This window comes from Acomys minous (genome assembly GCF_964271855.1).
Source record: "Acomys minous genome assembly, chromosome: 8".
Taxonomy (NCBI): Eukaryota; Metazoa; Chordata; class Mammalia; order Rodentia; family Muridae; genus Acomys; species Acomys minous.
This window is the reverse complement of record NC_140489.1, coordinates 106,601,451-106,889,808: the sequence shown is the minus strand read 5'-3', so window position 1 is coordinate 106,889,808 and position 288,358 is coordinate 106,601,451. Positions and strand designations below refer to the sequence as shown.

The window sequence follows — 288,358 nt, the reverse complement described above, 5'->3', positions numbered from 1 at the left end:
CCTGGAGCTTGCTACGAAGACTAGGTTGGCTTTGAACTTGCAGAAATCCACCTGTCTCTGCCTCCTGAGTGTTGGGATTAAAGGCATGCACCATCACACCTGGCTAAAACAAAATCAATCTTAGAGGGTTTCATGGATTTCTATAAAAATTATTTCACAAAGCTGCTCATCACAGCCTATCTAAGCAGGTAGAAGGGGAACACTCCATGGGTGCAGCAGGGGACTGAGGAAGACATTTGAGGATATTTACACAAAACTCTGTAGCCACTAAAATACAAACTGGGGGACCCAGGGCTGTGTTACTGGCAGAGTGCTAGCATATCACATACAATGCCCTAAATGTGACCCCAGCACTACAGTACATACATGCATGCATACATGCAAACACACATACAAGTGACAGCAGCAGTGAAATGGCCAATTATTTCCACAAAAACTGAGACACTATGACAGCAAAACTGAAAAGCTATGAATAAGTGTTAACAACTGGGTGCTATGGTACCCTATGGCACTGCAAGCACACGCTGTGAGACCCGTCAGGGATGAGAACTGTGCGAGAGGAAGCACAAGGAAGCACTGGAGGCCACGACTGACCTACAACGCACAGCAGTGAAGTGATAGCTACTGAGCGGAAATCTTAGACGGGCAATCTGAGAAAGGCAGCTGAAGCCAGAAGGGCTCTGGCACAGTTCAACGATGGGCGAGCACATTGGGTCTGCAATGAGAGCTGCAGCTCTACAGTGGCCAGAGCAGGGAGTTTACAAAACGAACCAGCCATGGCTCCTTTCTAGGACAAAGGCCCACATTAAGATGAACTAGGAAGAGAAGCCAAACAGCAGAGCAGAGACAGAGGGCGGGGGAGGGGAGGCCAACAGGAACAGACAGGAGAAAGATGACACACCCTTGTTAGATTCTCATGAGTTTCCATTCACTGCCCCAAGCAAGCCTCTCCTTGTTCTACTGTTCAGAAAGGTGTAAAGCCAAGCAACAGAAGCCGGGAGTTTAATCCCAGCACTCAGGAGCGGAGGCAGGTGGATCTCTATGACTTTGAGGCCAGCACGGTCTACACAGAGAGTTCCAGGACAGCTATGGCTACCTAGAGACCAGTTTTAAAAACAAACAAAAAGGACAAGTAAGCCAAATGAGATGGCACCTGTCTAGAATCTCACTATTTAGGAAGCTAAGGGTAAAAGCCTTGTAGCTCAAGACTAGCCTGGCTGTAAGAGTGCGTTCAAGAATAGCCTACTCTGTGGAATGAGATGCTGTCTCAAAGGAAAGCATCTGGAGAGACAGCTCCGAGGTTTAGGAGCACTGGCTGCTCATCCAAGGGTTCTGAGTTCAATTCCCAGCCACCACATGGTGGCTCACAACCATCTATAATGAGTTCTGATGCCCTCTTCTGGCATGCATGCATTTCATGCAAGTAAAACACTGTATACATGATAAATAAATCTTTAAAAAAAAAAAAGGAAAGAAAACAAACATTAATATGTTGTAGGAGCCTATTTAATGGCAGGGAATGAGGTCCCACATTCAATTCTCCACACTTCCGTAACAAAAACCCTCCAGTACTTTTAAGGTTAAATAGAAGAAGAAGAAGAGGAAGAGGAAGGAGGAGGAGGAGGTAGAGGAGGAGGAAGAGGAGAAGGAGGAAGAGAAGGAGAAGGAGGAGGAGGAGGAAGAAGAGGAGGAGAGACCCTTCCGTTTCCAGTAAGTAACTGAGCCCGCCAATATTTTAGATGCTATTAAACAGAAAAGAAAATGTAAGATTTATTTATTTTAATTTTGTGTGTATAAGTGTTTTGCTTGCATGTATGTGTATGCACCGTGTGTGTGCCTAGTGCCTGAGGAGGCCAGGAAGAGAGTCAGACGCCCTAGAACAGGAGTTACGGACAGTGAGGCACCATGTGAGTGCTGGAAATGGAGCCCAGGGCTTCTGGGAGAGCAGCCAGTGCTCATCTCTCTAGCCCCACCTTAAAAAAAAACTTTAAAAAAAACTTTTATTATTCTGTGTATGATCAGTTTGCCTGTGTGCATGTTTGTGCACTATGTATGCGTCTGGTGCCTGCTGAGGTTCCCCTTGGTATCCCAGTTAACACATGGTGAGCTACCATGGCTGGGAGCCACCTTGTGGGTGCTGGGCCCTCTGCAAAAGCAAGTGCTGTGAGCCAACTCTCCAGCTCCTCCATCATGAAAATGTAAAGAAACACTTTTTCCCCCCCGTTCTCGAGACCGGGTTTCTCTGTGTAGCCCTGGCTGTCCTGGAACCTCTCTTTGTAGACGAGGCTGGCCTCGAACTCACAGAGACCCACCTGCCTCTGCCTTCCAAGGCATGCACCACCACCACTGTCCGGCAAGAGATGCTATTTTAAGTTTTAAAAATTGTGTTAAAATCATACAAAGCCAACGTGTGGAAGACATACCAGTGAGCCAAATCCAAGGGTCCAAAAGTGTTCATTCCGGACTTCTAACACCCCATCCAAGGTAGATACCTAGCAAAGGCACACAACAGTGTCGTGAGTGTGTGACTCAGCAGTGTGGTGTGATCACAGTACAGACTTGCTGTGAGCCCGGAGACGACACAGTTAACTCTGACCACGGACATGCATTAGCTATCAGAAGATAACCCCTGCTTATTTGGTCCTGACCCAGCTCCTGAGGCAGAAGCAGACTGCTTAGGGCTTTGCACTGTGTGGTTTTGTTTTTGAACAAAGTAGACATACTTATGACAAGCGTTTGTGGTACAAGTTTCCTTTTTAGGGTGTGCATGGGTGTATGTGTGCGTGTGTTTGGGTGTTTCTTTGCCTGGATCCTTGTTTGAATGTAGGCCACTGAGGAACTTCCAGGGCCAGATACCCAGCCCTGAGGACAGTGACGACAAAGATACACTCGGGGCCACGATTCAGTCTGGAAAAAGTGGCCCTTGGGATACCAAAAACCAAGAACCGAAAACAGTGTCAACATCCAAACCAATGATTGGTTTTCTCCATTAGGTGGAACTTCTAACAAAAGAAAATAGCCGACACACTGAGAAGTGGGGTGGGTCAGCGTGAGGACATTTGTTTTAGTTAAAGAATGAGAAAAATCATTTCCCCAGCTACCATGGTGTCTTCAGATCACTACCTTCCACACGTACTGCAAGTCAGCTTGTCTTCTACACTGAGCAATCCCTCAGTTTTCTATTTTTGTCCCTAGGTTACAGTTTCTACCCTGTTAGTATAAAACAAGCAAACTGTTAGCATACAGGCAGCCCTGCTAGCCTGCCCCGAGGGGCCCTCAACCTCTGACATCATCACCTGCTGCCCGTCACCGCGGGCTCCACTAACATCATCACCTGCTGCCCGTCACCGTGGGCTCCACTAACATCATCACCTGCTGCCCGTCACCGCGGGCTCCACTAACATCATCACCTGCTGCCCGTCACCGCGGGCTCCCTTACTCTTGGCCTGGTTCTGTGTCTCTCCCTCTCCCTGCCCCGCTCTTCCTCTGCTCCCTCTGGCCTTCTCTCTCTGCGCCCCTGTGGCCATCTCTGCCCTCACGGCTCTGTCTCCATCTGTCTGTCTGTCCACATGGTCAGTCATCTTCTGTTCCTTCCCCAGGCCCTAACTCCTCTCCCGTCCCCTCAAATAAACTCCTTATAGCAAGTTATGTTGTGTGTGACATTTAGTATAAGACAAACTCCCCTAGGAGAAAATTCTACAGTCACTACATTGTACATACCGCACCCACCCTTTTGTTTCCCTAACATACATTTTAAAAGCAACTTATTTCCTGTTCCATCTTACCTCTCTGATCAGCTTGTCCAACTGACCAATAACATGAGGTGGTGTTGTCTAAAAAAACAGAATAAAACATGAATATCCTAGGGAGAAAATAATTTTGCAATAATGATTTTGAAGCCCCTCAACACTCACAAATGGATTTCAAGCCAGCCTTAGATTTATTTTTTAATGATTTATTTTATGTGTGTGGGTATTTTGCCTGCACGTGCAGATATGTGTACCACATTCATGCCTGGTGCGCTGGATCCCCTGGAACTGGAATCACAGACAGTTGTGAGCGGCCATGTAGGTGCTAGGAATTGCATCTGGGCCGTGTAGAGGAGCAGCCAGTGCTCCTAACTCCAGCGCCCCCAGCCTTAGTCCTATTATGATTTAGGGAGGAGAGGTCTCACTGGCCCAGCAAGACAACATCTCATCTTTTTGTTTGTTTTTGAGTAAACACAGATTAAGGAGAGAACTGCTGAGAGTGGGAGGCCCTGCAGGGAGGAGTACAGCATGGCTTTTTTCTTACAAGGGAGCTGTTCTCTCTAGAATCCAATGAGACTTAGGGAACCAAGCACCCAGGGCTGAGTGATGGATGGGCTCAGCAGTTAAGTGTGCCCTTGGTGGTTGGCTGGGGGCACTGCAGAGAAAGTGAAACTGAAATAAATAAATAAAGTGAAGTGAGAAAAAACCCCAACAAACTAACAAAAAAGTAGATAAGAAATGGTTAGAAAAGCAACATTTCATTTAGGGCACAGGACTACAAAAGGACTATGCCATCTTTATTACTAAATTCTAGGAAAAGCATAGGCATAAGAGACGGATGAAAGGAAGACCGGGATTTACATGCACCTAACTCTGGGAAACATGTTTATATTATCTTAATACCCCACTTGTCACTATGAGGATCCAATGACAGGAAACAAAAAAGCAATCATAACTAGACAGGCATATAACCTAGAGCATATTTACCCAAAGAAATGAAGTATTTAAAAAAATATTTAAATAACATTGTTTACACTTAAAATACGAGTAGAACAAATGATTACAAATCCATGATTACACATGCAGGAACATAGAAGAATGTGAACCTAAAGTATCAGGGGGCGATGAAACGCCCAGCAGTCCCTGCTAAGTGAGTTCTAGGTCACTGTCTGACTGTTGGCTTCCGGCTGACAGGGCCCTTCAGCCGCTAACACTTCATCTATCCGCTAGAGTCCACACCAGCTTCCATCTGGGAAGAGAACGCAGCAGCGCACATTAGACACGTGTGCCCAGTGAAAACAAGAGCCTCACCTGGAGAAGAACTTTCCCACTGTACACACTCATGGGGTACATGGTGCCAAATGTCATCAGGGCAATGGCTATTGCAGAGGCAGTGTCTACAGCAAAATAATTACTGCAAGGAAAAACAATTCAACTTACAATTTAATCATATGAATTATCAAAAACAACTTCTAAAAGCAATCACAAATAGCTACTATTGTCAAGTGCACCTGGAGGGGTAGTGGGTGAGGGTCCAAAAAGGCAGCTGTTAGAATTCTTGCCTGTTGGGGCTGCAGAGATGGCTCAATGGTGAAGAGCACTGACTGCTCTTCCAGAGGACCTGGGTTCCTGCTCCCACATGGCAGCTCACAACTGTCTGTAACTCCAAGATCTGACATCCTCACCGGACATACTCACAGGCAAAACACCAATGCACATTAAAAAAAAAAAAAAGAAAGAAAGAAAAGAAAAAGGGCTGGGGTGGTAGTGCTAAATCCCAGCAGTCTGAAGGGCAGGCAGATCTCTGTGAGTTCTAGGACAACCTGTCTACAAAGTAAGTCCAGGACAGCCAGGGCTGTTACACAGAGAAAATGTCTCAAAAAATAAAAACAAAACAAACCACCAACAACAAAAATCTTGCCTATCAAAATTTAATGGAAAAATAATAATTATGTTAATTAGTATGCAGAGAGATAATAAGAAAGACAAATGAGCGTTCCTTTCCTTTCCTTTTCTTTTCTTTTTTCTTTCTTATTTTTTTTTATGCCAGGGCTTCTCTGTGTAGCCTTAGCTGTCCTGGACTCACTTTGTAGACCAGGCTGACTTCGAACTCACAGCGATCCGCCTGCCTCTGCCTCCCGAGTGCTGAGATTAAAGGCGTGCACCACCATGCCTGGCTCCAAGAGACTATTTTAATGATAGTGATGATGACAATAGCTTTATTTGGACAGTAAACAAGCAAAGAGGAGACTAGTTAAGAAAAAGCCTCATGATCAATCAGATTTGGCTTGGGGTAGACCGAGCAAAGAGGAAACTAGATCGAGCACTAAAGAACACATTGAGGGTCCTCAAAATACACACACTACAGCGGGTCTGCTTCAGTGGAGACACCAGCAGAGGCCACTAGGGACTGAACCTTGGGTTGCAGTGGCGTTATCCACAGCAGCCAAAAGGTAGGATCAACCCAAATGTTTACTGGCAGATGAGTGAGTAATAAAATGTGGGATTTAGCCTCAAAAGGGAAGGAAATACAGATATATACAACATGGATGCACTGTGAAAACACTGCTATGGGAAACAAGCCAGTTACAAACATGACTGTATGCTGTACTTGTATGATTGTATGCAGTTGAAATGGGAGGCAGAGCGCAGAGCGGTTACAGGGGACCCTGAGAGGGGAACAGGGAGGTATGTTCAAATGAGGGCAGAGCGTCAGTTAGGGGTGAAGGCAAAGTTCTGCAGATGGATGGTAGGTGGTAACGACGACTGTGCCAAGATGTGCACGTACTTAACAAGAATGTCACCAAACTATATGCTGTCAGATGGTTAAAATAAGAATAAAAAAAAAAAAGTGTCAGCCAGGCATGGTGGCACACACCTTTAATTCCCACACACAAGGAAGCAGAGGCAGGGATCTCTGTGAGTTCAAGGTCAGCCTGTTCTACAGCCAGGACAGCCAAGGCTACACAGAGAAACCCTGTCTGGAAACAAACAAAAAAGAGTCAGGGCTAGGGAGATGGCCCCATGAGTTTGAGCACTTGCCTCTCAGGCCTGATGCCCTGAGTTGGATCACTTAAGCTCAAGGCACAGTCTGGCTGCGGTGACCATATCTGCATTGTAGTCCCAGAGTCCCCACAGTGGGATGGAGGCAGAGGGGGAGCAGCAGCAGGGGCCTGGGGCATGCTGCAGGTGTGGAAGATCCTACTGCAACAAGTTGGGAGGTGAGCATGGGCTCTCCACAGCCGTCCTCTGACTGTCACACAGGCGCCGGCACACACACACGTAAATGTTAAGAAGAAAGAATCAGGTACACTGCACTGCGCACTGCACTGGGAGAGCTGAGAGCTGCAGTTGCTCACAGACAATGTCAGGAAGGTTTCAGCAGCGGGGAAGGCCGCTCAGGACACACATCTAGAAGTTAGGGAAACAGTGCCTTGGAATTCAATGGAAGTCTGCTTAGGAAAAGGATCTGGGAACCCTCAGTAAATGAAAACAGAACTGCCTGTGACTTTTAAGGAGAAACATGTATAAAAACAAAAAACAAAAGAACAACCCAAAAACCAAGAAGCCATTACAGTAAATACATCTGGTTAAAGGTAAGTTAACCAAAGAATTCAGTTGTAAAATGTTGGCCTAGAAGCAGCTGCAATGCCTATTATTAAAAGTTTTGCCATGGGGCTGGAGAGATGGCTCAGTGGTTAACACTGTCTGTTCTTTTAGAGGACCCAGGTTCAGTTCCAGCACCCACATGGCAGCTCACAACTGTCTCTAAGTTTAGATCCTATGGCTCTGACATCCTCATGGCAATGCACATAAAATTAAAAAAAAAAAAAAAAAAGAGGCTTTGCCAGGGGTGGTGGCACACACCTTTAATCCCAGCACTTGGGGAGAGAGGCAGGTGGATCTCTGTGAGTTACAGGACAGCCTGTTCTATAAAGAGAGTTCCAAGATAGCCAAGTTTATTACATAGAGAAATCTTGTCTCAATACAAAAAAAATGAAAACAAAACAAAACAAAGGCTTTAATTTTCTTTTTAAGTTGCTCTGGGCTACCTCCCTAGCTGTGCCCCCACCCCCAGCAAGAGCAACTATATCTTAGACCTCCCTCTTACTGTCTCCAGCCTCATTCTTCTAGCCAGCAGTAGGAATTAAACACATTTCTCATCTTCATTATAAATTGTGGTGAGAGATACTGAGGCCTGATTCCCTTAAATAGTTGAAGACGAGACCTGACCAAGTTACACAGGTCATAAGCAAAAATGCTAGAAGCCTGACCCCAAATCCATCTTGTCGATGCCCTTAAAGGCAGGCTCCAGGAATCAAACCCACCAGATAGCAATGCAATATACTCACTTAATTTCAATCAGCATGTATGTTATACACAGAGCAAAGGCCCCGGCAAGATCAATCAGAACGAACGGATTCATGCGGGGCAGGAAGATACTGCTGAGTCCTGGAAGAATCCCACACAAGCTGCGGAAGAGCGAACAGAGCGGGCGTTAGAAGCCACCCAGTGCGGATGAGAGCCTGCTGCGGGTGAGGCGCACTACACTGAGAGAGCCAAGCTCTGCCACTGTAGAGTTCTCCTGTGCCATCAATGAGAAAAGCACGGGAGAATGAGAACTGAACCGAGCAGCTCGTGCAGGAGGCAGCTGCTTCCCGATAGAGGCACTGCTCAGGGACTCTTGTTCAATTATTCAAATCAGAAAACTCCAGCGCGCCTTACCTTCGACTAAGGTCTGCCACGTGCTCTTGAAGCCAGCTCGTACTAGCAGCTTAAAGGAGAAAATACTTAAATTATCTACAAAGAAGAATAAACCAACACTAGAAAAATGAGTTCTTTCATTTTGGCAGTGACCATGTAGCATGACAAAGTGCAATACTTCTCAAATCTACAGCTTTTTCCTTTTTCATGACAAGAGAGTAAGTCTAAAGCACTTCAACAGTGATGCACAGTTGACCTGAAGGAGTTAGAGGACGTGACACGTGACTAGAGCTTTTAAAATAAAGTTTTAGGGATGGCAAGATGGCTAAGCCTGATAATCTACATGCGACCTGAGACCCACATGATGGAAGAAAAGAACTGTCTCTTGAAGTTGTTCCCTGACCTTCACGCCATACACCTGCAGCTTTCCTCGCAAATAAGTAAAGAGGTCTTGTATATATAAAGAACGGGTCCCAGATCATGCCAATTATTAATTCCTTCAGTTCTCAGAAAGCCAGGGGTTTACCTAGGGACACCCAAAGGTGCCAATGGGGACTTTTCCTTGACAAATAGCCTCCACACTCAAGCCATGTTCATCCTGGTGCCCCTGATGCTACCATGTCATAAGGAGCCTGACAAGCTCTCCATAAAGGACTGGACTGGGCTAAAGAGAAGGCAGTGATGGATCAGCTTGTGCCCAGGACAGCGGCTTTCAGCGAATGACTTCATCTTTGAACACATCATGTAAAACGACGATAATAAAGTGCTCGCTTCAGCGGCTGTGGGGAGAATTACCATAGACCACCGACCGCCCTTCCATTCTGACTGATACAGATACAGTGTCGTCTCCCTTACACCTGTGAGGTTGCCGGGATACGAGTGAGCACTTGAGAAAGCTTGCACCAATATCTGTGTGGTGCTCAAGCCCAAAGACCTGAAGATCATCATCTATTGCTGTCCTCTGTTCCAAAGTAGGCTCTGTGTATTCACTTCTTCTCCATCCACTAATAGCTAACGTCTCTGCTGTTAATGAGATTTCAAAACACTAAAGGTTTTGAAAACAATCAGAAGTTTACATGGATAAAGCAGAAAAACTGTCCAGACTTGTGAAGACTTGAGGATTCCTTTTCTTTGTTTTGTTGGAGGCACGGTCTCAGTCTGCCCAGTGCTCACTGTGCAGCACAAAGTGGCTTCAAACTCATTACAATCATCGTCCTCAGCTTCCCATGTCCTGGGACTGTAGGCAAGTGCTACTGTGCCTTTTCATCATGTATCATTTAATTCAACGCCAGCTCACTGGCTTTTATATTTTGTGCTAATGAGATGAAATTAGTGTATAATCTTTAACATTTAGACTTGAGAAGCTAGCATGCAATGGTGGCAAAGGCATTGGGGAGGCAGAGTCAGGCAGATCACTGAGTTCGAGGCCAACCTGGTCTATAGTGTAAGTTCCAGGACAGTTAGAGCTACACAGAGAAACTGTCTTGAAAATTAAAAAAGAAAAAGAAAAAGACTTGAGAAGCTTTGGGCTAGCTCTTCCTTCTCTGCTGAATATATTTCTCATAGATTTACAAGTTAATGAAAAAAGAAACCCACCAGTTTTTCCAAGAAAAAAACTTTAATTAACAGTAAACTAAAACAAACAACATACCTTCAGAGACATAAGCGAAAGGTTTATTCCGAATAGAAAGCATTGTGAACAGGTTGAATGAAAGAGCCACAAAAGTACCAACTAGTAATCTGCCCCTGGAAAGAACAAAACAGTCACCTTCACTTTTTTTCTTGATGATTCAAACCTGTCATTTTAAAGTATGGAGAGAATAAAGGAAAGAGGGGCAAGGGGACCAGTTTTACAGACTGCCATCCCGAACCCAGGTGTGCTTTCTAGTTATGTAGCACATGTCTTGTCTGTTGCTGTCCATTTTACACAGGACAGGATGGTCTCTTACCATCAACTATGTTTTCTATGGCTAATTACAATTATGGGGTTTACACAAATGTTAACAGATGTTGTGCCAACACACTAGACAAGTCAACATGCCTGAGTCAACAGGTAAGGCCCACAAAGTTGCTAAGCAGGTGGGTGATAAATACAGTCTTTTCTAAAGACAGCAAGGAAAGATTTGGGGGCCAAATGTGAAACACTAGAGGGAGCTGGTTTAGGGTGCTGACCTCAGCCTGAAGGTACAAAATCCTTCCTGCACCATTACAAAGCTCAGGGTCTGGGAACTGCTGAAGGTGAAAGGGAGTCTTGGGATTTGGAGGGTTTTTTCCTGAGATACCAGCGATAGATGGCTGTACTTTGGAAGTTTGATGCTGGAAAAAGTAATACTGGAACAAATAGTAACTGGGATAAAAATAAACAGTAAATAATTCCCCCAAAATAATATCTTTGGCTAGAGATATGTATCAGTGGTAGAATATCTCCCTAGCATGCTCTGAAATTAGACAGATCCCATAGCTGAGAGAAATAAAACAATAACCTATCTTACGTGTGTATCTCAGGTTGCTCCAAAAAGCGTTCTGCACTAAAAGAAAGACAAATACATCAAATAAGTTACACAAATTATAGCTGTAAACTATAAATATATAACTAATCTACCCTAAAGTTCATAAAAACCCTTTAGTACTTTAGTGGTGACGAGGCCGGGAGACTAAGGTTATTCTTACCATGTCATGTCAACACTTCTCTACCAAGCCCCCCACGTCCCAAAGGAAGAACCAGAAGAGTTAAAGAGGGGCTAGAGAGACGGCTGTTCTTCCACAGGACCTAGGTTCAATTCCCAGCACCTGCATGGCAGTTTACGCCATCTCATACATGTAGGCAAAACACCAATGTTCATAAAAATTAAAAAGGAGTCATTTGGAAGTGGAAAAGAAAAAGAATAGGTCTGAAACAAGAAGAAACTGTACTATCAGAACTCCAACACTGTCCGTGGTAATTTGTATACTTTCAAACCATTATTCTCACTGGATTCTCTCCTATTTCCAAGTGAAACTGATCATAATACACACAGAAATGTACCTTTCTTTTAGGATGAAGAGGGCTCCCAACTGTGCCAAGACAGTAGAAGCAAACACAGCCAGGACTTCTAATCGTTCAAACCTGAAATCAGATCATTAGGACACTGTAACTCTTCAGCTGACGAGCCAGAACACACATACATTCAATTATTCACTCTGCCTATGTATGCGCAGTGAACTGTCAGCCAGACTGTAAGACGGCAGAGCTGCAGAGGAGTGACACACAGCGGGCCAGAGGATGATCTGGCTCTGCCACCTGCCACCTTGCTGACTATCAGGATTGACTGGGCTAATCTGCATCGCTAGACAGGTGTCTCCTCTTCCTGCTTGTGTGTGTCCTTGAAGAAACTGCAGTTTGTAACAGATGATCTCCCCTATGGAGGAGAGCTGTTCTTCAGTCAAGGGCATAGACTGCACCCCTGTAGAATCTCCAAACAAGCTCCCACAGATAAAACATTTATGGCTATTACTTTTGTAGTAACAACAACTATCATAACAGTTAACATTTAATTGATCCATTGTGTACTGGGCACTATTCAGCCCTTAACATATTATTTCAATTAACTTCTTTTTTCTTTGTTTGCTTGCTTGTTTTTCAAGACAGGGTTTCTTTGTGCAGGTTTGGCTGTCTTAGAACTTACTTTGTAGCCCACGCTGGCCTCGAACTTACAAAGATCCACCTGCCTCTGCCACCTGAGTGCTGGGATTAAAGGCGTGCGCCACCACCGCCTTAATTCTTAAATCTTAAGTACAATAATGGCTCACCTTGATCGAATTAAGAAACGCCACATGACTAGTGAAGAGCATCCCTGAGTGAGTCTGTGAGGGCGCTAAGGTAACCAATACCTTAGTTTCTTGATAGGTTCATAATATGATGGCATAAGTGAGAGGTGGCAAGAGGCAAGAGAAGGGGCCTAGCTGGGGGAAGCAGCGAGGCATGCCCTGGGGTCATATCACGATCTGGTCTTTTCCTGTATGCCTCTTTCTCTGCTTCCTGTCCTCCATAATACAAGCAGATGCCTTCTCCTACCCTTACTATGATGATGCTGTCTTCAATCACTTATGACCAAGAGACCACGAACTGACCTCTCTGAAACAGTGAGCCAAAATAACTCCTTCCCTTCCCAAGTTGCTCTGACATAAGCCAGCACAAGTCATTATGAGAATTACTTCATCTGTTTTAGTTTCTGTAACGATAAGTAACTTGGGACACACAGGAAAAGTAACTGTTTGCAGAATCATACAGCTAAGTACCTAGCCAGCCAGTCAGATGACTGACACAGAAGCCGGAAGAGTGAGATCTTCGTATTTAGATACTCTGACTCCCAAGTTCCTAATTTTACCCATCAATATTGCCTCTCCCAGTTATTGTTGGTTATGAGCATGTGTTATAATCTGTACTCTTTAAGCTAGAAATCATCATGTTTTTTTCTGCAGTACATACTCTAATGGTAATAAACAGAGAGGGTCAGTTTAAATGCATAAAAATTCTCATGGAAATAATAATGAAGGTTGAGAAAAAAATGTAATAAAGGGGCTGGAAAGATGGCTCAGAGGTGAAGAGTACTGTTTGTTCTTCCAAAGGTCACGAGTTCAATTACCAGCAACCACATGGTGGCTCACAACCATGTATAATGAGATCTGGTACCTTCTTCTGGAGTGCAGGCACACATGCAGATAGAGCGCTGCATACATAATAAATAAATAAATAAAGCTTTTTAGAAATGTAATTAAGGATATGCATTACATTGCTGTTTGTAAAGAAATTGTTTTGGAATGAACAGAACTCTATGCATTATTAAAAGAATAATCAAGCTGGGTGTGGTGGCGAACACCATTAATCCCAGCACTCGGGAGGCAGAGGCAGGTGAATCGCTGTGAGTCCAGGCCAACCTGGTCTACAAAGTGAGCCCAGGACATCCAGGGCTACACAGAGAAATTTTGTCTTGAAAAACCAACCAACCAAACAAACAAACACCCAAAAATAATTCAAAGAATAACTAAAATTTATTAGCAAGGCTAGATGGGAACAAAAAATTAAGTTATATAAATATAAAAATGGCATGTAAATGGAACAGTGCTACATATGAAAAGTAATAAGCTGACATTACAACGTATACAGAAATAAAAAGTGAAGGGAAGCAGACAGTTTTGACGTATTACAGGAGAGACAAACGCAACAGTGTGAAGAGGAAAGAGACTCAAAACTGAATTGTTGCCCCTCGAGCTGGGGCAGGAACCTGGGAAAGAGGAGTTAAAATGAGGCAGAGGAAAGTCTCATGCAATAGCCAACTTTATTCAGGGCATCAGACAATTTATACTCTGAGGGTTAGGCAAGGTCATGAGTAAAGGTCACAGGAGTTTAGGCCTTAGACAGTGGCTCTTGGGGCTTAGACACATCATCTGAATAGTAACAGTAAATGATGTGTAATCTGAAGTAAATCCACTCCTACGGACGACACCTGGGAGGGCCACGAAAGCACATTCCAAGACCAACCCCAAGTTACCAAGGATCAGAGGTTACAAGACTTCTGCCTTGTTTCTTTGGAGTTCTCTCACAAACTCTCCAAATTCTTCTCATAAAGCTTCATAACGCCAAAGTCACAGGTTCAATCCACCAATTTTGTAATTTTTAATTTTTTTGGTTTTTCAAGACAGGATTTCTTCATGCTAGCCTTGGCTGTCCTGGACTCACTTTGTAAACCAGGCTGGCCTTGAACTCACCGTGATCCACCTGTGTCTGTCTCCCGAGTGCTGGGATTAAAGGATTAAAGGGATTAAGTACCAATGAAATACTAGATATGAAATATGTGCCACACAACAGATATGAAATGGAGAAGTTCATTATATGAGCATGGGGAGAGAAGAAAGGAAGGGGCAGAGAGACAGAGAGAGGAAGAGAGGAAAAGAGAAACAAGAAAGAGAGAGAGCCACAAGGAGGATTTGTCCCTTTGTATATTCCTGGGCAGGGGCATGGCCAGTGGCAGGTAGGTTGTGACATCATAGGTTGCTAGGCAGACTGGGTCAGAATCCTAAACTTGTGTTCCAACACCAAACCAATACACATGGAGTCATCTGATTTATGGAAAAATGACACAAAAGCAGCAGAAAATGGAAAGTACTATCTATAGTGAATAGTACTGACAGCTAAGGATCTGTGTGAAAATAAATGTGCCTTACTCATACCTCACACCACACATGAACTCAGTTTAGGTAGACTGCAGACTTGACATAAAATATGACATCAGGACTTTGGCTGAAAACCTAGCAGTATGGTAGCTCATGCCAGGCTGAGGGAAGGCTGAGGGAAGCAGGCTGCACAGTGACCCTGTGGGAGGAAGGTCCAACTGTGTTTTGAAATGCTAATGTCAGTGCCTTGAGATCTGGTTACTGTCCTGCTATGGGCTTTGTTATGAATGAACTGTCTCCTGTAACCAGGTGATGATAAGAAGTGTTCCCCAATTCTCCCTGGTTGGCTAAATAAAAATGCTGAAGGCTATGAGCAGAGGGAGGCGGAGTTTTAGGTGCCTGAGCTTGGGTTCAGGGGAGGAGAAAGCAGCAAAGCTAGAGGAACAGAGATGGAGAGAGAAAGAGAAAGAGCCCTGGCTGGCCTGGAACTCACTCTGTAGACCAGGCTGGACTTGAACTCAAGAGATTCACCTGCCTCTGCCTCCCAAGAGTGTCATCATTTTAACAGCAGCCATTTAGCATAAGATAAAGTAATCTGAACTTACCCAAATGAGTAGGCCGGGCTAGGCTTCCTCATCATCACCCAGTAGCTTATTAGACACGTTATTAAACTAAAGAAAACAAACAGCGTTAGAAAGTAGAACCAGAGATATCATGCAGAAACAAATGAAGTGCTGTTTAAAATAAAGGTATATTTTACTGTGTGTGCGTGTGTGTGTGCGTGTACACGTCTGCATGCAGGTGCCAGTAGAGGCGAGAGAGATGATGATGTTGGATTTCTGGAGCTGAGGATACAGGCGGCTGTGAACCATCTGTCACGAGTGCTAGCAGCTTACTTGGTCAATAGCACTATCTTTCTAATTCCCCCAACAAATGAAGGTTTCAGAATCCCTCAGCTGTTAAAATTATAATAAATTATCATTAACCTCAGTGATCCTCCTAACACATGTTGTCTCTGGATGACAACAGCTTTATTGTGAAGAAGCTGAGTGAAACTGTAACTCACTGTAAGTGAGCTAAACAGAACTGCGGCAGGCACCTGACTGACTGGGTCATCTCTAACGCGCTGCACTCAATGCGTACGCTCCTCCACCTCCCTTTTCTTCTGCTGCCTGCTGCTGCTACGGTGTCCACATGATGAGATGGAGGGAGGCGAAGGGCACAGGCACTGTGCTTGGTTAGGGTTTCTACTGCTTGGAGAAAACACAGTGACCACAGACCGGACGGTGGTGGCTCACGCCTTTAACCCCAGCACTCGGGAGGCAGAGGCAGGTGGATCACTGTGAGTTCGAGACCAGCCTGGTCTACAAAGCGAGTCCAGCACAGCCAAGATTACACAGAGAGACCCTGTCTTGAAAAACAAAACAAACAAACAAACAAACAAAAAGACTTGCTTAGAGAAAAGCCAAGGAGGCATTTTCTCAACTGAGAGGCCCTCTTCCCGAATGAATCAAGTCTGTGTTAGCTGACATAAAACCAGCCAGAAGAACTGGAAGTAGCACTGTGTCCCTGTCAGGGCTAGCTAAGCACAAGCACTATGAACAATGGCTGTCCACCTGATGTCAAGACAGAACTAAGTGACTAACAGGCAGGTCTACAGTGTGTGCAAACTGGACAAAGCGACGATTCGCACCTGGGCTGGGTGAATTAGGACAGCCAGAGCCCATTACACTGCTCAGAATGGCATGGGATTTAAAACTTATAAATCAATTGTTTGTTTCTGGAATTCTTCCCTAGATTTTCTGCAATTGGTGGAGCCATGGATAAAGAAGACTACTGTAAACATTAAAATAAGCTTGTCAATCAGGCCTGGTGGTGCACGTCTTTAATCCCAGCACTTGGGAGGCAGAGGCCAGAAAGTCAAGGCTAGTATGGTCTACAGAGTAAGTCCAGGACAGCCAGGGCTGCACAGAGAAACCCTGTCTCAAAAAACAAACAAAGTTTGTCAAAGCTGACTAAATTTGGGAGGATTGACTTTGTGTAATTTTAATTTTTTATTATTAGTGTGTATTTATGTGGGCACTCAAGTGCAGGTGAGCAGTGAGGCCAGAGGCTGTCAAAGCCCGCTGAATCTGGTGTTCAAGACCACTATGAGTCACCTGACACGGTGCTGGGAACCCAGGCTGAGTCCTCTGGAAGAGGAAAACCCACTTTTGACCACCAAGCCAGCTCTCCAGGTATTTCTGTGTGATTTTAAGTATATGACTTAGCATTTTATTTTCATCCTTCAGAACTATTTTGCAGTTTTCATCAGCATGTATACAACCCTCATTTATGCCTATATAATGACCTTCCTGTTGTTATACAGGTGCAATACTTTCTCGTTAGACCAGCGAGTCTTATCACTTGTGTTGTCTATTTCTATGATTTTTTTTTTTTTTGGTTCTTTTGGTTCTCCTCCTTCTCCTCCTCCTTCTCCTCCTCTTTCTTCTCCTCTTCCTCCTCCTTCTCCTTTCTTTTTCAAGACAAGGTTTCTCTGTGTAGTCTTGGTTATCCTGGACTTGCTTTGTAGAACAGGCTGGCCTTGAACTCACAGTGATTCACTTGCCTCTGCCTCCCGAGTGCTGGGATTAAAGGCGTGTGCTACCATTGCCCAGCTTTTCTATGATAAATGTACTTATTTTAGTAGTTACTTTCCTTTGAGCAAGTAAAGCTTAATAAATGCAGTGCAATAAATCCTTGTTTGCTGTCTTTAAAATTTAAAGGATATTAAGACTGGGTATGGTGGCGCACGCCTTTAATCTCAGCACTCAGGAGGCAGAAGCAGGTGTATAGCTGTGAGTTCAAGGCCAGCCTGGTCTACAAAGTGAGTCTAGGACAGCCAGGGCTACAGAGAAAACCAGTCTTGGAGAAAACAAAAAACAAAACAAAACAAAACAAAAAACCTAAAAAAACAAAGGGGAAAAATTTAAAGGATATTTTAAAAAACAAAAAAACTTACCTAAAGAGATCAAAAATGGTGAGGTAAGTATAAGCAGTTAAAGCTGCAAAGCAACAGGAAAAAATCATTAAAATGTTGTTTAATTTACCCTTTTATTTATTTTATGCACAGGAGTATTCTATCTGCATGTATACACGCATGCCAGAGGAGGCGATTAGAGGGGGTAGGTGGTTGTAAAGCACCAGGTGGTTGGTGAGAATTGAACTCAGGACCTCTGGAAGAGCAGTGCTCCTAACCTCTGAGCCATCTATCCAGCCCATTTTTTCTTAATTTTCCCTTTTAAATATGCACACGTGGCCTGAGTGAGTTTATAAGCAACATGTACATGCAGGAGCTTAAGAGGGCCCAGGGTGTTGGATCCCTGGAAGCAGAGTTACAGATGATTGACATGTGTGCTGAGAACGGAAGTCAGGTCCTCTACAGGACTGGTATGCACTCTTTTCTAGTATTCTCTCCAGTCCCTTTTGTGTGTGTGTGTGTTGGGAGGGTTGGGGGGGTGTTGGAGACCCTGGCTACACTGGACTCACTTTTGTAGACCAGGGTGGCCTGGAACTCACAGAGATCTGCCTGCCTCTGCCTCTCAAATGCTGGGATTAAAGGCATGCACCACCATGCCTGGCCCTTATTTTTAATTTTTTATTTTATGTATGTGAGTAGTTTTGCCTGAAAGTATAGGTATGCACCATAATCCTGTAGTACCCAAAGAGGTCAGAAAAGGGCATCAAATCCCATAGAACTAAAGTTATAAATGGTTGTGAGCCATGATATGGGTGCTGGGAATCAAATACAGGTCTTCTGTAAGAGCAGCCAGACTTCTCAAACATTAAGCCATCTCTTCCGCCCTTCCTACCCATTTTTTGGGGGGTGGGGTGTTGGTTTGGCTTTTGGTTTTTCGAGACAGGGTTTCTCTGTGTAGCCTTGGCTGTCCTGGACTCACTTTGTAGACTAGGCTGGCTTCAAATTCACAGTGATCCTCCTGCCTCTGCCTCCCAAGTGCTGGGATTAAAAGCGTGTGCCACCACGCCTGGCTCCTAACTCATTTTTAAAAGAAAAGATTTATTTATTATTATGTATACAGTGCTCTACCTGAATACACCTGCAGGTGAGAAGAAGGCATTAGATCACATTATAGATGGCTGTGAGCCACCATGTAGTTGGCTGGAAATTGAATTCAGGACCTCTGAAAGAGCAGTCAGTGCTCTTAACCTCTGACCCATCTTTCCAGGCCATCCTAACCCATTTTTTTAATACAGCAAAACACCAAAAGAATTTGGGGTTACTGGCCAGTCCTACACATTTGTGATTTTATACTAAGCATGAATAACACAGGCAGACAAACCAGGTTAAGCTCAGCTTAAGCCACACAAGTGGCCGGAGACCCCAAGGATCTCTTCTGGCTTCTGACATCTGGGTACTGGTGTTTGCTTGTTTTATCTTATTTCAAATTAGTGTCTTAAATTTGTAAGTGTTTCATCCAGCAACCTCTCTTCCTCTCCTCTCTAACTCTACTCGCCCCACCCCCTAGATTTGGAGACTGAACTCAGAGTCTAGGCATGGAGCATGCTGGGCATGAACTCTGAGGCACACTGTGACCCTCTCAGGTCTATTTAGGGTTCATCGTGATCCATTAACCCTCAGATATCAAGATGCAAGAAGAAAATGACAAAATTTCTCTTTTATGGAATAACTAATAAGCCTCAAAAATCTTACTTATAAACTGTAAAAAAATTAGTTTCATTAGAACATACTAAAACATTGTGTTTCATACCTCACTTGAAAGGGGTTTTTTGTTTCATATTTTTATTTTTAAATAACAAATCATTAAACATTTTCCAGTTAAAACAAGACTAGGGATGTAGTTCAGTAGATAAAGTATTTGTCTAGCGGGTACAAAGCCCTGGGTTCAATCCAGGTGACAACATCCTAGAAGTACAGGGAGGAGGATGAAAATCTCAAGGTAATCTTAGCTGTAGAGTAAGGACCACCCTGGGCTAAATGAGATTTTATCAAAAACAAACAAACAAACAGAACCTTAAAGAAAAAGTAATATCCAATCAAATAGCTGAAACTTACTGTTCACCGGGAAGCTTTAAATATATTCTTGTAAAAATAATATACAGCCAGCAAGATGGCTCAGCGAGTACAAGGCCCTGGGCACCCCAAACTTGGCACAGCTGGGTGTGATCCTACATGGTGGATGGCGGGACAGAAACAAGTTATGCTCAGCTCTCCAGCCATTAATAACATTCTTTAAAAAGCAAGCAAGTGGAGGCTGGAGAGATGGCTCAGTGGTTAAGAGCAGTGGTGGTTCTTCCGGAGGATCTAGGTTCAATTCCCAGCACCCACATAGCAGCTCACAACTGTCTGTAAATCCAATTCCAGGGAATCTGACACCCTCATACAGATATACTTTAAGGCAAAACACCAATACACACAATAAACAAACAAATAAATAAATGGATAAACAACTAAATAGATAATAAAAAGCAAGCAAATAAACACCAACACACAATAAGTAAATAAATGGATTTTTTAAAAAGCAAGGGAGCTGGGCGTGGTGGCACACGCCTTTGATCCCAGCACTCAGGAGGCAGAGGCAGGTGGATCTCTGTGAGTTTGAGGTGTGTGCCACATGAACTCTATTAGGCCTGCTTTCTTACAGAGCTCAGGACCACTGCACTCCCAGGGTGGCACCATCCTCACTGATCACTAAGAACATGCTTGGCCTTGCCTATGGCCCAATCTTACAGAGCATCTCCTTAACTGAGGTTCCTTCATCTCAGATGACTACAGCTTGTGTCAGGTTGACATAAAATTAGCTAGTAGAGACATCTTTATTTCAAAGCAAAATCAAAAGTGAAGCTGAGCTGACGGCAACCAAAGGGTCACATACCTATGCTGTTGGTAGAGCTGCACCACATGAGCAGGAAGCCAGTGCACAGCACGTTGACTGCACCAAAGAGAAGTATCTTCCAGGACTGTGGGACAGAAAGGCACCCCCATTCATATAGTGTTGATAAGAGCTCACCAGATCTGTTCAAGCTGCTTAATTCACATCAATAAAAAGCACATAATAAACAAACACAACTTATAAAAAGTGTAATGTTTTCTGCATCTAACAAAAACTGTATCAATCAAGTTGCCACAGTCAAGCAGGAGGATCATTTAGAGTAGCCTAGACAACATAGTAAAACCCTGCCAGACACAACCCAACCAGAATGCCAATTTAAAAGTCACTCTCTGTGTTTTGGCTATCCGTTACGATGCTTTTGGTGAAGATTCCAGTTCTGCGATGGGAGTTGAAAACAGAGTCAAATTAGAAGCCAGATTGAGAATTTTGGAGGACAGAGGGATTAGAAAAATAAGTGGAACAGGAAAGGCATTAGCAAAAGCAGAAAAGCATGAACACAAAAGTGAAGTGAAGATTTATGATCCCTCTGGTGACTCCACACTTCCAACTTGTTCTAAAAAACACAAAATAGAAGAGGTAGATAAAGAGGATGAAATTACTGAAAAGAAAGCAAAAAAAGCCAAGATTAAAATTAAAGCTGAAGGCCAGGCATGGTGGCACGCGCCTTTAATCCCAGCATTCAGGGAGGCAGAGGCAGGCAGAGGCAGGCAGACTGCTTTAAGTTCAAGGCTAGCGTGGTCTACAAAGTGAGCTCAGGACAGCCAAGGCTACAGAGAAATCCTGTCTTGAAAAACAAAACATAAAACAAAATTAAAGCTGAAGTAGAGGAGAAAGAGGAGGCAGAGGAAGGACAGGTAGTAGAAGACGAACCACCTGTAAAGAAGAAAAAGAAAGCTGGGCATGGTGGTGCACGCCTTTAATCCCAGCACTTGGGAGGCAGAGGTAGGCAAATCTCTGAGTTTGAGGCCAGCCTGGTCTACAGTGAGTCCAGGACAGCCAGGGATGTTACACAGAGAAACCCTGTCTCAAAAAACAAAAACAAAAACAAAAACAAAAACAAAAAAATATGAAGAAGAAGAAGAAAAAGAAAGATAAGAAGAAACACATTAAGGAAGAGCCACTTTCGGAGGAAGAGCCATGCACCAGCACAGCAATTCCTAGTCCAGAGAAAAAGAAGAAAAAGACAGATGCTGAGGACGAATGGAAGGGGACTATAATTCTGTCACCTAGACACATCACGCATAAGATTCAGTTGGGAGCATATTAGATGTTCTACAAAATAATCAAGGGAGGTTGAATCCACAGTGGTTATCTACAGCTTTTCAAACCTTTTTTTGTATCTGGACATCAACCGTTAACCTTAGAGTCTTTGATACACAAAGGATCCAGAGGTTCCTAGAAACCCATAAGAAGAACATCATGACAGGCAGATCTGGACCTGGGGGTCCTGCTCAAACTACTGGACCAACCAAGGACAATACATTGAACCTCTATTTAGAACTAGCCAATGGACAGGACACACAGATAAAAATATTTTCTTTTTTCTTTTATTTTATTTATATATATATATATATTTTTTTTTTTTTTAATTAACTCTGAGTAAAGCTATTTACTCAAGAAGTATCTATGCCAGGCATGGTTTTAGGCATGAGAGGGAAACAGAGAACAAACCATGGACCTACAAGGTAGGCAGAGTGACGATAAACAAGTATTTTTGGTCAATGGTAGCAGTAATAAGAAGCAAATAAAAAGTAGGTAAAGAATCCAGGTGATGGTAGTGCATATTTTAAATCCCGACACTCAGGAGGCAGAGCTCTGTTATCCAGGACAGCCTGGTCCACAGAGTGAGTTCTGGGACAGCCTACACCACACAGAGAAACTCTGTTTCAGGTGGTGGGGGCTAAGAAAATGGAAGGCGGTGTAAAGTGGGTTCTTCCCAGACAGGCTCATCAGGAAAGACTTGTAGTAAAGTGACAAGTAAACAGACTCTGAAAGACCACAGATTCCTGCATGAGAATAACTAGGAGAGAAAATGGAGGCCAGAGAGCTAAGGATCCAGTGACAAAGCCTCTAGCAAGGACAGCTGGAGAACAGTGGAAGAGAGGGCAGCTGTGACAACCACACAAGATGTCTCGAATGCTGGGAAACATTAGCTGGAGTTTGTTTTACACTCCCCAAGGAACATTCTCCTGGGGATGCTGGGGTACACCTGTGACCCCAACACTCAGGACCCTGAGGTAAGAGGATGGCAGCTGAAGGCCAGCATAGGCTACACAGCAAATCTGAGCTAGCCTAAGCTATGTGGCGAGACTTTTTCTCAGTCCCTCCCGCCTAGAGAGAGCAAAAGGTCATTCTGGTTGCTCTGGGGTTTGACAGTGGTAGGAGGGCCTGCTAAGGGCAAGACTGCACACGGCATTAAAGACAGCTGGCACATATGCTCCATGCGGGGAGTGAAGGACTGAACAAGAATGGAAATGACTTAACCATTCTGACTCTAACACCAGGAAGCATATGCAGTTAATAAGCAAGTGACTCAAGTTCAAGGTCCAGCCTTGACCATGCTATGACTGAAATGCCCATCCACCATCCATGAGACGAGGAGGTCAAATTCCATAAAGGAAGCAGAGACGGGAGAAGTTAGGGCTTCGATGTAAATACAAAGGCACCAACACCCAGGCGTAATGAAAACCAGGAGCACAGACAGCATTTCTGTGTGTGTGCAGTCATCAACAGGCTGGAGCTCCTGTCCAAAGTGCGGAGGCAAGAAAAGTGGTGAAGAGGACTGGAAGGAAGCGGACCAGTCGGTTGGAGGAGAGCCGAGGGCTGCCTCACAGTGTATGCACTGCTATATTTTAGGGACAGGTGACCAATTTTTGCCAACTTAAGAAAGCCAAGAAAAACAAGAGGTGATTTTGGTAATACAGATTAACATAGGTACTACTGTTTTCCTTTAAAAACTGTCAATTACTGGGCCAGCAAGATGGCTCAAAGGGTAAACGTGTTGTCCTCTGACCTCCAAATATGTACTGTGGCACACAGGCGTACACAGACACACACGCTGAAAGTGGGAAACTGGATGAGCTATATAGAACTTCTACAAGAGGAGCACTCGTGACATCATCAGTTCAGTGAGACCAGTCGGTGGGGTCTGATATCCTTGGTCAGCCTCAGTAGCTCAGGGACAGGGACAGGGTCGGGTGAGTGAGAACTGAACGTTAAGAACTTTGCAGAGAGAAGGGGCACAAAGGACTTAAAGATAGAAAATGATGATTTTTATTTTATTTTATTTTTTTGTCCTGCACCTAGTGCTTGCGGAGGCCAGGAAGGATGTCAGACCCCCCAGGACTGAGCTACAGACAGGCGCGAGCTGCCATGCTGGGAGAGCAGCCAGTGCCCTTGACCTGAGTCCCACCTCCAGTCCCCCAGAACTCACCCTCGCTTCAGTGCGATAATGTGGCTATGCAACACCTCAAGCCAAGGTTGAAGAGCGACTTACCCTTCGGTCGGCTGCCACAAGTCTAAATTCCTGTAGCAGCTTTCCAAAAAAGGACCTCTGTGGCTTTCGAAAGAGGTGAATTGTCCCCTTTAAGAAAAACATGAAAAACACAAATCAGCCTTAAATGTCTGATCCTCTTTGACGCCCCCGTGACTTGTAGGGTGCTAACAACTTGACCTTATTGAGTGTTCCACACAGCAAGCCCTCCACACAACTTACATGCACTTATTGATCTAGTACTCATAGAATCAAATGAGAAACAAATCGTTTTTGCTAATTTGTCCAACATCTCAAAGCTGGCCAACAGATAATTAGGAGCTCAGATGCAGGCATGTTAGCTCTGGGTAAGCCTCCTTAACCAAGGCAAGCAACCACACAGGCAAAACCCCTATGCTTTCTTTTAGGCATTTAAACCAGGAATCTGGGGTACTCTCCATGACCCCTGAGACCCCCAACAGTGTAGGGCTAGCGTGATTACTTGTTGTTTCCAGCAAGACTCTTGAAGACCTCACTTTCCTAGTGCTGAAAATATGCTCTACTCCTGTGAAGTTTTCTGGCATAGGTTTTTTTGTTTGTTTGTTTGTTTGCTTGTTTTTGTTTTTTGAGACAGGGTTTCTCTGTCTAACAGCCCTGACTGTCCTGGACTTGCTTTGTAGACCAGGCTAGCCTCGAACCCACAGAGATCTGCCTGCCTCTGCCTACCGAGTGCTGGGATTAAAGGCGTGTGCCACCATGACCGGCCCTACACAGCTTGGGCTATCTGAGATGCTGTCTTTAAAAAAAAATTGTTGATGAAAGGTAGCAGGTACTTTTGTATGTCTGTTCTGGCATAGGTTTTCAAAATAAAATATTTCATTATGTTTCAACAGAAAAATTTGTTATTCCAAAAGCAATTACTTTGAAAGAGGGAGAGAGCTCTTCCCTGATTGATCATCAAAGAGCCACATGTCATATTTGATTGCTGAGAAAGATACTTAATTAAATACTTTGGTTTTAACGAACAAAGTACTTTTTTGAGCAGTCAAGGCAGGGTCACTATACCAACCACCCGACATTTCTACTGTACTGAACTTTGAGTCACAAGGTGATGCTGCTGGAAAACCCTGGGTTGGGAGCAGTGTGGACATGGTGGCCCAAGCCTTTAATCCCAGTACTGAGGAGGCAGAGGTGGGTGTATCTCTGTGAGGGGGTACATAGTGGGACCCTGTCTCAACAAAACAAAACAAAACAAAAAAACCCTCAAACCAAAAGATCTTAAGTGTGGAAAAACTTCAGGTTGAACCGAAGCAGACGTAATCTCCCTACCTTGTTAGCGACTGACCTAGCAGTTACAGGAAGGTGTAAGTCAGTCTTAGAGATGCCCTGAGTTTCATTATGCTGAGACTAAGGAGGGCAGAAAAAAGAAAAATGCCACCGCCATCACTGCCAAGTTCTAAATCTGGTGGAAGAGTAACTCAAGACAGGCACATAACCTCAGCACTTGGGAGATGGACACAGGAGAATCAGAAGCTCGTAGCTGTTCTTGGCTACACAGCATTTTACTTTTTGGTTTTTGAGACAGGGTTTCTCTTTGTAGCCTTGGCTGTCCTGGACTTGCTTTGTAGACCAAGCTGGCCTCAAACTCACAGAGATCCACCTGCCTCTGCCTCCCGAGTGCTGGGATTAAAGGCGTGTGCCACTATGACCGGCCCTACACAGCTTGGGCTATCTGAGATGCTGTCTTTAAAAAAAAAATTGTTGATGAAAGGTAGCAGGTACTTTTGTATGTCTAAAATCTTTCATAAAACATAATAGAACAGTAAAGCAAACAATTGTTTTGTTGTTGTTGTTTTCTGAGACAGGGTTTCTCTGTGTAGCCCTGGCGGTCCTGGAACTAGCTCTATCCACCAGGATGCCCTTGGACTCAGATGCATCTGCCTCCACCAAGGAGGTTTAACAGCTCTCTACAACCCCCCTACTTCCTTGGCACTCTTTGTTAAGCCACACTTATGCAGGGTATGTAGCACATGCCTTTACTCCCAGCACTGGCAAGACAGGAGGATCTCTGAGTCTGAGGCAAACCTGGGCTCACTGCAGTGAGGCCCTGCCACAAAATAAATAGAGAATAAATAATATAATAAATAAGTATGTGAAGGGTGACTGAGGAAGTCCCCAATGCCCACATCTGGTTCCCATGAACACACGCGGACAGGCACACATACCTCATACACACAAGAAAGTGGAGATCGAATAAAGACACCTGTTTTCCACATACATCCACATACACATGGCATGTGCATACACGGAGTAAATGAAAAAGGGAGAAATGTCTCAGGAAGTTAAAAAGACCATTTCACGTTTCGAGGTTTTAACATGCAGTCTTCTTAGATTATTCCAAACTATAGTGTTTTTGTATTGTTCCTTTTGCAGTTAACTACAGGACAACCATCATAAGTTACTCTTTAGTAACTTAACTAATGCTAATAGTTATACTTTCTTCACATTTTCTAAGAAAGCACTGTATTTTTACACAGAGCATTTTCTTCATTAAAACATGAAAGTGACAAAACCATTTCCTTATAAACTTTAAAATAGACCTTAGCAGATGACTCAAGTAAGGTTTCGTCCCTAGCACATTGTTGTAAATCTACATACATGCTCCTCAGATACTATGCCACTCTTTTACTAATGTTGTGACCATAAAAAACTAGTGCCTCCAGGTTTTCAGTTTGGCTTGTTTGTTTGTTTGCTTGTTTTTCCTGGTAATGAGTGGGTTGTGTGCTCTGATGGAGACATACTAGCAACCCAGAAGCTCAGCACACTTACTGTATGCAGTCGACCAAGAGGAACAACCTTCACGTAGACGGGTGTTTCTGTGGGGTTCTTCTGGAAAGGTAGAAGCCCAGCACTTCCAGATAACCTCTGAGCTGGGTAGACATTGACAGACTCCCTTTCTGAATAGGGTCCCCTCTCTACCTGAACCCCAGAAACTAAGGAGTGTCACGTAGCCCCCAGGGAGGATTACAGGCCCAAGCCTTTCCTGAGGGGAAAGCTGTCATCAAGCACCTGGGGACTCCTGGAGCCACCACCCTCTGCTGATAAGATGTCCTGGCTTTCAACCAATGACCTTTAGCTGTGCCTGTGGATTCCCCTCTCTTCTTCCTTATGATAGGACTGTTTTGTTACATGTGGATTACATATCCCTGGCATTCCTAGCCCCAGAGAATTAGGCACACTCACCCTCAAACCCCTCCCCACCGCCCAGGGTTTATAAATATACAAATCAAGGTTGGGTTGCCCTCTGACGCCATTTTACCACCACGCCTGACTGGCTGAGACTCTTATTCTGGGGAAGAATCTGTGCTGGATGCTTGGAGCTAACTGCCAATCAGACAGTGATGGCTCGAGCCCACTCCATTGCAGCTGCTAGCATGGTGCTGACTACTGGCGAAGCACCTGTGGGCCTGCGTCTCAGCACACCTAACTTCCGGCTGGCTTGGGCTTCTGCCAGCTTCCTTTGCCATGCTTAGCAGGGCAGCTTAACAAATGGCTGTAACAATTTTGGTATCATCACAGGTTTTTGGAATTCCTGAGTTTCTACTGCATTCTGATACCAGCAATCTCATTTTAAAAGGGCTCAGAGGTTAAGAGGTTAAGAGCACTGGCTGTTCTTCCCAAGGTCCTGAGTTCCCAGCAACCACAGGGTGGCTCATAACCATCTATAATGAGATCTGATGCCCTCTTCTGGCAGGCTGGCACACATACAGGCAGAAAATTGTATACATAATAAATCAATCTAAAATAAATAAATAAAAGAGCTTACTATAACACCCAGTGGATAACTCATTTCCAAGCGCCCCAACCCACCTTGCCTAGTGCACAGGCCTCACCCTGAGGGCTGTTACCAGCCTGAGCCAGAAACGGATACTTTGACCGCAAGGTCCCCCCACTGACCCACCCAGTTCCCATCTGGAAGCAGCATCTGGACCAGCCTGTTGGATGTGGAACGCAGGCCACTCTGGATGCACTGAATGACATGACACGTTTGTATTGCAACAGTTCCAAACTGCAATAATCCTAGAGAAGGAAGCTGACTGATATTTTCTTTTGTTGTTGTTTTACTTTTGTTTCTGTTTTGGAGACAGGGTTTCTCTGTATAGGCCTGGCTGTTCTAGATTTGCTTTGTAAACCAGGCTGGCCTTGAACTCACAAAGATGCACCTGCCTCTGCCTCCCAAGTGTTGGGATTAAAAGCATGCACCAACACTGTCTGGCTCTGATTGATTCTTTCTACACAGAGGCAACATCCATGTTTTGGATCAGGGGAGGACCTTGCCTTTCCAGTGTCTCAGGCCAGGCACTGAGCTTGACATATCCATGGCAGTGTCAGTAGTATACATTTACTCAAGATTTCATCAATTCCCATACTAGGTTTCCATGTCTCAATTCTAGCATCAACCTTACCCCATTTGGTGGTAGAAAAGGGCAAGCTTGGGTCTCCAGATCATAGAGAAAGCATAGAGTAACAAAATTGGTTTCTACTAAAAAAGACTCCCTTGGGCTGCCCTTTGGCCCTGAGTATATCTAGGAGCCCAGGACGTGGTTGAAATCTGTTCAATAGCAGTTGACCGGAGCCACTCTAATACTCTAGCGGGCAGGGTACAGCTGCAGGGTCAGCTGACTCAGCTTGCTGTGTGGTACAGGGATTGCTTCAGCACAGGCAGAGAGTTTACTATGGACCTTGGTGAGCTGGGAGCACTGGCTCAGGGCAGGCAGGAGGGCACTGAAGTGAGAGTCCCCCATGCAACACCACCCCAATCCAGGATTTGTCAGGCATCTCTAACCCTCTCACGGAGAACCACAAGAGGTTTAAGGAATAAACCTAAATATGTAGCACTTAGGCTCAGGCTTTTGAGCAAATGTTCAGGCAACAGGGCAGGTCATCCAATTCTGACTGTGAGAGGCAGCAGTAAGTGATCGTCTGGGTCTCCAAGGGCTTCTTCAGGCACCTGAGTCACACTGTCAGGTGACTTTCTGAAAGGACAACTTATTTAAATATTCTGGAGACACAGGAGTTCTGGGAGTTGAGACAGTGATGTGCTTATTCTCCCATCAAGCTCTTCAGCAGCACCATGGTGCGGGGAAGTTTGACGGTATCTACCTCGAGGGTGTGAAGACTCATCTGCCCCAGGTAAGGTTCAAGAGGATCTAAGTGTTTTATACACAAACAACTCCACTCCGGCTCCTGTTTACAGCCTGAGTCTACAGATGGAAGATTTCTATGAGAGTGGGGTAGTGTGAGGCCCAGACCTGCAGCTCTCTACAGCACAGATGAACGGAACCTTTCTCTGTGGGCCCACTGCAGCAAGGATGTGGCGCTATATCGAGCTTGCCCTTCGTGAGTTTAGGGTCAGTTAGCGCTCTCAAACAGTACTCGCACCCAGTCAGGATAGGCCTACACTGGCTGCTTCTGTGTCACCACCTGCGGTGAGCAGCCACCTTTGTGGGATCCATATGCCCCAGACGTCACGGTGTGCATTTCTCAAACCCAGCACCTGGAGCGAACCTTCGGTGTAGTTGCTACAGTCTGTCAAGCACAGTCTTCAATACTTCCAGGCGGGAATCCTTTATCAGGGCTCCTAAGGGAAGGCACGGGAGGGGCCAGGAAAGCCCCATGGCCCTCAGGTATTTGTACGGCTGTTGGTGAAGGCCTCCTCAAACATCACTGGGATGAGCTCCACAGATGGAACTTCCAGAGCACAGATGGCCAAGGCCTCCTCCTGTGGCACTCTGGCTTGCCAGCTGCAGCAGTGTGGGTGACACCTGGTCTGCCATTGTGAATGGTTTTTAAAGATAATCATCATGATATCAGGGTAAGAGGTCTCCAGGTCCCAGCAGGGGTTGGTAGAGACTCCCAACCTCTGTTCAATGCTTTATCAAACAAGTATTTGTAAATGTAAAATTGTTCCCCACCCCTTCCCCCCACAACAGAATCCACAGGTTATTATGAGAGGACAAAGAGGACAAAACAAAACTACATGCCAGGACACTGAGACATGCAATAATTGGGGGGCGGGGGGAGCAGGCACGGACCAGCCTGAATTCATCATAGGGCAAAAAGCCATTTTGTTGTAAGGTCAGAATAAATTGTTTCTATTTAATACAAAATTCAAGTTTCACTCACATATACTTTACCCTAATACGAGAAAAGTGCTCAGCTGGTAAAGGGCCTGCGACACAGGGGTGAGAACCCAAGTTTAGAGCTGCAGCACTCTGGTAAAGAGCTAGTAATCCCAGGACAGGGACAACTGAGATTCCAAGATCCCTAAGGCACATGGGAGAGCATGAGCCTTAATGCTTGAGGCCATAGGTTTAATGCCCAGAACTGGGGAAAAAAAAAAAAAAAGATTCCCTAGGACTTGCTGGCATGCCAGCCTAGAACAGATAACTAATTCCAAGTTCAAAGACCCTGTCTCAAAGTAACATGGGGGAAAAGCGAAACACAATTAAGGAAGACACCTGACACCAACCTCTAGCCTTCACACATAAGTGTATACACACACACACACACACACACACACACACACACACACACACAATGAAGAACAGGTAAGGATTATACTGTTACGGATAGGAACAGGAATGGAGCATAGAGGTAGATGAAACAGCACATGCAAGCTGGTACAAAGGTCCAATTTAAACAACATAGTTTGTAAGCTGTTAACTGTTGTGACAATATGAATATTGTGTATGTTTGTTTATTTATTTACTTGGGTTCCCCCGTCCCAGAGGGTTTCTCTGTGTAGCCTTGGCTGTGTGGGACTTGCTTTGTAGACCCGGCTGACCTCGAACTCACAGAGCTCCGTCTATCTCTGCTTCCTGAGTGCTGAGATTACAGGCATGCACCACCGCACCTGTCTTTGGGTTTTGGTTGGTTTGTTGTTTTTCTTGTTTTGGCTTGTCGAGACAGAGTTTCTCTGTGTAACCTTGGCTGTCCTACACTCTCTCTGTGTACCAGGCTGGCCTTGAAATCACAGAGAGCCTCCTGCCTCTGCCTCCCAAGTTCTGGGGTTAAAGGCGTGCACCACCACACCTGGCTTCTTCTTCTTCTTCTTTTTTTTTTTTTAAGCTGAAATAACTGAAGGTTATCTGATTACTGTCCCTCCCCAACAAAGAGCAAAATTTTACACCCCTCTCTTTTTTGTTTTGTGAGACAGGATTTCTCTGTGTGGCCCTCAGTGTCCTGAAACCTGTCCTGTTGTAGACCAGGCTGGCCTAGAACTCAAGAGATCCCCCTGCCTCTGCTTCCACATTAATGGAATTAAAGGTGCTCATCATGACCTTCAGGTTTCTTTTACCCATTTTCTGCCTGCAAAGGATTGCTAAAATTTTATGAAAGCATTGTGTGAGATCCCCACCCCCATCAAGGGCCAGAACTGTGACCCACACAGGTTAAGAGCATTTCCTGCTCTTACAAAGGATAGGGGTTCAGTTCCCTGTGCCCACAAGGCACTCACAATAGTCAGTAACTCCAGTTCCAGGAGATTCAACACCCTTTTCTTACTTCCCCAGGCACCAGGCACACATTTTGTGCACCAACATACATGCAAACAAAGAATCCATAATCCCAGCACTTGGGAGGCAGAGGTAGGTGGATCACTGTGAGTTCAAAACCAGCCTGGTCTACAAAGAGAGTTCAGGACAGGCAAGGCTACACAGAGAAACCTCATCTTGAAAACACCAAAAACAAAAACAAAATCCATACACAACATTTTTTTAAAATTCTTGGGACCAGAGAGATGGTTCACTACTTAAGAACACTTACTGTTTTTCCAGAGGATCCAAGTTTGATTCCTAACACCCACATAGGCTCACAACTGCCTGTTAACTCTAGCTCCAGGGGATGTAACGTCTCTGGTTTTCTCCCTCACCTGCACTTTGCACCTAGCCACAGTTTAATACACTCTTTAAAAGACCTTCATTAAAGTTTTGATATTATTTTAAAATATTATAATATATATTTTAATATCCAAAGAAGAAAATTTTATGGTGGTAATAGTAAAAAACAGACATGTGTCATTGTCGTATGTAAGCTGCCAATAATGGCTGGTTTTTGTGACAGTTTCAAAAGGCAGCCAGCACTGTGACACCTGAAAACACAACCACTTGCTCACCTTTACAAAAAAAAAAAAAAATGAGACTCATGTTTGACTTCTGAGTTTCGTTGCTTGGTTTTTAGATTTTTTTTTCCCCCATACGTAACTCAGGATGGCCAAGTCGCAAGCCTCCTGGCTCACGTTCCTGAGTTGTAGGCCACAGGCGTGTGCCATTATACTCAGCTTAATTTAAGAACGAATTAACCCAATCATTTTTAGGGAAAATATGACATTCCAACAACCACAGCGTATACTGGAACCTTTCATTAATTGCTCCACTCTAACCCTTGCTTTCTTGGAGCCGCTGGTGTTTAATGCAGCATGTTTAGGTGCCAAGCTATTTAAACACTGATAAGCAATAAACGCGTGAATACCTGCCCTAATACCCTGTTCAAGAAGAGCTACTCTAGTCGTTGATGATGTTGACTTGTTTTCAGATAGATGTTTATTTTAACATCCGGAAAATCTCGGAACCCAAGTTGTACCGGCACGGCGCAGGAACCCTTAAAGGACCGGGGCTCTGGGGACCCGTGTAGGAGCAGCCGCTCCTCCCTGCCCAGCGCAGCCCCGACGACACGGTTCCGAGCGGCTGCCACACTGCAGGGCGCTCCGGGGAGGGAGCAGGAGGAAGCACCCCGCAAGAAACCCCGCACAACCCACGGCCAACTCACCATGGTAAGGAGCCGTACAGCTCCCGCCGGAAGACGCTTTGGGAGTTCGCTTTTCCCAAGCGGAAGGGGCGGTCCATCAGGGTCCCATTGGCTGCAGGGCAGCGGGGGCGGAACTGCGCGTGTGCGTAAGGGTCCGCTTCTTCCGGCTACCTCAGCGGGTTGACTAGTGGAGAATTGCCGCTTCTCCGGGCTGAGCTTCTCGCCTAGGGAAAGGGTAGGCTTTTATCACCTTGGAAGAAACGTTAAAGACCGTTCATATGTTTCTACCTATGTGTGACTTTATTACAAAAGTATTCCTGTTTTTAAAATGAAGCAGGACAACAGGGCGCGATGGCCCAAGCCTTTGTTCCTAGCACCCGGGAGGCGGAGGCAGGTGGATCTCTGTGAGTTTGAGGCCAGCCTGGTCTACAAAGTGAGTCCAGGACAGCCAAGGCTATGTGTCTCGAAAAACGAGCGGCAGCAACAACTACACCACCAAAACACAAGGACTCGCGTTAAATCACAGAAACCTACGCTGTAGCCGTGACAAGCCTGATCCCAGCACTCAGGAAGCTGAGACAGGTGTATCCCAGTAACTGTTTTAAAACACTCTCTCCTCTCTCTCTCTCTCTCTCTCTCTCTCTCTCTCTCTCTCTCTCTCTCTCTCTCTCTCTCTCTCTCTCTCTCTCTCTCCCCCGCCGCCCCCCCCCATCCTATGGCCTCCACGTGCACTTACTTCATTGGTGCACTTCACTAATCAGGGTGCAGCATTGCTCACATATAATTCTAACACAGGAGGCCGAGGCAGGAAGACCCTACCAACACCCTGCCTCAAAAAAACAAAAAGGATTAAAAACAAAAAATGAAACAAAGCAAAGCAAGCCATAAAGGGGCTGAAGACCAGACTGCTCTTCCTGAGTCCTCAGCATCCACATAGCTGCCCCAGTTTAAGAGCATCCAACACCACCACGAGGTGGTAGAGCCCTTATGTATGACCCATATGACGGGTAACACGCAGGGGTTCAATTGCCTAGACTGGGTGCAGACCTATAACCCTATAGATTTGGTGGCTGAGGTAGGAATATTGTAGGAATATTGAGTTCAAGCATATTCAGGCTTGAGAGTTGGTTCACTGTCAGCGTCCCAAATTTAGTGAGGTTATTTTAAACTTGAAACGAGTGAGGTGGGGGGCGGGGGTGCTGTACCTGGGTTCCATCCCAGCTATACGGAACAAAAGTGTGCTGCACTCTAAGTGGTGCCTGCCTTGGAGAGTATGGCAGGACACTGAAGTCAAGTCACACTTCATTCCAAAAATACCAAAAAGACATGAAAGTAAAGGAGGGTTTGTTAGGAAGAACAGTTCCAGTTGGCGGAGGGGATGAGACAAGTCCTGAAATTCATTATATACTAGAAAACTGTCCAAGAATAAGATAATTTTAAAAATCTGAAACAGGAGCCGGGCATGGTGGTGCATGCTTTTAATCCCAGCACTTGCAAGACAGAGGCAGGAGGATCGCTGTGAGTTCGAGGCTAGCCTGGTCTACAAAGCAAGTCCAGGAGAGCCAAGGCTAACACAGAGAGACCCTGGCTTGAAAACAAAACAAAACTGAAACACATTTCAAGTTATCTCTGTTTCACAAGCTAGTGTGGAACTCATAGCTGGCTTTGAACTTGACATACTCTGGTTTATTCTCTAACACACTGCTTTAAATCTCTACAGTTTATCACATAGTAATGTTATAAAAAAAAAATAAGGCAATAGTCCGTAATGACTACATATGGAGACATACTCTGTTAGGCACTGGTTTTAGGGAAATTGTATTCTAGTAAGAGACAAATGCAGGGGAAAAAAAAGAAAAGCAAGCTATTTGTAAGTAGGATAATGTCAAATGTAGGGTTATGCGCTAGGTGTGGTGGGCCACACCATTAATCCTAGTAGGCAGAGGCAGAGGCAGAGGCAACAGAGTTGTGAGTTTCATGCCAGCTTCACAGTGATATCTTGTCTTTAAAAGAGGAGTGGGGGAACATTGTGTTATAAAGATTGACCAGGTAATTAATTCATAGTCGTCAGAAGGGCTTCTTAAAGTATTCTGTTTGCCTGTTCAGGAGTCTGCAGAGGCCAGAAGAGGACATTAGAAGCCTTGAAGCTGAAGTTAAAAGGTTCTTGCGAATCATCAAATATGGGTGCTGGGGATTTGAACTCAGTTCTCTTGATTGAGCAGGAAGGACTGTTAACCACTGAGCCATCTCTCCAGCCACTAAGAAAAGTTTCTTCAAGGTGAGATTCACTTCTTTTATTATTTTTTTAAAAGATTTATTTATTATGTATACAATATTCCACCTGTATGTGTGCCTGCCTGCTGGCACCAAATCTCACTATACACACTTATGAGCCACAACCATCTATAATGTGATCTGATGTCCTCTCCTGGTGTGCGGCACCTATGCATGCAGAACACTGTATGCATAATAAATACATTTTTAAAAAAAGAAAAAATAAAAAAGGTGTATTTTAAACCGGTTGTTGTTGGTGAATGCTTTTTTGGCGGGCTTTTTTTTTTTTTTTTTTTTTTTTTGGTTTTTCAAGACAGGGTTTTTCTGTGTAGCCTTGACTGTGCTAGGATTAAAGGCGTGTGCTACCACCATGTGCCCGGCAGAGGTGGATGCTTTTAATCCCAGCATTTGGGCAGAGGCAGGAGACCTTTGGGTTCAAAGCAGCCTATATATAGGGAGTATATAGAGGGAATTCCAGGACAGCCGAGGCTACACAGAGAAACCATGTCTGGAAAAATAAACAAAACAAAGAGTTAAACTGACAAAGAAAAGATGAGCCAGGCATGGTGGAACCTTTAATTTCAGTACTCAGGAGGCAGAGGCAGGTGAATCAAAGTGAGTTTGAGGCCAGCCTTGTTTTACAGAGTGAGTCCAGGACAGTCAGGGTGACACAGTGAAACCCTGTCTTGAGAAAACAAACAAACAAACAAAAAAAAAAAACAAGAGAAAAACATCAGGCCCCAGATAGTTATCTTTAGAAGGTTGGTTGGCATCTGTAAATGTAGATTTGAAGTCAGTTTACCCCTACATATTTCCTAACAAATGGTTTACTGTTGCTGGATAAATTAAACACAGGGGAGGAGTCTTAAAATCTGCATTTTAAACCAGGTGTGGTGCTACATACCTGTAATCACAGCGTTCAGGGAAGCAGAAAAAGGCAGACTGCTGTGAGTTCAAGGCCAGTCTAGTCTACAAAGAGAGTTCCAGGATACCCAGGGCTATTACACAGAGACAACCTATCTCTAGGTAATAAAACCAAAAAACCAAAACCAAAACTAAAAAAATAAAAAATAATAAAAAAATAAATGAACAAAAAACTCACCAAAAACCAAAATTTGCATTTTACAGGTTCTGTGGCTCACCGAACTTCTGTTTATATCATTTTGTTGTAATCTGCTTAAAGTCTATAGTCATTCCATAGCACAACAGAAGCCATTTTGTTTGGTTTGGTTTTTGTTTTTTTTTTTTAGATTTATTTATTATTATGTATACAGTGTTGTCTGCTTGGACATCTGCAGGCCAGAAGAGGACATCAGGTTACATTATAGATGGTTGTGAGCTACCATGTGGTTGCTGGGAATTGAACTCAGGACCTTTGGAAGAGCAGGTGGTGCTCTTAACCATTGAGCCATCTCTCCAGCCCCCTGGTTTGGTTTTTTGAGACAGGGTTTCTCTGCGTAGTCTTAGCTGTCCTGGACTCACATTGTAGACCAGGCTGGCCTCGAACTCAGTGATCTGCCTGCCTCTGCCTCCCGAGTGCTGGGATTAAAGGTGTGCGCCACCACACCTGGCTGCAATTTTGTTTTTAAGTCTCCGTTTTGATCATAAGGTGAAATTAAGTTCAGGTTCTCGGGCTCTGCCTGCCTGGGAGCGTGAACGGCCTCTTAGTTACAACCCATTCCTTGTTGAATGTTCTGCTTGAATTAATGGCATATGCTCTTAAACAAAACCACAGTACCCTGCTATGTTACTTTCTCCTGGAACCATGGGGAACTGGAAAGTCTCCAAGCCTATATCCTAGCCAACCAGCTTAAAAAGCTTTGTCTGGCTACTTAGAAACCATGTACTTTGTTTTTGTTTTTGTTTTTTTGAAGAGAGGGTTTCTCTTGTAGTCCTGACTGTCCTGGAACTCATTCTGTAGACCAGGCTGGCCCGAACTCACAGCGATCCTCCTGCCTCTGCCTCCCAAATGCTGGGATTAAAGGTGTGCGCCACCATGCCCTGTGAAAACAATGTACTTGGAACAATATAATTACCTTTCTTTCTTTCTGTCTCTCTCTCCCTCCCTCCCTCCCTCCCTCTCTCTCTCTAAGATCTCTCTCTCAGCTGGACATGATGGTGCACACCTTTAATCCCAGCACTCGGGAGACAGAGGCAAGCTGATCAATGTGAGTTCAAGGCCAGCCTGGTCTACAAAGTGAGCCCTGGACAGCCAAGCCACACAGAGAAGCCCTATCTCAAAAAAAATAACAACAACAACAACAACAACAACAACAAAACACCAAAGATTTATTTACCTATTTATTATGTATACAGTATCATGCCTGCCTGTACACCTCAAGGCCAGAAGAGGGCACCAGATCTCATTATAGATGGTTGGGAGCCACCATGTGGTTTCTGGGAATTGAACTCGGGACTTTTGGAAGAGCAGACACTGCTTTTAACCTCTGGGCCATCTCCCCAGCCTACAAAATTGATTCATGTGTTTAGCTAATCAAAATGATGCAATGCTGCCCTTCCCTTGCTTCCCACCTGGTTACCTGGTTACAGTATTTCTTATAAAAGGCCTGCCTTAGAAACAGTCTGGAGTCAGAGTCTGGCTCCAGAGGCCAGGTTGTGTCTGACCATAAGTCTTTGTTCAGCTTTCAATAAACTTCCATCAGTCTGAGTCTGGTGTTCTAATGGTCAGTGTACAGTTATTCCTGAACCCATAACATTCTGACTATATGGTGGTGGGGATTTAGGCATTGCATTTTACCTTTTTTTTCTTCTTCTTCTTCTTCTCTTCTTCTCTCCCTGAGGTCACAAATATTGATATTGTCTGGTCACAAACCTTTCTTTCCTTTTTTAAAAAGATTTATTTATTATGTATACAGTATGTATCAGATCACATTATAGATGGTTGTGAGCCACCATGTAGTTGCTGGGAATTGAACTCAGGACCTCTGGAAGAGCAGTCAGTGCTCTTAACTGCTGAGCCATCTCTCCAGGCCCCTCTTTTCTCTTTGAGACACGGTTTCTCTGTGTAGCCTTGGCTGTCCTGGACTCACTTTGTAGATCAGACTGGCCTCAAACTCAGAAATCTGCTTACTTCTGCCTCCTAAGTACTAGGATTACAGGCATACACCACCACACGTGGCCACAAATCTTTATGTTTCTTGTTCAGTCTTTCCTATAATTGGTTTAGCATTAAAAACATTTGCCAAAAAGTCGGGCATAGTGGCACATGCCTTTAATCCCAGCACTCGGGAGGCAGAAGCAGGTGGATCGCTGTGAGTTCGAGGCCAGCCTGGTCTACAAAGTGAGTCCAGAAAAGCCAAGGCTACACAGAGAAACCCTGTCTCAAAACAACAACAAAATAAATAAAATAGAAACATTTGATAGAATGCTTCCTTCAGTCACTTTCTGTTGCTAGGTTTTCTTTTGAGTTTGTAATTTCTATTTCTCTGCTGAAAAGTAGGATCTACTGTCTCCCTTTCTGTAAATAATTCAACATTTTTCAAGGCATCTACTGTTTAGCCCCCAAAGGGGTGACATGTGCATCTATTTCCTTGTATTTCGATGTGGATCACATAATTTCCTTTGAATACTCAGGTATTACCGTGTATTTGACCTTGGGTTATAGTGTAGAAACTCTGGGTTCTCTTTTCTTCCAAAGACTGTCATGCCAAGCTTGCTGTGGAGTCGCCCACCCTTCTGAACTGAAGAAATTCATGAAAAAGAAGTTATCACTTAAGTTAAAGATGGCAGACATCTACAAGGAATACTCCGGGCTTTGATCCCTTCATGAATCTTGTGATTGATAAGTTTGTGGAGATGGCAACAGAAGAACATTGGAATGGTGTTAAAGTAACTTTAAAAAAAAAGATTTATTTATTATGTACACAGTGTTCTGCCTGCATATACACCTGCAGGCGAGAAGAGGGCACCAGATCTCATTGTAGAGGTTGTGAGCCACCATGTGGTTGCTGGGAATTGAACTCTGGACCTTTGGAAGAACAGCCAATGCTCTTAACCTCTGAGCCATCTCTCCAACCCAATAAACTAACTTTTCTTTGCCTGAAGTAATTATCATCTTGGAGAGCCTTACTGTCTCTGCTAACCTAGGCCTAGTCCTGGAAGCTTCTGGCGTTGCTGCTGTATAAGCCCACCCTTTCTTTTTCTGAACTCTCATTCTGGCTCAAATGCCTCTCCTAGCTGACTGATTCAATCTGGCTTCTCACAGTTTCTCACTGAATTGCTCTGCTAGCTCTAGCAATCTGTTCTAGTCTTCTGGCTCCTCTGTCTTTACCTGTGTCTAGCTTGTTCTCTTCAGCTTGCCTTTGTAAAACTCTCCTGGTCAAACTGCCTCTGAATTCCATGAACTGCACCTCACCGTACTGTCTCTCAACTCACTCTCAATCGAACTGCTACAGAGCACTGACTAGACCTCAGAGGTCCGCCTGCATCTGCCTCCGAGTCCTGGGATTCCAGGTGTGCTCCACCATGCCTGGCTCCTAAGCTTTCCTTTACCTGAAACTTGCTCTGTACCAGGCTGGCTTTAAACTCACGAGATCTTCTTGCCTGTCTTCTGGGACTGGAGTTGTGTCTGTATTCCAGCCAGATCACACAGACCTAAAAGGTGTTTGGATGTGATCTCTTGCCAGAGCAGCCATGTTCTGAATTAAAATTCCTTTACAGAATGATGTTCATATGAGGACACAGAATCATATTAGAGGCCGTGGGAAGTCTAAATGGCTGTTAAGCAGAGGCCTCCACATCCTTCGCCCCAAAGGGCCTGTTTGACTATGATGCAAAATTAGGTCATGTGGCTTTCATATGAAACTTTTTGCTAATTAAATTTTTTGTGATAATTAAAAAAAGAACTTTGTGTCTAATTTGATTTAAACTATTAAAAAGATAACATTGACATGTATAGTATTTAAGTTGTCAGAGTTTCTGTTCATTTTATCCTTATATTTTCAATTTTTAGCTTCCAAACCCTACCCTCAAACAGCAGTTTTCTTGTGCACTTTTTGTTGTTTTGGTTTTTGAGACAGGTCCTCTGTGTGGCCCTCAGCCTCCTACGCTCAGCCTGGAATTTTGTATGTCAGTAGTTCTCAACCTGTGGGTCAAGACCCCTTAGGGCCACCTAAAACCGTGAGAAAACACGTTTACATAACAATTCATAGCAGTAGTTAAGTTACAGTTATGATGTAGCAACAAAAATAATTTTATGGTTGGGTTTCACCACAACATGAGGAACTATATTAAAGGGGCACAGCATTAGGAAGGTTGTGAACCACTATTCTATGTAGAACAGGCTGGCTTCAGAACTCAAGAATCTGCCCACTTTCACCTCGGGGGCAGGAGTTCAGGACACTGACCATTATGACAGGCTTGTCTGTTTTATGAGACAAGGTGTACGTAGCGAGGGCAGCAGTGGAGATTGTTATGAGGCACACAGGCCTCCATCAGCCACCCAAGGGCTGGGAGTACAGGATTGGCCACTGCACTCATTCGGGTCTGTGCTTTGGATTTGCTATCTGCTGGGTTCCGTTGAATATCCTGCCAGACAGCTAACCTTTTGTAAAGTACCAAGGATTAGAAAGGAATCTGCAGACGACGGGGACTGACTAACCCACTACCTTCCCAAGATTTCCCTTCTCATTTTCAGTGGCTTCAGAAGCCTGAAATACCTCTTCATTTGAACAAGCTACACTCCGCTTGAATTTTATTTTCAAATGAACTGCACAAGCTGGAAACGGACACATACGATGAGATGTCTTCAAACAGGAATTTTGTAGTGTCTGACTAGCCTGGGTTGCTCTCCAGAGCCTTCTTCTCATTGCTTTGTATATTTTGCTCAGAGTTTATTGGAACAAGAGTTACAAAATACTCTGTGAAATTGCAACCTCTGAAATATCAAAGATGCAGACTATAAAAAACTATGGCAAAACAAAGTTTGTCGTTTATTTACAATATAATTAATTAGGATAAAAACCCACTTTATGCAGCTGTATGCACCCTTTATGTCATTTCTTATGCAGAAGTAAAAATACTAAAACCAAGACACACATTTAAAAGGGAAACTTCTGACTTACGAAAATGAAAAGCAAACTGTAAGTAGTTCATTCTATCAAAGAATTAGTTTTTGTATGATATATAAACAATTTTACATTATAAACAAAGAATGCCACATATATTTAACTTAAAGTTGTTTGTCCTGTTAAACACAAAAGACAAAAATAAAATCGATGGGCATCTAGTTTCAGAAAAGCTTTGTAGCCCTAGCAGATGTGGAAAGATTGTATGGCGTCTTTCCCTTGGCTCAGTTAGGTGATCAGTTAGTTCACTGAGCTTACAAGGACTCTGTCACGGTTACATGAAGCACATATCAGTCCTTACCATTACCCTTGAACAGATTACAGAGCTCAACACAAAATCTAAAATTAATATTAGCTAAAGTCTAATGTTAATTTGGAAAACCCCAGCGACTTCTTTTTTACTGAAAAAGAGCACACCTCCAGGTGTGGGATGCACACCGGCACACCTGGCACACAGGAGGTGGAGGCAAGAAGATGAGTTTAAGATATTCGTAGGCTACACACTGAGTTCTCGGCCGGCTTAGGCTCCAAGAGACCCTGTCTAAGACAACAACAAAATGGCCAAAATATACCTGGGTCATACAACATTACAGAAAGGGCTCTCTATCACTAGCTGAACCTCTGACCTGATGAGCAAAGGCACTTCTACACATTGATGGACAGTCACACTGTAATGCCTTTGACTCAGTCTTGCAGTTTAACTTCATTTTGTATCTTTTAGACATTTGAAATTTTTGTTGCCTCCTCAAGTCCTTCCCAAAAGAATCATAAACTAATCATGGTTTTAAAGGTTCTTCAATTTAAATGTTGAGCATAGTGGTAACGTTATTAGTCCCTTCCTAAATGAAAACAAAATGTACTTTTAAGAGCTTTAGTGTAAATGTTTGGGTTAGGACCACTGCAGTTCTTCTTATCACCACAGGGTGGCATTGTCAGCTACCTTTCTTTCTTTCTTTCTTTCTTTCTTTCTTTCTTTCTTTCTTTCTTTCTTTCTTTCTTTTGCATGCAATGCTCTGTTTGCATGTACATCTACAGGCCAGAAGAAGGCATCAGATCACATTATAGATGGTTATGAGCCACCATGTGGTTGCTGGGAATTGAACTCAGAACCTCTGGAAGAGCAGGTAGTGCTCTTAACCACTGAGCAATCTCCCCAGCCCAACTGAGAGTTTAACATGTGAGACCTTACAGACACTACCCAGAACCAAAAACATGCACAGCTTTGGTTTAAATTTGTTTCCCTATTGATCTAAACTTTTCATTTTTATCTTCTAGGGATGTCTAAAATTATGATTAAAAGACATGATTTAAATTATAATTAAAAACAGCATATGATTCTAAGAAAGAATCCATCTTCCATGTTTAGATAAATCTTTAACAAAACGAAGGGTAAAACTGAGAATGTATGTTTTTATAAAAGTTTTATCTGGGAGGAGCGCAAATGTTTTAGTGTGTTTTCTCAAAGATCTTTTTTACATGAAGAGATGGTGTTACTACCACAAAATTATTCTTTCTACTCATGGTATTTTACACAGCATTATTAAGCACCAAAGAAAAATTCTGTAAACAAACTTTTAACCAGTAAACTAACGGCAAATATCCATTTGCCTTTATACAATTCTTAGAAGGCCTTACATGAGCCTCTATGTCCTATGATGCATTTTTATAAAAGTCCAGCCATACTTATACAAACAATTACTATACATTGTATGGAAACAAAAGGTAGATCAACAGACTAGAGCTTCTTAGTTAAAAAGTAAGCACAAGAAACCTATAAAATATATGCCGTGTAGAAAATTCCGTATTTAAAGTTTCACAGAAGGGACTGTAATTAGTAAAAGATGGTAGTGCCACTGGCATTTAACTATCTGTAAACAGTAAGGAAGTAACAAGCAATAGATGACAAATGTCTTACCTCCTAGTGTGTCCCTTCTCTCACACTGGTGCCTCAATTTGTAACAGTTAAAACTGGCTCTCTAAAATATTAGAATAACTCCAATAAAAATAAATTCTAGATGGAATAAGTTAAGTCTACAATGGATTTCTGACATATTAGGGGAAAAGAGCAACAACACTGCAGGGCACACAAGGACTGACGTACACGCTACATGGCAGAGTGACTAACACTTTCGAACCTCCATTGTGCCAGATTTCCTCTGTTGCTGTTATGTGGCTTTCTACACTGTTTCGCAGCAAGGCAATAAACTAGAAAAACAAAACATGAAAAAAACACATTAACTGTTTAATGTTTGTATGTCTAGGTGGGAAAGAGCCTCAGTATAGCTCGTTCTTACTGCAGCTGGGGAAAGATTTCCATTTGGCACACTGGAGTTGGTAAGAAACGCAGGAAAGAACTCCGAGTGCTTGGTATTCCAACCACAGGGAGCAAAGGTGACAGTGGGAAAGCAAACAAGAAATAGATGCTGCAAGAAAACCCTTAGGAGACAGACAACAGAAGGCTTTCTGTGTGTTCTACCATTCGCTGTCTCTTCAATACTTTCGTATGAACACAATATACAAATTACTATTTACATAATGATTATTATCAGTAATGAAACAATCTATTTTTGCTGTGCTCTGACATTGCCGAACTGAGAAAATCATGACCATCAGGCAATAAGGCCTTAAACAAAAACTCCACTTACTTCGGGAGGCAGAGGCAGGCAGGCGGATCACTGTGAGTTCGAAGCCAGCCTGGTCTACAAAGTGAGTCCAGGACAGCCAAGGCTACACAGGGAAACCCTGTCTCGAAAAACCAAAAAAAAAAAAAATCCATTCACATTGCATATTTTATTTAGGTCTGTCTTCTTGTTCCTCTTCAGTTTGGTGCACAAAAAAGAAAACTCTGAAAGTCCTGTAAACGAAGGCTGATTCCTGCAGCTGAGAACTTTTCTGAGCTCATGTTTCTTGTTTAAGTGCAGTGCATTCACTCCTTTACACAGTGGTGTCTCCGAAGTCCTTATTCCAGCGTATGTATGCTTCTAAGGTCTGAGGACTCACACTTCGTTTTATCTTTTTTAAGGATTCTGTGAAGTCAGACAATCGAATATTTCTCATCTAGATTGAAAAAAAGGTGACACAAATAAACACAGTAAGCAATGGGTTAAAATACAAATTTATTGCCAGGCAGTGGTGGCACACACCTTTAATCCCAGCACTCAGGAGGCAGAGGCAGGTGGATCTCTGTGAGTTCGAGGCCAGCCTGGTCTACAAAGTTAGTCCATGACAGCCAAGGCTACACAGAGAAAACCAGTCTCGAAAAAACAAACGAAAAAACAAAAACAAGTTTGTTAATTTGTAACAGACATAGACATATTCTTAGAAAATCTGCTAATCATTTAAATATATTTTTATATTACATATTAGGCAATTTTGGTATACAAGGCACCTTACAAAATATATGTCAGTGTACTATTATTACTTGTATTTAGCTTCATAGAGATTTACACTTCAAAGCATCTTCTTTTCCTCACTAAAAGAAAAAAAAATTCAGCCAGGCATGGTGGTGCACCCCTTTAATCCCAGCACTGAGGCAGAGGCAGGTGGATCACTGTGAGTTCAAGGCCAGCCGGGTCTACAAAGTGAATTCAGCGATGGGCCAAGACTAAACGGAAAAATTCTGTCTTGAAAAACAGGCAATGTAGGGGTTTGAGTAAGGCTGGCCACCACAGGCTCATACATTTGAATGCTTGATCTGAGTTGGTAGAAGTGTTTGACAAGCATTGGAGGTGCGGCCTTGTTGGAGGAGTAAACTGGCAGCTACTGTTTCAGGGTCAGCCTGCCTGCCGCCATGCTGCTCACAGTGGCTAGTTTGCTAAGTTACCTTGGTCATGGTGTTCTGTTACAATAGAAAAGTAACTAAGACCACAGCCAAAACCTACTTCGCTTCTAGCTTTTCTCTCCATAGTTTCCTAACATGGCATATTGGTTGCCTTCTATTTACCAGAAGCGTATCTGCTCGGTGACAGGTGTATCACAAAGGAAAAGGGGTTGGTAACAACACGAGACTTTAAGGCAAACACCGCCTTTTAACAGCGTGTCACATGCTGGCATGTGAAGCTTCCTACTGTTAACCCTGCTGAGGACCAAGCACAAAGTCTTACACATGCTAGGCAAGCACTGGATTACTGAGCCACACCCCCAGCCCCACGCCACACCCCCAGCCCCACGCCACACCCCCAGCCCCACACCACACCCCCAGCCACACGCCACACCCCCAGCCCCATGCAGGGATCCTCTTCCCACCATGTAAAATCACACTCCTTATAACTTTCCCCCCCTGTTTCGTTCAAGGCAGTTTCTTTGTATATCCCTGGCTGTTCTGGACTTACTTTGTAAACCAGGATGGCCTTGAATTCACAGAGATCTGCCTGCTTCTGCCTCCCCGAGTGCTGGGATTACATGCGTGTGCCACTATACCTGGCTCCTTGTAACTTTTTATTCAGTACTTATATAACTTGATGAGAGAAAATTACTGTGCATTTTTAACCAGTACATGAAAAAATAACTGATTTTTATAGATCTTGTATTTTGAAATGAAACAAAGTTAAAAGTCTCTTGTTTCTAAGTAAGCAGACTAGAAAAAGAAAATTAAGTCTCATAGAGACTTAATGAAAAAAAAATCAGAAAATAGTACATACCTCACTGGCAGACATATTCTTCACCTGCTCTGGCTTCAGTTCTGTAAAACATAAGTCAGACAGACACTTAAAAAACAATCTGATGTTTAAATTTCTTATTGGCAAATATAACTATAATGATCTAATTATACCTGTGTAATACAAACCACTAAAGTTGAGCCATTCACATAGAGAATGCATAAAACTTACAAATGCTTACAAAAACATACTACTCTGGGTAGGCACTTGGGAGGCGGAGGCAGGTGGATCTCTGTTAGTTCAAGTCCAGCCTGATCTACAGAGTGAGTTCCAGGACAACCAGGGCTACACAGAGAAACCCTGTCTCGAAAAACAAACAAAAGGGCATTCAATTTCTTGCATAGGCCCCAAACAACAGTTTACAAATGTGAAATAGAACTAAAAAGAATGCAACTTGGTGGTTATTAAAGATTATTTTAATTAATTTATTTATGCGTATGGGTAGTTTGTCTGCATGTACATCTTTGCACCATATGCACACCTGGTATAGGTGGGGGCCAGTTATAGTTGGTTTTGAATTGCCACGTGGGTTCTGGGAATTGAACCTGTGTCTTCTGTAAGAACAGCTAGTCTTCTTAACTACTGAGTCATCTCTCCAGCCTCTAGATTTCTTTTTTCCTTTCTTTCTTCCTTTCTTCTTTCTTTTCTCTTTTTTTTCCATGAAAATTTGTTTTCTTCATAACTACATTTTTCTTTTCTTTTAAGAGAGGGTTTCTCTGTGTAGCCTTGGCTGTCCTGGACTCAGTTTGTAGACCAGGCTGGCCTCAAACTTACAGAGATCCACCTGCCTTTGCCTCCTGAGTGCTGGGATTAAAGCCTGCACCACCATGACTGGCCTGCATCAAGTGCTTTTAGCCACTGAGCCATCCCTCCAGCCTCTGCTCCCCATTTCTATTTTTGACTAAGACTAAAAGTCTCACTCATTGCTTAGTTGGTGCTTAGTGTCATTATTGGCCCTGCAGTTCTCAGACAAAAAGCAGCTTGAAGGCAGAAACTTGTAAACCCAAGTCTGATCAGTTACCATCTCACTGTAGGATCACCTTTTGTAAGTAAGTGTGATCAGTCAGAAATGAAGGAACAGCAGGGGGCTGCCTTTATTTTTCTGGCATCCACTGTTAGGATACCAGGCAACCACGCTGAGAAGCAGAATGTTTGGATGACTGCCTCTGGGCGGTGGAAAGCTATCGCCATCGTGATTTCTAGCCTTCAGGGTCTTACCTCTGGGAGGCTGAAAGAATGTGCTGAGGCAAGACCAGTTCCTCAGTATTTGGGGGTTTATCACTTTGAGATTAAGATACTTATGTCTTTGGGGACCCTCTACCAAATTAGGGCTTGTCTTTGGGAGGTTGAGGGGTATCTCTTCTGCAAACATGGAGCTCCTGACAGGGACCTGGGAGTCAGTGTAGGATCAAGACTTGGGCTTAGTAACAATCTGTCCTATTATCACGTTTATCTATATATACTGGCTTTTTGCTTGTTTGTTTGTTTGTTTTGTTTTTGAGACAGAGTTTATCTGTGTAGCTCTGGTTGTCCTGGATTCACTCTGTATACCAGGCTGGCCTCAAACTCAAGAGTACACCTGCCTCTGCCTCTACCTCCCCAGTGGTAGATGCTGAGATTAAAGGTCTATGCTTCTGCCACCACCACCTGGCTACACATACTGCCCTTTTTGTTTTGTATTATTTGATTGATTTACTGAGATTACATCTCAGTTGATATCCCCTCACTTGTATCTCTCCTCCCTCCCTCCCTCCTTCACCCTTTGCTCATACTGTCTTAACTCATACTGTCTTAACCTCAATGTTCTTCTGCTAAAGAACTTTCTCTGTTGTTGAGTGCTCCCTCAGATTCCAAACGGCATCAGTGTTTCTGTTTGCTGTTAGCATCTTATTTTTGGCATGTACATGTGAGCCAGTGTGCACACAGGACTTCAGTGTAGGATGTCTGGTACCGTTCTTTTCTCTGCCTCACTCCCTACAGACAGGCCTTGGGGGCTGGTGAGGTACTCATTGGTTAACTGCACTTGTTGCAGTCATGAAGCCTGGAGTTCAGATCCCAGCACCTTGTGTATGGCCTTTGCTCCAAGGGAGCTGCGCACAAGAAGATTGCTAGAGTTTAAGAATCCCTAACCTCACTGGGCGGTGGTGCTGCACTCCTTTAATCCCAGCACTTGGGAGGCAGAGGTAGGTAGATCTCTGTGAGTTCGAGGCCAGCCAAGGCTACACAGAGAGACTGTCTCAAAAACAAAAACAAACAAACAAGCCTGTGTCAGCATGCCTACCTTATTAGTAAGGTTTTGTTTGTTTTTTGGTGTTTTTGGAGACAGGGTTTCTCTGTGTAGCCCTGGCTGTCCTAGACTCACTTTGTACATTAGGCTGGTCTTGAACTCACAGTGATTGCTTGCCTCTACCTCCCAAGTGCTTGGATTTAAAATGTGCGTTACCACACCCAGCTAGTAAGTTTTTAATACTTCAGATACTAAGTCTTAAAAGCTTTAAGTATCTGATTTAAATGTTTGTATTTTATTTCTATTTTATGTATGGGTGTTTTTCCTAATGTGTATCTGTTTACCAGATAAGTGCCTGGAGCCTGCGGAGGCCAGATGATCACTCTGGGTCCCGAGAACTGGAGTGTCAAATGGCTGAGCGGAAATGTGGGTTCCGGGAAGTGAACTCCAGCCCTCTCAAGAGAAAGCAGCCAGTTATCCAGCCACTCCCTCCCCCCCCCCTTTTTTTTTTGAGACAGGGTTTCTCTGTGTAGCCTTGGCTGTCCTGGACTCACTCTGTATCCCTCCCTTTTTTGAGACAGGTACTCACTATGTAGCCCTAATTGGTCTAGAAGTCTCTATGTAGACCAGGCTGACCTTGAACTCACAGGAGATCTGTCTCTATCTCTTTAGTACTGAGATTAAAGGCACATACCACCACCTAGCTGTAAAATCTTTAAACTATCACATTATAGCTCTAATTAAATAAACATGATTATTTTGCCAAATTTGATATTCCATATATCCATAAGATATATAAATGTATACATATAAGTACTATCTATGCTATGTGTCTCAGATTTGTCAGTTAGTAAGCAGCTGGGCATAGTGGCATATGCCTTTAAATTCTAGCACTTGAAGGTAGGTAGATGTATAGGCCAGCCTACTCCACATTATAAGTTCCTGGATAGCCAAGACTACATGAAAAGACTCTGTATTAAATAAATAAATAAATAAATAAATAAATAAATAAATAAATAACATGCAATATAACTGCTGTTTTTTATACTATATGTAGTGTACATGGATGACTATATATAAATTTAAAAAAAAAAACAGAATTTTTGTGATTGCTACAGCATTTATTAAGTACAATTCAGACGAGGAAAACTTGACCATTTGGGTAGCCTTTGATTTAGAGTCTAGATTGAGTCTCTTAGCTCTGACTTAGTGTTATTTTGTTTGTATCCTATAAGATGCACTTACATACCATGTAGTAAGGCTTTTGCAGTCACTATTACTGTTCTCAGAGTTTGTTGAGGGGTCTATAGCAATTCTTCAATCTAAATTTTACTGGGTAAACCCCGAACAAGGAAGTCAGTGTTGGGATGAGTGGTGAAAAACTTTAGAAAGCAAGAAGAGATTTTATAAAAGAGGTGGGGTAAAATGTCCATGAGCTATTTTCACATGTTCTGTAGATAGCTTTACATTGTAATGGCTTATTATAATTAATCAGTGTGTGTGTGTGTGTGTGTGTGTGTGTGTGAACTAGAGTACAGTGTCCCAGGAGGCTAGAGGCATCGTATCCCCTGGAGCTGGGGTTATAGTCAGTTGTGAGTCCCTGACATGGGTATTGAGAACTAAACTCAGGTTCTATTAACAGCTGAAGCATCTAGCCAGCCTTGTTGTCCATTTTCATCTGTTTTTTGACAAGGGTTTCTCTGTGTAACACTGGCTGTCCTGGAACTCAGATCCACCCGCCTCTGCCTCGAGTGTTGGGATTACAGGCCTGGCTTTATGTATTTTTTTAATTATTTATTTTATGTGCACTGGCATCCAGCCTGCATGTATGCCAGGTCTCCTGGAACTGGAGTTACAGACAGTTCTAAGCTGCCATTTTGGTGCTGGGAATTGAACCTAGGCCCTCTGAAAGAACACCAGTGCTCCCAGCTGCGGAGCCGTCTCTCCTGTGCCAGCTCTCCTTCTTTTATACTAATGATGACTTAGTGGCTAAGAGCACACGGCAGCTCACAATTAGCTGTAACTCCAGTCCTAGGGAATCTGATGCCTTCTTCTGACCTCTGTAGGCATTGCATGCATATGGTACAAATATATATAAGAAGAAAAAATTCTCATACACATAAAATAAATAAAACGTAAAACTACATATCTCTTAAGAGGTTAAACTTGTATTTTTTAAATTTTTTATTTATTTTTTGATTTTTCAAGACAGATACTATCTCTATGTAGCTCTTTTCAAGACAGATACTATCTCTGTGTAGCTCTGGCTGTCCTGGACTTGCTGGACCAGGCTGGCCTTGAACTCACAGCGATCTGCCTGCCTCTGCTTCCTGAGTGCTGGGATTAAAGGTGTGCACCACCACCGCCCAGCAAGGTTAAATTTATAATGTGGCACCATTCTAAGTTCTTGTATTTCAGATGCTTTCATACTCACCGCGGATAGGACCCAGTGCGGCATCTTTTGCCAAAGCTGTTAGATCACTTCCAGAGTATCCATCAGTCATTCTGAACAATGGAAGCAAAAGAAAACAAATTATCTTTGCAGATTAAAATTACCTCTTTACTAGGTACCGAGACAGGAGGCCAGCCTTGTTTACAGAGTAAGCTCTAGAACAGCCAGGGCCTACACTGAAAAGTGTTTGTGTATAGCCTACCACTTCCCAGGCTCCTCTGGGTCCTCTGGCTCAACTGTCTTTCCCTTGCCTGTCAGCATCCAGTCCAAAGAAACCAGCTGTGCTCTGAGTTGGTTTACTAGAAATCCGAAATCTTTGGGCTCTGACCTGCGTAAGATGTCATGACGCTGGCTTGCCTTCTCAGGAATTCAGCTGAGTCAGTCTTGAGAACCCCCTTGACCCACAGTGTTTCCTCTTAGTAACTTTCCTTCTATTAAACACAATAATAAAGCAGCAGCAATCTCTTTGGGAAAGAATGCTGCCAGTTGCCTCTCAGGAATCAGGTTTTCAGGAACATCATCTTCAAGACCATGATAAAATATTGAAGAGGGAGAAGAAAGCATTACACAGAAAATGGTCTAATTACATGAAAAAGTTTTGAGGGAGCCAGTGGAACGTTTAACATCACATAACAAAGGGCATGGAAGGGCCAGATATCAGGAGGAGCTGTCAAGTCACAGCAGAGAGTGCTTCCTAACTTTTTTTTTTTTTTTTTTAAATTTTTTTTTATGTGCATTGTTGTTTTGACTGCATGTATGTCTGTAGATGTCAGATCTTGGAGTTACAGACAGTTTTGAGCTGCCATGTGGATGCTGGGATTTGAATCCTGGTCCTCTGGAAGATTAATCAGTGCTTTTAACCACTGAGCCATCTTTCCAGCCTGAGCTGATTCTTTTAGGGTGTGGAAATTCTAAGAGTGACCATTGTCCTAAAAGCCTCTGCTCTAATACCACTTACTGACCTTGCTTTGTTATGAAACTTTTTTTTTTCCAAGACATGGTTGCTCTGTGTAGCCTTGGCATTCCTGAACTCACTTTGTAGTCCAGGCTGGCCTGGAACTCACAGTGATTGATTGCCTGCCTCTGCCAATACATCTGGCTATAAAACATTTTTTAAAAGATTTATTTATGTATTATGTATACAGTATTTTGCCTGCATATCAGAAGCGGGTGCCAGACCTCATTACAGATTGTTGTGAGCCACCGTGTGATTGCTGGGAATTGAACTCAGGACCTTTGGAAGAGCAGCCAGTGCTCTTAAACTCTGAGCCATCTCTCCAGCCTCATAAAACATAATTTTATATGTTTGTTTTACCTACCTGTATGTCTGTGCACAAGATACATGCCTATTATCCATAGAGGCTAAAAGTGGGCACTGGATTGCCATGACCTACAGTTTCAGACAGCTGTGAGCCACCAGTGGGGCCTGAGGAACTACATCTGGAAGAGTATGCTGTACTCTTTTGTTGTTGTTTCGAGACAGGGTTTCTCTGTGTAGCCAGGGCTGTCCTGGATTTGCTTTGTAGACCAGGCTGGCCTCAAAATCAGTGATTAGCCTGCCTTTGCTTCCCCAGTGCTGAGATTAAAGGTATGCATCACCAAGTCCATCTTATTTAAATAATTTTTAGATTAGCATTTTTAATTTTTTAAATTTTTTATTTTTTGAGACAGTGTCTCTCTGTGTAGCCTTTGCTGTCCTGGACTCACTTTGTAGACCAGGCTGGCCTTGAGTTCACAGTGATCGCCTGCCTCTGCCTCCCAAGTGCTAGGATTAAAGGCGTGCGCCACCAGGGCCGGCTATATTAGCATATTTTAAACAGCACAGAAAGAGAAATCTATACAAATGAAACAGATGCTGATGCTGATGAATCATATGAACGAAATGACTCACCTAGCAAGTTGTGCAAGCTCTTTTTGGGTCAGTGGGCTTCCTTGTTTGCATAACAGGTTTTTAAGTAGAAGCAGTCTTGTCTGGAAATAAGTATTAAAGAATTATCAATAAAGACCAATTTGATAACATAATTATAAAAACTTATCAGTGTTACTTAATAAACTAAGAATTAGCTTTGGACTGGAGAGAAGGCACAGAGGTTAAGAGCACTGGCTGTTCTTCTGAAGATCCTGAGTTCAATTCCCAGCAATCACACGGTAGCTCATAACCATCTATAATGAGATCTGGTGCCCTCTTCTAGCTGCTGGCTCAAATTCAGGCAGAATACTGTATAAATAATAAATAAAATAAATCTTAAGAAAAAGAAAAGAATTAGCTTAATGTATAATACTCTAGAATCAGGCTGACTGTTGCCCGGTATCTCACTTGTGCTGTTAAATATAATGAAAACTGAGGACTCAGCTGCTGTTATGATCAACAGTGATAAAGGCCTGAACTAAATGTAATGAGTATTTAAATGTATGTATGTGTACTCCATGTGTGCCTTGTGCCCACCGAAGCCAAAGAAGGGTGTCCAAACCTCTGAGACTGGAGTTATGGATGTGTGTGAGCTGCCGTGTGGGTTCTCAGAACCAAGCCCACACGGCAAGAGCAGCAAATGCTCTCAACGCCAAACCATCTCTCCAGCTCCAAGAAACACAATGTTTTAAAAAGGTTTATAGACACATACTTTTATATAGCAAAGATTTTATATAATTCAAATGACTTTTAGTTATATAGAATTGTAAAATCATTACCATAATTAAAATTTTAGAATACCTGTTACACTAGCAGTACACCCACGACTATTTTAGTTAAGCCCCACTCCTTCCTCCTTTCCTATCTAACCACTGATCTGACTGTATTTTTAGAAATCTGTCTTTTTTAAATGTTTCATTTAAAAGGAATAAAATCAGCGCATACCTATAATCCCAGCACTCTGGGAGGCAGGTGGATCGCTGTGAGTTTGAGATCAGCCTGGTCTACAAAGTGAGTCCAGGTGGGCTAGGGAGATGGCTTAGTGGTTAAGAGCACTGGCTGCTCTTCCAGAGGACCCAGGTTCTATTCCTAGCACCCACACGGCAGCCCATAACTGTGTTTAAGTCCAGTTGCAGGGGATCTGACCTCTTCTTCTGGCCTATCTGGGGCCCAAGTACACACGTGGTACAAGGACAGACAACAGACAAAACACCTATACACATACATTTAGAGAAAAATGAGTAAATAAAATAAAACAAAATAAGTAAAATCATATGTAGTTAGTTTGCATATGGCTCCTGACACTATACTGTTTTAGTTTTGTTCCTATTACTGAATGTAACATGTATGATGATACAGTTTTTCAGTTCTACGGATCAAACCCAGAACCTTACACATGTTGGGCATATATGCTCTATTTCTGAGCTATATCCCAAGCCCTAGACAATTAAATAATAAATTTCTGAACTAAATTGCACTCATTAACTGGATATGCCACATCTGTGTATCCATTAAACAACTGATGAACTTCATGGTTTTTTGGGTTATTATTAAGACAGCTGCTCTAATATCCTTGAGCATGTCTTTCTCTATGGAAAAGTTTCTATTTCTCTTGGGTTAATGTTCAAGAATTGCTGAATCTTATTTAAGTTTATAGTTATTGTTTTAAGAAGATGACAAGCTTTTTTATCCTTAGATTTATTGCTATCTTATGTGGATGGATATTTTGCACCTGCAGGATGTATGTGCACCACAAGTATACACTGCCCATGAAGCCAGAAGACAACGGTGGGTCTCCAGGAACTGTCGTCACAGTTGTAAGACACCAATGGGTTCTGGGAATTGAAGCCTGTTCCTCTGGAAGAGCAGCCAGAGAGGACTCTTAACTGCTGAGCCACCACTCCAACCACAACAAACTCTTTTCAAAATGGCTTTACCACAAAATTGCAAAACACAGTATTGTCAGGATGGTACTTATTTTCACTTTAATAAAAAAAATTGAAATATAAATATACATACCTCCTCATTTGGTAAAGACACATATACCCGTTTAATAAAACGCCTAAAAAAAAAAAAAGAATCTAATTAGAGATGTAAATTTGAAGCTATAGGTAACTCAGCTCAAATAATAATTGACAAGCTGGGTGTCGTGGCACACGCTTTTAATCCCAGTACTTGGGAGGCGGAAGTAGGTAGGTCGCTGTTGAGTTCGAGGCCAGCCTGGTCTACAAAGTGAGTTCAGGACAGCCAAGGCTACACAAAGAAACCCTGTCTCCTGAGGGGGGGGGCAGGGGCAGGGGAGGTAAACTGTTAGGGAAAAAAAGCTATAATTACACTATCTAAGGCAACTAAAAGCTCTTATTGGTTGTTAAAATTAAAAGATAATACATAGTCTCATTAAGTTGCCCAGGTTGGCCCTGACCTTGCTCTGCAGTAAAGGCAGGCCTTGAATTTGTGATCCTCCTGCCTAAGCCTTCCAAGTAGCTTAGATCATAATGCTGTGCCTTAAGGCTTGGTTGTTATTTCTTTCAAACTCTTTATCTAGTTAATGCTTAAAAATCTTTAATTCATGGTTAAATGAAGTCTATCATTTTGCATGTATACTTTAATAACAATGATAATTTTAAAACAAACAATATCTGGCATAATAATCGAGTAAGCCTTCTTCTATTTAACTGAATCAAAAAACAACTAAAAACAACTACTACGAAAACAGGGATGCAGAGATGGCTCAGTAGTTGAGAACACTTGTGGTTCTTCCAGATGTCCTAAGTTCAACTCCCAGCACCCTCATGGAGGCTCAACATTTCCTCTAACTCCAGGTCCAGGAGTGCCTTCGACTCTGGCTTCTGGCTCCCTAGGATACCACATACATGTATACATACTCCTACATAAATAACATACATACATACAATTTAAAAAGTTATGAAAGTAAATCTTTAAAAAAAAGATTACAGAAACAGGAATGTTAGTTTCATCATTACTCTCCTAGGTTTTAATTTACAGAGCTTTGCTATGTTGATCGTTTGAGTAGAAATCACATAGTATCTAACCCGCTTCTCAGCAGAGCTATGATTTTATTAACTGGGACAGGCATTTGGGACTTTTTAAAATCCTCTTGTACAACTGTATATTTACTTATTATTACTGTCAAATACAGCTGAGTTACATCTTAACCAAGAGTACTTCACTATGTTTGAATAAAGGCAATTTAAATATAACCCTGATGTTGCCAGACCTCCCATCAAGCTGCCCAGAGTTGCCCCCACTGGGTAGACAGTGCCACAGCTGCCCAACATCTGAGTGGCACAACATGGTGATGCCAGGGCCAGGAAATGAGATAATTTCATGGATAAAGTATGACTATTCATATAGCGATGGCGCAGCTGCAGCCCACGCTCAGGGACGAGGAAGAAGACTGCAGTGCAGGGCTGCAGCTGCGCAGTGAGCCAAGTACAATCTGCGTGCATGAGATCCTGTATCAAAACACCACAGACTGAAAACAATAAACAAACAAAATCAGTCTGAGGGCCAATAGCCAGGGAATGAAAGCACTTGGCACCAAGCCAGCCACCTTAATTTGACATTCAGTAGACTCTGCCAAGGCGTCCTCAGCTTACACACACACACTCTCACGTATGTGAATCCCCCTAACCCAAATAGAGGCGATTAAAAACAAAGATGACAGGGAGGTTGCAACCAGGACATTTCAATATGACTGTCCAAGGTGAGGCCTGAACATTGACATGTAACATGTAACATGAGTGGGACAGATCTCACAAGGCCCCATGCCTAGATGAAGAGCTATAGGCAATTAAGCCTGCTGAAAGAGGGAAAACAATCTCCCTCAGGGACAGTGCACATAATAGGTTATCCAATCCAATGCAGTCGGCCCTAGACACAGACAAACATGAGCAATGCCATGACCTCTGCAGGGGCCGTGTAATAACGAAAGAGTAAGAGGCCATGAGAAAGAAAATCAATCAAGATGGATTTAAGACTTCTACCCTGCCAGCTGGGCGTGGTGGCGCATTCCTTTAATCCTAGCACTTGGGAGGTAGAGGCAGGCGGATCGCTGTGAGCTGGAGGCCAGCCTAGTCTACAAAGTGAGTCTAGGACAGCCAAGGCTACACAGAGAAACTCTGTCTCAAAAATCCAAAAAAAAAAAAAAAAAAAAAAAAGACTTCTACCCTGCCAACAGCCAGTCATAGAACCAATCAAGTAATGTTAAAAATGCATTGAGAAAAGGAAATCTAGGCACTTAATCCTCAGTCAAAGATTTGTTTTTTTCCCAGCATGAAGGGTTAAGTTTGCTCAAATACACAAGAGCAGAGAGCTGTTTGCCACAAATGCCAATAAAATGGTAAAGAGTACTGCCAGGTGGTGGCAGTGGGACATGCCTTTAATCCCAGCACTCGGGAGGCAGAGGCAGACGGATCTCCATGAGTTCCAAGCCAGCCAAGGCTACAGAGTGAGACGTTGACTGCCCCTGCCCTGCAAAAAAAGATACATGAAAGATGAACACAGGAGATGAAGCTGGAGCCAGGCATGGTGGTGCAGGCCTTTAATCCCAGCACTCAGGAGGCAGAGGCAATCAGAGGTCAGCCTGGTCTACAGAGGGAGTCCAGGACAGCCAGGACTACACAGAGAAACCCAGTCTCAAAAAAACCAAAAAGAGCCGGGCGTGGTGGCGCACGCCTTTAATCCCAGCACTCGGGAGGCAGAGGCAGGTGGATCGCTGTGAGTTCGAGGCCAGCCTGGTCTACAAAGTGAGTCCAGGATGGCCAAGGCTACACAGAGAAACCCTGTCTCGAAAAACCAAAAAAAAAAAAAAACCAAAAAGAAATGAATCTTTCATAAATGCTTATTACTACCTGAGAACGGCTTCATCCAGCTCTTGGGGCCTGTTAGTTGCACCCATTACAAGTACTCGGTCATCTCCAGCCGACTGCACCTGTAAGCCAGAAAGTTTGTTAGTATGTTTGATAAAATAAAAAGGGAAACTATACATACATGTACTTATAGTTTAGGTCATTTAACATTATAAAACACTGCTGCAGTGAAAAACATAACCAGGAGTTAGAAAGATGGCTCAGAGGTTAGGAGCACTCCTTGTTTTTGCAGACTTGGGTTCTTCCTAGCACCCACACAGCAGCTCACAGCCACATGGAACTCTAGTTCCACTCACACAAACAAATATTTATTTATTTGGTTTTTCAAGGCAGGGTTTCTCTGTGTAGCCTTGGCTATCCTGGACTCACTCTGTAGACCAGGCTGGTCCAGAACTCAAAGCGATCCGCCTGCCTCTGCCTCCTGAGCGCTGGGATTATAGGCGTGCGCCACCGAGTGGGACAATATCAATTATTTAAAATATATCAATACTTACACCATCAAATTCTATTAAAAATTCCGTTTTCAGTCGTCTACTAGCGTCGTGCTCCCCTTCTCTTCTTTCACACAGAAGACTGTCAACTTCATCTAGAGAAAACGCGAAGAGGAATCTAAGCAGAGCACCCTACTGTCCTTCTAGCTTGCACGTACCAACCGTCCCACCGAGTTCATTCTTTGACACGCTGTCCTTCTGAATAACTTTTCGAGCCTTCTTCTCATACTTGGAAAGTGGAATTTCATAAATGCTCAACTTAGTTGGGAAAATACTTACCTATAAAAATTATAGACGGCTGAAGTTCTCTAGCCACAGCAAAAAGAGCTCTCACCAATTTCTCTCCTTCCCCCACCTACAAGATATGATGCATTCTTACACACATAAAATACAACAGTATTCCAATTTTCAAATTATCATGATTTAAAATTTAACTTCATGATCTAATGACATATTACAGAACAGATAATGCACTATCTTTTCTGCTGACTACAGTTTGATGGGAACTATTTCACAATCTTACAGTGCACCAGATCCATTAACACTAGTTATGCATATCGGAGATACAGCTATTCAGTGTGTGTGTGTGTGTGTGTGTGTGTGTGTGTGTGTGTGTGTGTGTGTTGCATGTGCATAGTCCCACCATTTTGGTGATCTCTCCTTTTGAGACAGGGTCTCTCACTGGCTAGAGTCAGTCGGTCAGCTAGGCTGGGCTGGCCAGTAAGTCCCGGAGATTTGCCTATCTTCACCTCCCCAGCTGGAGCCACAAGTTCAGGATGCCACGCCCAATTCTTTATTTTTTATTTTTATTTTTTTTTTGATTTTTCAAGACACGGTTTCTCTGTGTAGCCCTAGCTGTTCTGGAACTCACTCTGTAGACTAGGCTGGCCTCAAACTCAGAGATCTGCCTGCCTCTGCCTCCTGAGTGCTGGGATTAAAGGCATACCTAACTTTTTAAGTATGGGTTCCAGACCTCAAACTCAGATCTTCATGCCTATACAGCAAGAATGTTTTTGACTGAGCTAGGTCCCCAGCTCTCCTTTAGGTGTGCTGCACTATTCCCAAATTGGACTGAACTCTTCCTTGAATACCACTGGCAGTAGAAAGAAAAGTCTCTGTGTTATTCATATACATATATGTGCACTGTGTTTTCAGATGCTGATTTCTGTACCCAGAGATCTGGTTGCAGTCCAGACTTTAGCATCTGTCATTATTATGAAGCACCTCTTGTCTTGGAATGTTGTAAACATTGTTCTTCATCACCTTCTGATTGGTTATGAGGCAGGACTTCCAGGCCAAGGGAAAGGGTCTCCAGCAGGAACCAGAGAGAGAAAAATCACCACTGGGACATAGTTGAACAAGGAGATGCCAGGGTTATCTAAGATGGCAGGTAATGGGCCACGTGGCAGGAAGCAGGCCAGGCCAATATTGTTGAGTTAGAATAGCTGACTCTCTGCCCAGCTATCGTGCCTGAAGCTTTTACTAAATATAAAGGTTGAGCTGAAAAGATGGCTCAGAGGTTAAGAACACTGTCTGTTCTTCCAGAGGTCCTGAGTTCAATTCCTAGAAACCACCAGATCATAATGTGATCTGGGGCTCTCTTCTGGTCTGCAGGTATACAGGCAGATAGAATACTCATATACACATAAAACAATAAATCTTTAAAAACAAATAAATGAATGAATAGAAAAGTCTCTGCGTCGCCGGGCATGGTGGCACATGCCTTTAATCCCAGCACTCGGGAGGCAGAGGCAGGTAGATCTTTGTGAGTTTGAAGCCAGCCTGGTCTACAAAGCGAGTCCAGGACAGCCAAGGATACACAGAGAGACCCTGTCTTGAAAAACCAAAAAAAAAAAAAAAAAAAAAAAAAAGTCTCTGTGTCATTACTCAGAGCAAGGGCAGGCATAGAAAAACTTTGCATTTTACATTGTCATATAAAGCAATAAAAAGAAAACAGTAGAACCAGGCACAGTGACACACATCTTTAATCCTAGCACTTGGAAGGCAGAGGCAGGCAGATCTCTGTGAGCTCAAGGCCAGCCTGGTCTACATAGTGAGTTTCAAAACGGCAGGCTGCAAAGAAAAGACCCTATCTCAAAAAAATGAAAAACAAAAACAAACAGGAAAAATCTGGTGTCATCTAATTTAGAGTCAAAGAGCAGAGAATATTCAATTAGCATAAGTTCTTTTCTCACACCTTACGTAGCTCTCTAGATAGCCACGCTAGGGAGCTTAAGTAAAACTGAGGGCATTTTTATAGCATAAATTACATTGCTTCAAAACACACTGAAACCCTACCTCTGATACCTATGGATGAGACTCTGTTTGGAAATAGCATCCTTACAGATGGTCAAATTAAGTTGAGGTCATTAGGGTGAACCCTACTCTAGTGAAACAATATTCTAATAACATATGGAAATTTGAACTTGGAAATTACAGAGAGAATAAGGGAAGAGATCAAAGTGATACATCTACAAGTCAAGAACTGCCAGAGATTGTCAGCATACCATCAGAAACTAGGAGAGGCATGTTTATTCCTGTGGCTCCCAAAAGGTATTACAACCATTAACACTTTGATCTTGGACTTCCAGCCTCCTAAGTATGTATTTCCACATCCCATTTATTTGTGTAATAAATTTCTGGTATTTGATCCAGCCAGCTTACGACAGTTTGTTAAGCTACCAAACTATAAGAGTATTATAACTTTGTACTATACAGATTCATTATACATAAACAACAGTCATAAAACTCCCAGAAAAACAGTTTTCTTTAATGTTGCTATCATTTTACTTAAAGCATTTAAGATAGCAATTTAAAAATATGACAATACAGGGAAAAGAATACTTACGTATTTTGAAGTTAAACTTGCAGCACTTATATTGAAAAAAGTCGCATTAGACTCTGCAGCTACTGCTTTAGCCTTTAAAATCAGAAGAGTAAATATATTAGTTCAATATCCTGATTTTTTTTTTTTAAAAGAAAGAAACCTATATCTGATCATTAAATTAAGAGAACAGACTCTCTAGACATGATGGTAGATGTGACTCCCAGAATCAGCTACAAGAAAACAGTACATTGTTTCTTTCCAAAGAAGAATTAGAATCTTCTCTTTGAGAGGAAAATACTAGTCAGAAACAGTTAATCAGGAAGGGAAAATTTATTCTTTTCCTTTTTGGTTTTATTGCTTGAGACCACATCTCAATATGTAGCCATAGCTGCCTTGGAATTCACTATGCAGACTAGGCTGGACTCAAACTCAAGGAGATCCTCCTGTCTCCGCCTCTTCAGTGCTGGGATTAAGGTGTGCACTACCATGCCTTTAATATTGATTTGCTTTTACAGCTCAAAAGAATGATGCAGATATATTCAGTTTTCAGTAAAAATCTTTGGCCAAAAAAACCACCAAGAAAATCAACAGCAGACTAACGAGTCAAACAAACTTGTTAAGATGGAAACAATTGAGTGGGGTGTAGTGGTGCACACCTTTAATCCCAGCGCTCAGGAGGCAGAGGTTGGTGGATCACTGTGAGTTCGAGGCCAGGCTGGTCTACAAAGTGATAGTCCAGGATAGCCAAGGCTACACAGAGAATCCCTATCTTGAAAAACCAGGAAAGAAAAAGATAGAAAAAGTTCTAAGAGTTATTAGCGAGATCCTCAGTGTGGTAAGGTACACGCTTCTGCAAAACAGAACAAAGACATGCTGCTGACAGTTACGCGTGTTTCCATGAAAACTATTTTTAAAAACTCCAGAAACACAGCACACCAGTAAGTCATAAATAATAAATAGACTTAGGAACAATATAAAGCTTTTTTTCATATAATCCCTAATACTTCAACAGAACCCTCAGCCTTGGTAGCATTCTTACCAGCATTGTTTTTCCATTCCCAGGGGGACCGAAGAGTAACAGCCCTCTGGCCGGAGCTCTGAGGCCTGTGAACAACTTTACAAAACACAAACAGGTTACAGCTAGGACTCTAGAGAGCTTATCCAGACATTTATTATCTAAAACCATTTCTTCTTTTCTTTTCGGCAGGGGGGTCTCACTATTAGCTCAAGCCAGCCTAGAACTCATTATGCAGATTGGGATATCCTCAAACTAAGAGATCCACCTGCCTTGGCCAAGTGCTGGGTACTCGGGGTGCGCCACTCAGCAGGCCTTACGGTTCTCGCTATCTCTGCAACTGTATAACTCCTCCTGCAACAGCTCTGAAATTAATGTTCAGTCTGTTGCATTACTTACTACTCAGTCTTTCAATCATCGCTGTGCCTTGCCCTGTAGCTCAGTCTATAAGCTACAGAATGCTCCTCAAGGGGCCCTAGCTGGGCACATGACGTAAATATGTTTTCTGTCTTAACTCAATCATTTTATGAGTATTAACGAAAATGTAACCACCAAACTGGTAATTTCAGGTCTGGGAATGATAAATACTAAGTAAAAAAAAAAAAAAAAAAAAGTGGTTTTTTTTGTTTTGTTTTTTTTGTTTTAGATAGAAAAAATTGGGCATGGTGGTTTAGAGTTTACAGTCCTGGCTACAAAGAGGCTGAGGGAAGAGAGAACTCCTTGAACCCACGATTTCAACACCTGCCTGGGCAAGATTCTGAAACCCCATCCAGAAAAGAAAAATAAAGTAGAAAGGAAAAGGAAAAAATCCAAAGTGAAATAACAATATCCAACAGTAACTTCTAGTTTAGTAGGTGTGTAAATGACAAGCACTGCAGAGGATTTGGGTGACTGAGAAAAGCAGAGCCACAGCACCTCTGCACAGCCACTGAAAAGGGTACCCGCCACAATGTGTCATGCAAGTGTATCTTTATTAGCTACTGAGTCAGTAAGACATGAAGTGACCCAAAAATAGGTTCTCAGGTTGATTTCTTGTAGTATCAATGAACCACAATAAGTATGCTGAATGACTTAGAAAAACTACAAAGCATTGCCAAATATAGCAGATCAACGGTTAATTAGTAACTTGAAGACTGTTCATTTCCTCTAATGACTGATGAGGTAAGCTGGCTCCCTAGGCATCATTCACTGGCTTCATTTTCCTCTTTGTTCTGCTATTTTAGGTTTTAAGTTTTATTTTTATTTTTATTTTTTTGGTTTCTTGAGACAGGGTTTCTTCTGGATATCAGCCCTGGTTGTTCTAGAACTAGCTTTGTAGACCAAGCTGGCCATGAACTCACAGAGATCCACCTGCCTTCTGCCTCCTAAGTGATGGGATTACCACCAATACCAACAAGTTTAAATTTTTTTATATATAGGTTGGAGAGATGGCTCAGACATTAAGAGCACGGTCTGTTCTTCCAGAGGTCCTGAGTTCACTTTCCACCTACCTCTTGGTGGCTCACAACCATGTGATCTAACGCCCTCTTCTGGCCTGCAGGTGTATGTGCTGGCAGAGTACTGTATACATAATAAACAAATCTTTGAAAAAAAAATTCTTAATTTTAAATCTTGGGACCCAGGATATAGCTCAGTGGTAGCCACTTGACTCACAAAGCCTTAGGCTTAACTCTAGCACAGGGTAGGGAAAAGCAATTTCTAATCTCCCAACTGTTTTAATAAAAATTATATCATATGATGATCTACTTATCTCAGAATTTTTCATATTTATTCTCATCCTTTATCAAGTTATCAATAGCAAATGTGAATGCCTTTTTCTGAGGGAGCAGTTAGATAGGTTATGCTATATTGTAGCCCAGGCTGGCCCAGAATTCACTATGGAACCCACACTGGCCTCAAGCTCCAGATCCTCCTGCCTCAGCCTCCTCAGCTTCAATGTTTGAATTTTTATAACACTCAACTTTTAATTACTTAGCATGACTTAATTGATAACATAAAATCCTTACCTCAGGCCGTAGAGAAGGAAGAATAACAATTTCTTGCAATGCTTGTTTTGCCAGTTCCTGACCAGCTATATCATCGAATTTAACAGCTGTCCCACTAAGAAACAGACCATCAGTTAATTTCACAATAGAAACATGGCTCACTTACGAGCATATAAGCCTAATAGTCATTTTCATGTTAACTATGAAGCTTGTTTATTAGCAAAAAAATCTTCAAAACTACCATCAAAATTAAGTATGAAAGCAAGCAAATTATGTGTCACACATATGTAATTTACAAATACAAATAGAAACTGAAATGCTAGGCAAAACTTACTTGTCAACAATTTCATTCATTATGAGGTTAGCAAGATTGCTGTCCACATTCCTAAAATTCTTCAAGTCTTTCTTCTTCCGGACAGCAGTTGTGGGTGTAGAAGGTTTGTTGGTTCTATTTGGTTTTGGTGTACCCTTGAAGGACACAGATTTTAATGTGAGCAGGGTGCAGTGGCACATGCTTGTAATCCCAGCACTTGGAAAGGCAGAGGCAGGCGGATCTCTGAGTTTGAGTCCAGTCTAGTTTACACAGAGCAAGTTTTAGGACAGCCAGTACTACACAGAGAAACCCTGTCTCAAAAAACAAACAAACAGAAAACCAAAAGAGTTTTTTTTTTTTTTCATGACAGAGTTTCTCTGTGTAGCCTTGGCTCTCCTGGACTCGCTTTGTAGACCAGGCTGGCCTTGAACTCACAGCAATCTGCCTGCCTCTGCCTCCCAAGTGCTGGGATTAAAGGTGTGAACCACCACCACCCAGCCCAAAAAAGATTTTAATGTGAAACAATATAGACTTCCCACTCATAAATTACCCTAAAGGTTAATATATATATATATATATATAAACAAGGAGAAATATGAAGCTCGACAGATGCTCAGCTAGTGAAATGCTTGCTGCACAACCATAAAACCTGAGTTCAGACCCTGAGCACTCTGTAAGTCAGGCATATGGTGTGTATCTGTTGCCCGGCTCTTAGGGGCAGAAGCAGGCAGCCTGGAGCTCAGAGGCCACCAGCTCCAGCACAGTGTGCAAACTCTAGGTTTGGTGTAGGAAGTGGCTGACGAAGTTATCTGACTTCTGCCTTTGGTCTCCACACAACAGCAATCACAAAGAAAAAAAATTTAATACTGCAAAGATTATTTAGCCCAAAACTATATTCACTATAAAACCACATTTGGCATGAAGAGGTCTAACAGATTTTATCCAGAGATTCAGTTATTATAAAAGACAAAAGCGAAGGGCTGGAGAGATGGCTCAGCAGTTGAGTTTTTACTGTAAAATCATAAGCACTAGAGTGTAGATGCCAGCATTCACACCACACACCAGTCCTACTGTACATGCCTGTAACTCCACTTCTGAAGGCAACGGAAGCTGAATAATCACTAGGGCTTGCTGGCAACTAGCCTAGCCAAGAGAAGAAGAGAATACAAGCTCCAGGTTCAAGCACAGACTTTTCCTTAAAGGAATAGGCAGACACCCAATGCCCTCTTTTATCCTCAACTGTACACACAGATGTGCACACATGCACACACAGGTGAGCACACACAAATTTTTTTAAAATTTTATTTTATGTGCATTATTATGAAGGTGTCATAGTCATATCCCTTGGAACTGGAGTTACAGACAGTTGTGAGCTGCCATGTGGGTGGTGGGAACTGAACCCGGGTCCTTTGGAAGAGCAGATGGTGCTTTTAACCACTGAGCCATCTCTCCAGCCCCATAAATATCTTTTTAAAGCCAAAGACTATGAGTTTGTGAGGTCAGCCTGGTCTACAAAGCGAAAACAGGACAACCAAGGCTACAAGTAGAAACCCCGTCTCAAAAACAAAACACCAAAACAAAAACAAAAACCCTAAAACATATACAAAAAAAGTAATTTAACTTTGATTCTTCCTAAAATTTTAACACCTAGCACTCAGGAAGCAGAAGCAAGAGGATCTCTGCGAGTTCGAGGCCAGTCTGGTCTACAATTCAAGTCTGGGAGAGGCAGGTCTCTGTTATATAGAGAAACCCTACCTCAAAAAACAAACAAAACAAAACAAAAGAAAGAAAAGAAAAACAAAACAAAAAAGAATTACAACAAAGCCAGGCACGGTGGCACACACCTGTAATCCTAGCTCTCGGGGAGGCAGAGGCAAGTGAATCTCTGTGAGTTTTGAGGCCAGCCTAGTCTACAAAGCAAGCCCAGACAGCCAAGGCTACACAGAGAAACCCTGCCTAGAAAAACCAACAAAACAAAAAGCCTCAAAATTACAACAAAACTCTAGGTATGTTTAACATTATATAATTTATATAATCTGAAATCTGAAACTATAATTAAAATGACATATACAAGCCTAGAGAGATGGCTCAAGTGGTTCAGAGAAATGGTTGCTCTTTCAGAGGTCCTGAGTTCAATTCCCAGCAACCACATGGTGGCTCACAACCATCTATAAAGGGATTGGATTCCTTCTTCTGGGGTGTAGGCACATACTCAGGCAGAATACTGTATACATAATAAATAAATATTTTAAAATGATATATACAATATACTGAAAAGACTTGGAAAATAAAGAAAATAAAATACCCAATTATTAAAAAAAAAAACCTAAGTAAGATTTTTACTTAATAGCAAGCAGCTTTTCCAAATTAAAAAGTTGTATCTAATTTTGTGGAAACCAATCAATTCTGTCAAGCACTATAAAGAACAAACATAATGAAGCAAGCCTAATCAAGTTTTCCACTTGCACAGCACATCATACTCACTCTTCTAGAGTACCTTATGTGTGGGAGCTGCAGGACCAGGTCTTGCTCCAGAAACCATGGATAAACCACTGCAACTAGGTGCCCTGTGGTGCCCTGAGAGCCCCGTGGATCCGCTTTTCACGACTGTTTTTGACCGAGGCAGTGAATTACTAGCATGCGTTAAGGGATCCTTCCTCTTCGGAACTGCTCCACTCTCTATCAAGGAAAAGTGCAGCCAGCACAATTAGAAAGTAGTAACAATTTACAATACTTATAACAAATAAAGTAAGAATAGCAAATTTGGAAAACTGCTACCAGCTGTTTACAATTTTTATTTATTATGTTGTGTGTGTATACGCATATGATGTGTATAAGTGTGTCAGTGCACGTAAGTCATAGCACAGTCTAGAAGACAGCTTTCAGTCTTTGGGTCTGACATCCCACCATGTGGGTCCCAGGGTCAAACTCAGGCCACCAAGTTTGTTCAGGAAGTGTCTCTAACAGCCGAGCTATCTCACTGACCCATAACAAATCCAGATATTGCAAGATCGGAGTCAGGAAATAAACCAGGATGTCACAGTGACAGTTTGGAAAGAGAGATTTGGTTAGGTTTGCCCTCCCCTTATTGTAGATTCTAATTTCTAATTTTCTTATGAAGAAATGTATTTGTAAAAACAACTTCACTTGTGAGGAAAGGTAAGACATAAAAATGTTACTAAGCAAATAAAGCTCCCAAATAACTAAGAAAGAAAATGCAGTGAAGGCACTAGGGATACAGTACACACAGAAGACTAGCAACTCCACTGTCTGACTGTGCAGAACATACACTGTGTGGGTGTGTGTGGAAAGGCCAATTTCACGTCAGGTGTGTCCCTCAGTCACTCTCAACCTCATATCTGAAACTTTCTCACTGAATCTGGAGCTCACCAATTGAGCTAGGCTGGCGGGCAGACAAGCCCCTGGCACGCTCACTCCACTGCTGGCGTTACAGTCTTGCACTGGCTTTCACGTGGGTGCTAAGGATCTGAACTCAGGCCTCGTGGTTTTGTAACAGGAACGTTACTGAATGAGTTATCTACCTAGCCCATGACTAAACTTTTATGGCTATGAAATATGAAAGACTACAACTTATGCCTAAAGTTTTGATTAACCAATTTCAACTGAAAGACTATAAAAGTTGCCTTTAGTATGCCAAGTATTTTATGTGGTATGTATATCATACTCAAAATAAATATAGTTAAATAAACAAATAAAAATGAGTTCATTTTAGGCTTTTAAATGCTCAAAGATCAGCTGGGTGTGACGCACAGGCCTTTAATCCCAGTACTTGGGAGGCAGAGGCGCGTGGATCTCTGTGAGTTCAGGGCCAGCCTGGTCTACAGACAGGTTCCAAGACAGCGAGAGCTACTGTTACACAGAGAAACCCTATCCAAGCAAGAAAAAGAAACAAAACAAAACAAACAAACAAACAAAAAAAACCCAGCCAAACAAAAACCCCCAGAACCTTTAAAGGGCTGGAGAGATGGCTCAGAGGTTAAGAGGCCTGCTCTTTCAAAGGTCCTGAGTTCAATTCTCAGCAACCACATGATGGCTCACAACCATCTACAATGAAATCTGGTGCGCTCTTCTGGCCTGCAGGTGTGTTACATACAGGCAGAATACTGTATACTAAATAAAAAAATCTTTCTTTAAAAAATGCTCGAAGAGCCGAGCGTGGTGGTGCATGCCTTTAGTCCCAGCACTCGGGAGGCAGAGGCAGGCGGTGAGTTCGAGGCCAGCCTGGTCTACAAAGCAAGTCTAGGACAGCCAAGGCTACACAGAGAAACCTTGTCTCGAAAATCAGAAACAAAAAGCTCAAAGATCACAACTTCTAAGATATAACTTAATATTCTTTTTTTTTTTTTTTTTTTTTTTTGGTGTTTTTGAGACAGGGTTTCTCTGTATAGCCTTGGCTGTCCTGGACTCCCTTTGTAGACCAGGCTGGCCTTGAACTCACAGCAATCTGCCTGCCTCCCGAGTGCTGGGATTAAGGGCGTGCGTCACCACGCTCGGCCCTTAATATTCGTGTAACAAAAATCAGTGCTTATTAATGTTGTTTATAAGGACAAATGTTAAGCCAGGCAACTAGGGTGGTTCAAGCTATAATCCCAGCATTCTTGAGGCTGAGCCAGAAAGACTGCGGTTAGTCCAACAACAACTTTGGCTACACGAGTTTTAAACTGCTTACTGGAAGACTATTACGGGGACCCTTAAGACAAGCAGAATATACAGCCTAAATTCTAGACCAACCCAACTATTCAACTATACCATGATGATAAAACTGATGACAATCAGGGAGATTAGTATAGACTCATCTGGATGACCTTGGATCACTACCCTAGAATGTCAGTAACTATGACGGCTAGAATTATTTTAGTCACAGGAGAGGCTGAAACTACTGCTATCTCTCTACATGTTTTTCACAGGAAAATAACAAAGGGCCGGTGCCGCACACCTATAATCCCAGCACTCGGGAAGCAGAGGCAGGTAGATCTCTATGAGTTCGAGGTCAGCCTAGTCTACAACCAGGACAGCCAAGGTTACACAGAGAAACCTTGACTTGGGAAAAAGAAAAGAAAAAGAAAGAAAAAAAAAGAAAAAGGGAAATAACAAAAGGCTTGAAGAGATGGCTCCGTCCCCAGCACCCATGTGAGAGCTCACAATTCTCTGTAATCCAGCACGTGATCTGACACTCTCATGCAGCAAAACACCAATGCACATAAAATAAATATAAAAAGGACAAGTGTCACAATGCTAAGGATATAGCAGTGATACAGAGCTTGCTCAGATATTAAACACCAGGAAACCACAACCATAACTTTTGTCAGGAGCTCAGGATGTAACTTGTTGACAGACTGCTTGCCTAGCATGCAGGAAGCCCTGGGTGGGTGCCCTAAGACCACATAAAACTGGGTGTGGTGGCACAAAGCATCTTTAACCACATGCAAGTTCAAGGCCAACTGGGATGAATGAGACCCTGCCCACTGAACAAATCCTAATGCCGAGAAGCACAGGCAACCAGTCTAGCCAATCAATGACTTCCAGATTCAACAAGAGACCTTTTATCAAAAAAGAGAAATAGGGGCTGGATAGATGGCTCAGAGGTAAAGAGTACTGATTGCTCTTGCAAAGGTCCTAAGTTCAATTCCCAGCAAGCACATGGTGGCTCACAACCATCTATAGTGAGACCTGGTGCCCTCTTCTGGCCTGAAATCCAAACCCAAATGAAAACCAGCTGAGACCAGAAAAGCGTAAAAAATGAAGTTTCTTCCACCAAAACAAAGCAAAAGGCATTTAATTCTTTCCGTGTTTTTGTATTTAATCAGAGTGGATAAGCAAAAGTTACAAGGCAGACTTACTCCAGTAATATTACTATTAAAATGTATCTTCTTGGCATATGAAGCTTTAGTTTCTCACAATATCATGTTAAAGCAATTCATATTATACATATGAAAAAATAAGCAGTAAAAATTTATGTTTAACAAAACATTAAAATTTCCATGTGAAAAACATAAAAACGAAAAACCCCACATTGCTGAGTGGTGGTGTCGCAAGCCTCTAATGTCGGCATTCAGGAGGCAGAGGCAGGAGAACTCTGCGTTGAAGGCCAGCCTGTCAACAAGGCAAGCTCTAAGACAGCCAGGGCTACACAGAGAAACCCAGTCTTGGAAAAAAAAAAAAAAAAAGAAAGAAAGAAAAACCCTATAAACATTTAAAATACAACAGAAATGAAAACATTTTAACCATTTAAAATAACATACAGCCTGGGTGTGATGGTGCACAACTCTAATGCTAGAACTTGATGCAGAAGCAGGCAGAACCGAGCTGAAACTAGCCTAGGCTATAAAGAGTTCCAGGCCGGGGCAACATGGTGAGGCCTGACTCAATAACTAGGAACAGACATGCTGCAGTATGTTTATCATTCCAACAGGGGGAAGCAGAGGCAGGAACACTGATGATGTGTGGAAGTTAAGAGCCACCTGGTCTATACAGTAAGTTCCAAGCCAGGCAGGCTATATAGTAAGACCCTGTCCCAAGAGACAACAACCAGAAACAACAACAAAACAACAAATGTGGCTTTCTGAGGTGGCTCAGTGCGGGAAATGCTCTTGCTGCCAAGCTTGACCATCTGAGTTATACCCCAGGACATACGCAGTGGGAGGAGGGAATCCCTTCTTTTAATTGTCCTCTGACCTTGAAACATGTTCACAGATAGGCAGACACATACATACATACATGCACATATGCATGCATATATGTTTCTTCTAAAAGAACAGGTTTATTGATCACACTAGCTAGTGGGCTAGACAGTAATGAATACCACCTCCCCATACTTTACACTTTAGAAGTAGTAAGTTGGAAAACCCGTGCATAGGTGTATGTTTAGAATGGCACTACCATTCTATCTGTCATATGTTTAGACACTGTGAATGATAAGGATACTATATTTTCTACTAATCCCGTGGAAGCAAAATAGTTCCACCTTCTACTGTACAGCTAAAGCGACATTATAGGGGTAAGCAAGTGTTCATTTTGCATGCAAGCTTTAGTTTATGTTAGTTAGCCTGAACCTACCTGACTGCAGATGTCCATTGCGGCACGTCAGGTTAGTACTGTCATTATAGACGTCCGTTTGTGACTTGGAAAATTGCAAAACTGGTTGCAGCTTCTCTATGCAACAGAGGGGGTTAAAAAAAAAAGAGCAAAATAAACAAAAAGGCAAACAAATAAAACGTATGTAGAAAATGAAAAATTATTAATGTGTTACAAAGCTGTCAAACAGTGGTTTTTGCATATACATGAAATATTCTCCAAAATATGTACTTAGTAAGAACTCATATGAAAAGTTATAGAAATTAACATGTGAAAGGCTATGTTGAAAATACAACTTAAATTCGGGAAGCAGAGGCAGGCGGATTGCTGTGAGTTCGAGGCCAGCTTGGTCTACAAAGCAAGTCTAGGACAACCAAGGCTACACAGAGAGACCCTGTCTCGAAAAAACAAAACAAAACAAAAAACAAAAACAAAAACAAAAACAAAAACAAAAACAAAAAGCACAGAAGGGAACAACAATGAGCTTCTAAGAAAGGTCATATTTGGCTGCTATTATTGTAAGTCAAGCAAAAAATAAATGCCAAAAGGTAAAGGAATCAGCGTAAGGAATTGTGTGTACCACATACTGCTGCTTGCAAACACACACACGGGGAGAGAGAGAGAGACAGAGAGACAGAGAGAGAGAGAGAGAGAGAGAGAGAGAGAGAGAGAGAAAGAGAGAGAGAATATACAAAGAGAGACAGAGAATATCATCTCTCAACAAACTCAGAGACAATGCTGGCACAGCTGCCTCGAGGGAGGGGAAATGGGTTACTTGGGCACTATGGGAGGGAGGGATGGTAGTCATACTTTTAAAATTCTATGGCTTGTGCCTGTAAGATGTAACTAGTCAATGAAAGGATTTGTTTCAACCCTACTCCACCTCAAGTAACAGCTCTCCTTAGACCAAGTCTCAGCCTACTGTCCAGAGAGGTAGGGCTGACGTGTCTCCTCAGGCAGCAGGGCTGAAGCCCTCCTTCTCCTTGGCAGTAAGCTACACACTCCTAAGGTGACATACATGAGGATGTAATCTGCCTCATCCAAGTAAGGGATCACCTTTTTCCAAAAATGCTTTGCTGAAGTAAGTTTCTTTTCTTCTGTACTTGCAAGCCAATGGATCCATGTATAAATGCAGCACAGGGGCTAGGAGTATGTAGCTCAGTGTGGAACACACACTTAACATATGCAAGGCCCTGGTTTAATTATCAGCACCCAACAAGAAAACAAAATATAGTCAATGGACAGGACATTTTTCACAGTTGAGTGGAGAGTGGGGTCTGACTTTCACACGAACTCTGGTGCCCCATATTTGACAATGTCCCCTGGATGAGGAGGCCTGGTGGCACTCAGAGGAAGGATAACAGGCTACCAAGAAGAGACTTGATACCCTATGAACATATACAGGGGAGGAGGTCCCTCTCAGTCACAGTCATAGGGGAGGGGACTAAGGGGAAAACGGGAGGGAAGGAGGAATGGGAGGATACAAGGGATGGGATAACAATTGAGATGTAATATGAATAAATTAATAAAATATATTTTTTAAAAAAGAAAACAAAACAAAGAAAGCAGAACATACATACAAACCCTTAGACTTATATTCCTAAAGTCAGACAAGCAGGCACCGTGCTTGGTTTACAGTACAGTATCACATGCCTCTGGGACTGGTTAAATAGCAGCCACCCTTTGTATACAAAGCACAAAGCAGTGTGCAGCTTTTGTATCCTAGAAGTGGCTGACACAATATACCTTGGATCCTGTCTGTTTACTTTGGTTAACTGGAGGTAGGTCATCTGATTTTTCTCAATGATAATGCTCTTTAAATCAAAATACTGAGACACAATTTACTAGTGTTGGTAAAAGCATAAATTAGAAAAATTCTGGTTAAGTGCCTTCGTTATTAACACAGGGTTACCAGAAACACTTATTATAATAAATACAAGCAGAAAGGAGAATTTTAGGGGTTTGTTTGTTTGTTTGTTTGTTTGTTGATAATTTGGAGTAAGTTGTAGGTAAGTATGTGGAGTTTACATTTTTACCTGTGTAAACACACACACACACACACACACACACACACACACACACACACACCATTGACTGTGGCCCTGCTACAGTTAATCTCTATTAACAAAGCACTAACTGAGGAGGTCGCTCAGCAATAGAGTACCTGAGTGGTTTGTACAAGGCCCTGGGTTCTATCCCTACTACGACAACTGAGAGAGACCAGCTTGGTCTTTGTAAAATAACTAAAGTACTATAGGCCAATACACTACCTAAACCAAAGTAGTCTCGGTTCCCTGAGCTGCTCACATCTAACTCCCGAAGAATCAACTCACTGTACTTTAGAGAAAAATCTTTCCATATATCTCTACTTAAAACCCTTTAGCTGGGTGTAGTGGCACACGCCTTTAGTCATAGCCACTGGAAGGCAGAGGCAGGTGGATCTCTGTGTGTTCCCAGCCAGCCTGGTCTACAAAGTGAGTTCAAAGACAGCCAGAGCAACATAGTGAGACCCCGTCACAAAAAACAAATACTACTACTACTACTAAAAAAAAAAAAACAAAACCCACCTATAAATATTGGTTACCAAATTATTAAAAACACGGACACTGATAATTTTTGTACTTGTTTTAATATTAAAAGTAATTACCAGCTGGGTGTGGTGGCACATGCCTTTAATCCCAGCATTAGGGAGGCAGAGGCAGGTGGATCTCTTTAAGTTCAAGGCCAGCCTAGTCTACAAATCAAGTCCAGGACAGCACGGGCTCTTGTTACACAGAAAAACCCTATCTCGAAAAACTGGAAAAAAATTACCACTGGGCATGGTGGCACATGTCTTTAATCTCAGCACTTGGACAGCACAGGAAAAAGAATCTCTGAGTTAGAGGCCAGTCTGGTCTAATAGAGAGTTCCAGGACAGCCAAGACTACACACAGAGAACTGCCTCAAAATAAATAAATAATAAAAGTAATTACTGATTTTTAAAAATGACGATATTTCATAATTTTACCTTAAAAGAGTCTGTATCTTAAAAAAAAAAAAATTAAAAGAGTCGGGCTGGAGAGATGGCTCAGAGGTTAAGAGCACTGGCTGTTCCTCCAAAGGTCCTGAGTTCAATTCCCAGCAACCACATGACGGCTCACAACCATCTATAATGAGATCTGGTGCCCTCTTCTGGCATGCAGATGTACATGCAGACATAACATTGTATACAAATAAAGAAAAAAAAAGTCTGTAGTTTTTTTTTTTTTTAGTAGTAGTAGTAGTATTTGTTTTTTGTGACGGGGTCTCACTATGTTGCTCTGGCTGTCTTTGAACTCACTTTGTAGACCAGGGTGGCTGGGAACACACAGAGATCCACCTGCCTCTGCCTTCCAGTGGCTATGACTAAAGGCGTGTGCCACTACACCCAGCTAAAGGGTTTTAAGTAGAGATATATGGAGTACTTCTGAATGGAATAAAATATATCAAGAATTTGTTGCATAATATCATGAAAGGTAGAGGTAAAACTATAAAGGTTGACAGCGTTTTCTACAAAGGCCAGATAGTAAATATTTAAGGTTTGATGGACTTTAGGAGCTTTGTATTAGTGGTTCCACTGTGTCACTGCAGCATTAAAGTCACATATGACCAAAGGGAGTGAGAAAAAGAGACAATGAAGGAGACTTAGCTATAGGCCAGCTTGCCAGATAAATCAAGACTGGCTAAGTACTGGTGATTATCAGAGCTGAGTAAGGTACAACCAGCTTGCACAGGAGAAGAGCTGGGATGTGGCTCAACTGGTAGAACGCCTGCCTCACACACAAGGCACTGGGTTTAATGCCAGCACTGCATAAAGTAGGCACAGTGGCACGCACCTCAGCACTTAGGAGGCAGATAGATGTTGAGGTTCAGATTGCCAGAGTCATCTTTCATGAGTTCACGGCCAGCCTAGGATGCATAACCCCGCGTCAAAACCAAAACCAAAACCAAAAACTCTTATGGTTGTGGCACATTGCTGTAGTCCCAAAACTAGGAAGGAAAGGAAATAGCACAGATAGATTTCAAGGACATCTTGGTCTGCAAAGTGAGGACTAACCTCAAAATAGATAAAAGCCCAGAATAAACATACAATCATTAAGGCTAGAAAATCGATCAATGTGCTGGACTGTGGTGGTGCACACCTTTAATCCCAGCATCTGGAGGCAGAGACAGGTGGAGCTCTGTGAGTTAGAGGGTAGCCTGGTCTACGGTCAGGACTACAGGACGACACAGAGAAATCCTGTCCTGAAGGGGCTGGGGAGGAGGGGCGGGGCGAGGAGGGGGATGGCAGCGCTCTGGTTAAGAGACACGGAGCTCTTGGTACTAGCACCCACGTCAAGAGGCTCACAACCATCTGGAACTTTAAATTCCAGGGAATCTGATGCCCTCTTCTAGTCTCCATAGATACTTGTATGCGCGCGCGCGCGCACACACACACACACACACACACACACACACACACAAATATATAATTTAAAAAGAGAAATTAGTGCCAGGCAGTGGTGGTGCACGCCTTTAATCCCAGCACTTAGGAAGCAGAGGCAGGTGGATCGCTGTGAGTTTGAGGCCAGCCTGGTCTACAAAGTGAGTCCAGGACAGTAAGGCTACACAGAGAAAACCTGTCTCTAAAACTCTCCCCCCCAAAAAAGAAAGAAAGAAAGAAATCAGCAGATTAGTAGTAGCACCCAGAAGGCAGAGGCAGATGTATTTCTGTGAGTTCGACATCAGCCTGGTTGAAGAGTGAGTTCCAGGACAGGCAAGACTACACAGAGAAACCCTGTCTCAAAAAGACAAACAAACAAACAAACAAAGAATACTGACTCCTTGTGGTACTGGAGACTGGGCCCAGGGCCTGCGACATGTCATCCGAGTACTCCACCCCTGAACTATGTGTCTAGCCCTTTAAGACGTTAAACACTTCAAGTATATTTCATGACTAAGTAGAGAATACATTAGTTGATACCTAGAAGTTGTAAACGATCCTTGGCCATAACCAAATTAGTCATCATTTTGGCTTGAAGGCGTCTAGCTCTTTCATACTGTTCACCTAAATGCCAAAAGAAAAAGAAAAAGAAAGGGAGAATTAGTTAAAATATCTACATTTTTCCCTACTAACAATATTTCAAGATATGCGTCACTCCAATTACCTTCATGCAGAATCAAAATCTTTCTTTATAAAGATATTAAACGTAGGCAAAGTGTCTCATACATGTAATATGAGGACTTGGAAGGAGGAGCCAGGCGTGGTGGAGCATGTCTGTAATCCCAGCACTCGGGAGGCAGAGGCAGCTGGACCTCTGTGAGTTCTAGGCCAGCCTGGTCTAACTCTGAGTCCAGGATAGCCAAGGCTATGCAGAGAAACCCTGTCTCAAACAAACAAACAAACAAACAAACAAAAAAACCAAAAACAAACAAAACTGGAAAAAGACAGGGAGGAAGGGAATGCTTCTGCCAGGCAAGGTGAAGAACATGTGAAATCTCAGAACTGTGAAGGCTGAGGCAGAAGGATCGTGAATTCACGGCCGGTCTGGAATATACAGTATGAATCTGTCTTAAACGTGTGTGTATATTATACATAGACTTGTTACTGCAAAAAAATGGTTCATGGTTCCTCGTGACGGCTTCTAATCTACTGCAGAATCACGTGTTGCATACATACTTCATGAAACCCACAGCACTTCCCTCATCCTCCAGTCTCTGACCTGAGACTTGTGAGGCGGCTCAGCAGGCAGAACTGCTGCTGTGCAGGCATGATGGCCTGAGTTCAAGTCCCAGACCCTACAGTGCGGTTCAGAACTGACTCTGAAACGTGTCCTCCAACCTCCACTCACACCCACACACTATGCACGCGCGCGCGCACACACACACACACACACACACACACACACACACACACTAATGAACAAATAAGCAAATAGCAAAATGAAAACCAAGAGCTAGGACGTGATCTGTCATCTGTGCCACCTGACTACCAGCCAGGGTACAGTCACTTTATCACCGCCTATGCCTCAGAAAGTCTGTCACAGATAGTAATGTTGCCATGTCTATCAAAGACATACATTCTATTCAGTAAAATCAGAATTTAACTCCTAAGTGGTAAGAAGAAAACACACTTCAAGAGTGTTTTTCTCTTAGTAATAAAAAGGCATTTGAGTCAGTTCCTTCTAACATTTCTTCATGAAATTCACAAAGAACTGCATTTATTTATGTATTTATTTATTTGGGGGAGTGTTTGAGACAGGGTTTCTCTGTGCCACCCTGCTGTCCTGGACTCACTTTGTAGACCAGGCTGGCCTCAAACTCACAGCGATCCTCCTGCCTCTGCCTCCCAAGTACTGGGATTATAGGTGTGCACCACCATGCCCTGCTTATATTTATATTTTTAATTCAAAAAGCCATGTTCACCGGGCAGAAGCTGAAGGATCGCTGTGAGTTCAAGGCCAACCTGGTCTACAAAGCGAGTCCAGGACAGCCAGGACTACACAGAGAAACTCTGTCTGGAAAACAAAACAGAATAAACACCCAACTAAAGCAGGGATAATACATGTGACCCATTGACAACTGTGTGGTAACTGATCACTTATTGATCCTTGCATGGCTTCATGAAGCTCACAGAGGGTATCTGTTATTGCCTGCCTGCTACAGGAAATCATGTTTGCAACTTCATTGAATTTCACTTTCAGAATAGCCAATACCTATGTGTGAATATTAACAATGACATCAAGAAATAAAATACATTACTAAGGTAAATTAATCTAAAAAGAGGGCAATTATGTTAATTCAGCAATCAAGCCTCCCTCTACAAATCTACTTTCATTTACGTGTGAACAGCTACAGTCCAAAATAATTAAGTGAAGAATAGCAAAAATAAACAAGTTATAGATATTGAATTGTGGTATTAGTAACATTTCACCTTTATCTGATCTTTCCCACTCATATGAATTGTCCCTTTACCAAATTCTCCACACTGGATGTGCTGCTGCGCTGTGGTCACTTAGGAGTCACCCTGGGTATTAGTATATATCTAGGGTTGACATGCTCGCAGCTTAGGCCACCAGAGCCCTGGCAGGGTTCTTCTTGGGTAAGGGATCTGGAGGGAGGAAACAACTGTAGAATTTGGGTGCAGGAGGAACTGTACACATAACCCACCTTGGCCTGTGACTATGATGGCGATTCCTTTTTCCAGTTCTTCAATGCCTTTCTTGTACCATTCCACAGCTTGTTCCTTCTGTCCTGCTTTAAAAATAGAATCAGTATTTGTACATATCACGGGCAGGAAAACGTACCACCCACTGCCCCAAGTATCACACTGATAGATGACACAGCAAAGAGTTGTCATAACTAAGTCCTTACCTACCATATGGCTTGTAGCTTAATGTGTTTGTGTCTCTTCAACAGGGAGACTACAGTCCCCATGTTTCTCAAAATTTTAGTTTAAGTTACACTTATGTATTGATGGGTACAGGTGTGAGAGTGGAGGCACACCTGCCACAGCATGCATGGTCAGGGACCAGCCCGTGGGAACTCATCTTAGATCATCAGGCTTGGAAATTAAGAACGTTTACCCACTGAACCTCTCACTGGCCCAAAATATTAGGATTTTTCGGCTTTGTTTTTCAAGACAGGGTCCTCTGTGTAGCCCTGGCTGCCCTGAAACTCGCTCTATAAACCAGGTTGTCCTCAAACTCAGAGATCCTTTGGCCTCTGCCTCTTGAGTGCTGGGATTAAAGGTGTGTACCACCATGTCTGGCATTTTCAAAATAAAAACTTAATCACAACTGCTGTGATGACAAAATAGAATGTAGTCTTTTTATAGACATCATATACAACTAAGAAATATGTCTTCGTGAATGTGGATCCCCTATTCTCCCAGCGGCCCCACACCCCTGCCTTTTTAAGACAGATTCTATATAGCCTTAGGGGGCCTGGAACTCACGCTGCAGGCCAAGCTGGCCTTGAACTCACAGAGATCTACAGTTTCTGCATCTCAGAACCAGGATAAGAGGCGTGTGTCACCATGCCCAGCCTCCTTTCCCTTTTTGTCCCTCAAATAAGTCAGCCCTTATTTGGGAATTTCTTATTTCTCACAATATCATAGTTTCCACAGTGCCCAGTAAAAAGCAAGTATGCAAAAACTATTTGATAATGGCATATGAAGAAATTATTAAGAGCTTGCTATAAATCAACCTGGACACAGTGGCAAGAAGCTAAGAAGTTCAAGGTCTTCCTCGGCTATAGAGCTAGTCTGAGGCTAGTCTAGGTTTACTGTGAACCAACTTAAACTTTGGATGCTCAGTTTCCTGTTTTCCTCCTCCTCTTTTTGTTTGTTTCTTTGTTTTTGGTTTTTCGAGACAAGGTTTCTCTGTGTTAGGCTTGGCTGTCCTGGACTCACTTTGTAGACCAGGCTGGCCTCGAACTCACAGCGATCCACCTGCTTCTGCCTCCCGAGTGCTGGACATTTGTTTATCTGTTTAGTGTGTATATGTATGTGTGTGGATGTGCACCTGCCTCAATACCCATGTGGAGGTCAGAGGACAACTGGCAAAAGTCAATTCTCTCTACCATGTAGGTCCTGGATCTCTAAGCAGGTTATCAAGCTTGCTGGCAAGCACCTTTACCCACTAACCCAGCGCTTCTGAACCCAGGGTTGCAGCTTTTGGGACACAAAATTCCAATAGTTTTAGAAACCAAGACACCACTCAAAAGCAAAATTAGTTACAAAGTAGCAATAAAAATAAATTTATGGTTGGCGGTTCCTAAGACTATTGGAAATATGTGTTTACTGATAGTTGCAACCCAAAGGTTGAGAACCACTGTACTAAGCTACCTTGCTGGGACCTTTTTCTTTATTTTTTTAATTTTAATTTTTACTATTTTAAAGTAAGTGTTTGTGTGAGTGTGCAGATCAGAGATGTCGGATGCCCCAGTGCTGCAGTTTCAGGGGACTGTGACACCTGACATGGGTGCTCTGCAGAGAGCAGTATGTACTCTAACTGCTGAGCCATCCTCTCTAGCCTCTGTTGTTTTGAGACAGGGTTTTTCTGTGTATCCTTGGCTGTCCTGGACTCACTTTGTAGACTAGGCTGGCCTTGAACTCACAGCGATGCCTCTGCCTCCTGAGTGCCGGGATTAACGGCGTGTGGCACCCCACCTGGCTGCCTCTGTATTTTTCTTTGTGGTACTGGAATTGAACCCAGGGCCTTGGTTTCGTGCTAGGCAAGCACTTAATACTAAGCTATATCCCCAGATCCAAACTATGCTTTTTTGGGGTCTTTTTATATTGAAAGATTTTTATTTTACTATTATGTGTGTGTGTGTGTGTGTGTGTGTGTGTGTGTATGGGGGGGGTAAGTGCCACAATGCATATGTGGAGGTCAAAGGACTGCTTTAGGAAGTTGGCTATCTCCTTCAATGGAGAACTCTGAAGACGTATTCAAGGCCTGGGTATCAAGTGCCTTTTGCCAGCTGATCCGTCTCACAGGTGCACCAATCTACACTCCTAATGTCCATGAGAGCTCTCATTGGCAGCATTCATTTTTAATTTTTAAGATGACATACTGGGGCTGGAGAGATGCCTCAGCAGTTAGGACCATTGCTTTTGCACAGGACCCAGATTCTGGTGGGTCAGACATTGTCCTTTTGACCTGTTCAGGCAGCCGGCACAAACACAGTGTACACACAAAGCACTCACAGACATAAAATAAAGAAATATTTTTTAAAAATTAAACGACACATACTTGTTTAGTTTTGTCTCTCTGTGTATGCACACATGTGCCAGGATACGTGAGCAGACCCCTTTCAGGAGACTTCTCTCCCTCCTCTGTGGGTCCTGAGGACTGAAGCAGCAAGACCCCACCCTGCTGAGCTGGCTCACCGGCGCACCGGCAACAACGTTCTATTCAGCGTTTGCTTGTCACTTATATATTCTCTAACTTTTTTTTTTTACATTCTCTATTTTTTAAATAATAACATTTATTATATGTATATGTATTTGTACCCTGGGGGCAAAGTGAGCACAGCGTAAGTGTGGCGGTCAGAGGGTAGCCTTGTAGAGTGATTCCCTCCTTCCACCTTTATGTGGGTTCCAAGACACACTCAGGCCATCAGGCTTTGAAGCAAAAGCTTTTTTAGCCAAGAGTCACCTGGCCAGAGCTTCACTAGATGTAAAACTCAAGAATATTTAAACACAACCTTTTGAAAGCTTGAATTATGACAGAGATTTCTACACTTGATCTTAGCTAGAAGGCCGAGAATTGATCAGAGATGTCTTATTTATTTATTTTATTATTATTGGTTTTTTATTTTGTTTTGTTTTTTTGTTTTTTCCGAGACAGAAAAACCTTGAACTCACAGAGATCCACTGCCTCTGCCTCTATGAGTGCTGGGATTAAAGACATGTGCCACCGCGCCCAGCTAGACAGAGAGTTCTAAGAGAACACAAAAAGCAAAAGCATAGAACTAAACCAATAAATTCAAACTCCTGCCCTTCAATGCCAGTGTTCTAACAATGAAAAGATACCAAACATACTTTTAAAAATTAAAAACAAAGCAAAACAAAAAACCCACCATGTTTAATGAAGGACTTGCACTTAGAATACACAAAGAACACTTACAAAGCAATAGTAAAAATAACCAAACAGGGCACTGGAGAGATGGCTCAGAGGTTAAGGACACTGTCTGCTCTTCCAAAGGTACTGAGTTCAATTCCCAGCAACCACACGGTGGGCCACAACCTCTATAATGAGATCTGGTTCCTTCTTCTAGCCTGTTGGCTCACATGTAGGCAGAATATTGTATAAGTAATAAATAAATCTTAAAAAAACAAAACAAAACAAAACAAAAAACAACCAACACCAAACAATGTAGGATGGCAGTTTGGTGGTCAAACATGCACCTAGCAAGTGCAAATCCCTGAGTTCAATCTCAAATTCCCAAGTGGGGAGAATGAAACAACCTATGCACTGTCCCAGAGATGGCAAACAATAAATAAACACTTGAAGGGCCACCCTATACCTTGTCAGAGAATACAAATTTAAAACCCATGTCTCCAGCCAGGCAGCACAGGTCTGTTGATGCCAGCTTGTCACCCCTCCAGTAGAGTCTGTGTGACAAATACTACACAGGCCTGAGGCTAAGAGCCCTGAGAAGGGGAGAGTCTCCTGACTTGGGCTGATGTTTCTGCCAAGAGAAAAACTACAGTTGTTCCTTCTCTCGCTGTGCTGACAGTCTCTGTCTTTATCCTGTTTCTTAAGCTTCTCTCCCAAATTAAAACTTCTCAGACGTAACCATGGTCGCTGACTCAAATCTACAGCCAGGGACTGTCCAGGTCCAAATAGTTCTGCTTCATTTCCACCTATTAAAAAAATGACTAAAAATTAATCATTAGTTAATAAGTTATGTTATAGTCTATAAAAAAATAGAGCATTTCAAAAAACTCCAGGTAGTGACACTCAGATACCAAAAGAGAGAACTAAAAACAAACAAACAACAGTCTTGACATACAGGTGCTAGACACAAGTTTCGTTAAGAAAAAAACATTAACCCTGGACAAAAAAAACCACATACACACTGATACCAAGCCAGTAACTTAGAAGTGATGACGTCTTTGCTGTGTGTTCCATACCCTGTATTGTTTCATTTAAAGCTGTATTCAAATGATAACAACACTATCTGTACCTGTACCGTGTATGCTTGATTGCTTGCTGACTCCCTTAAATCTACTCCATAAAAACCGTAACCACCACAAATCCCCCATTTCAGAAAAAAAAAAGTATAAAATCCTAAACTGCTTGTTTAAAAAATACACTCAGACACAGACTCGATCTTGAGTTTTGTCTCTGTTTGTCAACAAGCCTTATCTCTGTTCCCCGACACTTCAAGAACTCCTGTTCCCCAGGACCTATCCCCGACTGAGCCAGTCCGGGACACCAGCTGCTCAGAGACAGAGGGCAGCAGGATTTTAAGTTCAAGGCCTCACTGTAGAGTGACTTCAACAACAGCCTGGGAGCTTACTAAAGTTGGGGGCAGCATGATGGCTCAGTGTGTACAGGCACTTGCTGCCAAGGCTGAGCACCTGTGTTTGAGCCTAGGACCCACAGGATGGAGAGAGAACAGGCTCACACTGCGGCATGCATGCACGCTCCATTCCGCTCTCCCAGCCCCACCACAAACATACACACAAAATAATTATTTTTAGAGTAAAATGACATCGAGAGCTGCAGCTCAGTGGGGAAATGCTTGCCAAACCAGGACAAGACCCTAGGGTTCAATCCCTATCACCCAAATAAAGAAAGTCAGCAAAATGCCACTAAAGATCTAAAAAGCCGGGTGCTGGTGAGGTAGCTCAGTGGTTAAGAGTACTGTCTGCTCTTCCAGAGGTCCTGAGTTCAATTCCCAGCACCCACATGATGGCTCACAACCATCTATAATGAGATCTGGTGCCCTGTTCTGCTGTGCAGGTGTACGTACAGATAAAGCACTCATATACATAAAATAAATAAATACATTTTATAAAACAGAAAAGCCAAACCACTGGTCTCCACAGGCTCACAGATTTGAACCCTCATTCACCAGGGTGTGCAACTGTTTGAAAGAATTAGAAGGATTAGGAGGTGTGGCCTTGCTGAAGTAGTTGTGGCTTTGTGGGAGGAAGTGTGTCACTGGAGGCAGACTCTGAGACTTCAAAAGCCCACACCATCCCCTCCCAACTGTCTCTACCTGGGCATCAGGATATAGCCCTCAGCTACGGCTCCAGCACTACTAAGTACCTCCAGGCCCCCAGCATGGCCCATGACTAACTCTTTGAAACTGTAATTGAATGTTTTCTTTTACAAGAGTTGCCTTGGTCATGATGTCACTTCACAGCGACAGAACAGTGACTAAGACACCTACTAAACAACAACCAAAAAAACCACCCAAACAACCTAATACAAAAAGCGATGGACCAAAACGGCATGTCTGTTGGTCCTAACACAAACTAGTGCCATTAACTGGGTAAAGAGCCTCATTCTCTGCTATGATAGTGAGCCTATTTCTATATGACCCGGCAACTCCCTCATCCACACATTTAACCAGGAATAATGGGGCCATCCAAGAGTCACATTAACCACAGAAATTAGGATTTCAAAAAACAAAACAAGGGGGCTGGAGAGATGGCTCAGAGGTTAAGAGCACTGACTGCTCTTCCAGAGGTCCTGAGTTCGATTCCCAGAAACCACATGGTGGTTCACAGCCATCTACGATGTAACCTGATGCCCTCTTCTGGCCTGAGGTGTACATGTAGACCACTGTATAAATAATCAATAAATCTTAAAAACAAAACAAAACAAAACAAAACAAAAAACAAGGAGCTGGAGCAATGGTTCTGCGGTTATGAACACTGGCTGCTCTTGCACAGAACACTGCGGTGAGGCACCCACATGGTGGCTCACAACATCCTGTACCCCAGCCCCAAGGGAATTAGACTCTTTGTTCTGACTCTGTGGGTACCAGGCATGTACTGGTGCATGTACATACATGCAGGTCAAACATCCAGACATATAATTTTTAAAATATGTTTTAAGTGCTGGGTGGTGGTGGCACACACCTTTAATCCCAGCACTCAAGAGGCAGAGGCAAGTGGGTCTCTGTGAGTTCAAGGCCAGCCTGGTTTACAGAACGGCCAGGAAAGCCAAGGCCACACCAAGAAACCCTGTCTCAGGAAAAAAAAAAAAAAGTTTTAAGCTGGGTGCTGGAGGTACCTTTAATCTTAGAACTTGGGAGGCAGAGGCAGGAGACTCATTTACAGAACAAGCTCCAGGACAGCCAAGGCTACCCAGAGAAACCCTTTCTCAAATAAATAAATAAATAAATAAATAAATAGTTTTACGCTGGACAGTGGTGGCTCATGCCTTTAATCCCAGCACTCTGGAGGCGGAAACAGGTGGATCTCAGTGAGTTCGAGACCAGCCTGGTCTACAGAGTGAGATCCAGGACAGCCGCCAGGTCTACACAGAGAAATCCTAACTCGAAAAACCAAAAGAAAGAAAGAAAGAAAGCAAGTTTTAAAACAAAACAGAAAACAAACAAGGCATAAAAGTCCCCAACGGTAGCTGACCTTTGGTCTTTTTGTGCAAATAACACTAAATATTGAACAGTTAGTAAGAAGAAAGGTGATGATTTTGAAAAAAGCCCTAATCTCCCTGCACTACTACTTCTTTATTCCAATGGGACCTGTGGGCTCTTTGCAGCAGGATCCCACCACGAAGTCCCACGTAGCCTACAACTCCCCTCAGAGACCACACTGGCCTTCAAGGTGCGGTGATCCACATGCTTGTCATTAATGAAGGAGGATTTCAACATAGAACGCATTACGTGGTTCAAGCTGGCCTCAACCTTTCCTTAATCACCTGCCTCAGCTTCCTAAGTGCTGGGAGCAGGTGTGACCCACACAGCCTGCTAAAGTAGAGGCATCAAGCAAAAGGAAACCAAGTCTGAAGATAATCAGCCCCAATTTATGAAAACAGATGTAGACAGGCTTTTGTGTATAATGCTGGACTATACGAAATTAGAAAAATCACTGCTAGAAAAATCACGGCTTTAATCCCAGCACTCAGGAGGAAGACTCAGGTAGATGGATCTGTGAGTTTGAGGCTAGCCTGGTCTACATAGTTCCAGGATAGCCAGGGCCACATAGAAAGACCCTGTCATGAAAACAAACACAAAAAAATACCAGAAAAGTATGTGGTATGGTAGTTTGAATGAGGGCGTTCCCCACACACTCATGCATTTGAGAGGTGTGGCCTTGCTGGAGGAAGGATGCCTTTGGGGTGGGCTTTGAGAGTTTATAGACTCTGGCTGTTTCCTCTCAATTCACTTTCTCTGCTTCTTGCTTAGGGTTCAGATGTGAGCTCTCTGTTGGCTGCTCCAGCCACATGGCTGCCTGCTGCCATGCCTCCTCGCCATGGTGGTGAGGAACCCTTAGCACTCTGGGACTGTAGTCCAAATATACACAGGACTAAGAGGGCTGAGCCTGCAGCCGGACAGTCTGATTCTGGGGGTCCCACGTGGTAGGACAGGACCAACCAGCCCACGCTATTCTCTGACCTCCACTTGTATGAAAACACAAAAGAGACACACCCCAAAAAGAAAAATTAATAAATAAAATTGTGGGGCTGGAGAGATGGCTCAGTGGTTAAGAGCACCACCTGCTCTTCTAGAGATCCTGAGTTCAATTCCCAGCAACCACATGGTGGCTCACAACCATCTGTAATGTGATCTGATGCCTTCTTTGGCAGATAAAGCACTGATATACAACACATAAAAATAAATAAATAAATAAAAGATAAAAATAAATAAATAAAATTGTGGAAAAATTTAACTAATGAGGACTGTTTTATTTAGACACCTTTTGTTCTTGATGCCAAATTCTTCGGTCCTACATCTAAAAAACTGGTTCCCTTTCTTTCACACAGCACACTTTGGCCCTTACTGTTAGGCACTACCTACTGAGAAGTGGAATCGTGCCTTTTGAACCTCTCCTTGGTATTACCTAGGCGCTCTCACACTCGTCTGTCTGTCTATACAAGTCACACAAAACATGCTAGGTCATGTTCTATTAACCCAAGAATGACAGTCACAACTCTTCTCGTATTCGGACTGGCTCTTTACCAGTATTAAAAAAGAGAAAGGGCCGGGCGGTGGTGGTGGACGTCTCTAATTCCAGCACTTGGGAGGCAGAGGCAGGTGGATCTTTGTAAGTTCGAGGCCAGCCAGGTCTTCTACAACATGAGTCCATGACAGTCAAGGCTACATAGAGGAATCCTTGGTCTTGAAAAACAACACCCCCCCAAAAAAAATAAAAACCGAGGGGGGGCGGGGAGAAAGAAAGAAACAACTGGGTGTGGTGGCACTTGCCTTTAATCCCAAGAAGGCAGAGGCAGGTAGAAACCCTGTCTCAGAAAACAAAAACAAAAAAAGAAACATTGTTCAGTATATAAAATCATATATGTATAAAGCAATGAATGATCTGGGCTTAGCGGCCCACACCTGTAATCCCAGTACTTGGGGGGCAGAGGCACACAAAGGTGGGTATCTGTGAGTTCGAGGCCAGCCTGGTCTACAAAGTGAGTCTAGGACAGCCAAGGCTACACCGAGAAACCCTGTCTATAAAAACTGAAACAAAACAAAACAAAAACCAATGAATGAAAAAAGAGAGCTGCCAGGCGTAGTGGTGCATGCCTTTAATCCCAGCACTCGGGAGACAGAGGCAGGCGGATCACTGTGAGTTCAAGGCCAGTCTGGTCTACAAAGTGAGTCCAGGACAGCCAAGGCTACACAGAGAAAACCCTGTCTCGGGAAAAAAAAAAGAAAGAAAGAAAGAAAGAAAGAAAGAAAGAAAGAAAGAGAAAAAAGAGAGTAAGGAGAAATATATGGGGGAGTTTGAGAGAGGAAAAGGAAGAGAGCAATATTGTGATTATAATCTCAAAAAACAAATAATTAAATAAAATCAAAGAATGATCTTACCTTAAGTCTGGTCACCTAACTCTGTTCTTAGTTGTGCTACTTTGAAACCACATTTCTAATGGATGGCAATGTAAGACACTCCCACCCCCTCGCCAGTGTACAAGAGCCAGAGCGCCTCCGAAGACTACATACTCAAGTCTGTCTATCTGGTCACACATTTGTATGAAGTCGAAAGAGAATTTAACTTTCTTGGAAGTAAGCTCTGAGTTGCCAGTGTAGCTAAAAGGCTGACAGACTTCAAATGTAAACTCTTTTTTCAATTATGGAATTAAAGATTTCTAATATGCTAATGGGGAAGACTTAGACAAAAAGAGAACCATGGAAATATAAATTCAGTTTATTGTCTTTGCTTTGTTTTGATACAAGGTTTAGTATGCAGCTCTCATGGCCTTAAACTCAGGGCCAGTTTTCAGCTTACCAAGTGCTGAGATTACAGCCTTGTGCCACTCTTTCCAGCTTTATTTCTTTTCTCTTTTGGTTTTTTTGAGACAGGGCTCCTCTGTGTAACTTTGGCTGTCCTAAAACTCACTCTGTAGACCAGGCTGACCTGGAACTCACAGAGATCCATCGGCCTCAGCCTCTGCTGGGATTAAAGGCCTTTGCCAGCACCACTGGCTTCAGCTTTGTTTCTTTTTAAAGGAAAAGGAATGTAACTAACTTGTTTTAATTTTTTACTTCTTGACTTTGTTTCCAAAGCACTGAGAAGCAAATCCCAGCTCTGAAGCATACTGGGTCCTAGCATGCTACCACTGAACTACATCCCCAAGCCCCAGACAATCCACTCACTCTCTAAACACTAGAATACAGCTATAAAACAGGGCAATACAACATCCTGGAAGGAAGGAGGAATGCCCTTCATCCTCCCCAAGTGATCACTGGATGTACCTAAGAGGTAATGAAGAACTGAGCAAAGAACAAAAACCTTGCTCTCACAAACACAAAATACTCATTCTCAACTGTGTCTACTACTGTCTTGAACTCAGTCGAGACCACTGTCTTTGCACTCCAAAATCATGGATATCTGTGTCTTTCACTATATCCTCCCCCTCCCCCTTTTTTTTTATTCTTAGGCCCTGCAAAGAAAACGTTTAAACAAGCCTGAAACACTAGAACAGTCTGAGGTGTTGAGAGTGGAAACACCACTGCAAAAGAACTACAGCTTGTTCATTTCCACAGTGGACAATGTTGGTGAGCATGCCCAGCTGGGCCAACGCGGGAGCCTGGGCTTCTCTGGAGACTACTACAGGAGGGACAAAAGTAAGGCTTCCTAACCCCACTTAACATTTTCCACAGAAGTTTGAGATTAGCTATTATGATAGATTTGGTGCCACCTGCTTCCATCTTGTAAAACACCTGCGCTGATAGTCCAAATCAAAGTGCACACTGCCTTGCACACGGAAAGGCTAAAAGAGACTGACCGAAGGAAACGTGGAGTATGGGGTATCCCTGGTCTCAATGAGAGGCAGGGGCCTTTGTTTTAGGTTCCATGGTACAATGGTATGCACGCTTACCCAACTCATTCATTTAACATATCAATTTAGAAAATTAAGAGACAGCCTTGGAATACATACTTAATAAAAAACCAACGCAATCTTGGGCCGAAATACAACTCATAAAAAGGATCTTCAAGGCTCACTATATTGATAAAAAATAATTCATGAGACTTCAGAATATGCGAATTCGTTTCTAATTATAAGCAGCTAATCCTTTCAAATTCAAGTCAACACTTGTTCTTTTTTCTCTCCTGACACTACAGGACTCTTTTCATTAAGTTTATACGCAGCTTCTTCGATACCAAAACCTTTTGGAAGCGCAGAGAAAGCCACACTGTTTACAGTCTTAGAAAGAATCCCGTGTGGTCACTCTAGGCCAACTGTCACTGTCACCAGCACAGTCTGGGTGTCTCACGGGGACTCGGGTAATGCACAAGGGGGTGGTGGTGCTGAAACAAAGTCGAGAGCTAGGGCGTCCTGAAAGGGGGAGAGGGTGAACTAACTAGGCGTCGCACAGAAGGGTCTGGCCTGTGGGGGATTCGGGACTCCTGGGGCAGATCAACTCCGGGGGGTGCAGGAAAGGGGCGCAGGTGGCGTTCTCCTAAGGCCGCCTCCCTCCTCCAGGCCCCAGTACCTTTCTCTTCCTCGTCGATGCGCAGGGCAATGGAGATGTACTCGAAGGCCTGTTTGTGGAAGACGCGGACGCTCTCGGCCTCGCCGCCCGGCCCGGGCGCTGGTGGCGAGGGCGAGGCGGGCGCCGGTGCGGTCCCGGAGCTCCTCTTGGCGGCCATGAGGGCGCGGGAGAAGCGCTGGCAGAGCCACACGAAGAGGAGCCCCAGGTGGCAGGCCAGCAGGCGCAGCAGGGCGAAGCCGACGACCAGCGGGTACGAGAAGAAATACAGGTTCCGCTTATGCGGCGAGCCGGGCGCAGGGGCCGGGCCGGCGGCAGGGGCGGGGACCGCGGCGGGGGGCGGAGGCCTGGCGGGCGCCGGGCTCGCGCCGCCGGAGCCTTTCTTCTTCCGTCGTCCGGCCGGAGAACTCATTCACAGCTCCCACTGCCGCCGCCGCCATAACCCGCCACCCGCAGACCGACCGGCGACCAAGCGGCGGCGGCGGCCACTGCGACGGCGGGGGCCACGGAGACGCTCGCGCGCCCGCGGAGCCCCGGAGCTCGGCACCTGCACGCGCCGCTCGCCGGCCCCGCCCCTTTCTCCTCGGCTGGCCAGGAGCACAACCCCTTCTCCTCCTCCTCCCCCTCCTCCTCCTCCTCCAGCGGCCGGTGGCTCCTACCCCTCCTTTTCCTCTGTCCTCTGTCCCGCTGGCACCTCTAAGCGGCGGCCGTGCACGCGCACGTCCTCGGTGTCTGGCTCCGGTGCGCGCGCGCAGGCCGCCGTCTTTGTTGACCTGGGAGCTTGTGCGCATGTGCGGCACCCCCCGCCCCCCTTGACCCTTTCTCCGAGAACTCCAGTAACGTAGGTGCGGTTCCGCTCCCGTGGGTCCCAGGGGTTCGTCGCTCACCCTGTTGTCCGGAGTCTGAGGACTCAGAATAGGGAGATTTGGTAGTAAACTTAAGAATGGGGGTTGCGGCGTGAGTGGCTTGACTAGTCCTCAGGTCTGCTATCTTACGGTGACGTTGCTTGCCTTTGTTTGAGACAGTCTCTTCTAGTCCTGCTTGCCTCCAGCTGGTTCTGTAGCTGAGGAGGGCCTTGAACTCCTGATCGCTCTGCCTCCGTCTCCCCAAAAACTAGGAATACAGATGTGCATCATTAGTCCCATTTTCTTATATAGCTTTACTTTCGGCTGGTTGAGCTAAGTCTTTTGCAAAGGATGGCTGATCTCAGTTTCATAACAGAAGCAGTGTGTATCAACTTTGGTTTATTGTTTGAGAAGGAGGCAGTGGTTGCAGAGACGAAGTTCAGGACATCTTAAATGAAAAAAAAAAATGTTATTACCACGACGGCTACGAAGCCTGCGTTTAGCCCATTTAGTCTGTGTAATCTCAGGATTAATCACGTAAATGAGGTCACTCTTGGTTTTGCACAATTACCGTACAGTAGCTCACTAAGGAATCCATACTGTCAACGTGTGCACACATATGTGTGTATGTTTCCATCATTTCGTTATTCCTTTGTAGCCTACCTATCATTTAATCTAGGTTTCTTTCCGGTATTATAATGGGCAGCAGTTGCTGCCCGGCTCCCACATCACACTAGAGGAAACAAACAATAGGCCAATCACACTCCTGGGAACTGGCATCTGAAATAGAAGGTAATTGAAATGGAAAGCTCTGAAAGCTGGTCAATCGCATCGAGATCCCCGGATCTTTGGGGTTCCTAGGCCATATTGCCTATCCAATAATCTATTCAGTCTTTTTTTTCTTCCCTCCTTCACCTCTTTTATCTTCTATCTTCCCCCCCACCCCCACCCTGTCTCTAGCCTTTAAAAACAAACAAACAAAAACAACCCCCCCCCCTTATTTCAGTTAGCCACAATTGTTTCTTGTTGCCTATCCCAATGAATACTAACACAAAGTCCCTATTGTTTGCGGTGGGAGGCAGACAAATCCCCAGTAAGAGCACCCAAGAGCCCCCGCGCTTTGCTGAAACTTTATTCCCTACCAATATAAATATCATAGGTTGCTGCAAAAACCACCTCCATTGTTTCCCACGAGGTGCCTGCCTTCTTTTCTGCCTGTCTTGGTGGTATTTTACATTCTGAAATACTGTCTCTCTTTCAAATGTGTATTCCTTTAAGTCCCTTTTACCCAGTAAACCTAATTCTTTTTTTTGAACCACGTAGTAGTGGTTGTGTGAAATCATATCTCATTGTCTGTCAAGTAAATAAAAATAAGCCGTGCAAACCTACAGGTACAGTTTGAGGGAGATAGCAAAACCTGTGTCTTTAACTCCTCAACTGTACAACTGTACGGGAAGCTAGTGTCTTCAATGGTGTCTTTTGTTGGGGATTTTTTTTGTTTTTTGTTTTTGTTTTCTCGAGACAGGGTTTCTTTGGACAGGGTTTCCCTGGCTGTCCTGAACTCACCTGGAGATCAGGCTGGCCTCAAACTCACAGAGAACCAACTATCTCTGCCTCCTGAGTGCTGGGATAAAAGATGTATGCCACCACGCCTGGCTTTTCTTTTTTCTTCTTTTATTTATTTTTGGTTTTTCGAGACAGGGTTTCTCTGTGTGGCCTTGGCTGTCCTAGACTCACTTTGTAGACCAGGCTGGCCTCGAACTCATAGCAACCCGCCTGCCTCTGCCTTCGCAGTGCTGGGATTAAAGGCGTGTGACACCAAGCCAGGCTTTCTTTTTTGTTTATTGGGGAAATAAAACTTTTCTTCTTTTTCTTTTTTTGGTTTGCTTTTTTTTTTCTTTTGATTTTTTGAGACAGGGTTTCTCTGTGTAGATTTGGCTGTCCTCCAACTCAGAGATCCTCCTCTCTCTGCCTCCAAAATGCTGGAATTAAAAGCATCCACTCGCTGGGCGGTGGTGGCGCATGCTTTTAATCCCAGCACTTGGGAGGCAGAGGCAGGAAGATCGCTGTGAGTTCGAGGCCAGCCTGGTCTACAAAGTGAGTCCAGGATAGTCAAGGCTACACAGAAAAACCCCATCTTAAAAAAAAAAAAATAGTGTCCACCACTGTTCCTGGCAGATGCAAGTATTTCTAAACAATATCTTGTATAGTTTTACCTGGTCTGCCTTGACTCTAAATAAATGTTATTATATATTTATATACATATATATGTATGTGTGTGTGTGTGTGTGTGTGTGTGTGTGTGTGTGGTTTTTCGAGACAGGGTTTCTCTGTGTATCCTTGGATGTCCTAGACCAGACTGGCCTTGAATTCACAGCGATCCATCTGCCTCTGCCTCCCGAGTGCTGGAATTAAAGGCATGAGCCACCAATGCCCAGCTAAATGTTATTATATTCTTAATGAATTTAGTTTTTCCTCTCCATTCTTTAAGTGGTTGAATTTTTTCCTATTAATTTCTATAGCTATTTCTGGTGGTAAAAGTTACAGAACATTTTAATTTTTTCATTGCTATGTAGTATCTTCATTTACCATAGTTTATTTTACCATGCAGGTGATAATATATTTTTAGTATGATGTAAGATTTTTATTCCTCAAGTCACTTTTTTGTTTGTTTGTTTTGGTTTGGTTTTGGTTTTGGTTTTTGGAGACAGGGTTTCTCTGTGTAGCCTTGGCTATCCTGGAGTCACTTTGTAGACCAGGCTGGCCTTGAACTCACAGTGATCCACCTGCCCCTGCCTCCAGAGTGCTGGGATTAAAGGCGTGCGCCACCACCGCCCAGCTCAAGTTACTTTTTTCCTTCAGTCCTGGTAAGCTAACCTGGGACCTCCCAATACTAAGAAAGCCTTCTACCACTAAGCTACATCCACAACCCCAATTTGGCTCAACAGTAGTTCAAAGTCATCTTTGTCTGCAGGGCAATTCCATGCCACTTTTAACCACAGGAAACCCTGCCTCTAAAAAATAAAAAAGAGGGACTGACATGGCACATGAAGAATAATGTTTGCCCACAAGTTTGATGACCGAGTTTGATCCTCGGAATTCAAAAGAAGAGAGAACTCCCAAAAGTTGTCCTCTGACCCCCACATGCTCTCCCCAGCCCCCACCATACATGTGCACACAAAACAAAGCAAAAACAGCAAAACACATGTGCCTTCACTTTCCAGGGTCTGGGCTAGTGACTCAGTTTCCAGGTCCACCTGCCTCTGTACCACCATGCCCGGCTCATATTCTACTTATTTAATAAGTCTGAATAACTGGAAAAACAATCCACTCATGATGACTGTAATAGGTTTTTTGTTTTGTCTTGCTTTGTTTTTGGAAGGGGGCAAGAGGGAATAGTAGCCTATTCCAAAATGTACTGAGTTAAAACAGTAGTCATTTATTTACTCATAATTCTGTGAATCAGAAGTTTCAGATGGATTTAGTTAGATTTTTTACTTTTTGGTTTTTTGTTTTTGTTTTTTTCTTTTCTCTCCCTCTCTCTCTCTCTTTGTTTTTTGTTTTGTTTTTTGAGACAGGGTTTCTCTTGTAGTCCTGGCTGTCCTAGACTCACTTTGTAGACCAGGCTGGCCTCGAACTCACAGCGATCCACCTGCCTCTGCCTTCTGAGTGCTGAGATTAAAGGCGTGTGCCACCACTACTTTTGGCTTTTCAAGACAGAGTTTCTCTATGTAATAGTCCTGACTGTCCTAGACTCACTTTGTATACCAGGCTGGCCTCAAACTCACAAAGATCCACTGCCTCTGCCTCCGCAAGTGCTAGGTTTTACAGACATGCACCACCACAGCAGCTAGGTGAGTTTTTTAAAATGTAAATTATGTGCATTCAGTTTGACTGAATGGTTTGGATGGCCTAACCAATCTCAGTTAAATGTCCAGAGTTGTAAGTACAGGATGACATGTGCTTATACCAGGATAATTTAGACCCCTGGGCTAGCAAAATGGCTCAATGAGTGTGGGTGCTTGTTACAAAGCTTGATGACCTGGGGTTGATCCCTGGGAACCATAAATTCGAAGGAGAAAACCGACTCCTGCAAGTTATCCTCTGACCTCCATCTGCCTACACACATAGACAATACACACGGACACAAGCAAGCGGGAAGAAAGAGCATTTAAATACCTTTCTATCCTATGGCTTCCGAGAGAGTATGGAGAATAAACTCCAAATTTACATATTGTCATTTCAGCTTCATTCTATTGTCAAAGCAAGTAGATGGCAAAGTTAAGGAAAATATATAGGGAAGAATTACTGAGGTAAATTTTGGAAATAATTCAGCATAAAGATTCTGGGTAGAGGGCTGGAGAGATGAGTCAGCGGTTAAGAGCATTGTCTGTTCTTCCAAAGGTCCTGAGTTCAATTCCCAGCAACCACATCCATCTATAATGAGATCTGGTGCCTTCTTCTGGTGTGCAAGTGTGCATGCAAGCAGAACATTGTATGTGTAATAAATAAATAAATCTTTTAAAAAAAGGATTCTGGGTAGAATTTCCTTTGGATTTTGATTCAAATAGGAAATCAAAATGATTTTGTTATCAAAGAAACTATTTCCCAGGTATTTGTCTAAGTCATAACAACCTTAATCTGGGGGCCTGGTGTGATAGTGATTAAAGTCCAAGCACTTGGAAGGAAAAGGCAGGCAGATCTCTCTGCATTTGTGGCCAGCTTGGACTACAGAGTAAGTTCTACATCAGACCAGGTTACACTGAGACCCTGTCTCACAAACATTAGCGGCATTGTAGGAAGGGGAGGCTGGGGAAGACGGCTCAGTGGTTGAGAGCACTTGCTGCTCTTCCTGAAGACCTATATTTGGTTCCTAGCACACATATTTCCCAGCTCACAACTGCCCTTAACTCCAATTCCAAAAGATCTAACACTCTCTTTTGGCCTCTGCAGGCACCTGCTTGCTTGTGATGTACACCACAGACACATACATATGCATACGCGTACACACAAATAAAAAGACATTGTTCGTTTATTTATTTATTTAATACCATCACATGGTGCTGAATGCCTTTAATCCCAGCACTTACTTGGGAGGCAAAGACAGTGGGGGATGGAGTGGAGATCTCTGAGTTCGAGACCAGCCTGGTCTACACAGCAAATTCCAGGACAGCCAGGGCTCCACAGAGAAACCTTGTACTCCCTCCCACCCCCCCCCCAAAAAAAACCTCATTGTTTTTAAAAAGGACTTTGAGGTTCTTAGGGCCTGCTATTTGTCCAATATCACATATTGATATACATCTGCTTCAGTGATTGAATGTAAAAATCTCTGTTCCTGGGCTGGAGAGATGGCTCTGTGGTTAATAGCACTGGCTTCTCTTGCAGAGGACCTGGGTTCAGTTGCCAGCACCCACATGTTAGATCAAAACCAGTTGGAGGGGATCTGACTCCACCTATATTTTGACCTTCCAAGGCACCAGACACACATGTGGTACACAAACAAACATTCAGGTAAATGCCTATAAGCAGAAACACAAACAAACAAAATCTACTACAAAACAAACAAACAAACAGGGTGTGGTGATGCACATCTTTAATGCCAGCACTCTCACTTGGGAGGCAGAGGCAGGCATATCACTGAGAAAAACAGTGCCACACTGTCCCCCTCATCACATTGTTAAAACACTGAGTTTTTAACATCCGGGCTCATTTCAGGATATTTGGACTGCCTTTCAGAGTTCGGGGAATTTCTAATTGGAGTTTCCGTTGGACATAACACTTAACAATCTGCCTGGACTGAAGATCTGAAACCTTCCTAGCCAGTGCGACAGCCTTCCAGTTTTTAGGTTATAAGAACTTTCAGGACACTTAATCTCACATCGAATCTGGAACAGCTTCCCCAGGTCAAAAAGGAAGAGCTGAGAAGAAGCAGGTAACTGAGCCCGGACACCCCGTCACCTTGTCACGTTAACCCATTACTCGGTTTACCAAAGTGCCTACCAGCAGAGGGTTTGGGTTTGTGTGTTGGGTTTGGAGTTGTTTGGTTTTTCCCAGCTCTATGTGCCTACTAAGGAAGTCCTTGAACCTTAGAGCATCTGAAGCAGGGACTGACGGCAGCTGTTAAGGCTCTCTCTTCAACTAAAATACAAGCAAACTAAAGTGGTGCACCTAGAGGCACAAGGGTGCAAGAGGCACAAGGCTGGTTTTTGAAAAAAGAAGATGAGGTTGGAGAGGCAATGATTCTACAGGTGGATCTCTGTGAATTTGAAGCCAGCCTGGTCTACAAAGTGAGTTCAGGGCAGCCACAGCCATACAGAGAAACCCTGTCTTGAAAAACAAAACAGGACAAAAACAAACCAAACCAAAGAAAAAGAATGCTGGTGGCTAGTTGTGCACAGTGGCGCCCACCGTTACGCCCAGAAGTCAGAGGCAGAGGCAGGCAGATCGCTGTGAGTTCGAGGCCAGCCTGGTCTACAGAGTGAGTTCCAGGATAGCCAAGGCTACACAGAGAAACCCTGTCTTGAAAAACCTAAAAAAGAAAAAGAGAGAGAGAGAAAAAAAAGAGCATTTGTGGCTCTTAGAGAAGACTTGGATTCGTAGCACCCGTGTGGTGGCTCACATCTGTCTGTAATTCCAGCTCCAGGGGATTCAACACTTTATGACCTCCACAGGCACCAGGAGTGCAAATGGTACACATACACACGTGCGAGCAAACACTCATACAGATAAAATTTTTAAAAAAGAAGGTGTTTGGTTTTGTCCCTTTGTTTGTTTTGACAGAAAAAAGGCAGAGATCGTAAACCAGAGAAACCAGGCATGGAAACAGACTTGGGGGCGGGGGAAGGAAGGGTGTCACAATTCAGGAAGCATAGCCCTATTACTCTGTTAATGAGCAGACATGCGATCACTCCCCTAAACGGACACTCTAATGTGGTACATAGCCATCTGCTAAACAAACAAGTTAAGCATTGGCAAGGTATTAGGTGATTAGGATGGTGGCAAGATTATAAGCTGGGATCTGATTGAGTTTGTTTGTTTATTTACTTTTATCTAAATGCTTTATTCCAATTACATCTCAGTTGTTTTCCCCTCACTTGTATCTTCCTGTTTCCCCCTCCCTCCCTCTTTCACCTCATTCCCCTTCTCTAGGTCTGTGACAGAAGGGGACCTCCTCCCCTCACCATATGATCACAGCCTATCAGGTCTCATCCTAGTAGCCTCCTTCCCCTTCCTCTGAGTGCCACCCGGCCTTCCTACCAAGGGGAAGTGGTCAAATAGGGGGCACTAGAGTTCATGTCAGAGTCAGTCCTGGCTTTCCACACAAGTGTGGAGAATGTGCTGTCCATTTGCTAGATCTGAATAGGGGGTCTAGGTTTACCACGTACATTGTTCTTAGTTGGTACAGTAGTTTGAGCAGACGCCCCCCTCCCCCGAGTCCAGAGCCACTAACCTTAATGGTCTTTTTAAAATTTTTATTTATTTATTATGTATATACTGTTCTGCCTGCATGTATACCTGCAGGCCAGAAGAGGGCACAAGATCTCATTATAGATGGTTATGAGCCACCATGTGGTTGCTGGGAATTGAACTTAGGACCTTTGGAAGAACAGCCAGTGCTCTTAACTTCTGAGCCATCTCTCCAGCCCCCTTGATAGTCTTCTTGTGGTGGGAGGGTTACTTATTTATTATTTTGGGTTCTTGAGACAGGCTTTCTCTGTATAACAGAGCCCTGGCTGTCCTGGACTTGCTTTGTAGACCATGCTGGCCCTGAATTCACAAAGACCCACCTGCCTCTGCTTCTCCAGTACTGAGATTAAAGGCATGAGCCTCTATGCCCTGCTGGCATGAGTTTATAATATAGTGGCTAAAACCTCAAATAACTAGAGAGGTATATTATACATTTAAGTCCCACAGACAGGAAGTACGGCAGCAAATGCCTTTACCTGCTGAGCCATCTTGCTGGCCAATAATTGTGAGGTTTTATGTGGAGCCTATTTCCTGAGATATATTTGTTCAAAGACTAGAAACTCACCAATCCCACTAGGTCTTGGGGTACAGACCTCTAATCCTAACTACTTGGGTTGCTGAAACAGGAGGATAGAAGCTCAAGGCTGCCTGGTCTATGGATCAAGTACAAGGTAAACTTGGGCAACTTATGGAGAGTCTATCTCAAGACAGAAGAAGTGTGAAAAGAGACCTTGGGTTGCTGGAGAGATAGCTGAGCCATGAAGAGCTTTGGCTGCTCTTTCAGAGGACCAAGGTTCAAGTCCTAGCACCTACATGGCGGCTCAAACCATCTGTAACTCGGATCCAAGGTATCTGACGCTCTCTTCTGACCTGTACAGGCACCAGGGATGCATGAGGTACATAGACACATACAGGCAAAGAGTGATGCATGAGAGACAGAGACAGACTGAGAGAGACAGTCAGAGACATAAGGTCAAGAGTTGGGGATGTAAATCAATTTCCAGCAACACACACACAGTAAAAACAGAGACCAATCAGTCATTAACCAAAAATAAAACTGAGAGTCACCAGTTTTTCTCTACACCTGATTTGTCCTTTCAATGAAAGTAAATGAGCTCATGGTTTTGAACAGTAGGCATCAGTGTAAACTGTTACCTGGCCTGCTTGACTTGATTTTTGAATTTATGATGCAATGAAAGCACAGCGTTGGTACAGAATTTCAAGCTAAATTACAAAAGAGCATAGTCAATCAACATGCTAAAATAAAATACCTGGCTAAGAATAATGGAGTAAAGTACTTGCCTAGCATACACAAAGTCCTGAGTTTAATCCCAGTAATGTAAAACATATAAAACAAGCCGTGGGTCTCCACGTTACATCTCTATCCTTATGGCATAAAGAGCACCTGTACCCCACATGCAAAGTAAGGAATGAGGAAAGTTGGTCAATGGGCCCCAAGTTACAGTCAGCATGTAAGTCCTGGCACTTTTTAGTAATGTATATTTCCAAAAAGCTAGAAAAGGCCAGGCGTGGTATCACACGACTTTAATCCCTGCACTTAGGAGGCAGAGGCAGGTGGATCTCTGTGAGTTCAAGGCCTGCCCGGTCTACAAAGCAAGTCCAGGACAGCCAAGGCTACACAGAGAAACCCTGTCTCAAAAAAAAAAAAAAAAGCTACAAAAGCGGTTGTTGAAGAGACACAAACACATTAAGCTACAAGCCATATGGTAGGTAAGGACTTAGTTATGACAACTCTTTGCTGTGTCATCTATCAGTGTGATACTTGGGGCAGTGGGTGGTACGTTTTCCTGCCCGTGATATGTACAAATACTGAATCTATTTTTAAAGCAGGACAGAAGGAACAAGCTGTGGAATGGTACAAGAAAGGCATTGAAGAACTGGAAAAAGGAATCGCCATCATAGTCACAGGCCAAGGTGGGTTATGTGTACAGTTCCTCCTGCACCCAAGTTCTATAGTCGTTTCCTCCCTCCAGATCCCTTACCCAAGAAGAACCCTGCCAGGGCTCTGGTGGCCTAAGCTGCGAGCATGTCAACCCTAGATATATACTAATACCCAGGGTGACTCCTAAGTGACCACAGCGCAGCAGCACATCCAGTGTGGAGAATTTGGGAAAGGGACAATTCATATGAGTGGGAAAGATCAGATAAAGGTGAAATGGTACTAAGGAAGTTCTTAGACAAAGATAACACAAAACAAACTGCACCCTCACATGGTGCTGGTTATGGCAGCAACACATGCCTTTAATCCCAGTACTTGGGAGGCAGAGGCAGGTGGATGTCTTAGTTTGAGGCCAGCCTGGTCTACAGATTGTGTTCTAGGACAGCCAGGGCCACACAGAGAAACCCTGTCAAGAAAACACATAAATAAATGAATAAACTCCCCAAACTAAACATTATATATGGCAGCAAATGAAGGAAGCACGCTTAATACCTGCCTAATTTCAGATCAGTATTTAATATTTACCTAAGTCTACCATACGTACAGATATTTTATCATGCCTAGATATATACTGCCTGCACAATATGTTATTATCATTCTGGTCTTTTTTAAATTTTTTTAAGATTTGTCTTATTCTTAATTATATGTATGCTCTATGTCTCTGTGAGGGCTTATGTGCATGATTGTAGGTGCCAGGAGAGGATGTCAGATCCCGCGGAGCTGGAGTTACTGTAATGTCCAAGTCGTGAAACTCCCAAAGATCACCAGGAATCAGTTGGATGCAAATCACACAGGGTCTCATTTATTAGTCAAGCTCAGAGCCTGGACTGTCAGCCCCCTTGTGAAGAGGCAAGATGGTGGCCCCTAGTGTAAGGGGAACAGGGTTTTTAAAGGAAAAAAACCTGCAGGCTGGTGGAGGGAGGGACAGGGATTTCTAAGCCATTTCCAAGCCTTGCTGTTACATGGTAGGTCAGAGGGGTACAGGAAAGTTGCTCCTTAAGCTGATTGGCTGAGGGACCAGGGCTATGCCAGGGGACCAGGGCCAGACTGCAAGGGGTAATTTTTTGTTTGTTTTGGTCACTGTGACCTGTAGCTCTGATTGGTTGGCCCTGAGTGCAAGCTAGGTCTGGTTACTAGTTGTGTGTTTGTGGAAACTCCACGAGAGGGGGGGGGGGGGGAGGGAAGGGGTCAAGTTCTCAGGCCCCGAACACAAAATGGCGTTGGTTTGGTCTCTCTACATTACAGATGGTTGTGAGCCATGCAATGTGGGTGCCGGCAACTGAAGCACTGTGATGTTTTTTTGTTTTGTTTTTTGAGACAGGGTTTCTCTGTGTAGCTTTGGCTGTCCTAGACTCACTTTGTAGACCAGGCTGGCCTCGAACTCACAGAGATCCGCCTGCCTCTGCCCTCCTGAGTACTGGGAACAGGTGTGTGCCACCCCGCCAAGCTGCAGTGCAAACTTTTAACCAATTAGCCATCTTGCTAGCCACTGTCACTAATTTTCCTCAAGTGTATATATAAAAAAAGTTAAACATAGTAGTTTTCCTTTATTATTTGAATTCTATGATTCTAGTTCTAGAATGTCTAACTGTAGAGAACATTCTTTGTGGAAGTGTTTCCTTTCTCTATAAGCCCAACCCTTGTCTAGTCATATCTACTGAATATAAGAATCAAGCAAACACAAAGATAATGATATGGGCTTTGCCTTTGAAGAACTCAGAATTTAATTGTGTTTAGCCATCAACAAACTAGAGGACAGAATGGGGTAAGTACCGCTGTAAAGTTTGTTTTAGGCAGATGGGGGGGGCACTTCTGTACAAACATGGAGCCTCAAATCCAAATAAGAGTTAGTGATCTGGGCTGGGGAAATGGCTCAGTGCCTCAAGTGCATGTTACCCAATCATGCGGCTCTGACCTCAGATGCCCAGTTGCTGTCTAAAAAGCCTAATATGGTGGCATGATGCAAGGCAGACATAGGAGAGTCCCTAGGGCGCTTGCTGGCCAGCCCGTCTACCCAATTGGAATATTCCAGATTCAGTAAAAGACCTTGGGTTTTTTTTTTTTTTTAAATAATGTGGTAGGCTGGACACACGCCTGTGATCCCAGCACTTGTGAGACAGAGTCAGTCAGATCTCTGAGTTTGAGGCCAGCCTCGTCTACAAAGTGAGTTGAGAACAGCCAAGGATACATTGAGAATCCCTGTCTTGAAAAAAAACAAAAACCAAACCAAACCAAACCAAAAATAATGTGGTAGAGGGGCTAGAGAGGTCACTTGTGGTTAAGAGCACTTGCTGTGCAACCATGAGACCCAGTGTTAGGATTAACATCCATCTAATAAGGTGGATATCCACAAATGCTTGTAAGTCCAGCTCCAAAGGAGCTCATGCCCTCTTCTGAACTCTAATGAAAAGGGGGCACCCTTCCCCCACTGACACATGCTCAGATAAATAATATTTCAAAAATAAAGTTGAAGGTCTAGAGAGATGGCTCAGTGATTAAGAGCACTAGACAGTCCTTGAAGACTCAGGTTCAATTCTCACTCCCACTAGGCAGTTCACAACAGACCGTCCAGGTTCAGGGAATCTTCTTGCCTTCTCTTCTGGCTTTCACTGGCACCAGGTGTACAAGTGATTTCACAGACATACATATAAGCCAAACACCAATACACATGAAATAATAACCAAAAAAAAAAAACCATATTAAAACATTTAAAAAGCTTTTAAAAAACCCTAAGATTGAGCCAGACAGTGGTGGCACATACCTTTTAGTCCCAGCGTTTGAGAGGCAGAAGCAGGGGGGTCTCTATGAGTTCAAGGCCAGCCTGGTCTACAGAGTGAGTCCAGGACAGAGAAACCTTGTCTTGAAAAACAAAAACAAAAACAAACAAAAGAAATTGAGAACTATATGAAAAATAGAAAAATAGCTAACACTGACATCTGGCCTCTATTTATGAATCCAGCACATGGCCATGCGGGCACACACACATCTTTTATTAGTTTGTATTTCACTGTAGCCTAGATTGACCTTGAACTCATGGTAGTTTTTCTGCCTCAGCCTCCCAAATGCTGAGATTACAAGATTATATGCATTGTCATACCTGACCTTTTTTTTTTCTTTCTTTTTCTTTTTCTTTTCTTTCTTGGTATTTTCAAGACAGGGTTTCTCTGTGTAGCCTTGGCTGTTCTAGACCCTGTCCTAGACAGAGGCCACCTGCCTCTGCATCCCAAGTGCTGGGATTAAAGGCATGAGCCACCACACCTGGTTGTTGTTTTTTTAAAAGACTTAATTGTTATTATGTATATGATGTTCTGCCTGCATGCATGTACATCTGCAGGCCAGAGGAGGGCATTAGATCACATTATAGATGGTTGTGAGCCACCATGTGGTTGCTGGGAATTGAACTCAGGACCTCTGGAAGAGCAGTCAGTGCTCTTAACCTCTGAGCCATCTCTCCAGCCCTGTGTTGGTGGTTTTTAAAAGCACTTGCACAACTATGAAGACAGGAATCCAGATCTCAGCACCCACATAACAAGTCAGGGTGAGTCTCATGCATAGCTCTAACCCCAGAACCAGAGGAAGCAGAGGCAAGGTGATCACTTCCAAACTAGTTGAAAACCTTGAGCTCAGGACCATAGAGAGACCCTCCTCTCCCCTGCCTGTCCCCCCCCCCCCACATCCCCCCCTCCCCGCTGCAAAGGAACAAGTCTGAAAAGTGACAGAAGAGGATACTCACTATTCTGCTCTGTCCTCTATATGTGTAAGTAGGCAAACACATATCACACACACACATATATTTAACAAACAACAACGAATATTGAAACCAGGCATTGAAAGGGCCTTGGAGTTGGCACAGAACTCACTGAGACACCAAATCCTCAGTATAAAGGAGATTTATTAGCCCAGAGGAGCAATCAGGGATGAGAGTTGGGGGGCTGCACCTGGGCTGTCCACAAAGACAGTAGCAGGTTTTTGGTTTTTGTTGGTTTGTTTTGTTTTTGTTTTTTGTTGTTGTTGTTTTTTTTTGAGACAGGGTTTCTCTGTGTAGCCTTGGCTGACCTGGACTCTCCTTGTAGACCAGGTGTTCCACCTGCCTCTGCCTCCCCACTGCTGGGATTTAAAGGTGTGAACCACCATGCTGGGCCTCACCAGCAGGTATTTCTGCAGGAGTGTTTTTTTTAAGAGGAAAAAAGGGAAGTGCTTGGGTGAGTTGGGAAGTTCTGATTGGGTATGTCAGCTAGCGTAACCAAATAATGAATTTTGATTGCTGGACCTTGGAGTTTTGATAGATGGACCTTGGAGTTTTAGTTAGGAATAGGGAAGTAGAAAAAAAAAAAGAGGCTAGGGACTGGCTTTCAGAACATAATCTAACAGTCTAGCAAGGGAGAGGAGGAGGGGTGCCATGTTGCAAGGCTTGGGTCTATTAGAGACCCCTTCAGACGTGATAGCTTTTGTTGCCTATTTTTTTTTTTTTTTTTTTTTTTGAGACAAGAGTCTCACTATGTAGCCCTGGCTGTCCTGGAACTCTGTAGACCAGGCTGGCCTCAAACTCAGAGCTCTATCTACCTCTGTCTCCTAGAGTGCTTGGATTAAAGGCGTGAGCCACCATGTCCAAAAACTAGGTGTGCCTACTTTAATCCTAGTATTCAGGAGGCTGAGGCAAGCCATTTGCTGTTAGTTCAAGGCCACCCTGGGAAATACAATGAGTTCCAGGACAGCCGGGTTGTATAAAAAGATCCTGTCTCAAAAACCAAACACCTCAAAACAGAAAATGTTAAGCAGGAAATCTCAGTTCCTAGAACTTTGTAAGGATGCAGGACACTATGAAAATTCAGGGGCTGGAGAGATGGCTCAGAGGTTAAGAGCACTGTCTGTTCTTCCAGAGGTCCTGAGTTCAATTCCCAGCAACCACAGGGTGGCTCACAACCATCTATAATGGGATCTGGTGCCCTCTTCTGGTGTGCAGGCAAATGTGGGCCGAATACTGCACAAATAATAAGTAAACATTAAAAAAAGAAAATATAGATACTAGAGTGTCCTCGATAGTTGATATCATTTTTATTTCCTCTCATGCACAACATTTCTTCTGCATCAATTTGAACATGCAGAATCCTACAAGTGCTATAGCACAGCTCTTAGGAATCATAACATTATCAGGGACACAGAATAAAAATGCTTACAAAGTGCCTATCATTCTAGTTCCTAAACAACGTTTACTGAACTGAGATCGTGTATCCATGTAGCTTTTAAGAGTCACAAGGTGAGCCGGGTGTGGTGGCGCACGCCTGTAATCCCAGCACTCGGGAGGGAGACAGAGACAGGCGGATCACTGTGAGTTCGAGGCCAGCCTGGTCTACAAAGCGGGTCCAGGACAGCCAAGGCTACGCAGGGAACCCCTGTCTCTTAAAAAAAAAAAGTCATAAGGTGAGGTTGTGGTGTGATTTCAAATTTTAGTTATTTATTTATTGCATGGCAGGGTCTTAGAATGGCTAGGCAGCTACACATGACCTTGAATTGCTGATCCTGCTGCTTCTACTGCCCAGACTGACCACCTCCCCCAGTTTATGTAATGGTGGGGATTAAAACAGGGATTTGTGTATGAGGCAGACACGATACCTACAGGCACCACCTCATCTGATCTCTATTTATTTGTTTATTTATTTATTTGTTTATTATTTATACAATATTCTGCCTGCATGTACACCTGCACACCAGAAAAGGGCACCAAATCTCATTATAGATGCTTATGAGCCACTGTGTGGTTTCTGGGAATTGAATTCAGGACCTTTGGAAGGACAGCCAGTGCTCTTAACCTCTGAGCCACCTCTCCAGCCCCGTGACCTGATTTCAATGATTTATTGTCTATAATGGTGTGCCATAATTTAGTCTTCAAATATTGAATAGGCCGTTTCTGATTAAAATGTTCAACTGAAAAAAAATTAAAACTTCAACTACAGACTCTGGCAAGACGGTTCAGCAGGTAAAAGTGCTTGTTGCCAAAACCTAAGGACCTTAGTTCAATCCCTGGAAGAAAGGTGGACATCCTGGACGTTGTTCTTTGACCTCCACAAGCATGCAAGCACACACACACACACACACACACACACACACACACACACACACAGAAAAAGTAATGAAAAAAGACACAAAATTAGCCGGGCGTGGTGGCGCACGCCTTTAATCCCAGCACTCGGGAGGCAGAGGCAGGCGGGCTGCTGTGAGTTCGAGGCCAGCCTAGTCTACAAAGCTAGCCCAGGACAGCCAAGGCTAACACAGAGATACTCTGTCTCGAGAAACAAAAACAAAAAAAAAAAAACAAAAAAAAACAACAACAACAAAAAAAACCCAAACAAAACCAACCAACCAACCAACAAACAAACAAGAAAGAACAAAGAAACAAAATTAATCCCCCCAAAATTTAGTTTTTGAAAAAGTGCAGTTAAGCTGGGCACGGTGGGTCATGCTTTTAATCACAGCAGAGGCAGGAGGATCTCTGTGAGATCGAGGACAGCTGGGCCTACAGAGTGAGTCGAGGACAGGCAGAACTGTTACAGAGAAACTCTGTCTCGAAAAACAAAAACAAGCAAACAAAGAGAAAAAACCTGCAGCTAGGGCTGGAGAGATGGCTCAGAGGTTAAGAGCACTGAGTTCAATTCCCAGCAACCACATGGTGGCTCACAGCCATCTATAATGTGGTATGGTGCCCCCTTCTGGCCTGCATGTGTGCATGCAGGCAGAGCACTGTGTACATAATAATAAATAAAACCAAACCAAAACAAAAAATCAAACCTGCAGCTACAAGGGGATTGAATTAAAATCAGAGCCGTATCCTTTGCAGTGTCCTTAAGTAAACGCTCTGCATTCAAAGCGTGCCGTTCTCTCATGTTGTTTGCTATTTGTTTTAAGAAAAAGGACACTGCTCCGTTGGAACATGGAGGGGCCCCAACTTTCCCTCTGGGATGGAGGCACACACAAATATTTGCGCGCACACAAATAAGTGTGACGGCTTGCTTTTGATACCCAGGCACGTTGTTCCTGCAAGTGGAACTGAATGGTCAAGCTGGGGCCAAGCAATTTTATTTTTCTTTTGGTTTTTCGAGATAGGGTTTCCCTGTGTAGCCCTGACTGTCCTGGACTCACTTTGTAGACCAGGCTAGCATGAAACTCATCAAGATCCGCCAGCCTCTGCCCCCCAAGTGCTTGGATTAAAGGTGTGAGCCACCACTACAGGCCCAGCTCAGCCAAGCAATTCTTTATGGCAAGGCATTATCACCCTGGATAGCATGACTCAGTTTCTCATGACCTAAGGCTATTACTTAACTTCTATAAATTGGGTATAGGAAGCACATTATCCATTTTAAGGTTTAATATCATCATCATCATCATTTTTATTGGTTTTCTTTGAGCCAGGGTTTCTTTGTGTAGCCTTGGCTGTCCTGGACCAGGCTAGCCTAGAACTCATAGGGATCCGTGCTGGGTTTACAGGCATGTGCCACTGCGCCAGGCTTACCATAGAAATTCTAATCAATCAGCCCTTGTAATCACAGATTCTTTTCAGGAACGCAGGTTTACCTGGAATTTACATTCAGTAAGCTTAGGCTGGTGTTTGATCCTGTGTGTGTGTGTGTTAGATCCTTTTTATGTCAGCTATCGAAATGCTGGGATTTCAGACGTGAACAACCACACCTGGCTTTAAAATAAAACCAAAGCAAGCAAACAAACAAAACCCAGGATACCAGCACTCGGGAGGCAGAGGCAGGTGGATCGCTGTGACTTCGAGGCCAGCCTGGTCTACAAAGCGAGTCCAGGACAGCCAAGGCTAACACAAGAGAGACCCTGTCTCGAAAAAACAAACAAATAAACAAACCAAAACCCAGGATAGCATCCATAGTACTGCAGCCTGGAAAGCACTTTCTTTTGTGAAATTGAACCAAGGCCCTTGGTCATTCCACGCACCTGTTATCCCGGAAAGTAAATCTGTTTTTACTGATCTTGGCTTAAATGTAGATTAGGTTGAACGTGGTATTTTCACAGACTGCAGGGCTTAAATAAAAGCCGCCGAAGAATCGAAGAATTCCAAAACACTACACACACACACACATGTGTGTGTGTATTGTTTTGCCTGTACGTATGTGAAGGACATGCGTACCTCGTACCCACGTAGGTCAAAAGAGAGCATTAGGTCCCAGGAACTGAAGTTGTGAGCCTGGGTTGTGGGTGCTGGGAACCAAACCTAAGTCCTCCCCAGGAGCAGCTGGGTGCTGTTTAACCAGCCCCTCTTTGGCTTTAAAGAAAAGCCTGAGCTTATGGTTTTCTAATAAGATTTGCTTAGCAAGTGGGTGGTCTCGGTTTCTCGGGTATGGCCACTTTCAGGCGGCGCCAAGGACTGCACACCGGAGAGCCGCGGCAGCAGGGTGGAGCCGGCAGGTGGCCAGGCACACCACGCACCGCAGAGGCGCAGGCCCACTCAGGCGGGCTCGGGCACTCCAGCCCGCGGTGCCGTTCTGCGCAGGCGCGGCAGCAGCGCGACAGCCCTCACTTACGGCCGAAGCGGTTCGCGCTGCGAGTCGGTGGCGCCGTGCAGGGCACTTAGGAACCGACAGCATTGGCGCGGGTAATCAGCTCCCTGTCCTGTCCTCCTCCTCCCACTGCTAGATCCTCGGGACGACCTCCGACCTTCGCGATGCGACGCGGACGGCGAGTCCGTGGACCATCCCAGCCCGCGCCGTCTGCTGCCCGCGGGGGTGAGGGGCGGGGTCCCGGGCTGGGCTGCACCGCATCCTGGCGTCTTCCACTTGAAATCTCCCGGGTAGCTAACTCGAGGCTCTTCTTGTTTTGCAAGACTGGTATCCGGTTGATTGCGGTTTGCAGGGTCCGCCATGGAGTCAGAGCAGATGCTGGAGGGACAGACGCAGGTACCAGGAGGCCCCTGGATTCGGAGTGGCGGTGTGCAGGGAGGGAGCGCGGGACGGGCGGATGTCTCTGTGACTGTATTTTGTTTTCTAGGTTGCAGAAAACCCTCACTCTGAGTACGGCCTCACAGACAACGTTGAGGTAACTCCCCAGTTCCTCTGCCGAATCTGTAGGTCTCTAGAGAGCTGGAGAAAAGTTAGGATCCTTTTACTAGGCTACGCTGCAGCTGCACGAGGGAACACTTTGCTGCCTTAGTGTCAGGAGTATCAGATTATAAGTGGCTTCTTTTACTAGCATGCTAATACTTGCCTAAAAATAAAGGTACTTTGTAAATGAAAGGCTAAATCCCGGAACCAGAGCTGGGTAGGTTTGGTTAGGAAAATAGTAGCTTCCTGGAGAAAATTTGTGTGTGAATAGGAGACACAAGGGATTAAGTTTGGATAAAAAAGGGCAGGACCAGTTTCCAAGTAGTTGTGGAAGCAGGTGTTAATATTCAACACTTTGCTGTTTTTGTGGCACACACCAGACCAATGTGAATGTATCTTCAGCCCCAGAAAGCTTAAAGTTGAGGAACGTGTTAAAGGTCACTACCAAGTAAGCTTAGATCTGTTTTCTTTTTTTATTTAACATATTATTTGTGTGTGTGTGTGTGTGTGTGTTTCTTGGTTTTCGAGACAGGGTTTCTCTGTGTAGCCTTGACTGTCCTGGACTTGCTTTGTACACCAGTCTGGCCTCGAACTCACTGAGATCCACCTGCCTCTGCCTCCCAAATGCTGGGATTAAAGGCGTGCACCACTACGCCCGGCTTTGTGTGTGTTTTTGTGTCTGCACGTGTGTAGAGACAGAATCGGTTTTCTGCTTCCACTCTTAGGTGGGTTCTAGAGATGGAACTCAAGGTCCTCAGACTTGGGTGCAGCAAGCACCTTACCCGCTGTGACATCCTGCCTGATTTGTATTACAGTGTTGGCAGGTTGACTTTTTGCAAAGGAATTGCTTTGTATTTGTATTTGTGTGATCTCTCCCCTACTTCCCTCCCTCCCTGGCACCCCTCTTCCTCTCCCCCCATTATATATGTTTATTTACTTTTTTCTCCCTCCCTGCCCTCTGTGTAGCTTTGGCTGTCCTGAGAATTCAAGGCTGACCTTGAATTTAAAGCGATGGCACCTGTTTCTGCCTCCAGAGTGTTGGGATTAAAGGCTCCTGCCAGCACGTCTGGCTTTACGTTTACGGTTTATGGGTGTGTGCACACCAGAAGATGGTGACGGATCTCTTGGAATTTGAGTTACAGACAGCTGTGAGCTACCATGTTCGTGCTGGGAATTGAACCAGTATTTTCTGCAAGAGCCACTGGTCCTGGCTTGCTCTTGCGTGCTGCCCCTTACCACCAAGACCGAGTTTTTCTCTTGTTTCTCTCTGGTGGCCACAGAGCCCAGAAGAGTGTGCCAGATTCCCTGGAACGAGAGTTATGGAGAGTTATGAACTGCCATGTGGGTGCTAGGTGCCAAGCTCAGATCCTATGCAGGGGCAGCCAGTGCTCTTAATTGTTGGATCAACTCTCCAATCTTGTCTAAATTTTTAAATGCCCAACTTTTTACATTTGAGCTGGGGATTTGAACCCAGGTCTTTATGTTTACAGAGCAAGTTGTCTAATCACCAAGCCATCTTTCCAGCCTTTTCACAGTTAGGTTTTTTACACTGTCTATGTGTGCTGTTGGGTATGTATCTTGGTGTGCAGTTTGAGGCTTATTTGTGCTGACGATTGAACCTAGGCTTTTGTATTTGCTATACGTAAGCTCTGCGACAGAGCCATATCCTACCTCCACATCCAGCCTAGCTTTTATATTATTATTATTATTTATTATTATTATCCAGCCTAGCTTTTATATTACTACTACTACTACTATTACTATTACTAATTTTGTTTTATTTTGTTGTTCAAGATAGGGTTTCTCTGTGTAGCCCTGGCTGTCCTGGGACTCTATAGATCAGGCTGGCTTTGAACTTACAGAGATCCACCTGCCTCTGCTTCTGGAGTTCTGGGATTAAAAGTGTGCACCATTATGCCCAGCCTTATTTTATTATTATTATTATCATCATTATTTTGGTTTTTCGAGACAGGGCTTTTCTATGTATCCTTGCTTGTCCTAGACTCGGCTTTGTCTGTCCCTTTGTCTCTCCGTCTGTGGCACGTGCACAACCCAGACACACACAAACACACACAAATTATTTTATGTATGCCTTAGGGGTTTTATTGCTGTGATAAAATACCATGGCCAAGAGGCTGGAGATATGGCTCAGAGGTTAAGAGCACTGTCTGCTCTTCCAGAGGTCCTGAGTTCAGTTCCCAGCAACCACATGGTGGCTCAACCATCCATAACAAGATCTAGTGTCCTCTTCTGGCATGTGGGCAGAATACTGTATACATAATAAATAAATCTTATAAAAAAATACCATGACCAAAAGTAATTTGGGAAGGAAAGGGTTTACTTCAGCTTACAGTCCATCATACAAGGAAGTGAGGTTAGGAGCTGATGCAGAGGCTAGGGAGGGCTGCTGCTTATTGCCTTGCTCACCTTGCTTTTCTGTAGCTCCCAGCCCAGCGGTGCCACCACCTACAATGGGCTGGGTCCTCTCACGTCAATCACTAAATAGGAAAATGCCTCACAGGCTTGCCCAGGGGCCAGTCTGCAGGACTGGGGGGTGGGGGATTTTCTCAAATGATGTCTCTTCCCAAATGCTATTCTCTCTTCTAGCCTGTGTCAAGTTGACATAAAAACTAGTCAGCACAGCCCAGTGCAGTGTTGTATGCCTGTGATCCCAGCACCCAGGGAGGCAGAGGCAGGTGGATCTCTCTGAGTTCGAGGTCAGCCTGGTCTACAAAGCAAGTCCAGGACAGCCAAGGCTACACAGAAAAGTCCTGTCTCAAAAAACAAAAACAACAATAACAAAAAAAAAAAAAAAAAAAAAAAAAAAAGGAAAAAAGAAAAAAGAAAGAAGCTAAGAGAACCAAACACTGTTTTATAAAAATAACTTCACTGATACTGGCATGGTGGCACACCTTTAATCCTAGCACTCAGGAGGCAGAGGCAGGTGGATCTCTGTGAGTTTGAGGCCAGCCTAGTCTACAAAGAGAGTCCAGGCCAACCAAGGCTGTACAGAGAAACCCTGTCTTGAAAAACCAAACAAAACCAAAAATGAACAAAAGACCAAACACTGCAACATGGAGAGATCAGAAGGGTGCAATCCTCGGGAACTGGTTTTGTGCCACAGTGTGGGTGCTGGAGTGAAACCTGGTCCTAACCACAGAGCCAAAGCTCTCTAGCCCCCATTATTCTTATTGTTGGTTTTGAGCTGATTTTTTTCTTTGACATGTTTTCTGAGGTTTGCTCAGTAAGTGCCTTTGCCTACTGAACCGTCTCACTAGTCTTGCCTAGCAGTTCTTCTTTTTTGAGACAGAATCTTACTATGTGTGTAGCTCTGACTGTCCTTCAGTTTACTGTGGCGACCAGGCTGGCCTTGAACTCACAGAGATCCTTCTGCCTTTGCTTGCTAAGTGGTGGAAAGAAAGGCGGGTGTCACCCTCACTGCCTAGCACTCTGCAGGGTACTATGAGTTTTCCTATATAAAGTATTAGACATTTTGGTATTTCTTCATTCTTGAATTTTGTGCTAGAATATGGTTATTTGAAAACACTTTGACTATTTATTTACTTACTTACTTTGAGACAGGGTTTTCTCTGTGCAGCCTTGGCTATTCTGGACTAACTTTGTAGACCAGGCTGGCCTTCACTCACTGTGATTGCCTACCTCTGCCTCCCCAGTACTGGGATTAAAGGCGTGCGCCACCACGCCCGGCAACAGTTTGAGTTGATAAGGCTTGCTTTAACCTTTGTCAGATGGGGCCAGGCCAGCCTTTAATTTAGGCCTAATTTCATCAATGACTGAGGCTCTGCTGCTCTGGATCATGGGAAAAGAAAGTGTCCCCAGTGTGTATGAGGTCCAGAAGTGTTTGTGTCTTCAGGTAGTTTCTTTCTGATCTCTGACCTCAGCAGTCTCCGGGTCCCTCCTGCCCACACAACTTTCTCCTTGTAAATTGTAGCCGTTTTGGCTTTCCACAATATTCTAGCACTTGTCTTCTCAAGTCAAGGCTACTGCTAGACTCTGCTCAGAGACCCTCTGACGCTGCACCCTATGAGTTCTCCAGGGAGTAAGCAGTGAGCAGGCAGGGAACTTTGATAGGGTTCTGTCCCTGTTGTAGCTGTAGTACACTCTAATCTTTTTGTGTTTGTGTTTGGGGTATGTGCATATTGTGTGTATTTAGGTTAGTCTGTGATACTGACTTTTATTTTTCCTGTTATAAAATAGACCATCAAAAGCAACTTAAGGACAGAAGGGCTTATCGTGGCTCGTAGTTTTGGGGTGTGGTCCATCATAGAGGGGAGTCAGAGCTGGGGAGCTTGAAGCAGCTGGTGGTTTGGTCAACAGGAGAGCGCAGTGAATGCTCCTACTCAGCTAGTTCTCATCTTTTCAGCCACCCAGGACTGAAGCCGCTCAAAGGGTGCTGCCCTGGCTTCCTTTATAGTGCGGTTTTCCCACCCCAGTTAATTTAAGCCAGATAATCCCACACAGGCATGCCAAGAGAGTAACTCAGTCTACAGAACCCCTTACAGGTGTGCCTGGAGTCAGATTTCCTACATGATTCTAGGTTGTGTCAAGTTGATAATCAATATGAACTGTCACATTGACTTAGCAGAAACTAAGCGTAGCAATTTGCATGTAATAGTTGCTCAGTAAATGCTTGATGGAAATTACTTAAGGGGATGTTATAGGAACTATTTTATTTATTTATTTTGTTTTGCCTGCATGTATACCTGCAGTCCAGAAAAGGGCACCAGATATCAATTATAGATGGTTGTGAGCCACCATGTGGTTGTTGGGAATTGAACTCAGGACCTTTGGAAGAACAGCCAGTGCTCTTAAGCTCTGAGCCATCTCTCCAGCCCCCAGAAATTATTTCTTTGTAATGATTTACTTAAAAAATTGTATGTTTGGCTATGTGTGTGAGTATTGTTTGCCTGTGAAGGTGTCAGGTCCTCCAGGAGCTGCCTGGTGTGGGCTCTGGGATTGAGTACCCTTTTTTTTTTTTTTTTTTTTTTAAAGACTGTTTTTCTATGTAACAACCCTGGCTGTCCTGGAACTTGTTTTGTAGATCACAGACAGGCACCTGCCTCTGCCTCCTGAGTGCTGGCATTAAAGGCAGCCCAGCTCAGTGCTGCCTTTTAAAGTTACAGTTACTTGTCGCTGAGGCTGGGTTTGAACTCAGTGTGTAGCTGAGAACGATACTGAATTCCTGATCCTCCTGCCTCTCCCTTCCAAGTGCTGGGATCACAGGTAGATACCACCATACTCAGTAACTGCTTTGATGGAACCTAGATTTCATGCATCCTAGATAAGTCCTCAATGCAGTATTACCCTGTCCCTGGAATTGCTGTTTCTTATGGTAATAGCATGTAAATGAGTAGTCTTCAAAAAAAAAAAAATTAGTATACAAATACTCAGATAAAGTGGGGTGTGGTGGTCCACACCTTTAATGCCAGTACGTTTGAGGCAGAGGCAGGTGGGTCTCTGTGTGTTAGAGGTCAGCCTGGTCTTGATATGCACAGAGAAACGCTGTCTTGAATTTAAAAACAACAACCGTAGCAACAACAAAATCCCCAAAACAATGCCCAAAAACACTCTGATAAAGTTAGGACTGTGTTCTTTACAATGATTAAAAATAATTTGTTTTTTAAAATTTATTAACAAATTTATTTTATGTGTATATGTGTGTGCTTGAGTGTAAGTCTGTGCCAAGGAGTCCAGAGAGGGCATCAGATCCCTTGGAACTGCAATCACAGGCATTTGTAAGCCTTCTTGTGAGGGTTAGGAACCAAATCCAGGTCTTCTGCAAGGACAGTAAGCACCCTTAATTGTTGACTCATTTCTGTAGCCCAAGGATGAAATTTTTAAAGAAAAAAAATTTTTTAAAACTATTTTTAGTTGTGTGACTGTGTGTGTATATACTTGTGAAAATCATGGACTTTTCTTCAGTAAGTAAAACATGTGCCAAGTGTGGTTGTACATGCCAGGAATCTCAGTATCAGTGCCTGGAAGGTAGAAATAGTCAAGTTCAAGGTGAGGGCTGGGCATGTTGGTTCACACCTTTAGTTCCAGGACAAGGGAGGTAAAGGCAGGCAGATGGCTGAGTTTGGGGCTAGCCGGTCTTTAAGTTCATTCCAGGACAGCCAGGATTACATGAGAGACCCCCTTTTTCAAAAAGAAAAAAATAAAGACACAGAGAGACAGAGAGAGAGACACACACACAGACAGACGGATGGATGGTTCAGAATGGAAATGTAGGCATTGGGGCTTGAGCGTTGGCCAAGTGTTGGAGCATTTGCTCCTTTGGCAGAAGACAGGGATTGGATTCCTACCACCTGCATGGCTTCTCTCAACTGTGATTCTAGTGCCAAGATCTGATGCCCTCCTCTGGCCTTCTTGGGCACATGGTGCACATACATTCATACATGCAAAGTATCATACCCATCAAATAATATAATCTTAAAGGAAATAAAACAGAAAGAAATTTAGGGATTGGCTTGACTTTCCTCCGGGGGAGAGGTTGGCCATCTGGTCTAGGTCTAGTCAGGATTTGCTCTTCCTCTTAGTGTCCTTTTCCCATCAGCCTTGGTTTTGCTCTCCAGGTAGTCTTGTATCTGGAGATAGTGACGCATTGCTTTTTGTTTTTGTTTGTTTTTTTTACACCACTAGAGGATAGTCGAAAATGAGAAGATTAACGCAGAAAAGTCATCAAAACAGAAGGTGGATCTTCAGTCCTTGCCCACCCGTGCCTACCTGGACCAGACAGTCGTGCCTGTCCTACTGCAGGGACTCGCTGTGCTTGCAAAGGAAAGGTGAGGCTGCGTTGTCTGTCTGAGGAGATAGAGGCAAACACCATTGCTTGTGTGTGGTGCTCTTGTTCAGTGATGTCAGACTTGTTATTTTTATTTTAGAATTATATAGAAATATATATATATTCAGTGATGTCAAACTTGTTATTTTTATTTTAGAATTATATAGAAATTTCTCTCTATAGTGTGTGTGTGTGTGTATGTGTGTGTTCTGTGGTAGACAACATGGATGTCAACTTTTGGGAGTCCAGTTCTCTTCTTCTACCATGTGGATCTTGGGGATTGAACTCAGGTCATCAGGCTTAGTGGCAGCCACCTTTACCTGCTGAGCCATCTCTCTGGCCCCATTGCTGTTAAACTTTTTTTTTCCGAGACAGGGTTTCTCTGTGTAGTCTTGGCTATCCTAGACTCACTTTGTAGACCAGGCTGGCCTCCAACTCACAGGGATCCACCTGCCTCTGCCTCCTGAGCGCTGGGATTAAAGGTGTGTATCACCGTGCCCTGCTGTTGCTGGTGCTGCTGCTGCTGCTGCTGCTTCTTCTTCTTCTTCTTCTTTTTTTAATTAAGTTTTTTTTTTTTTTTTTTTGGTTTTGTTTTTTTGAAACAAGGTTTCTCTGTGTAGCCCTGGCTGTCCTGGAACTTGCTCTGTATGTCAGGCTGGCTTTGAACTCAGAGATTTGTCTCCCTTTGCTGAGTTCAGGACAGCCAAGGCTACATAGAGAAACCCTGTCTCAAAAAAGAGTATGATAAATATTGTCTTTTGTTTTTGCTTGGTTGTTTATGTTTGTAAAGTAAGATTTATTTATGACTGAGCTTATCTTATCTCTGCTCTTGGAGACTGGAATGTGTTGGGTTGGAGTCAGAGCTTAGTGGTAGATTGCTGTCCTGGCATGTCTGAGGCCCCAGCTTCATTCTCCCATACCATCCCAAAAAAGTAATAATCTAGATTTTTTTTTTCATTTTTTCCAAAGAAGGCTGGTATGTTAGAAATTTATTTAACTTATAATTTAAATCATAGTATTGTTTATTGGGACAGGATCTTTTGTGGCCTAAGTTGATTTCAGACTTACTAAGTTGATTTGTTGCTAGGATGACCTTGAAATTTTGCTCTTTTTTTTCCCTCCTCGAGACAGGGTTTCTCTTATAGTCCTGGCTGTTCTGGACTTGCTTTGTAGACAGAGATCCATCCGCCTCTACCTCCTGAGTGCTGGGATTACAGGTGTGCGCCACCATGCTCAGCAATATGCTCACTCGCCTGCCTTCCTCTCCTCCCTTCTCTGCATCCTGCCTTGTTGATCAGGGTTTCATCTTGTGTACTTGGCTGGCCTGGAATTTGCTGCTGTACACTACTAGGCTTGTGTAGAACTTGAGATCTGTCTGCCTCTGGCTTCCAAGTACTGAGATTTCAGGGATATGCCACAGTGTCTGGCCTGTCCTTTGTCTTTTCTTTTTCATCCACCTCCCTTCCTGTCTTTTCTCTCTACCTTTTCCTATTTTCTCTCCTTCCTACCACTGGTCTCGATTGGTTTCTTAATTCCCAAGTACAGAAATGGGATTCCATGTTTAGTTTTTTACAGTGCCAGGGCCTGACACTTTGGTCTTCATGCTAGGCAAGCGCTCTACGAACTCTTCTTCCTTTGGCTTTTTGAGTTAGTGTGTCTCTAGACTCAACCTAAAATGAACTTGAAGTCTAAGCAACTGTCCCAGAGTGCCTGGATTACACACAGAGGAGGTGCAGCATTAACCTGCCTCTGTGTCCCCATCCTGGGATTTCTGGTGTGCACCATTAACCACTCCCCACCCTGTATGTGGGAGGGTTTGGGAGGGAGGAAGTTGCTGTTTTGTACTGGTTGATACATAAACCTGGCTGGTTTGGACTAGGATTACAGATGTGTTGTTCTGTTCAGTTTTTAGTATGCCTTTTGAAGCAATAGGATAGAGATATTTCCTCAATTTTTAATAATTAGATAGGTTTTTTTTTTTCGTTTTTCGAGACAGGGTTTCTCTGTGTAGCCTTGGCCATCCTGGACTCACTTTGTAGACCAGGCTGGCCTCGAACTCACAGCGATCCGCCTACCTCTGCCTCCCGAGTGCTGGAATTAAAGGCGTGCGCCACCACGCCCGGCCTATTTAGATAGATTTTCATCAAGAATAACTTGTATAAAAGTGGTAAACATGGAGTAAGATTTGCCACCAAGTCTGATGACTTGAGTTCGATCCCCGGGGTCAACATGGTAGAAGGAGAGAACTGATTCTTCAAAGTTGTCCTTTGGCTTCCACAGAAGTGTCATCCTTCTAACAAAACAACTGTGATAAAAGATTTGAAAGAAACAGTGAAGTGACTCTTAAAAGAGCAATGTGTGTAAATGAATGTCAATGCCTTTGATCAGCTGCCTGTGTGTCCATCTGTGCGCTGGTGTTGCCAGTGGCGTGTGTTTTATTTGTCCTTTTGTTGGAGGACAATGCTTAGGAAACTACACATACTGTAAGCGAACAGTTTGATGGGTTTGCTTTTCTTTTTAAAAGGGTTCTCACTGTAGCTCTGGCTGGCTTGAAGCTGGCTAGCCTTAACTCCTAGAGATCTGCCTGCCTCTGTCTCCAGAGTGCGGTGAACTAAAGGTACCACACTGGGCCAGCTTGAAACTAACCCCCTGTGCAGTATGCACTAAAGGCAAGCTGACCATGGCTAGTATCCTAGAGTCTCCCTGAGGCAAGCAGTGGCTCATGTCCTCAGCTTGTGTTTTGGACGCAGCCCAGAAAGACACTTGCCAAATAGCTGTCCCCAAAACCCATGTGCAGGTTCTGGCAACTGAGTCCACAACGTTGTCCTCTGACCTCCACATGGGTAAGACATGGTCTCTCCCGTGCATACATTCAGTAATAATGAATAAAGGCCAGACAGACCCTTTGTGTTTTAGAATTGAGCTCATAATTAGTTTTAAGCTACAAAACAATTTAAGACCGTTTAGGTTTTAATTTTGGCTCTTTAGCTTGGCTATCTTATTTACCATATTTATTATGACTAACCTTTCGCTGTGAAATGAAAATCAAACAGATGCATTTTCAGAAATGGTACAAGTTAGCACACGTACAGATCGTCTCTCTAACCTTTGTGTCTCTTCCCTTGCAGGCCGCCGAATCCCATTGAGTTCCTAGCATCTTACCTTTTAAAAAATAAGGCACAGTTTGAAGATCGAAATTGATTTCTTAGGAGGAAAAGAAACATTTGGTTGCTACTGTAGATTTACATGATTACGAGGCAGCTTTACTTGCCATGATTCCCCTCCCCCTCCTGGAAGTGTAAGAACCTTCAGGACCACACAACTCACTTCCGGAGCTGCAGAAGAGCGCACACCTGGCTGTTTCAATCACCACACTTATTTAATGAGTGTCATCTGTGCAATTTTTTTCCCTCAGATTGTCTTTTACTTTTTTTTTTTTAAAGACCTTCAAATAAACTGTTAAAACACCAATATTTTATAGTTTTTGTTGTGTATGACAAATTGTTTCCATGAATTGTTTGTTTTTTTTAATGCAGTAACTTTGCAATAATGACCTAATAGTCACCATATTTTCAGTATTTTACTTATATCATCTCTCCTTTTTTTTTTTCCCCCTGAGACAGGGTTTCTCCATCCATGTATCCCTGGCTGTCCTGGACTCGTAAGACCAGGTTGGCCTCACACTGGCCTGCCTCTGCCTCCCCAAATGCTGGGATTAAAGATGGGCGCCACTGTGCCAGCTTAAATGCTCTCTTAAATCTGACTCTGCAGAGGAGTTCTTTTTCCGATTTCACAGACTAGAAGACAGACTGGAGAGACTGAAAGCTTTGCTGAAGACTGCACTGCTGGTAAGTGCTTACCTGGAAATTCAGCCCGGTTCTCACAGTGTTCCCAAGAACTTGAGCTTCTTACGTTGTTGCGTCTCAGCAGTAGCAGTATGGGGCTGAGGACATGGCACCATAGAGCAGTTGTTACTCTTTCAGAGGACCCAGATTTGATTCTTAGCACATAGTGGCTCATGACTGTGACTCCAGTTCCAGGGGATCGGACCCTCTCTTCTCACTGGCACATACATACATACATTTAGGCAAAACATACAGATAAAGTAATAGGAAATAGGCAGTAGTTCTGAGGGTATTTCTGTTATTCCCCATAAAGAAACAGATAGCTCACTCTGGCTTTGAGAAAGTTGAGTGATGAGAGCTAGGAAACACATTCACAGGAGCAATGGGAGTCATGGTTTCCCCTTGAGTGACTCCTGATGTGTGGCAGCTGGTGAGGTGAGAGTCTGCTGTCAGCATGTCTGCTGGGGATACTAAGTAGATAGTCCACATGCCCATCGCTCACTCTCAGTCACCCAGTTCAAACTAGAAGTTGCACTGAAGTTGAGAACCAGATAAATTTTGCAGTTCCCCTTAGCGGCCAGGCATAATGGTGCATACTTTTAATCCCCGTACCGGGTAGGTGGATCTTTATGAGCTCAAGGCCAACCAGAGCTTTAATCCCCTACGTGCTGGGATTAAAGACGTATGCCACGAGACCCTGCTCAACACCAGTTTTTAGTATAGGAAATAGTTAATTATGATTGACACTTGTATGGAAGTGATGCTATGGTTTCCATTTATATCTGCAGATCCAGGGCCTGGAGAGATGGCTCAGCAGTTAAGAGTGCTGGCTGTTCTTACAGAGAACCTGGGTTTGATTTCCAGGATCCACATGGGATCTGAAGCTTCTGGTCTCTGTAGGCAGCCATATCCCCTCCGCATGTACTACAAACACACACACACACACACTCTCTGAATTGTTCGCTGTCGAAGTATGAAGACCTGACTTCAGATGCCCAGTATCCATGTAGTATCCAGTAGTATCCATGTAGTATCTATGTAAAATGCTAGAGGAAGCCTGGAAGCGTGTGGTGTCTCCTATAATGTTCATGCTGAGCAGGAGGCTCCTAGGACCTTGCATGGACAGTTTAGTCTGTAAACTCTAGTTGGAGTGAGAGACCTTGTCTTAAATGGAGAAGGCAGGGTGCCAAATGACTTAAACCTCAGCATTTGGAAGGCAGAGTGAGGTAGATCTCAGAGTCCAGAACAGCCGTGGCTAGAAAGACTCTGTCTTAAACATGTCTTAATGATGGGCACTGTTGCTGTGTCTAGGACACTACAACAAAGATTGGATATACTGTTTTGGGAGATACATGCACTAATGTTAGATTCTGGGATTAATTTTTCTGTGCGTCATATGGACTATTAATGTTTTTCCTTGCCTTCTACTGTGAATAACGTGGAATGTCAAGCCCAGATCACTAGTGTATATAACTGAGATTGTCAATAATAAAGTGCAAATTATATAAAATTGCTATAAAGTGCATTACGAAGTTAGTATTTAGGAGGTGGGAGTAGGTTTCAATAAGCTCTGTTGGAGCTGGGTTCCCAGCAAGTTTAAGGCCAGCCTGGTCTGCATACTCAGTTTTAGGGCAGTCAGGGCTATGTGGGGAGATCCAGTCTCAAAACAGCTTCTGTGGCGATACCTCCTTTGAGACCCAGCATTCTAGAGACAGGCAAATGGATCTCTTTGAGTCTGAGGACAGCCAGGTTTACACTGGGTGTTCCATCCAGGCCACTCAGTTACATAGTAAAAACTTAGTCAAATTATCTGTGTGGAGGGGTATGTGCCTGTAATCGGAGGTGCCTGTGGAGGCCAGAAGAGGGCATCAGAGCCTCACTCTGGACTTAGAGATGGTTGGGCGCTCCCCAAAGTGGGTGCTGACTCAACTTAGGTCCTCTGCAAGAGCAGTACGTATAATTTACTGCGTCATTTCTCCAGTCCAAGAATTCACATTTATTCGCCGTTTTGGTCTTTGCTAAGTTTGGTAAGTAACATAAGCTATTAGGACAAGAAGTGATCTACCGTTTTCCCTAAGAATTTATTTTGTTTTGTTTCTCTGTGTAGCCTTGGCCGTCCTAGACTCGTTTTGTAGACCAAGTTGGCCTGGAACGCCCAGCAATCCGCCTGCCTCTGCCTCCCAAGTGCTGAGATTAAAGGCGTGCGCCACCACGCCCGGCTTTTCTGAAGAATTTATAACAAAACTTCAGAACTTGGCAAAACCCCCAACCAAGCAAAAAGCTTGTTATGTCATTAAGGAGCACTGAACTCGGCTATTAGGCAGTTAGACATTACTTTGGACTTCTCCAGGATCTAGTTTAATGTGAACCTCAGGCATACCTGGTGCTATAATTTCTGCTCCAAATGCAACTGTTACTCAGTTTTGGAATCCTGCACTTCAAAGTCAAACCACTTCCTTTGTGATTCTACCCAGTTTGTAAAGGAATTCCTTGCTGCTGACACTTACGTGGAACACTGGGATTTTGTAAGTGAAAGGTGACATTTTTAGTATGCCTTTCCGTGTCAAGCGCCTCGCACGGATTAATGTATACTCCTAGGTACCCCTCCCTTTCGAATGTCATCCCCCATTTTGCATAGTAGGAAATAACTGATACAGTCTTTGCCACACTGCAGTTACAGCTAAAATAACAATTAGTATATATAACTGTGTCAAAGACGCTACTAGGTGGTAGGAGTTAGCCTGGGAATCGAAGGTTACATTTTTACAGGACACCCCAGAACGCTTCTACAAATGAAACTTCCCGGGCGACGCTCCGAGGGTGGGAATCTACCAAGGACGCCGGGGAAGGGGGAACCCCTGCTGGACTTGGCGGGCAGCGACCGCGTGTGCGTGCCGAGCCCGCGGCGCGCCGGGACCAGCCAGGCGGCTGGGGGAAGGGGCTCTCCCAGCCTCGCGGCTGCGTCCTGCACCCTGCTCCCCGCGCCCTGCCCCCAGCCTCTGCTGGCGCTAAACCCCGGAGAGCGGAGCGTGCACGCTGAGCCTCCTCGGCGGGCCCGGCCTCGGCGCTGGGCATGCTCAGTGGGCCGGACCCGGTAGAGCGGCGAGTAAGGACGCGTGGGCTTTCCGTGCTCTGCATTCCCCGGGTTCAGGCCCCGGCCCCGGGCTGTGGGCGGGTGGGGGGTGGCTCCGATCGCCGCCGCCTCGCCCGCCGCCACGCCCGCCGCCACCCGACCCGGGATGGCGCGGGGCCCGTCCGGCTTCCGCCGTTGAGCGCGCGGCCCAGCGGGCGGAGGCGCGGGGCGGGGCCGGCGGGCGCGCGGCAGGAGGGAGGCCTGGCGGTGGGGGCGGGGCGGGTGGGGGAGGGCGCGGAGTCACGGGGGTGGGGTCAGCCAGAGGCTCGGAAGGCCGCGCGCGGCGGGGCCCGGGGCGGCTCGCGGAAGCAGCCCGGTCCGGGCAGTGGCGGCGACTCCGCGGCCGCAGGGCTCGGGGCGAAGCCGCCGTGGGCCCCATCTTCCGGCGGCCGGCAGAGTTTGTGGTGATTGTTGCCGCCGCCCGCCCCAGCTGCCATCTCCTCCTCTTCCTCCTCCTCCTCCTCCTGGGCCGGGCCGGTCCCCTCCCCGCGGCCGCCTCCTCCTGGGCTGGGCCCGCGGCGTCCTGTCCCCTCGCGGAGCCGCCGCCGCCGCCGCCTCCTCATTCATCCTCGTGCACCATAGGCGGCACAGGCACCAAGATGTCCAACCGAGTGGTCTGCCGGGAAGCCAGCCACGCCGGGAGCTGGTACACCGCCTCAGGTAGGGCGCCAGGCCGCCGAGCTGGGCAGCCGGGGCCGGCCGGGAGGGCGGGCGGGGACGCGGGCGGAGGGCGGCGGGCGCGGACCGCGTGCCGAGGGAGCGGGCCGGGCCGCGCCGCCTCCCCCACCCGGCGCTCCGGCCGGCGGCCTGGCGCCCGCGGAGTTGGACGCGGAGTTGCCGGCCCGGGGCGAGCGCGGGCTGCGGGGCTCCGCGGACGGCCGCTGCTGCGGGGAAGGACGAGTTGGCGCGGTCCTCGTGCCAGGGACTAGCCGAGGGTACCGCAGCCTTTGCCCTCGCCTTCGAGATACCCCGCGCCCCTGGAAGGAGTGACAGGCAGTACTTTTCTCCCCTCCTTCTTGTTGCCACTCTAGGTCTCGCTTGGGAGATCTGTCAGACGAGGGCCTCTCGAGGGATTTGTCGCTTTGTATGTGGAGGCTCTGGCAGAGGTGTTGCCAGGCAGGGGCTCTGGGTGGCCTCCTAGCTCTTTTGTCAGTGTTTGCATTGTTACTGTCATTCAGGGGCAGCTGGAGATGGCATCAGCACTTTTTCCTGAGCAACCTCTTCAGTACCCAGCGCTCAGCACCGAGCAGGTGCTGGACCACCTGCCCAGTTTAGCTTAACGTTTTGAGAGAATTCTGCCTTGTCTGCACTCTTAAACGTGTGGAGTTCTTTTAGGTAAGAAAGGATAGGGCCAGTTCCCTTTGTACAACTCACAAGGATTGCTTTCTGAGATTATTTTCAGGGGTCACATTTCTGCTATGGTAACAAAGAAAAGTTCTTCCGTGATTCCTGATGGCTTCTAATCTATGTGGGCTCATCAACAACTGGCCCTAAACTTCATGTTTTCCTTTGCAAGTTCTAGGGTTGGATAGTGACATGATTTTTTTTTTTTGAGAAAACAGAAAATTTGGAAGGCAGTTATTTTCTCTGAGAGTTCACAGCAGATTTGCCCTGCAAAGACACAAAAGAACCACCGATTGGCCTTGGAACTACTGCTAACAGGTAGCTGTAGTTTTTGCATTGGATAAGTATGATATTTTATACTTAACAGTGAGTTCCCACATGGTCTTGATGTACTTCGTAGACTTTAATCAGTTGTCAAAAAACCTGGAAATGTCAGTTAAGCTTTTCTTGTGTTAGTATATAGGGAAACAGCAATTTGGTGCAGCACCTAAGACTAGGCCAGTGGTAAAATAGGAATTGAACAAGCCAGGTCTCAGGTTCCTGAGTTTGCCCTTTATAAATCAATGCACTATTAATACGACTCATTGTTAAACAGAAGGCTTCTAAATAAACGATTTATTTATTTTTTCAGTATGTTTTGGAGAATTAGTCACATTTTTTATATTGATGGCTATGATTTGGCATTTATTCATTGTGGTTTTTGTATGCATTTGTTACAAATGTTTTAAGCTTTTGTTGTAGCTTACACTGAGATGTGGGCAAATATTTTGGAGAATGTTTTAGATTGTTAAACATTTATGTGGGTAGTAAAAGTGGACACAGGTTACAGTTTTGGTCTTAGAAATCCTTAGCGTTTAAACACATGATGTAGCCTTTAATCTGGTCAAACATTTTTGACTATACTTACTAGTATTAAATAAACATGGACTGTTTTTTAAAATGTTGATATGGGTAATTATATTCTTCCCTAAGATCTGGGTGGACTAAGTAATAACTTACTGGAATTCAGATGTGTGAGACTCCAGGATTTCTCTGTGCTGTCCTGGCTGTCCTGGCTGTAACTTTCTTGAACTCACAGAGATCCTCCTGCCTCTGCCTCCCAGTGCTGCGGTCAAAGGTGTGTGCCACCACTGCCTGGTGAGACTTAAAATTTGACTAATATTGAGGAAAATTAAGGGTAAATGGAAAGCAATGTAGTTTAAAAAGCTATATTTGTATCCTAAAAGCAAATGAGGAAAAATTACAGCTGTGTAATATAAAATTGGTCTGATAACTTGTATCTGTAGTGTTCTGATAGTTTACTTATGTTGAAATAATGTCCTACTATTGGGGAGTTTTCTTTTGTATTGTGCTATTGTTTCTCTAGTCCATAAAGAACTGAGGAATAAGCTGGGCATGGTGGCTCATGCCTTTAATCCCAGCATTCAGGAGGCAGAGGCAGAGAGGCAGAAAGATTTCTGTGAGTTCGAGGCCAGCCTGGTCTACAAAGTGAGTCCAGGACAGCCAGCTACACAGAGAAACCCTGTCTCAAAAACCAAAACAAAAAACCAAAACAAAAAAATCTGAGGAATAGGAAAAATATGTTGACTGTCATTTTGTGTGACAAAATAAGGGTAAAATCACATTGGCGTCAGTTAACTAGCTATTTCAGAAAGAAAAAGTTGCTATACACTTATTACTTCCGCTCCTACATGAGTCTCTGTCTTACATACTCCTTGTTCCATGCTGTTAGATCCACTGACTGACGGTGGGATAAACCCTTTCCCTCAAGGAATGTAGAGGTTATTTGAAGTAAATTATAAATTCAGAGAAGCAATTAAATATCTGTTGAGGTAGTGCGATTACAAGTTCTGAGGAAAGAGGAGTCACGCAGAGGTAGGATTTGAATTGTGCTGCAGACGAAGGCTGTTTAGTCAGGTTTGGAACAGGAGGGAGATAGCACATCTATACTGGGTTAGGTAAGTGTAAGTAAGGAGTTCAATTCAGTAAGAGTGGTCAGTCCTTACAGGGATGCCTGTGAACGTTAGCATCGTAGAGACTTACTTGGCAAGGTGCAGCACTGGAGATTCTAGAGTTGGGTATTAATATGATGTAAGTAACATTTTAGGAAAACTAATCTCATAGGAAAGTTAATCCTCATCCCCTTACCAGCGTGCAACAAGGATCAGCAACCGAACTAAGGCTCACGGCCCAACACCCTGTAAATGTTAAGAATACAAAGGTTGTTAGCTAAATTTTGTTTTTAGGAAGATTAATTATTTTTAATTATCTGTGTATCTGTGTGGGGCTATGTGCATATGAGTGGAGGTGTTCTCTGAAGCTAGAGGGATTCATTCTTTCCCTGGAGCTGGGCTCTGTAATTATAACCTTTATTTATTTATTTGTTTATTTGTTTGTTTTTGTTGTTTTTTGTTTTGTTTGTTTTTTTCCGAGACAGGGTTTCTCTGTGTAGCCTTAACTGTCCTGGACTCACTTTGTAGACCAGGTTGGCCTCGAACTCACAGCGATCCTCCTGCCTCTCTGCCTCCCGAGTGCTGGGATGAAAGGTGTGTGTCACCACGCCTGGCTTATTTGTATATCCTTGGCTGTCCTGGACTCACTTTGTAGACCAGCCTAGCCTTGAACTGACAGTTCCCTCTGCCTTTGCCTCCCTGAGTGTGAGCCACCACACCTGGCTCTTTTTTTTTTTTTTTTTTTTTTTAAACAAGGTCTTGTTGTGTAGCCTTGGCTGGCCTGGTACCCATAGAGATTCTCTTGCCTCTGCCTCACTAGTGCTGGGGTTAAAGGCAACAGTATTTTGTTTGTATAGTTTTCCTTCAGATTACATATAGCTTTTTTGGTTTTTGTTTTTTGAGACAGGATCTCTATGTAGTTCTGGCTATCCTGGAACTTACTATGTAGAATAGGCTGGCCTGGAAATTCAGGTAGATTTTCCTGCTTCTGCCTCTTGAGTGCTAGGATTAAAGGCATGGGTCACAACACCTATCTGGGTGTAGCTTCTGTTGTCTTGTTTGAGGCTCTTATTTCTTGTGTTTGGACAGTTAAGGTTGCCTACTAGCCAGACTTCTTTTTCTAGCCTTATCCCTTTAATTCCACTCTTTATACTGCTTCCTGAATAATCTTTTGAAGGAATCATTTCTTCCCTTATCCTTGTCTTTTGGATAAGGTTGAAGTTGACTACTGTCTTCTTCCCTGTCTTGACAGCTCATCCTACTCTGGTCAAATCTTGGTGTTACTAGCCTCAAGCAACATTGAGCAGCTGTTCATTGTTTCCTGAGATATAGCAAGCTGTGTTTTAGCTCTGTGCCCTTTGCTCAGACTGCTCCCTCTGGGAAAATGCCCTTAACAGGTTAGTTGCTACTCATCCTGTAGGGACTGTTTACACCTCCAAGAGATCTACTTTATACCTTAGCTATACAACTAGAGTGTCTCTCTGTCTCTGTCTCTGTCTCTCTCTCTCCACCCCCCATCTCTGTTTTTTCAAGACAGGGTTTCTCTGTGTAGCTCTGGCTGTCATAGGCTCACTTTGTAGACCAGGCCGGCCTTGAACTCACAGCGATCCACCTGCCTCTGCCTCCTGAGTGCTGGGATTAAAGATGTGCACCACCACCTTCTGGCTGTACTTTTCTCCTATTATTTGTGTATAAGGTATTGACTTCTTGAAGCTAGGAACCAAACTCAAGAGGACAAATTTGGTTCTAAGTGCCTTTTCCTGCTAAGCCATGTTAGTGCCCGGAAGCACAGGCCTTTACATAGATTCTCAGCAAGCCTTCACATAAACGGATGTAAAAGTGTTCGGTGCGTAATACATGAGAGGCTTGGTATTGATTGTCAGTTTGACAGGATGTAGACTCACTGAAGAGACAAACCTCTGGGCATGTCCTTGAAGTGGGAAGACCCACCCTAAATGTGGCCTGCACCTTGCTTGTGCTGGGGTTCTGCATAGCACGAAGAGAAGAAAGTGAGCTGGTGCCTATTTATTGCTCTGTGCTCCTGACTGGCATGTAATGTGACCAGCTGCCCCAAAGCCCTGTCACCAGTTTTCCTTGTTCTGATAGAATATCTAATGCAACTGTGAGCAAAAATGAACCTGTCCTCCTTTAAGTTGCTTCTTGTCAGGTATTTTGTCACAGTAATGAGAAAAGAAACAAATACAGTGGATAAACGAACAAGTAGTGAGTATTGGCAATACATAAATGCATAGAGACATTGATGTTTAAATTCTAAAGATTTATTTATTTATCATATATACACAGTGTTTTGCCTGTATGTACACCAGAAGAGGGCACCAGGTCTCATTATAGATGGTTGCGAGCCACCACGTGGTTGCTGGGAATTGAACTCAGGATCTTTGGAAGAGCAGTCAGTGCTCTTAACCTCTGAGCCATCTCTCCAGCTCCGATTTTTAAATTCTTTTTTTTTTTTTCCCCGAGACAGGGTTTCTCTGTGTAGCCTTGGCTGTCCCGGACTCCCTTTGTAGACCAGGTTGGCCTCGAACTCATAGCGATCTGCCTGCCTCCTGAGTGCTGGGATTACAGGCACATGCCACCACGCCACCCCAATGTTTACGTTCTAAAGAACAGTGAATATGACAGCTGTTTGAGCATAGTAAAGGTGATAGGAAAGAATTAGCAATCTTGATACCAGTTGTGGACCCTTTTAATGTTAAGTGTAAAAAAAGATGGCTGGGCATGGTGCTACACCTCTTTAACCCCAGCATTCTGGGAGACAGAGGCAGGTGGTCTACTTAGGGAGTTCTGTAACTATTGGAGCTATGTAGTAAGATACTCTTCCTCCACCCCCATGACATACAGGAAAAGGAAGAATAGATGTGTGAGCTTTCTGAAAACAGATACACTGTGAATTACATCCAGCACAAGAAACATTAGTTTACCTTACATTCTTATTCTTGTCCCATGTTCATTGAGTTTCTCCTCCTCCTCCTCCTCCTCCTCCTCCTTCTTCTTCTTTTTTTTTTTTCTTCTTTTTAAATTTTATGTCCTGCCAGGGCTCCCTGTGGACCAGAGGGTGAGGCAGAATGCACCGGGCCCATTCTAACAATCTGAAATAGACCCATCTGTTCCATGGTGGCACCAGCTGTTTTGATGGGTTACTTACACTAGACCCATCCGCTCTGTGGTAGCACCAGCTGCTCTGATGGGTTTCTCACACTTTGGATCTAAGGAGTTCTGCCACTACCACAGGACTCCCTGGGCTCGACAAGTGAGGTTCATCTTACCTGTTCTATAGAGGGCCCGTTCTGGGTGTATACGTCATTGACCTTGCAGGACAGGGCCCGGGTCAGGGGCATTGGGGTGTACACTATCCTAGAAGTGCAGCTCTAGCAGACACTAGCAGAGCCTAGCCAGCCCTTTAGTCAGTGGCCAGCAGAGAATGCTTCAAGTCTCTTGGCTCGCAGTACTTCTCAGAACTATCTCATTTTGGGACATAACTACCAGCCAGAAAGCAGCTTCAAATCCAGCTTTGAACACTGCTTGTTCTAGTGGGTCCTTGTCCTCATTGTGCCCTGGGCATGGCAGAAACAGCCCAGTGACAGTGGCAGTTGGTGTTCTAAGGGAGGGAAGGCCTTCCCAGAAAGGCAGTGAGCATGCCACAAGGGTGAGGTCACAAGCCCAGGGAGAGAGGACAAGAAGGCTCTAAGTGGTCAGTGAGTCACAAGCAGACAGCCTCATCTTCAACCTTAACCTCAGTACTTCCAAGGCTTGACCCTTCTTCCAACTCAGGAGGCAACTTTGCCTTTGAGGGTGGGGATAAAGAATCTGGGACCAAAGAGGTGACGGGCCTCCTTGGGAGGAGGGTGGAGGGGCTGGTGGGCTTGGAGCATCTGAAAGCCAGCACCATAGGTTGAGGACTAGACTTAAGTCAGGGTAATGCTCAGGAGAAGGACACAGGGCAGCCAGGTTTCGTGAAGGCTCCAACACTGATGTACTTCATTGAAATTCTTTTTTTTTTTTTTTTTTTTTTTTTGGTTTTTTGAGACAAGGTTTCTCTGTGTAGCCGTGGCTGTCCTAGACTCGCTTTGTAGACCAGGCTGGCCTCGAACTCACAGCGATCCACCTGCCTCTGCCTCCTGAATGCTGGGATTAAAGGCGTGCGCCACCACGCCCGGCCTTTCATTGAAATTCTTTAGCTTAACTTTACACGTGTGAGACAAATTCATTCTCATTGCTGCATTATGTAAATATGCCTTGTTTTACCCATTCTATTACTGATAGACTTTTTATTTTTATTTTTGGTGTTTTGAGGCAAGGTTTCTCTTGTAGTCCTGCCTCTTCTGGACTTTATAGACCAGGCTGTCCTCGAACTCAGAGATCTGCTTGCCTCTGCCTCCCAAGTGCTGGGATTAAAGGCATGCACTGTTATACCCGGCAACTGATGGACATTTTATTTATTTTGTTTTGTTTTTCAAGACAGGGTTTCTCTGTAGCCTTGGCTATCCTGGACTCTCTTTGTAGACCCGGCTGGCTTCAAACTCACAGCGATCTGCCTGTCTGCCTCTGTGTCTCTGAGTAGGATTAAAGGCGTGTGCCACCACTCTCTGAGTAACTGAGAAAAATTGTTAGGCCATGGCATATGTGTATTAAGTTTTAGTAGATACTCAGATTTGTGTTCCTGTCAGTATTGCATGAGAGTTTGTTGTTCTAGATGCTTGTCAACACTAGGTATTTGTGCTCTGGGTAGTTTAATGTCAACTTGACACTGGCTAGACTCATTGGAGGGATGGGAACCTCAATTGAAAAACGCCTACAAAAGGTTTGGTTGTAGGCAGTCTGTAGGACATTTTCTTGATAAGTGATTGATAGAGGAAGGTCCAGCCGTTGTGGGTAGTGCTGTCTCTGGGCTGGTTCTACTGAGTTCTATAAGAAAGCAGGCTGGGCAAGCCATGAGGAACAAGCCAGTAAGCAGCGCTCCTCTACAGCCTCTGGGTAGCTCCTGCCTCTAGGCTCCTTCTCTTTTCGAGTTCCTGCTTTGGCTTCTCTCAGTTTGCTGGGATTCAGGTCCTGGTGTTCTAGCATGGCAACAGTATCCCTAACAAGACAGTATTGTTGATCTTTTATTTTTAGTTATTGTAGAAGGGCGTGTAGTGACTTTGCATTGTAGTTTTCACTGTATATCTGTAGTGATATCAGATTGAATCCATTTTCATGTTAGGGATCCCAACTTGACTGAAAGTCCTATGGATTTCTGATGTTTTCATGTTTGTTTTTTGTCTTTTTTTTTTTTTTTTGAGATAGGGTTTCTCTGTGTAGCCTTGGCTGTCCTGTACTCACTCTGTAGACCAGGCTGCACTCACAGCAATCTGCCTGCCTCTGTCTCCTGAGTGTTGAGATTAAAGGCATGTGCCTTGATATGTTTGTTAAACCCTCCTCCCTTCTTTTTCCTCCTGGGTTTACTTTTTCCCATGTTGGCTTTGTATCTTAATTCTAAATACAAGTCTTTGTGAGTAGCAGTATATATGTTGCAAGTACTTCTGTTGGGCTAGAGGCTGTGAGTGTAGGTAAAATCAGAGTTCTTAAGGTCTGTCTGTCACTGTTGGCTAGTACTTTTTGTTTTTAGTTGACATTTCTACTTCGTCAATGTTACAGGGTTACTCTCTTTTTCTAAGCGCCATTCTGTGTTTCATAATCAGATCTCTATGTGTATGCATGCTGACTATGTGAATCAGCAATGTATTTTATTAAATTTAACATTTTTTTGATGGTGATTTTGATGGGGAAGCCTGAGTTTGGTCCAAATTGGAGCAGTGGTACATACCTGTAATTTCAGCACCTGAAAGGTATAGTCAGGATCAGGATCACCTTCTGTTTTGTTTCCTGAGACAGCCCTGGCTGTCCTAGAACTCAGTCTGTAGAGCAGACTGGCTTTGAACTGAGGAATTGACCTGCCTCTGCCTGCCAGGAGCTGGCATCAAAGGTGTGTGCCACCATACCTGGCTCTTTATCTTTATTTTTATTTTATGTGTATGGGTGTTTTGTCTATACATAGTTTATATACCATCTGTGTGCCCAGTGCCAACAAACTTCCTAAGAGGGCATTGGAGTCCCAGAGACTGGAGTTTCAGATGGTTGTAAGCTACCATGTAAATGCTGGGAATCAAACCCATGTCTTCTAGAAGAGCTTTTAAATGCTGAGTCATCTCTTCAGTCCAAAAGTGAACTCTTTCTATGCTGAATTTAGAGAAAAGCAGGCAAGCAAGAACAAATTTAATAAACAAAACCTTGTTATTGCCTGATTACTGCTAGTTATTTCTCCCTTTCCTAATCCTGTCACATATAGTTTCTAAGTGAATATTGTCATCTACCTCAGTGGTGGTTTGTATCTGCTTCTGCAATTTAATCCATTTGAAGAAGATGTAAATGACAAAACAAAAATACAAATGTCCTTGAGAGGTGAAGAGAGCAATTGATGCTTAACAATATTTGTTGCTTTTTCAGAGGACCTGGATTTGATTCACAGCACCTACATGGAGGTTTATAACCATCTGTAACTTCAGTTCCTGGGATCCATTGTCCTCTTCTGGCCTCTGGCACTAGGTGTGCATATGGTTTACTTAGAGATACATGTAGGTAAAACAACCATACATATAAAATTAAAATAAGCTGGGTGTGGTGGTACACACCTTTAATCCCAACACTCAGGAGGCAGAGGCAGGTGGATCACTGTGAGTTTGGGACCAGCCTGGTCTACAGAGTGAGTCTTGGACAGCCAAGGCTACACAGAGAAACCCTGTCTTGAAAAACAAACAATCAAAAAAATTAAAATAATAGCAATACAGTCGTTGGACCTGGACAGGCGGCTCAGTGGTTAAGTGCACTCACAGCTCTGGCAGAGGACCTTGGCTTGGCGCCTGGCATCCACTTGGAGGCTCACAGCCATTTGTGATTCTAGCTCTGTGGCACCTAACAACCTCTGTGGTCTCTGTAGATATAAGGTGTGTACTTAGCTCACCTCATATATGCAGTCACACACACACAAAATAAAAACAAATAAATCCTTAAAAAGAAGTCTTCATGGGGCTAGAGAGATGGTTCAGCAGTTATGAGCACACACTACTGCCCCTGCCTGCTAAGACTCTAGGTGTGTGCTGCCACCTCTGCCTGGCACTATGTACTGCTGCTCTTGAAGTGGACAGAGTTTGTTCCCATATAGGGTGGCTCACAACCACCTATAACTCATCCGGAAGATTTGACTACTGGTCTTCACAGGAAAATTAAAAATAATAAAATAATTTTTTTTTTAAAGACAGGGTATCTCTGTGTAGCCTTGGCTGTCCTGGACTCTCATTGTAGACCAGGCTGGCCTTGAACTCACAGTGATCCGCCTGCCTCTGCCTCCCGAATGTTGGTATTAAAGGCGTGCGCCACCACGCCTGCCTGATGAAATAATCTTTAAAAAAAAATCCTCTATTAGATTTTTTTTTTTTGCCACAGGTACACATGTGTATAATCTCTAACCTACAAAATTATTCTACCAAGTTGCTATTATTCCCATTTATAGATATGACTCAGAGATTGAGTAATTTAAGGTGTAACAAGTAAGTGGAAGAGCCGGTTTGACTCCAAAAGTGAAATGTAATGTTGGAACCAGCTCGTTGAGCTCCGCTGCCCCAAACACCGGCTTTTCTGTTCCATTTCAAAGATTTCCACAGCACATTGTGGGCACCCAACTTATACTTGTATATCATTATGGCTTATAAAACATGCTTATCTGTTAAACAATTTAACAATAATCGCACTGTTAGGTCTAACAGTTAAGACAGACCAGGCCTTTGATCGTGCCTGTCCTGCGGTTTCATAGCTGAGAAACCAAGACTTGGAAGAGATGTCATTTTATGAGTCACTTATAGAAAAACCTAAGCTTAGAAGTTTGAACTATTTGGAATTAGTAAGCATCTTTACAATGGTAAAGTATTTTTAAAAGTATCTTTAAAATTGTACAGTAAATATGTGGAATTAGAAGTATCAAAGATGGGAGAGGACATAAACGCATACCATACTTGCTGAATGTTATTCAGATAAGTACTGATTAAAAACAAAATCAGCACCGCAGAGAGCGAGTTAAGGTCAGATAACAACTTGAAGTAGGAATTAGTTCCCTCTTTCCACTCTGAGTTCTGGGGTTGAACTTTGCTTGTCAAGTTTGGCAGCAAGCACCTTTGCCCACTGAGCCACCTTTCTGATCCTCCCACTCCCAGCTGCCCCTCTTTTGAGACTGGGTCTCATTTATCCCAGGCTGGCCCTCAACTGACAGTGGAGCTGAGGATGACTGAGCTTCCGACTCTCCCGTGGCCACCCTCTGGGTACAGGAATTACAGGCTTGGACCACCACACTTGTTTATTGATTTTTTTTTTTTTAAGAAGAGTTCTAGATTTTTTCAATTGAGAGTTCCAGACATTTTTATTGTAAAGAAGCAGAGTCTTACATAACTCAGGCTGGTCTCACACTCACTATGTAGCAGAGGATGACCTTGGAATACTGCCCTCCTTCCCATGCTAAGATTATAGGCTTGGACCACTACCTCCAGTTTCCAGTTTATATGGTACTTGGGATCTTGCCCACCTCTTTTTGCTTGCTAGGCAACCAGTCTACCAACTGTTATATCTTCGGCTCCCTGGTTACATTTTGTATGTCTTTTTCTTTTTTCTAATGGGAGGTGGTACTACTAAACACAGCTCCAGATGTGGATATAATTTGAAGGAAGAATTGAGATTGGTTGATATACTTGGAAGAGAATACTCTTGAGTAAAAAAGAGACATGATGGGTTTTCTTTTTCTTTTCAGCTTTTTTTTTTTCTTTTGAGACAGGGTTTCTCTGTGTAGCCTTAGCTGTCCTGGGTTCACTTTGTAGACCAGGCTGGCCTCGAACTCACAGAGATACACTTGCCTCTGCCGGGCAAGTGCTGGAATTAAAGGTGTGCACCACTGCACCTGGCCCATCACTGAGCATTTTCATGATGGAGTTGCTATCATCTCAAGTAGGGAAGACCAATTTAAGAGGCCAAGTTTGGAGAAAGGCTAGGAAGTCCATTTGGTCTGTTTGGGATATTTGCTTTCCAGTCCGGTAGTATGAGTTTGAGTTTAAGGGAAGGTGTACAACTGGGAATTTGATTTTCTCAAGACAGGGTTTCTCTGTGTAGCCCTGGCTGTCCTGGGACTCTCTCTGTAGACCAGGCTGGCCTTGAACTCACAGAGATCCACCTGCCTGGTGCGTGCCACCACTGCCCAGCACAGTTGGGAATTATTGCTGATGAAGTTGTCTGTCTGTATAAGGATAAAGTCACCACTGGAGTGAAGATGATATGAAAAAAAGAGGGCCAGTAACTGAACCTTAGAACATTCTAACAGAGAGAGGCTAAGATGAGGGAACTACTGTAAGGAGACAAATTGTCTCAGGAGAATAAGATACTGTGGTGCCAAGCAAAGAAAATGTCTGTCATCCTAGCCTAGTTCAGGATATAGGTCAGTTGTAGAATGCTAGCTTACCTAGCATGTGTGAGGCCTGGGATTCCATCCTAAGTACCATGAAAATACAAAGCAAGGGGTGGGAACCGTGGTACAGTGGTTAAGAACACTGGCGTCTCCCAGAGGACCTGGTTTCAGTTCCCAGCATTTCCATGGTAGCTCACACTGATTCCAGCCTAGCGGATAGGATGCTTTCTTCTAGTCCACAGGCACTGTAGAAATGTGGTGCACAGGCATACACTGAGGCAAACACTAGTGCAAACAAGCGAAATGTATATATAAAGCTAAAACCAATCAACATAGCTCATGTAGATTTATTTACCTGGGCATTTTTCTTTGGCAGATACATGTAATTCTGGTTTAAGCTATTCTGGTCTTCGTTATTTCTTCCATAGCCGGCAGAGCTTGCCCAGTTTTCATTTTCTTCTTTACATAGACGCAGAGAGATCTTTAAAAAATGTAAATTATCCTGGGTCATAGTGGTGTCCATCTTTAATCACATCACTTGGGAGGCAGAGGCAGATGGATTTCTGAGTTCGCGGCCAGCCTGGTCTGTAGCGCTAGTTCTAGGACAGACATGGGCATACAGAGAAACCCCATCTTGGAAAATAAAACAATCCTCCTCCCCAAAACAGACAAAAACAAAACAAAGAAACAACAAAAGGGAAAATTGCTTTTGTGGGTACCAGGCATGCATATGGTATATATACATACTTTCAGGCAAAGCGCTCATATGTGTAAGAAATACATTAATATAAAATAAATCTTTAAAAAGAAGTAAAATACAAATCAGATAATAGTTTCTTAAAATTACATTAAAACTTCTTACCAAGATGCAATGTCTTCAGTTCTGTGATTTCAGCTTAATTTTGTGATTTTATATCTTAATACTTTTTCTTTTGTGCTGTTTCAGCCATTCTGGCCCGCAAGCTGTTTCTTAAATATGTTAGGCTTGTTCTTGTTTTAGGGCTTTTGCTTGCACTGATGATCAAGGGAGGGAAATTTTTTATTTTTTATTGATTCTTATATTTTGTTATAGATGGAAGAAAAAATAGGAAGAAATGTTAAGAAAATAGCTTTTCTCACAGTGTTTTTTTTTTTTTTTTTGTGGTTTTTCAAGACAGGGTTTCTCTGTGTAGCCTTTGGACTCTCTTTGTAGATCAGGCTGGCCTCGAACTCACAGAGATTGGCCTGCCTCTGCTTCTCGAGTGCTTGGATTACAGGTGAGTGCCAGCACGCCCGGCTCTCATAGTGTTCTGAGAAACAGTAGTAGGCCTTGAGATGCCTTTAGCTTGAAAGATTTATGGTCAGATGAGTTTAGGAAATATTGCATGTGTTTTTCTTTCTTGGGCTCTGACAACTTGCAGTGGACTCATGGGTCATTACATAATCCATTTTCGGTGAGTCTTCCATATTCTTTTGTAAATACTATTTTCTTTAATTGTGGTTGGTTCTCTTTGTAATTAGATAAAGTTGGATTGTTACATTTAAATCTACAATTCTGTTGACTTTCTTTTTATTTTTAACTATTCCTCAAAGCCCTGTTATATTTCCAAGTATAATTGGGAATTGGCTCCTTCTACCCTTTGGTTTCATTTTGTTGTTTTCCTGAGTGTGCTTTCTCCTTACCTTCCAGGCATGCCCCCTTCATAGTTTCTGACATCAGATGGGAGTGGGTGTGCCCAGGGTGCTGTGGCCTGCTAACAGTTCAACTTTCTCAGGGTTAATACTTACATACTTACTCTAAGTTTCTTTCTGTTGCTGTGATAAAACACTTAGACCAGAAGCAGCTTAGGGGAGTTTATTTGGCTTGTATTTCCAGTACAGCACTGAGGCAAGTCAGGACACGAGCTCATAAAGTAACCTGAAGCAAAAACCATGGAGAAATGCTGCTTGCTGGCGTGCTCCTTGGGTTCTCATGCCTAGGTAGTTTTCTTCTAGACTCCAGGACTCCCTGCCTAGGGTTTATTTCATCTCACATTTTCAGGTAACGGTCATCACTGAGCAGAGTGAGGGCAGGGAGGGACTCACGGCATGAACTAAAGCGTTTAAGGAATGCTCCTTTTTGGTTTGCATTCCATTTCTGTCCTTTCCTCTGCTGTGGTGTATGAAGTATTGCCATCCAAGGAAACTTATCTAGATGCTTATTGGAGTTTACTCAGGTAGGTGAGGCTCATCTACATAAAGGAGATAATCCCTCTCAGAGGGTGATCCAGTATTGGCTCAAGATACTTTCAAAATAAAAATGAGTTCACTGTAAATCACATTGATAGTAAAAATTGTCGGTTAAGGCCCTTTGTATAAAAAAGTACTTTCCTTCATCTACTTAAATATATTTTTAACAACTTTATACATGGATAGTGTGCATTTTGGTAATTTTCATCTTCCATTACCTTCTTACCTCTTTCTCACACTGAACCCATTCTTCTCAACAGACACCTCTCTTATTTTCTTTCTTTCTTTTTTTTTTTTTCCTGAGAGTTTTATAGCCCTGGCTGTCCTGGACTCACTTTGTACATCAGGCTGGTCTTGATCTCACAGTGATCTTTCTCCCTAACTGCTGGGATTAAAGGCCTGCGCCACCTCACCTAGCTGCCTCTCTTAATTTTATTTTTGTCATCCACTGAGTTTAATTGGAGTTCCTTGAAAGAGTATGGATGGGAGATTATTTACTTGAGAATGTGCACCGTACTACTTGTGACTGTATTGTTGAAGAAAATGACTTTTTTGCCCACCAATCAGTAATTTCCAGTGAGTCCAGATGGGATGTTGGCTGGTCCCATTGAGTACACTTAATCAGAGTTGTTCTAAGTTTATGAATACAATGGTTACCTCAGATCCAGCACACAGTGTTTCATATCACTTCTGCCATCTTCTGTCTCTTAGTTCTTTCTACTGCAACCCCCTTTTGTGTAGTTCCCCAAGCCTTAGAGGGGTGACTTGGTGTCTTGTTTGGGCTGACCACTCAGCACTTTGACCAGATACGAAATTCTGAATAAACTGCGTGCTGTCCACTGAAAACAGAAGCTTCTCTGACCAAGGCTTAGCGCAACACTAATTCATGACTATAAACATAAATATGTAGGGTACAGTTTGACACCACTTCAGTTAGGCTAAATAACAGTAGTAGGTTCTTTTAAAACTTTTAACCTTCCCAGCCATGAGTGTTTAGCCAATTCCTGCCAGAGTAGCAGGCTGTAAATTCAGTCAAAAAGCAGTTGTTTACTCTCCTATAAGTTGTGTTATTATTGTGCCATCGAGCATATTTTGCCTTGCAAGATTAAATAATTAAAATAAAGATAATAGTTGTTATTAGTGACAAGGTCTTTCATGTAGCCCTGCCTGGCTTGGTACCAATTTGTAGACTAGGCTGGCCTCAAACTCAGAGATCTACATCCAGTGCTGGGGTTAAATGTGTTTGTTTGTTTGTTTTGGTTTTTCGAGACAGGGTTTCTCTGTGTAGCCTTGGCTGTCCTGGACTTGCTTTGTAGACCAGGCTGGCCTCGAACTCACAATGATCCCCCTGCCTCTGCCTCCAGAGTGCTGGGATTAAAGGTGTGCGCCACCACTGCCTGGCTTGTATTTGTTACTCTTAATTAATGTGTGTATGCACGGGTATGGGTTCCTGTACAGGTTAGAGGAAACGGAGCTCCTGGTTAGGGTTAGAAGTGGTGGTTGTGCTGCCTAACTCACATCTTCTGCAAAGGGCATCAAACTCTTCTGTTACACAGTGCTCTCTCCAGGGATACCCCCTACCCCCCGCCCCCCCCATTTGTGTGTACATGATGTCTGGAATATCAGCCTTGGTTCCATTTCTCAGAGGCTGTCTACTTTGTACTTTTGAGAAAGTCTCTCACTGCCTTGGTACTTACTGATTAAGCTAGATGGCTTCATCTCTGTGTGTGCCATGATGCCAGGCTTTTTATGATAGTCCTAGGACCTGGACTCAAGTGTGCAGGCCCTTGTGCAGCAGGCCTTCAGCAGCTGAATCCAGCCCCTTCAATTATTTTTTTTTTATTTCCATATCCTAATAATGCCCTTTAAAAAGATTTATTTATTTATTATGTATGTAGTGTTCTGCCTGCATGCACACCTGCACACCAGAAGAGGGCACCTGATCATATTATAGATGGTTGTGAACCACCATGTGGTTCCTGGGAATTGAACTCAGGACCTTTGGAAGAGCCTTAACCTCTGGGCCATCTCTCCAGTTCCATTCTAATAATGTCTTTTAAATAGTAGCTGTTTGCACGATTTTTCTGTTAATTGTTATCTTTATAACTTCTGAGCTTGGGCATAAATTTTACTCCTGCTTGTGGGTCATGCTTTTCTTTTTTTTTTTTTCACAAGTCATTTTGTTTTCTACTTTTTTTTTTTTTTTTACCATGATGGGGCTTGAATCCAGGGCCCATCACTGAACTAACTGCATCTACATCTACCTTTTTAAAAATTAAGAACATAGGAACAGTTTTATGTATCCCAGACTCATCTACAATTTGTTCTGTGGCTGAGGATGACCTTGATCTGATCATTCTGCCTTCACCTCCCAAATGTTGGGAATTAGGCATGTGCCACCACATTGGCCTTCCTATTTGAGTTTTTGTCCCCTCCCCTCCTTGTTTAATTCTATCAAGTGTTATGTTTTGGGGTTTAAGTATCTCATAATAAGAATGAGGTATTTGAGATAAGTGTCTCACAATATGAGAAAGAAGTTATTTACTCCCATAACATTCATGTTATTCTACCCAGGATAGCAGTAGCTTAAATGATTTATGGCCGCTGAGCAGTGGAAATTATTTTTTTACAGAAGTTATTCTTTGTTTTGTGGAATGTCACACTTAAAAAATTCTTTATGAGTGTTTTGCCTACATGTATATTTGTACACAGTTTGTATGCCTGGTGGCCACTTAGGCCAGAAGAGGCCATTGGATCTTCTAGGACTGGAGTGACAGATGATTGTGACTTACTGTATGGACACTGGACGCGAACATGGGTCCTCTGGAAGAGCCACCAGTGCTCTTAGTCAGAAAGTCTTGTTCTAGCCCCCGGATACCATACTCTGTGCTTGTTTAAGGAAATAATAACTCAAGTGGGAGCTCGCTGTTTATGAATATTTTTGGGAAGAGGTGCTGGGTATTGAATCCAAAACAAGTACATGTGCCTGTGGGGGATAAAGGCGTGGGATCCCCCTGGAGCTGAAATTGCAGGCAGTTGTGAACTGTCTAATGTGTGTGTGCTAGCAACCAAATTTGGGTCCTTTGCAAGAGTTCTTAACTGCTCTTTCAATCTTAAATGCTTAAGCAAGCCAGTGAGTCCAATAATGAAAACATAATTATTGGACAGAGACTATATCTATAAAAACAACTACCTGCACAGAAAGAACACAAAGTATAAACTGAGATGGCGGAGGGAGGTGTGCTGGGAATATGTATGGGTCAGAGGGATGTGCTTATAGTACACCTAAAAGCACCTGTGTTCCAGCCCCAGCACCCATGCGCTAAGCTTGCTGGCAATGCACCTTTTTGTTAGTTTTTCTTTTTTTTTTTAAAGACATGGTTTCTCTGTATAGCCTTGGTTGGCCTGGGCTCACTTTGTAGACCAGGCTGGCCTGGAACTCAGGGAGGCTCCATCTGCCTCTGCCTCCTGAGTGCTGGGATTACAGCCATCGCCCCCGCTTGGCATTGGACTCTGTAATGCTGTAACTGGAGAGAGAAAGACAAGTAGACTCCCAAGGATGACTAATCTGCAATATTGTTTTAATCAGTGAGCACCAGGCCTCAAAATGAGACCCTGGGGCCTGGGGAGGTGTTAAGATAGATCCTAAGGAACAGCAGCTGAAGTGCCCTTTTGACCTACATACACACAAACACACAAAAATCCATACACATACATGCACACACAAAAATAACATGACTTCTCAATGAATACCAAAAAGCTTGTATACATCAATTCATTCAATCTTTTCAATTTAATCTATAAAATAATCCTAAACCAGTATTAAGACATAATCAGAATGCATTTTTCATTAGTTTTCATTTTATTTTATGGGTCTGGTTATGTGCCTAGTGTGTTTTTATGTAACATGTGCATGCCTGGTGCCCACAGAGGGCAAGAGAGAATGTCAGATCCCCCAGAATTGATACTACAGATGCTGTCAATTGTCATGAGGATGCTGGGAATTGAACCTGGGTCCTCTGGAACAGCAGCCACTGCTCATAGCTACAGAGCCAACTCTCCAGCCCCTAGAAAATATTTTGAACTTTTTTTTTTCCAGGTACTGTTTTTTAAAAAATAAATCTTTTTAAAATTAGTTTATTTATTATCATGTATACAGTGTTTGCCTGCACATACAACTGTAGGCCAGAAGAGGGCATCAGATCACATTATAGATGGTTGTAAGCCACCATGTGGTTGCTGGGAATTGAACTCAGAACCTCTGGAAGAGCAGTCAGGGCCCTTAACCTCTGAACCATCTCTCCAGCCCACATTTTCAACTTTTATATCTTATTCTGGTTTCAAAAACACAAACCACAAATTTTCCCCATTTATCAGATATGATGCGGAACACCTATAACATAAGAAAAGGATTAGCCAATCTGGTTCCTAAAGCAAATGGGGAAATATTTTTATTCTGTTTTTGAGCCAGGACCTCATGTATCACAGTCTGATTGGCCTCAAGCTCTATGGCTTAGGAGAAACAGTGATTTTCCAGTTTTCACCTCCAAGCACTGGGCTTGCATGCCTGGTTTTATGTAGTGCTGAGCATCAAACCCCAGTCCTCAAGCATGCTGTGCATGAACTCTAAAGACTGGACCACATTCCTAGCCCCAAGAAAACATTTTAAAGCACATCATAAATCAGTTGTGAAAATCTCAAAACTAGGATACATCAAGCAATTACTGATAAAATAAGAAAAACAGCTGGTGTGGTGGCGCACGCCTCCCAGCCCTTGGGAGGCAGAGGCAGGCAGATCTCTGTGAGTTCGAGGCATGCCTGGTATACAGTGTGAGTCCATGACAGCCAGGGTTACACACAGAGAAACCCTGTCTCGGAAAAAAAGAAAAAAGAAAAGAAAAGAAAAACAGTAGGACCAGAAGTTATTTTATTAATAACTTCCTTTACTTTTCAAAGTTGTACTTAGGACTCAGTGATAGAGAGCACTTGAAGAGCAAGAACCAGGCCGTGTGTCCCAGCCTAAGCACGAAGGAGAGAGTGAGTTACATACTGTTTTGTGCCTTCAGTCACAAAGAACTTAATCTTTGACTACTTCCATTTCAGATGAAGCTTGTGTAATATGAAACTTTCCCATCTTTTTCTCAGAGCAGTAGCTACTAAAATTCTTAAATTACTTCTGTCACCTTTTCTAATAATCAGATGTTAAAGCGTATTTCTTTCCATAATGATTAACATCTCATGCTAACAGTTGTTGCCATATATTTTTTGTAAATAAAGTTTTATTGAAAAGCTGCTACCTATTCATTTACATAATAACTACAACTACTTTCACAATGCAAAGAAAGAACTAAATAGGTACAAAGGCGTACATAATATAGCCTGCAAAACCTAATGTATTAACAATTTGAGCCTTTAGAAAACACTTAGAATTTTTAATTTCAGCTAAAGATGAAAACCCCACTACGGATCTTATCACTACTTAAAGCAGTAGTTCTCAACCTTCCTAATACTGCAACCCTTTAATATAGTTCAGTTCATGTTGTGGAGACTCCAACCATAAAATTATTTTTTTTTAGTATTTTTATTTAATTTTTAAATTTATGCGCATTGGTGTGAGGGTGTCAGATCTTGGAGTTGCAGACAGTTGTGAGCTGCCATGTGGGTGCTGGGAATTGAACCTGGGTCCTTTGGAAGAACAGATGGTGCTCTTAACCACTGGGCCAACTCTCCAGCCCTATGAAATTATTTTTGTTGCTACTTTATAACTGTAATTTTGCTACTTTTATGAATCGTAATGTAAACATCTGTATTTTCTGATGGTCTTAGGCAACACCCCTGTGAAAAGGCAGTTCTAGCCACCCCTGGGTGTCTCGGCCTACGAGTTGAGAACCATGGCTTAGAGTAAGATTTATACCTTGCTTTTCATTGTGGCTAACGCTAAAATTTTATATTATGTTCAAAAATAGAATATAAAAGGGATATTATGGTAATGGCAATAAAGTAGGCTCATATCTCAAATTTCATTATCATAAACTCAAAATGGATAAAAGATAGAATTGTGAGTTAATAAAACAATTAAAAGTAGACACTGGGAAGCAAGCCAGAAGCACAAAATGAGAGCAGTTCACACAGAAGCCATGAAAAAAATATTACTGAACTTCTTAGAGTCGGCCATGTTTGCCTCTGTCTGTCCTAAACCTGAGGAGGCTGAAGCAAGAGCATCACTGCAAGTACGCCAGCCTGTCCTGCACAGTGAGGTCCAGCTAGCTAGCAACACAGTGAGAACTGACAGAGCCCGGGAGGCTGGGAAGAGGGTTCAGCAGTTAAGGCCCTTCCTCCTCTTGCAGATGGACCGGGTTCAATCCCCAGCACTTACATCAGGTGGCTTACAACCCACCAGGGGATCCAGTACCCTCTTCTGCCTTCCTCCAGTCATAAACTCAGGCGCGCGCGCACACACGCACATACACACTCTCTCTCTCTCTCTCTCTCTCTCTCTCTCTCTCTCTCTCTCTCTCTCTCTCTCTCTGGCTTCCTCCAGTCATAAACTCAGGCGCGCGCGCGCGCGCACACACGCACATACTCACTCTCTCTCTCTCTCTCTCTCTCTCTCTCTCTCTCTGGCTTCCTCCAGTAATAAACTCAGGCGCGCGTGCACACACGCACACGCACACGCACATACACACTCTCTCTCTCTCTCTCTCTCTCTCTCTCTCTCTCTCTCTCTCTGGCTTCCTCCAGTAATAAACTCAGGCGCGCGCGCGCACACGCACATACACACTCTCTCTCTCTCTCTCTCTCTCTCTCTCTCTCTCTCTCTCACACACACACACACACACACACACACACACACACACACACATTAAATTTTTATTTGTTTTACATAGGGTTTCTCTTGTAGTCCTGGCTGTCCTGGACTTGCTATCTAAGACCAGTCTGGCCTCGAACCTAGAGAGCTCTGCCTCCCAAGTGTTGGGATTAAAGGTGTGCAGCACCACGCCCAACTAAATAACTAAAAATTGTTAAATTTTAAAAGGAAAAAGAGAGCCAGCTGAAGTGGTACATGCCTGTAACCCTAGTCTCTAAGAGGCAGAAGCAGGGCGGGTAAGGTGACTCACAGATAAAGGCACTAATTGCCAAGTATCTGCCCTGCATTCAACCCTAGGGCCACCATCTCCTCCAAGTTGTCCCCTAAGCACTAGCACACACATGCCACAGCATGTACAATAACAAACAAGGACGTAGACACGGACAGGGGAACACACACACACACACACACACACACACACACACACACACACACACACACACACACACCACACACCACAAATAAATAAATGTAATTTTTAGAAAGACTAAAGCCAGGTGTGACACTGCATTCCTTTAATCCCAATGCGCTCAGAAGGCAGAGGTAAGTGGGTCTCTCTGAGCCAGCCTACATAGTGTGTGAATTCCAGGATAGCCAAGGCTGCATAGTGAGACCCACCCCCCCCCCCCCCACTTTCGCCCCAGGAAAAAAAAGAAACATATTTTCAAGAGACATGGTTAAGAGGACCACTTCAGCCAGCATGGTGCCAAACACCTTCATATCACAGCACTTGGGAGGTAGAGGCAGGTGGATCTGTGTGAATTTAAGGCCAGCCAGGTCTACAAAGCAAGTTCCAGATCACTTATCTGATGAAACTTTATGTCAAAAAAAGATCACTCCAAGATGAAGGCCAGACTGCTCTTTTACATACTGAGTTCCAGTCCAGACAGGGTTACTGAGACCCTAAGTAAAAATAAAATAAAATAGATCTGTGATTACAACACAGGCAAGGGTGTGCTCAAAAGTTAACATGTGCTGGGCTGGGTGTGGTAACATATGCCTTTAATCCCAGCACTCAAGAGGCAGAGGCAGGTGGATCGCTGTGAGTTCAAGGCCAACCTGGTCTACAGAGCGAGTCCAGACAGCCTAGGCTAACACATAGAGACCCTATCTCTAAAAGAAAAACAAAAAAGTTAACGTGTGCTGTCTGGAGGTGCCTCAGCAAGGTCCAAGACAGCCAAGGCTACGCAGTGAAACCTTGTCTCGAAAAACAAAACAAAACAAAAGGTCGGTGTGCCTTTTATTTTGAATAATCTTTTATCTGGCCAGGATTTTATTTAAACACCATGCATTAGTAGTTATTCCTTGAATTATAAGATCTCTCAATTCTTTACACATTTCATTGTTCATTGTCGTAGAATCACTTTTCAAATATCATTATTCTCTTTAGAACATTTTTTGACGTGAGGTGCTGTTAAACCTATAGTGGTAGAAGCAAGTTTGGCAAAATTCAAAAGCCTGAAATGTATAATTTAGCAATAAATATTGTCAGCTGTTCCCTTGATGTGACAGGTTCATTCTTCATTTTCAAGGAAATAACTGCTGAATACCCACGATTAAGTGGCCACCATTTATCAGTTCTGTTCTGTTTGTAAGTGGCTGGTTCCCTTGCAGCTCAGTCACGCGCTCCCCTGACATGGCAGTCTTCTGTTTTAGTGTGTAGGATTTGGAAAGCTGTGCACCAAGGATTGAGATGTATTGTGTAATACTTGGAGCTTTATCAAGGACATTTCCTATATTAAACTTTAGTTGAAGGTGGAGTGTGTGCTACCTTCTAATAGGATATCTGAAGTTCAGATGTTTTCCAAGGTTGTAGAGGAAACATCAGGGCAAATAACAAACCACGGAAGACAGCAAATATGTTTCCGTATTATGAAAGATTTGAAATCTAGTATTATTATGAAAATTGTACTTTTTGAAAGGGTCTTGCGGATTCCTAAGAGAAGTCCTTTGGGAACTTTTAAAAGTCCTCACTACTTACCACCTTGGCAGTTATATGAAAGGGAAGAACGGGTTAGGCCATGCTCTGGTGGGAGAGCACTCACCCAGCCTGAGTAAGACAAGGGGTTGAATCTCCATCATTGCAACAACAACAACAACAACAACAACAACAACAACAAAAGAAACCAATAAGCCAAAACCCAGACCCTTTCTTATTCTTTCTAATCAAGTTTTGCTATGTAATCCAGGCTGGCCTTGAGCCTTGAACTCTTGGTAAGCCTCCTGCCTCAGCTTCTTGAGTGCTGGGATTACAGAAGTGTGTCACTATGCTCAGCATTTTCTTTCTTGACTCCTAAGGATTATTGGATCTAGGGCCTTGTCCATCCTGGGGGTACTAGTTACTTTTTGTTGCCTGTCATGAAACGCCATGAACAAAAGCAGGAATTTATTTTAGCTTATGGGTCCAGAGGGAAAAATTATAGTGGTGGGGTTTGACATTGCAGCAGGAGAAGGAAACTGAAAGATCATATTTTCAACATTAGATATGAAGCAGAGAGAAAGAACAGGAAGTGGGGTGAGGCTGTGTACTCTCAAAACCCACCCCTAGTCACGTGCTTCCTCTAGAACGGCCACAACTTCTAAGAGTCCCATGACCTCTCGAAGCAGCACCATAGCTAGGGACCGAGTGTTTGGATCTTTGAGTCTGTGGGGGACACTCTCATTCAGACCACCACACAGGCTGCCACCTCACCACTGAGCTACAGCCTTCCCCTTTATGACTCTTTTACATGGTTCTGTTTGTCCTGGGACTCACTATGTACTCACATGGAACTCATAGGAGGCTGGTCTCCAGCTCACAGGGATTTGTCTGCCTCTGCTCTCCAAGTGCTGGGATTAAAGGAATTAAAGCACCATTACACTTGGCCAGTGGCTACCAGCTTAAAAAAAATTAGATACTTAATTTTTAAAACTTAATTATGTGTATCTGTATATGGGTATATGCACAGGCTGGTTTCCCTGAGCTGGAGTTAGTGACAGCATTGCTGAGCTGCCTAGTGTTAGTGCTAGGAACCAAACTCTGGAAGGGCATGTTTCTAGCTGCTGAGCTGTCTCTGCAGCCCGTGGTTAGCAGTTTTAATCTTTCTCTACACCTCCATGCTCAGCATGCCCCATGCAAGTTACTATGTTTCCCTTCTATTAATTACAGTGGCTTATTTTGGAATAATTCTCAAGGGAGCTGTGGGGAAGAGTAATTTATGTTTTTGGTTGTGAGCCTAGCCTTTAATGGCTGAGCCATCTCTCCAGCCCAGAGGAGAGTGATTTATGTCACACCTGATTGTGATGTATGTCCTAGCTGCTGCTGCTTTTTTGTTGTTGTTGGTTTTTTGTTTTGTTTTGTTTTTTTTGAGTTTCTCCTGTAGCCTTGCAGTCATTTGTGGGAAAGATTAAACTTTGTCACAGGTGGAAGCAGTCTTGGCGGGCTTTACGCTTGGGGCACCCCATGAATACCTTGTGACAGACTGAGTGGAGCCATCCTGGGCCTGGAATTCAGGAAGCCGACCTGGGAACCCCACCTGGGTTATTGTTTTCCTAACTGACCCTCAATGGGAGAAGGAGATGCCCTTCCCATGTGACTCAGGCAGGTGGGGAGGAGAGAACAACAGGTTCAGCCCGGGTGAGAGCATGTGAGGAGCAGCGAACAGGCCGGACCAGCTCGAGGACCAGAGAGACACCTAAGGACCCGTCCCGTGAAACGGAACCCGGAAGGTTCACTCTTTTGTCCCTTTAACCTTTTTTTCCTTCATGTGTAAGCTAGTTGGGTTGTATAATAAAGTTTAATTGTTAAGAAACAGAGCCAACAGTCATTATTATGTGGTGTACATTTTTAATCCCAGTATTTGGGAGGCAGAGGCAGGCCGATCTCTGTGAGTTGGATGTCGGCCTGGTCTATAGGGTGAGTTGCAGGACAGCCAGGGCTACCCCGAGAAACCCTATTCTAGGAAAACCATTCCCCACGAAAATAAAAAACCTAACAACAACAACAACCAAACAAAAACCTTTACTTTTTGGAAGTAGTATTTTCCCTCTATTGCACACAGGATAGCAATGAGATAAATAGTTGTCCTTTTTAAGTGAAATTTATTTTATATCTTGAGATGACTTAGTATTTACTTGCTGTCTGTCCGTTTTCCTTTAGAATTTACCTGCATGGGAACAGAGACTTGCTTGTCTTGATGACTTACACTTGTATAACTGGAAACAGCACTGGTGTGTCATAGGCATTTGTGACACCTATTCAGCTTGCTAGTGCTTTTCATTAGTGCCTTTCCAGTTTAAGTCTATTTTGGTTGTGTATGTGTGTGTATAAATTTATGTACACATGCATATGGGGATTGTTGAGTTTTTCTTCGGTTGTACTTTTCCTTATGTATTGAGGCAGATGCTCTCAGTGAACCGGGAGCTTGCTGTTTCTGCTCTTCTGCTTAGCCAGTCTGCTCTGGTGATTCTTCTTTCCCTCCTGTGTTCTGGGATTACAGGTGGGCCTCCGCAGCTGCCTTGCTTTCATCTGTTCTGGGATTACAGGTGGGCCTCCGCAGCTGCCTTGCTTTCATCTGTTCTGGGATTAAAGGTGGGCATCCACAGCTGCCTTGCTTTCATCTGTTCTGGGATTACAGGTGGGCCTCCGCAGCTGCCTTGCTTTCATCTGTTCTGAGATTACAGGTGGGCCTCCGCAGCTGCCTTGCTTTCATCTGTTCTGGGATTACAGGTGGGCCTCCGCAGCTGCCTTGCTTTCATCTGTTCTGGGATTACAGGTGGGCCTCCGCAGCTGCCTTACTTTCATCCTTTCTGGGGATCTAGACTCTGGTCCTTGCACTTGCACAGTCAGTATTTTACCCACTAAGCCATTTCCATATATCCTGTATTTAATTTTTTTTTCCCATTTACAGTTTTACTTATTTTTTGAGGTAGGTTATATTATGTAGTGCTGGTTTGCTTGGAACTCAATATGTAGACCAGGCTGGCATCAAACTCAAAATGATTCACCTGCCTCTGGGATTAAAGGCATGTGTCAATGTGTTATTACACTCAGCCTTAAAATTTTTCCATTTTAAAATTTACATTTGAGAGAGAGAGAGACAGAGAGAGAGAGAGAGAGAGAGAGAGAGAGAGAGAGAGAGAGAGAGAGAGACACAGACAGACAGACAGACAGACAGAGACACAGAGAGACAGCGCTCACATATGATGGTCAGATCAACTTGAGGGAGTTGGTTTCCTCCTTCCAAATTGTAGGTCCTGGGGAAATGAACAGGTCATCAGTTTGGTGACAGGAACCTTTAACTTGCTGAGCCATTCATTTCCTTCCCTTGCCCTAAAAGTGTTGAACTGATAATTGTTCTTTCTTTTGCTACATTATCTTTCCCCCAGTGTTCAGTCATGAAGCACTAATTTCAGGAAAAATGCTTGTTGAAGTAATTGAAATTAGCTACAGTAAGAATAGTTGAAAAATCGTTTGACTTCAATTATACATGTGCTTCTACACCCAAAGCTATGTAATGCTTTTTTTAAAAATTAAAATTAAAATTTTTTTATTTGTTTGAGAAAAGGTTTTACTTTATAGCTCTGGCTATCCTGGAATGCTCTACCAGACCAGGGTGATCTCCAACTCACAGAGATCCACCTTCCTCTGCCTCCTAAGTATAAGGATTAAAAGTGAGTGGCGTCATGTCCATCCATGTGTGCAGTTTTCTTTTCTTTTGGGGGGTGGCTGAGACAGGGTTTCTCTGTGTAGCCTTGGCTGTCCTGCACTCATTTTGTAGACCAGGTTGGCCTCGAACTCAAAGTGATCCACCTGCCTCTGCCTCCCGAGTGCTGGGATTAAAGGTGTGTGCCATCACTGTCTGGCCATATTTGTAATTTTTAAATGATACTCCTTTTATTATTTAAGGGAAAATAAAAATGTAGTACTAGAGCAGAGAATCCTTAGAAATTTTATTATGTCAGGACCTGTGTGTGTTACTATGAGCATTTTTTTGTTTTTGTTTGGCAGGCAGCATTATAAACATCAGATTCAGTTGGTTTAATATTTGGCCCAGTAATATCAAAAGACATACTCTGTCTCTATAGATGCTTCATGTTTTTAGGCTTTTGAGATGTTAGATGAAAATAGACACCATGCATTGGCAAATGTTTTGGTTTGTACTTGGAAGCAGTTTTTTTTTTTTTCCTTTTCAAAACAAGAGTTTATTTGTGTAACAGCTCTAGCTGTCCTGGAACTCTCTTTGTAGACCAGGCTGGCCTCGAACTCACAGAGATCCACCTGCCTCTGCCTTTGGATCAAAGGCATGGGCCACCACTCCTGCCTTTGGAAGCAAATTTAAGTCATTAGGGACTGTCGAGTTACTTAGAAGTTCAGGACATTTGCTGCTGCAGCAAAAGGATGCTGTTCAAAGACCGTTCAGTACAGCACTGAAGAGGCAGCTGCTGTCACTACCAAGAGTGCCAGGGGCTGACTAGAAAAGTACAGTTTTTAGCTGGGTAGTGGTGGCACATGCCTTTAATCCCAGGAGGCAGAGGCAGGTTGATCTCTGCTTTGAGGCTAGCCTGCTTACAGATCCAGGAAAGTCAGGGTGACACAGAGAAACCTTGTCTCAAGACGTAACAACAATAAATAATAAATAAAGCAAAACACTCCTAATATGCCGAGTAATAAAGGGCAATCCTAAAAGTTCTCATTCTGTGTGAATTCACTTAGGAATATTCTCCAGACGGCAAAACTATACTGACTGAGAACAGCCTTGGTTGTCAGGCAGGTGATAGTGACTAAGGGGGTGACTGAAACAGGTGTAACTCAGAGGGGCATAATCTAGGCGTCCTGTGGTAGAAGAGTGCTGTCTTACTGAGTGGAGTTACATGTGCATAGATAGTGCGTGTTCCTACAGTCAGTGGACTAACATCAGTTTCCTGTGTTGATGTTGTACTGTATTTATGTAAGATGTTGCCACTGGAGAAACTGGGAAAGGGCATGTGGGACCTTCTTAACTTCTTTGCAACTGCCTATACATTTATTAATATTAAAAATTAAAAATATAAAAAGTAATTCATGTTATAAAAGATTTACAGAATATAGATAAACATGAAGCTAAAACAAGTTACCTATTTTAAACTTTTTTCTGTGCCTTTGCATAAACATGAGATTATTCTCTCTATATAGCTTGGTACCCTGTTTAATTCACTTATTAACAGTGAGTCTAACATGTGCAACTTGCAGTTTAAATATTGCCAGAACGTTTTTTGTGTATTAATATAGTCTTAATAAATGGTTAACTGAATCTAGTAACTTTTCTGATACAAAGGAAAGGCAGTTTTAAAGGAAATTAAATTATCTGCAACATTAATCTAAAATCATAGTATAAATAACTAAACATGTAAATAAGATGGTAAAATCATCAACTCGTTTGATATATATACCCCCTCCCCCAGAATTTCTCTGTGTAGACTTGGCTAGCCTGAACTCACTTTGTAGATCATACTGGCCTGAAACTCACAGAGATATGCCTGCTTCTGCCTCCCTGAGTGCTGGGATTACAGGCATGTGCTCAGCTTTTTTTGTTTGTTTTTACTTTTTTTGTTATAATTTGTTTGCATGCTGTGGCATAAGCGTTTCCTTATAAATAAATAGATGTGAAAAAAGTAGAGCTGGTGAAGATTTTTCTGAATGATATCTTGTTACTTAAATTGCTTGCCTTGCTATGTAGGTCTTAAAATTCTCTGAATCTATCTCTGTAAGATTTCTCTTACTTTGAAGAGGATCAACCTTATTTTATTTTGACCTTCTTGGGCCTCTCACGTTAGAGAGAGCAATTTAAATGTTAATTTCATCAGAAAACATCCTGAGAGTCTTATAATTCTGTCTTTCTGACAGGGTCTCATTATGTAGCCCCCGGCTCTTCTGTAAGTTGCTATGTAAACCATGCTAGCCTTGAACTCTTGCCTCTGCCTCCACCTCCCAATTGTAAGCCCTGGTATTAAAAATTTGTGCTACCATGTCTGGCTGAGAACATTTTTTTTTTATTGTTTTGTGAACTTACACATTGAACATACGATGATTTGTATCATCTTTAAGCAGTTGGAACTTTTAAGTTGGCTCTGAGTTTTTTGGCATGACTAATAATTTTTGTGTGGTGTCTCTCTGCCCCCCGCCCCCCCAACCTGGGTTTCTCTGTGTAGCCCTGGCTGTTCTGGAACTCACTCTGTAGACCAGACTAGCACAAATTCAGAGACCTGCCTCTGCCTCCCTGAGTACTGGTAATTAGGAGTCATTTTATCACTCCTTTAAAACAAACAAACAAACAAACAAAAAACCAAAACACCAGTAGAATTTAGTTTTATCCTAGGTCCCTGGGCTATCTGGAAGACTATTAAATGTTGATCTACCTCTTCAGCCTGACGTTTTGTTTTGTTTTTTGATATAGGGTTTCTCTGTGTAGCCTTGGCAGTCCTGGACTTGTTTTGTAGACCAGGCTGGTCTCGACCTCACAAAGATCCACCTGCCTCTGCCTCCCAAGTGCTGGGATTATAGGCATGTGCCACCATACCTGGCCCAAACTAATATTTTTTTGACAACTTTTTTCTTGAGAGTTGTGTGTGTGTTCTGAGACAGGGTTTCTCTTTGTATCCCTGGCTATCCAAGAACTCATAGAGACCCACCTGCCTCTGCCTCCCACGTGCTGAGATTAAAGCTGCATGCTCCACCACCGTCCTGTTCAAACTGTGATTTTTACTACTTAAGCAAAGTATCACATTATTTGGAAAATCAGTAAATATTCCTTTGTATCTTTTTATTTATTTATTTTATTTATTTATTTTTAATTTGTTTTTTTTTTTTTTTGAGACAGGGTTTCTCTGTGTAGCCTTGGCCATCCTGGACTCACTTTGTAGACCAGGCTGGCCTCGAACTCACAGCGATCCGCCTGCCTCTGCCTCCTGAGTGCTGGGATTAAAGGCGTGCGCCACCACGCCCGGCCCTTTGTATCTTTTTATGATAAAACTATGAAATCAATTTTCAAAGCTTTATCCTAGCATGATTGCTTCATGTTTTTTTTTCTCATGAAAATCATTAGTTTGTCTTAAGTGGTAATGTTATGTATTCTCTCCCTTTAAGCCAGTTCCTCATGCTCTGTGTGTACACCCTGCTAGCTGCCATGTTGGCATTTCTTAGTTTCTAATACAGCTTGAAGGAAGCATGTGTTACCAATTTTGCCTTCAAAATGAGTCCTTTTATTCCTCTCAAAACTGTGGGGTCAGTAACATAACTGGCCATCAATTGCATAAGCAAGTAGATTTTTGTTCTTGACCATGGAGTGGGTGATGAATTTGCAGATCAGTTTTTCTGCCCTTAGAGGTTGAGAGGACATAAATGCTGAGTGAAAAATGAAGACGGGTGATAAGTTGTTAAACAGAAATATTCATTTTTTCCCCCTTGACATTGGAAAATTTCCAGGGTGCAGGTGCCAACTCCTTTCTGTTCTTTTGTCCTCCCCCTCGCCCAGTGGTTGCCCTGCCAATTGTCAGCTGTCATTACAGTGGGTGGCTGTGTATTTTACCATGCAGATGGAATTATAATGAAGTTAGAGGTGGTCTAGCAGTCAGGCTGTCATTCATTTTAGTCTAAGCAGTTGTGACAAGCCTACCTGAAAGAAAACTAACCTACAGGCATTTTGACCTATAAGATAAATAAGATTAGGATGTGGCAAAAATCCAATTAGGTCACCCTAGACAGCTCTCCTAGTCACAGTGACATGGGATTACCTAGAAAAGGTAATATATGCACACAGTTTTCATACTTACAATTTCATATTGATATTGTCTAGAGGTGTGGGATCGGGTTAATTTCTCCACTGGTTGAATTAAAAGGCAGGAATTTTCCCTCTCAAGACAAGATTTCCCTGTTTAGCCTTGGCTGTCTTGGACTCACTTTTCAGGCTGGCCTCGAACTCACAGAGATCGACTTGCCTCTGCCTCCTGAGTGCTGGGATTAAAGGCGTGGATTACCATTCAAAGTGACAGAAGAAAAAAACCTAGTGAAAGAAGAGCATCCCGACCTAGGATCCTGTCTGGGGTGCTAGATGATGCCAAGAAAATCAGGATCCTATCCTTGGATTATTAATCTTATTAATTGAATAACTTCAAATAGTTCCAAATGGAAGCTTAAGGACAGTGTTTGGTCTTTGGAGACAGAGTTTCTCTGTGTAGCCTTGACTGTCCTGCACTAGCTTTGTACACCACACTGGCCTCAAACTTACAGTGATCTGCCTGCCTCTGCCTCCCAGGTGCTGGGATCAACTGTGTGCGCCATCACACCCGCCTAGGGACAGTTTTTTATAAAGAGTTTAAAAGAGAAACACCCGAGAGGTAAGCTAGAACTCTCAGCAGCTGTCTGGAAGAAGATAATGGAGAAAAGGTTATGTAGTGTTTGACCTGCACTCATGGAGGTCACCACACACTGAGGAAGAGGAGCTTAAAGAGAAAGGACACTCACAGTACAAGGGGGGAAAGCATACTAGGGTCTGGCCAGCATCCAAAAGAAAGACAGAATGTTGGGCTGGAAAGATGGCTCAGTAGTTAACAGCACCTGAGGTTCCTGCAGAGGGCTGAGGTTTGGTGCCAGTACCTGCATGATGGCTCACAACTGTTAACTCCGCTTTCCAGGCACTAGACATCCTCTTCGGTAGGCATGGCAAGCACACAGTCCACATACGTACATGCAGGCAAAACACACATTCACCGGGCTGGAGAGATGGCTCAGCGGTTAAGAACACTGTCTGTTCTTTCAGGAGTCCTGAGTTCAATTCCCAGCAACCACATGGTGGCTCACAGCCATCTATAATGAGATCTGGTGTCCTCTTCTGATGTACAGATGTATATGGAGGCAGAACACTGTGTATGTAATAAATAGATAAATAAATATTTAAAAAACACACATACATTCACACCCTACCCACCCACCCACACAGAGTCACAGAGTGGATAGGGAAGGGAGAAGAGTTGAATCTGGAGCTGGGTGTGGTGGCACATCCTGTAATCCCAGCACATTTATTTATTTGTGTGTATATGTGTGGGTACATGCATGCCATGGCGTGTATTTGGAGATCAGAGGACATCTTGTAGGAGTTGGTTCTCTCTTTAATCCTGAGGATTAGACTCAGCTTGTTAGGCTTGGTGAGATGCACCTTTTCCTACTGAGCCATCTCACTGGCCTCCTTTTCCTTAAAAAGAAAAAAAACTCATAGCAGCTATGGTTGCCCACACAAGACTTGTATAATATCAAGCCACTCAAAATGTAGATGGGAAAAGGGCTCACAAAGGCATACCTTTAACAGAGGAGCTATCGGCAGTTGATACCCTTTGGAGAGGAAGAGTCACTTTTCTTCAACAAAGCATTCTAGGGTAGATTGCCCATGCTCCAGTGGGTGGTCCTACACTTCTGTCCATACAGCAGCATTGATTGAATCTAGTGGCAGGGGTGTGGGGTAGTGGTGAAGATGTCTGGACTGGAGACACCATTTAGAGGAGTTATCGGGTGGCTGTGACCGAAGTGATCAACATATATTGTAAATGTGTAAGACTCTCAAAGAATAAATAAAAAGTAAAATATTTTATAAGAAAGTAAGTTGGTCATAGTGTATCAAGTCTCTTCTTGGTAGCCCTCAGTCACAGTCATAAGGGAGGGGAGTAAGGGGAAAATGGAAGGAAAGGAGGATTGGGAGGACACAAGGGACATGATCATCCAGTCTTTCTGCTGCCTCTTCTGCAATGATCCCTGAGCCTTGGTGGGTGGGCTATGATATAGATGTCCCAGTTCTGATGGGGCATTCTATAGACATTTATTCTCTGTAATTTGGCTAGTTGTATGCTTTTGTATTGATCACAACTTACTGCAAAGCGAAGCTCTTCTAATAAGATTTGAGAGTTACATTAGTCTATTGCTATAGGACACATATTTAGAGGACAGTTTGATGTGATGTCCATTTTCTAACTTCAGTTCGTTTAGGGATATGCACAGGAATGATAGAGCTTTCAGGTTTTGGAGTAACCACTATTCTTTTCCATAATGGTTGTAATAATTTACACTCCAGTCAATAACGAATAAAGGATCATGCTTCTGAAAAAAAAAAAAAAAAAAAAAAAAAAAGAAAAAAAAAAAGAAAAAAATGTTTAAAAGGTGGCTCTGGAGATGCTATAAGTGAAATTAGAATCTAAGAAGGTAAAATGTGAGGTCACTAGGGTTGCACAGGGATGTGTGTATTCCTTTGCCTGTAAGCTGGATATCTTGGCATGATTACTAAAAAATGAAGTTTTGTAGCTGAAAAGGGAGAAAGGCCTTACACAATTAATCGTGCTGACAAAGGTGTCAGATCCCTTGGAACTGGAATTACAGACAGTTGTGAGCTGCCATGTGGGTGCTGGGAACCGAACCCAGGTCCTTTGGAAGAACAGGCAGTGCTCTTAACCACCGTGCCATCTCTCCAGCCCCCCTTTCAACACTCTTGAATGTCAGATCTATCTATCTAAATTAATTGGGAAAAAAATACTATGCTTGTTTTTGTAGTTGATACCTTGTTCATCTTATTTGTTTAGCCTACTTATTAGTAGAATTTAAAAATTGGTTCTTTTCTGAAATTTTCTGGATGACAGTTGTTGAAGTTTAAATTGAATAGATTTAAGATAATATTTAGTTTAAATTATGTGTCTGTGTGAGGGCATATGCATGTGAATGCTGGTGCTTGTGTCAGCCAGAAGAGCTCATTGGATCTTCTGTAGCTCCAATTTTTGGTGGTTGTGAACCATCTAACCTGGGTGCTGAGAATCCAGCGCTAGTGCTCTGTAAGAACAAGCACTCTCAACCAACACGCCAGCCCTTTATGTTGAGAAGATTTACTCCCCCACTTCTGTAGTTTTGTAGTCTTGCTGATACCTCGGGTTGGCCTTGAGTTTGGGGCCCTCTGCCTATGTCAGCTCTCAAATACTGATGTTACAAGTTTGAGCCATCACACGCACCTGACTACTTAGTTACGATTGTTATTTAATTGTTGAATTTTGTGGTGTTGGAGGATTGAAGCCACGATCTTGTGTTTGCTGAGCAAGGACATTATCTGCACCACCAGTCTTCCATTCTCATAAGGAGATAGTCACCGGAGCTGGCTGAGGAATGTTTTGCTCTGTCCAAATAGAAGTTATATGTAGGCAAAGGGAAACTCTTCAAACGCTGGTCTCTAAGAAGCTTTTGTTTGTATTGCTGTTTGACATCTGGAAGGTGTGGCAGTAAGCACGTGGAAGCATCAGCAAGAGGTACCCTTTAGGGTTCAAGCTTTCATGTAGACTCTGGGTATTGGAATCCTTAGCCCCGCAACTGTTACAGGCCCTGTGTAGGACTTAGCCCTTCAGCCTGGGCTATGGGGACTTACACCTCTGGAAATCTGGTCACCTGAAATGTGTGTTCTTTAGTTCCAGACACCTTTCCTTTCTTAGGCTTCACTTTCTCTTGTCACTTCCGTCTCTCTCCTGCTTCTTTTCTTTCCTGTCCATTTGAACTGTTCGTTCAGTTGCTTCTTGAGTTTCAGGCAACCGTGTGCTATGGTGAGCCTCCCACCCCGACTCTGGTGCGAGCTGTGCTGTTTGCTTATGAACTCGGTCCTGGTGGTGAGCTGGGCTGTTTGGCGTGAGATACTCAGAAGCTGGGACACTGGAGCCAAGAGCTCACTGCCAGGACTGCCACTGTACAGGACTGCAGTTGCGTCTTCAGCTGCTTTTAGCCTCTTCATCTGTCAGGCTTTCCGTTGTCAGCACCGCAGCCATTCCTGCTTGTGCCCTTAGCTCCCTGCTGCTGCTTCCCCTCTCCCACCTCCCTCTTTGGGGCTAGTTCAGCCATACTACTGCAAACAGGCAGGAAAATACCAGTTAGGAAAGCACTTTATGGAGCCTAATGCTGTAATTTCAGGGGAAGCAGCACAAGAGATTGTCTCCCAGCTAGTTGACTCAGCGTCCTGACTAGCTTTACATAGCCCAGAGTGGGAGCTTGGGCTCGTCTTAGCCATTTGTTTTGGGTCATCACAGCTACTTGTTTAAGCTGGTTTTTAGCATTATCTTTTAGTACCTACTCATCCTCATCGTTGAGATGGACCAGCCACAGCTCACCTCACACAGTCCCTCTGTGATGGGGAAGTGCTTCCCTCTGTGATGGGGAAGTGCTTCCCTCTGTGATGGGGAAGTGCTTCCCTCTGGCCAAAGTGGAAATGATTTCAAGGTCATCTACATTTTATTCAGGATTGTGAAAGGAAAATTTTGGTGCAAACTGTTTCACACAGTTCTGGCTGGGGCTGTGCGTCTAGGAGCCAGGACAATCAGCTGCAGTCTTTGCTTAGTTGTCTCAAGGTGTCCATGGAATGTTCAGGATGGCTGGTGCTAGCAAAAGAGTAGTCCAGCTGGCCGTTAGACGGATAGTCCTTTTTTCCCAAGACAGAGTTGCAAGGGAGGGTACAGCAGCTATTAATTAAGAAGTCCAGTTGTCCATGCTTACTGTCCTTGTTTATTTGCAGGAAATGAACATCTAAAAGTGTTGTCTTTACAGCGTGAAGGTAGGGCTGGGCGGTGATGGCGCATGCCTTTAACCCCAGCACTCAGGTGGTAGAGGCAGGCGAGGAGGCCATCCTGGCCTACAGAGCGAGTGCCAGGGCAGCCAGGGGAACAAACAGACAAAAAGCAAAAAACTCCCAAACCAACCAAAAGGAGAAAATGGAACAAACAACTTTTTTTAGCAGGGCGTGGGGGTGGGGGAGGGGCTTGGGATGGGGTGTGGGGGGAGAGAAGGAGTGGGTCCAAGATAGGGTTTCTCTGTATAGCCCTGGCTGTCCTGGAACTTGTTTGTAGACCAGACTGACCTTGAACTCACAGAGATCCATCTGCCTCTGCCTCCTGAGTGTTGGGATTACCAGCATGGGCCACTGTGCTTGGCATAAGACTTTATTATTAATACTGGTTGATTTTTTTTTTTAAGTTTATTTTACGTGTATGGGTGTTGGCAAGAGCAAACAAGTTCTCAACAATTGAGTCATCTCCAGCCCCGCTGGTAGTGATTTTAACAGTTTTTTAGTGGTGTTTACTAACTGCATAGTACTCAGAGAAAGCTAGGTAAACATCATACAGAATATTACTTAATTATATATGGAGTTTTACAATTTAAATTTATACTTTGTGTGTAATTTTGGAATAGTAGAATCATGTTAGTGCTTGAATACTGTTAATGGTAAATAGTAGGTTAGAAAGGCTATGATTAATATGCTTAAAAGTTGCTTTGATGTCCATAGATGAAACTGTTCTACCAAAACCAAATGCTGTTTTTAATTATATCTCCTTAGCAGGATATACTGGCTTGAGTTCTGTAGCGCTAACTATAGGATTGTTAGCCTGTAATACATACTTAATGTAGAAACAGCTTATCATTAAAAAATGCATTTTCCCCATCTCTAAACATAGACCCATTTGCTCACAAATGAATAGATGAACTGAAATGTTGAGGGTAGACAATCTGGTTTGATCTTAAGATAATAGAATTCATAGATTTTCGGGCTGGAGAGATGGCTCAGTGGTTAAGAGCACTGGGTGCTCTTCCAGAGGTCCTGAGTTCGATTCCCAGAAACCACATGGTGATTCACAATCATCTATAATGAGATCTGGTTCCCTCTTCTGGCCTGTAGGTGTACAGGTAGGCAGAGCACTGTATATATAATAAACAAATAAAATTTAGGTTTTCACTGTTAAAAATAGTGGTAACTATAGATGTCATAGATGTGCTTACCTTACTTGAGATATTTGCGTTTTTCTTCAAAGAATTTTGAATAGAAGTGGACAGTGTATTTTATTAAGTGATTTCCTGCCCCCAAGTATAGCGATGAATGATTATATTTAAAATTTATTTAAACATTTTTATTTCATATTTTGGTGAGCTGGCTTAGCAAGTAAAGACACTTTTGCATAAGCTTGATTACCTGAGTCTAATCCTTGGAACCCACATAAAGAAAGAAGGAGACGACTAGCTCAACAGAAGTGTCTTCTAAACCTCCACACAAACCTTGTGGCACATAATGCCCATCCCTGTATTACACACACACACACACACACACACACACACACACACACACACACACACTATCTCTCTCTTTCTCTCTTTAAAAATTGTGTTATTTGAGAACATTTATATAAGTTAAAACTTTTTTATTCAGATATTTGCTGCTACTAGATAGAAGTAAAAATTATTTTCTATATTTAACATTGCTTTTAAAAATTATATTTATTCATTTTTATTTTTTGCCTGCACATATGCATGTATGTGGACCAAGTGTGTGCTTGGTGCCTGCAGAATCCTAAGAGGGCATCAGATCCTCTGGAACTGTAGTTAAGGATGGCTGTGAGTCACTATGTGGGCTCTAGGCACCAAACTTGGATCCTCTGCAAGAGCAACAGTGTGCTTAACACCTGAACCATCTCTCTAGCCCTATATTTAACGTTGTAACCACAAAAATACAACTTTTTCTCTACACTGAAGGTAATCATGTTGGTACAAAAAATGCAATTTTAGATTTAGGTTACTTGCTGTCTCAATAGATACAGTTTAAGAAACACTAAGTCTCTGAATGTTGGTTTCCCAATGATATTAATAGATAGTTTTCTTTACTGTGAGGTATTAAGGTCAATCTATCCTACCTGAAGTGTTGCAGTCATCAAGTTAGAAGTCTTAAGATAGGCTGAAAAACTCCATTCAGTTCTTTGTTGGTGTGGTTTGCTTTCTTTTTATTTTCTGTCAATTCATTTGTAAATACTTGCACACAGAGCTTTTAATCCAGAAAAGCAGACACTGCCTGGTTAACTGATTTTTCATAACCACAAAATCCACTGATGAGAGATTTTTCTTTCCTGGCTATGATGTTCATGACAGAGTTTTGGATCCTGTTTTTTTGTTTTGTTTTTTTGAGAAGGGGCTTCTTTTTGTAGTCCTGGCTGTCTGGAACTTACTTTGTAGACCTGGCTGGCCTCAAATTCAAGAGATCCCTCTGCCCCTGCCTCTTGAGTGCTGGGATTAAAGGTGTTCTCCAGCACACCTGGCTACTGTTCATGTTTTTGAAGATCTCCTGTTTTTTCTCTCCTTGTACTGTGTTTTTATTTGTCTCTTGAATTACTGCTCTTTATGCCATCTGATAATCCAGCCACACAGTTCTAGAGGAGTTCCCCATCCTTTTGTTCCTGAACAAGTAATTGAACACAGCCACACATTTGTAGCTGAATCAGAGACAGTTAATCAAGATGTATTACACTACTATGTGGGAGGGAGTGTGCCAAACCAAGGATAGGGTTCAGCAGCTCAAAGGGTGCAATGTACAAAGAGTTGGTGTTTTTATGTTAGCTTATGCAGGGCTTTTTGGCTCATTAGTATAGTGCAGGCTTTCCTGTGCATGCTGTTACCTGAGGTTCTGTATATAATGCACATCTCTCTAGCATATTAACTGTACTCAAGGTGTGCGTCAAGGTCACCCTTGGACACACTGGAGTGTCTCTCATCTGTACCATTGGGCAATTCGAGTTGTCCTTTCTGTACGAGGTTGGTTTCCAGCTTGCCTCTTAGCCCACTTGGTTTTTTTCTTTTTTATATGCTAATTTTGTAAGGCTTTTAATGAGGGTTTCTGGACTGACTTTGTTCCACTCAGGACTTCTCCATCTCTTTCCCTCCTTCCTCCTCATCCTACTTCTTTCCTTTCTGCTCCTTTCTGAAGCAGTGTCTCTACGCTGGCTTGAATCCATATTTTTTCTGCTTTAGCCTTCTTGCTGCTAGGATTGCAGACACATGCTAGTGTGCAGCTTCTTGATCTATTTTAACATCTTTGCTGCCATCATTTGTCTATCCACTCTTCTACCATTCTCTTGAACTTACCACCTACCTGAAAGGACTCTCAAATCTATGGTTCATTCTCAATTCCTCTTTCCATCCCAAAGATTCTTCTTATTCTTTACCACCTGAGCATTGTCTAGTATTATGTACTATAATTTATTTTGCCTAAAATCAGTCTTTTTTAAAAATTTACTTTTTGTGTGTATGGCTGTTTTTGCCTTCATGTGTTCCTGTGTACCATTTGAGTTCAGCACCATGGAAACTGGAAGAGTGTTGGATCCTTTGGGACTAGTGTTACAGTCTTTAGCTTCTGTATGGGTAGTAGGAAGCAAGCCTAGGCCCAAGAAAGAGCAGCCAGTTCTCTGAACTGCTGACCCATCTCTCCACTCCCAAAGTCTTCATTTTAAAACAAACTTTGCATAAGTAATATCTACAACATCCTGTGTATAACCAGTCTCTGCCAGCACTCTAAAGGTGGTGGGACCCGGAGAGTGGAGCTGATACATGAGGCGGGCTGGAGTCTTATGCAGTACCCAACTTCATCTAGAACATCAGCCGGTTTATGCTCTGAGGGTTTAGAGGAGTCACGTGAGTAAAGTTCTCATTAGTTCAAGCTAGGTATAGCCAGAAGGACAAGCTGAATATGGCAAAACATGGTTTCCCATAGAGGCACATAAAAGATAGTTTGTGTGAAGTCCTGGGCAAACAGAAGATTGGCTGTTTCCAGCTGATTACTGTCTGCATAAATGAGAATTATAACTGTTTCCCGAAGGGAATGAATAAAGAATGGGGGAGGGGTGACGTTACAGTGAAGCAGGAAAGTCTGTTTCAATTTTGGGTTAAAATGAGACACCAAATTCACTAATGTTATGAGATTTCTCAACATGGGTAGGGATCTGAAATTTTAAGAAAGGCTGAACTTTCTGGTTATAGTTTAAAGGTTTAAGTGTAGCCACACAGCAGTATTAGTATTTATTTATTATGTGGGTATGATTATGCTACAGAGACAGAGAGAGAGAGGGAGGGAAGAGAGAGAGAGAGAGAGAGAGAGAGAGAGAGAGAGAGAGAGAGTATAGGTCAGACCAAACCTTGAGTGAGCCCTCACCTTGTGCCTTGTTTGAGACAAGGTGTTCCTTTTGCTGTTTGCCATTGGGAACCCCGCTCTAGCTGGCCTGTGAACTTCCAGGTATTGTGCTGTCTCTACTACCAGCTTGCAGTGCAGCGTGGGAGCACAGACAAGTTCTGACATGGGTCCTGGGGAATTCCTGCTCAGGCCTTCACACTTGTGTGGCATGCACTTTTCTCTTTAGCTTCATTCAGTTGTTCAGATAGAGATACTGTGTTAAGTGGAAAGTTGACTTTAAACTGTGTTTTGACTGATGCAGTGAGAGAAAAGAAAAAGAACAGTGAGTCCATATAAAAGGCAATGATTGTGATGGGTTTGCACTTAGGTGAGCAAAGAGGATGAAGGATATTGAAGAAGTCTTGCTCTGTTGATGTCAGGAGATTCTTAGACTAGTAAACTAGAGAGATAGGAGGTGAAGAGAGTGAGTTGGTGTAAGCTGAACTTATGGACATAATGGAGTTCTTAATTATTAATTCAATAGTGGAGGAAAGTGGTGGAGTAGATGGGCATGGATCCCTGAGTGTGGGAGTTCTTAACTACGTGATGCCATTTCAATGACCAAGTAAACTCAAAAAATAGTTTACTTAATTATACCTTTCTTGTTTACTTGAGTATTCTGCTTCTTGTTATATTTTGCTTAAATGTCACCCCAAATGTAACTTGTTGATCTGTATGAAGACACTTCTAAGATGTAAATGTATAAGACCAAATTTTATTTTGTCAGGATTCATTCAGCCCTGACATACGGCTGAATGTGTGGTATCTGTAGTACATCGCTTTGCTGACTCTTTGTCTCCTTGTCTCTCCATAGGACCTCAGCTCAATGCCCAGCTAGAAGGCTGGCTTTCGCAAGTACAGTCTACGAAAAGACCTGCTAGAGCCATTATTGCACCGTAAGTAACAGCTTTAACATGTTTATTATTGATAAAAATGAGTGAATATTGGACTAAAAGTTAAAAACCAAATGCTGGGCTTGAGAGATGGTTTGATGTCAGCACTGTTTACTTCGCTTGCGGAGGATCTGAATGTGGCTCTCAGCACCTGTGCTGGGCAGATCACATCTGCATCTGACTCTAGTTCCAGGGGATCCAATGCCCTTTGCTGCCCTTTGTGAGCATACATAAAATAAAATGAACAAGTACATGGGGATTGATTAAGGTAGACGCTTGACCTCTGGCTTCCACATGCATATATGTACATGTACATATAGCATGTACACACAAAGAACTTGGATTAATGTTTGGTTTGTATGTATTCTAATATTGAGCATTTTATATGTTAAATATACTGTGTGATACTACATAATGACTTTCTGTCAGATCCACAATTTAAAAAGTTGTAGCATGCAAGTTTCTTAATCTTTTGAACTTTACTTTATAAAATAGTAATTAATACTTCCTTATAGACATTTTATTTTGTTTCATTTTAAAAAATGTGTTGCTGGGATCAAGCCCATGTTCTTGGAGGTCAGAAGAAGGTATTAGATCCCCTGTCTGTAAGTGGAGTTCCAGGTGATTGTGGGCCACCGTGTGGGTGCAAGGAGCCAGATACCAGGCCTTTATAAAAAAGTTTGAAGTTGGCAAATGAACCTGTGGGTAGGATACAGAGTGATGTTACAGCTTTGAGTGCATGCTGGGTGCAGTGGCACACACCTGTAATCCCAGCACTCAGGGAGCCAGAAGCAGGCGGGTCTTTGTGAGTTCGAGGCCAGCCTGGTCTACAGAGTGAATCCAGGACAGCCATGGCTACACAGAGAAACCCTGTCTTGAGCGCCCCCCCCCCCCCAAATTGAATGCAACATGAGATGATGAAGCCAATCAGTCCATCCATTACTTCAGATGTTTGACGCCTGCTATGGCCACATTGAATATCTAGACTTAAGCGAAGTTGAAACACACGCTATTCCACTGTTGCTCTAGTCATTACATAGCCCTTTGACGGAGGCCGCAGTCCCTTCTGTCACCCTTTCCTCATAGCTGCTGGCTTGTTTCCTTACACAACCTAGGATCCCTCCTGTGGCGATCATTAACAAAGAAACTGCCGCACAGTCATGCTTACAGATGGTTTTGAGGGGTGTTGGTCTCGCTCTCTGTCTGTTTGAGACAGGGTCTCTTTTTAGTTGCTGCTTGTGCTTGAGCAGCTGGTTCTGGAGCTCCTGGGATTCTCCTGTATCTGTCTCCAAACTTGCATGAGGATTGTGTGCGCTGCTGTACCTGGCTTTGTATGGGCTCTCGGGATTGGGATTCAAGGCCTTACAGTTTGACATATGAGCCACCTCCTCTCTTCGTTATTTTTTTCTTTTAAAGTAGAGTATGTCTGTGTATTTGTGTATATTGATTTTCTTTATAGATTCAGCTGTTGATTGACATGTAGATTGATTCCATAACTTTCTTTGGTTTTTGTGAATAGTCCTGCAGTGAAAATGGACATGAAGACATTTGTTGTGGTATATTATTTTTAAGTCTTTCATATAAATCACCAGGTGTGGGACTACTGGATTTGTTCCATTGTTTTGCTCTGGTTGGTTTGATCTTTTTGAGGCAGGATCTCACTGTGTGTCCCAGGATAGCCTGGAATCCACTGCTACCAGGCTGACCTTTAACTCCGAGATCTGTTTGCCTCTGCCTTTGCAGGGCTTCGGCTTCGGCTTCCTGGTGTGTGCCATCACACCTACTCCTGCGTTCTTTATTATTGCAGGCGCAGCTTGTTTATAGGAGTCCAGCAAATAGTATTATAGAACTTAAAATCAGTAGGCCGTATGGAATTTCTGATAAGAATATTGCATATTTTTATTATCATAAATTGTGATACTTTAACATTGTATAAAACCTTACGTACATATGAATGTGTATAGTTTTTATTTCTTTTAGAATCAGTTGTTGAAACATTTACCCTCATGGGCTGTATACTCTCCACCAGTGATGTACCATTATCTAAAAAAGTGAATCTAGACTCAAGTAGCAGGAATGAGTTAAGAAAGAAAAAGGATCAGAGGACAGAGCTGTTGTTTAGATGATAAGAGGATTGACTGACTACTGAAGCCACGATGTGAAGGGGAAGAAGATGAGAGGCATCATACACAGAAACCAGTTTCTTCACTGCAAAGGCAGAGGGGAATACAGCCATGGCAGGGTATTTGGTTTGTTACTGTTATATAATAGACAGCTAATTTCACTACAGAGTAGTATCAGAAATTAGCAACTTAAAGTAAGCCCTGAGTGTCTCCAAATGTTATTCTTTCCAACACCAAACCAAACTAGCTCTTGCTACCTCATTCCGTGCCCCAGTTGCTGCTGGCGATTAAACCCAAGACTTTTAGACCTGTGAAGTAGGTACTCTACCACTGAGCTACATAACCAACACCTTAAAAATATTTTGCAAGTTTGTAATTGGAATGTGGAATAATTATAAGTTATTTATTATCTTCTAGGCATTGCATCATTAATTACATTGCTTTTTAATCTATATGTTCAATTCTTTGTATCATAGTTGTTATAGTTCTTCCTAAAATTTGTATTTTCTTTTAGACTATCTTGATTTTGAACCTGGAGATTAACTTAAAAACTATTTTGTTTGTAGCCATGCAGGATACACGTACTGTGGGTCTTGTGCTGCCCATGCTTACAAACAAGTGGATCCATCTATTACGTAAGTCATGCAATTAATTAGGAACAGTTTGGGAATGTTGTAAAGGTTGCTTTGTCATAGAAATAATATTTCATTATTCTTGTTCTTATCCAGTTTAATTAGAGTGTAGACTTTTTAGGAATTCTGACATACCTTGTACATATTAAGAAATACCTTAGTACTTTTCCTTTGAGTACATTTTACCTTGTCTTTAGTTGTCAAATGTTTGACTTTGAAACAACTACAAAGTTAAATATTTGGTTCTTAGTTCATATTTAAAAACCTAGATATGAACATTTTAAAGAAAAGTGATATTCCATTGCTCTTTTTAGTCATTTTTGGGGTTATTAAAAGCAAAAAGTTTATATCTATAAAGAGAAATTAGCAAGATTTTTATTTGACTTTGGTCTGAAAGTCAGCCACAATCAAGGTTATTTTAAATAATACTTTGTTCTAAACTTTTCTCTGTTTGGTAGACTTTAAAAAAAATTTAAGTAATTTATTCAGATTATATCTCAAGTGTTTGGTAGAATTTTTATTGATGATGTCATATGCTAGAGGCATGCCTCAAAAGTAGTTAGGGATATGCAAATAAGCACAGAGTCTGCTGGATGAAGTGTAAAGTGGGACTTAAGCAAACTGATGGAAGGTCAGAATGAGAGGAGGAAGGAAAGGGTGAGGAAAAAACAGTAAAGGACAATGAGAAGGAAGTTAGGCACTCAGGGTAAAGAGAAGTGCTGACAAGTGGCATATGTGTAGTATCTAATAGTTAAATTTGGATAAATTTGAAAGTATTTAAACAAGCTTATAGTAGATCATATTAGCATTTTAGAAATCAATTAGATCATTTTAATCACCAATATACTAAATAATAATTGAATATTTAATTACTGGCTTGAATTTTAATTAAGTTCTAAGATTATCTTAGTGGGTCCTAAAGTGGAAAAGATAAAGTGCAGTAAGACTGCAGTGTACCATTATGTTTTAATATTCAATGTTCAATAGTGAATGAAATAAATATGATAGCTTAATATAATATTTTATAGATCATGAAAATGAATATTGTCAGGAATGGTGATGCACACCTGTAATCCCAGCAGTGAGGAGGCGGAGTTAGAAGATAACAAGTTTGGGGCCAGCAGGAGCTACATTGGGAGGCCATGTTATTAAGTAAAATAATGAGATATACTACGAGGCATTATAGTGATTTTAGAAAATATAACATATTAGACTAAAAGGAGGATATAAGTTTGTATAAAATTGAGAAGAAAGTATGTACTATATGAAATAAATTTCCATAAAATGTTTTTAAAAACAAGTTTCCTTTAAATTTTTTATTCTTTGATAACTTTATACATGTATATAAAGTCTTTTGATTTTATTCACTCCCCATTATGTACACTTATTGGCTTCCTGCTGTGCCTTTTCTTTTTGTTAACTCATGTAGTTTAACTGGGGCTGCTTGCATAAGCACGAGTATGGTTTACTTCTTGGAATGTGGTAGCTTAACAATGATCATATCACTGAAAATGACTCCCTCACCTCAGGAAACTATTAACTGCTCATAACAACTGGAATATTCCCCTGGATAGTGTGTGTTTGTGTAGTTTTAAAAAAATACAAATAATGGAAAAATTGAGAGAGTAGTGTGTGTGTATGTGTGTCAATATAATCAAGATGGATGAATAAAGAATTTATAGCTGGGCATGGTGGTGCACGCCTTTTAATCCCAGCACTAGGGAGGCAGAGGCAGGTGGATTGCTGTGAGTTCGAGGCCAACCTGGTCTACAAAGAGAATCAGGACAGCCAAGGCTACACAGAGAAACCCTGTCTAAAACAAAAAAAGAAAGAATTTATGAGACATTAAAAATAATGGATGTGACTTTTGTTGTTGTTGTTGTTGTTGTTTTTTTTTTTTTTTTTTGAGACAGGGTTTCTCTGTGTAGCCTTGGCTGTCCTGGACTCACTTTGTAGACCAGGCAGGCCTTGAACTCACAGAGATCCGTATGCCTCTACCTTCCAAGAGTTCTGAGATTAAAGGCGTGGGTCACCACTGCCTGCTGGATATGACATTTTTTTCTTACTGGTCTTATGCCTATTTTGCTTTGATTTCTGTTGGTTTCTTTTTTCTTTTCTTTTCTTTCTTTATTTTTGTTTTTAAGAGAAAAAAACATAAAATTTGGTGGGTAAGGAGGTGAGGAGGATCTTGGAGGGATTAAGGAGAGAAAAGAACATGCTGCATGAAAAAAATTAAGAGATCTTAATGAGCTAGAGTTAAAAATAAACCCTTTACAATTATATTTAATTAAAATAATTCAAATCATTTTTATGGTGAAAAATAAAAGAATTTTCAAGTGCAGAAATAATTGTATGGGCTGGAAAGATGGCTCAGCAGTTAGAGCACTGGCTACTCTTCCAGCAGACCCAGGTTCAATTCCCAGCTCCCACATGGTAGCTCACAACTCTCTGTAGCTCCAGTCTTGAGGCATTTGATGTCCTCCTCTGGCCTCCATTGTCACTAGGCATGCAGGTGGTGAACATGCATACATGCAGGCAAAACACTCAAACACAAAAATATTTTTAAAAAAGCTAAAAAGAATTAGAACAACAACAACAGCAGCAAAGCCCTATTTATCAAAATAATAAAGACATTGGATATTAATGAAAGTGACTTTTTTTTTGTATGATGATGCCCGTGAAATCCAGGGTCTTACACATGCTTAAAAAGCCCTCTAGTGCAGAAGTGTGTCCTTAGTCAATACCATAAACTTGAATGAAATATTAGACGAGAAACAAGTACATTTACTCATATCATAATGAAAGATAGTGGGAAAAGAAGCATTGCTTTTACATTTCTTTTACAAAATATAGCCAGGCTTGGTGGCATGTACCTTTAATCCTAGTACTGGGCAGGCAGAGGCAGGAGCATATCTTTGAGTTCCAGGCCATCCTGGTCTATTTAGTGAGCTCCAGGACAGTCAGAACTTCATAGAGAGACCCTGCCTCAAAAAACAAAACATGTATATAGTTTTATATTACTTACATTGTTTTTAAATATATTGTTATTATTATATAATATATTATAATATACTATTATTTATATGTTTATTATATATCTATAAGTGTTCTTTTATTATTTTTTATTTGTTTTTGGGCAAGAGTCTGGCTTTGTAGCCTAGCCTGGCCTTGATTTGCAGCAATCTCCCTGTCCCAGCTTCTGAAGTGTCAGGGTTACAGGTGTATGCTGTTATGCCAGACTTTGGATTAATGTATAATTTAACTAGAAGATACCTCTGTCCTCATGTCTGCTTCTGCATTCAGTTTGTTATGATTTATTTTTGTGTCTGAGAGATAAGAAGGAAACCCATTCTCAGTCAGGTATGTAGTTTCAAAGGGGAGGAGCAGTACATATCTTCCCATTAAACGAGAAATGTTTCTCTTAAATACTAAACCAGAACTTAATAAAAATAGTTTCTTGAGGGTCAGTACAGATCTTTCAGATGATGTTTTATTATACAATTTCAGAAGTTATGCTTGTTCATACTGTCATCTGACATATATCTGACTTAATTTTCACTTGAAAGCTTCAATTTTATTCTGTACAACAAATATGTCAATTGTTTTGCAGGCTTATTTTGTTTATTTTGTTTGGGAAATTTCTGCCAAATACTATTTGTGTAGTCATTTTCTTGAAGTGAAAGTTGTATTCCATTAAAAAAAATGTGTCTAGTTCAGCCTTCAGCTCATACACAGTTGATTTTTCTCTGAGATAGACTTTCATCTGCAAAAATGCTTCATGAATCTCTCTCCGTGGTTTGAATCTATTTTATCACGCAGTGTTAAAATGTGCTCTCAAGGGTCAAGAATTTTGGTGAAACTGGCCTTTAAAAAACAGTGTAGCAGTGAACAGACTATTGACACATGTTGGTTTCACTGCTCTGAAGGGTGTGCTAACAATTTTACTTTTTCTTATTTCTGCAGTTTATGTGCAGATCAGCAGTGAAGAAAGCAGAGACCTTTCCACTATTCTGAGACTAGTTTGCACTTTGTATAGTCCTTTACAGGGTCTTGAATGCTGTTAGGAATGTGTAAGATCACACTATGACAGCTGATATATAGACCTAAAAGGGTGATTTGATTTCAAACATGGGAAAGGCATTGGGAAAGTGTCACTGAGAAAATCAGGGAATGACAACATGTATAGTTAAACTTGTTAGCTCATCGAGGACCTGTAGAGGCTAGTGCTTCCTTATGTTAACAATCAAGGGGAGGCAAAAGGAGCACAAAAACTTTTGCCAGCTCAGTTGAGACTTGAAAATCCTTTTTAGGGACTTTAAAATCCTTTCTTAGGGCTCAGTGGGTAGTATTTTGCTGCACAGGCATAAAGACTTAAGTTCTGATCCCTAGCACTTATGTAAAATCTTAGTGTGCTGGTGTGCCCCTGAAACCGTAGTGTCGGGAGTTGGGAGGGTGGATGGTGCGGAGACACCTGCTGATAGATAGTCCAGCTGAAATAATGAGCTCTAGTTTCAGCTAGAGACCTTGTCTCCAGGGATAAAGTGGAGAGCTACCGAGAAGACACCTGGTGTCCAAACCCTGGCTTCCACATGCACCCACATACTGCATCTATGCATCGATCCCCCGCCCCCAAGTCATACACACGCAGTAGGGAGAAAACAAAGACAACCTACAAAATATTGCTTATTTTTAAGGGTTTTACTTGATTTCATAATTATGAAAAGCCAGGAAGGGCTTCTTTGTTTGTTTTTTGTTTTTTGAGACAGCGTTTCTCTGAATAGCCCTGGCTGCCCTGGAACTTGCTTTGTAGACCAGGCTGGCCTCAGAATGACAGTGGTCAGCCTGCTTCTGCCTTCTGCCCGCTGAGATAAAAGAGCTGTGCCACCACCTCAGCTCAGGAAGGACCTTTAAACTAAGAGCAGGGGAAAGTGAAGCGATAAGATTTATGTTTCCAAAGATTGTAGGCATAAGGTTCTTGTGTAGTTCCAGAGCTGGTTTCCGCAGCCTGTGTCTGGCTGCAGGCCTCTGCAATGTGGTGTTGACACTGCTCCCCAATGGTCACTGATAGGCCAATAAGGCAGCTTACAGCCAATCAGTGAGCAGGGCAGAGAACAGGGCTGGGCTTCCTGCCAGCTAGGGGAGGGGGAATTAGAGGAGGAAGTAGGGGATTCAGCTGTGGAAGAGTTCCAGGAGACACCAGGAGAGGAGCCGGAGCAGGGCTACAAAGTGCGTGTATCTCTGGGGTATAGGCTGGGAGGAAGCCAAGTTAGCGTAGAGGGTTAAGAATAGAGTAGTAACTGCTAAGATATTGTGTTGTGAAGCTTATTATTAAATAAATATAAAAGAGTCTCCATTATTTGTATGCTAGCTGGGTTAAGAGAGAAACAGAAACAAACACAGATTCATTAAAATAACTTTAACAAAAGATCATTTGGGCTGTTAAAGAACTTAAAAGCAGGACTTTTCACTAAGTCCTTTTTCACATTGACCGTTCTAAAGTCTTTTCTGCCTGCTAACAAAACGAATAACTAAATCTGAAATTGAATAGGCAGTTAGGTAGAAACTTGAATTTAATTTATATTTTTCAAAAAGTTTTGTAGGACAAAAAAAGTAAAGCCCATGACATTGTTAGTTTTTAGTTAAAATATTTTCTCTTCCTGTGAAACACCTTTAAAAAATGACATATGTTCATTAGTTGGAGTAGGTTGTTGAAAAAACTTGAGGACAACTGCTCATAGGCCTCATTCATTATAATAATTTCACAGGTGAAATCTCAGGAGCTGTTGTGTGTGGACTATATTTATTTCTAGGAAAATGTGACTGCCCACCATCCCTGTTGTTTTATATTAAAGGCTTCTTTTACCCATCTAGTAACAGCCAGGATACTAATCCTGAGGTTATTTCTTTGAAGGCAAAACACTTTGCAGTTTCTTAAAGGGAAGGAATATAGCCTTGTCTATTTCCCGCCAACCTATTGCAGTGCCTGTGCTGTTTATGGGGGATACATGAACTTCAGTGTTCTTTTGTTTTTTGTTTTGTGTTTTGGTTAGGACTTTAGCTAACAGACCTATTTTAAGGTCACTATTATCTTAGTATGCCATTTTCTTTAAAAGAAAATATTTATTTATTTATTATGTGTTCAGTATTCTGCCTGCATGTACACCTGAACTCCAGAAGAGGGCACCAGATCTCATTATATATGGTTGTGAGCCACCATGTTGTTGCTGGGAATTGAACTCAGGACCTCTAGAAGACCAGTCGGTGCTCTTAACCACGGAGCCATCTCTCCAGCCCTCTTAATGTGCTATTTTCAACTGTTTTTGTTGTTGTTGCTGTTAGTATGGCATTTTAAAAGATTTTACATTGATGTCACAGTTTTTTGTTTCTGTAAATCAGTTCTGGTTGTGGTGTGTTTTTACAAAACTAGAAGGAATTTATTGAGAAAACATCTGGCCAGTTCAGATTGGTAGAGACTGTTCTGTATAGGTTGGCTTGACCAAAAGGTCAGCTAACAAAGTAGCCAGCTGTCAGTCAGTTGAAGGCCTTGGGCTCCCAGAGACTGTCTTCATTTCACTTCTGGAGCAGTGCTCATTGTTCCTAGGTTAAGATAAGCCCTCGCTGTCCTCGAACTCAGTGTCTAGGCCAGGCTGGCCTGGAACTCAGAAGAGATCTGTTTGCCCCTGCCTCCTGAATGCTGGGATTAAAGGTGTGTGCTGCTACACTTGGCCAGAGACTGACGGTTTTAAAGTATCATTTTAAATTTTAACTATATACCTTAGATTTTGCCAAAAGCATCCTGATGCTAAGTATTATATACTTTTTTCTCATAAAAACTGATTTCTCACCTAGACCCCTCCTTCCCCACCCCCACATTAAAAGTTTTTCCTCTCCTTCCCTTCTCTATCCTTTCTTCCTCTTCTGTTTTCTTTTGTAAATAGGATCTCACTATGTGGCTTGGGCCAGTCTTACGCTCCTGTGCTCAGCTGATACCTTGCTTCAGCCCTCTGAGTATGTAGACTATAGACATGCAGCACTGTGTTTGGCCAAATGTCATTGATGCTTAGTTCATATAATTTCTGGCATTAAATCAAGTGACGTAAACATTCCCATGTTACCATTTTGTACATATTTCACATTAGACATTAATAAAATAACTCATTAATATTTGTACTGCTGTGATAGAACAGAATAGTATCCCTTGTATTTGTTCATCTAATAATCTATGAATTTGGCTCTTCTACTCCATGATACTGATGATACATCTGATGATACAGATGTGTATTACAGTGCTAAAAGATGGAGAAAGAGGGGCTGGGAAGATGGCTTAGTGATTAAAAGTACTAGCTGCTCTCTTCCGGAGGTCCTGAGTTCAATTCCCAGCACCTACTTAGTGACTCACAACCATCTATCATGGAATCCTGTACTCTCTTCTGGTGTGCAGGCATACATGTAGATATAGCACTCAGATATATAAAATATGTATTTAAATCTTAAAAAGATGGAGAAGAGGAGCTGGAGAGATGGCTCAGTGGTTAAGAGCACTGACTGCTCTTCCAGAGGTCATGAGTTCAATTCCCAGCAACCACATGGTGGCTCACAACCACCTATAATGTGATCTGATGTCCTCCTCTGCCTGCAGATGTGCATGAAGTCAGAGCACTGTATACATAATAATAAATAAATAAATTGTAAAAAAAGATGGAGAAGAGAGGTAGAAGAAAAGATTATCTCTGGCCCACATTGGCCTAAGGATAAAATAGTTTCCTGTGAGATTTCTTCCAATTTGAGGACTCAGAGAATAGCTTAATCCAAGACTTCTTTATCTTTCCCATCCATCTCCAGTTTTGAAGTGATATGTCTTTAATTAAAAAAAAAAAAAAAAGAATTATTTTTCTTAGCTTAGTAATAGATTTTGGTTGGTTGGTTGGTTGGTTGGTCCGTTCACTCACTTGCTCACTTGATATAATTGTTCTGCTACGTCTGACATTGCTTTTTAGAGCTAGGGTCTGAATTTTGTAGACCAAGATGACTTTGCATTCCCAATCATCCTAGATCCTTCTGGCTCACCCCAAGTGTTGGAATGTAGGTGAATGCTGCCACACTTGGTACAGTGATACAGTTTGTCAGAGTGTATTGTGACTGCACACATTCCATGTCCTGAAAATCTCTGACCAGGAAGAACCAGGTCATGTTTTGTAGGCACAGACGCCCATTACCTTGTTCCTTTTTTCACAGTTTTACCTTTTTTTTTTCTTCAAATCCTTAACTTATTTATTTTTGTATGTGGTATGGTAAGATTGTTTTATTTGAGTTTCAGAAAACAGAAAGTGCATAGTTTCAGAATTTACATTATAGGGCAAATTTGGATGTTTGATATAAAATAATAGTAAGCAGATTTTACTTCTGGTGTTGAGACAAATGGTTTAATGAAGATAGCGTGTAGCCCAGTTGTTTTCTTTAGGCTATAGCACAAATAACAAATCATAAGGTTTCTTTGTACTTGAGAATGATGTATTTGAATAAGAATAGAGAAAGTTGATTACATAGAATTCTTTTCAATAAGATGTCCTATATCTTTGCTACCACAGAAATAATGCCAAAATAGCTTTATTGAATACTTTTTTGTAATGCTGTTTTACATAGATGCTTATAAGTTTGTAGCAGTATTTATTTTTATTAAAAATTTAGAGTTTAAAAATTTTCATAGCTGAAATATTTAAACTGATATTTAGTTTTAAAACTTGTCTCTATATATAGAAATGATTTTATATATAGCATGTATATTGTAAAGTTTATAGCTAGTATTTTCAATTATTAGACATAAATTCAGATTAAAACTAAGGAGCAAATTCAGTTCTATTGTAATAGAATTCCATGAACTATGGCTTTAGTTCACAGAAGTCTCATTTCCTCACAGTTCTGGAAAACTAGAAGGCCAGTTTTACGGCCTGATAGAGCTGGTTCCTTTGAAGCTCTTTTTTTTTTTTTTTTTTTGGCTGCTAGGCCTCTTACTGCATGACTGTTAGGGATGTCCTTGGAGTTGTGTGTTGTGCTTGTGTCCCGTATGTCTTCCTGCACCTTTCCCCTGTACTATACCCGTCCCAGGGTCATGTTACATAATCCTGGCTGGCTAGAACTCACTATGGCTTCAAACTTGTAACAGTCCTTGCCTCAGGGGTCCCAAGTTCTAGGATTATATGGGACTCCACTCCTGGCTTTGACTTTTTTTTTTTTTTTTAAATAAAAATACATCAGTCACATTAATAAGGGACTCATTTTAACTCCATTAGCTCTTGAAAAATTTATCTCTAGATTGCCCTGCAGTCAGATATGGGAAGTTGGAACTGCAGTATATGAATTTTGGTGAGAACATAATTTAGCTCTTATGTTCACAGAATGTAATAAAAGTAGGTACTCAGCTTAAAAAACAAGTACAATTTAAAGTTACTTTTCCTTTTAAGATTTGTGTAGAAGTACATTTGTTCTGTGTTTCTGTTGTGTATCTCCCAGCCGGAGAATTTTCATCCTTGGGCCTTCCCATCATGTGCCCCTGTCTCGATGTGCACTCTCCAGTGTGGACATATATAGGACTCCACTGTATGACCTTCGTATTGACCAAAAGAGTAAGTATATAGAAATCATACAGCTTTTAAACAGCTAAAGCCCATTTAATAAGGATTGCAATTTAATTTAAACATTTTAAACAGACAGAAATACCATAAATAATATCTCAACTAAATTTTTGTGTTGTTACTAACTTGTATAAACTAGACACAAAAACCAGTGGTATTTTCCTGATAACTACAAAAATCTGTTAAAAGCATTTAGCTCCGTACCATAGTGGTTACATTTATATTTAGAGAAATACTTTGCCTGTGTTATGCCATGAAGCAAGAAATTAGTATACATGCCACCCTGATGAGAGACTCGGCAAGCTAACCTTATTTTGATGTGTATCACTTTTTTCATTTATAATGATGGCAATAATATTTTAACTTCCTCTCATTGCTTTTTTTTAAAATGGGAAAAATGATTCTATACTTTTTTTAGGCTCTGAAAGATAGTAGAGAAGTTTCAAATACATTTTGTTTTTAACATGTGTTATTTATTTGTGTATGTATGCATGTTTGTGGGCTTGCATGTCTGTGGGCATATATTTGTGTATAAAGGTACATGCGTGCTGTGTGGAGGCCTGAGGTTAATGATGGGTGTCTTCCTTGATCATTTCATACCTGATAAATCATTGAGGCAGTGTCTCAGAATTCAGAACTTGCTATTTTGGCTCACCTTGGTATATATATATATCGCTTGACACAAATACATACATAGGAGGGACTTTTGTGCACTGGGCTTGCAGGTGGGCTTGCCATACCTATCCAGCTTTTTTGTTTGTTTGTTTTTGGCCTGTATTAGTCTTTAAAAATTATTTATTTGCTTAACATCCTGATCATAGCCCCCTCCCTCTTCTCCTCCCAATCCCTCCCTCCCTTTTCTTCATCCCTCCTCTCCTGCTCAGAAAAGGGGAGCCCCCCTCTACCAACCATTGCAGCACATCAAATCCTGTCAGGATTGAGCACATCCTCTTCCCCTGTGGCCTGGTGAGGCAGTCCCGCCAGGCAACAGGGCCCCTAGGGGACCCACATGAAGCCTGGGCTGCCCATTGGCTACATTTGTGTAGAAGGTCGAGGTACAGTCCATGCATGGTCCCCGCCGCTCAGTTTAGTTGGTCTTCTTACAGAGTTTCTGTCTCCTCAGAGTTCTTTTATCCTTCCCTCCACTTTCCCACAAGACACCCTATGCTTTGACCAATGTTTGGCTGTGAGTCTCAACATCTGTTTCGTTCCACTGCTGGGTGAAGCCTCGTGGAGGACAGCATAGCTCCTGTCTGCAAGCATAGCAGAGTGTTTTCGATAGTGTCAGGGGTTGGTTCTTTCCCATGGGGTGGGTATCAGGTTGGGCCAGTTCTTGGTTTGCCGTTCCCTCAGTCTCTGCTCTGTCTTTATCTCTGCCCATCTTGTAGGCAGGTTAATTTTTGGCTTGAAGTTTTTATGAGTGGGCTGGCGTTTCCTTCCCTCTCACTAGGAGCCCTGTCTGCTTAGTGCTAGTTCATGAGCTGGTCTGCTAGCCTGCTAGCCGATCATCTGTTGGCCACCAGCAGGTGTATGCCAGAAACACCAGATATAAACGGACCAACTGGCCACCCCCCTTCACTTTGTCTAAGGGATGCCCTGTTTCCCTCTCTCCCACTGTCTGTCTCTCTTTACCCTCATGACCCACTCAGGCCCTGTCTACTCTCCTTTTCCCTTCCCCCAGACAAATCTCTCAATATCATATCTGTAGTGTGGCATCTCATTTTAATTGATAACAGTTAGAGGGTGTCCTCTTCTGTCTCCATGACCTCTGCTCCTAGGAGTCTCATCTAGAGTCACCCATATCCTCCCAGAAGCCTGCCCTGTGCTAGGCCTCCAGCTCGTCACAGAGACGCCCCTGCGCTTCTCTCTGCAGGCCTCTGTCCTCCCATCCCGGCTCTCCCCAGCTCTGTGCTCTCTCTCCTACCTTGATTCCTCTCTTCAACTCTTTCCCCTGTCTATTCTGTTTCCCCTTCTGAGGGAGGTTGAATTATCCTTCCTTGGATCCTCCTGGTTACTTATTTTCTTTGGGTCTATGCATTATGGTATGTTTGTCCTTCACTATATGGCTAAAATCCACTTATAAGTGAGTACATACCATTATGTCTTTCTGGGTATGGGTTACCTCACTCAGGATATTTTCTAGTTAAGTTTAAAAAATTTTTAAAAATCACTTTACAGTCTTATCTCAGTCCCCTCCCTACTCTCCTCCCAGGCCCGTCCTCATGCTCCCCTCTCCACATTCCCCCCTCTTCTCAGACGGGGGGCGGCCCTAAGGAATACAAACCCACTCTGGTATCTCAGGACACAGCAGGTCTAAGCACACCCTCTCCCACTGAGGCCAGAGAAGGCTGCCCAGCTAGGGGAAAGGGATCCAAAGACAGGCAACAGAGTTAGAGACAGCCTCTGCTCCCATATGACCAAGCTGCATATATATGTAGGGGGTCTTGGTCCAGCCCTTGAATGCTCTACGGTTGTTGCTTCAGTCTCTGTGAACCCCCATGGGTCCAGGTTAGTTGACTCTGTAGGTCTTCTTGTGGTGTCCTCGACCCCTCAGGCTCCCTCAATCTTTTTTTCCCCGCTCTTCTACAAGAGTCCCCTAGCTGGACCTGTTGTTTGGCTGTGGGTCTCTGCATCTGTTTACATCAGCTGCTGGATGAAGCCTCTCAGAAGACAGTTGCTTTTATTAGAGTATTTCATCACAGCAATCATCATTTTCATTCACTTGAAGACATTTTCTAATGTTTTTGTTAACCCATTTTGGGGTATGACATTTAATATATTTGTCAGTTTCCAGAATATTTTTTTGTGCACTGATTGCTAATCTAAGTCATCTCATTGTCAGAGAAAACCCTTTGTATCTGTTCAATCACTTTCTATTTTAAGACTCACTTTATGATGTAGCAGGTAGTCTACAGACTATTTCATGTGCATTGGGAGGATGCATAGTGTGCAGATATCATTGATACCTGTTATGCTGATGGTGTTGCCAATTGTTAGGGAACCCACATAAGGACCAAGCTGCACGTTTGCTACATATGTGTAGGGGTCTAGGTCCAGCCCATGCAAGCTCTCTGGTTGGTGGTTCAGTCTCTGTGAGCCCCAATGGTACAAGGTTAGTTGACTTCGTAGGTCTTCTTGTGGTGTCCTTGACCCATTGAGATCCCTTGACCCTTCTCCTACTCTTCCACAGAACTCCCCGAGCTCAGCCTACTGTTCGGCTGTGGGTCTCTGCATCTGTTTCCATCAGCTGCTGGATGAAGCCTCTCAGAAGACAGTTATGCTAGGCACCTGTCTGTAAACATAGCAGAGTGTCATTAATAGTGACAGGGGTTGGCTCTCTCCCATGGGGTAGGTCTCAAGTTGGGCTAGTCATTAATTGGTTTGCCATTCCCCCAATCTCTGCTCCATCTTCGTCCCTACATTTCCTACAGGCAGGACAGACTTTGGGTCAAAGGTTTTATGGGTGGTTTGGCATTTCCTTCCCTCCACCAGAAGTCCTACCTGGCTACAGGAAGTGGTTACTTCATAGTCCATATCTCCCCCCAAAAAGCCAGGGTCTTAGCCAGGGTCACCACATAGACTCCTGGTGCCTGTCCAGCTTTTTACATGGATTCTCAAGCCCAAATCTAGTCCTTCATTTGTATGGTACATTTTACCTGCTAAGACATCTGTCCAGCTCCCATGTCTGTTGTTTTGGTTTTCCTCCTAGAATTTCAGTGGTTATATTTTGTGTACGTGTGTATTGTGTAGTGTGGTCTCCTGTGAGTGAGCGTACATTGTGTGTGTGCTGTGTCTGTGCTTTCTAGTCTTTTCTTTTGAGACCATGTCTCTCACTGGCCTAGAACTCGCCTTGAATGCTAGGTTGGCTGGCCAAGGAGCCCAGGGACCTGCCTTTTCTTTACTTCCTCACGGGGTCATTACTGTGCATGTTATGTGTGGATTCTGGGATCTTACTCAGGGTCTTGTGCTTTCTTGAGAAGCGCTTTTACGTACTGAGGAAGTCATCTTCCCAGTTCCCCGATGTCATTAAAAATATCTATGTCTTATACAATAAATGTAATATAAAAAATACAAAACAGTATATAGAATAGAATAGTAAATTGATATAATCATTACCCACAGTTTGCTCTGGATTTTTTCTTCTCCTGAAGTGTTGGAATTGTCTCCTTCAGCTAATTAAATTTTATTTCAAGGCTGGTCGTGGTGGCGTACACCTCTAATCTCAGCACTTGGGAGGCAGAGGCAGGCGGATCACTGTGAGTTAGAGGCCAGCCTGGTCTACAAAGTGAGTCCAGGACTGCTAAGGCTACACAGAGGAACCCTGTCTCAATGTCTCCCTCCCAAATCATATGTCATTATTATTTATGCTATTGTTATTCATTCAATATGCTATTATTTCATTAAGATTTACAGTAATCTCCTACATTGAATGAAAGGTGTCATCTGTAAAAGAAATAGCTCTTTTAGGCCTTATTTTTGGCCCTGATTTTTATAATATGAGATTGTTTCATAGAATAGTAGCAATTTGTTACTTGAATAGATCTTATTAATAAAAATAGAATATTGCCTTTCTGTGTCCTTAAGGGACACACTTTTCCTTTATTTATATTTGTTTATTTTATTTTATGGGTATGAGTGTTTTGTTCACATACATGTCTGTGCACCATGTGCCTCCCTAGTACCTGAGGAGGTTGGAAGAGGGTTTTGGATTCCCTGAATCTGGAGCTGTGGATGGTTGTGAGCTGCGATGTGGGTGTTGGGAATTGAACCTTGGTTCTTGGCAAGAACTAACTCCTAACTACTGAGCCATCTCTAAAGCACCCTCTCCCCCCACCTTCCCCCACACACCATTTTTAAGAGTCTTGTTTGGTACAAGCAAAGAAATGGTTAATTTTTTTAAAAGGGTGTTCTGTAGAGATGATGTCTTAACTGCCATTTCTTTTCCTTTTGTCTGTCTGTCTGTCTGTCTGTCTGTCTGTCTGTCTGTCTTGTCCCCCTCCCTTCCTGGTCCTTCTCTGTAGCCCAGGCTGGTCTTGAATTGTGGTCCTTATGCTTTATTTAGCCTCCGAGTAGCTGGGGTTATTAGTGTGTGCCACCAAACCTGACTCTTAGTTATTTCTCTGTTGTGCTTTTACATATTAAATTTCTTGTCTTGCTCTACAATATTCAGTTTTAAGTATAGCTCATCAGAAATATCTGGGTAGCTAAATCATTTTAAGTTGGCGTTAATACTGTGGTGGATTTATGATTTCTGCCATAAGTTAACGTTTGAATTGTAGGAAAAATAGTATTGGAAATAAAAATTTTTATGCTGTTCGTATAGTAGAAACATGAAGTGAAACAATAAAACTACATAATTTATTATAAAAACAAAGCAAAACTTATCTATATTAACCTTATATGTAAATATATTGGTGATTTTTCTCTGTTATAGTAGGATTTCTAATGAACTGTTTTGGCTAGAGCATTTAGATTTAAATCCAAAGAGTGGCCTAGGCCCAGAGTTTATCTTAGAAATATTAAAAGGAATTGATGAAAAATGTACTATGTTACTATCCAAATGGTAAGTCTTTACATGCATTATATCATGTAGCAAAATCAGTCAATCTGTCTTTCACTTATAATAAAAAAATGGAATATGTGGTGCTTTTGTTTCTTGCTATAGCTTATAGTTTTCTGTTGCTGGGTGGAAGTTCATAACATAAATGCCTACATTAATATTTGTTTTAATATATTTTGAAATCTCTTTAGTTTATGGAGAGCTATGGAAGACAGGAATGTTTGAACGCATGTCTCTGCAGACAGATGAAGATGAACACAGTATTGAAATGCATTTGCCTTATACAGCTAAAGCCATGGAAAGGTATATTGATTAATATAAGAAATCCCTGAGAAATGAGTTACTAATTTCTTTGGAATGATTTTAGCTTAGGATAAGGTAATTTTTAAAAGGTAGGAGATTAAAAAGTTTGTGTTTAAATTGAAATAAAAATTGGAGATTGAAATGTCTTTATGAAGTTTAAAGTTGATTTTTAACTAGTTGTCTATTAAGGTTCAGCATGTGAATTGACCTGATTGTTTTTTTAGGTGGAAATTAAAACAACCCATATGTGTGTTTGGGTTGATGTACCTTGGTTTGCTTGGTATAATAGCCAATAAACATTGTGATGTTTTAGAATAATCATTATTTTCTCTTACGATATAGTGCTATAATTTTAAAACTTTAAATTTGGAAATATATTTGGAAGTGTTTTCAGAATTTCATAAAGGTACATAAGATGTAGATTTAACCAATGATGATGATGACATACCCACTAGCAGTCCTCCTGTGGTAAGGGTGCGCCAGGACGATAAGTGGTGGAGAAAGTGGCAGGATCTACTTTGCTCTCTACTGTATATTTCAGTGCCCAGTCGTTTACTCAACACATTGAAATTGATTTATTTAGAAAAATGAAAGATAAACTGTCTGTATAGTTCTCTTTTCATTGCTACATTTGAGTTAAAAAGTCTCCTTTGTAGATCAGTTTCTATTTTTTGTATGCCATTTCTTAAAAACATTATTTTTGGGGGCTGGGTGTGGTGGTGTGTGCTTTTAATCCCAGCACTCGGGAGGCAGAGGCAGGCGGATCGCTGTGAGTTCGAGGCCGGCCTGGTCTACAAAAGCGAGTCCAGGACAGCCAAGGCTACACAGAGAAACCATGTCTCGAAAAACATTGGTGTACATTGGTGTTTAGCTTGCGTGTATATTGGAGCCCCTGAAGTGAGAGCTAATATTGACAGTGGTGAGGCACTCTGTGGCGTGGGGACTTGATCCCACGTGGCCTTGTGGAAGGACAGCCAGTGCTTTTAGTTGCTGGCCCCTCTCTCCAGCCCCTGGGTGTCATTTATTTATAGTTCCGGTAATTCTGAACACATGGTGCTTATTCTTCCTGTACTCTTTTTACTGTGGTTTCTTAATAAACTTACAATGTTTATCATTTAAATGTATTAATAAGCTTTAATATTTTAATGCAGATATGGGTTATTTATTTTTGGCTAGTATACTTATGATTAGCTAAAGACTAAGGCTTTTCATGATGAATTATTTTTTCTTACAATTTTGTGTGCTAGGTTTTTTTTGTTGTTGTTGGTGGTATTTTATTTATCTTTTAGAACTTAAAAAACTTCCTTTATTATTTTGTTTTCTGTGTGTGAGTGTTTTTGCCCGCATGTATATCTATGAAGCACATGTGTGTGCCTGGTGCCTGAGAGGCCAAAAGAAGTCATAGGAGCTCTTGGCACTGGAGTTACAGACCACACAGTCACATGCTGTGAGCCACCGTGGGTGCTCTTAACCAGACCTGGCTTTGTGGGGAAAGAAGTCAGTGCTCTTAACCACTGAGCTCTCTGTCTGGCTGATTTTTCTGAACTAGGGTCTTGTGTAGCCTATGCCAGCCATGAACTTAGGGCAGGCCTTCTACTTTAATTTCTAGCTGCTGAGATTGTAGGTAGAGGTTTAACACCTAGCTTGAATTTTGTGTAGCTGATATCTTAACTAAATCTGAATGATTTCTCAATGATTTTTGTGTAATTTGTTATGGTTGAGTTTATTCCATTACTGTGGTTTTTTTCCTTGTGTATTCAAAGTTTTATTGTTCACATTTCTTCACTCTTAACCATGAAGAAGTATATAAATCTGAAGATGTTTACAAAAATATATGCAATATTAAATTACAATTTTAGGTTCAGTTTTTGTTTGTTTGTTTGTTTGTTTGAGACAGGGTCTACTGTATGTGTCACACTGGCCTAGAGTGCACTTTGTAGTCCAGGCTGGATTTGGGGTCCCTCTGCTTTAGCCTCTTGAGTCCTGGGATTGTGTGCCTAACCAAGTGTCTTTTATTATGTTCTAATTTTTGAGAAAAAAAAATCATTGGGAAAAAAATGTCTTTCTTGATTTGGTGACATAGTTCGAATTCCCCATTCACCGAAGAGAGATTGTTTTTTTGTCATTTGCTGAAAAATTTATATATTTTATCACGCGGATCAATTGATTATAGTATAATATATTCAGTAAACTAACAAGATTCTAAAGGAGGGTTTAAAAAAAACATGTTGTTACTTTGAAAGTGAAGTATGTTAACTGAAGGAAATTTATGAAAATAGAAGTGTGAGACCAACAAAGACAATTTCAATTCATAACTCTCTCTCTTAGTTTCCACTGAACTCTTCCCTTATCCTGTTAGGACCCCTAATATTACTTCTAGAAGAAATCATATGCATGTGTTCATATTTACTGTGTTTTGTCAATTAGTGATCACTGAGTAACGAATTATTACAGAATTGAGTGGCTTAAAAATCACAACTCTTGGAGGCTGGAAACATGGTTTGGTGGTTAAGAGCACAGGTGCTCTTCCAGAGGTCTTGAGTTCAGTTCCCAGCAACCACATAGTGGCTCATAACCATGTATAGTGTGATCTGATACTTTCTTTTGTATAATGTTCTCTTTTGTCATGCAGGCATACACACAGTTAGAGTACGTATGCACATACATGCATGCATGCATACATACATACATACATACATACATACATGTATTGTTCATAGTTTTACATTAAAATTTGGAACAAGGAATACCTTGTCCTAGTACACCTAAAGTGGCTCTTTTTAGTAGATTCTCTCATCTACAGAGAATACAAGATGACCTCACTTGGCAGCTAGAGAGATGGCTCAGCGGTTAAAGAGCACTGATTGCTCCTCCAGAGGTCCTGAGTTCAATTCCCAGAAACCACATGGTGGCTCACAACCATCTGTAATGAGATCTGATTACCTCTTCTGATTTGCATGAAAACAGAGTCATTTTGGTTTTGTTTTGTTTTGTTTTTTTGAGATAGGGTTTCTCTGTGTTATCCAGGCTGTCCTGGACTGGCTCTGTAGACCAGGCCTTGAAGAAAACAGAGTAATTTTGAGTGGTCATATTTGCAGATGATAAAACTGAGTAGCTCTTTGCATGATAGGTTAATAATTCTGTTTTTCTTCCACAGCATAGTTCTTTAGTGTGGTCCCTGCCCGGAGCAACTAAAGTCTGTACTACGTTTCCTGTGCCTATAAGAACTGGCCCAAATAATTTCAGTTAATAGCTAATTTCAATTAGGATAGCTATTAGTTGATTTAAAACTCTTAATTTAAATACAAAATGAAATGCTCTTTTAAAAATGATTTTTTATCATGGAGTATATGTATATTGTTATTCTTTTTATTAGTCCACGTGATTACAAAAGAGTTACTAGTATCCAGTTGTGGATATCTGCCACATGCCTGTGACAATAGCAGTTGGAAGGCTCATGAGTTCTAAGCCTGATGCTTGTGAGTTGTTTTTGACAGGTTACATTGTTGCAGCACAGGATGACTTGGAATTCAGAATGATCCTCCTCAGCTGCTTGCTGGGATTGTAGCTGTGAGCCACCATACCAGGCTTACTTTTTAAATCAGTTTTTTAAACATTTAACTTTACCCCTTCCCCAAGTTTTTATTATTACAAACAAATGTTATATGATTTTAAAGTGACTATTTAATGTATTATTTATACTTTATTTTTCTGTTATTTGTAATTCTGTTATTTAAATTCTTTAGTTCAAAAATGATAATTCATAGAGCTTTTGTTTATTTTACATGTGTAGTGTGTGTGTCTGTACGGGTGTTGTGCAGGTGTTTTCATATTGTATGGAGGCTAGAGGTTAATTCTTGAGTGCTCTTCATCTTACTTTTTAAGACATGGTCTCTTACTAAACTCAGAACTCACTTCTTGGTTAGACTGGTTGGTCACCTGTGAGCTCCCGGATCCTGTCTTTGTCTCTGCAGAACCAAGGGCTACAGATGTGTACCATATGTTTAGCTTTTACATGGGCGCTGGGTATAAAACTCAGGTCGTTGTGCTTTGTATCAGGAACGTTACTGACCAAGGCATCTCCCTAGGCCTCACTGGAGCCTTTTAAAAACACTGGATTGTGCTGCAGCCTAATGACAGAATGCCTGCCCAGTGTGTACAGGTTCCTGGGTTCAACCCCTATAGTGACTTGAAAAGAAATACGGTAAAGAAGAAAGCATACAGGTGACATACCTTAATGCTCAGCTCTGATACTTAACAATAATAACACATGATTTGAAATTGTAAATAGAACTGTGAAGGATAAAACCACAAACGGTGGAAGTGTCTTTGGCCTCATTTAACCTGTTTATAACCAAGGCGATTGTTAAGAATACACTGAATTTTGATTTTTCAAGACAGAGTTTTTCTGTGTAGTCTTGGCTTTCCTGGAACTCTCTCTGTAGACCAGGCTGGCCTCAAAATCAGACATTTTCCTGCCTCTGTCTCCTGAGTGCTGAGATTAAGGCCTGCACCTCCACTGTCTGGTCAAAAATTTCTAATATGATTCAAACCTACACATTTTGTTTTATTCTTTCCCCATTCTTTTATATATGCATTATAATCTTTATTATAAAACATAAGTGATTTTGAGGAAAATTAGATTGTTAGGATATGTAAGAATTATATATTGAAAAAATAAAGATTATTATTGATTCGTAGTTCCTGTTTGTATTTTCCTTAGTTTACTCTGTTTGGTCAATTTTTCCCATAATTTTTCTTTTTTCTTTATTCAGGTTTTTACAGCTTAAAGTGTAAAGTTTTTAATTTAAAAGATCTACAGAAGTAATAATAATAATTTAAAAAGAGCATTGCAAGTGTTTGATTGAAAATGTAGCCAGGCGCAGTGGTGCACTCCTGGAATCAGCAATTGAGAGGCAGAGGCTGGTATATATCCATGAGTTCCAGGACAGCCTGGTCTACAAAGTGAGTTGAGGACAGCCAAGGCTACACAGAGAAACACTGTCTTGAAAAACAAACAAAAGTCAACCAACCAAACAAGAGAGAGAGAGTTGGGGGTGGGTAGGGAGATGGAGAGAGGGGGTTGGGGGAGAAAAGAAGAAGAGAGAGATTGGAGGATTGGCTCATTTGTTGCTCTTTTGGAGGGTCTGGGTTCAGCTGTCAGCATCCACATGGCCTTACACAGTTGAAACTAGTGTTTGGAGATTGAATACCCTCTTCTGGCTCCCTCTTGTACTGCATGCTCATGGTGCACAGACATTCATGCAGGCAAAAACATGCATCATGCACATAAAATAAGAATAATCTTTTAAACAACAACAAACTATTCATAGTTGGTTATGGGGTGGTGTGTGTCTGAAATCCTGGCATTTGGGAAGACAGAGACTAGAAAGCTAACCTGCACTACATACCAGTGCTTGTCTCCAAACAAACCCAAAGGCACAAAAGTCACCAACTGTTCATGTATAAAAGCGTTCTTTTAAAGCATGTGCTAGTTTTGTCATTACTGTTGTTTTGGGCCTGGAAAACTCAGAATGTGCCTAATTCTTTCATCTTCTGTTTTGACTGTCTCTTTCTAGTCTTAAAAGTTCATCATGGCTAAGATTTGATAACTTGGAGAAAGAAACAATTCCTTATAAAAATCCCTAACTTTTGTATGGTCTATTTGTATAATGAAGATTGCCACATAATTCTTATCCCTATAGAATACATTGTGAGTTCCTCAATGGATGTACTATATTTGGATGTCTTAATAAGAAAACAAATACTACTCGTAACTAAGTAGTTTTCCTCAATTGCAGTAGCTTGTTTTAGTATGAGACATATGTGACAGTTGATCAGCAGGTGGGCCCGTCTAGTTCGATGAGTAGGTGAGGTTCTTTTTAAAGATTCTATTCCATCAGATTTATTTGGTTAGTGTTTTGGTTAGTGTTTTCCATGTGATTTAGAACATTTTCAGCAACTATTCTTTCTTCTTTCCTGTGTTTGGGACTGATTCTTGTTTGGGTGCTTGATGTTGTTTTAAATTCTCCAATCTCTTTATATTTCTTTTTTTCCCCTTTATATTTCTTAAGTGATTTTTTTTGTTGTCCAAATTGGATAGTGCTTTAAATTTATCTTTTTCTTTTCCTACCCCCTTAGTATAAGACTAGTTCTCCTAGGTAAGCTGGGCTGGTTTTGCCTTGCAGTCCTCCTGCCTTAGGCTTTTCAGTGCTGGTGCACTACCACACCTGACCTCTTGATTCCATACTTATTTGCAAACATTCATTCTTATTTAAATGCTAATTTTGTTCTTTAATCTAGTTTTGGAAATGTTTTGTTTGGTTCTTGTACTTTTCAGTGGTTCAATATTTTATTTTATTTTGTTGTTGTTGTTGTTGTTGTTATTATTATTATTATTATTATTATTATTATTATTATTATTAGTACTAGTAGTAGTAGCTTTTTTGGAGGGATTTGAGGCAGGGTTTCTCTGTGCAGCCCTGGCTGTCCTGGAACTCACTCTGTAGACTAGGCTGTCCTTGAACTCACAGAGATCTGCCTGCCTCTGCCTCCCCAAGTGCTGGTATTAAAGGTGTGTGCCACTACTGCCCAGCTCAGTGGTTCACTTTTTGAAAAGTGTTGATATTCTTTGTTGTTTTACCTCTCCCTCTCCCCTTCCCCCACCCTCCCCCCATCTCTCACACACACATGCACACATATTTTTAAGAGAGTGTCTTAAATAGGTACCTGTAATTATCTGAATTTATTTCTTATAACAGTTTTGAAGTCTGCTAAATCCAGGTGCTGATCTGATCTTGACATTTACTGACTATTATTTTTCCAGAGTGTCAGTTTACTGTTTGTTTTTTCTTTTTAAAATTTTTTTTAATTAAACAATTATTTTTCTTTTATATATTCACTTTACGTCCCGATTATAGCTCCCTCTCTCCTCTCCTCCTGGTTCTTCCCTCCCACCCTTTTTCCCCATCACCTTTCACTGCTCCTCAGAAAAGGGGAGCCCACCAACCCACCCCAGCACGTCAAGTCCCATCAGGACTGAGCTCATCCTCATCCACTGAGGCCAGGCCAGGCAGCCCTGTTAGGGGAGAGTGATGGAAAGCAGGCAGCAGAGTCCATGTCATAGACAGCACCCACACAACTTACTAGAACCCACATGAAGATCAAACTGCCCATCTGTTACATATGTGTAGGGGGCATAGGTCCAGTCCATGCATGGTCTTTGGTACTTTCATCTTAGTAAGCCCGCATGGGTCTAGGTTACTTCACTCTGTTGGTCTTCTTGTGGCATTCTTGTCCCCTCTGGGTCCTTCTATCCTTTCCCCAACTCTTCCACAGGACTCACCGAGCTCTGCCTAATGCGTAGTTGTGAGTCTGAGCATCTGATTTGATCAGCTGCTGGGTGGGGCTTTTCAGAGGATGGTTTTGCTAGGCCCTGTCTGTAAAACAGAGTATCATCAGTAGTGTCAGGGATTGGCTCTCTTCCCTGGGATTTTGCTGTTTCTTTACATGGATTATATTTCTTTCTTGAACCGTACGTTTTACATAGTCTTATGGTTACTGAATTCTGATTTTATTCATTTTCTCCCTATAGGCCTTATTAGTTAGCATTTTGTGTGTGTTTTAGCTGCAGAGTCTTTTTTCTACTATGTACTTCTGTTGACCAGACTGTTCAGCTTTTGAGAAAATAATATTTTTATGCTTTCTCTGGGCTTTCAAGGATTTCACCAGTGACTGTAGTTTAATATTTAGCAAATAATTGCCTATAGGTTGTACCTAAAACATCCTGAACACAGGATGCTTTCAGAGTCTATAGTGGGAGGTGTGTACTTTGGGGAGCATGTTCAAACAACTCACTGTTTATGTTCCACCTCTGGCTTTTGTTGGGTTGTCTTATGTCTTCCTGGGTGAGCACTCTACAGCTGGGCACCTTTCCCCTTCCAGCCTTGCAGGCTGCAGCATGTGAACTAACTTCACCTTCAGATTTTCAGTTCTTCTCTCGAATACTGAGGTCCTGAAGTTTTAGTGGCCTTGGAATTTTTTTGGGTCAGCCAAGGTTATGTGGAAGATGAAAATTTCTTTCCTTATGATTTCAGAATTTATCAAGTCTGTGGCCCTTTCATTTCTAGGATTTCCTTATAAAATTTGTAGCTAGTTCTTAGGCAAAGGAACATGTAAGATTCTCTATTTTGTACTTGGCAATCTCCAGCATTTCTGCTCTCATCAGTCCTCTCTGCCTGTGAATCTGGCAGGGATGGAGACAGTCTACTGATTTTAACAGAGTTGCCTGTCATGTTAACTGTCTTCAGTTGACTTAAGTGCACAAAAAGTGTTTAAAAGCTTTATGTAGCTTTATAATTGTTTTCTGTAGGCAGATTTTATACTTTACTGGAAACTTCAACTTCAGAACTTGGATTTTAAAATCTAAAAGTATTTATTTTCAAAGCCAAATGCTGTCTTATAATTCATGCTTCATGGAGATAGAGAACAAGTAAAAATTTAAAAGTGGCAAAGAAGGCTGAGGTGATGACTCACTTTGTTTCTGTGGAGGACTGGACTTATTTCTTAGTAGGGATAGATTTATAAGTTCATTGAGGTTATTGGAAGGGTTTGGTGGGTGTGTGGAGAGTGAATTTGTTGTTTCTGCAGAGTAAGTCATCTGTAGTTGACACTTTGTTACTGTATGCTTTATGTGATAATGTTCATCAAATAGGTTTTATAGGCAGGATCCTTAAGGCATTCATCCTTCAAGTATCATATGGTCCTTAAACTCATCTCATTGCCTTTCCCTTGTTCCTTACAATTTGCCTAACAGCCGATTCTCAACCATATCATATATAATTTTTTTTTCTGAGACAGGGTTTCTCCATGTATGTAGTCTTGGCTGTCCTCGAATCACCTCGTAGATTGAACTCAGGAGATCGGTCGGCCTCCAGAGTGCTGGGATTAAAAGCGTGCACCACCTGCCCAGCCTGCCATATCATAATTATTTGCAATCACTTTGATTTTTGTGCATTTTTTGGAGGTTAGAATAATTCATGGCAGTACCCAAATTCTTATTAGAAACCAAAATTATTCTAATTAATAATCAGCCCCATTAAAGAAAAAGCCCCTGTTTGTTCTGTGTAGTTACTTAGCAAACTAGTAAGGATCAAAGAATTAGATGTCCCGTGGCAGCTTCTTCTGCCAGCTTCTTTTTTTTTTTTCTCCCCCCCCCCCCCTTACTCTGTAGATGCAGATTCTACCCAAGAAGCCCCTGCATTGCAGAGGGACTGGAGATCTGTAGGATCAGTTTATTTCGCAGTTGACAAGGGTAAGGGGGCTGCTGTGGGGGAGGTGTTTGGGTGCCCTGAATTAGTGGTATGTAGCTTAGTGAACTTTTATTTTGAGATTACTTGAACTTAGTGTTAAAAAATAAATCTTTTTATGAATTCTGTTTGTCCTGAATCAGTTAAGTATGAGATTAATAACATTAAAAAACAGTTATTATAATGCTGAATTCATAAAGTCCTACTCAAAACAAACATAAGACAAACATAATTCATGTTTCTAAAACTCTTAACTTTAGGACTATTGATACATAAATAATACTGTATATATATAATATATATTATATATATAGTTAAAATTCCATTATAATTTATAATTTTAAATATTTTGTAAAATGAAGCAAATCACAGTTACTTAGATCATAGTTAATTATTGGCTTTGTTTCTTTTCTTAAATTTGTCAGTCTTTAGAGTCAAAAGGAACTGGGTATACCATAAATGTGGTGGGTGGGTAACTAGAAATGGATGTATTTGTTAATTCTTTTCTTACCCTGTATGTCAATGAAATTTGAGTTGTACTGAGGATAGCTTGTATCTGACTGTTAGGGTCTGGCAGGAGCCAAGATCAAGTCTGTAGGTTATGCTTGGCAGGTTTATAGAGTAAGTGCCAGAAATGGTGTATATATACTGGATTAAATTAAAGTAAATAAGGAAGACTTTAATGCTCTGTGAAAATGGCAGGACTAGGTAGGAGATTATAGTCTTTATGAGTAGTCAGTAATGGTCTGATAGACTTACTTGTGGGCATATTTTATACCTGGCAGTACAGTAGCTTTGTTTACTTAAAGTAGTATGCATTTTGGTAACTTAAGTAGATACTTTAATTATTTTTAAATCAGCCTTTTTCAAAATTTGTTTTATAGATTTTAATAATTCAATAAAATATTATGTCTGTTATTATCATTGTAAATAAATGTTCCACTTTTTAGTGCCAACACAATTGGAAAATATTTTTAATCCTAAACAGTTTAAATGACACTTTTATTTTATTTTTTTTTCTGTTTTCTTTAAGCCATAAAGATGAGTTTACCATTATTCCTGTACTGGTTGGAGCTCTGAGTGAGTCAAAAGAACAGGAATTCGGAAAACTCTTCAGTAAATATCTAGCGGATCCTAGTAATCTCTTTGTGGTTTCTTCTGATTTCTGCCATTGGGGTAAGTTTTAGATTTTTAACATATGGTAGATGTTATATATCTGTGGCTAAAGGTTTCTTATTATTCCAAGCTCTGAGTCTCAATTCTTTATCACTCTTTGGAAAGTTGTATATGTAGCAGCCATGTTTAAAAGTGAATTAAGAAGTCATTTAAAAAGCATCAGCCAAGGATATAGGCACATTTCCAAAGGCGACTGGTACAATTGGATTCACACTGTGAGGGCATCCTTGCTTTTGAACACTTCTGTTAGTGGGAGCTAAAATGTGCTAACCTCATATTTGTGTATATATGTATGGTAGCTTCTTTGAGGTCAGCTTTGGTAGAGAGAACAAATTCTTCACCATGTAAAGAGCACTGTGTACTTTACTGGTCCTTTTCTGATTTTCCTTTTTGTAATTGGTCTCTTTTTTTCTTTTGGTGAGTTTTTTGTTTTTGTTTTTTGCCAACAATTGCAGTCAGTTTTTTGAGTTACCCTCTAACAGTAGGACATATAGGCTGTTAGCGCTGTGGTCTTCTCTGGTAATGCTTTATAAAAATAAGGACTCTTAAGTGAGTCTTGTGATTATTGTAAATTAAGAGGAAGGGTATTTTACCATGATCAGATCATAAAGAAGAAATGTATTGTAGATAACCTTCCAGTAAACTGATGCTGCATTTTTTAGTGCTGTTTGCTTTCATTTATCTATAATTGTCTCAGAATATATATTTCTAAGACAGGTTTTCTCTGTGTAGCCCTGGCTGTCCTGGAACTTTCTCTGTAGACCAGGCTGGCCTCAGAACTCACAGAGATCCATCTGCTTCTGCCTCCTGAGTCCTGGGATTAAGGGCGTGCGCCACTACTGTCTGGTTTCAGAATATTTCTTAAGTTCCATTCCTTTTAAGACATCTCTTTGACTCATTTCTTCACTATTTTAAGTCATTTTTATTTGTCCATCTTATCTTGCATTTATAATAAGGAAACATAAAAGCATAATTTTTACGATAAAGCACTAAAATGCTGAAAAACACTCTCAATGAGTTATCTAGGGAGCCTTGCTTTTTTCCTGTGAGAACTTTGTCAGCAGTTTACCTGCCTTGCTTGGGTTCTCTCTCGCATCCTTCTGAGTAGACTTCTTAAGTTGTACTCACAACTCTACTGTCTTCTATGGTATAGATACTACAACATGTACATTATTAACACTGGTTTTCACCAGTTCTCCATGAGTATGGTTTTCCTCTTAAGAAAAGTTTGAAAATCCCTGGAAACCCTTTAGATTTTGAAGGATGACGAGGCTTCTGGTATCAAATGAGTAGACTCCAGGGAAGTTACTAAACATTTTAGAGTGCATAGAACAGTCCCTCCCACCCACCGGAAAAAATTGTCTGTTCCAAAATGTCCCTAGTGCTGAGATTAGAAACCCATCTTTAGGGTGTATGGGTGGCTGAGCTTTCTTCTAAAGACTTTTTCTGGGTTTTTTTTAGCAACTCATTCAACTGTCTAGTTTGTGCTATTCTTTCTGGCAAAAGTAATTTTTTATTTATATAACTATATTACTTATATTTCAGGGCCCAAATAGAGTCTTACAAGGGAATTCTGTCTTAGGAATTAGAAATTAGTCATAGTTGTTCTAATATAAGAAGTACTATTATGATAAAGAGCTGCGTTTCTCAGTTTTGTAAGTTTCCGTCAGTAACACAACATAATCATATTTTGGAAATAAAAATTATGAAGCAATTATTTTTCTTTTAAAATTTTTTTCAAGGCTCTTATGAATTGGTTGATTCTGTTCTCTTGACAATGTTCTCCAGATAGCTCATTCTCTAAGTTGTACATAAACCCACATAAAACACGTTTGGTTAATTTTATTTTTTATGACAAGCTTTTACTATGTTATCCAGGCTAGCCTCAAAATCACAATCCTCCTGCATCTGTCTCCTGGGTGCAGGGATTGCAGGTGTGTGCCGCCATGCCTGTTTAATAGATGTAATATTCCTGTCTTATGTCTGCGTGGGGTTATCCTTTTAACCTCACTAATAAAGAATCCTCCCTTCCCTCCTTTTTCCCCCCGTCTTTAAGACAATGTTTCTTTGTGTAGCCTTGGTTGACCTGGAACTCACTCTGTACACCAGGTTTTCCTTACTCACAGAGATCCACCTGCCTCTGCCTCCCGAGTGCTAGGGTTAAAAGCATATACCACCATTGCCCAGCAAATAAAGACCTCTTGAGAGAGAAAAGAAATTTTTTTTGTAGGTAGCAAAGATTCTTAGAAAGGTACTTAGGCTGTTTTTCCTCAGTTTCTAACAACAGTATTTAAGTTATAATATAGGATTTCCAGGTGATAATTGAAAAAAGGAAAACAAAAAACCCCTCATTTTCTAGGGATGACAAATGCTAGCAGTGAAGCCCATCCAGGCTTGTTTGTGCTTACCCTGGTGGTGAAGTGATGGGGCTTTCCCCAGCCCTCGTTTTTTAGCTGGTACCATCACTAAGTCTCATTAAGTGCTCATTTTACTCCCAGAAGACACCAGTTCTTCCTGAGTAATTTGACTAGCAGTATGGGAAATAGTGTTAGGTTTGACATGGGCAATATTTGAAAATTGACACTACAGTAAATTGTACTTGTCACTTTGTGACGCCTAACACTTTGTTTTGCATGCGTATCAAGCTGAAGCCGTAGTCAGCTACAAGTTAAGCTGTCTTTGAAATCAGATTTCATGTTTTTCAAATTTATGTTCCATGTCAACAATTCAGCCCATCTTGAAGGTTGATGTTTTGTTTTGTTTTTCTTTCTTCTTTCTCTCTTTCTTGGCAGAATCTTCCCATCTCAGGCTGACCTAAAACTTGTATCCTTCTGCCTCAGCCTCCCTACCTGGGATCACAGGCATGTGCCGCTACAGTCTGCTTTTTTTCTACTTGTAAAGATATAGTACATGTTGATTCAAAAAAATAAAAGCAATCATAATGGTGAATTCTTAGTAATTTCAGAGGAATGATAGAGGCCTTAAAAGTTTCATTGCCTTAGGTTCATCATAATTCTAAGTAGCTGGTTTTTGAAGTAAAATACTTGATTATGGTGTAGTTCACAAATTACTCAGATAGAGATGCATACTGGGCCTTTGTTTTTTATTGAATTAGGCTGCTGGTAGTGACTACCTTTTCTTTCTAGTTATTTGGTCTTTTTTGTTGTTTTTGCTTGGGTTTATTGTTGTTTGCTTTTGTTTTTCATCTAGCTTTTGTGGAAATAGCTCGCAGCGGTGCTTGGGGAGCTGACATACAGACTGGAAGTGTGGTTTCCTTGTTGGCCTTATTTTCCAGCTGGTGTCCCACTGTGAAAGTGATTTCTTTTATAAAAATGTATTTTACTTTAGTAGATGTTCATTTTTAGAGAGACTAAAATATTTTGGTATTCTTTGGAGTGGAACAAAGTACGGGAGAGGCAGGAACTTACCTCTGTTATCTTTCTGTTCTTTGTGTCTCCTCACTGGAGTTCTCTAAAATGTAATTTGGCATTTCAGCCTGTGCTTTGCGTCTTGCCAGCATCCTCGGCGTGAGGAGATGCATCGTGACTGTAGTATGGAACAATAGTATTCCCCTCTTCATCTTAGTTGCCAGCTTTTGATTTTTATCTTGGTTAAGTATGTTTTAATACTTAATATACTTACCAAGTCCTACATCCTGGAGGATGAGTCTGTCTAGGAGAAGTTTTCTGGACTTCTTTCAGTTATTCTAATTAGTAAATTTTCATTCGGTTTCCTAAGTTTCAGTTATGATATTCTCTATATAGACTGTATTTGTTTGTTTTATGTCTTCTCAGAAATGTATGTTTTCAGGTTTAGATTATTGGCGGCTTTTATTAGCATTACTTTTAGCAAACTATTAACAAATTTCAAAACAAAATTAGATCTAACTCATTGGAAGTAAAGTAATCTGTTAGTTTGTTTTTATTGTGCAGATCAGTTCTAATCAATTTTCTAAGTGCTTATGATAGTATCATATAATCTATTGTAGTCTCTTCAGCAATTTAAAATATGCTTAGAATTATATCATTCCTTTGTTTTAGAAGCTTGAGCTACTTATTCAAAGTAAACCTTACCTAAAGTGTTAATACAATTTATGCTATGTTCAGATTTCTTCTTTACTGTTTTTTCAGTGATTCATTTATACTCTTTCCCTGTTAGTTTTTTTTTAGTCCAGGGACATTCCTACTTTATAAGTGCTTAAGTTTCAAATGTAATGTTAGCTAATTTCCAAAATGAATCGTATCCGAGCCTGTACCTTTGTCTTCTCAAGTCTTTGCACATCTTGATATCACAAGTTTATGTTTTTGACCTTTTGCAGTGTTGGAATGAGGCTTATACCCTTGTATTGTAACAGACTTCAGGATGAATGGATTATGGTATCTAGTTAGAAAGGATGGTGTTGTTTGACAGCATATCGATAGCATTTCCTTTGTGAAATAGTTTTGTTTTCCTGTGACTTTAGTTATAGGTGTTCCAGGTTGAGAACCTCTTCGTAGAAAGGCCTGCTACTCTCCCTAGTGGATTTCTTTAAGGGTTCAAACATTTGAAAAATGGCTTATCATTAGGAAAGTAATACGCAAATCTACACAGAATAGGTTTTTGTTTCTTTGGGTTTTTTTGTTTTTGTTTTTTGTTTTTTTGGTCATGTATCTGATATTTTGGGGATTTGTAGATTAACATTGTTAGGTCATTGCTTATTTCTAGTGTATAGCTTATTGAGGTATTTAATTTTTTTGTTTGTTTTGAGATACTTAAAACGTAGTGTTGGTTTTTGTACCATTCATTGTTGTTTGTCCTCATTAGTTGGTTGTTGTGTGTTAAACAGACATTCTTGGAGCTTACTCTCCACACTCTGTGAATCCACTCATTAATCACCAGTCACCTTTGGAGATGGGAAAATTACTTACCTGTATTTCTTTTTCTCAGAAAGCGTGCTCTGGAATGGATTCACAAATGAGCTACCCTCCTTCCCTCAAAGAGTAAGGTTTCTGCTTTACAGGATTTTTTTTCCTTGGGTTATTTTTCCTCTCATCTTTTGAATTTGAAAAGAACTGAGGGAAGGCACCTGAAGAAACCACTGACATACTCACTAGGGAGTTCCAGAGCTTGTCCTGCCCCTAGGGCAGTGTCTGTGCTCTTAAAGCTAGAAAGCTCATACTTGAAGTTGAAACAGGGGCTCAAAGAATCCATTTTCCCAGTGTACCTTCTGAAAGGATAAGTTTCAGGTAAGTAATTTTTTCTACTATGTGATATGCTTTATTCATACTTAGAAAAGGGTACACAACTCCTGTCCTCCAGATGTGGAGACAGCTGCATTTGTTCACAGGCAGCTTCTTAATTGCCCTGAAAGCCAGAAATATGAAAATTTAGGGAATAAAATGTATTCACTCATGAGATACATGCAGTCAGAATTTATTTTAAATGAACAACTTAAAACTAAAGGTACATTTTGATCAATGTATTATTCCAGTATTGTAATTTTCTTTATTAAAGAATGAAATCTTGAGAAATTTACTTTTTAATAAGAAAGAAGAAAGTATCTTGACTCAGTTTCCAAGGAGCACTTGACGTCTTAATTCGTATGTATGCACATACATACGTATGCTTGTGTGCATGCATACATACACACATCTAGGCCACTGTTTACTTTAGATGCCTCTCTCCCTCTCTTTCTCTCAACTAGAATGGATTGCACAAATGATTTGAAAATATTTGTGCAACTTTAAAGTTTTATCATGAGGACAGTATGAACTATTATGAGTAGCTAATGTTCGGTAGCTGCATGTACTGAAAATTTAGCTTCTTTATTGATATGAGCGATTCAGCCATTTATACTTAATCTTTACTAAATGTGAGTTGACCACAAAAAAATAACAGCAAAATACTAAACATTTGCTCCTATTGATTTCCTGTGTATACTCTTATTTTTTATTAAATTACACAATGATTTCAGTATTTTAAAGTATTTCAAACATCTATGCCTTTCTTCAGAAATGCTTTAAAACCTAAAGCTATGAGTGATATGACATCACTTAAACACATAATTACACCTTTTGCTTTCCTGGCAAGGTTGTTATTGAAAACAGCTCTTCACTTGAAAGTGAGCAGAAAGGACTTTTGAGTAGCAAATGACTGTCATAAAACACCAAGGAATGGCAGTCTTCATAAAAGACATAGTGCTTACAGGTAGCAACTAAAAGCAGCAGCTGTTTCCAGAAGCAGGGAGAAAAGCATACAGTTGTACAGACTCGAAATAGTCCGGGACCTAAGGGGTCAAGACAGAGTACTTTGATTTCTTCTAGAAATAATATTTTCAGGACAGTGGTAAGGAAGCAAAATTCCTTTGTCTAAGGTGGGCAGTTTTATCAAAAGAACTTTGAAATAGACAAGAATTGAGTTGGTAGGCTAGGCTAGCTGAGTGTAGATTTGACTTTACATAGTCTTCTCACAACTACTTGGCAAGTGGGGAAAATGGGGCCATTTTTACAGTCCTCATGGTTAGACAGTCCTTAGAACTGTGTGAAATACACATTCTCTGAAGAAAAGGAAAGCTATAACTACCTTTCAAAAAATTTGAAAGAAAGATTTGATGGATGATTTAGTATAAAGGTGTTGAGGGGTATCAAGATATCCTTATGAGTAGATGTGCTTGCCACCAAGCCTGAAATCTGAGTGTGATCCTTGGGATCCACAGGGTACATGGAAGAGAGAACTGACATTTTAGTTTGTTCTCTGACCTCCACTTGCACACTGTGGAATGAGTATTAAAGTTCTCTTATAATTGATACCTAAAATTAAGCTGTGAGGATCTGCTCTCGGAATGTAACAACAACGAGAACTTAAATAATAGTTCTATGGGAGGTAAATAGTTACTATATTGAGTGGTATAGGAGGTAATGTAAACAGTTAAAATATGAAAAATAAGGAAATAATGTAGGAAAGTAGACATGAAAAAATGATCAGCACCACCAGATGAAATGCTGAGTTCTGTGCTATGTTTATAAAAGTTTGCCAGCCATTATATGTACGATACTGTTTTCAGTCAAATGAACAAAAAACTTAAAAATATAATAATCCAACCAAATCTGCTTTCTCAGTTGTAAGGCTCGTTGGACTTACTAATAGATAATAGAGCTCTAGACATGAGACCAAATACTGTTAGAAATACATTTTGGCAAAGCTTTGAAAGTTAGGAAAATAGGGGCTGGAGAGATGGCTCAGTTGTTAAGAGCACTGGCTGTTCTTCCAGAGGACCCCAGCTTCAGTTCTCAGCACCCAGTTGGTGGCTTACAGCCAGCTGTCACTCCAGTTCCAGGAGATAGACCACCCTGTTCTGTCCTATATAGGTACCAGTCATGCATGTGGTAAACAGACATATAGACAGGCAAAACACTCACACATATAAAAATAATTAAAAATTTAAAAAAGGAAAAGTATTCTTTATATAAAAGAATAACTTCATTGCTGAAAGCTATATTAGGGTTATCTGAAATATATCATAGTTAAATAATCTGTAATTAGTTATGGGCATTAACTTTTGGATTTCATATTACTACAGTAGGAAGCAACTTATTTTCTGAATCTTTGTTTTTCTTTTTTTCTTTTTTCTTTTGGTTTGTTTGTTTAAACTGCTGTTTAAAGAACACAGCTGAACCTTGACTTTTGTGCTTGTACTCCAACTGGGATTTCATGTCAGTGTAGGTCTGTTCACTCATTCTTTTGTGAATTCTCACATTGCATAAGGCACATGTATCAGTCCTTTTCCTTAAAAAAAAAAAAAGATCATTAAAAATCACACAAGCCACAAGTATCGCTGACTCACACAGTTTGGTTCTATCAGGGAGATCAGCAGTGATAAACTCTCATTGGTTTTTTTTTTTTTTTTTTTTTTTTTTACACTGAAACAGTTTTCTTAAATCAGATTTTCTTTAGTTGTATTTTTTGGGTTTCCTGTCAATTATACACTGAGAGAATGTTTAACAATGCTTCTTCTAACTTTAAGCTCTTTTGTTTCCTTATTCTTGTATTGCTGGTGACTTTAAAGTTTCTGCAACATGAAATAGTTTTTTAACATCTTAAAATTCTGGTGATGTATCATTTCTTTATTACTTTCCCAAATATGCCTCTTAATCTTTATGTGAGGACTCTTGGGAATTGATTCTTGCAGAGGTGTAAGCTGTGCTTTGCCTTTTGTGAGGACTAAAATTACTTGGTAAGCACTTGCTTTCTTTTTAGCTTCTAATTTTTCCCTATTTTATTTTGTACATGATATTTGTTTCAAGGTCAAAGGTTCCGTTACAGTTACTATGATGAATCCCAGGGGGAGATTTATAGATCCATTGAACATCTAGATAAAATGGTAAGTCTTTCAGGTGTGGGGTTTTAATGCTCTAAAATATTTAATTTAGAATTTTCTTTAATTTCTGATTAGTGATTCTAGACTTAACATGTTAAAGTATGCAATGGGCTAATAGTTCTTTTCCTTTCTTGAATTAAGAGTTCAAAATGCAATGTATCCTCGAATGAATTAACTCCTCTAAGATGATTAGTGAGAATATTTAAGAGCAATTGGGTACAGATTTTAATTATATTTTTGGAGAAGTATTTGGTCTTAGGGGCAGCAACATGTTAACGCTATGACTCTATTAGGCCCCATTCCTAGGAGATGATGAGGCACGCTGGCTCTAATTCCTGTCTAATTTGATGGCCATCTGAAGTAACTTATTTTGAGTCTTTCTGAGCTATGTTACTGTTCTTTAACATTTATTAAATAACTTAGTGTTTGATTTTTAGATTTTGTTTCTTAATAGGCCAAACTATTACTTTTGAATGATGCTGATGATTTTATGAACTACTTAATAAAGTATATATAACCTAAAATTGTAAATGTTTGACTGAAACTCCAATTTTTCAGTTAACATCTTTTTCCTTTCGAAAGTTATGACATTATAGTCCTTTAATTTAATTTAATTTTTTTTTTTTTTTTGCTTTGCTATATGTTACACTCAGGACTCTGTACATATAGGACAATGCTCTCCCATTAAGCTGAGCATAATGGCATAAATTTATGATGGTAGGTTTTAGTAATTTAGCACACTTAAATTTTGTCTGCTGTACTGCAAGAATTTTTATAGCCACATCATTTTAATGTTTTAAATTTTTCAGAAATGTGTAGTTAGGAATTACAGTTTTTCAAGCCCTCTTAAAGTGAATGTAACCTTCGTGAACTCAATAATTTAAAGTGTTGTAATTTTGAGTTTTGGTGTATTTCTGTAAAACCTATAAGTCTTATTGTTATATATTGAATCGTATTTTCATTTTTAATCATACTTGAATTTGAAATGTCTATCGTATTTTTAGCCTATGTCTAGTAAGGTAACTATAGAAAGTACCTTAAGAAACCTGGCCTACTTTTTATAAGTGCTAGTGAGTTGTTCTTCTTTCCTTTTGTCCTTTGTTCTTTTTGTAGATATTTGGATTATTATTATTATTTTTTTTGGCCATCAAGTTTTCCACTTGGATTTTATCTTGTTTTTCTAAATGTAAAATTTTAAAATTCAATTACATTCTTTTTTCTTTAAGAACTGTTAGTTGTACTTTAATTTTTTTTTTTATACTTTAAATTTTTAAAAACTCGCATAAGTATTTTGGGGTGTATTTATAAGGAATATCCCGTGTAGCAGGACTGTCACCCATTTGCTCTGTGACCTCTAAGGTCAGTTCATTTGTCTAGTTCTCGTTTGTCTTTAGGATGTCTGAGTTAGCATTCGGTTCTATCTATTTACAAGTCTGAGGTTTGTTCATATCAGTTCTATACACTTTAGTAGAAGATCATTTGGTCTCAAGTAACTAATATATTTAAGTAAGGAATCTATCTGGGTTTGAATATACTGTACATGAATTCAATTTTACATAATGGCGCAGGGTTTCACTTTTCCAAATTGATTCATTAGTCACATGTATTTATTGAGTAATGTAGTATGGGTAATGTAACCTGATATGTTGCCAGTATAAAACATACATTGAGCCGGGTGGTGGTGGCGCACGCCTTTAATCCCAGCACTCGGGAGGCAGAGGAAGACGGATCGCTGTGAGTTCAAGGCCAGCCTGGTCTACAAAGTTAGTCCAGGACAGGCAAGGCTACACAGAGAAACCTTGTCTCGAAAAACCAAAACAACAACAACAACAACAAAAACATTGATTCACTTAGAATGAAACAGAAACTTTAATAATGATTATTTTATCTTGATTATCTAATGAAATTAAAATTTAATAGATCAATCTAAAATATTTTGCAATTAGTTTTGTTTTTTTCATTTTATCTTTTTAACATAGCCACTAATTTTTGTTTTTCCTTTTTCGAAACAGGGTTTCTATGTGTAGCCTTGGCTGTCCTGGACTTGCTTTGTGGACCAAACTGGCCTCGAACTCACAGAGATCCACTTGCCTCCCAGAGTGCTGGGATTAAAGGCGTGCGCCACCACACCCAGCAGCAATTAATTTTAAAAAGTTACAAATATGGCCTACATTATATTTTAATTGTGCATTGTTGGTTTAGAGCACAAAGATGTGTGGATGATGATAAGCATTAACATTTTTTTTCCTTTCAAATTATTTTAGGTAGGTCTTACTATGTGGCTTTGTCTGGCTGGAAACTTCCTATGTAACCCAGATTGCCCTCACACTAAAATGAATTCCTTTTGCTCCATCCTCGGAGTACTGGGATTCTAGGCATGAGTTACTATACTTGGCGGCAGATAAATATTTTAAAATCATTGCTGTATGGAAGGCAGATGGAAAGAAAGATGGTCAGTGTCGTTGTCTAGAGAGAATGGAGGGGAAGGAAAGAAAGTTAGGTCAGAGGGACACCCTGGCATAAGTGGTAAGGAAGTAGAGCGACGTTAGAGGAATTCTGCTTGGAAACTACGAATGAGTAATAACACAGACGAGAAAGCTTTTTCCTTTTTAAAAGATTTTTCTATTTATTAAATATACAGTGTTTTGCCTGCGTGTACACCTGCCCACCAGAAGAGGGCACCAGATCTCATTATAGATGGTTGTGAGCCACCATGTGGTTGCTGGGAACTGAACTGGCTGGAAGGGCAGCCAGTGCTCTTAACCGCTGAGCCATCTCTCCAGCCAGCCCCGACAGGAAAGCTTTTAACTAGCAAGGAAGAAGGATACCAAATTAAGAACTTTGTAAAAAGTAGTTTCAGAAAATTGCTTTACTTAAATTAGAAAATAACTTGGCAAGAATGTTCTCTGTCAGTCTGAGTGTTGTCTGGCTTGATGGATGAGCTGATCCACAAGCACAGTCAGAGAAAGGCTTTGTCTTTCCCCTTTTCTTGCTACTCCATATGCTCTACTTGGACAACAGTGTTGACACCCTTTATAAAATAGTGACACAGGAAGTTATCTCCTCTCATACCTGTCTTGGTGTTCTTAAGATGGGAGTTTATATTGATATAGGAATGAATTTCTAGCGTTTGTGGCTTGGTAGCTCAGTAGTACAGCAGTGTGCTTAGCATGCTAGTATGTGCCCTTGCTCTAGGAATTCTTTAAGGAACACTGGCTGTATGTGAAATAAGAACTACTTTTTAGTGGTATGCATGTGAACATGTCCTTTTCATTAAAATTGTCTTCACTTGTTTAACTATAAAGAAAATAATCTTATAGGCCAAGCTGACATGAGACTTGAAATCCTCCTCGCTTTAGCTAGCTTGGATTGTTGGCATGTGCCTGAACACCCTGCCTCAGCATCAGGCTGGACAGGTACTTTACCAGCACAGAATTTCCAAAGCAAGTAGCCGTTCTGTGTGATGTGTGCATACATATAGCAGTTTGTATTTAATTTTATGTGCATGTGTGTGTGTATGTGTGTGTGTGTGTGTAACAATTTATATTTAATTTTTATGAAACTACTTTTTGCACCAAAGCCAGTAAAAGTATCTTGATCCAGGACTATTATTTTAGACTCTTATTTGCCAGGTACTAGATTAGTACTTTGATTGGAAGGGCATACAAACATTTTCAAACTCAACATGGCAACAATGAACACTTCTGATTTTCTTTTGACAAGTGTGTTTTTACAGACTTTTCTAAGTCATATGAAGGGGCCTTATGCTTTCTCAGCTGCTATTGTCGTTTTCAATCTCAAATAGCTGAAAATACAGCCCAGATTTCTTTTTCTTTTTTGTTTGTTTTTGAGACAGGGTTTCTCTGTGTAGCCCTCGCTGTCCTGGACTCACTTTGTAGACCAGGCTGGCCTTGAACTCACAGAGATCCGCCTGCCTCTGCCTCCCGAGTGCTGGGATTACAAGTGTGTGCCACCATGACCAACTCCAAACATATTGTTAGAAACTCAAATCAGATTGTATTTTGGCCCAAAGATTGTGTCTTCTGGCTAAATCTGGGAGTTTACATCAAATGATCTAAGGAACCAACATGATTTGCAGTCCTGCTTCCTTTTTTTCTTTCCCTGTAATTCATTCTACTGTGGACAACTGTTGCTGGATCCTGCCACACCTTTCCAGCTTCTGTCTTTCGATCTTTTTGTACTTAACTATTTCATTTACACACCTCAAGTCTTTGTTTAGATTTTCTTTGTTAAAATAGGGTCCAACTCCGCATCCCTGGCCTCGAGCTCACAGAGATCCTCCTACTTCAGCCTCTGCTTCCTGAGAGCTGGAATTAAAGGCTTGTGATGTCTTGCCTGGCTCCTTGCTTAGCTCGCCATCCTTCTGTCTGCTGGCCACCTTGTGTAGTTCTGTCTTCTGCACTTCACCCTTCCAGCATTTGCTCCCCAACTTCACTGCCTTAGTTTCCTTCACTGTTAACTTGTAAGAACTACATTTTCTGTCAGTCAAGCACTTAAATTTTTTTTTATGCATCCAAAGGGCCTGGAATAGTGATTAGAACATAAAAACTCAAATATTTTTAGATGAATGAGTGAATAAAATAATCTTATATACTACTTAATAGATGACACACTAACATAAAGTGAAATAAAAGGAAAGGAATTTATAATGATGTCTTAAATGTCTGTGTCCAGATACAGCTGTGTTAGAAGGCACAGTGGAGTACTTAGATCCTTGTCTATAACACCAGTGCAGCAGCAGTAAACACAGATTTCTACACAACTCTTGTCTTTGTTACTTAGATTGGTTGTCACATTGCTGGATGACTTCATTTTTTTCCTAAAAAGTGAATAATTCTTCCTAAATAAAACTTTTGAGTAAAAGAAACTATAATATTCCCTCACTTTAGATGATGATTCTACCCCTGGGAAATTCATTTTTTATTAAAATCATGGAAAACTTTTTTTGTTGTTATATGCAGTAGAAGCGGTACAGGTAATTAGGAGTTCTTCCTAAACTACATGTCAAAAGTCATATGGTTGGGGAACAGTTACATGTGTATAGAATTTCCTATATCAGCAACCTTAGATCCTACCAAACCTCAAAACATCTTAGTGTTGGGGACAACCAAAAATATGTGTTTCCTATTTCTTTATCGTCTTTATGTGAGCAGTTGTTTTGTCAGCTTGCCCAGGTTTATTTTTATTTTTGGTACATATTGCTGTGTGACTTACCATTTCTTTCTTGTTTTGTTTGATGGGTAATTTACACTAAGAGTTCATGTGAAGTAGAGAGTGTACTGATGAAATGAGTATCACTTTGTTGGTTGTGCAGAACGCAGATTGTATAAGATCAGATGTCACAAACAGCATGCATTTGGAGTGTTTTATGGAAAAGACGACATCTTAGAGATGGTGGTAGTGGAGTTGGAAAGAAATGGGTCAAACTAAGATACTTTTGTAAGCTAGAGGCAAAACAACTTCACTAACGAGTTGTCTTTACTGCTTTGTAGTTCAGAGAGATGTAAGTTTGGGAAGTCTTGCCATATTGATGGTAAGGCTGCCTGTGTTGGTAATAGTTAAACAGCCCTGTCATTACACTGAAGTCACTGACGTCACTGTCTATACCTGTCCCCTCTGTAGTGTCAGTCTCAGCTGTAGCTCTGTAGGTGAGTTTGCATTAACCTCCCTTGATCTCTTGACTAGAGCATGGTCAGGGCTCTTAGAACTTTTCCTATTTATCTTAGAAAGGAAAGTTTTGTTAATTTGAAGAGTGAGCTGTCTATAGTAGAACCAGTAAGCCCAGGCTGACTTCTGTGTTTGCCCCGATTTCCACTGATGCCAAATTACCGAAACATTGCTCAAAACTTTTATTTACAAAGCATAGGACATAACGCCAAAACAAATCTAGAGCATTTGTTGTATGTTAGTGTACCTGAATATAATATTTGACTTGGAATTGATTTTTGTGGTTCAGTTACTGAGGTATATTCATCTGTAGACTTTGTTTTGTTTTTTTTTTTTTTAAGATTTATTTATTAAGTATACAGTGTTTTGCCTGCATGTATTTCTGCATGAGGGCACCAGATCTCATCATAGATGGTTGTGAGCCACCATGTGGTTGCTGGATCTTGAACTCAGGACCTTTGGAAGAACAGCCAGTGTCCAGCCCCCCTCCCCATATGTAAACTTTGTTTTGTTTAGCTTTGTTTGTTTTTGTTTTTGAGACAGGGTTTCTTTGTGTAGCCTTGGCTATCCTGGCACTTTGTAGACCAGGCTCACCTTGAACTCACAGAGCTACCTGTTTCTGCCTCCCTGAGTGCTGGGATTATAGGTGTGTGCCACTGTAGGCTCATATGTAGACTTTTTAAAAGGCTCATAAATGTCTTTGGTAGCACCCTATTAGTTTGACTAATAAGATAATTCTTAGAATTGAGTATATCAGTAAAAATAGTGTTTAGCTCTCAAACTGAGGTAGCTTTTTAAGCATATAAAAATGTTAGCAATTCTGAATATACTAAAAGTTGAGTATCCATGACCTGAAAATATAAACTCTGAAATGCTCCCAAATCCAAAACTTTTTTGATGTCTGACATGATGCCACAAGTGAAATTTGCATACCTGCACTTACACGACAAGTCACAGTTAAAGTGGAAGTACACCAAAATTATTATTTGTAAAGTTACTACTCAATGAGATGTATAAAGCAAATATGAGGTATTAATAGATTTTGTGTTTAGGACTGCGCTGCCATCTCCATAATGTATTATTTACACATAAATGCTCAAAAGTCTACCAAAAAGAAAAACCCAAAAAACAAAAAGCCCTGAAACACTTCAGTTGTCAAGTATTTTAAACAAATAATGCTCAACCCATAAGAACTATTCATTTTCAAAGTCCAGTAGGCTAAAAAGCCTCTTAATTATAAGGGTTTAGATTATATCTATTCAGAATTAATCAGAGTTAATCAAGTTCTTGTTTAGTTGGAAAAAATATTTCTATTGCTGTTAAAATATTAGAAAGCAAGTTGTTTTTAAGTTACAAAAGAACCTTTAAATGTCTTGGAAACTAATTATGAAATATCATAGAAAGATAAGTGTTTATAGGAAAAATTATGTCCTATAAATGTTATAGTTGGGAAAATATATAGAAGATTAGAATATGAAATTCTTAAATTTTATTGGCTATCTTTTTTTGGTCATAGTATTTTTTAATTTTAGTTTTTATACCAACAAGCAGAATGTGTTTTTTGTTTGTTTGTACTTTTTAAAATTATAATTAATTCAGATTACATCCCGACTGTTATCCCCTCACTTGTGTCTTCCAAGCAGAATGTATTGATCTTGTAAATTTGATTGTTTAAAATATAGGCATATTTATGTGTTTTCAATATATAGTATGTGATATCATTTTTACTATGATAATTTTGGGCATACCTTTTTACTATATGAATTTTGGGGCGGGTTCATTACTAGTATTGCAAGTTATTTGTCAGGGAGAAACTGAAAATACCATTGCAGCCATTCAGTTTTACTATCTTGTTAATCACTTTATTTAATTTGATTATCAGCTACTTTCCTTTTTTCCTACCATTTTGAAAGGAGAAATTGTTACAGTTTACTAAGTCATGTTTCTTCCTCTTGGCTTTATGCCCTATCTTCTTCCCCACCCCCACCCCCATCTTCTTTATTAGGCTTGACAGCAGTCTCTGTAAGAGAGCAACTTACAGTGTCTTTGGCTCCTAGCACTGCTACCTTAGAACAGGTTTTGATTTGTTCTAGATATAGGATTGTTTGTACTGTTAAAATATTGATTTTTCCTCTTCAGGAAATAAGGACATCTTCTTTTCCCTTACGAGTATCTAATCTTCAAATGAATGGACTTAAAGTTCTGATACTTGATGATGTGCTGATTAATTAAGTGGTCATTATTAAAAAACGCACGGTTTTTCTTACTTAAAATACCTATAAAATATATGTTACTCTTATGTGTTGGTTGTTTTAATAAGATTTACTTCTATGTTATAACAATAGCTTTCTTTTTAAACTGTAGGTACATTTTTGTTTTATTTTTAAAATGGGAGGATAGTTACCAGAATTCTGAATTAGCAGCTTTTCATTGTTGCCTGTTCAGTTTCAGATTGACCCTTGGGACTTGGTATCCCAGTTTTTTTCGCCATTGCTTATGGACTCAGTAAATTTAATATATACAGTCGCAAAGTTAGGGACTTACCACGTGTTGTTCAAATTTCTAGCTAAATTATGAAATATTTCCACTCTTGATGGACAGATAGGCTCTGGTGTTTATTATATCTCTTTCTAACTTGAAGCTGTCATAAGTGTTGACTCATTTCATTGTATATTGGTTTTATACAGATAATCAAGTTTTCACGAGGCACTATGAAGCTTTTGTTGCCTGGACTTTAGTTAGACTCACTAATCATAACTCCCATGATTAGGAACAGATAAATTAGCTAGACGCATTCAGGATGCATTTTGTTTTCATCATCTTGGGATTTTGATAATAGTATTAATCTAGTATTTGTCTTCTTGGAATTTTGGAATTAGTAATTTTACACTTATCAACTATATGTGAAGTGTCTGTCAGTATTCTGTACTAGTCAGTGGATGCCCCATTCATAATTTTATCATCATTTTTTAATGTTTTTTTGTAAATTTTCTGGGTTGGAGAGGTTCACTTATGAGCAAAGCCCCATTCCTTCCATCTTCTCTTTATAAGGACATGCATTAAATCATCATGTTTGTCAGAGGTTTGAATGGAATGCAGTTCTTACCTGGTAGGCACTAGTACACTTGAAATGGTTAACAATTTAACACTTCATCTCTTGATTTCCATTTTGTATTTTCTAGTTTATCTTTATAATTTAACCAGTTTAATCTTTATTTTGAGCTCCTTACTTAGTAATGTCCTCTTTACATTTATACTTAACTCTTCATTAAGGTGTTCTTGGCCACATACTTAGAATTCCTTGCTTTAAATGTAATCCATTTTCTTTTTGAATTCATATCCATATATAAGTATGATGCTTGTTCCAAATGTGCTTGGAGATTTTATTACTAAAATGTGTGTTGGAACTTTTCATCCTAGAGCTTATTAATACTAGCCTTCATTGAGGATCAGTGAACTACTCATAATGTGTGCAGTACCCATAGCTTATTGATGCTTGAAGAATCATTAGTGTCCTTCTTGTTATACTGTGGTAAAGCCAAGGATTATTGAGACACAGAACCTAGGATTAGGAACTTTTTGTACTTGATTCATGTGTAGGAAAGTTGTATCTCAACTGTCTGTTTTTCTGGATGAGAGTTTTAATTCCATTTTAGGATTACTACTTACTGGTTTAGTAGTACACTGTTTCTTTGTATCATACTGTGTATTTTAGGTTTAACTTTTAACATTTTTTTAAGCTTGTACCAAGTGTTATTGACCTGAAAAAGTCTCCTGGGTGTCAGGTGAAAGCTGCTATGGCATTAAAAATCAGTTACAGATTAGCTAATTAATGTATAAACAAAGTGATTCTAACTCCTATTTTTGTGTCTTGGGCATATTTTCTAGAATAGGTAATGTTTATGAAATGTTATGTGGGTATTCTAAAAAAGTTTTTTGTATAGTTAAGGTTTTGTAGCATCCACTATAAAACCTACATGTCACTTATTAGTGGCTGCCAATTTTTAGATGGTTTTATTTAGAGACAGTCATCCAGTTACTCCGTGTTTGTTGTACTATTGAACGGTATTTAACAATCACCTAGAATCTGCCAATTAAGTCCATTGAAATGACCATTTCCCCAGGAGATATTAATCTAATGTATTGAACACAAATATCAAAAGGGCTTGATCTAGATAAAATAATGTGTGGATGGGTGAGCAAATTAGATTTACTTGCCTACCTCAGTGTACAAAGCTCTTCTGTTTGAATGGATTACAATGCGTTATACGGTCTGGTAAAATGGCTTAAAAGATGCTTGTAACCAAGCCTGTCCACCTAAGGTCAGTCCCTGGAACCCCACATGGTGGAAGGAGAGAACTGGCTCCCACACAGTGTTCTCTGATCTCTAACTCATGCCATGGCAAGAAAATGGCTGCAGTTTCTTGTGTGCATGTGTGCGCACACACAAAAATAATATCAAACAATTAAAAATATATGAATGTGCTGGAGAGAGGGCTCAGTGGTGAAGAGCACTAGCAGCTCTTCCACAGCTTTAAACAGTTAGAAATCAAATTTAGTTTCAAATATTACTGTGAAAACTTTAACAGATTTACTTTTGTAACTATCCTTTATGTAGGAAACATTGAAATGTGTTGTGAGGTAAATGTCAACTGATAAATGTGGTTTATAACATCCAAACTTTGAAAATAACTTGGAGTTTTTTTTATCAGCAGTTAACTATTATGACATAACATTTCATGAATGATTTTGATATTTTTCCGAGGATTGTTTAAACTATTTTGTCTGTTTTTAATTGAGAAATTATAAATAAATTTAAAATATAATTAAGAAATAATAAATTTTGTTCCTTTCCTTTCTTTTCTTTTCTTTTTTAGGGTATGAGTATTATAGAACAATTAGATCCTGTATCTTTTAGCAATTATTTGAAGAAATATCATAATACTATATGTGGGAGACATCCCATCGGGGTGTTACTAAATGTGAGTATCCTTAGGAAGCCTGACTTTTTAACACCCAATGCTGTCCTGTTTCAAAATATATAAATGGTTATTATTGTGTACACTGTACATCATTGGCTTTGTTTCCATAGCATCAGTTCCTGGTACCTTTTAACATAATTATGGATTTGTATTATTTTGTTTATTTCAATAAATTATCACTGGAATACAGATCAATAATTTCTATTAGCACAGTTATTTAAAAGAATCTTATCCTCTCTTGACTCAGTCAATTTTGATATGCATTTTTTTTCAGAAGATTGATTTTAGGTTTTGTACATATGTGCAGACATGGACGCATATACACGTGAACGGTTTGCTCACTTTAAGAAATTAAATGGATGCTTTTTGTGATTTACTAATGCAAGATAGATTATGTGTATCTTTTTCTCTTTTAAACAATAATGGTAAAATTTACTTTATTTAAAGAATATTAGAAGCCAGGCATAGTGGCTCACATGCCTTTAATCCCAGCAGAGGCAGGAGGATCTCTGTGACTTCCTGGTCTACAGAGTGAGTTCCAGGACAGCCAGAGCTACATAGAGAAACTCTGACTCAAACAAACAAAAACAAAACAAAAGAAGAATGCCAAGAGCCAAACTTTGGTTTAGTTGGGTTTTAGAAAGCTAAATCACATTTGTTTACCTCCTAATAAATAAACATGAATTTTCTTAAAACATAACACTCTTTAAGAAGAATGAGAAAATGTCTTCTTAGGATGTCTCAGTAGGCTCATTTAATTTATTTGGAAAGGTATAAAAAAAAGAGCAGCCAACAGTCAACCAAAGAGCTTGAACGTCATTTTTTTTTTCAATATGATTTGAAAGTCAATGTATTTTCAGGAATTTTTAAAAATCATCTTGTAGAATAGTTCAGATTGATTGAAGGAAAAGCCTGTTGGGGACCTAAATTAATTTCTGGAACTTATATTAGAGTAAGCTGCACTACTTTCTTAAAGTCTGAATAGAATCAAATAGAGTTCTTTTTATGTGTTTTGTTTTAGTGAATAGAAATTATAAGCCAGTAGACAATAAAAGTACAAATCATAGCATATCTTTTATAACTGTGAGTTAAATATACATTTCACACTCACTCTTGAGTCAGATGAATAAAATCCTTCAGGATATTAAGACAGACGTGGTCAAGATCTAGAGAATAGAGAAAAACATACACTAATTATTAAGTAGGTAGGTTAGGACATACTCTTCAAGAGAATGAAATAATGAAAATTTTCTCTATTTGGTATGAGGCAGCAGACATTTAAGAAAAGGTAATACAAGTTGATTGTCAAATACGCAAAGTTAAGCTCCCAAAATTTAGTTTTCAGTTTTTTATATGATGTCTGTCATAATCAACCTTTTCTCCCCCCCGCAGGCTATCACAGAGCTCCAGAAGAATGGAATGAATATGAGCTTTTCCTTTTTGAATTATGCCCAGTCGAGCCAGTGTAGAAGCTGGCAAGACAGCTCAGTGAGTTATGCAGCTGGAGCGCTTACGGTCCACTGAAACTCCGATCCTCAGGGACGCCACTGCACAGACTCGTACTCTGTCCAGGGTCCAGCCTAGCCTTTACCAAGATGTTGGTTCTGGTGTAGGGGGGATTCTGAAACCTCAGACTAATAGAATTCTCTTCTTCTTTTCTAGTAGGTGTAGTCCTTCTTAATTTCAACTCATTTAAAAAAATGCTTTATAGTTTGGGGCAGTGGATGGAAGGCTGGAATCAAAATATTTGTCCAATTGGCACACAGTGACTTGTAAAGCATTTAGCGTAACTGAAATTTGCACTCTTTGCAGACTCATGCACATATATTCCGCTTTCAGAATAGTTTTGCAAATTGTACACAGACAAGGGGTGGAAGCGTTTTAATAAAAGAAATCGCATTTATAAATGATCTGTATTAGAATATAAGAACTCTCCAGTTACAGCCGATTAACTACCCATGTTGTACAACAGATACCTTCTATTTTAGTTGCTAATAAAGGGCTACACAACTCAAAATAGTCTGATTTAAACTTATTGCTTTGTGGTTTAAATGGAAATTGTTTTTTATTAATTCCATCTCAGAATTTTTGTTAAAATGGTAAGCCTCAGCTCCTATGTAAGAATGTTAGAATGTATTTTATTTTTAAATTTATGTGATTTTTTTAAATCACAGAAATTATAGTCATATCATTTTAAAGTTAACTTTCTAAATTATAGTCATTGCCTTTTTATGTATGACATAGCCTCATGTCATTATTATTATTATAGTAGAATATAAATTCAAGGATGCTTTAATAACAAATAGATTTAGTCCTTTACTTCAATTACTCTGATAGTCTGCAAATGAAGAAACATTGAAGAGTGTCATTAGTGTGTTTCTAGTCATTGCAGACCATACACCACTATGTTTTATTTTGTTTTGTTTTGTTTTGTTTTTTACTGCTTTAAGCAATTTAACTCCTTTACTTGAATTTTTAGCAAGAAATCATTAACAATAATAGTAACAAGGCCTATTGGACTACATATAGTCCTGCAAAGAAAAATTTTTTTGTGGGGGGAGCATGATTTTTGGTGCGGCTCTTCCAACTAAAATAATGGTATGGTGTTGTATCTCGTCATCATAGATTTATTCTAGTCATTTTGGCAAAAAAGTGTAACCCATTCAGCCATCGTGCATGTTCTCCATTGTACCTGTCTTAACGTGACACTGGGCGTCGCTGTCACCCTGGAGAGTGTCTGTGTCTTCAGGGTGATACCCAAATAGCACAATTTTTAGATGCCTTGCACCAATTTTCTTTGGAGATTTGCATTTCTTGTTTATTAAGTATCAATTTTCTATATTCAAGAATGAGAGAAAATAATACCTTTTAGATTCAAATTACCTACTTATACATGTAGGAATTACACTCTTATACATCAGTGATTTATTTTCCATTACTTAGATATGCCTTTGAGTACTATAAATACTTATTCCTTGTTTAATACACATTATAAGAATTTCTGAATTGACAATGGTGAATTTTTAAGATAATTTTTCTGAGTATAAAATTTGAAAATACTGAAGAGTCACAAGAAAAAACAATTACCTACAATCTCACTACTCAGAGATAACACTGTTAAATGTTTTTCTGTATTTACTTTTAGTCCTTGTGCTGTTTATGAGTGTGTATGTGTTTGTGTGCGTGCAATAACAGAGCCGAGGTTACAGTGCTCATACAGTTGCGTTACGCCCTGTTATCCTAAGTACCTACTACCTGTGTCTCTGAAAACAAGGTTTTAAAACTGGCTGCCTAATATGTTATACTATAGGAAAACAGTCAGCTCTCTCTTTGGATGTTAGGGTGTTTGTAATCTCCCACATTTTTATAATGAGATGGACGTTCTATGTAAAATTTGAACTCTATATTAGACCCATTCTCTAGGATATAATCATGAAAATGAAATAAATGGTTTACATGATAAAAAATTTCTTGTAAGCCCTTTAGAATATGCCAAATTACATTTCCAATAGATTTTACCAAATTAGCAGCACCCCTTATCAGCATCATATTTTCTAATTTTTGACAGATTATTAAATAATTGGTTTCTTTTTTTTAAAGAATTGCTTTCTAATTAATCATGTCTTTATGTAAATTTAGGATGGTTTTTAAAGAACAACATAAAAGAGATGTCTAGTACTAGGTATGTTTTATACTGCACATTTTTTGTTCATTTGCTTTAAGATATGGTTTGTCCGTGTAGACCATACTGACCTGGAACTTTGTGTAGCCCTAGGTGGCCTCAAACTCATGAATGACCCTCCTGCCTCGGCCTCCCAGGTGCTGGGATTGCAGGCATGCAATACTGTGCCTAGTTTGTGCTGCTCTTTTAAAAACAGAATAGTCTAATATCAGTTTGTCCTTTCTTAGAATATGAACAAATGTTTTATTAAAAATTAGCTGTTTTGGAGTAGAAACTGTTGTAATCTGGTAGTGGTCTTCGGTTCCAGTCCCATCTGTCCCTGCCACTAACTAATTCTCTGAGCTGCTGTTCTCCATCTTGTTTTGAAGCTTCCTCATCTGAACAGTGTGAGATGACTTCTAAGCACTTTTTAGTTTCAGACTACTGGTTTTGCCACTTGAGTTTTTAATAGATTTTGGTGTCACATGTTAACTTGGTATATGAATGATTTAGATATTTTTATTTCAACTCTACCTATGAAAACAAAAGTGAAAACTTTGTTATTTCAGAGAAAGCGGAAATTAGTTTACTTTATTAAATGAAGGTAACATCTAAATTATTGGACTTAGCCTTCCTATTTTAAGTGCCTTTAAAAGTTTTGTATTTCAAATATAAAATGTGAAAGAAATGATCATGTAGTTGTATAATACAGTTTCTTTGTTAAAAGCTTTTGGATTATTTTCAGCAATCTTTTATTTACCTTAGATGGCACAATAAAAGCAGATTCCTGGAGTCCCTACTCTCCCACTAGTCAGTCCTTAAGAAATGTTATTCTAGAGATAAGTGAGCAGGTAAGTGAGCAGCACGCTGTCCTGGGAGCGAGACAGTCCCGTGCCTGTGTTTGCATATTACAGTGTGGGTGTTATTTCCTGAGCTCTAGCTAATGGCAATGACTATCATTGTCATAGTTTGCTTTGTAAGCATGTAGTTCATTCTCCTCGAATAGGGGTTGGGCAAACATTTTCTGTGAGGGACCAGATAATTATTTTGGACTTTTATATGCCACAATGGTCTCTAATCTGAACTCTTCTTCTTTGCCATTGTAATAAAAAAGCAGCCATAGACAACATGTAACCAAACAAATGTGTATATGTTTAATAAAAATTTAATTTATACTAAGATGGAATGCTGGAATTGGCCTGCAGACCATAATTTAACCTTCCTTATTCTAGGTGGTATAATTCATTTGTAGTTCAAAATTGGCTAATAATAATTTAGCAATCGTTTGCAACAGGTAGTTGTACATTTCTGCCATGTGCGCCTTCTTTTCATTTGATGCACTTTCAGTGGCTGGATTTCTTACTGAATGTTCACAAAGGTAAGTGGGAAGTGTAGGGAAAATTAGGAAATCTTGGAGATTAATGTCAAAGCACCTTGTATCTGCTGAGTGAAGCTCATTGTGGGTTTTCTTCTTTTTCTTTCTTTTTTTTTTCTTTAATCAGCAGTGAAAATAATGAGTTGTTTGCCTTGCTTTATAACGAAGGCTGTCCCCAACCTCTTCTGTGTTGGGATGCCAGGTATGCGTCACCAGGCCTGTCACAGTGAATGGTTCTGCATGAGTACTTCAGGACACTAGACAGAGAGGTTAAACGACTGTTGACTCTGAATTTTTGCCATGTAAAGACTTGAAAATGTACCTTTTTCTGTTACTCTCATTTTGTTGAAAGAGGGACCTCTAGTAAACTCAGAATAAAGGAGAGAGGGCTTTTCCTTCCTTCCTTCCTTTTTCTTTCTTTCTCTTTCTTTTCTTTTTTTGAGACAGGGTTTCTCTGTATAAGTGCCCTGGTTGTCTTGGAGTTTGCTTTGTAGACCAGGCTGGCCTCAAAGCCATCTGCCTCTATCTTCTGAATGCTGAGATTAAAGTATCTGCCACCTCCATCCAGCTGTAAAATGTATCCAAATAACTGTAGGTGTACTGCCATTTTGGCATTGGGAATCACAGAATAGCTCGTCAAGTGGTACTGTCAGCCCTATAGACCTAGGCATTTTCAAAATGTTTATAGTACAGTTGCCAAAATAACTGCTGTCATTAGAAACCATACTGAGGAGCCTTAGTAAGCTACATACATGCTGCTGTTTAGACTGGAAATTTTACATCATTGCACTAAATCTGAAAATCTACACAGTAAGAGTAACAGAGAGGCCTGTGTGTGGCATGATGTGGTGGAAGGAGTGGGTAGCATTTATTTTTTGAAGGGAGTATTTTTGAGACTGCCACTGAAGGAGGATAGAAGTGTTCCATAAACCTTCTCCCAGCCCCCCTTTAATCCCAACACATGGTGAGTAGATGCAACCAGATCTCTGAACTAGAAGCCAGTTTGATGTATGTGGCAAGTTCCTGCCAGGGCAATGTAGTGAGCCTATCTTCAAAAAGAAGAAGCATAAGTTTCTGGTCCACATTAAATGTGATAATGTGAATTTTTCTGATGATGAAAATTGGCTCTATTCTTATCACTGGAAAATAAACAAAAACTAGTAATTCTGAAAGTAGCAATGATACCAACTGAAAATGTTTTATGAATAATTGTGTGTTTCTAGATACACTTCAGGGACAAAAGCCAGTGGAATTAGTATATTTAAATGGAACTTTGTTTGTGTGAAGTGTTACTTTCAAAATAAAAGTTTAAACAACATTAACTTTTAATGGATTATGAATTGTTAAAATAATGCTTAGAACCTTAGACTCATTCTTTAAATGTAAAGATGTTAATACAAGGCAAATTTCTACTAGTTCCTAGTTAAAATTGAAGGATTTTTTTTGGTTTGTTTGTTTTTTAAGTGGCTTCTTTCTCAAACAGGCACTTCTTTAGGAAAGTGTACTGAACTTAGGTTGCTCTTTTATATTTACCAATGTCAAAGTATTAGGGGAACTCGCAGCAGTGGACAGATAAAATGTCAAGTCATTTTTCTATTATGGCCAGCATATACCTGTAAGTAGGATCACACTGCATGGCATATTATCTTCAAAGACCGTCCTGTTTTATAAATGCTCCCCCAGCAATGCAGGTACCTGAGACCTTGGTCTCCTTAGAGTTGCCGTGGGTGAATTCTGTTTGTGTAGCCTTATTCTTGAGTTCTTCATGCTGTGTGATGAGGTTCAGTGCTTCCATTACCATTTGCTCCAGGGTTCAGTGGTGATTGTAGACTGGTTTATATCTAGAGTCTATTGTGTTTCTATTTTCCTTTTTTTCCCAGAGCTGCTCCTCCTTTTAATTTTAATCCACAGTTTTGGCTGTTACCTTATAAAATGGGGGGGGGGGCGATTAAAACTAGATCTTGAAAGCTATAATATAGTGAAATTAAGGGTTGTTTTGTTAATGTTACTTTGAAGTGTACATTTTTTAATGCAAAGTTTAGTTTGTAACTTTATTTGATATGATCATGTGTATTACCCTCTTATCCCAAATAGTGAAACCAAAGAGCACATAAATGCCATTATTAGGAAGCAGCTGATACCAACTATATTCAATCATGTAAGCAGGATCTGAGTTGTGATCTTTAAATCTGCCAACATAAAATTCTGAAAAATACTCAAAATTTACTGATATTCTGAGTTCCTAAACTCAATATGATGTATGTTCAAGTAATAAAAACTAACACACAATGAAAGCAAAGTAGAATATGTTGACTGAATTTTGTGTAAAATTAAGTACTTAAAAACTGTAAATCAGTTTTAATAAAGGTATTTTAAACTTAATTTTTATAAATGGAATTCTTTTTGAGAATTTTTTATTTGAAATTTATTTGGATATAGGACAAAATAGACATTCAGTTGGTGTTTGTTCAATTTTAGTGAACTGAAATTTAAAGAATGGAGATGAAAAGAATAAATGTTTCCTGCAGTCAGGGTTGGTATAACCCTTTTTATTATTATTTTTTATTTTTTACATATACATTTATATTATTACACAGATATACATTAAACTACCTACAGCAAGAAGAACCATGAAACAATCAGAAATTATATAAATTTTAAATTCTTAGTGTTCTGGCTACTTGTGTGTGGCATCCTTGAAGAAGACATCTTTCCTATCGTGATGTATCTGTTATAAACCTTTTAATTGGAAGCTTTTTACCATTTTTTGGTTTTAACTGTGGAACTCAAGCTTCTTACTAAAAAGAGGGTAGAATTTATCTTGTTTTGCTTTTAAGCAGTATCCCGTAGTGTTTGTCTTTATCTCATGGTGCCAGGAAAACTTTGTAAGTTAATTAAAATGGCTTTGGCTGCATGGCCGGTGCCACCAGGTGAGTCTGCAGTGGACGGACACTTTGGAGTAGTAGGAGCACTGGGTTGGAATCCATTTCAGCTTTGGTTTCCTGGAGCAAATCACTAGAGGATGAATGTTCTTCCCACACACAGCTAGGACAAGAATTTAGGTCTGGTTCTTTAGTTCTGTACACTTTGAGTACTATACTGTATTCCACATTTTGTTTTTAGTACTGGCTATTTGTTAGAAGCTATCGAATTTAGAAAGTAAGGGGTTTTGTAGATTCAATGAAAATCATTTATAGAAATCCTCTTAGTTTATAAAAGTAGATTTCTTTTTGTGGGCTCAAATACCTTAACTGCATACGCACGCATGTGCACGCTCGCGCGCACACACACACACTCTCTCTCTTATTGGGGGATTATTTTACAATTCTGCTCTAGTGCTTACAACAGTGCCACTTTTGTTTTGTTTTTTTCAAGACAGGGTTTCTCTGTGTAGCCCTGGCTGTTCTGTACTCACTTTGTGGACCAGGCTGGCCTCGAACTCACAGTGAGCTGCCTGCCTCTGCCTCTCAGAGTGGTGGGAGGCAATGCCACTTTTTTCCCCCCAATATGATGACAGGAGTGTATGAGTCTTGCCGGTGGTGAGTTTTGATGGCAGATGCCTAACTCTTAACCATTGTAGTCCTTCCTAACTGTTCTGCAAATACTTGTGACTCTGCGTTGGAATTTCTGAGCTACATCCACAGCATCTTAAAGGTGCTGGGAAAATAATGCCTGGGTAGCAGCTCTTAGCCAGAGGCAGATGGGAATTGGTGGGTGATAATTCCACCAGTCTTTCCATTTTTCAGGATGGTCTAGAAGTATGCTGCATACTGCCTTGTAGAGTTCCTAGAAAAGAACTGGCCCTCATTGTTCATAGCAAGAAACTTTTAAGTGCAGAAACAAACACAAATTTTTATTTTTCCCCCATGACACTTCCATTCCTTTATGGACATTTACTAAGATTACAGACCCAAATAAGCCTCTTATCTTTGAATCCTTATTTCTGAGTCTTATTTTTATCAGACTTACTTGAAATATTCGTATTATATATGGAATATTTTAAAAAGAAAATTATATTGGACAGAAGTCTAGAACACCACCTTAATTGGTTTGTCTCACAATCATATGTTCAATTTAATTTTTTGGTTTTATTTTATAATGAGAAAGACTCAAATTTAGAACTCAAAAATAAAAGATCTTTCTACTTGTGCTTTTTAAAAAGGTATTTTGTGGTTATATAAATGTGGACAAAGTGGATTATTTGGTAGAAATTGAAATAGAACAAGATACTCAGTACAGTCACATTCAGATAGTATGTGACAGTTGGATCTAGGTTTCTCGTCTTCCACTGATGTGTATAGCCAGGGCCCAGGCCTTGCCTTGTGCAGCATTGACCGTGGTGGTCTAACGCCTAAACAGTTTTACAAAGGCTGTTCTGTGGTCTGAGCTAGAATGAGCCTTTCTATGGGCTTATTAAAGATAAGGAAACAAGGAGTTTTAGACGTTTGGTAAGCTATACCTTTAACTTAGGTTATTTAAAGGGCTGTAGAGATGACCTAGAGGAATAGAGACCTGGCTGCTCTCGTAGAGGACCTCGCTCAGTTCCCAGCATCAGTGTGGCAACTCACAGCTGTCTGTAACTCTAGCTCCAGGGACCCAGCGCCCTCTTCTGGCCTCTGTGGACACTAGGCATGCCTGTGGGCGAAATACAGATGTGCAGGCAAAAAAGTAATAAAGTAAAAGTAAATCTTAAAAAAATTTTTTTAAGTTTAAAAAGAAAGGGGTACTGAGTCAATTCTGAATTTTGTATGTACTACTCCACCTGTGTTCTGTTTCTGCCTTTGCCTGTTGCATTGCTTACAGCTTTTTGATAGCATATTTAAGGAAATTAGAATGCTGATTTTTATAATGACTGAAAGAATATGTAAAAAGTTTATATTCATATTTGGTATATAGTTAACAATCTTGACTACATAAAATTTATTATATATATCATATAAACTATAGTTATTTTGTTTTACAGTTAGGACATAGATGACATTTAAGTTAATATTTAGTTTCATTTATAGAACCATCCTGATGAGTATGAACACAAATTTAACCATGAGAACACTGAAAAATATTTTAAAGTTGGTTTTCTTGGTATATTAGAGCTGTTGTATATCCATCTGTCAGTCTCTCATCAGAAATACCAGAAAATACTGAATAGATGCTGTTAATTTGTCCTCTGGCCCTTTGAGATTCTGTCATGTACTTTTGAATATATGACAGGACATTTCTTTTTAAAAAAAGATTTATTTATTATTTATACAGTGTTCTGTCCTCATGTGTGCTGCACACTAGAAGAGGACATCAGATCACATTATAGATGGCTAGGTAATACAGTGTAGGAGAAAACAGTTGAGTTTTAGAGGAAAAAAAGCCCCTTTTCCCCTGGGACATGTCAGGTTTAAAAAAAAAAAACCCTCACACCCACTCTTCAGAATCCCTTATTGACACATTAGAATAAGCCTATAATTTGGTAAAGTTATTGCTTCTTTATACATAAACTTGTGTTAGTAGGAAAAAACAGCTTGTTGCTTTTCAGACATATTATCCAAAAACTACTTTATTTATTACAAAATTCATAATGTTTGAAAAAATCCATTGTTTTATGCCACATTTCTTTTATTCCTCTATTTTTGGGCCCCTCAGTTGATACCACAATTTAGCATTTGTGTATAGTGCTACAATAAACATTGACATGAAACTGTCTTTGTGATATGTGCATTGAGAGTACTTTGGGTACCCCTGGAAGTGGCATAGCTGGATCATACAGTAGATATATTTTTATTTTCTTAAGAATTTACTGATTTCTATAATGGCTGGACTACTTTACATTACACCAGGCACCATGTGAGGATTTATCCCCATCCTTTTGTTGTTTGTTTGTTTCCTTTCTGTGGTTTGTTTTTCTTGTTGTTTTGTTTTGGGCCTTTTCAGGCAGCTTCTTGCTACCTAGCCCTGACTGGCCTGGAGGTTGCTATGTAGAGCAGGTTGATTATAGGCATGGACCCCACTCCAGCTTCTGGCCATTCCTGTGTGATTGCCATTAGGACAGCTGAAGTAGAATCTCAGTGCAGCTTTAATTTTTATCTCTCTGCCAGCTGGCAATGTTCATTGCTCATTTATGTGAGAATTCTTTTGGTTTCAGAAGCATTCCCCATTTTTTTCTCCCTTCTTCCTTCCTTTTGAGGTAAGCTGGCCTCAGATTTTCAGAGATCTGCCTACCTCTGCCTCCTGAGTGCAGGCTTTAAAGGTATGCACCACCATGCCTGCTCAGTAGCCTATTTCTTATGTGCGTGTGTTTGTGCATGGTTACAAGGTTGTGTGTGTGTGTGTGTGTGTGTGTGTGTGTGCGCGTGCGCGTGTGCGTGTGTGCGTGTGCATGTACAGGTGGGGAGCAGTGACCTTGTGTCATTTTTCAGGTGTTGTTTATCTTGTTTTGTTTTGTTTTCTGTTTGAGACAGAGTCTCTCACTGGGCTGGAACCTGTCAGCTAAGCTAGGCTGGCCACTGGGCCCTTAGGGATTTGCATCTCTGCCTCCCTTTGTCCTGGCCTTTGAAAGTGTGGCTTCTGAAGATCCAGCTCAAGTCCTGCTTGCAAAACAACTGCTTTGCCAATTGAGTTATCTCCCTCACCCTCATAACCGTTTACTGATTGGGTTGATATTTTTGTTGTTTGTTTGTGAGTTCTTTGTATATTCTAACCATTACTTCTTTGTCAAGTGTATAGGCAGCCAAGATGATCTTCTGTTCTGTGTGTAATGTCTCTTTGTCAGTTAACTGTTTCCTTTACTGTGCAGAAGCTTTTTGGTGTCATGAGACCCTATTTGTTGTTTTTCATTATTTGCTGAGTAACTGCAGTCATCCTATTGAGGAGCTTCTTGCTTGTGTTTACATTTCTGAGTGTTCCCTCATTGGCCTCAGAGTTTCCAGTCTTACGTGGGGATCCTGGAGATATAACAGTCTCATTTCATTCTACCTTCTGATGCCCATTGTTAAAGATACTGTCTTTTCTCCAGTGTGTATTTTTAGCATCTTTGTAAAAGCTCAGGTGGCTGTAGTTGCACAGGTTATATGTTCTGGGTCTTCTATTTTAGTCCATCGATTATGTATGTCTTTGTGCAGCTACCATGTTGATATGTTACTGTGGCTTTGGAGCATACGTGAAGTGAGGTGTGATGACTATTTCACATCAGGATGATCATTTTTACATAGGATTATTGACTCTCTGGGAACTTTTGTATTTTAGTGTGTGTGTCTTCCTATTTCTGTCAGTGGCATTGTAGTTTTGATGGAAACTGAATCTATAAATTGTTTCGGTAGTGTAGTTATTTTCACAGTAGTTCTTCCAACCTGTGAACATGGGTGGTTTTTTTCATCTTTGAGTTTATCCTTTGGTTTCTTCCTTCAGTGTTTTAAGGTTTTCATTGTAGATTATTTTTCTTCCTTAGGTTTATTTCAAAGTAGTTTTTGCTTTGTTTTGAGGCAATAATAAATAATGTTTGCAGATTTTTCTTTTTAAAAAGATTTATTTATTTATTTATTTATTTATTTATTTATTTATTTATTTATTATGTATACAAAGTTCTGCCTGCACACCAGAAGAGGGCACCAGATCTTATTATAGATGGTTGCTGGGAGTTGAACTCAGGACCTTTGGAAGAGCAGACAGTGCTCTTAACCTCTGAGCCATCTCTCTAGCCGCGTTTGCAGATTTCTTAATGTTTGTTTGTTTTGTATATAAGAAGACTAGTGATTAACAAACACGAAAAATTTAAATTATATTATTTTTAGTTAATTTATTCAGATTACAACGCAGTTGTTATCACATTACTTGTATCATCCCTCCCTCCTGCTTTCACCCTATTCCCCTCCCCTAGGTCTATGACCGAGGGGACCTCCTCCCCCACTTTATGGTCATAGCCTATCAAGTCTCAGTTGCCTGCTTATTCTTTCTTTGAGTGCCACCAGGGCTCCCCATCAAGGGGAGGTCATCAAATACAAACACGAAATTTTAACTAAGCCTTCATATTACTGAAGACTGACATTTGAACCACTTGTTAGTACTAAAATAATTGAGACTGAAATCTAAGTAAGTCATTGTATGTGAGGTTTGTACCTGCATCTAAAGGACAGTATTTGCTTCAATGTAATTGAGGTATTTATATGATAGGTAGGTTTCTCCCTCTTTCTTTCTTTCTTTCTTTCTTTCTTTCTTTCTTTCTTTCTTTCTTCTTTCTTTCTTTCTTCTGTATCCCACTCTGCAAACCCACACTGGCCTCAAATATGTGGTATTCTGCCTTGGCTTCCCCTTGCTAGAGTTACTACTGTGTGCTGAAATGCCCAGATACAATTTTTTTTTAATTTTCAAAATGTGTGCTATTTTTAAGTACATGCTTAATATTTTCAGTTATAGAAATTAAGATAAATATGTAGTATTTAAGCCACTATTAGTTTCTTACTTGAAAGACATTTTGCTTGGTTTAGTGTATAGCTTATATATAGTAAAAGTATATTTCATTTAACTTTTTAACTGAAGAGTCAGCTATACAGAGAAAGATGGTTTAGACGAATACATCTTAACAAAATGTACAGTATTTGCAGTACCTCGAGGTAACAGAAAGCTTATCTTTTTTAAATTGGTAATTCTTTCCCTGCTCCCCAACGTCTGCCTTGTTCTTCCTCACTTCCTCCTTTGTCCTTGCTGTGCTCCCATTTTTTAATTGCTGTCTTGCCGTGTCTGCAGGTTCAGATTGTTGAGCTTTGAAAGTCAAGGGGTTTTGTTTCTTTTTAACAGAGAGTTTTAGTCTTTCTGCCTAAGATGAACTGTACTATAATGAAATATTTTTATTTTCCCCATGGCTGGGCTTACAACAGTGACTAGTGGGGGAAAAGGAACCACCAAGTTGTATACTCATTTGCCGGGTCAGCTTAAGAATACCCTCAACAAGAAGAGAATAGAAACAGAGAAGTTTTTTTTGTTTGTTTGTTTATTTGTGTTTTGTTTTGTTTTAAACAGGATCAATTAAATTATGTATCCTTAGGAAAATAACTGTGTAGTGATTTTAGATTTAATACAGTAAAAATACCTAGATGGATATATGTCTTAGTGCCTCTCTTAAGTTAATTGACAATGGGCGCCACATTACTTAATAACATTTAAAGTTTCTTTTTGCATAAATAACACTATATAAAGATATGAGCAGTGAGCTTTTTACCATTCTCCTCTCTGTTGTCTTTTCCCCTTGGATAAGAAAGACACTGGAAACAACAGCAGCAGTCTGCTTTTATGATTTTGAAGAGGCTGCTTGAGGAAGCTGCATCCTCGCTTGTAAAGCTAGCTCTAAGTCTGATTTCTGAGAGTGAGTAACTCACTCGTTTGGTGTCCTTGGTGATTTACTAGCGTGGACACGGCAGCCCAGAAGATCAGATGCCCCACACATGGCTTTCCCCGGACAGTTTTCCCTGTAGGAGAGATCTAGCGTGCTTGGTGCTCTCCTTTCCCTTTGCCCTCGCACTCTTGTTTCTGTTTCCCCCTTTTCTTTGAAATACAGCGAAGAGAGAAACTCAAGTATGCATGTGAATTTCATGCTCTTGGTACTCATGGATTCAGTTCTTTAGCAGAGCAGCCCTGTCATCGATCATTGCAGTACACGCTCACCTGTGTATGCGTCACTGTCACTTTAAATAGACCAGTCCAACAGAGTACTGGATCTAAAAATGCGATGGAGTCAAGAAATTGTGTGGTTGCTTATCTTTTGTTGGTTTGTTCTGACTTTTCAAGACAGGGTTTTTCTGTGTATCCCTGGGTGTCCTGGAACTCACTCTGTAGATCAGGCTGGCCTTGAACTCAGTTCCTCCTGACTCTGCCTCCCAAGGAAATAATGCTTTTTTGTTTTGTTTTAACCTACTGGGTTTTATTCTTTACAGTAAATCATGTTTTAATGTTTTGTAAAAAATTTCTTAAATAATATTTTTGTAGAAATGTTTATAAACATGTAACTATGTTGTATGCTTCTACAATTACTAATAAAATTATTTTAAAAGTGTGTTTTTGAATGAGATTGCTTTGTGTGTGCTATGACAAGTTTTGCAAATTTTGCAAGCCTAAAATAGTATTTCTATCTGGATTTCTTTTATCACAGATACAACCTCCATTTTGTTTCTGTCTTTCAACTGTGACTTCTTGTTCTTTAAAGAAAAGTGTCTTTATATAAATGTTATTTTTGGATATATTATGTCCTTCAACTGGCTGACAAGGGTATTTGTTAAATCACTGTGGAACTGATGACCAGTTGGTTTTCTCTGCCTGTGATGTAATAGCACTGGTTTTAAATCAGTTCTTAAAAAGAGAATTCCTTTGCAAAGGAACTTTGCTTACCCCCATCCATCCAATGAGCTAATCACCCAGCAGTTTATGTACACTGGGATAATGACCATGCAAATCAGAGTTTTGCAAGGTGTCCCTTCATAGTAGTCAACACCATCTTTACAGTTTTTTGCTTGCTGTAGGATCCCACACATGGGAATGCACAAAAGTTAAGTAAATGACAGGAATTACAATTTGACATAATGAGATTTGGCCCTGGGCCAGCACTGTTCTTTTTTAATGTTTATCTGAAAAAAAAAATTTAAAACTTTACCAGTATATCATCAGAATTGTACTGTATGCAGCCTTTTCAAACTTGACTAAGTGTAATTATATTTGGTAATTTCTTTCTTTAGTGTTGAATAATCCATCCTATGTTTTCAATTATCAAATTATCTACTCACATATTGAGATGTACCTTAGATGCTTCCAGGATTCATATGTGAGTAAAGCTACTATATACATCCATATTTAGAATTTTTTTTGTGTATGTGTTAATTCATTTGGTAAAATACCATGAAAGGAAATTCGTGCACTGTATTTGTGTATGTGCGTCTTGTTTTTGTGTGCAGCTGTGCAGGATGTGGGCTGCTGCTTGTGGATGCCAAAGATCAGCCTTGGGTGTGGGTGTCATTCATCAGGAGCTGCCCACCTCATGTTTTGAATAGTGTCTCTGGAACCTATGGCTTGCCAATGACTTCCAGGGACCTGCCTGTCTCCACATCCCCACCTCTGTCGTTATAAACAAGTGCAGCCATGCCTGGCTTTTCCCATGGGTACCAGGGATAAAACACAGGTTCTCACTCTTACACAGCAAGCACTTCATGAGCTCATTTATTTTCTCCAGCTGTTGTATTATAAGCATATGGTTCGTTTTGTGAGAAAATGCTAATCTACCCTTCAGAATACTACAAGGAGTGAATGAAAGTTCAGATTGCTCTATAGATTCTCTAGCATTTGATAGTGTCATTTTCTCCCTTTTAATCATCATAGTTTTAAATTTGTTTTTAGATAGGATCTTCTTGCCCAAGCTGGTCTTGAATTTCTAGGCTTAGCCTATCAAGTCACTGGGGTCTATAGGTGTTCATTACTGTGCCTAGCTCAGCCTTTGTACTGCTTTTACTTTGCTATTACCCAGTAAGATACATACAATAATAAATATACAATCATTCATGTATTTACTGTTGGGGGAAATACCTTTTGCACATTTAAAAATAGTCCTAACTTTACACACATTCGTAATACTTAAATGAGTCACAGAGTTGGTCATGATGTCAAACACACACCACTAGCCTGGGAAAGGTGAAAGCTTGAAGTAATTCTTTTGAATGCGCATTGCTCCCCACTACTATACAATTAAAAAATAATTGGGAGCTGGAGAGATGGCTCAGCAGTTAGGAACATTTACTGGTCTTTCAGAGGACCTGGGTTTGATTCCCAGCACCCATGCAGCAGTTTACAATTGTTTGTAACTCTTAGTTACAGGAGATTACCCTTTTTTGGCTTTAGTGGGCACCTGGCATGGAGATGGAACATGCAGGCCAAACACCCACACAGATAAAAATAAATGTATAAAAAAAAGTAAAACCACCTTAAATCTGGGTTTATCAGTACTGAACAATAAAGGAGGAAGAAATAAAATTATACACTTTTTAATCAAATGGGACACCTGAAGTTAGAAGACTTTTCTAGATAAATGGAAGATATAACAATATATTGTTGGTAGAGGGATGAAAAGGAAAGAAGAGGGCTGCTGAGATGTCTTGGTAGGCAACATGAGCTTGACCCCAAGAACCCTCATGTTGGGAAGAGCTGACTTCTGCAAGACGCCTTCTGATCTGCACGTGCCTACCTCCAGCCATTTTCCTTTTTTCCCCCCCATTTTTCTTTCTTTTTTTCTTTTTCTTTTTCTTTTTTCTTTTTTTAAAAAGACTTACTTATTATATTAGGCTTTGCCTGCCTGCCTGCCAGAAGAGGGCACTAGACCTCAGTGTTGTCTTTTAGCCACCATGTGGTTGCTGGGAGAACTCAGGACCTTTGGAAGAGGAACCAGTGCTCTCTTAACCTCTGAGCCATCGCTCCAGCCTTAACTGTTTTCTTTCTTAAAAACGGTTTTCCCAACAGGAACTAATGCCTGAAGAAAGTTTAAACCTATACAAAGAAGAATGCTGCAATCATTAAAAATGATTTGGCACAGCATGTGTATTAATAAAATGCCTGAAAATATCACAAAGTTGTGGATGAGACCCTTGTAATGCCCTTATATTGCTTGTGGGGCATGTTTGAAGATTGGCTGCATACTGCAAGTTCTAGGGATTTCTAGGACTACATTTAAAAAAAAAAATTACTTAATTGGGAAATACAGGAAATAAATTGCAATCATTAGAAAGAAAAGTAGTTTAGTAACCCAAAAGAAGTGAGGCGCAGAAAGAAAGGATAGTAGGACTAGCAACTGTGAGGTGAAGATTGAGTTCAACTCCCTCAGTGCTTCCATTATGGAAAATGGCCTGAACATAAAAACCAGGTCATTCTCCAGTTGTTGGATGGACCGGGAGCAGCTACTTCCTTAGTCAAAATGTCTAGTCAGATTTATAACTCTAGACACTTTAGAGCTCTTTACAGAGTGGGTTGAGAGAAAAGTTGGGCGACAGTTTAACCTGTCTTTGTGACCATCTCACCAAGTATAATACACATCGTTTTCAGGTTCACATAGGATGGCCAACCTAGACCATTAAAACAAGTCTCAATAAACCTTAGAAGGTTCAAATCGTACCCCCCGAAAAAAGTTTTCTCTAGCCATAACCAAATTAAAGTTAACAATTATCTAGATAATTTTCAAGTTTTTTGAAAATTAGTCAACATGCCTTCAAATCCCAACCAGCCCAAGGGGGGAATATAGACTGAAAACTGAACAATAGTGTTAGGTCAAAATAATATCCAGAGAAACATTTCTTTTTAGGAAATAAACATTTCAAATTAGCCTTAGTTTCCACTTCTGAAATAGAAAAGGGAGAGAAGTACCGAGATGGAAAGCAAATATAAATCCTGAGTGGAATAAGTGCTGATGTGTAAAAACTGTCAGTGCAGCCTATTTATAGCTCGTCAATAGACCAGATAAAAGCTTTGAGTCCTCTGGAGTGAAGGAATGCTATTAAAGATGCTGTAGTTGATAGTAAAACCAACAAGGACACAGTACAAGTAGTTAATCCCAGTAAGGTTTTCAGTGTAGATAAAGTGGACAAGTTGTTAAGACCATTACCTAAATCTGAAAAGCACAGGTAACAGCAGGGGTCGGGGGCGGGGCTTGCTGATGGTCACCTTCAATTCTAGCCGTGGAGAGGCTCTAAGGAAAATTGATGTCAAAAGCCATCCTGGGCTGCATAGAAAGACCCTGTCTCTTTACGTTCCTATATAATACATTGTAGTCAATGTTTTTTTGATGATGCTGTAAGACAGTTCATGTATACAGATTACAAAGGAAGAGACATTGCCTTTCTTTGTAAATTGCATCATCTGGGAAATCCTGAGAGATCCTGGGGGAAATGTTACTGTCTTAGGGTTTCTATTGCTAAGAAGAAACACTATGACCACAGCAACTCTTACGAAGGAAACCATTTTTTTAAAAAAGATTATGTATACAGTGTTCTGCCTGCAGGCCAGAAGAGGGCACCAGATCCCACCATAGAGGCTTGTGAGCCACCACGTGGTTGGCGGGACCGGAACTCAGGACCTTTGTAAGATGGCCCCTGAGCCATCTCTCCAATTTGGATCTGGCTTATAGTTCAGAGGTCTAGTCCATTATTCTCAGATGAGGATAGCAGCGTGCAGGTAGACTGGTGCTGGAGAAGGATCTGAGTTCTACATCCAGATGGGCAGGTAGTAGAAGGAGTAGAGCATGTTAGACCTTAAAGCCCACCTCCACAGTGACACTTCCTCCAGCAAGACCACACCTAATAGTGCCACTCCCATGCGGTGCCAAGCATTCAAACACATGAGTCTGTGGAGCCTATTCATAGACTACCACAACTACCATGAATTGTTTAGGGAACAAAGTCAACACACAGGGCTCATTTTACAAAATGTGAGTAAAGTTAATGCTGTAAAACCTATGTACCGGAAACAAGGTTTTTTATTTGCAGAAATTCAGAGATGAATACATACTTGAGAATTCATTCTCAATATTCTAGCAATTAGCAGGGTGAGTTAATTGGTTGGTTGGGTGATACTATAGTCATAGGTCTCAAACCCAGGGCCTTGGGCTTTCCAAGCAAGAACTGTATCATCGAGCTACACCAGTAACCCTTCTATTAAAAGTGGAAATTAGAAAAAGAAAAAAAAAGAAAAAGAAAAAAGGTGGAAATTGGCAAGGTGTTTCCACAGCATTGAAACCAAAAGGACAAAGTAGTCAAAGCAATGTTTATGAAAATGATTGTATTCTACCCGATTCCAGACTAGTCAGTGTATTGATAATACAGAGCAATGGGAGAGCAGAGTGAGTTCAGAAATAGACTGCCAAAGTTCACTGAGGGCAGTGACTATCTAATAGTTGTGCATCAATTGAACATTAATGTGCAAAACAGAACCTCTTATCATATGTAGTAAAGATTTTAAGATGATGTTTTCTTGCAGGTAGGTGAATAGGTATGAAGGAACTGGATAAAAGGATGACTAAATTTGTCATGTTGTAGAATAATTTGTATGAAATGCCTTGAGGTAAAAAAAATAAGTGCTAAGGCCAATAATTAAGCCAACTTAGTGGCATATATGAAAAGATGGATTTAAAAAAATCAGAGGCTTAGTAAGTATGATGTGGCCATTTCAAAATTAGTACAGTGGCCTGACACTAGGATACATGACGTTTTGATTCATCGAGGGCTCTTTACTTCTAAATAAAATATTTAGAGATAAATAATAGTATTTCTGAATAGAAGAATCATGTTATATGAAGGCAGAAAGATGAAAGGGAAAATTTTCAACTTGAGAGTTTTAGTTTTATGACATATTTGGTGTATATACAGTGATTGACTAACAAGACCAAGAAAACATGATGCTTTAAAGCCTATTTTGTAACATTGCTATTGAAATTTTGTTGTAGGAAGTTGAAAATCTACAACAGAGAAGTGGATACATTGATACATTAATACAAAATAATGCACACATATAGAGGTTTTGTACATTAGGGAGTGTATGGACGACATACTGAGTAGGAGCAGAGCAGCGCGTAATGTGTGGTTCTGGTTTGCACCCAGCACTGCATTTACATACAAATGGCTAGAGGACAGGTGGAACACACCTTGGTGTTAATAAGACAGGTGGCATTAGGAGCATTTTTAACATTTATTTTTTTTTACTTGTATTTTCTACATAAAAATTATTAAGACAAGTTGGGCATGGTGGTGCACATCTTTAATCCCAGCACTGGGGAGGCAGAGGCAGGTGGATCTCTGAGTTTGAGGCCAGCCTGGTCTACACAGCAAATTCTAGAACTACATAGAGAAACCCTGATGCCACCCCCCCAAAAACAAACAAACAAACAAACCCAAACATTGTGTTCTATACCAGCAGTTTATAAAGGATGAGAAAAAGATGTTGAATCAGACATTCTTTGCATTTTCCCCACTGGATTTAAGGTTATAGGAACAGAGTTAATTCATGGGATGCTATGGACTGTTTAGAGAAAGGACTTATTATTGAAGTCTGAATCTGAGGTTATTAGGTGGAGAAGCATGGGTTAGGGACTTGACAAGCATCCCGAGTTCCTGAATAACACCAGGTAGGCCCACATTTCCCACAACTTTTCACAAAGCTGCCTCTCTATGTAAACTCGAGATTTCCAGGCCCTCTTAGTTAGACATGGTGCCTGGAACATGAACTTTGCACCTCTCCCTGAGACCTCCCTTGGATAGAGCAGTGCTGTGTTAAGGGTTATCTAAAGGCAGGCATGGCTTGTGTGACAGCAGGTGTCCCCATCTGACCCATGCTCTTAGCAATTTTACTTCTAATTTCAGGGTTTTGGGTTTTTGCTATTGTTACTTAAATTTCCAAGCATTTCTCTACTTGAGGAATTTATGAATTAGTTTTTCATAATGCTTCTGGAGCATGTAATAAGAACAGTTATCCTGACCCTAAAATGTCATCTTAATCTTTAAAAGTCATTATGCAATGTCTCTGTCCTAAATTTTGCTCACATAAACCACATAAATAGCCAGGTATGGTGGCTCACACCTATAGTCCCTGCATTAGAGAAGTCAGGCAGGCGATCTCTGAGTTCAAACTACAGAGTTTCAGGATATCCAGGGCAACACAGAGAAACCCTGTCTCAATAATAATAATAATAATAATAATAATAATAATAATAATAATAATAATAATAGTAAAATTGGCCACTATTTCTACAAAGCTTTTGAGGGCATAGCAAACTCTTGGCTGTGTGGCTTGGCCTAAAATATGAGCAAGTCTTTTTTTTTTTTTTTTTTTTTTTTTGAGACAGGGTTTCTCTGTGTAGCCTTGGCTGTCCTGGAACTCACTTTGTAGACCAGGCTGTCCTCAAACTCACAAAGATCCATCTGCCTCTGTCTCCTGAGTGTTGAGAATAAAGGTGTGTACTACCATGCCAGGCTATGTGAGCAAATGTTTTGAATCACAGAACAAAGTGACCAAAATAAAGGTAATGATGTACCTAGGTTTCCTAAATATTTACATTTCTTAACATTTCTAAACTTACTGTTGAGAAATATTTCTCGAATATTTACTTGAATATTATTTATTCAGAAATTTCAGAATGTGGCTCAAGGACCACTTTCAGAATTCCATTTGGTGCTTATGACGGCCATGTGTAATCTGTTTGTTTTGCTTGTTTGTTGTTTTGTTTTTCTAGACAGGGTTTCTCTGTGTAGCACTGAGTGTCCTGAAACTCACTCTGTAGTTCAGGCTGGCTTTGAACTCAGATTTCCATCTGCCTTGGCTCCTCAAGTGCTGGCATTAAAGCTGCACACCACCTCACTAGGCTCAACTGTTACATTTCTAAGCTTAAAAACTACAGGCATTTATACTGTTCTGAAACACTTACCTTTTAGCAAACTTCCTGTATGACTTTCCACGTTAAAGTTTGAGAACTATAGAAGCTGCAAAACGCATGCAATTCGGAGCTGGACAAAATGTCTAAATGGGCAGTTACAGAGTTTACTTCCTTGGGGCAGACTCCAAGTTAATGATGTAAATCAAATCTGATTTTCTGTAACATTTCTTCTGAAAAGACATTTTAGGGGCTGGAGAGATGGGTCAGTGGCTGCCCTTCCAGAGGACTCAGGTTCAATTCCCAGCACCTACATGGCAGCTCACAACTATCTGTAACTCCAGTTTCTGTTGATCATCAGATCACCCTCACACCAATGCACATAAAATAAAATTAAATAAATTATTAACAAAGAGAAGACATTTAAAAATTTTGTGTGTGATGATGTGTGGTGTGTATGTATATGCGCGCGCGTGTGTGTGTGTGTGTGTGTGTGTGTGTGTGTGTGTGTGTATGTGCACATGTGTGCAGATGCTTGCAATGATCAGAAGAAGGTACCAGATGCTGGGGAGCTGGAGTTACAGGCAGTTGTGACTTTCCTGATGTGGGTGCTGGAAATCAAACTCTAGTTTTCTTTCTGTAAGAGCAATGTATGCTCTTAACTGCTGAGCAGTCTCTATACTATAGCCCTTTGCAAATATGGATTCATCCAACTTTTGCAGATACAGAATAGTATTTAAAATCAACTCTGGCCATGTATGGTGGCACATGCCTTTAATCCCAGCATATGGGAGGCGGGTGGACCGCTGTGAGTTCAAGGTCAGCCTGGTCTACAAAGTGAGTCAAGGACCGCCAAGGCTACACAGAGAAACCCTGTTTCAAAAAAAAACTATTCTGAATGTCCTTTACTTTCCATAAAAGTCCATATATTTAAGAAACACAACATTGGTGCATTTTAATGTCATGACCCCTCCACTGGAGTCTGTGTGACAAATGATACTGCACAACCCAAGGTGATGACCCTACCCAAGGAGAGCCTCCTGCCAGGAATAACTGATTGCAGCCCCCTCCTTTATTTTATTTTATTATTATTTTTTAAAACTCATTTGTTTTGGAACATTCTGTCTTTGGTTTGTTTTTTGTTTTTTTTTGTATATATATATATATATATATATATATATATATATATATATATATATATATATATATCAATCAGAACTTTTCAGATAGAACTGTGTTACTAGGAGACACCCTAACTTGGGACTGTAGCCAAGGGTCATTCAGGTGATTTTACCACCAAGTTCCATTCCACTTGTTAATAAAAACATGGCTAAGGATTAATCATAGTTCGTATTATGACTTACAAGTAAAGTGTTTAAGAGAGCTCCAGATAGTGATAAGAAGAGCTAAGAAAAAACTGTTGCGACTCACAGATGTTTGACATAATGAGAGAACGTTGACATTTGATAAAGAGGGCACATGCGTACTGATACCAAGCTAATGACTTAAGAATGATCATTCAAGATTGATGACATTATTACTTTACATCCTGTATTTTTTTATTAATTTATTCTTGTAACATCTCAATGGTTATCCCATCCCATTCTTCCCTCCCTCCCATTTTCCCCTTATTCCCCTCCCCTATGACTGTGACTGAGGGGGACCTCCTCCCCCTGTATATGCTCTCAAGTCTCTTCTCGGTAACCTGCTGTCCTTCCTCTGAGTGCCACCAGGTCTCCTACTCCCGCTCAAACTATGGCACCAGCCAAGGACAATACAGGCCGTAAACTCCAAACCCCTACCCAGATCTAGCCAATGGATAGGACATTCTCCACAGTTGAGTGGAGAGTGGGGTATGACTTTCACACATACTCTGGTGCCTCATATTTGACATCCTGTATTTTGAATTGTATGAAAAAAGTGTAACCATAAAACACTCCCATTTCAAAAAATGTATGTAAAAACCTAGCTTGCTTGCCTACAAAATACACTCAGACTTAAACTTTCCCCTGGGTTGGTCTGTTTGTCACTGGCCTATCTTTGTACACCAACACCAAGGACCTATACCCTACTGAGACGGTCTGCACATTTTAATTTTAATTAGCCTATTGTACAGTTTATGGAGAAGACAGCTATATTGAGGTTAGGGGAGATGTTTGTGTACATACTAAGGCAGTGGCTCTCAACCTTCCTAATGCTGCAATCTTTTAATACAGTTTGTGTTGTGGTGACCTCCCCTACCCCCGAACAATAAAATTATTTTTGTGGCTACTTCATAACTGTAATATTGCTACTGTTATGACTTGTAATGTAAAATTGTTTTGGAGATAGAGGTTTCCAAAGGGGGTCTTGACCCACAGGTTGAAAACAATGCACTAAGGGGCAGTCCTACCTTAGTCCTAAGCACGTGGCTATTAAGAAGACAGTTTCAAACTGCAGTCCAGTCCTGGTGGTCCCTGGGAAAAGTCTTGCTTCTCCAACCCCAAAAAAGTGAAGAAGGCTTCTTTGGGGATTTGGGAATCATATATATAAAGTTGGTTTACAGTCTGGAATAAATGTGAAACCTCACTTTAAATGGACTACTTTTTCTGAGTCTTTCATAGTAGGTTAGATTTATGCTTACTTTGTATTTTGAAAAAAGATGATGTGTGTTCTGTGTGTGGAATTTGCATATGACAAATGCTTAGTGAGTATTGCCTTCTATTTCCTCTAAGGTTAAACCCAATCATTAAGACTGCATTGTATACTACAAACTAGACACGGAAAGCAAACCCTTGAGCATAGAGTCAGAACAGGATAAGGTTTGAGAATCGAATTACAGGATGACCCAAGGAAGTTCAGAGGGGCCTTCAGTAGTTCTCGGCCACTTGGTGACACTAAGAGCATGGTGTGATCTGGGCGCAGTGGAGCACACCAGTCCCAACCCTTAGGGAGCCAGAAGCGGGCAGATCTCTGTGAGTTCGAGACCAGCCTGGTCTACAAAGTGACCCTAGGGCAGCCAAGGCTACACAGAGAAACGCTGTCTTGAAAAAATGAACTGCCCCCCCCCAAAAGAACATGATGTGAACTTGTCCCCTGTACCCTTCTGAGTTTTTGTTTTGTTTTGGGGTTTTTTTTGTTTGTTTGTTTGTTTGTTTGTTTGTTTGTTTTTTGATTTTTTGAGACAGGATTTCTCTTTCTGTCCTGGACTCCCTTTGTAGGCCAGGCTGACCTTGAATTCACAGGGATCTGCCAGCCTCTGCCTCCCTGAGTGCTTGGATTACAGGTATGGGCCACCTCACCAGGCCATTAACCATATCTTAACTAAGACATGTGCTGTGGAAGAAAAGGAAAGCACATGCCTTTTGAAAGAGCTGTTGGGTGGGGTTGGAAGTGTAGCAGGGAGGCATTGTCAAGCCCTAGAGAAGGGCTTGTTTTCTTACAGAGAAAACTAATTAGCCCACTTGGGCATTGAGCACACAGCAGCTGCCTTTCTGCATTAGGTAGTAAACAACTGGATTTAAGCACCAATACAGCTTAATTAAGAGTACAAGGGCAATGCCATAAGAATACAGATGCTCAGCCTGTTCCACTGTACTTCATACATGATTGAGAACCCAATGTATACTAAGATTTTGTCCTAAGTTCTAATCTTCTAGAACATTTAGGGAATCATTGCCTACCCTTCCAAGAACTGCTTTCTGACATATATTACTTACAAATGTTCCCAGAACCTTCCTAGGGACACCTGAGGGAGAATGAGAAGGCAAACAGCCTAGGGAATCTTAAGCCTGCCATTTGTCATAGAGAGGGAAGGGTGGGTGGCTCAGATCTTTGATATTTACCTGAAGCCTAATGACCAACCTTGATGTCTGTAAAAACGCAAACCAAGCTATCCAATAATGAGGCCATACTTGATTGAGTTCTCAGCTCCAAATCAGGTAGATCTGGATTTAAGTTCTAGTTTCCTCCCCAAACTCTGATTAAAATCTTTTAAGACTTCTGTTATTCATAATAAAAGGTGATGTGATCAGTGGTATTCAGAGTTGAAAATAAGGTGATGCCTTTAAAGTGCTATCACAATACTTAGCCTGTACATTCTCCACAAGGGTTTACTATTATTAAACTATACCAGAGGGCCCTTGAAGAACGGGAGGGCTGAGGACAGCAAGGGGGGGGGGGCAGGAAGGAAGAGTGGCAGCAGAAATCAGGAGGGAAGGAAGTCAGTCATTACACTAGGTGTCAGGGTTGTGCTCCAAATGAAGTGCTCTGTGCAGACTCTAGTGTTACTTAGTGGGTATCCAAGATGAGCTAGCTTGGAATAGAAAAGTACTTAAGCAGAGGCAGGAGAATCAGAAACCTAAACCTGCCAAAGGAGAACACAGCTATGTACCAGCTTAGGCCAGTAAGCACCAGTTATTTTTCAAACTGGCTGTCAAAAATGAGCCATCTACCCCTGTTTGCCTCTTGTCTTTAGAATCTTGCTGCTAGTCACAAGCCAATCTGCTAGCCTGCCTATAGGTTGCTTAGTAACCTCTGACATCATCACCTGCCGCTGTCCCAGGATAAAAACCCACCAGCCACCCCAAGGCTTTCTTACCTTTCTCTCTGCCTGTCCCTCTGTCCCTATCCCACTTTGTACGTCTGTCTCTCTCGAGGCTCACTCAGACTGTATCTTCTCTCTCTTGCACTTCTCACAGCAATAAACTTCCTCGTACCACATCTGTTGCATGGCATGTAATTTATATATGATAATACCTGCCATATCAGAAGTTATGCCCAATCTTGGCTTTGTCTGGGCGCCAGTGTTTTTCTGTCTTTAAGTTCTGAGTCTTAGAGTTATTTTTCAGGAAAAGCTTTTGAATCATGTCTTGACTATTTACCAAATAGGTGTTAATACTCATCTTCTCAGAATATCAGTTGAAAAAAATACGCATTTTTAAAAAAAGCCTCACTCAAATAAATGTTATTCCATATATTTGGCAAACATTAAGGAAAAAAAGTAGGGCCTAGGGGGATGGCTCAGCAGTTAAAAAGTGCTTGGTGCACAAGCAGGATGATGAGTTTAAGTCTGCAGCACATATATGTCAGGTAGGCATGGTGTCTCACCTCTAATTTCATCCTGGGAGAGAGCAGGGGCCCCTTTCCCTTCTGCCCTTAGCAAATTAGTTATCTAGGCCAGCTGAATCTGGGGCTTCGGATTTGATTGAGAGACCCTGCCTAAAAGGACAAGGTGGAAGAGCAATTGAGGAAGGCTCCTGACATCAACCTTGGGTCTCCACATGCAAAAGCTCCCACATGGATGCAATACACACACAAACACACACACACACACACACACACACACACACACACACAGACACACACAGACACACACACACACACACACACACACACACACCTGAAAAATAAAGGAGGGAGAAGATTTGACTTAGAGTTTATTTGCTCTGAAAACTTGAACTCACTACATAGTAAGGATTGGGATTAAAGCCTTGTACCACTGCACTCATCTTGAAGTTTCAGCCTTCCACGTGTGTGTATATAGTATGCTGGTACGTGTTTGCAGGTAGGTGTGCCTCAGGAGAGCAGAGGCTGATGGTGAGTGTATTCCTCAGTTACCTTTCCCCTTAGTTTTTAGAACAGGATCTTTTACTGAACCTGGAGCTCAACAACTAGCTAGACCTGCTAGCCAGTGCATCTTAGAGATCCTCTTGTCTCTTCCTCTCCAGTGCTAGGAGTACAGGTGCCCAGCACATGGTTCCCAGAGAATTCAGCTCATATCCTTCTGCTTTGGAAGCAAGACTGTAACTGCCTGAACCCCTTCCTAGCCCCAAGCCTCAACTTTAATTTTTTAAAGAATATGTGATTTATTTTTATTTTGTAATTAAAAATATTAAATATACCAATATTTTACATTCGTTTTACAGTTATGCTGGGCCATGTTGACTTTGCTCATAGCATGTCTTGCTATGGAGAGACTAGTGTCAAGTACAGATACTATCAAGGGCTAAGTCAGGGAGGAGAACATTTCTCTATGTGAACTGGATGTGGAAATGGCCAGCCACAAGTTTCCATACTGAGTGTTATTGTCATTAAAGCTGATACGATTTTAAAATCCTGCTGCTGCCTCTGTGTTGATGACGTCCTGTTAATGGTTAATGGAGTAGGAGCCCAGTGGAGAGTGGCCTTTGAATTCTGTCCTATGTAGTTGGTAGTGCCAAGTGTTGGCTTTAAAAAATAACATTTCCCTTGAATAAAACAAAGTGAGCGGATTGAATTTATTTAAACACTGTTTATGGCCCTACCCCACAAAAGGATTAATCTTCAGTTTAACGAATATAGTCTGAAGCATTTCATGACACGTATGCTGATCTAGAGAGTGATTATGGAAGGAAAAAAAATCACCTTTAAATTCTTGAACGCGGATTGCCAATCATTAATTAAATAATAGCAAGTTGAGTATTTGGCCTCTCTGCAAAGATATTTAGTATAGTATTCTTTTTATGTGGACTCGTGGCTCTCCACTCGCATGTGAAGAAAGCCGACGTATTTATCACAGCCACTGAGGATTCTTATGTCCAAGACACTGGAAAAGGAGCCGCAGTTGGGCCAATTGTGGTGGCTCATGCTTATAGTCCTGGCGTGCAGGGGTCAGAGCAGGCAGAATTCTGACTCTAAGGCCAGTCTGGTCTACATAGTGAGTTCCAGGCCAGCCAGGGCTACACAGTGAGACTCTGGCAGGTTCCTTCATAGGTGGCCTAAGAAGTTAAGTTTATTACATTTTGCTCCCCGAGAAGAGTAGTTGTTGCTTTATAAGTGTATGCTGAGAATGGCAGGGTGTCATGCTGTCTTTTGGGGTTGCATTTATGAAAACCTGTTGGGTAGGAACATGAACTTTATGGACAAGACTTACTCTGCCCTTGTCTAACTTCTCTCCTCATTTAATTGAGGAGCCTTGAGCCTTGAGCTCGTTGGCACCGGAGACTACTTCCTGAACAGACACCAATGGCTCAGGCTCTAAGATCAACAATTAGTAAATGGGATCTCATGAAAAGCTTCTGTAAGGCAGAGGACGCTTCAACAGAACAAAATGACAGCCTACAGACTGGGGGAAGATCTTCACCAACCCCACATCCAATAAAGAGCTAATATCCTACACCCAGCCCTACATCCAACAAAGGGATAATACCCAAAATATATAAAGAACTCAAGAAATTAAACACCACTAAACCAAATACTTCAATTAAAAAGTGGGGTACAGAGCCAAACAGAATTCTCAACAGAGGAAAATCAAATGGCCGAGAAACACTTAAAGAAATGCTCAGCATCCCTAGTCATCAGGGAAATGCGAATCAAATGCATCTGAGATTCTACCTTACACCAGTCAGAATGGCTAAGATCAAAACCTCAAGTGATCTCACTTGCTGGAGAGGATGTGGAGCAAAGGGAACATTCCTCCTTTGCTGGTGGGAGTGCAAACTTGTACAACCACTTTGGAAATCAATCTGGCGCTTTCTCAGGAAATGGGAATAATTCTACCTCAAGACCCAGCCATACCACTCCTGGGTATATACCAGAAAGGTGCTCCAGCATACAACAAAGACATTTGCTCAACTATGTTCATAACAACTTTATTTGTAATAGCCAGAATCTGGAAACAACCTGGATGTCCCTCAACCAAAGAATGGATAAAGAAACTGTGGTACATTTACATAATGAATACTACTCAGCTATCATAAACAAGGAAATCTTGAAATTTTCAGGAAAATGGATAGAACTAGAAATGATCATCCTGAGTGAGGTAACCCAGACCCAGAAAGACAAGCATGGTATACTCACTTATAAGCGGATATTAACCAAATAATACAGGATAACCACACTACAACACACAGATCTAAAGAAACTAAATAACAAGGAGGACCCTAGGGAGGATGCTTAATTCTCATTCAGAAGGGCAAATAGAATAGATGATAGAACCAGTTGAAGAGAAGGAACAGGATGGGAGTCTAATATAGAGGTCCTCTGAAAGATTCTACCCCGTCAGGGATTGAAGCAGATGCTGAGACTCATAGCCAAACTTCAGAGTGGAGCAACGGGGGGGGGGGGGGGGGGGGACAGAAGGACCTGGAGAGGGCAGGTGCTCCACAAGGAGACCAATGGAGCCAACAAATCCAGGGCAGGGGTGGGTGGTGGGTGGGGTGCTGCAGAGACTGATGCACTAACCAGGACCATGCATGGTGAGGCTCTAGACCCTCTGCTCAGATGTAGTAGATAGGCATCTTAGTCTCCTTGTGGGCCTCATAACATGGAGAGTAGGGGCTGCCTCTGACATGGACTCTGGTGCCCATTCCTTGATCACTTCCCCCAGGTAGGGCAGCATTGCCAGCCCACAGAGGAGGAAGATGCAAGCAGTCCCGATGAGACTATCAAGTCTCAGGCTGAGGTCAGAGGGCTCCCCTTTTCTGAGGACTAAGGGAGGGGAGAGGGGCATGAGGAAGGGAGGGTGGGGCTGGGAGGTGAAGAGGGAGGGGGCTACAATGAGGATATAAAATGAAGAAATGAATAAATAAATAAATAAATAAAATGTTTCCCTTCAAAGATCCCATTCGTCAGTCCTTAGCTTTCAGGCTGAGGTAAGTCCTGGCAGCAAGAGGAGCCGGGAACAAGTTCAAGGGCTTCAGTGTCACCATCAGCTCTCTTCTTCTCTTATCCAGAGAGCTCAGAACTTCACAGGAAATGAAAAATATCCCGTTCCAAAAAGGCTCCTTAGGTCATCTAGTCATTCGGCACAACGCCGGAGTCAATAACTAGCTGGAGTAAATCAGGAGGTGGGGTTTAAGATTGTTACGTCACCTAAGAGAAAACGATGATGTTCAGAACTTTCACCCTGTAACTCTCTTAAAGACGAGTCATGATAGAGGTGATTTGCCACTGCGAGAATTAGGTTGGCACGGGATCTGGCTCTTCAAACATTAATCAGGTAAATAACTTTGATCTTAACGAGAAATTCATGCTTTAAAGTTGTTTCTTTGAAAAATTTATTATATTTATATATATTATATATATGTGTGTATGCTATATGTGTAATATACATATATAATATATGCACACATATATTTATGTATATGTCTTGTCTGCAGGCATGTCTGTGCACCAGGTGCAAGCCTGATCCCTGAGGAGGGCAGAAGAGGGCATCAGGAACCCTGGGATTGGAGTTACAGGCAGTTGTAAGCTGTCATTTGGTGCTGGTGATTGAACCCAGGACCTCTGGAAGAGCAACCAGTACTCTGAACTGCTGACCCAGCTCCAGCCCCATACAATATATTTCAGTTATATTCTTTTCCCTCTCCCAAAGATCCTACATATCTTCATGTTCATTTTCTTTCTTAAAAACAAAAACTAGGGCTGGAGAGATGGCTCAGCAGTTAAGAGCACTGACTGTTCTTCCAGAGGTCCTGAGTTCAATTCCCAGCAACCACATGGTGGCTCACAGATAGTGCTCTATTCTGGCCTGTATACATAATAAATAAATCTTTAAAAACAAAACAACAACAACAGAAAACAAAAACTAAACTTTCAACAAGCCAGACAAAACCATAGAGTCTGATTTGAGTTGACCAAGTGCTCCTGATCATGATGTCTGTCTGTCCTGCAGTGTGGTTGACATACTCAGTGTAGCTCCATTGAGGAGACTGAGTTTCCCTTTCCCCGCAGCTTCTTGGCTTAGGTTGGGATTTGTGCGCCTTCTGCTTCTTCCCTGTGCTGGGATGTTGTCTACCTTGAGATTGTGCAGGGCTTGTGCATCTCTGTGGATTTGTTTGTATGTGCATCTGCCCTGCTGTGTCTGGAAGACACTATTTCCTTGACATCATCTACCACCTATGCCTCTTGCCATCTTTCCGCCCTTCTTCTGGGTAGATTTCCAAGCTTTGAGGGGAAGGGTGTGGGGTGTGAGTGCTAGTGTGCACATACATGCCACAAATTTGGGGGTCAAGGGCAAGTTTGTGAAGCTGGTTCTCTCCTCCCTCCTTTCCCTGAGTCGCCTGAGCTTCCATAGCGAGTGCCTTTACACTGAGCCATCTTCACCCGCTTGATAAATTACTAATTCAAGGCTGAGTTATCTTGTGTGTTATTTGTTCTATAGTAGGGGCAAAGACTTTTGAAACATTAATAGTTTGAAGACCTAAAGACCAGCTAATTCCTTTAATTTTTAATTTGTGTTTTTGAGACAGGGTGTGGTCCTGGAACTTGCTGTGTAGACCAGGCTGACCTTGAACTCAGAAATCCACCTGCCTCTGCGTCCTCAGTGCTGGGACTAATGGCATGCTGCCACCAGGCCCAGCTCCAGTTAATTCTTGATCTGAGAAGTTTGAAAATGTTCTAAAATATTTATCATTGTAGGATGGTGTGACTGGTTCTTCATTTCTTTATTTTTTATTTTGTTGAGATGGGATAGCACTGTGAAGGGCACTCAGGATCCTCCTCCCCCAGGCTTCTGAGTGCTGGTATTACGTGCCCAGACTGGCTTTTCATGTCTTAGTCAGTGATTCTATGCTAGGGAGTAAATATGAAAAATACAGGCATTTTTTTCTTGATATTTTGAGTTGGCCTTCTTTATTTAGCTTTGTGAAAATAATGCACCTTCACATAAATTTTGCTTAAAAGTACTATTTGGTTTATGTAGCACTCCACAAAGAGCTTTTGCTCATTTGGTTTTTGTAATCTTACAAACTAGATAGGAAGGTATATATGGATACTCATTAATTTACTGTGTTTATCAACAGACTGTTTTTTGTTTGTTTGTTTGTTTGTTTGAGACGGGGTTTCTTTGTATAGCCCTGGACATCCTGTAGGTTAGAACTGGTTCTGTAGAAGGCTGGCCTTGAATTTGAGATCATCCTGCCTCTGCCTCCCAGTGCGGGGGATTAAAGGTGTGCACCACCATGTTCAGATCAACAAATTTGTAATTTCTTGTTCTAAGACTGAGAATACAGGTCAGACAAACAAATAAACAAACAAATGAGAGACAGAGACAGAGACAGAAACTGTCAGAGACGGAAGCAGAGAGACTGATTTTCATGGTGCTTCTTTCACCTTCGGGGAGAACAGGATGTGAACAAATAACTATAGATACACGTTAATTCTACCCAGAAAAGCCGATAAAGGATGCAGGGACTATGGAGAATGTGTGTGAATGCTACTTCATTCAGAGGAGTTGTGGAGAGGCTCTTTGAGTAGATGACATTCCAGCACAGTCCCTCAAAGGAGGAGAATTTCAGGCGGAAGCCACAGACGCTGCAGAGCTCTGGAGAAGGGCGTGCTTTCTGGTGTGTTCACCAACAGTAGCAGGAGCCACGCAGTGCAGCTGGTGTGGGATGAGCAGGCATGAGACAAGGCAAGGGGACAAGAGGTGGGCAAGTGGGACACGAGTAACATCTACTGAGCTGCTCGTTTGTCATCCAGTAACAGAATTGCGTTATAACCCATGTCCCCTGACTCCAAACCCCTGTCGCCTATTACAATGGCTGCTCTGTAAGTGCTTACTGAGTGAATTCAGAGCTTCTGGGTACCTGAAGAGGGAAACGAAACAGACCATTTTAATTTGCATGCTCCCTGGGTTAGTTACTGCTTTGATGTGATAAATTCCTTGACAAAGGCCCATCGAGGAAGGAAGGGTTTGTTTCATCTCCCAGCTTGAAGTACCATCCTGGTAGAGAATTCAAGGCAGCACAGAGCTGGTTGCTGGAACGGTATCTCCAGTTAGGAAGCTGAGAGTGAGCGGGCCATGGAGGTGGCTCACTGGGTAGAAGCACTCGCTGCACAGGCCTGGGGATCTGAGTTTGATCCCTGGGAACCATGGTGGACAGAGAGAATAAACCCCTGGGAATTGTCCTCTGACCCCCACGTGTGTGCAGGAGCGTGTACGCACCTGCGTTCACACACATATCACACACACTCATACAGATAACGAAAATACAAAAGTAAATAACCAAAGGAAGCAGAGAGCGATGATTGCTTGTGCTCCTCTCACGGTCTCCTTTTGATACAGTCCAGGATCGCAGACCAGACAGTGGTGCCACCCACAGTCTCGCGTGTGTGTGTGTGTGTGTGTGTGTGTGTGTGTGTGTGTGTGTGTGTGTGTGTGTGTGTGTGTCTTCCCGCCTCAGTAACCTCATCAAGATAATCCCCCACAGGCCAGAGGCTCACTTCACCTACGTGGTCCCTCAATTTTATATCTAGAATAGTGGTCCTCTCCCTTCCTAACGCTGCGACCCTTTACTAAAGTTCCTCATGCTGTGCTGACCCCCAGCTATAAAGTCATTTCGTTGCTGCTACTTCATATCCATCATCTTGCTACTGTTGTGCATTGGGATGTAAATGCCTGATGTGCAGGACGGGACCAGAGCAGGCTACTGCCCACTTGCCGTTTAGCATTTCCCTACCCAAAGATTTCATTCAGCTCAACTTTACCTTTACAACACTGAGGAAAGGCACATGGCTGAGATTTGAAACTACATAGAAACCCTGGGCTTTTTCCCTGATGACTACAGATGCAATGTACACATATATGCGTACATACCTGAATATTTTAATAATAATAGTTAGATACATAGGAATCCATTTGTCCTTGTAAATAATGCTGCCTTATTGCTGAACAGGCTTAGACGGAGCACCGAGCTGCCCCCATTCTCATACTTTCAGAAGACCTAGCACTATTTAGTCAGCTGTTACTGAAGTTTCTCAACAACTTTGCTTTGGAGGTTGTCTTATGGTAACTGGCGTGATGGCTTATACGCTTGAGTAGACAGGCGGTGTAGCCCTGACACTCAGCTCCTGTTACCTGTGTAATTGTAGGCAAGCCTCACGTAATTCTCCTCTGCAAGCTGAAGCTGATAATTGCCACAATCTAATAGGATTGTGAAGCTTAGAAACACGAGTTAAAATATATGTAAAGTGCTCAGAACAATATTGATACAGAGTGAAAACTAAAAAAAGACAACCGAGAATTTTTATTAGCATGACAGAGAGGCTGTGTTGGATTTCTTACGGGCTGCCTAATTTAAAAATAGTTCGAGTATGTCCTGACGAATGTGATCATTGTACTACTACAGTGGCTTGAGGTTCAGGGGACTGTTTCTTCTGTCTCACGTGTGTGTGTGTGTCCTCACTATTACCATGACGGGGGGGGGGGGGAGTTCTCCATCTTTTTGTTTTCTCCAGAGGGATAGTTGGGGTGACTGTCTTCCCATGAGGCAGCGGTAGAAGCTTTCATCCTTTACTTAACGATCAGTGTATATATCTGACTTTGATGTTAATCTCCTCTTTTTCTAAGAAGAAAGCCAAAAAAGGAGATCTGGCCTAGGGAGTTCAGTGGTCCTCTCCAGTCATTTAAATCGACAGGCTGTGGTGGGTACTTGAAGTCACGACTTCAAACTGAAATAGAATAGAAAAATGGCAGAGTCCATTATACAAAGGGTTGGTATCTTATGAAGTCCTGCATGTTCATATGTACATAAGTAAACATATCACTTTATATATACATATTAGGGATACCATATGAAAGGACTAAGGGCTAGGACCCTGAGCTACCTGGGCCGTATCCAAGTTCTGGTTTGTCTTTGAACAAGTTATTACACCTCTATACTCATCTATAAAATGGAGATTTTTTTTTAAAGTATCTTTTCTTAGGACTTTTGTAAGTATTAAGTGGAGCTATCAATCTGCTTACCATATACATATTATAAAGTGTGTTCCTACTATGAGTCATATCTAAATACAGAGGGAACAGAAGTGGCTAATACTCTGTCAATCTCTGTGTGACCTGGAGCGTTCCACTTGCTTTCTCTGCCTCATCCTTACCGTTTTGCTCTTAAATGTGTGCGGGTCCTACACTCCCCTAGATACACCCACTGTTGAATTCTGTGCTTTTATTAAACTTTCTAGTGCCTCTTTCTCTCTCGTCTTCTTTCTGGGCAAAATGGAACATTACTTGTTATGGATGCATGACCAAATGAATGACCTCATCGGACTCTCCCTTTGAGGATGGCTGAATTTGAAAAGAGAGACAGTATTAGGAATGCACAGAAATGGCAGAGGAGAAGGGAGTCAGCAGTGTGACTGCAGTGGCATTCAAACCGTTTTACATTCTTTTTATTTAAGTATTTGTTTCTATGTGTGTATACACCACATGTGTGCAGGTCTGGGTGACTCAGCATTATTGACACTTCTTCCCAAGTTGATGTGTAGATTCAATGTTATTGCAATAAGAAGCTCTATGGATGTGGTTTTTGGTTCTTGCTTCTTTTTCAAGGTGAGACGGCATCTTGTGTAGTCTGGACTGGCCTCACACTCACTGTGCAGCTGAGGAGGACTCTGAACTCCCTCACGATTTTCCTACCTCTACCTCCTAAGTGCCACAAGTAGCTGTGAGCCACCACGCCTGGCTCTCACTGACATTTTCTGCTGTTGTTTCAGAAAATGATAAGGTGATTCTAACACAAGAGAGTTTCAAAAAAATTACCCACAATAACTGGAAAGATTCAAAGCAAAACAACTCTAAGAAGTCCTTTTAAAAGAGAGGTATATTGAAAGCTATACTACCTGATTTTAATTATTATTATTAAGCTGTATTTGTAAAAAAAAAAAATGGGACTGGCATGACAAGAGACAGTTACATTAAAGGAACAGATCAGAGAGTTCTGGAATAGATGGGTACATATAAGGACAGTTGGCTTTTTACAGTGCTGCAGAGGCGTTGCAGTGGAGAAAGATAGGCTTCTCAACCGATGGCCATTGATGTAAGATCAACTTAGGAACTAACTCTTATACTCAAATACAAAACTTAGCAGAAACATCAGGAAAAATATCTCAGTGACTTGGAGTTAGGGAATTATTTTATAGATAAGATGTTGGCATTAGGCTGAGCATGGTGGCGCACGCCTTTAATCCCACCACTTGGGAGGCAAAGGCAGGCGGATCGCTGTGAGTTCGAGGCCAGCCTGGTCTACAAAGTGAGTCCAGGACAGCCAAGGCTAACACAGAGAGACCCTGTCTCGAAACCCCCCCCCCAAAAAAAGGAGTTGTTGGTATTACAATCAATAGGAGGCCAAATTGGTAAATTTGAGTTTACCAAAATTTTAAAAATTTGTCTTCAAATACACTAAGTACTAGGATGGGAAGAGCTGAGGTGAGGAGGTGGGTAAAGCACTCACCATCAAGTCTGACAACTTGGGTTCAATCCCTAGAAGCCACATAAAGGTGGAAGGAGAGAACCAACACCATGGAGCTGTCCTCTTCTCCACATTGTGTCTCAGCACGGGTGCTACCCTACTAATGACAGTCTTTTAAAGGAGAGAGAGAGCTGGGCATGGTGGCGCACGCCTTTAATCCCAGCACTCAGGAGGCAGAGGCAGGCAGATTGCTGTGAGTTCAAGGGCAGCCTGGTCTGCAAAGCAAGTCTGGGACAGCCAAGGCTACACAGAGAAACCCTGTCTCGAAAAGCCAAAAAATGAGAGAGAGAGGGAGAGAGAGAGAGAGAGAGAGAGAGAGAGAGAGAGAGAGAGAGAGAGAGAGAGAGATGGCTCAGGGGTTAAGAGCACTGTTCTTCCAGAGGTCCTGAGTTCAATTCCCAGCAACCACATGGTGGCCCACAACCATCTATAATTAGATCCTCTTCTGGCGGTCAGGCACACATGCAGGCAGAACACCGTGTACATAATAAATAAATCTTTAAAGGCAGTGGGCATGGTGGTGCAAGCTTGGAGGCAGTGGTAGAAAGATGAAGACTTCAAGGTCACCACTGATTACCTAGGCAAGTTCCAGGGTATCCTGGATTACATGAGAGCCTGTGTCAAAAGAGCGAACAAAAAACAACTGAGTGGGCAAGTGAGAAAATAAGATTGGTAGATCAATCTTCAGCAAATATATATATATGTGTGTGTGTGTGTATATGTATGTATACATATATATTTATGTATATATATATGTATACACCCACCCACACATATATATGGCTTGGATACAGGGCCCTTGAGGCTCAGCAATAATAAAGGAATGCAGGGCTAGAGACAGCACTCAGAGGTTAAGAGTACAAACTGTCTAGAAAACCCAGGTCAATGGTCTCACATCATCTGTAACTCCATTTCCAGGAAATCTGACACCCTTTTGCTTACTTGGGCTTCTGCACTTGTGTACACATATGCACATTCTGGTGAAACATTCATATGCATAAGTTAAAAAAGAAAGACAAATTAAACAAACAAACAAACCTGGGCAGACATTTTGTTAAAGAAGATAAGTGAAAAACACATGAAAAGATCCCCGATATCATTACTTACCAGGGAAATACAGACTAAAAGCTGGGATGCTAGGCTACCACACGCAGTACACACACACACACACACACACACACACACACACACACACACACACACACATATATATATATATATATATCCAAGAATGAGTCTAACATGCTGAGCAGAAGACGACCACTACACACTGTGTGATTCCATTCACACGATCCTCTGGACAGTGCAAGTCTATCCATATCCACCAAAATCAGATTGATTTGTCTATGAAGGGTGGCAGAGGGCACGGCCCGGGCCAGATCACAGGGAGAGCAGTTCCCATCTGTGGTGGTTCGCAGCTGAAGTCCCAGCACTCAGGAGGCTGAGGTGGAGTCTCAGAGTTCCAAGCCCGCCCGGGATAGCTAGCGAGACCCTAGTTTCAACAAACAAACAAAACCTCCAATAACAAAAACTCTAGAAACAAAACAGAAGTATGAGAGAGCGGCAGCACAAAGGGCAGCAGACACTTGGCAGTGGTCCACTACCTCATTTTTTATCAACGTCGCAAACTGAGCTTTTAAAACAGCACAGCCTTATTGCATTTCAAGAAAACCATGAAAAAAAGGTATAGTTGCCGCTCTTGTTTGAGTATTTTAGGTGTGGATGGATTATTCAGGAGCTAAATTCAGCTTGGGGCTGGAAAAGGGGATTCTGAGACTGGGTTGCAAAGTTGGGGAAAATATTTTAGGAGTAAATTGTCTCTCTTTACCTCTAATATTAATCTCTCGTCTCGTTTCCTCCTTCAGCATACCCACGATGATGGGCACACATGACAGTGCTGGTCCCACCGAGTTGAGAGTTGAAGGTAGATGAAAGACTGGTGACTTGAGTACAGAGAAAAGTTACGGAGCAAAGAAGTACAGTAAACATTTAAAGAATGGTGATGAGTAAGGAACAAGTAATGATCAGAAGAATGATCAATACAAAGAAAAGGAGTGAGTAAAAAATAAATAAAATAAATAAAAAATAAAAAAAGAAAAGGAGTAAGAAATAAAAATAAATAAATAAATAAATAAATAAAAAAGAAAAGAAAAGGAGTGAGTAGAAAGAAATGGCTCGAATCCCCTAAAGACAATTTTAAAAAGACTAGGTGGCTATTGGTGTCTACTGTGACAGAGCTTCATTCGACATCTCAATGCCATCCAGCTCCTGAGACACTTCATTCCAGCCCACCACTCTAATTAACGGAAATGTGTTCACGTAAGCCTGTTCAAGAAAGCAATTCTCTCTGCAAGTGGCTTGTTTATTTGCCAAGTTATCAAAGCCGGAAGGGGGGGAGGGGGAGGGAAATCAATTTAGGGTTTAAAACGAACCTTGACCATTTTAAAGAGCAGATAGCTGCTGCATTACATTTGAAAAGAGAAAACCACAGATACTTCTAGAAATCCTTAGCAGAAGCCTTTGTTCTGCTTCAAGTCAGTATGCCTACTTTAACTTGGCTTTCCTCAAACAAAATTCATCTTCTCGGCAAAACCTTTCTATGGGTCCCAGAGTGCCTCAGCAACCCAGTGAGTCCCAGGGCTTTGTGTTTATAGTTATTTATTTTTTTACACTGGTATTTGAAAACCATCTACAGACATGCAGACGTGTTTGAGGGTGTGTGGAAATGTTGAGTAACTCAACTTTGACAAGCTCTCAGGCTGGTCTTCAGGGAGCAGTTGGCTATCAGTTAAGAAAACATTTGTTATAGCACCAAGAGCAACACAAATTAGCAGCAGGAAAAAATGTGTGGGTCAGTGGTTCTCACCCTTCCTAATGCTGCCATGCTTTAATACAGCTCCTCATGCTGCGGTGACCCCAACCATCAATTTATTTTCATTGCTACTATATAATTATAATTTTGTTGCTGTTATGAATTGTAGTGCCAATGCAAATATCCAATATCTAGGATATATGACATGTGATTCATGTGAAAGAGTAGTTTGAAGAGTTAAGAACCACCGGTCTAGGCAACTCTCTCTTTGGTTGGTTTTTGAGGCAGGGTCTCTCTATTTGGCTTTGGCTGTCCTGGAGCTCTCTGTGTAGACCAGGCTAGCCTTGAACTCACAGAGATCCACCTGGCTCTGCCTCCTGAGCTCTGAGATTAAAGGGATGTCATTCATCATATTCATCTATGAACATCTCCAGAGCTTGAAAGCACTGAAAAATGGGAGAGGGAAACAATAAAACTTGACATTTTTCTTTAGAATCATCTGTTCCTATGAATGCATTTTTAGTAGTGTGCGCATGTGCAGTCAGAGGGTAACTTGGAGGAGTCAGTTCTCTCCTTCCAGGTGGGCTCCAGGAGTTGAACTCAGGTCATCATCCTTTACAGCAAGCATCCTTATCTATTCCGCCATCTTAGCAGCCTCCTACTTTTCCAGGCTTCAAGAACATCTCATCGGGGATAAAACTGCTTTTCTTTGTGCTTTTTGCCACAGGAACTAAGCCAGTGTCCTATTGTTCCTTGCAAATCAATAGATTTTAAAATAAAAATTTAAGATCTAACCCTCAAACTGGTATCTTTGCTTTGAAATCTGTCTTTTTGTTTTCATAATTTAGGCTATATGAAATCCTGAGAGCCTTAAAAGAGATGTGGCAGTCCGAAAATGAATGAAAAATACCCACCTTCAAATGGGTGTGCCTCCTGCAGGTCCTTTGGAGCTCTGTGGCCTTTTCTGATGTTCTGCTTGAGAAGGCCTAGTGATAACTGTTGGGTCTTGGACTCACATATACTTTCAAAGGAGAAATTGATTGTTTTAGAGAAACACCAAGCGCTTGTGGAAAGACCTCAGTGGGGTGCTACGCTGGTTAGCACTTATGGTTTTTTAGCTTGGCACAAGCTATAATGGGAACTTCAGGTGGCAAATGCCTCTGCTAGATTGGCCTGTAGGCAAGTCTATGAGGCATATTCATGATTAGTATGGGAGGGCACAGCTCACCGGAGATGGTGCCACCTCTGGGCAGGTGGTCTTGGGTTGGACTGAAAGCATGCCGAATAAGGCATAGGGAGCAAGCCAGCAAGTAGAGTTCTGCCATACCCTCTACTTTGGTTCCTACCTCTAGGCTCCTGCCTTGAGTTCTTGCCCTGACTTCCTTCATGATGGACTGTGATTGGCATGTGTCAGCCAAATAAACCTTTTCCTCCCCAAGCTGCTTTTGGTCATGGTGTTTTATTACAGCAACAGAAAACAAGCTAAGAAGAAAATTCTATTTTCTTGAATTCTCTAAGTTTCATAAAACAATGAAGGTTATTGGAATCTAAAAACTTTCTGGGAAAGACTTAGTATTAAGAATTGTTAAAGTATTTTAACCAAAGTCTCTTAATGAAAGTGAGCTGGGTTTTATTCCTTGGCTTGTGTTAACAATGCTTATGGAGAATACGTACCGAATAGAAAACAGACTAAATCAAAACCCCAGCTCACACAATGAAAACCACACTTTGCCAACGTATGGCACCCTATTCTTACCACTTGTTAAGATGGAAGATGGAAATGTGTTCCAGTTTGTTTTGACCCTCAGTAGCTCTGTGGGTTTGGGCAGGTTGCTGGTCTCTGTGAGTCTAGGTTCCTCTCTGAAAGAGAGGCTGTAATAATCATTTCACCAGGAGACGTGGTGGGGCCAGAAGTGACTCTGGGGAGAGTGCGGGCCACAAGTGTTCACTTAGTTGTGCCTCTTTTCCACAGAGAACCACCAGGGCACACAGTGGAGGGCAGAGACCTTTCATAGCAGTGGAAAAATCAACTTCAGTGTCCCCTTTTTTGCCTCCTTGGCACTGTACCCTCTCACGGAACATGAGAGAGGCTCTTCTTTTGATGTATGTTGGATAGACGTGTCCAGGACAGTGAATTGTCTGGCTTCTTTTCTGATGTCCTATGTTTGTTCAATGCTGCAACCTCAGTCCTGTGGCCAAATCAAATTCCCCTGGAGTCACCATGGCTGAGAGGTGAGGTTACACAGTGAATTCCAAGCAAGTGTTTCTGTGATTTTTCTGAACTTCTCTGGAGAAGATTCCAGATTTTGTTCAGGCAAATTTCTTTTCCACGACAGACTTCTTGAAATGCCAAGTGGTCTACACACTCTCCGAGGGAGGAGTGGGCTGTTGCTTCTGTACTTATAGACAGAAGAAGGTTGATTCTGCACGGGGGTCCTGGGAGGTGGGGGAGGGGAGCAAGGGAATGATGGCATGTATGTGTCCTGACACCAACAGTGAGGACTGTTTCTAGGGAGGAGGGGGAGCAGTCACAAGGTGGAGGGGAGGACTACAGTATAGTGTGGAGCATGCAAATTAGAGCAGAGCACAATGCTGTGTGTGTCAAATGTCACAGCAGAATCCACTTCTTTGTGTGATGACAACAAAAAATTAAAAATGAAAATAGGTACATTTGAAAAGGAAGACAAAAACTGAAAGGAATTGCTTCTGATTTAGCTTTCAATTTTTATCTTTGTTTGTTTGTTTCTTTACAGTTTTTCAAGACAGGGTTTCCTCTGTGTAGGCCTGGCTGTCCTGGAACTCACTCTGTATGTAGACCGGGCTGGACTCCTGAGTTCTGGTACTAAAGGCATACGCCCCCACCACCCTGCAGCCTTCAGGTTTTAATTTATCATTAATCTTCTGCTTTCCTTTTTTCAGCAGGATTTAAATAAGTCCGTAGCACAAATAACCAAGGCTTATGGCATGTTACAAGCTTGCTGTATGCCACATGCTTTATAGCCACTAACTCACTTGTTATCATCATGGTCCTGCAAGACAGATGAGAGACCGGAAGTGTTCAGTATTGGGGCAAAGTCACAGCACTAGTGAGAGCACTGTAAGATTGGAGTCCAGTCACATTTTACTTAAGGGCTGTTAAACTTTAGTCCTCCATCGAATTTGCCATGTTTCCCTTCATTCTGCCTACATCCAAAGGCATTCTGGTCCAAGGCAGATACTAAAAGGTTTTTATTTCTCATGTAAATTTTGGGACCTGATCTCTTTAGTTGTCTCATCCCTAGGATGTCGTTATACAGACTTTGCCAGCTGGGAAGAGCTGTAGGAGACCCCAATAGCATCAGCGAGTACAACGCGTGCTCATAAAACGGATGCTCTAAAAAACAGCCACGTTTACTGAGGGAATTAAATAACCAAAAGACTGAGGCTAATTTTTGCAATTAAACTAATGGAACTACATTAATTATCTATGAGCCTTATTCTGAAGTTGTCCTCGGTTTTAAAACTCCGAAGGAACCAAGAAGAGCACGGTATGCAATGTTCCCTGAGGCTGACTATGCAGTCTGTCTCCCCCAGGCAGAAGGCCTCACGGAAAGTGCTTTTGAGACTGAGCTGTTTTATGGTTTTCCTCTTTGAAAGCCTCTTCTAAGCCTGCGGAGCAGAACAAGTTGGCCTGTCTGAGAGCACCAGGCTTAGATCAAAAAAGCTCGTCACCTTTAAGGAAATTGTTTTAAGCAAAAAACGAAAAGAACAAAACAAAACAAAAAAAACCCCACCCACACAAACAAGCAATGTTCCCTCTAAAACTGAAAAAGTAAAAGCAGATGAAGGAGTCGCGTGCAACACAGGGGGAAAGGAAGGGCGGCCCAGAACTTGGATACGGGATGAGCGAAGCTCTTTCAGCCCCGATTCCCACTTAAATTCCTCAGCCCAGGTTTCAGCCTACGGGACATTTCCCTTCGTAGTTGTCATTGTTTGGTGCTTTTCTTTCCAATCTGTTGGATGAAGATGCTCAGATGGACACGCGGTGTGCACGAACCCTCTAGCACCACTCAGAAATGAGCTTTGATCACTCTGAAGCGACCGACCGTAAATCCTCTATCACAAACTATGCTGGACCTAAGGTGGCTTTTAAATCTCAAACAGTCTTCAACATGAAAGACTTTTATTGCCTTCAGATGTTTTTGTTGTTCTCAGTGTCCACTGAGTCCACTCTGAGATACACGATCAGTTTTTGTGATGGTAATCAACTCTTGAACCGGTGGAGAAAAAACCGGGACCCATTTTATGAACCCACTTAGCTAGAATTATAGCTTAAGTACACCCTTTTTTTTAAAAAATTGGGGTGCTAAGGACCCCAACTGAGGTCCTCGTGGGAGAGTGAGAAGTAATGTGCAATCTTAAGTCAGCTGTCTTATTTTACTTTTTATTAAAGCTTTATTTGTGTGTGTGTGTGTGTGTGTGTGTGTGTGTGTGTGTGTGTGTACAGGTGCTGGTGGAGTCTAGAAGGGAGTGTTGATTGGCCCGATTGCTTGTAAAAGTGCCTCATCAGCTCAGGTTTCCAAAGGACCCACAGTGTTCAAGAGTTCAGTGAGCCCCATGCTAGATATGAGGTACGTGTGTGGCTTTCGTCTATGTGACTGGAGTACTGACAATCTTTAAAAACAACCTCCCCACATCCTATTGGGACTTTAGGTGAGAGAAGCATGGGAGAATGGGGAAATAGAAGGATCCAGTGGGTCCTAGAAACCTACAAGAAGAACATTATGATGGGTGGATCTGGGCCCAGGCGTCCTGCTCAAACTATGGCGCCAGCCAAGGACAATACATGCAGTACACTTTGAACCCCTACCCAGATCTAGCCAGTGGACAGGACATTCTCCACAGCTGAGTGGAGAGTGGGGTCTGACTTTCACATAAACTCTGGTGCCCCATATTTGACCACGTCCCCTGAGTGGGGAGACCTGGTGGCACTCAGAGGAAGGATAGCAGGCTACCAAGAAGAGACTTGATACCCTATGAGCATATACAGGGGAGGAAGTCCCCTCAGTCACAGACATAGAGGAGGGGAGTAAGGGGAAAATGGGAGGGAGGGAGGAATGGGAGGACACAAAGGATGGGCTAACAATTGAGATATAATATAAATAAATTAATAAAATATTAAAAGAAAACAAACAAACAACCTCCCCGAACCAAAAACAACTATTCAGACCAAAATCTGCATTAAGTATAGAAAATGAGGAAATCACCTGATGTGGGTGCAAGGAACAAGACTCAGGGCTTATCACCCATCATCTGCTGACCCACCTCGCCAGCTCATTGTTCACTGGGACAGGGTCTCTCAGTTGAACCCAGAGCTTATGGATAAGGCTAGTCTAGATTGCTGCAAGGATCCCTTGTCTCGCTCTTCTGAGCCCTGGAATTACAGATGTGCTCCTAAGATTCAAACTCCAGTCCTCATGTTCGTGTCTTTAAATTTGCTCAAGCCGTCTCCCCAGCCCTAGAGAATCCTAGAATTCTCCCTGTCTGTCTGTCTGTCTGGACACACTGCATTCATTTGTTAACCTGGGAGCAAGGCTTTCCTAAATTTTATGCTATTGAATAGTTTGCTACTAACATATCTTTGTGTGTGTGTGTGTGTGTGTGTGTGTGTGTGTGTGTGTGTGTGTGTGATTTTTAATAAATATTTTTATTAATTTACTCATATTACATCTCAATTGTTAGCCCATCCCTTATATCCTCCCATTCCTCCCTCCCTCCTGCTTTTACCCTATTCCCCTCCCCTATGACTGTGACTGAGGGGGACCTCTTCTCCCTGTATATGCTCATAGGGTATCAAGTCTCTTCTTGGTAGCCTGCTTTCCTTCCTCTGAGTGCCACCGGGCCTCCCCATCCAGGGGACGTGGTCAAATATGGGGCACCAGAGTTCATGTGAAAGTCAGACCCCACTCTCCACTCAACTGTGAAGAATGTCCCGTGCATCGGTTAGATCTGGGTAGGGGTTCGAAGTTTACTGCCCATATTGTCGTTGGCTGGTGTCATAGTTTGAGCAGGACCCCTGGGTAACTAACATATCTTATTACACTAGGGTTCCATGTATGGTAGAGATCAATGCTCTCAAATTCACTTCTGCTGCTCCTGGTGCTGCTGCCATGCTCCTTCAGTGGAGACCTGGTGCGTCCTTTGTGATGCGGCATAGACTCATGTGACCGACGAGAAACCCATGGAAAGAGTCAAGACCGAGAAGAGCGATCATACTAGTTTGAATGAGGTGGTGCAGTTTGAGACCGAGAGGCAGGCACCACTCAGTGAGCTAATGAAAGGCCCTACGGTGAAGGCCAGAGTTCGTCAGTGAGGGAGATGAGATTCTGATGAGATTCTGGTTTGATGGACAGCCAAGCGACGGGACAGACAAGCTGCTGCACAGTAGAAGGCGGACGATGAAGATGTGATGAATGGAGTGTTCCAGCAGCCTACAGGGTCTATCACAAAGGGAACCTGCTATGTCACTCCAGAATTTTGTTACAGACTGAGAATAAAGTCTCAATTAGAAAGCTGAAATGTTGTTTCAGGCCATATTGATGACTACAGTGTAATTTTCTGTAGTCTTTCATTTCCCCTTCCCCTGCGACTTTTTTCTTTCTTAATTAAATGGCTAGTGTTCTGCTTTGGCTGATAATCAAGCAGAGAAGGTCTCAGGGAGGTGCTGGTTCTATGACAACATCCCCTTCCCCGTGAGTGGCCAGCGAGCTCAGCTCTTACCTTCCCTTCCCACTCCCCTTCATATTTTCAAGACAGAGTTTCTCTCTGTAGCCCTGGCTGTCCTGGAACTCACTCTGTAGACAAGATGTGGCCTCCTCAGAGGTTTGACTCACAGGCCACCACTGCCCAGCCCTAGCTCTTATTTTTATATTCCAGTAAGTTAATTTGCTCTTTTCCTTCCTTCTTTCTTTCTTTCTTTCTTTCTTTCTTTCTTTCTTTCTTTCTTTCTTTCCAAGACAGGCTTTTTCTGTCCTGGAACTTGCTTTGTACACCAGGCTGGCCTCAAACTCACAGAGATCCGCCTGCCTCTGCCTCCTCAGTGCTGTGATTAAAGGTGTGAGCCACCACCTCCTGATGCTCTCGTTATTTTAGCAAAAGGACTCAACAATGTAAAACTACTTGTATACCTTGTCTGATTGGAGATTTTAATGTTTTTTTTCCCCCTTAATGTAAAACCAATGACAATTTTATGATTTTCTTTATACATAGCTGTTACATGGTGGGCCTTTATGTCTTTAAGTCGGGGTAAATTATTCTTGAAAAAAAAATTCCTAGATAGTTTTTCCTTCAACTCAAGCATCTCGTGGTTTAAATAAGCTTATTTAAAATGAAAACAAAAAGGTCCCAAATTTATTTTTTTCTTTCTAGATCCACTGAAAAGCTCCATCTTATAGGGCTGTTGTCACAGTGGGGCAGAATGACTAACTTGACAATGGAGTGTGAGCAGGTATGTTGTCTCTAGACTGAGGTAGCTAGGGCAGTGAACCTTCTCCCTCTAGTTTTTTGTTTTTTTGTTTTTTTGTTTTTAACCACAGAGTTGTCACACAGGTATCACATATTGAAAGGGTAATCAACATTGGAAGAGAAGCCCGAGGTCATTAAAGGAGAACCTTGTGACACCTGGTGGACAGTCACAGGAATTCAAATAATCTTACTGTACCAACTCACAGAGGTCCAGGGTTTAATTTTACCATGGTCTGCGATCAACTATGGAAGTTAAAGGCGTACTGCTGTAACGGAGCCCCTGGACAGGTGTGACGGGCCTCCCAGTTGAGTGCTAGACAGAGTGGAAACTTATTAAAAGAATGGCAATATTGATGCTGGAAGATGGTTCAGTGCTTGAGAGCTCTTGCTGTTCTTGCAGAAGACCTGGGTTTGATTCCCAGCACATACATGGTGGCTCACAACCAACAGAGACTCAAGTTCCAGTGGCTCTGATGTCCTCACAGGAAGTGACACATATACTTGCAGGCAAAACACATACTCATAAAAATATTTATTCATACACATAAAAATAAATGAATCTGGGGCTGGGCGTGGTGGCACACACCTTTAACCCCAGCACTCAGGAGGCAGAGGTAGGCAGATTGCTGTGAGTTCAAGGCCAGCTTGGTCTATAAAGTGAGTGTAGGACAGCCAAGGATACACAGAGAAACCCTGTCTCGATGGGGCTGGAGAGATAGCTCAAAGGTTAAGAGCACTAGGATCTCTTCCAGAGGTCCTGAGTTCAATTCCCAGCAATCACATGGTGGCTCACAACCATCTATAATGAGATCTGGTGCCCTCTTCTGGGGGGCAAGCACACATGCAGGCAGCGTGTTGTGTACATAATAAAAAAAAAATCTTAAAAAAAAAGAATCTTAGAAGAAGAATGGTAATAAGCAAAAATGCTTCCTATAATTACTTGGGCACAGACCATAATATCTACTAAACCAGCATTTCCCAAAGAAATAATTACAATTCAATGTTATTAGTTTGCCAATATTTGTTATTTGGGAGCTGGTATATGAGAAGAAACTGAGCCAAGTGTGGTGGTAAATGCTTGTAAGTCCAGCACATGGGAGGCTGAGGCAGGAGGTTAGAGGCCAGCCAACGCTGCCCAGTGAGACCTTGACTCAAAATTTTAAAAATTGAGATCAGGAGATCATTAGCTGATATAGCCAGAAATAAAAAGACTAAAGAGACACTAGAAAATTGGGGCACTGAAGTTAGGGGAAAATCCACCGCGTCTAGACTCACTAAGAAATAATGAGAAAATGTAAACTTTTGATATTTATTTATTATTATATTTATGGATATTGTACCTTATATATGTGTATATACTGTGTACATGTAGTGCCCATGGAGGCCATTAGAGTCTCTAGAACTGAGTTACAGAGGGTTGTTAGCTGCCGTGTGGGTGCTGGGAATCCAATCCAGGTCCTCTGAAAAAAAAAACAGTCAGTGCTCTTTTTTTTTTGAAGATTTATTTATTTATTTATTTATTTATTTATTTATTATATATACAGTGCTCTGCCTGCATGTACGCCTGCAGGCCAGAAGAGGGATAGTCAGTGCTCTTAATCCTGAGCCATCTCTCCAGCTCCCAAGAAAGCCTTTGAGTGATAACTTCTACTGATAAAGTTGAGGACACAAGCACTGCACTCAAGACTGAGAGCCTCAAAGTAATTATTTATTCAGGAGGGAACTCAGGCAAGGGAGTGAAAAAGCAAGGCAGCTGTAGGAAGTATAGTTATGGAAGCATGCTGGGTCCCTAATGACGCAAGACACGGAGGGATTGGAAATACACTGGTGTTTGAGACAATGATACTGCCATAGAACCCAGCCTTTCAACGTTTGAGACCTAAAAGAACTCAGGGAGCAGGATGTGGAGTTGGCGAAGCCGGTGAAGTACTTCCTATACAAGGGATGAGGACCGCCATTCAATCCCCACCAGGCACGTACAAAAGCCAGGTCTGGCAATGCACATCCCCCCCAATGGGGAGGCTGAGACAGGAGGATCTTGGGACTTGCTGGACCAGATAGTGGGCCAAACAGACTGAGTGAGAGACTCCGTCTCAAATACTAAACGAGGAGAGCTAATGAGAGAGATGCTCACCCTCAGCCTCTGCCTCCACTCGTGCTCTTGGGCTCTGAACGGTCTACACGAAGCAGACACAGTTTGTAGAAGTTGCTTGTTCTTCAGAAAGAGAAAGATGATCCTCCTGCCTCAGTCTCTAGAGTGCTGGGATTACAGGTGTGCGCTCCTGTGGCCATCTTACTTTTAGTTTTCTGAGAGTCTTCATACAGTTTTACACAATGGCTGAATTACGTTCTCACTAACGATGACCTGGTTCCCTTTCCCCACACCCTCAGCCAATACTTAGCTTTTATCTAAAAATAAATTTAGTTTTTACTGCATATCTGCATGTGAGTGCAGGTGCCGGCAATGTGTGCTCTTAACCACTGAGTTCTTTTGTTTTTTTTCCCCCCACAGCCCAAGCCTTGACTTTTATTACTTAAAAAAATTGCATATTTATTTTGCTTTTTGACTCTGAGCTTGTGCCTTCAACACTTTCAAAACGATTTTCTGCTCCTCAATAAGGAAAGCCCGCTTGATCCTGTCACGGACACGCTTGGCACGCATGGAACCTCCGTAGGGCCTGCTGACGTAGCTTCTCTGTCTTAGACAGTGTCACAAGAACTTCCGGCCTTACAGTCGGCCTGGGCACGCACCGCATGCCGATTTAGGCGCTTTCCCAACCCTCTCTGTGCACAGGTAAACAATCGTGTTACCAGGGCTTCGAGACAATCTAGTTTTGTTAGAGGCTGTATTGTAGGGGAGCCTACGATGGTATGTCAGCCGCTGGACCAGTCTGAGTGCCGCTAAGCCCCGCTGAGTTCTTAGTGCAAGTCCAGCTTTCATGCTTTTGAGAGTAGATAGCTATCCTAACAGGTGTTAACGCGTGGTTCAATTTTCATTTCCTGATACTTACTGAGTTGAACACTTTTTTCCATGTACCTGTTAGCTGTTTGTATGTCTTTTTGAGGAATGTTTATTTGGGTCCTTTATTTTTATATCAGGCCATTTTCTTGTGGATGAGACACTGGAGTTCCTTAGGTGTTAAGGATTTTAACTCCTAATCAGATGCGTGTGCTGTTTGCAAATATTCTTCCCGCATTATGCAAATTGTCTCTCTGTGGATTCCTTTGTGGTACAGAATCTTTTTGGTTTGAAGGAATCTCACCAAATGGAATTGTTAAGGAAACAAGTTTTCTTGCTGGGTTTGGCAGCTCACACTTGTAATCTCAGCCCTCATGATGCTGAGGCAGGAGGATGCCATAAATTTAAGGCTAGGCAGGGCTTTATAGTGAGCTCTAGGCCAGCTAGAGTTGTATGTCAAGTCTTTCTCAAAAACCCAGGGGGAGAAAAGATTTTTCTTGAAATACTTTTTTATTTACAAAAGAAGCCTAAGGCAGCACAAACAATTCCGTCACAGCATTTCTCCTACTAATGTTTTACACAACGAGGTATAAAATTTATTAAAATTAAAGAATTCATTTTAGTATAGTACAACCAATTTCTGATGCAAATAAGTTGGGAATGGCAGGCTGTAAGTCAGACAAAATAAGCAAAATGATCCAAAGTCCATACATCAGAGCTGTATGCAATCCTTATGGTGTTATTAGATTTTCCTGAATCTCTTACTATAATTACTGACTCTCAGTATGCAGAAAGAGTTCTTTTGCATATAGAAACTGCTGAATTTGTTCCTGATAATTCAGAATTAACTTTGCTGTTTATGCATCTACAACAGGAAATCAGAAATAGAAGCTATCCATTGTATATCATCCATATTCAGTCTCATACAGGTTTGCCAGGCCCATTGGCACAAGAAAATGAAGAAATTGACCAATTATTAATGGGAAATGTTAGAAGCCTCAAAATGTAATGAAAAACACCATGTCAACAGTAAAAGTTTAAAGATAAACTTTCTATCACTTGGCAACAAGCTGAAGAAATTATTTTAAAATGTCCTACTTGTTCTTTGTATTACCAAATTCCATTATCTGCCAGAAGTTACCCTAAGGTATGAAAAGAAATGAAATCTGGCAAATGGGTGTGTTTCATTTTGCAGAATTTGGAAAATGAAACTGTGTGCACCATACCATTGATACATATTCAGGGTTTCAATGGGCAACTTCTGTCAATTCTGAAAAAGATGATTCTTTAATTTGCGGTTAGCTCCAGACTGTGGTTGGGATCTGGGTGTTTCCGGGTTTGTTTGTTTGTTGGTCTCTTATTCAAATAAAGAAGAGGGGCTTGGCTGCCAAGGGGTGCAGTGTTGGTGGTTCTGTTTTGCCTGAGAAGTTTGGATAATGTAAGCCCTTACTCACTGCCTGTGCCTTTTGATTTTTATCATGTGCATGTCCAACTGTGCATAGGCTTAATATGGCAAATGGGGGGTTTCCCATTGAAAGTTCACTCAGAAGACATGGCTTGGCTTACTGTGTATGCATCGAAAGCCAGCGGGGGCAGGATTGGTCACTCTATCATCGTACATAGAATCTGAATCAGTAAGTAGAAACTGTCCATGCTTCATAGGAGGAGAAATGTGCACACAGCTCCACGAAGGTGAGGAGGCTCCTAGGCTGTTAACGGGTTGCTAAGTGCATTGTGCAGAGCATGTGTGCATAGTTTGTGCAAATGAAGGCTGCTAATTGCATTAGTTAGAAGAAAGGTGTGTTCACTGCGCAAACTAAGTGAAGTCCCAGGTTACCAAGCTATTCCCTACCTATGCTTGCCTTCTCAGAAGTAGAGATAACTGTTAACCAACCAACAGGGGTCTAGACCGGCAGCAAGAGAGAACAGCTGGTCTGACAGACATGATGAAGGTATGTTAAAGAGAGGGACAAAAGTGTCGCTTTAGAATCAGGTTATTAAAAGAATGGAGCCCAAGAAATGCAAAGTTTCCCAGGAGTCCCCAAGAGATGGAGGGAGGCAGCAGTCAGAGGGGAACTTTGTCTCCCAGAAAGAGATCGACAACTTGTCAGACCACCTCAGAGGATGAGACTGAAGCCCAAGGAATGGCGGGGTAGTGGTGGGCAGGACCACATTTTGCCTGGCACTGCTTAGATGTGCATATTTTTGGCCCATTATTTAAATTCCAATTTCACACCAGAACTCCTGGATTGGAGGGAGGTCACTGTATCTCTTTGTCCCTTACCCCAATGTGGCTACACTGATAGGTTTCTTTTTCCTATTAATCTGCACATTCTTTTTTTTTTTTTTTTTGATTCAGAGCCATCTTTTATTTAAACGTGTTCTTCATGCTACAATACAATCTTTCAGAGGCAAATACATGTCGATAGGTTTCCTCAAACTTACAGGTACACAACTCTAAACTTCTATAAGGCAGCTTCAGTATCCAAAAGAGCACAACACAGTAATTGTGGGATTAAATCTTTTTATGTAAAAGAATGTTAACAACAACCAAAAATCAGTGACATCATTATTTAGTATATATATTTCTCAACTCTCTAAACTTCCCTCTCAACATTGGGGGGGGGTGTGGTTCGAGGCAGGGTTTCTCTGTGGATTATAGGCGTTATCTGCACATTCTAATGGGCTTCTTGAGCATGTGTGGCTGAGCTGACATCTTGGGGTACAGTTCAGTAAAAAGAGGGCGTGTCCTGTTGCAGATCTGCCAGTGGCTGTTGTCCACTGGGCTCCATGAAAGGCAAACCCAATCATACCTAGCCCAAACACAGAAGAGGGGGCTTCTTAGCTGGAAAAGGAACCTCCCGGGATCTCACAGCTTACCACAATCCGAATGTGCAAGACACAAGGGGAAGGAAAGAAGAGAACAGTCAGAAACAGACAGAACACATGTGGCAAGAAAAGAGAAGAGAGGCTCTGCTGTGTGAATAGCCTTGTAGGTGAGTAGAGAGAAATAGGGCTGACGATGGAGCTCTTCCTCCTCCCTCTCCTCTCTCTCGCCATTGCCTCCTCACTATAAGATGCTACACCCGGTTTGAAGTAAATACTCATTAGCTCAGAGTTGTCTTAGAACTTCCCTATCTGTTACTTCTAAAAGTTGCTGGTTTAATAATTTACATTGTTCAATACATGGAGCCATAAAAAGGGAACAAGCATACGACATGTGCTACACAGAAAAAAGAAATGAGGGAAGAAGAAAAAGAGCAGACAAAGAGCCTTATCCAAGAAAAATGTCACCATTGAAACGTTAACCAGATTAAAAAATAGTGACTGAACTTACCATCAAGACTTCAAAAAAAATTCACTCACAATACTGAGGGAAAATATGAGAATTTAAGAGAAGTTAGATAGAATTTTAAGATGACAGAATTGATATAGCAGAGGGAAGAGAAGGTAGCTGGTACTGCAGATATAATAGTTCCCTAATCTTTTATATATAATAATAAATAATAATACTCATTATTATTGTTTTATGTATCCTAGACATGAAACAGCTTTGGCCACCAAGCCCAGCACCAAGCAAAGATGAACAAAGGACTGTCTCAGACTGATATAAAAACACTGCCACCAGCAAGGTGTGTCTTTGCTCATTGCCAGGGGTTGGCTCGCTAATCTTTTAGATATCAGAAGATTTATTTAGGGGACAGGAGATTTAGCTCAGTTGGTAAAGCACCTGCTTTGCATGTACAAGGTCCCCAGTTTTATTTCTAGCACATTAAAAAGAAAAAAAATATACTTAAGTCCAGTTGAAGCAGTTTACATGAAGGCATTTATAGAAGAAACTACTTCTATGTAATTTACCACACATATGTATATATGCATATATATATATATATATATATATATATATATATATATATATATGATGTAGAAACTTTAACAGTCATTATTGTTTGTCGTGAAGAAATGAGTTGATAGGACCATTTGGTAGGTCTGGATAGACTTTCTTAGTCTATTCCGATAGTCAGCTGAATAGTTGGTTGTAGGGTGGATTATCCAGGATGGTCTTGGCTGCCATTACTCAGTTAAGCCTACCTCACTCCTCCAGCCGCTAGCCATGTGTACTGGACAGTTTTATGTCAACTTGATACAAGCTAACGTCATCTCAGAAGAGGGAGCCTCAGTTAAGAAAATGCCTCCACATGGGGGGTGGGGGGGGTGGGGGGTGGGGGAGGGGGGGAGGGGTTGTGTGTTGCACAAACTGAGGCTCCAGTCAAGAACAATGCGTGCAGAGAACCAAGACCCCTTTCTCAGATGTAGCCAATGAGCTGCAGATTCTCCATATGAGGAAAGTGGGCGCTGCTGCTGAATCTCTGACATGCAGTAGGGGGGCCCAATACTTGGTAGGATGGCCTAGTGGGCACACAGTAGAAGGGGATGCAGACTGCCCTGAGGATAGGCTGTTCCCAGAGGGCTAGGGGAGGGGAATAAACAGAAGAGGGAGGGAGGGTGGCAAAGGGAAGTTAAAAGGGAGGGAATAATAATCTAACAATCAGAAGGTAAAGTGAATAAATTATAATAAATAAAATATACACTTAAAAATGTGGATGGAGGAGGGGGTTGCTGCAGAGACTGATGCACCAGCCAAGGACCATGCATGGTGAGGAACTAGACACTCAGCCCAGTTGTAGTACACAGGCAGCACAGTCTCCTTGTGGGTCCCACAACACGGGGAGTAGGGACTACTTCTGACATCCCCCAATGTGGATCACTTCCCCCTGGCCTGGTGGACTTGCCAAACCGCAGAGAGAGAAAATGTCTCCATAAGATCAGGCTATAGGCAAGCCTGAAGGGCATTTTCTTAATTAGTGACTGATAGGAGAGGGCCCAGCCCATTGCGGGTGGTGCCATCCCTGAGTTCTATAATAAAATTCAGACGGGCGTAGTGGTGCACACCTATAATCCCAGCACTCAGGAGGCAGAGGCAGGTGGATTGCTGTGAGTTCGAGGCCAGCCTGGTCTACAAAGCGGGTCCAGGACAGCCAAGGCTACACAGAGAAACCCTGTCTCGAAAAACAAACAAACAAACAAACAAACAAACCAAAAAAAAAAAGAAAGAAAGAAAAAGAAAAAGAAAATAGGCTGAGCAAGCCAGTAAGCAGCACCCCTCCATGGCCTCTCCATCAGCTCCTGCCTTCAGTTCCTGTCCTGTTTGAGTTCCTGCCCTCACTGCTTTTGATGAACTGTTCAATGGAACTGTAAGTGAAATAAACCATTTTCTCTCCCAACTTGCTTTTGGTCATGGTGTTTCATCACAGCAGTAGTAATCCTAACTGAGACACCTGGTCATGGTTTTATTTGTTTGAGACAGGGTCTTTTTTTTTTTTTTTTTTTTTTTTTTTTGTAGTTTTGATCTTTGGAGCTGTCTTGGGACCTGTCCTGTTCTGATGGAGAACAACAGACCAGGTTGGCCTTCAACTCATAGAGATCCTCCCGACACTATATCTTTAGCAAAAAGATGAAAGGCATGTGCCATCACACCTGGCCTCTTTTACTTAAATAAATAATTATGTATTGTTTATTTTCTTTTTCTTTTTCTTTTATTAATTTAAAAAACTTACATATACATTTATTATTACACATATATATTATTTTAGTTTTCATATGAGTAAATAATTTTCCTGTAGGCATGTCTGTGCACTTTGTGCAAGCCTGGTGTCAGCAGAGGCCAGAAGAGGTGTCAACTGAAGTTACAGACAGTTTTGGGGTGCTGTGTGGGTGCTGGTCATCAAACCTAGGTCCTCTAGAAGAGCAGCCAGTGCTCTTAACCACGGAGCCATCTCTCTAGCCCCTTGGTCATGTTCTTGAAGCAAATGAAGTAATTGAGAGAGTAGAGGAATACTGTTAACATTTTATGATTTATCTATTTTTAATGAAAATTACTTTGTTACCTTGTGTGTTTGGGTGTTTTGCCCACATGTGTGTCTGTGCCCTATGTGCACACAGGCTCTCTTGTTAGGTGGGAGGAGTTTCACAGTCCCAGGTCCAAGGAAAGTGACTGCAGAGAAAGGAAGAATCAGAGTCACCAGTGCAATCAATTGGCCACATTATAAAAGTCAGCACCAGACCACTATAGCAGAAACGATCTAATCTACAGAAGTTTGGTGGTAGAGACAGTGAAGGGAAGGACGTAAGAGAGAATAGAATTTGGAGAGAGATTAAAATGTTATTTTCTCCTTGTGCGGGGACAAAAGAAGGCTCACTTCATTTAGGAAGTAGCAAACAATAAATCTCTCTTAAACTTAACAAGATGAAGAAAGTGTATAAACAAAGCCCTTGCATATTTTGCTTGCTTGTTTGTTTGTTTTTGACATGGTTTCTCTGGCTGTCCTGTAACTCACTCTGTAGACTAGGCTGAACTTCAAGAGATCTGCCTGCCTCTTCTGCCTCCTGAGTGCTGGGATTACAGGCATTCATCATCACACCCAGTGTGGGATTTTTCTTTTCTGAGGGCAAAGGAATAATAATAATAATAATAATAATAATAATAATAATAATGATGATGATGATGATGATGATGATGATGATGATGATGATGATAATGATAATTATTATTAATAGCCTTATGGAGACTCAAGGCCATCTGAGCATCTGTCCACTCTGTTGCTACTCCACAAATAAGCTTGGCAGCCCATGAGATGAGAGCTGCTTTTTCAGTGAGAACCCGCAGCCACAGCAAGATTTACACACTGAGAATTTAGCTATGGGCTGGAGAAACTGCCCAGCAGTTAAGAGCGCTTACTGCTCCTGCAGAGGACCCAGGTTCAGTTCCCTGCATGACTGCCTGTAACTCCATTTCCAGAAGATTCAAGCCCTTTTTGGGTTCCTACACACATGTGGTATGCAATTCATGCAGCTACATTAAAAAAAAAAACACCTTAAAGTCGGTTGTGTTTTCTATGTTCTATTTATTAAAGCCGAGAAGCATAGAAAAAGATTCCCCCAGCAAGAATTCATGTTAGTGTCACAGGCACTACCTTTCCTGGTTGCATTTGTTTGCTAGTGTAATTTGGGCTATCTCTACCCCACTCCTGCAGCTGGCAACCGGGACAGTGTAGAAAATGACAACCATGTGCTCTTGGGTGACTTGAGAACATAATGTCAACAAATGAAAACAAGCATTTTCTTAGTCACTGTCCAATCTCTAGCTGCAGCCTTCCAGTCACCGCCCGCCCCCTTTCTCCTATTCCCCCAGTCCTGCTTTCCCTCCCATTACTCTCCCCTCCTGTACTCTTCCGCTACTGGGTGCTGTAGCTTTCATCATGGATCACCCAATTTCCTGCGTTTACTTTATGTTTGACATTCAAACGTCCCTTTTTAAGAGTGATGCGGAAGGGCATGATTATACCTGTCATGTGGATTTACGCTGCTAGCTAGGCATTGGCCAGCACAGTTTACATGTTTAAGTGCTTTTAATTAATTAATTAAATCTAGCAACCTGTGATTTGGGAAATGATTATTAAGTGGTCAAATTTGATAAATAAGGAGCGATCAAGTTGCTAATCCGAAGCCTTATAGTCAGTAGGGATGGAGCTGGGACACAAATACAAGACAAGGACTTGAAATGCTTTGTCCTTTCCTTATCATATGCTGTGCTTTACCAGTGGGTCTCAGTCTGTGAGTCGAGACCCCCTAGCATCACACATCAGATCTCCTGCGTATCAGATATTTGCATTACAATTCATAACAGTGGCAAAATTACGGTTATGAGGTAGCAACAAAATGATTTTATGGTTGGGGGTCACCACAGCATGAGGAACTGTATCAAAGGGCTGCAGCGTTAGGAATGCCGAGAACCACTGCTTTAGGCCAACAGGGAGATCTTTCCTCCCCATACTGTTCACACTGACCTTGCTTGTCTCAGTTGGCTAGGACGGTGCAGACCCCGAAGAGAAACATGACCGTTCTGCTTGGCTTCAGCCAATTCTAAGTTATACTTCTGGACCTGGAAGAAAAAGTCCAATTTCCCTGAAGCAGAAACTACAATAAATACTCAGAAATAAACTTAGCAAGACATGCAGAAGCCTCATAAAAGGAAACATTTTTAAGTGGAAGGGAGAGGTACAAAGGAAGCCTTGCAGAAATGGAAAGGGGTATTTTGTTCCTGGACATAAAGACTCAATTTCACGAAGATATAAATTTTGTAAGTGAATCTATAAATTTAATGTAACTTCAATGGAAATGCCAAAAGAGCTTTTAAAAGCCAGACAAACTCCTTTCCCTTCCCAGTGTCTAGATGGGGAAAGAGATGTGGGAAAACAGCCAGAAAGAGTCTAAAGTTTGTAAAGCGCCCTTTTCTATAGGAGGGGCGGTGCGCCATGCTGGGAGTCAACCCCTGCGCCACACGGCACAGCTACATGACCACGAAAGTCATTGTCTTTGTTGCTCTTTATTTTCTGTAATCTAGAATGAAATGGCTCAAAGACACTGAAGGTTGAGATAGACTGATGAGCGAGGTGCACATCACCTACAACAAAACCACCTTTCCCCCTCCACTTCTAAACTTTCAAGATTTTTTTTCTTCTAGCATTTTCTTCTCACCTGCAGGTAGTGATCTGATCTCCAGATGGAGCGATGACAAATGCTGAAGACGAACTTTGGCTACAAATTCAACCTGGCTCATTAAATTTGTCTTGATTACTCATTACAGGTGAATTTCTATAAATGTCTCCTTAAATTTGCTTTGTGAAGTCAGAGGCCATATAATATTGAATAGCTGCAAGCTTAATTTAGTTTTTAAAAAATTATTTACTTAAAATTATTTTCCTCTGTTTTTATTTTACGTGTATGGGTGTTTCCCCTGCATACATATTTGTATACTATGTGGATGAAGTACCTGTGAGAGCCAGAAGAGGGCATCAGAGCCTCTGGGACCGGAGTTAGAGATGTGAGCCTTGATATGGGTGCTCAGAATCAGCCAATGCTCTTAGCTGCTGAGCTATGTCTTCAGCTCCTGTAGTTGTTTTTAAAAGGAGTCTCAAATCTGACATATTTTATTTAAAATTTTTTAAAGAAAAAAAAAAACAAAAAACGAGAGAAGGAAATAAAAAGAATTAAAAAGTGGGAAAACGTCGTTTATATTAGGCATATGGAAGCAACTATTTCATAAACTTCACTCACATATTCATACTCATCAGCAAGTACAATTGGAGTTACCCTACACAGGAGATAATGCTTATCCAGGACGCTATAGACTATTAAATAAAAAGTCCAGTGCCAGGTGTGGGATATCTTCCTCATTGTTTGTCAGGGGTGCCTTGGAGGACCCCCCAAAACAGTATAGGCTATTGCCGTTTTTTTTCTTGGTTGTCTGCCAGAACTTGCTGGTAAAATCCTATTGCTGAAAACACAGCCTTTGCTCACAGGATATGGAGAAAGCAAGCTGATGGTGACCGGGAAGCTTCCTCTCTGCTGACTTGCTTTCATAGAACCAGAAAGTACGATGCAGCCTGCTGTGGGGTAGAGAGGGAAGTCATCAACAGTGCTACCCGGCTGTGATCCGTGTGAGCTACAATAACAGCCAGCTTGGCGAGATGTGCCAAGTGCAACATGGCATGAACTTTATGTAACCAACCACTTTCTGATTGGATCTAAGGCCTGATCCAAAGGAGGAAGTGCATGCTGGCATTGTAAATCCTGGCCAAGAAGCCATTTCTAGGGAGCTCATAGAGCCCAGGGGGGAATCTATTACTATTACTTTGCTAAGTACATGTGATATCAAACTGTTCTCTAAATTTTTATCTCTCTGCCCATAGATTAGTACAGCTCTCAGATTTCATCAGTGAAGTGTCTGTTTAGTGGATGGTAGTTTGTTGCAGTTATTTTCATATAATTGTGTTGGTTTCTATTAGTTTCTCTCTTCTTAACTCGGCTATCACATAAATGATTGAGACTCTTTTATATTTGTAAATAAGGCTATACAACTGAATCCAGCTGAATCTTCTTCATCTCTCCCGCACCTCTGCCTGTGGCCAAATCCCTTGGCCAAATCCCCACCTTCCTCTTTTAACTTGTCCTCCCCTACCTGGCAGGAAGTCCAGCCCTCTTCTCTCCCCTGCTCAGCCATTGTCTTTAAGCTGCTTTCCTGGCATACAAGGGAATAATTAAGGAGCAGAGTTTACACAACATTAGGCAGGAGAGTCTCAGAACAAGGCTTGTAACTGGATATGGGGGGGGATACAGAAATTAGCATTTGAATTACACAATAGCCTTATGCCAACAGGAAGTTAAAGCAGAAACTGGCAACTTGTCAAACTGCAGAGAATAAGTTGTGTGCTTATCTATAAGTGGAACTGTTATATCACGCCCCTACCTCAGGTTTCAGAGACCTTCCCAGCAGAGGGGGAAGAAAGATTATATGAGGCACATTGTGTGGGGCCACAGCCTGGAAAGAACAGTATCCTGTGCACATGACAAGCCTGCTGCACCCATGAACTCCCAGCAGCTGTGGTTGCTTGCGTATGGCCTGCACAAGATCAAGCCAGTCAGCCTTGCAGCATGGAGGGGGCCATGTTCATAAACCCTCTACCCCTAGCTGAGGAGCTATTGACAGCTCACGGTGCCTGGGGAGGGGGAGACAGTTTTCTTTAAGGGTATGGCCTCTTGCAGGTCAACAGTGCTACAGCTGACCCCGCGTTCGTGCATATATGGGCAGCACAAATGAGACTCAGGTTATTTTGAAAAAGCAGACCTGAGGCTGGGAATAGGTGGGTAGGGTAGATCTGGGAGAAGCGGAGTGTAATATCAAATTACATTGTACTCATGCATATAATTCTCAAAGTATTAGTAAAATTATTAATAGATTATGTGTGTATGTGTGTATGTGTGTGTGTGTGTGAGTGTGTGTGTGTGTGTTTATCCTTGGATTTTGAGCAAGTCCTCCAAAGTCTTGGGAACTAACTCAACAGATGGCCAAATGCATAGGTATTCTCTGAAAGGCACCAAAGGAGCTATTGCTTCTAATGTACACTAAATAAAGGACAAACGACTGAACTCACCCATTACTGATGCATCTCTTGACCAAGTAGGTCTGACTTAATGTAGAAAGCCTAGGTTGTGGGAGAAATATAATTGATGATTAATTTGAAGCCCCATTCCAATTCTGTTTATGATATTACTTTTGTGAGTGAGTTCAGAACAAGTGCTTTCCACAGGTACAAGAAAAACTGACCGACATTGGGAGTGGAAGATGTGAATTGGACAAATACAGACTACAGTAAAATAAATAAGAGGTATTTGTTCTATGGCTAATACATGCAAGACATTGTGATAACTTGTTTGTACAATATTTCTACCATCTGTCTCTGTCTCTCTGTCTCTCTCTCTCTGTTATCTACTTATGTATCTACCTGTCAATATATATATGTTTATTTGTTATCTATATAAAAATTGGCTCTGTGTGTGTGTGTATCTGTCATCTATGTCTGTGTGTATATTTGCATGTGTATTTGGCTAGTTTGGTGAGTCAACTTTACATAAGCTACATTCATCAGAGAGGAAGGCATCTCAGTTGTGGAAATACAGCCATAAGATACAGCTGTAAGGCATTTTTTCAATTAGTGATCAGTGGGGGAGGGCTCAGCCCATTGTGGGTGGTGCCAGGCCCGGACTGTGGTCCTGGGTTCTATAAGAAAGCAGGTTGAGCAAGCCAGTAAGCAGCACCCCTCTATGGCCTCTGCATCAGCTCCTGCCTCCGGAATTCTGCCTGTTTGAGTTCCTGTCCGGACTTCCTTCAGTGATAAACAGCAACATGGAAGTGTAAGCCAAATTAACCCTTTCCTTCCCAACTTGCTTGTTAATCGTTGTGTTTTGTCACAGCAATAGAAACATAACTAAGTCATAAGTGTGTGTGTGTGTGGCCTATCTACCTACCTTTATGTCTAAAATAACACTAAAAGCTGTTATTATTATCATCTCAATTTTATAAATGAGAGAATTGAGTTGGAGGAAACAGCCACTTGCCAAAGTCATCCAGAGCTAGGAAGCAAACCTAAATGTGTCCAGCCTATTTATTTGTTGGCTTTGTTGAGACAGGATCCCTCTACCTTACCCTGGCTATCCCGGAATTCACTAGTAAACCAGCCTGGGTTTGAAGTTAAGTAGATCTGTCTGCTTCTTCCAGGTGCGGGGATTAAAGGCATGCACCACCATGCCTGGCCTCCATCCTAAATCCCATAATTTTCTTTTTTACCTCCCTGAAGTACTGAGCAGATTGTCCTGAACCAGGAGCTCTCCTAGTAGATCCAAGGGGGAAAACGTAGCTATCCTAGGCCATAGCATCAAGCATTATTGCTTCCAGTGACAGCTCTAAACTATGTTACAAGTGAATGGCCAGAGACTTATAAGGTTCGTGGAAGAAAATACAGTGTGACTGTGTATCTGATACCCCACCCCCCACCCCCATCCCGGCTTCTCTTTGAGAGGGAAAGAAGCTAGATTTACATCCGCTGGCTCCCACCTGGCACTCCCACACATGCACAGCACCTGATAGGGGAGTGACGCAGAAGCAGCTAAAAAGCACCCCTGCTAAGGGTGCTGTAGGGGCACTGTGAAACTCTTAGGCACGTGTTGGTCTCAAGTCTCCTCCCATTTGGTTCCTGGGGTCTCTGAGCAGAGCTGGGGGAACATTTATACCTGCGTGTAAAATGGACAGAGGTCAGATGCCACTGGATCATAGCTGCCCCTTGCTCAGCTGTATGGTCCTGGGCAAATCACTCAGAATCCTCCAGCTTCAGTGCTCCTGTCTGTGAAATGGGGTTGCATCATATGTAGACTGATTTCACGGCCTCTTCAATGGGCTTATAGTAGAATTAGATGTAATTGCTAGTTTAGGGGATTTGCTAACAAGAAAGACCTTTCGTAGTGGTGGTGGTGGTATCTGTGTGTGTGTGTGTGTGTGTGTGTGTGTGTGTGTGTGTGTGTGTTTTTCATGCATGTGAGTGTGCTGGCCAGGTGTCTTCTTCTATCACTTTCCATCTTTTCTATTAGAGAAAGAATCACACACTGGGCTGGATGGCAAGGGAGCTCTGGGGGATTCACCGGTCTCCACCCCACAGTGCTGGGGTTGCAGCATGCCTGCCTGGCTTTTTATGTGGCTGCTGAGGATTTGAACTCAGATTCTCATGCTGTAGAGCAAGTGCCTTTATACAGTGAGCTCTCTCCCCACCATCTTGGTGGTCTTAGGAGACAGCATCCCAACAGTGTGTACCAGATGTCCTCTCCTAAATGTCCTCCATCTCTTCTGTGTACACACACACACACACACACACACACACACACACACACACACACAGAGAAAGAGAGAGAGAGAGAGAGAGAGAGAGAGAGAGAGAGAGAGACAGAGAGACAGAGAGAGAGACAGAGAGAGAGACAGAGAGAGAGACAGAGAGAGAGACAGAGAGACAGAGAGAGAGAGACACAGAGAGAGAGAGAGAGACAGAGACAGAGAGAGACAGAGACAGAGAGAGACAGAGAGAAAGAGACAGAGAGAGACACAGAGAGAGAGACACAGAGAGAGAGACAGAGAGAGAGACACAGAGAGAGAGAGACACAGAGAGAGAGAGAGACACAGAGAGAGAGAGAGAGAGAGAGAGACAGAGAGAGAGACACAGAGAGAGAGAGACAGAGAGAGAGACAGAGAGAGAGAGACAGAGAGAGAGAGAAAGAAAGAGAGAGAGAGACAGATAGACAGACATTCTCACCAACCCTTTCACCCACTCCACTGAGCCTCTGCTTGCCCATTGCTCAAACATGCCACTCTTCAACAAACATCAGGGAACATTTGCAGCAGTTGAAAGCTCTGGCAGGGCTAGTCCCATTTTTGGTCCGATGTTGGTAGGATATTTGAGAATGAGTTCTGAAAGCCATTACTTTTCACCCTAAATGGAGCTTTTCCTGGAAGGCCATAAAAATAGAAGAGATTAAATTTTTTTTTTAACTAGGTTGATCAGGTTACACATATCCCCTGGCTTGATACATCACAAACAAGAAAATAATAAAAAACATTTATACCAAGTCATTTCGCCAGGAGTGTCCCCGACACATCATAAAGCATTAGGACCTGACAAGTGAGAGATTAGAATCGTCTGTGCCTATAAACTTGCTCTCACTCACAGCTGGTGCACCAGGGAAGGAGACAGCTTGAGGGGCACCGGGGAGTTGAAGGATGGGCCTTGGGAACTTCTGAGAATGCTTTCAGGACCCCAGGCTCGCTCTCTGACTGCCTGCACCAGACTTTCCTACCAAGAGAAATTCTACTCTTTTTATGTTTACTCTGACCGGCAGCAGGGAGCCCATCTGTAGCGTGGTACTGAGGACGTCTGAAAGGCTGGGGAATCACATTTCATCCAGAGCTCCCCTCCCCCCACCCAACATACAGTCATTGAGAAGGAAGGACGATGTTATTTATATAAATGATAAACTCCTTTGGAAGACTGAGAACATTTGTGAAACTGTTTCAGACGGCACTTGAAGTCCTTGGCTCTTACTAACCGTCCCTCTTTGGTGACAGAGCACAGAACCAGGGACAGAGAGGTACTCTGTATCCACTCACGCCAACACTGTGCATGCACCGTCATGGTGTTTGCCTCTGACTTGTCTTTACTGTTGTTAAGCTGGAGGGTAAATTCAGTGAGTGCCTGATAGAGTGTGCTTCAACCAGGGCCTTACCTTTAAGTATTAGGCCTGTCTAGGTTCATCACTTTCCCTAGGTTTAAAAATCATGCTTTCACAGATGGAGTTGTGCCTCAAATTATGTGATCTCTACTTGATATAGTCATAAATTTCTCATCAGAATCCCAAAGTCAAATACAAAAACAAAACAAAACAAAACCAACCAACAAACAAAAAAACTGTCGATGGGTGTCTTGTTCACTACCACGCAGTCTGGCACCGCATTGCTGTGTCTGTGTCGTCTTCATAGTGGCACCATTGCTGCTCATGGCTGCTCAGGTATCAGTGTGGAAAACCCAGAGTCACCTTTTTATTGTCCCCTTTCTCCAACTCACACATTCAGTTCGCTGTAAAACCCATGTTCAAAACATGCTTCAGATTCCCCTGCGCTGTTCCAATTCCTCAGTTCCTGCCATTGCCACCTGGCACCTGCCTCTTTTCTAAATGTCTGTTCCTCACAGATCCAAGCTTTTTGTCTACGCCTATTAAGTCTTTGTTTCTTCTTAGCCACCTCCTCCTTCCTCTGTTTTAAGCAAACCCTAGATACCAAACCTCTCTATCTGCAACTATACTTTGTGTGTATGTGTGCAGCTAGTGTGATATTATATAATGTATAGGCACATTGTACGCACCTATGTACCTGTTGTGGTACGTATTCCTTCTGACCTTTGACCAGTTGCGAGTTTCTGTGTTAACCACCATTCACAAAGGAGCTTCTGTGGTGAGGTTTGAGAGCTGCAGTAATCTACAGGCAGAGCAATTCCCATTCTGAGGGCAATTTGATAGCATGTCCATTGGCAGAATAATAGAAGCAGGTTTACTCCTGAGGCCTATCTATGAGCTCCCGAGCCATAGGCTCTTGGCTAGATTTACAGTATCAGGGATGTGTTTCCTCATGAGTGGGCCTTAAGTCCTATCTGAAAGTGGTTTGTTATCTCCATGACACTGGTGCCATTGTTGCATTGATGTGCATATCCTGCTTGCTTGTCATTATTGCGGTTCATAGGGTTCACAGCTGGGCAAGACCGTTGCTAATTTTTCTCCCCCAGAAGACTGCATAGCATCTTCTGGTACTGTGACAGCTAAGCTAGCAGTGAGAAGCTTACCAGTCAGTACAAGTTTAAATTCTCTACATTCTGTGATGACCAGTGTGTGTGGTGTTTTTAATAGTATGCGTTGCCATCATGTTCTGGTGGGTAATCAAGAGCAATGGTAACAGTTTTGAAGGTCTCTAGGATACCTGATCAGCAACTCGATGGGATGTATCCAATCCCTCACAACAGGCATCTGTGAACCATCATGTGGGTACTGGGAATGGAGCCCAGGCCCTGTGAAAGAGCACCAAGCACACTCTTAACCACTCTTTGATCCATCTCTCTAGCCCCAAAGACAATTTATTAAACATCGTGATAGCATGAGTTTTACTGCCTGATTTTAAATTAGAAGAAAGATTTAATAGAAAATTGGAAGGAAGGCAGGGTCAAACAGATATTTTACTATATTATTTTTGCATGTGGATATGTGACTGTGGTATGCATGTGTGTGCATATGTACATTTGCATGTACATGAATATAAGTTTGCATGTGTGAGAGTATAGTGACTGTTCTGGGCTAGTGGAAGGGGCAGACAGAAGTTTAGTCAAAGGCTACAAAGTTTAAGTTATAACAAATGAAAGTTATAATAAGATCATGCACGTAGCACAGGACCTGCGCTAAACAATATTGTATTGTGTTTTAAGATTTCTAAGTGAACAACTCTTATTTATGTTTACAGAAAGAAAATAAATAAATATGGTGGAAAGACCCCTAGGGAGGGGAAGATACGTCTGTGGCATGGATTGTGATGGGGTCTATACTTACCTCTGAACTCATCTAGTTGGATTTCTTAAGTAAGTAAGTAAGTACATCTTTTTAAAAATATTAATTGCAACTCAACCAAGTCACAAGAAAATGATGCTATTTGCTTAACTAAAGAAACATGTCTTCATGCCAGGGCATGGTGATGCATGCCTATAATCCCAGTTCTGTGCCCAGATTGCAAGATCCCTAAAAGACCACTAATACCACCAGGACTTGATACTGATGTAATACACACCGGGTCCTTTATTAAAGGCTTGAGCTTGGACCACAAGTCTTCCTGACACATCAGGATAGGAGAGTGGTACAGAGCTTCAAGGGTAATGAGTTTATAAAGGGAAAACCTGCAAGGTGGGGGGGGGGTAGTTTCTAAGCCTTGGTGTTTTGTAATTGGTTTGTGGGTCACAGGAATGTTGGTTTTTAGGCAGGTGGGTGGAGGCTAAATCGTGAGGGGAAATTTTCTTCTCAGAGGAACTTTGGGTACTGATTATATCTAATGGCTCAGGGGTGAGTTTCTGGAGACTGCTGGCAGGTGCAGTTTATGGCAGTACACGGTCATTCCTGGAATGCAGGAAGAAGTAGGGGTCACCTAGGGGACAAGTTCTCACAGACCATACAGACCACGGCATTAGTTTGGCCCTTGCACCAGCACCAAGGGAGGCAGAGGCAGGTGAATTTCTGTGAGTTTGAGGCCAGCATGGTCTACATAGTGAGTCCAGGACAGCCAAGGATACACAGAGAAACCCTGTCTCAAAACAAAAACAAAAACAAAACAAAACAACAACAAAAAGAAACATGTCTTCTTTTGCAATATACTAAAGAGAATGCCTCCAGATTGCTGAGACATGTTTGTTTAAACCTTGTTTTCATGTGAAAGAGTAGTTAGTGACTTATGTAGAGCATGTTGTGCTTGGCAGATGTCTGTCAGGTGTCTTGCTGGTGACCCATGCTGTGTTACAAGGCACTCCCATCTTGAAACTCACTTCCTTTCTATTCTGTCCTCTGCTGTCTTTTCTTATCTGAATTAATTCGACCATTCTTCATTTGCAGTCTCATTGCTGAGGCTGTGTCTGTGGTGCAAACTTGTTCTTCTCACACTCCTGCTTACTGCCCTCCTCCCCCAGCAATTCCCTATCACCCTTTAATCCTAGCACCCAGGAGGCAGAGGCAGGAAAAAAAAATCTCTATAAGTTTGAGATCAGCCTGGTCTACAGAGAGAGAGAGAGTTCCAGGACAGCCATGGCTACACAGACAAACCCTGTCTTGAAAAACCAATAAAAGTAAATAAACAAAAATATAGTTCAAGCCAATTATAAGGCCACAGAGCCCTCCAAGGGCTGGCTCTTCCCTATCTCCTGCCTCCTCCCCTCCCACAGCTCCCCTCATGCTTTCCTTTCTTCTCCGCATCCCTTGCAGCTCTCGGCACTTTCCTGCTTGTGGAGTTCTTTGCTCCATTGACTTTTGTCTGAACCCTTCTAATTTGCCAACCCTCCCCCCTGCCCCCCCCCCCCCCCGCAGACTTACTACATCATTTCCAGCTCATTTCCACCTTCAGCTTCTCCACGAGGCCAGGCTAAGCTTGACTCCTCCTTAGTGTTCTCACTTAACCGCGCCTACCACTTTAAAACACTTTTTTGTATTTTCTGCAATTGTAGCCCCCTCCCTCTTCTCCTCCCAGTCCCACTCTCCCCCTCTCTTTCCCCATCCTCCCTCCCCTACTCCTAAGAAAGCACTTACTATTTTAAAATGCTGGCTTTATGCATGTTTCCTACAACAGCTGATGTGGGCTTCTCGTTTGAGATGACCTCATGAATTAGTGTGTCACGTGGTACAGCTGCCATGATGTTCATGAGAAGAACCCAAGTCTAGAGCCCAGACGCTTTGACTTTTTCAGACAGCATTCTAAGAAACTTCCTGAGCTCTGACCACTACAAGATGATACATATAAATCCTTTGAAGTGAATGGAACGAAGAGAAAGCCACGGCTGACTTGTTCAGTCTTACATGGAATAGCTTCTCAGTGCTTGTGGTGATTTGAAAGAAAATGGCGCCCATGGGCTCACAGAGAGTGGCTCTATTAGGGGGTGTGGCCTCCTAGGAGGAAATGTGTCACTAGAAGGCAGGCTTTGAGGTCTCAGGTCTAGTGTGACGTTCAGTTCCTGTGGCTTGCCTATCTGGATATAGAACTCTCAGCTCCTCTGCCTGCAGGCTGCCATGCTTCCTGCCATGATGGTAATGAACGGTAAGCCAGCCCCAATTAACTGTTCTTCATTATAAGTGTTGCTGCGGTCATGGTATCTCTTCACAGAAGTCAAACTCTAACTAAGACAGTTCTTATCAGAGGGTGCTTATGTTAATTACTCCTCTATTGCTGTCATAAAACACCATAACCAAAGAAACTTATGGAAGGAAGAGCTTGCTTGGGCTTATGGTATCAGAGGTTTAGAGTTCATGATAGCAAAGCAGAGGCAGCAGGCAGCAGGCAGCAGGCAGTGGGCAGTGGGCAGCAGGCATTGGGCAGCAGGCAGTAGACAGTAGGCAGCAGGCAGGAGTAGAAAGCCAAGGGCACATATCTTGAGCCACAGATGCAAAGCAGAAAGAGCTAACTAGAAATGGCTTAGGTATTTAAACTCTCAAACATTGTTCCCAGTGACTTACTTCCTCCAGCAAGGCCACACTTCCTAAGCCTATCCAAACAGTTTCACCAACAGCGGACCAAGTATTCAAATTCCAGACTATGGGGGACATTTATCCTTCAAACCACCACAGTGCCTTTCTCCATGTGGCAGTCATATGATTGCTGTCATCATAGGCTGATGGATTAAATCTAGAACTTTTGCTTCAGCCCTGCTCTCTCTCCTAAGCTTTGTACTCTCTTTCTCCATCTACCTGTGACTTGTGTCAAAGCTACATTGACACTAATAGGTCCCTCAGTCCGCATCTTCTCCTCTATAGGCCCATGAATGGCACCATCTGCTCTCAATGTTAGACATATCGTTAGCTCTGTTTTCGTTAATGTGGCATCATGGAGCTGGAAAAACGGGAGACATAGAGATAGGGGGCAAATCCCTCAGTGAGGCAATGTGAAAAGGGAAGCAGGGGTGTACCGAGAAGTGAGAAAAGGTAGGCTGAGCCAGGCGTCAGGGGAACATGAAAGTCATGCTGGGGAACATGCCTTAGGGTGACCATGGTAGCAACCCAACATAGTCTTGTAGAGTGCTGTGTGGAGAGTGAGTGCTTGAGATCGTGGTGCTGTAGAATGCATTGTAAGAGCTTAAATTTAAGTCAGGGACAGGGCTGAGATCTCGATGCAGATTGGGAAAAGATGTGATGCCTCAGGAGACAGCTGGAAACAAAGGCAGGGTGTGGGCAAGAAGACGGTATGGAACTCCAAGGTGCCCAGAGACCTGCCTGAAGGGCCAACTTCTTTCTCAGAAGGGATTCACTGAAGGATACCAATAGAAGGCTGTGGGAGTGTGAGATCAGCCAGGTCTGGCTCCCTGACCCACTGCCCTCACCATGGCCGCAGCTGACTTCGCCTGCTGTGACTGTGAGACCAAAATAATTGGGAGACGATGTATGGAAATGCTTTTTGCATCAGCTGTAAGGAGTGACTTTAGGAACCGAAAAGAAAGGGAGGCTTACTTCCTTAGAAACAGTTTTTGATTACAAAATCTTAGTATCTCTCTTGGGCAAATGGATCCATTTCAATTTCCATGTGCAGTTCAGGACCTCGATTATGCTAATGATACTCCCAAAGGAGATGCAGGAAAATAGTAGGCTGTAAAATGTGACTCACTCCCCAAAGATATGGGATTCTTCCAAAGAGGTAATGTTTCTCAGTTCAGGGTGCTCTGCTTATGCATGGCAAAGGAGATACTGCAAAGTCAGGACAGAGGAATTACCTCAGATCTGCGCTCCCTAAGGGACTTGGGACTAGACCAATCAGGCAATGCGCACGGGTTTCATTAAAAAATAACTAGAATAAAGGAAGGAATAGGAGTGAATTTCTTTTAAAATGTGATCTTGGGGCCCATAAGGAGAATGGCATCATGGGTCCATTTTCATTAGACTCTTTTATGTTTGAGAAAATACTGCCATGCTGTGAAGTTAGGCTACTGGGGAAAGCCTAGATGATTCTGGCAGTACAGGGGAAAGTTTCCTATTAGCTCAACTAACAACCGTAAGTCCTTTTTTCAAAAGTCATTGTAAATGACGGTACCTAGAGGTCGAAACGTAGCAATGTTTTGTCTCATTAAAGAGAATTTAATATGAGGCTGGAGAGATGGCTAAGCAGACAACAGCACTTGCTGTGCAATCATGAGTGCTAGAGTTCCTAGCCCAGTGCTCATGAAAGCAGCCAGGCATCTCATAAACACCAGGCATCTGTAGTTCCAAGGGATGTGATACACACACACACACACACACACACACACACACACCACACCACACACAAATAAATCTTGCAAAATAATATAATGAAGACTGTTGGCTCCGATTCCTTAACAATTCTACTTAATGATGGATTTATTAAAGGCGTGTGCCTCCCTTACAACACGACTGCCCTAAATAGGAGGGAAAGGAGATTAAGGAGAACAAGAACAAAACCTTCTGGTTATCAGTTCCATGGGACAATTCCCCTGGCATAATTCTCAGGAGTCGTACAGATCATCTATCCAACAAAAGAAGCCGCACCATCTGAGGACGGCACTTGGAGGTCTCCTTCGAGACTGCCGCCTCCTGGTGCTGCGGGCAGGAACCTCCGATCTCCTCTCTCATTGGTTCCCCAATCTTTTTTTTTTTTTTGGTTCCCCAATCATCTTTGTCTCCTCTCTCTCTACCCCACTTCCTCCTCACAATCCATGTTGTTTTTTTTTTTTGCAATACAGTACCTCAGCTGGAATTGCACTTCCCTGTCTTTTGTCTTGGGCTAATCCTTCCTCTTCTCCATCTATACTAAGATGTTTATCAGTTGGCAGAGACAAAATCTTAGTGGGGTCAAGCATCCCAAGACTGTTTTCACCTTGGGCCTAGGCTAAGGCAAGATTACATTCTCTTCACAGAAGACATACTTCTAAATTTTACAAACTCACATATGATTCTTGTTGGTAAACACCCAGATGTTTGCAGAGCTTCATGAATCGGCCTCAGAGACAATGGCTTCTTATTTCTCCATTTTTTTTTTTTTTTTTTTGCTGGTACAGCACAAAGAGTGCATCCCAAGTCTTGATTAAGTCATTTCAGCATCTGGAAACCTGCTGCCTAAACCCAGCGCATAGACACGTCTAAAGCTTGGCAGTTATCATTGTGTATGTGATGCTTTGACGCAGAACTAGTCTTCACGTTACGCAGCTAACTTGCTGGTTATCCAAGTGCCCTCCACAGGCACAGTTAGGCATGCACACAAATGTTTCCCACAAATCATTGCCAGATGCTACATGGTTAAAAGGAACACAAAGCTTTCCTAAGAGGCAAGTGATGGTGGCTATAGCAAAGTACCAAAGTGATGGCGGCTATAGCAAAGCATCAAAGAAAGATAGAATATCACAAAAGCCGTGACCTTGACATCTCAGGAAGGTACATCACAATATAAGCCAAGAGTCATTTTATTAATGCTGTTGGTGTGGACGAAGTGTCCCAAATATATCACCGTGAAGAACGGCAAGGATCTAAATAGTAATGATTTTACATCTGAAATTCAGTTAAAAATCAATGACTTTCACCCATTTTGGGAGAGTGGCTTTCCAATGTGTCTTCTTTTTAGACTCTAGGTTCTGCTTTTGGGCAGTTTCAATGCTGTCTCATCCAGACATCATAATTGCCTCTCATACATTTATTTTGCTCTAACTCCCAATTTATTAGTCAGTGATACATTCCCTGGCTGTAATTTTTTCTGACATATGATGACTGTATATTTTTATGGGGGTACACTGTGACAAATCTACATATATATCATCTAGTTCAGTGATCAAATCAAGGCCACTAGGCATTTACCATTCTTTAAACGCATGTTATTTCCTTCTGTTGGGCAGTTTTACTTTCCTTTATCCCAGTTCTTCATAAAATTTATAATATTCATATATAATAAATTTTAAAATCAAATTAAATGTAAAATTTGAAAACAACATATAACATTGTAAGCTACTGTCACTGCACCGTGCTTACTAATGTTCTCTTATCTAGCTATAGATGCATACAGCCAGCCCTCTCCCTGTCACCTTCATCTGTTGTTGTTCCTCTCTGTCCGGGCATTCTAAGATCAATGAGAAAGATCAACCATCCAACCAACCAAAAACAAAAGAAAAAAACTATAGCTGGTAAGATGGTACCAGTAGGTACCAGCTGGTAAACTATAGCTGGTAGGATGGTACCAGTAGGTTCCAGCTGGTAAACTATAGCTGGTAAGATGGTACCAGTAAGTACCAGCTGGTAAACTATAGCTGGTAAGATGGCTCAGTAGACAAACGGCCACCAAGCTTGACAATCTGATTTTGATCCCTAGGACTGACATGGTCAAGAGAATTGACTTCTGCAAGTTGTCATCTGACCATATGTATACCTCTATGCACAAATTAATAGATGCAAAAAAAAGCCAAAAAAAAAAGAGAGGCTCATGCATTCACATATCTAGTTAAAATATATAATTTTTCTGAAATGAGAGTGTGATGATTTTTTGCCCTAAGAAATTGCATGTTGTCTGAATAAAAGAAGTAGTCTTTAACAGCTGGCCCTTACTTTTAGAGCCTGTCAGGACTCTGAGGAAGCCAGAGAAATGGTAAGAAGTTAGAGTGACTTAATTATAATTTATGGACTATTCCTGTAAAAATGAAAGAAAAAAAAAAAGCCAAAACCCACTGATGGTTCCAGTATAAAGAAAAAAGACGTACAGTGCCCTTGGGCGCTGCGGTGGCTTCCACTAGTTGAAGCAGTGAGTGTCAGAGTTGGAGCCCATTGTTCCAGAGGCTTTGAGTGCGGCCCCCCAGATTGTGCCCTTATGTCAGATGTGTGGAAGTCTTCTGATCACTGCTTCTCAGTTGCCGTCATATCAAGGGAGGGAAGCCATGCTTATTCTGTGATGTTTATGATGCCAGAACTCTGAAGCGACGTTCATTTGTCCAAATTAGGTAGCTGGCAAGGCTTTTGTTCTTCGCAGGCTCCTGAGATCTGTGCTCTTATCCTTTCCATCTCTGACTATCACTGTTTACCTTCCTTGGCTAATGGTCTCTTTCTTCATCTTCAGAGTCCGAAGAGTAGCATCCTCAAATTTCTCTCTCGCTCTAATCCACTGTCACACAGTCATCTCTTTTGTTTAGTAAATACATGCTTGCTTGTGGTGTGTGTGTGTGTGTGTGTGTGTGTGTGTGTGTGTGTGTGTGTGTGTGTTCATGTGGAGGACATAGGAAGAAGTTGAGAGTGCTTCTCTACCATTCTTCATCTTGTTTCTTTAAGATAGGGTCTCTCCTCAAACCCAGAACTCCTGCCTTTTCTTCTTTTAATATTAAAAATAATTAAAACATTTTAAATTTAAAAACTTGAATTGCAAGCCCCAGAAAACTTCCTGTCTCTGCTCCTGACAGCACTGGGCCTATAATTATTAGGGAAACCACGCCCAGCTTGTTACATGGCTGCTCATGTTTGAACTCAGGGCTTCATGGATACACATTAAGTCTCTTAGCCACGAAGCATCTTTCCAGGCTCATGTGTAGTAAAGTATCTAACTATGTCCTATGAAGATATATAATAACATTTAAGATCCACCTGAACATTCCTAATTTAATTCCAAGATCCTACTTTCACTCATGCACTGTCCTGGCACTCACTCTATAGACTAGGCTGGCCTCTAACTTAAAGAGACCTGCCTGTCTCTGCCTCCAAGTGCTGGGACTACAGGTGTGTACTACCATGCCTGGCTGCATTTTTTTTGGTCAATTATTGGTGTAGAAGGGCCAAGCCTATTGGTGCCACTATTGCGGTGAAAAAAGTAAGATGAACAACTCATTAGGAGCAAGCCAGTAAATAGCCTTCCTCCATGGCTCTGTTTCAGTTACCATCTCCAGATTCCTGCCTTGAGCTTCTGCCCTGACTACCCTTCATATTAGACTGTAAAGCATAATATGAAATAAACCTTTTCCTCTCCACATTACTTTTGGTCAGTGTCTTATCATAGCAACAGAAACAAATCAGGACATACATATATAATATCTGTGTATCACTGTCCAATTTGATGGCTTTAAATTTTCCTTTTTAAAGCTTTTTATTGGTTCTTTGCACATGTCACATTATGCACCCCAATCCTACTCATCTTCCCATCCCCCTTGTACCTGCCCAATGCCCTTGCAACCTCCCCCAACAGAGAAAAAATATCCCGTTGTGGAAGCTGTAGTGTGTCACAGTCTGCCCCACACTATTCCCTTTTGTCTACACTTCTTTGCTTGTTGGTCTGGTATGAGACCTCTGGCTTCTGCTACTCTATCCATACTAGAACCTCACTGGGACTCCTCTTGGACATCCTGCTGTTGCCCTGTGTCATGGAGATCCTGTAATTTTGGATCTGTAGGACTGGCTTATTCGTGCACTCCAG

At 41.8% G+C, this 288,358-nt stretch overlaps 4 protein-coding genes, 2 long non-coding RNA genes and 1 pseudogene across 12 annotated transcripts in view; 3 read left to right on the top strand and 4 right to left on the bottom strand.

Annotated features, from left to right (window-relative positions):
• SLC30A6 (solute carrier family 30 member 6) overlaps positions 1 to 32,943 on the bottom strand; it is a 34,218-nt gene extending 1,275 nt beyond the window's left edge. Inside the window, exons 1-13 of the mRNA XM_084793811.1 lie at positions 32,820 to 32,943; positions 24,015 to 24,101; positions 20,501 to 20,585; positions 17,608 to 17,650; positions 15,212 to 15,277; positions 11,479 to 11,559; positions 10,946 to 10,981; positions 10,105 to 10,199; positions 8,475 to 8,523; positions 8,102 to 8,221; positions 5,061 to 5,163; positions 3,786 to 3,833; positions 2,424 to 2,492 (exon numbers count right to left, since the gene is read on the bottom strand). Of these exons, the coding sequence (XP_084649937.1) occupies positions 2,424 to 2,492; positions 3,786 to 3,833; positions 5,061 to 5,163; positions 8,102 to 8,221; positions 8,475 to 8,523; positions 10,105 to 10,199; positions 10,946 to 10,981; positions 11,479 to 11,559; positions 15,212 to 15,277; positions 17,608 to 17,650; positions 20,501 to 20,585; positions 24,015 to 24,101; positions 32,820 to 32,822 (885 nt within the window). The 5' untranslated portion in view covers positions 32,823 to 32,943. The remainder of the gene's footprint in view (positions 1 to 2,423; positions 2,493 to 3,785; positions 3,834 to 5,060; positions 5,164 to 8,101; positions 8,222 to 8,474; positions 8,524 to 10,104; positions 10,200 to 10,945; positions 10,982 to 11,478; positions 11,560 to 15,211; positions 15,278 to 17,607; positions 17,651 to 20,500; positions 20,586 to 24,014; positions 24,102 to 32,819) is intronic.
• Positions 32,944 to 32,945: 2 nt separating this feature from the next.
• Positions 32,946 to 42,899, top strand: LOC311604222. The gene is made up of 3 exons (XR_014781401.1): positions 32,946 to 33,231; positions 34,905 to 35,076; positions 37,166 to 42,899. It is a non-coding gene; the product is annotated as an uncharacterized lncRNA (long non-coding RNA).
• A 1,030-nt stretch (positions 42,900 to 43,929) lies between these two features.
• On the bottom strand, positions 43,930 to 90,199 carry SPAST (spastin). 4 transcript variants are annotated; one of them, XM_084793807.1, is made up of 17 exons: positions 89,671 to 90,197; positions 78,190 to 78,276; positions 76,004 to 76,087; positions 71,005 to 71,100; positions 66,425 to 66,606; positions 63,949 to 64,082; positions 63,636 to 63,729; positions 61,654 to 61,728; positions 60,636 to 60,707; positions 58,067 to 58,142; positions 57,791 to 57,882; positions 57,279 to 57,358; positions 54,424 to 54,466; positions 52,387 to 52,466; positions 50,478 to 50,548; positions 45,799 to 45,839; positions 43,930 to 44,215 (listed from the first exon to the last, which is right to left on the bottom strand). In XM_084793807.1, the coding sequence occupies exons 1-17, from the start codon at positions 90,077 to 90,079 to the stop codon at positions 44,093 to 44,095; spliced, it is 1,839 nt and encodes a 612-aa protein (XP_084649933.1). In that variant the 5' UTR covers positions 90,080 to 90,197; the 3' UTR covers positions 43,930 to 44,092. The 4 variants fall into 4 exon arrangements, with proteins under 4 accessions (XP_084649933.1, XP_084649934.1, XP_084649935.1 ...); XM_084793808.1 differs by having other exon boundaries at positions 78,190 to 78,273; XM_084793809.1 differs by lacking the exon at positions 71,005 to 71,100 and having other exon boundaries at positions 89,671 to 90,199.
• An 11,359-nt stretch (positions 90,200 to 101,558) lies between these two features.
• DPY30 (dpy-30 histone methyltransferase complex regulatory subunit) lies at positions 101,559 to 119,271 on the top strand. Of its 2 annotated transcripts, none has more exons than XM_084793817.1 (5): positions 101,559 to 101,704; positions 108,779 to 108,851; positions 108,943 to 108,990; positions 115,659 to 115,801; positions 118,929 to 119,271. In XM_084793817.1, exons 2-5 carry the CDS (start codon positions 108,816 to 108,818, stop codon positions 118,999 to 119,001), a joined length of 300 nt encoding a protein of 99 aa, XP_084649943.1. In that variant the 5' UTR covers positions 101,559 to 101,704; positions 108,779 to 108,815; the 3' UTR covers positions 119,002 to 119,271. The 2 variants fall into 2 exon arrangements, with proteins under 2 accessions (XP_084649943.1, XP_084649942.1); XM_084793816.1 differs by lacking the exon at positions 101,559 to 101,704 and adding an exon at positions 108,431 to 108,550.
• Positions 119,272 to 122,551: 3,280 nt separating this feature from the next.
• On the top strand, positions 122,552 to 214,323 carry MEMO1 (mediator of cell motility 1). 2 transcript variants are annotated; one of them, XM_084793812.1, is made up of 10 exons: positions 122,552 to 122,751; positions 123,361 to 123,438; positions 164,468 to 164,549; positions 167,236 to 167,304; positions 176,812 to 176,924; positions 182,685 to 182,796; positions 193,138 to 193,280; positions 201,563 to 201,639; positions 212,202 to 212,306; positions 213,699 to 214,323. In XM_084793812.1, the coding sequence occupies exons 2-10, from the start codon at positions 123,378 to 123,380 to the stop codon at positions 213,828 to 213,830; spliced, it is 894 nt and encodes a 297-aa protein (XP_084649938.1). In that variant the 5' UTR covers positions 122,552 to 122,751; positions 123,361 to 123,377; the 3' UTR covers positions 213,831 to 214,323. The 2 variants fall into 2 exon arrangements, with proteins under 2 accessions (XP_084649938.1, XP_084649939.1); XM_084793813.1 differs by lacking the exon at positions 122,552 to 122,751 and having other exon boundaries at positions 123,020 to 123,438.
• A 3,467-nt stretch (positions 214,324 to 217,790) lies between these two features.
• LOC311604223 lies at positions 217,791 to 223,642 on the bottom strand. The gene is made up of 2 exons (XR_014781402.1): positions 223,295 to 223,642; positions 217,791 to 223,256 (listed from the first exon to the last, which is right to left on the bottom strand). It is a non-coding gene; the product is annotated as an uncharacterized lncRNA (long non-coding RNA).
• Positions 223,643 to 262,785: 39,143 nt separating this feature from the next.
• Positions 262,786 to 263,175, bottom strand: LOC311603421 (large ribosomal subunit protein eL34-like; annotated as a pseudogene). Its single transcript has one exon. The product of its transcript is annotated as a large ribosomal subunit protein eL34-like (transcript).
• Between the last annotated feature and the right edge of the window lie 25,183 nt (positions 263,176 to 288,358).

Bases quoted from the DNA above. Each gene is read 5' to 3' on its own strand.
- SPAST (XM_084793807.1), bottom strand. From the start codon at position 90,079: ATGAGTTCTCCGGCCGGACGACGGAAGAAGAAAGGCTCCGGCGGCGCG. The intron at 71,101-76,003 runs GTATCAACTAAT...TCTGTTGCATAG, and splicing joins GGATCGTTTACAACTTCTAG to AGAAGCTGCAACCAGTTTTG. The intron at 64,083-66,424 runs GTACTCTAGAAG...GTGTCCTTCAAG, and splicing joins CTGCAGCTCCCACACATAAG to GGTACACCAAAACCAAATAG.
- DPY30 (XM_084793817.1), top strand. From the start codon at position 108,816: ATGGAGTCAGAGCAGATGCTGGAGGGACAGACGCAG. The intron at 108,991-115,658 runs GTAACTCCCCAG...TTACACCACTAG, and splicing joins GCCTCACAGACAACGTTGAG to AGGATAGTCGAAAATGAGAA. The intron at 115,802-118,928 runs GTGAGGCTGCGT...CTTCCCTTGCAG, and splicing joins GCTGTGCTTGCAAAGGAAAG to GCCGCCGAATCCCATTGAGT.
- MEMO1 (XM_084793812.1), top strand. From the start codon at position 123,378: ATGTCCAACCGAGTGGTCTGCCGGGAAGCCAGCCACGCCGGGAGCTGG. The intron at 176,925-182,684 runs GTAAGTATATAG...AAATCTCTTTAG, and splicing joins CCTTCGTATTGACCAAAAGA to TTTATGGAGAGCTATGGAAG. The intron at 212,307-213,698 runs GTGAGTATCCTT...TCCCCCCCGCAG, and splicing joins CCATCGGGGTGTTACTAAAT to GCTATCACAGAGCTCCAGAA.